This window comes from Emys orbicularis, chromosome 7 (genome assembly GCF_028017835.1).
Source record: "Emys orbicularis isolate rEmyOrb1 chromosome 7, rEmyOrb1.hap1, whole genome shotgun sequence".
In the NCBI taxonomy this organism is placed as follows: domain Eukaryota; kingdom Metazoa; phylum Chordata; order Testudines; family Emydidae; genus Emys; species Emys orbicularis.
Window position 1 is genome coordinate 61060505 of NC_088689.1, and position 263185 is coordinate 61323689.

A 263185-nucleotide genomic window follows, 5' to 3' on the forward strand; every position below is an offset into this window, starting at 1 on the left:
GGGGGGAAGAATAATGTTGTGGAAATTTCTTTAGATTGTTTCTACTCTCTGCTTGTGTAAGCAGGACTGACTTCACCAAGAAGCTACACCCATAATTCCCAAATAACATGTTCAAGTAATCTCCCCACACCCTTCCTTAACATACCCTGGAAGCCCACCTGTTCTGTGACACATTTCAGCGATAACGGCCACATGGCACTCCCTGTTCTGTTCTCGGTTTGCACTGTATTTTACCACTGCTGGCTTTCCTTCCCAAAGTTCTTCAGGGCAAGGACTGAGTCCTGAAGCAACCCACCTCCCTGCCCCACCAACCTCTCTCTACTAAATAAATAAAATTACATTGTCTGCTTTCAGAGTAGCAGCTGTGTTAGTCTGTATCTGCAAAAAGAACAGGAGTACTTGTGGCACCTTAGAGACTAACAAATTTATTTGAGCATAAGCTTTTGTGGGCTACAACCCAGAAGTGGGCTGTAGCCCACAAAAGCTTATGCTCAAATAAATTTGTTAGTCTCTAAGGTGCCACAAGTACTCCTGTTCTTATTGTCTGCTTTGGGACCCAGAAGCTGTACGGAGCAAGCCCTCTGGAATTTGCATTGACTAGTAGGGTGATGCTATTGAATTCTATGATATGAATGCAATCATCCCACCTGCCTTAAAGGGACACTGATTTTCAGAATGATCAGAGGTGAACATAGATGTTTAGTGTTAAGGGATCAACCTTACCTGGGTTTTATTTCTGTTAGGATATTTAGTGGGACATAGATAAATGTTGGGAACTGGGGATATTAAGTATTGCTGAATTTTAAAGAAGTTCTTAAATTTCCCTAAAGAAATGATTTTTTTATTCATATACAGATCCATTTTTTGGTAAAGTTCACGCACTTCCTTGGATTTGCAAAACACCTTAAGATTGTGTCCACACAGCAGAGAGCCTCACATGTGCAAAGGCAACAGCTTTCACGCTTTTAAGATATGGGTTAAAAGCATACAAGGTGCTTTAGAAATAAGCCACTCAAACCAAAATAAGAACAGGGATGTAGAAGAGTGGCGTTACCGAAGCTGCTCCCCCTTGTGGTTCTCCTTGGCTAGCACCCCAGTCAACAACTGGTCTGCCTTTTCTCCTGACCAGGTCACACTTGAGTCCCATCCCTTCTGGGGAACTCCAGTCCCAAGTCTACATAAAATAAAGTTCCAGTCTGTTCAATAACCCCTAGGAAGAAGACCCATGACATCTTCAATGTAGACCACTCAAAGAAATCTCAGTTCAAGTACTTCTAGTCTCACTCAGCTCCCAATACTTTGCTGAACCCTATTTCGGGGTTGCCATGGCAAGAACTGCTCACCTCTCACCACCTTGGTACTTCCTCGGTCTCAGCTCCATCCTGAGCCCTCTTTCAGGGCCAAGGCAGTGAGAATCACCACCTCCTGTAGCCTTGGCCTTTTTAGCTCTCCCTTCCAAGGGTTTTCCCTGCCTCTTGTGGCCTCCCCTGACACCCTTTGCTTCCCAGGTTTCCTTTCCAGGCCCCCCACCCTCCTTCCTCAGGGCTTCTTGCTGGAGCTCAGCCTAATACCTGCAAAGTTCTTTCCTGATCTTATTTCAGAGCACTGCCTCCTAGGGCTTTCTCCCTGGGATCTCATTTTCTCAAGGGCTGCCATAGGAGCCAAATCCTTCCTGAAGCTCCTTTCCCGGTCCTGAAGACTTCAGTCCAAACACTCAGACTTTACCCTCGCTGCCTTTTGGGGTTTACGGCCTACTCCTGGCTGAGGACAACACACCTTTTGCCTTTCCCTAGCTGCCCAGGCTTCCTCCTGGCTCCCTACTCTAGTTCTGGCTCCAAGCCTCCCAGGCTTCTGTCAGTTTTTAACCCAGAAGAGGAAACTCAGAGTTACCTTTACCTGGGTCTCCTCTCTGGCTTTTCCTACTGTCCTGTGCGCCTTCCTTTATGAAGGCCCAACTCCTCCCCTGATGGGTTTGATCACCAGTTATGCCTAACAGGTGACCTAACTGGACCTGGTAAGTGGTAAGCAGGGTGGGGTTTACACTGGTGTTTTCACAAGGTATTTGCACTGGTATAACTCGGTTTAAAAACTGATTTAAGTTAAACCGTGCACATTTTTAATGTAAACAAAGCCACAACAGGGGTCTCTAGACACTACGTTAATTGAGAACATAGACCCAAACACCTTTCCTAGCCCCATAGATAGAAACTGCTTGTATGATTGTAATAAGAGCTTTTTGTGATGTGTAATGTAGTGTATTTGCAATAAAGTCTGTGCACACATGTCTACATGGTATTTAATGTAAACATGATAGCTCTCATATGCAACCTACTACTGAACCTCAAGTTTTTTTTATTTCAGAGTGAGGAACACATTCTCCTAACAGCATGATCCTGTTTTACCAGACGGAGTATATGGTGTGTAAATGAAGAAGGGAAGTGGAAATTACATTAGTGTATTTGCACATTCTGTTGACTTAGCCCAGCACCCACTTGCCGCATGCTGTATGGAAGAATATAAAAATGTACAGTAGTTGGCACTGAGCTCTATGTGGCAGTAATGTACCAGTTCAGTTTGCACAGCTCAGGCCCAGAATTGTAGGCAGGGAATACACACCATTAAAATGCAAGGTAATTACATGGTACAGGTCCAGCTAGTAAAGTATTAGGACTGAACCCCAGCAGCTATATGAAAGCAAGAACCCAATAAACTACAGTTTGCCATCCTTTCTAGGTAATTGTAACCACTCTCTTCTGCATTCAGTCTGGCAGTAACTGCCCTTCACTTTTTCTGACTCTGTATTCATGCCGGGAAACAATAGTACAGTCTTAAAATCTACTTATATTTTGAGGTCATCCAGCCTGGCTTTGTAGGAGCTGTTGGAACTGAGCTTTACAATTTTCCATCCTAAGACACCCGATAGCTACACTAAAAATAGCCACAGACTAGTTCCTGTGTTACGACCTGCCTCCTAGTAGGTGTTATGTTGATCACAGTTTAGGATCCACTTGGGCCATCAAGCAGGGCACCCTGGACTGTAAATGACCACCCTCAAACTACAACAGTGTCATTCTCAGTGTGCACTTTAAAGCAGGGTGACCAAGGCAGTGCTCCTAGCCAAGAGATGTGTCTGTTCCTCTGCCTCAAGTGTATGTGATTTACAACATTCTCTGACCAAATGGAGTGGGATGCAACTCAAGCAGGGAGGGAGGGAGTGCGAAGAACATCTTAGCATCGGCTGCACAGCTGTAGTGTCATTCCTCCTCCTCCCCCGTCCGCCTTACAGCTTCCAGCATTCGTGTTCCAACCAGTGAAATACACAAGGAGATTTACAAATGTCCTCCTGTGATTTGTTACGTGCTGGCGGTTAGAACAGTCAGACAAAAAGCTGTTCTGTAAACATCCATGCAGACAATTTATGGAGTTTTTGAGGGTTAGTCTTCCTTTGATGCATGGAGGGGCTTACACAGATAACCCCCATTGAGGCTATTGGGAGGCACAGATTGCGATTCCCTCATGAGTACATCAATGGGAGAAAAGACCCCTTTGTATTCACTCCGTGGGTGTTAGAAGCAGCAATTCCTGCTTCTGACATACGTTTCTAGACAAGTCTCATTTTACATTTTCATTTCATCTGTACCAAGTACTTGAATTCTGAGTGTAAGTGGAATTAGAGAGAGAGAGAACGAAAACACATACAAGAAGTAAAACACAGTTTTACTGCTGATCGTGATCTCGCCCCAATGGAGGCTTCACCATATACTTGTCACCCTTCCGCCAGGTGGTGTCAGCAGCAAGAAGGGTTGGGTTCAATATCTAGGGGTTCCTACTAGCATTACAAAACAGACCCAATTAGATCCCACCCACCCTCCCCAGGAATCTGGGAAAACTAAGCACCACCCAGAGTGCCTCCAAGAGGCAATACTTCCCCTCTCACAAGCACTGAGTCTGCTGAGGAAACACAGCATTCATTTAGAAAAACACCACAACAAAGATTCAAAAGCATGCCAACAATAAGCATGCCTACTCCCCTTAAGACTTAAAATTCACTTAACTCCAAACAACCAAAACTGATCACTTTGACAAAACAGGTAAGCAACCAAGTAAGCAAAGTAGGTGTGTCTATGCAAATATGGTCTGCTTCTGGGGGATTTTCCCTCAGTTCATCAGCAGATGGCAGGAGGGAGTTCATTCAGACCACCAGCTTACATACCCTATGTCATTCTGATATAAAGGTCTCCCTCCCTCTAAGAAACTGAAGACAGGAACTTACTGGGCACAAAACTTAGGTATTGTTCATCCAACATTTTCTGCCTTATCTGATTGTGCTCCACCATGGTAACCAACATTTTGTCTCCCTTCCAGTTTATAAGATGAAATACCTGGAGCAAACTTATCCTAGTTTTTTTTTTTAATGTTTCTTCATTACTTTATGACCCCCATATAGGTATAAGGTATTAATGCAACTGGCTGGAGGCTAGGTTCAAATTAGTTGCCTGGTACCTCCACTCTAGACCCTCATTCAGGTAATACTGGAATGATAAGATTGGACACATGAAATTAGAGGGATGGGATGGAATGGGTTTTTGTGAAAGGATGAGTGAGGAAAGACCACCAAATAAAAAGGCTTTCACCTATCCAGTGGGCTCCCTTTTTATTTGATGGTCCTTTATTTGAACCAAGCAGTGACTCTGGAAAGGGTTAACATGAAATATGGAGGATTAGTAAAAGGCAAATAAAAAAATATAATTACACAGGCTCATGTCTAGTCTACCAGATGCACTGAACCAAATTCAGAGCTGACTTACAGCTGTTCTCTGTTTGAAAGCAGAAGACAGTGCTCCTGCTGGAAGGAGCACCTATTCTCCAGTCCATAATCCTTTGCCTGTTGTAGGAGAGGCTGGATGAGAGGTTATCTTGTAGAGGACTGTAATGAGGGACAGTTTCAATACAGCTTTACGGTGGTGGGATAATGGGATATAATCCTGGGCTGAAATGCCCACTTCTCTCCCCTTGGCAGTACAGGAATTTATTTGGCTCCCTTCCTACTAGCAGACTACCCATGGCATATAACTTCCCAACAAATCTGTGATTTCTGGAAGGAAGAAAAGGCAAACAGAAATTCCCTGCCAAGCAGCCTGGCCACACCACAGTTTTCCATGCATTTCAACCATCAAGAATCATGGGGGTTACATTGTACTGTTCTCTCTGTGGCAGAGTAGGGTGTAAGTCAGTGCTAAATCTGATCTTCTACTTGTCTGACTTATCAGAACTGATAACTCTGTGGTAACCTGGCACCAGAAACCTAAGACTCCACAGTACAGTCTAAGCGGAGCATCTTTCATTCCAATCAAATACTTGGTGAAACTCCCAGAGACAGTTCAGTCACCGCAGAAGAGAATTTCTTGCATGGAGCCTGCACAAAACAGTGCAATGTGACTCACAGGACTGTGACTCCTTGAAGACTAGGATGCCTGTGGCCTATCATCTTTTCTCAGACACAGAGCAACTGTAGGCAGCTTTGTGTAGGGATTGGGGAGACATGAAAATAAGTTTACATGAGAACACAAGGGAGAAATAAGCCAATCAATTTACGGGTCATAAGCTAGATCATTATGAAATGTAATACACAACCAAGTATGGAGAAAGGAATGGTGTGGGCAATGCATGGCAGGGGCATTCTGGAAAGTGAGAGTGGGTCATTAATAAACAGAATCGTATCTGTCAGCATCTTCCTTTAAGGTGTAGAATGTCACTTCTATACCCCCTGAACCTCACAACAACTGGCTTCGAACCTGAGGTGAGGGAAGTTCACCTATGTATATGTTAGGTTGATTGATTTTCTTTTAAGAGTTGCCTTGATTCTACATAAACATGACTAGCACAAAGTTAACAATTACATGCATTTAAATACCATTCATCTTTCTATTTTTCCATAGGACTCTGGCAAATGTCCTGCTTTATTAGATAATGTTTGACTTTGAGTTGACATCATGTAGTCGTTCTGTCTCTGGAGTTGGGATTGAGGGGGAAGGGGTAGAGAGCTAGGGAATGAAGGTTCATGGAGGAGGACAAAGGGTTAAATTAAGGCTCTTGTGCCTTACACTGAAATAAAGAAAGGGGTTTTTGGGGTGGTTGGGTGTTTTTGGGGAGGAGGAAGAAGGAAGTTAGGAGGGAGGGTTCTTGATATAGCTCTCATACTACAGCAATTTCCAATCTCTCCCCACCCACTACAAACTCTTATAAAAAGGGAACACTGAGGCTCAAAGATTATGCAAAGTTACATGTGTAGGAACAAGGAGTGCAGGCTACACCTACAGAATGGGGGACAGTATCCTGGACAGCAGTAGCTCTGAAAAGGAATTTGGAGTCACAGTAGACAAGAGACAGTGCAACGCTGTGTCAAAAAATGGCTAATGTGATCCTTGGATGTACAAAGAGTAGAGAATAGGAGCAGGGTGGTTATTTTACCTCTACATACAGCACCAGTGAGACCAGTACCAGAATACTGCATTCCTCTCTTCTGTTCATATTTTAAAAAGGAAAAATTGAAGATTTAAAAAAAAAAAAACAACAACAACACACAGTTGAAAAATAGGAGTGGTTGCAAAAAAGAGCCACAAAAATGATTCAAAGGCTGCAGACAATGTCTTACGTGAGATTTAAACAGCTCAATCTGTTGGATCAAAAAGAAGATTGAGAGGTGACTTGATTACAGTGTCTAAATACCTTCATGAAGAGGAAATACTGGATAGTAAAGAACTCCTTAATCTAGTGGAGAAAGGCATAACAAGAACCAATGGTTAGAAGCTGAAGACAGACAAATACAAAAGAGAAATAAGGGAGACATTAACAACATTGAGAGTGATTAACCGCTGGAACAAGCTACGGAGGGAAATGATGGATGATCCATCTCTTGATGTCTTCACATCAAGACTGGATGCCCCTTTGAAAGCTATGCTTTAGACAAACACAAGTTGGGCTCAACACAGGGGTATTTTGGGTGAAACTGAATGGCCTGTGTTATACGAGGTCAGATTACATGATGCAATTGTCCATTCTGGCCTTAAACTGTATGAAGAATTAGATTCTCAGCACAGTATTCTGGAGTGAAGGTTCTGATTGAAGCTTCTACCACAAATCACCCAATAAGGTGTCCAACTGGTTTTACTTTGGTATTTAAGACCACCCTAAATGAAGTTTGTGATGCTGGCAGACCAGGTGCCAGCACATGCGAAGGCCCCTAGGCATCACTGAACACTGACAAATGCATAGCTGGAAACCAGTCTGTCTCACCAGTGTATCGTTAAGATATTGTATAGTTAAGATATTGATATAAGTGCAATACCTATGTATAGTGTTTAGATTTTATGCAATGCCTGTAAGTTGCTGCATACATTATTCTCACTTTAACCTCTATATTCCATGCTATAAGGCGATACTTTAGTGTTTGTTCTATAACTGTAAATGTTTGTTCTGAAGCTATGTAACACACAGGAAAAAAAGTCACCTTATAAAAATTGCTGGATTCCTACAGAAGGTGTGATCTCCTGCCCATCAGAAAGAACTATTGACTCCAAATGGGCCATTGTGGAATAAAGACTTTGTTGATTGCTTTCCCCACAGCCTGAAGAGGGTACGTACCCAAGCTCTCCTTCCATCATAGCTTGAACATTGAGGGAAGGGAGGAGAACTGATTATCCCTATGCTGCTTGAACTCTGAGGGGCAATGATTTTTAAGCATAAGCAAGTGGTCCCTAGCTGTTTGGCTTGGGTTAGCCCTAAAGGACACTAAGTTTGCTTATTCTAAAAATTTCTATTATCTTTTGGATCCTAATACTGTAGCTCGTTTGTTTGTGTATATTACCTGCTTTAACCTTGTAAATAACTAATTTCTTTTTCCTATAGTTTACTATAGGACTGTCTACCAGCATTGTGTTTGGTGTAAGCTCTGAGATGCGAATTGACCTTGGGTAAGGGACTGAACCTTTGGGACTGGGAGTAACCCAAATATTTTGTGATCTTTGGTGTAAAGTGACAGTCTATCACAGAGTTAAGATTGCCTGGGCGGCAAGATAGGTCAGAATACCCAAAGGTACTGTCCATGTTAAAGCTGTATAGTGCCTGAGGAGTTTATGCTTGTTACTTGGTTGGTGAAAAGTAAGTATAGAACTCTTCACACAATGCCAGAGGATGTTGTGAAGGCCAAGACTATAACAGGGTTCAAAAAGGAACTAGACAAATTCATGGAGGATAGGTCCATCAATAGCTATTAGCCAGCATGGGCAGGGATGGTGTTTCTAGCCTCTGTTTGCCAGAAGCTGGGAATGGCTGACATGGGATAGATCACTTGATAATTACCTGTTCTGTTCATTCCCACTGGGGCACCTGGCATTGGCCACTGTTGGAAGGCAGGATACTGAGTTAGATGGACCTTTGGTCTGACCCAGTATGGCTGTTCTTATGTTCACAACCAATTTGGGGTTTGTGCCCTGCTTCTTAACAGTCTACCCTCAGTTTGGTGTTCTCGCTCGTGAGCCACTTCAGAGATCATGACAAGGTTTATACTTATCCCAGGCAAAGAAGAAGAAATCTGACTAAGTGTCATGAAAATGGCTAACACACAGGGCTAAAACATGCAAGCCTTACCCAGCTGGTGAACTGAAACATTTGTCATTCACATCTACAGGGCTGACAGGTCAGATCATTAGATAACCCTTTCAGTTTGTCTGACTGGGTCAGTCACACATGAAAACTGGGCTTTTGGACTCCCAGGAAAAATCTCAAGTGCCCTGGAAGGTAAAACAAGCCACATACAGATGAAAAAACAGAAACTGAGAAATACCCAATGGATTGAGGATAATATCTAGACCTTGATCTACATGCCTCTATGTTGGCATGAATGGGTGTGCCACTGTAGAGAGAGGGCAGAGTATACCCTTGAGCCTAGGAACACCTGGGACCTCATCCTGCAATTGCTCTGCTCTTCAAAAGGTCTATGTGCAAATCTATTAAAGAATCTGATGTGTGGTAGTGGGGATAGTATACATGGATCAAGTTCAACCACAAAAGGATGAATTTGACCACTTGTTAAAAAGCAACCTCCCTTCCTTTTCTGGAGTACAATATACAACATGTCTTCTTCCTCTCTTTCTTTTTTTTTTTTAAAAAAATCTTTATGTAATTGTAAAAAATTACACTGGGGATTGTGGGTGAAAACTTGCCAAGGAAGGAAATGAATATGAATGGAAATGCTGTGGACAGTGGCATTCTTACCCCTTCTATTCCTCAGACTAACAAAATATGCAATGATAAGAAAATAAATAATTGGAGAATTATTTTTTCAATCTGATTCGAACATTTTTCATGTGAATGTACTAGTGGAGAGTGCTTGCCTTATGTACTGCATGCTGGGTAATAACACAAGAGGACTCCATATACCTAAAACTAAACTGGCTCTTTATTAAGAGAACTATTTACAGAGATGTTGCAACTGCCGCTAGTATTCTGGCCATGTGCATACAGACTGACTTCCTGGTCCCTCCCTCCTGCAACCTGTGTTATGCCCTCAAAGTTCCATGCAATGCAGGTTGCTACAGGGCTGGCTCTAGGGACTGATCTTCTCCAGTTATGCACAGAACAAGTATGACTGAGGCCACCCTGCCTCAGCTCTGAACTGGAACGACCATCTACAGGGGAGGGTTCCAATTTAACCCTTGTCCGCTCTGCTCACACTGTCAACAAGCTGGCCAATTATGTCAAGTATGATGATGGTATCTGGAACTAGACTGGAACCACCAATAGCTTTTTGCATACACGACTGAGTATAACTCTCAAATGACAGTGACTTTTGGTCACTACAGATAGGGACTAGATTTGAAATTGTGACCTATCTATGAAAGATTTTATGGCCCAGTGTGATTCCCTTAAGTTACTTAACCCCATTCTACCCTGTGTCCACACCAGGGGAGGTATTTTAAATTACAAACAAAATGGGATATCTGCTAACCGCATTCTGTGTCAAGAGGATGTACAGAGTTCTGCAGGAAGAATGAAATACATGCAGTGTAAGACTCAGTTCTGAAAAGGAGACTGATGAGACAAATACAAGCACATGTGCGCCACACATCTTAAGCTACACATTACATTCATTTCTAGCCCTGTAAACTCATCTGCTAGGCATTCTGATATCACAGTGATGGGCAAAGTATAAGAATCTACATAGCTGTATACACTATCCAATGTATTATCAGTCATGTGGGGCATAATAGGCCAGTCCTTGATTCAAAGAGCTTGCAAAAGATGGGAGGAGACAGACAAAGGATGGCAAAAGGAACAGAAGCACAGTGGCTGAAATGGGACGAGAACACAGCTCCTCCTAACTCTCAGCCATTGCTCTACACTAGCAGCTATTCTTCAAGAAAAGATTATGGCTTTATTCTGTATCTAGGGGCTGACAAACACAAAAACAGTTCAGAAGTGTAGTAAGATATCAATGGATCATTGTATATTTCTTTCCCAGTATCCATTGTGCTTTATGAGATGCTGTGGTACAAGATTTACGGGAGAGCTATAATCAACAATGCAGCCCTTCTTTATCAGAGCAGTAACATGCTTTTCAACATTTAATTTCAATTAAGATACTGTAGCAACTGAAATATTTAAAATTGTTTAGTTTGCTAAGTGCTTTTGAGAAAGAAACAGATTGGCAGTCACAGGGGTGCATGAAAGAAATTCTCAGAGCTTTGGAAGACATTTGTGTAGGGAACAGTGAACAGAAAGGTAGACCAAATGTGAGTGACGATCATTTGCACTTCTAAAGTGTCTTCCCATCAAGGATCTCAAAGCTCTCTATAAACTCTAAGGAATTTAGATTCCAAATAGCCATGTGAGGGAGGGAGGTATCCTTTTTCTAAACAAAGATTGGGAAACTGAGGTGCACAGAGGTTAAAGACCTTGCTCAGGTCCTGCTAGTATTCTCTCCATAACTTGCTGCCACTGCACTGGCTGAAGGAGGGGGGGGGGGGGGGACAACCCCAAGCTTTGTTCCCTATATATGAGAAAATATAACAAGGCACCCAGAAAGAGAAAAATTTAAACTGTTTCGGCCATCTGTCTTTGGCCTAAGTAACTTCATTGTTGGCATGAGGGGAAGCACACAACTGTTTATGTATGCAGTGTAGTTGTAGCCACATCGGTCCCAGGATATTAGAGACAAGGTGGATGAGGTAATATTTTTTATTGGAGCAACTTTTTTCTGAAACCTGAAGAAGAGCTCCATGTGGCTCTAAAGCTTGTTTCTTTCACCAACAGACATTGGTCCAATAAGAGATATTACCTCACCGTGTCCCTCTAATAACTGTTTATGGTTAGTTAGGAAACCCTCCTAGAAGGAATGGGCCAAATAATAGCTCCTTGAACACTGGGCTCAAAGACATGAACTGAAGAATAATGAAAGATGAAGGATGTCTATGTCTGGGTTACTGAAGGGTGGCCATGTCAGTCTGACGAAGTGGATGCGTCAGGCATTTCGTCAGGCATGCATCTGACGAAGTGGGTATTCACCCACGAAAGCTTATGCTCCAATACATCTGTTAGTCTTAAAGGTACCACAGGTCTCTCTGTTGCTTTTTACAGATCCAGACTAATACGGCTACCCCTCTGATACGTGTCAGTCTGTATCCACAAAAACAACGAGGAGTCCGGTGGCACCTTAAAGACTAACAGATTTATTTGGGCATACGCTTTTGTGGGTAAAAACCCCACTTCTTCAGATGCATGTTTGAGGGGATGCATCTGGATGCAGGACTTGAGGAGAGCATTGACTTATTGATATTTAGGGCCCTACCAAATTCACAGCAGTGAAAAATGCATCACGGACTGTGAAATCTGATCTCCCCTGTGAAATCTGGCTATTGTAGGAGAGGACTGGGGGTGCCCCAGCTGGGGGCTCCTACCGTGTGCCAGGCTCCAGCTGCTAGTCCTGGCCTGGCGAGGGACAGGACTTCCTCTTCCCCTGCAGGGGCTGCTCTTGGAGCCAGGTCAGAGCCACCTCCAGGAACTTCCCTTGGCTGCAGGAAGCTCCATGGCTGCTGGCTGAGAGCCCAGCTCTGAAGGCAGCACAGAAGTGAGGGTGACTGTCAGCCCCCAACCTGGGTGGAGAGGCTGCAGCTCCAGCTGTCAGCCCCCAACCCGAGCAGAGAGAGTGCTGGGAAAACCTGGACATCTGGTAACCTCCCCATCCCCCCTCACTTCTGCGCTGGTGCTGGCAGTGGTGCCTGGCCAGCAGCTTCTTCTCTCGCTGCCCAGCTCTGAAGGCAGCAGCAGTGCAGAAGTAAAGGTGGCAATCCCACGACCCACCTATAATAACCTTGACTCCTTTTTGAGTCAGGACCCCCATGGTTACAACACCATGAAATTTCAGATGTAAACAGATCTGAAACCGTGAAATTGACTATTTTAAAAATATTATATCTCGTTCTCTATTCTATATTTTTTCTATTTTTGTAAGATAGCCAAACACACACTTCTATTTAAAGACCAGCGAGTTGGATCTCAGAATTGTTTGCTTCTGAAAGGCACTTTGGAGAGAGAAAACAAACATTGACGCTGAGGGAGGCTGAGCAAGGTATAAGTAATGAACTGGTTACGAGGCTCCAAAGACAAAGGACACTTTGATTGTACTGTCCACTTAGTGCAAAAGGACAACTGGTGTGGGCAACTGTGGGCCTGGGGAAAGCCAAATGATCTAAAAGGTACTAAACATAATTACTGTGGTCCATCCAAAACAATACTGGTGGGGCAACAGGGGGAAATTTGCACTAGCACTGCCCATAAAATGCACATTGTGCAGATAGAAAGAGGGCTTCCATTTTTAGGGCAGTCAATCTGGCTATAAATGTGCAAAAGCTTTAAATCAGAACTATTCAATAAAAATAATTCAACACATTCTATGGAAAATAAAGCAATTAAAAGGGAGAACTGAAAAGTGAGGGGATCTGTAAAAATAAGGTAGTGCTCAGTGATCAGCAACAGATTCCTACACTGGTAGAAAGGAAGTAGTAGCATGTGCCAACAGGTAATCACATGAGGATTTTACTGCATTAGCAAATATTTTGCAGTGTGTGTTTTAAGGCTTTATAGAAATAGATATCTATATTTAAACTGTTTGGCCAAAAATGTTGTATTTGTAATTTCTTTGGTACTGAAGATTGACTCCAACCTGATATTTTAAAAGAAACGAGTAGCCAGAACTCCAGAGCACAAAACCACCTACATACATTCAGTACAATTATAATGCTGTATGCATTATATGCACTAGATACAGTCAGGGCCGATGCTACGATTAAGGCAAACTAGGCGGTTGCCTAGGGTGCCAAGATTTGGGGGCGCCAAAAAGCAGTGCCCCCAATTTTTTTTTTACAGCGTTCCTGGGCTGGGCTGCCGGCGGCGCGCTGACATGTGCGGCTCAGACTCCCTCTCCCAGCGCAGCGGCCGCTCCATGCAATTATTGTCATTGCCGGCGGGGGCGGCGTGCTCGGGATGCGGCGTAGCAGAGGTGAGCTGGGGTGGGGAGCCCTGCGGCAGCTCCCCTCCCTGAGGCACCCCCACCGCGGCAGCTCCCCACCCCAGCTCATTTCTGTTACGCCCCCTCCCCGAGCGCGCAGTCGCCGCTCCACTTCTCCCGCCTCCCAGGCTTGCAGCACCAATCAGCTGTTTGGCGCCACAAGCCTGGGAGGGAAGGAGAATTAGAGCGGGGGTGGCGTGCTCAGGGGAGGAGGCGGAGCAGAGGTGAGCTGGGGTAGGGAGCTGCCACATGGCTCCCCGGGGCAGGGGAGCTGCCGTGGGGGGCGCCTCAGGGCAGGGGGGGAGCTGCCATGGAGGGGGTGCCTCAGGGCAGGGGGGGGCGGGGAGCTGCTGCAGGGCTGCGGGGGGGGGGCGCAAGGTGGAAGTTTCGCCTAGGGCACGAAACTTCCTTGTACCGGCCCCGGATACAGTTTGGATGAAGACTGCTTTATTTTCATGTCTGGAGAGTTGGTCCTCTATGGTTAGGGCTGAGGTCAGTGGTTTATGGCAGCACTGTGGAAAACTCACTATGTTGCTAGCTACACAAGCTGTATTGTGAGCAGGTCAGTGGATAAATATAAAACTCAGGTCTAGTGTCTCACCAGTCCCTTAATGTCCATAAACATATATACTTAAAAAGAGATTTTTTTTCAAATTTACACCATATTTCATTTTTCTTGCAAAAGCATAGAAGATTCATTGATGAGAAAGGTGAGTCTGGATGAAAGGCTAGAGTCCCTTTTCAAAGAAGACTGTAAAGTGATGAACATTAGGATATCCCTTTCGCAATAGTCTCAGTCATTATATGAATCATAAGGTTTTCAGTAAAGACTGAATCTAAAACACCTCTAAAAATTGGGTTCTTTAAAATAATTGCAAAACTCAGAACCAGGCTCCTAAGTGTCTTAAAATTTATAAAGGAGCTATATCAAAACCTCCCATTTGAACACCAGTGAGGTTTCATATCTGAATTAAAATTTTCCAGCTTCTGTAGAGTTAAATGAAATTACTAAGCAATCCAACTACTGGGTATTTTTGAAGTCATGGAGAATAGAGGAGACGAAGAAACTAGGCAAAAAAAGACTTGTTCCTGGATAGTGAATCCTTTTGTATATTCTGTGACAAAGTTCCTCCTCTATCTTGGTGGGTCCTGCGCTTATTGGCAGATTTTCTTGCCTCAGAGATTTACCATGTGGGTTGGGAAACAGCCCAGAGACCTTCCCCTCTGGAAGAACCCACAGTCCAGGTCAATTGGGAGGAACCCAGGCCCGCCCTCTACTCCGGGTTCCAGCCCAGGGCCCTGTGGACTGCAGCTGTCTATAGTGCCTCCTGTAACAGCTGCATGACAGCTACAACTCCCTGGGCTACTTCCCCATGGCCTCCTCCAAACACCTTCCTTATTCTCACTACAGGACCTTCCTCCTGGTGTCTGATAACGCTTGTGCTCAGTCCTCCAGCAGCACACCCTCTCAGCTCCTTGCGCCTCTTGCTCCCAGCTCCTCACACTCGCACCACAAACTGAAGTGAGCTCCTTTTTAAAACCCAGGTGCCCTGATTAGCCTGCCTTAATTGATTCTAGCACCTTCTTCTTAATTGGCTCCAGGTGTCCTAATTAGCCTGACTGCCTTAACTGGTTCTAGCAGGTTCCTGATTACTCTAGTGCAGCCCCTGCTCTGGTCACTCAGGGAACAGAAAACTACTCATCCAGTGACCAGTATATTTGCCCTCTACCAGACTCCTGTACCCCACTGGTCTGGGTCTGTCACAATTCATACAGCTCACCAACTCCTCCTTCAGGAAGCCAGCCTATTGGCCACCCAGAAACATGCAACAGAACAACTGGGGCTCAAGAAACTATTGTGCAAAGTGAATAATTCTGAGCTACCATCCTGTCTCTAACCTTCTCTTCCAGGGCAATGGGACAGAGAAGCTGGCAATGAATTCTCTCCAACAGCAACTGAGACCCACCAATATTCTAAGCTTCTCCCATGGTTATTTCTAAATCATATCCTAGTTTGAAGGCTGCACTGGTCACACTTGGGACCTCTGTTTAGCCCTCAATATGAAGTAAATATCCATGTTAGTGCTGTTAGGTCTTTCAACACCATTGAGCCAGTGAAAGCACTTGTGACTTACCTGATTGGCCAGGCAGAGTGAACAGAACTGTAGTAAGCTGATCCACTCAATCCTCTTAGATCCTGGAGTGTTATCATCTGTAATTGTGCCTGAGAACTCTCTTTTGTGGGGTCTGCGAGTCTCAGGCTTGTCCAGTCTCAATTCTATTGCCAGCATCATGCAGGTGACACACTGCTTCTCCAGATCAAATGCAAACAGGCCCAACCCCTCAGGGAGAACAGCACTTGGATGAAGAACCACTGCTTTGAACTAAACCTAGGCATTTTCCCATTAAAGCCTTCATCACCACTGAGGGCATCTGACCTCCCATCATAAACATGCTGTGGAGTCTGAATCCTCTTGGACTCAAACCATTCTCTGGAAACTCAAACAGTAACTCTCCAGAAATGCCCTTCCCCACCTTGAAGCTGGTCACGGGCCTCTGCTTCTCCTTCTCATACACTCACCTACACACAGTGGTGCATATATTTATCATCTCCAGGCTTGACTGGTGCACGAATGATAGCTGAGGTGAAAGAGGAAGCCATGAAGAGAGATCAGCTGGTTCCACAGACAGCCGCTCATCTACTTAGCAATACAGGTTGAAGGAAACATGTCACTCCATTGCTCCACATCCCTGTGATCAGATCAGTAAAATGGGGATACCTACTTACCTCAGAGGGATGCCTTGAGACTTTAATGCCTGTAACGTGCTTGAGATCCCTGGGTGAAGAGCTTTAGAGTGCATCAGTGAACATTTGTAGACCCTTTTCTAATTCCTTCACCGGTAGTTACAATTCCGTTTTGTAGCATGTATGGGGAGTGGTCAAAGTGGAAAGCTGTGGCACAGCTGCTGTCCAGTGGAGCTCCACAGGAACTATGATCCAGTGCAGATGCCACTGTGAGTGGGAATCCCAATGCAAAGCATTGGCAGTTGCTGGGAATTGAAACTAATTCCAACTGTGAAGACTAGCAAATCCACCTCCTGAGAAGGGCAATTCACATCTGGTGAGGTGGTGCTAGAACAGCACAGTTAGCCCACACAAAGCGCATGTGGGCCACTGCTTTCCCTCCTAGTAGTGGGACCTCTTGTTGAACAAAACGGTCATGAGACTCCTATTCTAGTGAGAATTGCAGACTGACCAGAATGCTGGGAGGATTCCAGCAGCCTGACTGGCTAATGATGGTGAGGGTGACCCAGTGGTTTCTGGCAATGGGCTGGGAGCCAGGGGTGAATGAGTTCCAATCCCCGCTTTGACAGTCACTCTCCCTGTGGGCATGGGAAAGTCCCTCTCTCTCTGCCTCAGCTCCCCTATTGGCAAAATGGCAATAATACTCCTCCTTTCTATACCCTCATAGGGCCGACATGAAGGTTAATTAGATCTTTGTACAGCATTTTGAATATGAATAACAGTATATACATTGAAAAACTCCAGTCTCTAGCTTAAAGAAGCCAATAAAAGGCTGTTTGATATCAATCTTGTACGGAGGTTACATTGCTCCCTCTGAATTCTGGGTTTGGCCAGGCCCCAGAGTAATTCATCCTCAGTGGCTGCTCGGAATTATGGCAGCCTTCAATCCAGCCACCCCTCTTTCTGCTCTATCCCACCACATACCTGCTCTGCCAGACTTCCAGTGGGGGAACCCTTTGACCTGAAGTGCTATTCCCCAGGTGACCATTCGTCCCCCCTTTACGCTACCAGAGTGGCATACTGGGGCTGGAGAGGAGAGAGAACTGAGTCCATTCTATGTACACCTACCTACTGAGAATGCATAATCTATTAAAATCCAAAATCATATGAAAACTTCCCCTTCACACATCTCCCTTTTCCAGTTCAAAACAGCAGGAATGACATTGGCAGCAGGAATCCCCAGAAAGAAGTGAGAACTGATAAGTTTTAACGCACTCAGGGGGCCATCCAGTTCATCTGTCATTCAACTCCAGGAAGTGATCTGCAGTGAGGGGGCTATTGCCTAAATAATGGATGCGTTTATCTCCTCGCACAAAGAGTTTACACAGCAGAGTGCCTTTAGCTCAAATTCTGTTTAGGGAAGAAACAAAGCACAGCTGACCAGAGGATGGAACAGACGGTGGAAGGTAAATGACAAGGGAGGTATCAGAACGTCACCTTGGCTGGTGCTCAATAAATAAAGCCATTTGCTCAACCCTTTTGAAAGATAACAGCGATGATCACGCCTTCCATAACGTGAGAAAACAGTTCCGTCTCCCTGCCAGGCATCAAACTTGGAAGAAAAAATAATGTAACATGCTAAAAGCAAGGCATTTGAGAGGAAACTAGTGCCCCAGCTTTACAATACTTTGCCCTTCGAGGGCACCTCCCATCCAAAGCGATCAGAATTCTTCCAGTCCAGAACCTGTGCGGCTGCCAAACGTGCAGATGGAGGTGTCCACCAATCACACCAGTGACAGTGCTTACTGCTCTGGCTCTACAGAGGAGAGGTGGGTAGGATGAGTTGCTTTATGTTGACAGACCTGGTAGCAAGAACTCAAAGCCCTTGGGAAATCAGAACCTCTCTCTTGGCCCTCGCTGGGGTCCATAATAGATTTCTTCTCCCCTTTTAATGCCAAAGCTCCAGCACTATTCTCTTTCCCCACCCCTCCACCTCACTGCAGTTCTGGACATAGTCCATTTTCACCTCATATTACCCCCCTTCTCCTCAGCCAGCAGGGTAGAGGAGTTGGGATACCATGGGATGTAGACGGTTGCTCACTGAATCACAACCCTTGCAGCCAACGTGCCCAATCATGGCTTCGCAAGAGGATGAGATTTGCTTGACCTAGCCCTGTGCTCAGGGAGGCAGCTATGGTAACACTATTTTCTTTGCTTCAAAGGGGGGTCACAAAAGCTGGTAAATAATTTTCCATCTAAAACAATTTTTGCCATTGAAACAATGGCTTTTTGACAAAAATATCAGTTTCATTAAAAAATGGGGATTTCATTAAACATTTTTTACAAATTTTGAACTCCCCCAAAAAAAGTTTGGAAGATTTTTTTTATATATATATAAAAATGAAAATGTAGTTTGTGGAAACTTTTCATTGGGAAAATAATATTTCCCTGACCAGCTCTAGCAGTAAGCCCCATCCCTATGTACCACTGTTACTCAGCTTAACATTTTACTTCAGCAAGTGAATGCCATAAGAGTACATGACACTTTAATGGGATTTAAGTAAAATATGTATTTTGCAAACGTTCGCCAGAGTTTGGCCATAGTCAGTTCAAGTATTTATTCCATTAAAACATTCCCCATTAATCCTCCCCTCTCCCCATCTTGCAGTTACATATAGTGTATAATAAATTGCTCCTGTGTAATAATGATAGTCATTTTACAGGAAACTGATGGAGACTGTAATTAAGGAGAAAGTAGTACAACACTTGGATAAAACTATAAACTATTGGGTCAAAGCAGCGTGGTTTCTTTGAGGGAAAGCTGTGCCCCTCTATACTGCTAGAACACACTGAAAAAAAGTAATAGAAGAGTTGACAACAGCAAGCCACCGGACGTAATTTATGTGGATTTTCAAAAGGCTTTTGAGGAGTTCCCTCTTAAAAGATTATTAAGGAAAATAAATAACCATGAGGTTAGGTGCATAATCCTGTCATGGTTTAAAACCTGATTAAAGCGATAAGAAACCAAGAGGTATGGTGAACGGCTGCTCCACAGAGTGAAGAGAAATAAACAGTGGGATAGTACAGACGCTACATTTATTTCATCTATTTATTAATGATTTGGAAGAGGACAGTGCGCTCATGAAATGCAGGGTTCTTGAAGGAAAGACTTCAGAGTAAAGCTGAGCAAGTTATTCTAATGCTACCAAATAATTTTGCCTATTTCAGTTTGCTGCTAGTTGGCTAAACAGAATAGGATTTTCTCAAATATATTCATTGCTCAAATTATTTGCCAAGTAATCTCCACAAATATAAGTATGTAAGTCACATGGGAGCAGTTTGTTGAAGTTACTGGTTACTCATAGTTACAGCTGTTTCATTGGCAATGCAAACCATTTGGTGTTTTTCTAGATACATGAAGGAACAGGGGGGTTCATGTGAATGTTGCAGAATATTAACAAAGTAAAATTCAATCTTGTTTTTCCCCTCCAAAAAGAGTCTCAGCAAAATCCTAATTAAAATAGTAACATTTACCCAGCTGATGAACAGAAAGATACCATGTGACTCACACTGCCAGTCAAAACAGACATATACTGCTGCGCACTGCAAGATCACTTGCTGGGTCAGAATCTACATCAGCTATGACTTTCTCAAAGCAGGATACTAAGTAGGACAAAGGACCCATTATATATTCAGTAAAGATATTGATCAAGAATGTAGATCGTGTTTCCATAAAGACGAGCTGATGTGAAAATGAAACAAACCCAACACTTTAGCAGCATACACCAGATCAATGAAGACTGATCAGTTGGTTCTGATGTATTTGGCAATTGCATATTGGGACAAACTCCTCTGAGCTTGCAGGACTGGATTACTAGTTCAAATTCAGCCTGTATTCAGTGGCAAGGTGCAACCCTAAGTCACGTTCTGTTGGCTATTTAGTACCCCTTGAGAGATAAGTGGTGGTCTCAAGCCATTTCCCAGTGCCCCATCTCCTAAGACTTCCAATAAGAGCACCATATGTAATGCAGACAAGGACTGGAGACACATGAAAACTAAAGTGCCTACCTACCGCTGGCCCCCTCAGAACAGAGGCGAGACGTTTACAGGCAACTGCTACATATTCTGTGGACAAACAGAGGAAGTCTGGCTCTGGGACCATAAATCTGGTATCTCTTGTGACTCAAATTCACATATTTAAGTTCCTGTTTCAAATAGGAGTTGAAGCTGATAATTTTGCTCTGATATAAACTAATAAAACTTAGCAACTCATATAACACTTTTCAACTGAGGATTTCAAAAAGTCAGCATTATTATCAAAAGCGCTCTTAGACATAAAAATGTGGAAACACTTGTACCAAATCTTTTCAACAAATGAGCATAAAGATTTGTAAAGAAAAATAAAATAGCCCTTGTACAGTATTGGGGAGGGGGGAACTAAAGAAAAAAAGTTGTACCATTATTATTGGACTGTCCTAAATGAATAACGTTGCACAAAGAGATAACATTTAGGGCTGCTAGTATCAAGTTTGTGAACTGACTGAACTAGCCAGTATGCTAGGGGCATCAAGAGCAGGGACAATGAAAAAATCCTTGCTCCACAAACTAATCAACAGTACATGATGGTTGGAACCTGTGAATGCAGGTAAGTATTTTACAGTAGGCCAAGGACTCTCATACTTCCACTAGCATATCTGGGAGAGTAAGTGCAGTGTTTTCAGCAGCCGAAGGTCTGAGCTGTGGTTTGCATAGCAGACAGTGTCCTCATTCCTGGAGATGGAAGTTCTCCAGGTAGATACAGGAGGCTAGGAATGATTAATGGCAAACCTAAAAGCCATCCTCTTTTTAGGAGAAAGGAAGGGGGGGGAGGGAATAGCTCAGTGGTTTGAGCATTGGCCTGCTAAACCCAGGGTTGAGTTCAATCCTTGAGGGGGCCACTTGGGGATCTGGGGCAAAATCAGTACTTGGTCCTGCTAGTGAAGGCAGGGGGCTGGACTCGATGACCTTTCAAGGTCCCTTCCAGTTCTAGGAGATGGGATATCTCCATTAATTAAATTAAATTAAGGTTTATTAGCTCTGGGAATGCATCACAGCTAACTAATGGGGGCTGGAGGTATTCCAGGTGGAGATGCAGCAAAACAGTTTGCAAACAAAACTCTCACCTTACGCAAAGAAATTTTCAAATCTAAACAATATCCCACAAACGTAACAATACCTACTTGAAGTCTAGCCTATACCTACAATGCAGAAGGTGGTCAAATAGGACAGTAACAGTAGAGGTTTTCATTGAAAAAGTGTTTGAAGTTGAAAGCTCATAGCAAATTATTAGCTTATGCTTAGAACACCAAGGCCTGGACAGACATTTAAATACCATGAGCACACACACACGGCCAAGCAAACCCAATTTATCCTAAACATCCAGAACTACTGTTTCAAGATATGGTTTTAATTACTTTCATGTGTTGATTTTGAAAACCCTTCAGCTTTAGAATAGGTTTTTAATTAAACCATTATAAGAGAATTTTGCATCCTCAGGATTGGCAGGAAATGCATTATTGGTGTTTACCACAAATATTCCAGATAGAAACAGTCTGAACTTTCTAACACATCTTCCCTCCACCCTACCCCCACTGATTGGGTGCCAAATGACAGCAAGGTTCTAGCTTTAAAGTCCCTGCTTTGCAAAGTTGCTATTTCTCACTCTGACTGAGTGCCACTTTTCAATGAAGTCTAAGCAGTGTGAAAAGAAAGGAAGAATGTGTGTTGAGGCCTTTACAGTTCCCCAGTAGTGTCTGTCACTCAAATGCAGCCAGGCTTAATCCCAGCTCTGATAAACAGTGAAAACCATTCCTCTGGAGTCCATGATGAGAGGCAGGGCAAGGGGGATGGTGAAAGAAAACTACACAGACTATGATGTGTGCCAGGATCTCTAATCAGACCAAGTCAGCTAACTAGAAAAAAAAAGGGGGAGAAGAGGGGGGTGGAAACTGGCTCCAAACTAAAATACTAGCATGGAATGCAGAGTGGATTTTTTAAAATTAATGTTTGCATTTTAGATTGCTCTCTAAAGAAGAGGAAAAGCCGAAAGGGCAAATATATTTTCATAAGTGGGTTAATCCCCAAGGATCCTTTATTGAAAACTGTTCTTACATTTGACCAAAGGGCTCTTTCACCGTCAGTGCAAAGCAACGTTAGTCTATAGAAGGTATTTCTAGAGCATCCATCATCCCACCAGAACACACATCAAATTACTGCTGTGGTTTTAGTGGTTGGGATTGAGAGAGTGGAAGTCTACATTTCTGGGTTCCATTGCAGACTCTACCATTGATTCCCTCAGACGTGGGGCACAACGTTTTGTTACTCTGAGCATATGCGCCTGGAAAAATGGTTTCATACTATCTACCAAATGCACACTCTTTGGCTTAATTCAAACAAAAGTGCTTTACAGATATTTCTATGGCACCTTTCTCCCGAGGATCTCAAAAGAAAAAAAATGTGTTATTTCCCTCCCCACACATACACAAAATAGAACCTTAATCAAATTCAAATACAGGCAATCAAGCAAGGAACAAAATTTCTCCTTTTTTTGACCTGTTGACCTCCTTTCTGTGCAGTGCCAATTTCTATTATGTGTCCTGCACATGGAACTCCCATTAAATGTCGATGTGGAATCAAGTCCAGAGTTTGCATTAAACATTCTCACATAGAATTCTTCTATCCAGATTTCTTTGTTCTGACCTTAAATTGAAGGGAAATATAAAGTTGAATACACCTCCAAGAACGCACTATCCTTATTTATGCTGAGCACAACTCACAGTGCTAGTATATGGGGGCAGGGTTAGGTTAGACTGCTGAAACCATTTCCAAAAACAAGTCATGAATAAATAACTGTAAGCACAGCCTATCTGCATATATATGCTGTGAGATTATTGCATTGTGAGTGAAATCCTTGTTGCACTGACCTTGACTTCAAGTAGGACTGGAATTAGACCTATGAGAACAGGACTGTGTGCTGGGAAATACATAAATTTTTAGTTAAAGTGAATTTTCCCCCCTTATCTTGTATTATGTTTCCGAGAAAAGGCAGGTGACTTGTGCAAAGTTTAGCAAAAGTGAGGATTTGATGGCAAAATTTTAACCAATTTATTTTTCAATTTTGCATATTTATCTTAATTTCTCTGATCTTCACAGCCTGGTTTTTTTTGGGGGGGGGGGAGGGATAGAGGGGAAATAGTGTTGCAATAATTTATAAGACAGCTTCAGTTTTCCTTAGAAAACACACACACACTTTCCAAAATTACACTAGTAAAAAGTAAATATCCTTGCACACCTCACATTTTCATAAAACTGGCAATGCTCAGAGCAACTACTAAATGACTTGTCCCATGTCCAAGGGAGCCAATGGTAGAGTCCACAACAGAACCCAGATTTGCAAGTTTCAGTCAAGATGATGAGAGTTTAAAAAGAAAAAAAGAAAAAAAAAAAAGGGGGAGCCTTAGATTCCTCAGGCTGTTTCTGAAGCTCTCAGAAGAAAAAAAGAGTAAAGACTTTTTGGAAGAGGAACTGGATGATTTAGGGATATTGCTACTTCTCTCTCCATATTGCTGGTTTACCTGGCCCAGATCAGCAGTGAATGAAAATCAGGCTGCCTCTGTCATTTGACTGGTGATGGCAATCCAGTTACAAGCAAACATGTGTCCACTTTACAAGTAATGCAACCCACTACAGCTGTCACTTTTTGGAAACCTCAGTAGAGAAGGAATTAATGGGCATTTATGGACAATCATTGGGGGTGAGAGAACGGCAAAGGGGGACAAAAATATAGTGAGGGGGGCCAAAATATATTTGGTATCTCAAGGAGGACACAAAAAAAGTGTGAACATTTTACTGGGCTGCTTGTCCCCTTCCTAGCAGATAGGCAGGGAGTAGGCAAAGCCTTGGATTCACTCTCCACAGCCAGCACAGAAGGGGAAATAACTAATAATAATATATGGAGATATACCTATCTCATAGAACTGGAAGGGACCCCAAAAGGTCATTAAGTCCAGCCCCCTGCTTTCACTAGCAGGACCAAGTACTGATTTTTGCCCCAGATCCCTAATTGGCCCCCTCAAAGATTGAGCTCACAACCCTGGGTTTAGAAAGCCAATGCTCAAACCACTGAGCTATCCCTGCCCCCTTAAACTGGTTCAGTTTATTTCCATATGACAATGGGAAGCACAGAGTCACAACATGGTTCATGTTCTGCTTCAGGGTTAGCACAGCTATGCACTGCCCTATACTCGGTAGGATTGTTAGTTCACAATCCAGCCCTGAAAAAAAGTAAGTATTCAAACAAGGCATAGGACAAGAGTGGAGGACAAGAGAAGGGACATGGGGCTTATAGATGACACCAAGGGAGGAGGGATTGCTTTGAAGAAGCGGGTGGGAAGGAGGAGTGAGACCTCCCTCCATCTCTAGGAATCATTGGTGGTCATACAAAGAAGGAAAAAGGAACCAGGTCAAGATATAAAGTTCTTCTAGTTTTACATGAAGTCATAAATTGAACAGTTTCTCAAGCTTTAAAAGGACTATGCAGGTACCCTGATTAAACACCCATGATAGATTATAATGAGTGTGAGCTGTATCTAAATTAGCTGTGGCTAATTCAGTGGAATTTAATCACCCGTCCCAGATTTGGTGTCATTGTAGTCAAAAGTAAATTATTCAGTTTAAAGGATGACGGCAGGCTCCATGAACAATGGTTAGAGGCAGTCCAGAAAACAATCCAGAAATCAGAGCTTGACAGAGTATTCAGTGAAATTATTTATCTTTTTGCTTTCAAGAGCCATTTTACAATCATAGAATTATGATGGTGGAACAAACATATGAATCTTTAAAGTGCAGTTACGCTCCAAGATGTGACTTTGCTAAAACAGCACTATAATGTTCCTCATTTGTGTCTCAAAGATTTCTGGATTCAACTTGCTCATATCCCAAGTAAAACACTTTTTTTTTAAACCTGGTGCCCAAGGGTCTGAACCTGGGACTTGAAAGTCATGCTGGGCTCTTTATTCCTCATATATCATTATCATCCTCAGAAATAAATTGCTCTGCAGACTAAGTTGGTAATACCTGTGCAACGCTACTGTCTTCAGATTATACTCTCAATGATAACAGTGCATCCCAATCTGGGTTTGCACAGGAGTAACTAGAGCTCAGTGAACAATTCTGCTGATGCACAAAAAAGAACACAGTCCAGCAAGATCTTTCCAAGCTGCATGGGGTCTGCATATCTCATCTCAAAACAATATGGTGCAATAGGAAAGAAGTTTCAGTAGGTCTGTACCATTTCCATTCAAGTCATTGTGGAACCTGAGAGAATCAGACTGAAAAATGAGGGCACTACCTATTGTAGTGCCTCAATATGGATTCAGAAGTCAGACTTTTACCTAAATTTTGGCCAATATATACTGAAAATATACAAGTTCAGATTGCACTGTGTGCAAAGAGAATGAAATATGTAATACTACACACCAGTCAGTGAATTTGAACACTGATTTTTTTCCCCTCAGAAGCCACAAACATTATTTTAGTATTCCTCACTCTCCAACCTATAATCCCTCTGAGTCACCCCAAAAAAAGGACAAGGCCCCAAATCCCATCCTTCTCATCATACAGCACAGAATTCAGATCTGTTTCTCAGTTTAATTTGCCCTGGACAGTGTATGAATGCTCCGAAACATATGGATAATGGTGGGTTTGCAACTAAAAATACTGACTGTGCATTCTCTCTATTGATTTTTCTTTGCCCTGAACTCATGGAAAGGAAACATGAATAGAGGTCACCTTAAATGCAGCTTGACTCTCATCCTTCATCATGATTTTGATTCTTGGTACGTGATTGGCTGGGTACCAGTAGACTGCTGATATAGTGAAATGGTCCAATAATAGCTTCATTCTGAAAGTCTACCTAATCTAACTCTCTAGCCCTAAAGAAATAAGAACCTTTTTTTAAATGTAAAGGATGCATGTACTGCAGAATTCCCATTAAAAAGTGATGCAGTCATTATTTAATAGTCTACAAAATTTTACCCTTTAGCCCAACTACACACACCCATCAAAACCTTGATCACCATTTGCACCATTGCAAATTAGCAGGTAAGTGGATAAAAAAAGCAAAGATTCTTCAACCTGTCTTATCTGTTTTTCCCACTACGTATATTTTTTTATTTTAACTATTTCAGATCAGTGTTATTTATAATACAATAAATATTAGAGCTATTCAGGAAGTGATTTCTTCCCCATCCCCGCAACAAATTTTTTGACACTTTTTAAAATTTTTGGTGAAACTTCCTATTTTTGAGAAACTGAAAACCAAGTTTTTGGTTTAAAAATGCTTTTACAGTGGAAACCTGAACATTTTCAAAGAGAAGTTTTCTTGCAAAAAATTCTATTTAGTCTAAGAACTTGACAAAAAAAAACCACACAAAACAAAAAACAAACGTCAATAGCTCTGCTAGTAAATATACTACTTGGTAGAGATAATTAAATCTTAGTCAAATTGAAACTTTTCTATAGCAGCCTGCTATTAAATCTCTACTGCAAGGTAGGAAAACTTTTTCTGGTGCAAATTATAATTTGTGCCATTAGTGAGTATGGTATGTGACAATGGTTTAGGCATGCAAATACCATATGGGCATAATCAGTGTGGCATTTGCACACACACACACGCCCTCTAAGAAGTTCAGCCCCTGCTGCTGATGTGCTTGTCTATTACACCTGTTTCCCTTTTTAGAGACGGTTATTGAGAAAGTGATGGCTTTACAGTGCCAGTTACACCTTAGCACTATCGTCATTCTAAGTATGTTCCAGTAAGTTCAGGCTCTTTTTTTGGGCTTGAGACCATGTTGGTCAGAGTCAGGTTATAGACTGGGGTCAGTTGGCCATGCTGGTAGCTCTCAGCAGCTTTTAAATGACAATGAATTCTAAGGGAGGTTGGTAGTGAGCCAGGGAGGTGTTCTCCAGAGAGAAGTCACATCTAGAGGATCAGAGTAAATTGGTGGGGACAGAAGTCATCACAGAGGGATGTGAAGTACAGGGTTCCTCAAGGATCAGTCTTATCTTTTCTGTTTTTTGTCCAGGATATGCACATAGAAAAGGCTTCTTGTCATAATCTCTAAAAAGAGTATCAGGACTATATGGTTGTCCCTCAGTGGCCCAGCCCTGTGGATCATGCTAGTTTGTGCAGCTCTCTAAATCCATAATTGGGGATGACAGTGAATTTTATACATCAGATGATCATACAGTCAACATTCTGTGGCAGTAACACTGTGGTAGGTATGCACTGGCTGTAGCATGCATCCATAAATGACCTGGAAAAAGGGGTAAACAGTGAGGTGGCAAAGTCTAGATCAGTGTTTCCCAAACTTGGGACGCCACTTGTGTAGGGAAAGCCCCTGGCAGGTCGGGCCGGTTTGTTTACCTGCCGCATCCGCAGGTCCGGCCAATCGCGGCTCCCACTGGCCGCGGTTCGCTGCTCCAGGCCAATGGGAGCTGCTGGAAGCAGCGTGGGCCAAGGGAGGTACTGGCCGCTGCTTCCAGCCGCTCCCATTGGCCTGGAGCAGCGAACCGCAGCCAGTGGGAGCCGTGATCAGCCAGACCTGCGAACACGGCAGGTAAACAAACCGGCCCAGCCCGCCAAGGGCTTTCCCTAAACAAGCGGCATCCCAAGTTTGGGAAACACTGGTCTAGATGATACAAAATTACTCAAGATAGTTAAACCCAAAGCAGACTGCGAATAGTTACAAAGGGATCTCACTAAACTGGGTGACTGGGCAAGAAAATGGCAAATGAAATTCAATGTTGATAAATGCAAAGTAATGCATGTTGAAAAACATAATCCCAACTATGCAAACAAAATGATGCCGTCTAAATTAGCTGTAATGACCCAAGAAAGAGATCTTGGAATCAGTGTGGATAGTTCCCTGAAAACATCGGCTCAACGTGCAACAGCAGTCAAAAAAAGCTAACAATGTTAGGAACCATTAGGAAAGGGGTAGATAAGAAGACAGAAAATATGCCACTATATAAATCCATGGTATGCCCACACCTTGAACACTGCATGCAGTTCTGGTCACCTCATGTCAAAAAAGATATATTAGAAATGGAAAAGGTACAGAGAAGGGCAACAAAAATTATTAAGGGTATGGAACAGCTTTCACATGAGGAGAGATTAAAAAGACTGGAACAGTTCAGCTTGGAAAAAGAGGCAACTGAGGTGGGGGATATGATAGAGGTCCATAAAATCATGAATGGTGTGGACAAAAAAAAAAAAGAAGAAGTGTTATTTACCCCCCCCCCCTTCACATAACACGTGAACCAGGGGTCACCCAATGAAATTAATAGGCACCAGGTTTAAAAACAAACACAAGGAAGTACTTCTTCATGTAATGGACAGTTAACTTTGTGGAACTCATTGCCAGGAGATGTTGTGAAGGCCAAACTGAAACTGGATTCAAAAATGAATAAGTTCACAGAGGATCAGTCCATCAGTAGCTATTAGCCAAGATGGTCAGGGATGCAACCCCATGCTCCGGTGTCCCTAAAATTCAGAGAGATCTTGATAAATTGGAGAACTGGGCTGTAGACAACAAAATGAAATTCAACAAAAGACAAACACAAGATGCTACACATAGGGAAGAAAAAGCAAATGCACAAATACAGAATGGGGGATAACTGGCTTGGCAGCAGCACTGCTGAGAAAGATCTGGAAGGTGTGGTGGATCACAACCTCAACATGAATCAGCAATGCGATGCTGTTGCAAAAAAAAAAATCAAATGCAATTTTAAGTTGCATTAACAGAGGCATAGCATGCAAGTCATGGAAGGTGATAGTACCACTCTACTTGGCACTGGTTAGGCCTCAGCTGGAGTATTGCATCCAATTTTGGTCACCAGTGTATAGAAAGGATGTAGAGACGAGTGACAAAGATGATCAAAGGAATGGAATGCAAGCCATATGAGAAAAGACTGAAGGAACTAGGTATGTTTAGTTTGGAAAAGAGGAGATTAAGAGCGGAATAGGATAGCACAGTCTTCAAATACTTGAAAGGCTGCCATAAAAAAAGATGGAGAAAAAGTTGTTCTCTATTGCCACAGAGGGCAAGACAAGAGGCAATAGGTTCAAACTACAGGATAGAAGATTTAGATTAAATCTCAGGAAAAACTTCCTAACAGTAAGAACAGTAGGACAATGGAAAAGACTGCCTAGGGAGGTTGTGGTAGCTCTTTCACTGGAGGGTTTCAAAAAGAAGCTGGATAGCCATCTGTCTTGGATGATTTAGACACAACAAATCCTGCATCTTGGCAGTGGGTTAGACTAGATGACCCTTGCGGACCCTTCTAACTCTATGATACTATGATTTAAACCTCTAACCGCCAGATGCTGGAAATGGACGACAGGGGCTGGATCACTCAATAATTGCCCTGTTCTGTTCATTCCCTCTGAAGCATCTGGCATTGGCCACTGTCAGAGACAGAATATTGGACTAGATGGACCAATGGTCTGACCCAATATAGCCAATATGCTCTTATCCATTGCATTCTGAGGACATTTCAATAGCCACGTTCTGTCATGCTCTGCGGCACACCTTGGTGTATGATTATCCCACTTCTCTCACAGCAACAGTAACATTGTTATTAAAACGTTAAAAAAAAAAATCTAAGTTATTTTCCAGTTTGTCAGAAAGTCCACATTCTATTCACTGGTTTCTCAGTTTCTCAGGCAAAGATATCCGTGACACAGAAACATTAGAAAGTTAATTTTAGAGCAATGACAGCCCCGCAGACTTCATCACCATGCACTTTTATTTTTTGTTTAACAGATGAATAGTGTTAATGATACTTTTGGCTAGTCTTCCTTACAGGACCAGCAGGGCCGGCCCACAACATTTTGGCACCTGAGGAGGGGAGCTCAAATGATGCCCCCATGTCCCCTCGCTTGAGCCAAAACTCTGAAAGGTCTCAATTCTGTCTTCTTCCTGTTCTACTCCTCTCATGGTACTGCTCTGCTACCTGCCCCAATAAAGGAGAACTAACAACTTAAAATGCCTTGTTCAAAAATTTTAAGTAACACTTAACTTTCAAACACCTGAACAGCAAATGTAACTTTTCTTGTCTGTATAGTAACACTGGCATTTTTATCTGTTTGAATAATCAAAGTGGTGCTTTCCGGGCCTTCTTGGTTGCAAAGATTTGAACTGCTTCCTGAAGGTCCACAGTCTGGGCCAGCTCATGCTCTATTGAGATGGCTGCAAGGCCAACCAGCCTCTCCTGTGACATTGTGGAGCGTAGATGTGTTTTTATTAACTTCAGCTTGGAGAAGCTGCGTTCTCCACTGGCAACTGTTACAGGAAGTGTTAGAAGTATGTGCAGAGCAACAAAAGCATTTGGAAAGAGAGTGGTCATCTTATTTGTGCACATATATTCCAGAACAGCCTTTGGAGTTGATCCTGCTGAAATGTATCTTGAAAGGGCTTTCAGTTTATCACCTAAATCACTTGCATCAATATTGTGCATGTGATCATGTGTCAACACTGTCTCTAGTGCCCTGCATTGCTAGTGTAGGTCTTCTTCAGGTATAGTGAGGAGTTTTGGAATATCATACAACATCCCAAATATACTGCTGTGTTCCTTGAGCTGCATGAAATGTTCTTCAACTGACTGTATTGCACAATCTAGCACTTGGTTAAAGAATTCAACTTTGAATTGTTGTTTGGGGTCTCTTATGGGATTATCCCATGCCTCGTAATCAAAATGTCTTCTTCTTCGTGACTCTTGTATTCTTGAATGGGTGGGAAAATAGCTTCAGTGTGAAGTTCCTCTGCCAACTTCTGTGCACTCTTCAGAACGTTTTGAAATCCCTCATCTGACCGGTAAGACTGTAGGTATGACTTTGCTTTGTCCAGTTGTTCCATTGCTCCAGATATATCAAGGTCAACACCTTGGAGTCTCTTGCTTACAACATTTATTTCAAACAGTATGTCATGCCACAACACTAAGCCACACAGAAATTTGAAGTTATGTATGTTTCTGGTGATTTCAATTCCCTCTGCCACTGTTCTCCTACGAACAGTTCCTGTCATAACATTATCCTCCATAATGGCAACTATGGCATCATCTATCTTTCCAATTTGGTGTTTGATAGGCTTTATCGCCTCCACTTGACTTTCCCATCATGTGGCACTCAATGGTTTCAGTGTCGGAGAAGATGTTCCCATTGATGGGAAAATACTCATCAAAAATACTCATCAAATACTCATTGATGGGAAAATACTCATCAAAATTTGCCATTGATGAGTTGATGCAGAGAAAAATACATAGATGCTTTGAATTACATTAAAAAATTCAGCAGCCTCACTAAAAGCTGATGCTGCATCACTGACCACCAAGTTCAATGAATGAGAACTACATGGGACAAAAAAGCTCGAGGGTTTAATTCTTGGATCCATGTCTGAACTCCTCTGTTCTTTCCTCTCATGTTGGCACCATTATTGTAGCCCTGACCTCTCTTGTCAGCTATCGCAATTCCCATATCTTCCAGCTTTTTAAGAAGCACATTTCTCATACCAGCTCCTGTACTATCATCAATGTCAATAAATTCTAGAAAATGCTCTCTGACAGTCACCATTGCAAGGACATTTTCACTAGGTTCTGTTGTTGATACAAAACGCACCATTAAAGTCATTTGTTCCATATGGCTGATGTCAGGTGTGCAGTCCAGAATAACGGAGTAATATCTTGCTGACTTCAGATCTGCCACAATCTTCTGTTTGACTCTTGTTGCCAGTAACTGTATGATCTCATTTTGAATTGTTTTTCCAAGGTAGTGGTGTGTGTACTTTTCTTGGGTGGTGACTCTTTTAGATCCTCCTGGAGTACAGCATCAAACTCAGCCATCAGCTCCACAATTTTAAGGAAGTTTCCATTGTTTGGCACATACAGCTGATCTGAAGTGCCATGCAGTGTTAGGTTTTGGCTAGCAAGCATTCTCACAATGGCAATGAGCCTTTTCAGAATATTTTGCCAGTAAAGAGACTCTGATGCAACCTTCTCTTGATGCTGATCATCTATGGTGGCCTTTAACCTTAGTCTCATCTCAAGCTCTTTCCACCTATGGAATACTCTCTGGTGATTTGCTGCCTTCTCATGGCATGCCAGATTTCTAGCCAGATTTTTCCAGTCCTGTGTTCCTGTAGAACCCAATGTGGCTGGAACATTAGACTGGAAGAGTTTGCAACAAAAACAGTATGCAGCATTCTGGGTTTCTGAGTACATAAGCCATGGCCTCTCCACTTTGTCACCATTGGGGATGTCACGCCAGTAATGTGTTGGATGGAATCTTCTATTTTCATTGTCTTTGGGGAACATGAAGTTTTTCACTTGCTGTGGCCCACCCAGTACAAGGAAGTCCCTCAGGCTACTGCTCAAGTCGATCCACAGTCCTGGATCATCTAGACTTAAGGAACTAAACTCAGCAGCAGCTGTTTCTTGCGCCTCCACCACACTCTTCTCTGATCTACACTTTTCTTCAGGAATGTGCATGGTTGCATCCATTTGAGATGGAGATATGGATGCTGCAGTAGCTGCCAGGTTAGCTGCACTCTAACTGGAAGATCAGGCATCTCCTCACCACTCACATCCTCACTGGGGCTGGAAGGCTCACCGTGAACATTTGTGTCTATGTATCTCAGGAGAGCTCCTTCCTGCTTAGATAGAAAAGCTTCCTTTGCTTTCTTTCTTTCTCTGAATGCTGCCCCAGAGGGGAGTTTTCTTCTTTCACTCATGACTGCTGTTCTGTGCCAGCTATAGTGACTCTCAACACTCAATTGTGTAGGGATATTAAAGAAGGTACTAACAGTGATTCCCCCAAGTGACAGTGACCTCCCCCCCACATAATTTGTCCCCCACAATTTAAAATCCAACAGTTTCACCAAGTAAACTTGTAAGCTACTGTTTGTAGAAACCATTGATTGTATCTGTCCTGTGAAAGATATTTTATTACTATGTAAAACTTACAAACAAGTTAATTGACTTTGTTCTTGAAGTAAACACTATGTTACCACCCCTGATACAAGGTAAACAAACGCTATAAGCCGTTAAGTGACTTTCACTTCATTGTAACAGCAACGGCTCCTAGGAACAGACCTCCACCCTCTGTGATTAAAGGGCCCGGAGTCTCAAATGAATTAGCACACACCCCGAAAGTGGTGGAAACAGTAAATTAAAATATGGTTAAGATATGGAATGTATGTTGATGAATGCTTGATGTACATGAATGGTTAGGGAGGTGTCAGCCTAGAAAGGGAGTATCCATCGGCCGAAGAATGTGTCAAGTAGATCACCAGACAACCCCCGGAGAGTAAACTGGGATCCACCCCATCACCTGGAAGGATGAAAAACACAAACTTTGGACAGTGTGGAGCCACCAGGAATGTGCCATCTGCTGATTGAGTCAGCAACAGCAGGATGAAACAGCTCCCATAGACTAACATAGGAATTAATTCCTATAAGAATGGACTCTAAAGACTGAGGACTCTGAGTCTCTGGTTCTGCTGCCAACCTCCAGGAGCATCAGGTGCACCTGACACGGACTCTGCTCCATCCTCATGACCAAGATACCTGGCCAGTAACTTGGCATGAGCAACTTCTAGGCTGGTAACTATAACACCTATACAGAACTTGAATGAATGAGTGTGTGAATGAATCTATATCTATCTATCTAGATATAGATATATATAGATGTGTGTGTGTGTGTGTGTGTGTGTGTGTGTGTGTGTGTGTGTGTGTGTGTGTGTGTGTGTGTGTGTAAGGAATAAGTAGTGATAGGAATAAGTGGTCAGACAACGTTGTTTACTTTTATCTTTTGCTTTATTATATTTACAATAAATGTGGCATCTTTGCCTTATCCCTCTTAATAAGATCCTGCTGGTTTTTATTCTATTGGTATAACAATTGAAGGGGACAAATAAGCAGATTGGTAGCAGGGCCTGAGTGAGGGAAGATATCAGCATTTCAAGGGCCTAACTGGCTCCTACTACTTCAGTTGACTGCCTGTGCTCCTCAAGTGGGTTCAGGGAAGCAGCAGGAAACAGGAAGGTCCCTGAGAAGCTGATATTAATCAGTCCAGGCTCCTGGGGGTGCCAGAGAGGTACATAAGAGGCTCCTCCTCCTCTCTCTCCCTGCAACTCCTGCTGCTTTCTGTTATTCCCTCTCATCTTTTCTCCTGCCTGCCTGCCATGTCTCTTGTGCCCTCCTTCCTCCAGCACAGCACTCCACCATCTCTGTGCATCTAGAGCAGAGCATATGCACCAGCAGCAGATACAATTTTCTACACTCTGGGTCCTAGTGGTGCCTCCTCCCCCCACACAGTCTGGCACCTGAGGCGGCCTCCTCAGTTCGCCTCATGGTAAGGCCAGCCCTGCAACCAGGTGGGAGATGGAAATTGTGGCTATGTTTAAACTAGAGGCACTAAAGAGTTGTTCAGGTCATTACACCAGATGAAGCCACTGGCCTAACAAACCAGGAAGGAGCAGTCATCTACTGCAAACTGGTACCAGCCTAAACATTATTGCAAACCCTTGTCGTGGTCCTATTAAAAGTCTGGACTAACAACAAGTCAAAATAATGGAGAAGGTTGCTAGGGGAGCAAGATTTTCAGAAGAAGCGAAGTCAAGCAAAACATTCAGGTTTTACACCAGGAGACTGAGGTGTATTTTTCCTTACATCAGAACTACAAATATCGCTCTGGTTCATTTAGTTATAGCAAACTTCATTGTACCATGACCCCCTTCTGACACCAAAAATTACTACATGTCCCCAGGAGAGGGGGCCAAAACCTGAGCCTGCCTGAGCCCCACTGCCCCGGGAGGAGGGGGCAAAGCCAAAGCCCAAGGGCATCAGCCCCAGGTGGGGGACTTGTAACCTGAGCCCCGCCGCCCAGGGCTGAAGCCCTCCGGCTTTGGCTTTGGCCCCAGGCAGTGGGGCTCAGGCTTTGGCTTTGACCCCAGGCCCCAGCAAATCTAATGCTAGCCCTGATGACCCCATTAAAACGGGGTCCCATCCCACAATTTGAGAACCACTGAGTTATAGTAATCCCCTGTGTAGATTTTATCTTTCCTTTTAGGGCTCATATGAAAAAGATACAGGAAACCTGCCTTGCTAACAGTTCTCTATTTTGGCTATGGCAGGATAGAACAGGATACTCATGCTGATGCAAACATGGATTTCATCAGACACAAGAAATCTGGCACAGGAGAATGCTTTGGAATAGCATTTTCAGAACCTTTATCCAGTGATACGATGGCATTGCTTTCCAAAGCCTACTCCATGCTTACGGGCCGGTACTGTGTAGGGTACGTGTGGCTGACTGCGTGCACACTGCTGTGTGTAGCTACACACGGCAGTGAAAGGCCGAGGGACACTATGCTGCTAAGAATAGCAGGGTAGAGGTGGGAGGCACTGCTTGGGAGTCTAGAGAGCCAATGTAAATAGCCATGTATATACCCTAAGATTCTGGCATGTCCTCATCCTAGCAGTCTCACTGTCTACCCTGGTATTTATACCCGTGCCAACCGGGTGTGCAGTGTATGTACTCTACATGGCGCTGTAAGCATAGACACAGCCATGGTACATTAATAGAGAAAAGAATGCTGTTTTTCAATCAAGTTACCTCAGCTGAGTTAACTTAACTTGCTCTAAGTTAACAACATGGGAGACAGATTTCAATACCTTCTAGCCCTTGTCTACATACAAGAGCTGTACTGTTTTAACTATACCAGTGCAGTTAAGTGGTGTGATCTCCCCTAGCATAGACAGTTATACTAGTATAGAAGTGCTTATACTGGAATAGCTTATTCCACTATGGGAAGGGAAATAAGATATAGTGGTGTAAGGCACTTTTATACCTGTATAACCACATCCATACTAGGGGTTGTACCGGGATAACTATTTTGGTAAAATAAATAAATATATATATATTTTTTTTAATCAACCCCCTAGCCAAAATAGTTATATTGGTACAAAAAAACACCAACCAAACCTCACATGTACGTAGGCCAGGCCTAAAATCATTTTAGATGGTTGCACTGTAGGCTAGGCCAAGGGTGTTCAGGTGGGTTTTCAACTGAGTTAAGCTAATTCAATTAAAAATATTTTTGCTGATGTATACATGGCCTCAGTGGCATGATTAACATCGCCTACTTCAGGAATAAGAGGACAAAGACAATGCCATTAAGAAACCCTTAATTTTAGTTTCCCTTTTAAAATAATAATTAAAAAACCTAAGTGAGCCAGTAATTCAGAGCACCTCAGCAATACTGAACTAGACTGAATGGAGTATTCACCCAAACTGGAAGGTTTCCATTCCCCTCCACTTCCTCACAAACATCAACATTCTCTGTCAGCCAAACATCTTTCACCAAAAACATCCATTTTCTGTCAGAAGAGCCTTTAAATAGTAACCCCTCAATTTTATCTTTTAAAATTCCTTTAGAAAAGTTTTCTACTCCTGTGCTGATATTTGGGAGCGGTTTGGGGGCTAATCTGAGAGCATCAAATGTGACAGGAACCACCGCTTCTGCCCAACTTCCTTTTCTCTCTGTGCACATAACTACCTGCTGCCTGTCAGGTTCAGCTTTGCTACTTCTGAGCACCCTTTTGCAGAGCCTGGTCAAGCCCAAGCCAATGGGCTCCCACTAGACCATGGTGTGAGTGTGATGTCATTGTGCTAGGCATGAGACAGGAAGCCCATGTGACCATTTAAAGTATTGTCAAATGCACACAGTAAACACTGAAAAATTATCTTCCCCTCTGATCTCTCTTATGTAAAGTAACTTTGGATGTTACTTGTGACAATAACAGGAACAAAATTTTAAGATGAAAATGTGATTTTCAAGTTCATTTGGTTCCCTTAAATAACTTTTCCTGATCAGCTGGAAATTTTGCAGTGATTGTTATAGTTACCAAAGCTTATGGTTTCCGGGTCCTACAAGCGTGAAACCTGGGACAGTGCTGGGCAAGGAGGGGCTGTTGGAAGGTATGCCTGCTACTGGCTGGCCAGAGATGTAGAATGGGATGGGTTAGTGGTATTTGCTGGCCACTCCACCACCTCTACCAAGGGACTTGTTACAGGAAGTGGCAAAGAGTCACTAATTACACATGAACCCAGTGAATTTGACAAGCAGGGATAAAGGATTATAGCAGGGATAAAGGAGAGACAAGAGAGAACTGGGGGGGGAGGGAAGTAAATAGGATGAAATTCAATAAAGACAAATGAAAACTACTCCACTTAGGAAGGAAAACTCAGTTGCACACATTCAAAATGGGAAATGACTACCTAGGAAGGAGTACTGCAGAAAGGGATCTGGGGATTATAGTCGACTACAAGCTAAATATGAGTCAACAGTGTAACGCTTTTGCAAAAAAAGCAAACATCATTCTGGGATGTATTAGCAGGAGTGTTGTAAGCAAGACACAAGAAGTAATTCTTCTGCTCTACTCCACGCTGATTAGGCCTCATCTGGAGTATAGTGTCCTGTTTGGGGCACCGCATTACAGAAAAGATGTGGACAAATTGGAGAAAGTCCAGAGAAGAGAATAATTGTTCTTCTTAACCTCTGAGGATAGGACAAGAAGCAATGGTCTTAAATTGCAGCAAGGGAGGTTTATGTCAGACATTAGGAAAAACTTCCCATCAGGGTGGTTAAGCACTGGAATAAATTGCCTAGGGAGGTTGTGGAATCTCCATCATTGGAGATTTTTAAGAGCAGATTTGACAAACACCTGTCAGGAATGGTCTAGATAATACTTAGTCCTGCCATGAATGCAGGGGACTGGACTAGATGACCACTCAAGGTCCCTTCCAGTCCTATGAGTCTAAGCATCTCTCTCAAGCTGCCCAGGCCCAAATGTGGGACACTGAGTGAGACAAAGACCCAAAATTAGGGACATAAAAAAAACCCCATTGATGCAAGGAGTGAGGGAGCACACAGTTTGGACACAGGCATCCTTTAGAGGAAGATCTATTAATGGGACTTCTCTATATCCAATAAAGAAGAAAGGATAGAAGTTGATAAAGTGCTGGTAGGAACTGAAGAGAAACAGTCAAACAAAAAAGAGTCCCATTCAATTACATCACATGAAGGCAAACAACAAAATAATGACAAATTTGATAAGTGCTTGAATATAAATGCTAGAAGTCTAAATACTAAGATGAGTGAACTTGAATGCCTGGTATTGAATGAGAATATTGATATAACAGGTATCACGGAAACTTGGTGGAATGACAATAATCAATGGAACATGGTAATAATGGGTACAAAACATATAGGAATGACAGAGTAGGTTGCACTAGTGGGGGAGTTGCACTATATGTGAAAGAAAGCACAGAGTCAAATACAGTAAAAACTTTAAATGAATCAAACTATACCATAAAATCTCTATAGATAGAAATGTCAGGATTGAATAATAAAAGTATAGCAATAGGTATATACTACCAACCACCTGACCAGGATGGTGACAGAGAAACAAATGCTGAGGGAGATTAGAGAGGCTACAAAACAGAAGACCCAATAATAATAATAATAAGAAGAAATTTCAGCAATCCCTATATATTGACTAGGTATATGACTCATTCCCATATGCATAGGTACAAAATTTCTAGACACTATTAACAACTGCTTCTTGGAACAGCTAGTCCTGGAACCCACAAGGGAAGAGATAGTTCTTGATTTAGTCCTAAATGAAGCACAAGATCTGGTCCCAAGAGGTGAATATAGGTGACCCACTCAGTAATAGCAACCATTCCGTAATTAAATTTAACATTGTTGTGGGGAGGAAAATACCAAAGAAACCCACCATAGTAGTGTTTAACTTCATAAAGGTGAATTACACAAAAATTAGGAAGCTAGTTAGATGGAAATTGAAACGAACAGTCACAAGAGTGAAATCCCTGCATGCTGCATAGAAACTTTTTAAAAACACCGCAATAGAGTCTGGAACTAAATGTATACCACAAATAAAAAACAAAAAACAACCACCAGTAAGAGAACCAAAAAAATGCCACCATGGATAAACAGCAGAGTAAAAAAGGCAGTTTGAGGCAAAAAGGCATGCTTTAAAAATTGGAAGTCAAATCCTACTGAGGAAACTAGCAAAGAGCATAAACTATGGCAAGTCGAGTATAATTACGCAGATCAAAAAAGAATTTGAAGAACAACTAGCAGAAGAACTCAAAAACTAACAGCATTTTTTTAAAAAATTACATCAGAAGCAAGAAGCCTGTCAAACAATTATTGGGGCCACTAGATGATCAAGGTGTTGAAAGAACACTCAAAGAAGACCAGGCCATTGCAGACAAGCTAAATGAATTCTTTGCATCCGTCTTCATTGGAGAGGAGGTGAGCAAGATACTCACACCTGAGCATTATTTTTAGGTGACAGATCTGAGGAGCTGTCCCAAATGGAGGTGTGAATAGAGGTGGTTTTGGATCGAATTGATGATTTAAACAGTAATAAGTTACCTGGACCAGATGATATTCACTCAAGAGTTAAGAAAAGAAAGAAAGAAAGAAAGAAAGAAAGAAAGAAAGAAAGAAAGAAAGAAAGAAAGAAAGAAAGAAAGAAAGAAAGAAAGAAAGAAAGAAAGAAAGAGAGCCACTGTGGCTAAATAGCAAAGTAAAAGAAGCAGTGAGAGGCAACTAGTCTAGTTCAAGTTTAATTTAACTTCCACTTTAAAAAGTGGAAGTTAAATCCTAGTGAGGAAAATAGAAAGGAGCATAAACACTGACTAATGAAGTGTAAAAATACAATTAGGAAGGCCATAAAAGAATCTGAGGAACAGTTAGCCAAAGACTCAAAAAGTAATAGCAAATTTTTTTTTAGGAACATCAGAAGCAGGAAGCCTGCTAAACAACCAGTGGGGCCACTGGACGATCGAGGTGATAAAGGAGCACTCAAGGACAATAAGGCCATTGCAGAGAAACTAAATGAATTCTTTGCATCGGTCTTCACGGCTGAGGATGTGAGGGAGATTCCCAAACCTGAGCCATTCTTTTTAGGTGACAGATCTGAGGAACTGTCCCAGATTGAGGTATCATTAGAGGAAGTTTTGGAACAAATTGATAAATTAAACAGCAATAAGTCACCAGGACCAGATGGTATTCACCCAAGAGTTCTGAAGGAACTCAAATGTGAAATTGCAGGACTACTAACTGTAGTCTGTAACTTATCATTTAAATCAGCTTCTGTACCAGATGACTGGAGGATAGCTAATGTGATGCCAATTTTTAAAAAGGGCTCCAGAGGCGATCCTGGCAATTACAGGCCTGTAAGCCTACCTTCAGTACCGGGCAAACTGGTTGAAACTATAATAAAGAACAATATTGTCAGACATATAGATGAACATAATTTATTGAGGAAGAGTCAACGTGGTTTTAGTAAAGGGAAATAATGTCTCACCAATCTACTAGAATTCTTTGAGGGGAATCAACAAGCATGTGGACCAAGGGGATCCAGTGGATATCGTGTACTTAGATTTTCAGAAAATCTTTGACAAGGTCCCTCACCAAAGGCTCTAATGCAAAGTAAGCTGCCACGGGATAAGAGGGAAGGTACTCTCATGGATTGGTAACTGGTTAAAAGATAGGAAACAAAGAGTAGGCATAAATGGTCAGTTTTCAGAATGGAGAGAGGTAAATAGCGGTGTTCCCCAGAGGTCTGTTCTGGGACCAGTCCTATTCAACATATTCATAAATGATCTGGAAAAACGGGTAAACAGTAAGGTGGCAAAATTTGCAGATGATACAAAACTACTCAAGACAGTTAAGACCCAGGCAGACTGCAAAGAGCTACAAAAGGATCTCTCAAAACTGGGTGACTGGGCAACAAAATGGCAGATGAAATTTAATACTGATAAATGCAAAGTAATGCACATTGGAAAGCATAATTCCAACTACACATATCAAATGATGGGGTCTAAATTAGCTGTTACCACTCAAGAAAGAGATCTTGGAGTCATTGTGGATAGTTCTCTGAAAACATCCACTCAATGTGCAGCGGCAGTCAAAAAAGCAAACAGAATGCTGGGAATAATTAAGAAAGGGATAGATAATAGGACAGAAAATATCATGTTGCCTCTATATAAATCCATGGTATGCCCACGTCTTGAATACTGTGTGCAGATGTAGTCGCCCCATCTCAAAAAAAGATATTTTGGAATTGGAAAAGGTTCAAAAAAGGGCGACAAAAATGATTAGGGGTATGGAGCATCTGCCATATGAGGAGAAATTAATAAGACTGGGACTTTTCAGCTTGGAAAAAAGATGACTAAGGTGGGATATGATAGAGGTCTATAAAATCATGAGAAAGTAGATAAGGAAGTGTTGTTTACTATTTCTCATAACACAAGAACTAGGGGTCACCAAATGAAATTAATAAGCAGCAGGTTTAAAACAAATAAAAGGAAGTATTTCTTCATACAATGCACAGTCAACCTGTGGAACTCCTTGCCAGAGAATGTTGTGAAGGCCAAGACCATAACAGGGTTAAAAAAATAACTAGATAAATTCAAGGAGGATAGGTCCATCAATGGCTATTAGGCAGGATGGGCAGAAATGGTGTATATAGCCTCTGTTTGCCAGAAGCTGGGAATGAGCGACAGGGGATGGATCACTTGATGATTACCTATTCTGTTCATTCCCTCTGGGGCACCTGGCACTGGCCACTGTCAGAAGACAGGATACTGGGCTAGATGGACCTTTGGTCTGACCCAGTAGGGCCATTCTTATGTTCTTAAATATGAAATTGCAAAACTACCAACCGTGGCATTTAACCTATTGCTTAAATCAGCCTCTGTACCAGATGACTGGAGTCTCCAGAGGCAATCCTGGTAATTACAGGTTGGTAAGACTAACTTAAGTACCAAGCACATGGGTTAAAACTATAGTAAATAACGCAATTAGCAGACACATAATGGAACACGATATGTTGGAAAAGAGATAACACAGCTTTTGTAAACTGAAATCCTGCCTCACCAATCTATTAGAATTCTTTGAGGGAGTCAACAAACAATGTGGACAACAGTGATCCAGTGGATATAATGTACTTGGACTTTAAGAGCCTTTGGTGAGGGACCTAATCAAAGTAAGCAATCATTGGATAAGAGGGAAGGTCATCTCATGGATCACTAACTGTCAAAAGACAAAAAAACAAAGGATAGGAATAAATAGCAAGTTTCAGCAATGGAAAGAGGTAAATAACAGGGTCCCCCAAGGATCTGTATTAGGACCTGTGCTTCATAAATGATCTGGAAAAAGGAGTAGACATTGAGGTGGGAAAGTTTGCAGATGATGCTTAAATTACTCAAGAAAGTTAAGCCCAAAGCTGACTGCAAGGAGTTACAAAGGGATCTCACAAACCTGGGAGACTAGATCACAAAAATGGCATTTGAAACACTATGTTGATAAGTGCAAAGTAATGTACACTTCAGTTGGAGATTTAAGTTCCAGCCTCAGGTATACATATTCATGCTCGATCTGATTGAGCTAGCATGCTAATAACAGAAGTGTAGCCCTGGCATCAGGAATGGTGGGACAGGCTAGCTACCGGAGTGCATGCCTAGAATCTCGGATGGGATCGTATTTGGGGTGGCTAGCCTGTCCCAACGCTCATGCCACTGCAGCTATACTTCTATTTTTAACATGCTAGTTCAATCAGAGCTAGCGTGGGCATGTCTCCTTGAGCTTGACATTATACCTCCAGCCCCAGTGTAGACGTTAGTTTCTATTTGGGGCTCTCCCCTGTTCCTTACCTTGTGATTGCCATCGCTCCCACCACCATTGGCAACCGCCCCATACTCCCACACCCAGACTTACCACAGAGCTTGGATGTACAGGGAATGAATCTACTACTGGTGAGGGAGGGCAGAGAAGTGGTGGATGAACTAGGGTGTTGAAGGGGCTGCTGCAACTGGCAGCAGCGGGGGTGAATGGAGGTAAGCCTGTGGGCAGAGGTGACACAACAGTCAAAGCTTTACCACTGAGGCACTATGCCCACTTCGAGAACAACCAAAGACATTCAAAGTAAAATAAACAGAGCCCCTAGCACAGCTGCTCCAGTGCCCTAGTCTGCATGGTTATACAGAGCATTCAAGGGGCTCCAGAGAAGCAGCAGGACTTCATTTAACAGCACTGAGGAAACTTAAAAATACCCTCATTCAAGTTACAGAGCCACAGCTCAAATTTTCTACCTAAACCACCACAGAACAACCTAAAGGCCATACTCCCTTGAGGTGGCATCAGCTCCAGGCATACAGAGGGCTCCTGCAGTGTGGCAGGTGGGATGAGGATGGGCTGTCTCTCTTGCCACCATGACCCTTGCTGCTTTGTTCTCTATTTCCTGGCTTTTCAACTTCCCTATACTCTCCCTGAGCTTCTTCAGTCAATGAGACCATGATAATGCAGAGGATAGAAGGGGCAAGTGACTCCCCTGATTAACATTCTGGCCACCGCTGCTGCAGATCACAAGATACTATCAGTTGTCAGAATCCAGTACTTTTCTGAATGAAGCCAACAACCAGCAGAGCATCTTAGGAGCCAGTGCTGTACCGGGCAAGTCACGGCAATAGGAGGGTCAACTGAAAGAGCACGAAGGGCTGCCCCATGAACCCAAACTAGTGTTTATAACCAAGCTCTATTTAGATCTGTGACAGTGGCCTGGTCTACACTAGGAGTTTATATCGAATTTAGCGCCGTTACATCGAATTAACCCTGCACCCGTCCACACCACGAAGCTATTTAGTTCGACATAGAGCTCTTTTAAATTCGACTTCTGTACTCCTCGAAAACAAGAGGAGTAGCGCTAAATTCGAAATGGCAATATCGAATTAGGCTAGGTGTGGATGGAAATCGACGGTAATAGCTCCGGGAGCTATCCCACAGTGCACAACTCTGTTGACGCTCTGGACAGCACTTCGAGCTCGGATGCTCTGACCAGCCACACAGGAAAAGCCCCGGGAAAATTTGAATTCCTTTTCCTGTCTGGGCAGTTTGAATCTCATTTTCTGTTTGGACAGCGTGGAGAGCTCAGCAGCACTGGCAACGATGCAGAGCTCTCCAGCAGAGATGGCCGTGCAATCTAATAGAAAGAGGGCCCCAGCATGGACTGATCGGGAAGTCTTGGATCTCATCGCTGTGTGGGGCGATGAGTCCGTGCTTTCAGAGCTGTGCTCCAAAAGAAGGAATGCAAAGATCTACGAGAAGATCTCTAAAGCCATGGCAGAGAGAGGATACAGCCGGGATGCAACGCAGTGCCGCGTGAAAATCAAGGAGCTGAGACAAGGCTACCAAAAAACCAAAGAGGCAAACCGACGCTCCGGATCCCAGCCCCACACATCACGTTTCTACGAGGCACTGCATTCCATCCTAGGTGCGGCCGCCACCACTACCCCACCAGTGACCGTGGACTCCGAGGATGGGATATTGTCCACGGCCGGTTCCTCCTCGGAAATGTTAGGTGACGGGGAAGATGAGGAAGGAGATGAGGAGGACGAGGCAGTCGACAGCGCTTGCACCGCTGATTTCCCCGACAGCCAGGAGCTCTTCATCACCCTTACCGAGATCCCCTACCAACCGTCCACAGCCGTTACCCCGGACACCGAATCAGGGGAAGGATCAAGCAGTGAGTGCTTTAAACATCTAAACATTTAATTTTAACATAACTGGAATATTTATATTGTTAAGAATGGGCTTTTCATTCACTCATTTAAACATAGAAACTTTTATTTATAACAAAACAGGAATATTAACTATATTAGCAATTTGGTGTTCATGATTTAGTTGGCTTAGTCAACTATTTAGTCCTAACTATGTATAAAAAATCAAATAATGTCCGGATATTCATGATTAGGCCACCACAGGACGCTCCACTCTGTAGTCCCTTATGCTGCACTTAAAGGAAAAGACGGTCAATGTGCCCGGGAATGGACAGAGAGTCCTCCTGGGATAGCTCGGCATAGCTCTCCTGGAGGTACCGCTCAAGCATGCGCATCAGGTTCCGCGGCAGGGCGATCTTGTTCGGTCCACCGTGGTAACACACGTTCCCACGCCATGAGTCCATTAGGTAGTCCGGGATCATGGCACGGCACAGCATGGCGGCATACGGCCCTGGCCTCTGCATGGTCTCCCGAAGCATCCTTCCCCTCTCGGTCTCCGAGATCCTCATCAGAGTAATATCACACATGACGCCCTGCTTTAAATTAGGGAGGGGAATGTTAGTATTGGGACTGCTTTGCAGCCACGCGGTGGAGGCGGCAGAGGGGCAGCATACAGGGAGCTTTCCCGGGGACAGCCGCGAGGTGGTGGGACAGGGGCAGAGCTCATGCTTCCCTGATTGCTGCCAGCAGAGAGTGGCCTTGCATTCAGTGCGAAAGGAGCCCAGTGCTACTATTACATTTTTAAGCTGCCACAAGTCTACGGCTTACCATGTTTTCCTGCAACAGAAGTAGAGGTGTCCTGCCACGCTTCTCTGATCGCAACTGCAGGACCCCAGGCACTGAAGGCGAGGGCCGAAAATTCGACCTTGTCCTGAGTGCGCATGTGAAAGGTCCAGTGCATGGTGTTGTTCACAGAGAAAGACTATGTTCTTTGTTAGCAACTTCATTTATCTGTCTCAGGAATTCACTCCCTTTTTCCCATTCCCACAGACACATCTGCGACTGTCTCCCAACCCAGCCTGGCATCACACTCCCAGAGGCTAGCGCAGATTAGGAGAAGGAAGAGGAAGACGCGTGAAGACATGTTTTATGAACTTATGGACTGCTCACGAGAGCAGGCAGCCCAGACGACACAGTGGAGGGAGAACTTGTCACAAATGCACAGAGCAGTCATGGAACGGGAGGAGAGGTAGCGCCAGGAGGACCAGCAGGCTACTCAAACCCTGCTTGGACTAATGAGGGAGCAAACGGAGACGCTCCGGCGCCTAGTGGATGTTCTGCAAGACCGGAGGCAGGAGGACAGAGCCCTGCTGCTGTCTATCTCTAACCGCCCTCCCCCGCCACCAAGTCCCACATCCCCCTCACCAAAAGTCCAAAGAAGGAGGGGCGGCAAGGGCCGTTAAAACTTTCAGTCGGCCCCTGCACACTGCTGCAGCACTGGAAGGCTCTCGTTCCACAAAGTTTGAAAAGTCCTTTCCTACCCATCTCACACTAGCCCACGTCCAAGTTTCCTCCCCCCCCTTTTCATGTGCGGTTCATAATAAAACATCTGTTTCTGTTAAGTACTGTTTCCGAGAGTGTCTTTTAGAGGGGATTCTGTCTGAAGGGGGGGAAGGGGTTTGTTACTTGGACAGGACAGTCACCTGTAGCAGGCTACAGAGGCGGGGGCAGATCCAGCATCAGGACACATACACAGTGCAGTCACCAGTTACCCTGGTCAGTCTGGGAGGCGGTTTTCATGTTCTGGGGTGCGAGGGGGTTGATCTGTGACTTTGTGGCGGGGGAGGGCAGTTAGAGATCTTATGCCGCGGTCCTTATCCTGGATCACAGAGCCACACAGCAGGGGGTCTGTTACCCTCCGCCCCCTGCCAGAAAGTCACTTGGCCGACACATACACGCAGTCCCGCCCAGGACTGCTGGCAGGCTGCGTTGAAACAACCAATCCAGCACTGCGGAGCCTGTCATTCCCGGAGTTTAGAAGCATCATTTGCATCAGAACACTAAACCCGCCCCCCGCCACAGTCTGCGTCCCCGGTTTAAAACATTCCCGCGAAAACAGTAAGAAAGAGAACCTTGTTCATTAACAAAATGGAACAGATTTTATTTGTTGGGAAGGTGGGGAAGGGGGTATGTAACTTGGAAGGATAGTCAACAGTAACTGGGTAAAGAAACGGGGGCAGGTTCAGCATCTGTGTCCACAAAGTAAACAGTCACTGGAGACCCTGCTCAGTCAGGAGCCTGGCTTTCAAAGCCTCCCTGATGCACAGCGCGTCCCGCTGGGATCTTCTAATCGCCCGGCTGTCTGGCTGGGCGTAATCAGAAGCCAGGCTATTTGCCTCAACCTCCCACCCCGCCATAAAGGTCTCCCCCTTGCTCTCACACAAATTGTGGAGCACACAGCAAGCAGCTATCACAATGGGGATATTGGTCTCGCTGAGATCACAGCGAGTGAGTAGGCTTCTCCATCTCCCCTTGAGACGGCCAAAAGCACACTCCACCACCATTCTGCACTTGCTGAGCCGGTAGTTGAATAGTTCTTTCCCTGAGTCCAGTGCGCCAGTGTAGGGCTTCATGAGCCAGGGCATTAGCGGGTATGCAGGGTCCCCGAGGATGACTGTAGGCATCTCCACATCCCCAACAGTTACTTTGTGGTCCGGGAAGTAAAGACCTTCCTGCAGCCGTCTAAACAGACCAGAGTTCCTGAAAACCCGAGCGTCATGAACCTTGCCAGGCCATCCAACGTTGATATTAGTAAAACGTCCCCGATGGTCGACCAGTGCTTGCAGCACCATGGAAAAGTATCCCTTTCGGTTGATGTACTGGCTGGCCTGGTGGTCCGGTCCCAGGATAGGGATGTGAGTCCCATCTATAGCCCCACCGCAGTTTGGGAATCCCATCTCGGCAAAGCCATCTATGATGAGCTCCACGTTTCCCAGGGTCACTACCTTAGATAGCAGTAGCTTGACGATTGCCTTGGCTACTTGCATGACAGCAACCCCCACGGTAGACTTGCCCACACCAAAGTGGTTAGCGACGGACCGGTAGCTGTCTGGCGTTGCGAGCTTCCAGAGGGCTATGGCCACTCGCTTCTGGACAGTCAGGGCTGCCCGCATCCGGGTGTCCTTTCGCTTCAGGGCAGGGGACAGTTCGAGGAAAGTCCCCTTCTGCATGCGAAAGTTGCGCAGCCACTGGGATTCATCCCAGACCTGCAGCACTATGCGGTCCCACCAGTCCGTGCTTGTTTCACGGGCCCAGAATCGCCGTTCAACAGTATCCACAAGACCCAGTGACAGCGAGATGTCCTGGGCGCTGGGTCTCATGTTCTCTGAGAGGTCGGAGCTAGTGTCCGACTTCATGCCGTCACGGTGGTGCCGTAGCCTCCTCTCATGATTTATCTGCAGCTGCCTCTGGTACAGGTGGATGAGAAGCTGCGATGCGTTGAGAACTGCCACAACTGCAGCGATGGTCGCAGCGGGATCCATGCTCGCACTGCTGTGGCGTCCGCGCTGTCAGTAATCAGAAAAGCGCGCGAACTGATTTCCCGCCGGCGCTTTCAGGGAGGGAGGGAGGGAGGGCGGGAGTGACGGACGGATGACGACAGGCACCCAAAAGCACCCTCGACACATTTTTTTACCCAGAAGGCATTTGGGGCTCGACCCAGAATTCCAATGGGCAGTGGGGACTGCGGGAACTGTGGGATAGCTGCCCACAGTGCACCGCTTCCAATGTCGACGCTTGCCCCGTTAGTGTGGACTCACAAAGTCTCACAAAGTCAAATTACTGTCCTTAGTGTGGACACACACGTTCGACTTTGTAATATCGATTCCACATAGTCGAATTAACTAAAATCGAAGTACTCTCGTAGTGTAGACATACCCAGTGTCTCATTGCAACTGTGAAGTGATATGCGGATAACTTGACACTGTAGTTTTTGTATAGTTAGGTGACATCTCAGCCTGTCAGATGCCAGGGACAAGCCGGGAGGGCTCCCTGGGAAGCCAGTCAGGGCAGGATTTAGTTCCAGAACCCTAAATGCTACACTTTAGTCTGCTAACGTCCTTCCTCCTGGTTGGAGGCTTGTCACTGGTGTATGAGCTTTGCCCTGTAATTATCCCATGCAGTGTATGTTTGTTATAATTCATTTTATTAATCAATTACACCTCTACCTCGATATAACGCTGTCCTCGGGAGCCAAAAAAATCTTACCGTGTTATAGCTGAAACCACGTTATATTGAACTTGCTTTGATCCACCGGAGTGCGCAGCCCCGCCCCCCCGGAGCGCTGCTTTACCGCATTATATCCGAATTCGTGTTATATCGGGTCGCATTATATCGGGGTAGAGGTGTATAAGGAGCTTAATTTATATAAATTCAAGCACCATAAATCAGTCACAGTAAATAGCACTGGTTGTATCTGACACCCTACAGTGTATATCTGACACTCTCCTGATAATCTTTGTGTGGCGTCTTGTGCTTGACAATCTGGGTTACATTTATATGACCAGGAAATATTTAAGTCCTTCATATGGAAATAGTCTGCACTGATGCAGCACCGTTCAGCCAAGCATCTCAGCACTCGTGGAACAGGTGGGTACCATCCCCATTGTGTTGATGGGGAAACTGAGGCAGAGATGTGAAGTGACTTGTCCAAGGCCCCACAGAAAATCACTGGCAGAGTGGCTGGGAACAGAACCAAGGTTGCTTGGCTGTTTGTACTGTACTTGAAGATATTCACTACCAGAGTAGTGTAGTTAAATAGAGTAGCACTGTTTTAGAGTGGTTTATAAAGCCGATTAAAATCAATGCATAGGCCCGTGAGTATAGAATCAACATGTTTAAGTTTTCATTACACAGTCAAATGAAGGACGGGAGAAGTGTCTAGGGGCCTATAAGGAATTAAAGTGTCAGGGATGCAAAGCTGATTTTGAGAACCTGAGGGGAAGGGGAAACAGGAAATGTTAGCATCAGTCATATCATTTAGGCCAAGGGTCAGCAACCTTTCAGAAGTGATGTGCCGAGTCTTCATTTATTCACTCTAATTTAAGGTTTCGCGTGCCAGTAATACATTTTAACGTTTTTAGAAGGTCTCTTTCTCTAAGTTTAATACAGGGGTCGGCAACCTACGGCACGCGTGCCAAAGGTGGCACGTGAGCCGATTTTTGATGGCACGTGGGGCGGGCTGAGCCGCTCAGCCCGCCGCCACTCTGGGGCTTTCCGCCACCGGCTCCTGCCAGCCAGGGTCCCACTGCTGGTCCCACTCAGCACCCGTTGCTGGCCTGGGTGAAGGAACCCCAGGCTGGCAGGGGGCTGAGACCCCAGCTGGCAGGAGCCGGCGGCTGAAACCCCAGAGCGGGGGGGGTTCCCGCTGCTGGCCCCTTGCCAGCTGGGGTCCCCCCCCCCGCCGCAGCCCCACTCAGCACCCGTTGCTGGCCTGGCTGAAGGAAGCCCAGGCTGGCAGGGGGCTGAGACCCCAGCTGGCAGGAGCCAGCGGCCGAAACCCCAGAGTGGGGCAGGCTGAGCCACTCAGCCCGCCGCTGCTCTGGGGTTCTTGCTGCTGGCCCCTTGCCAGCCGGGTTCCCCCCCAGCTGCAGTCCCACTCAGCACCCGCTGCTGGCCTGGGTGAAGGAAGCCCAGGCTGGCAGGGGGCTGAGACCCCAGCTGGCAGGAGCCAGCGTCCGAAACCCCAGAGCGGGGCAGGCTGAGCCACTCAGCCCGCTGCTGCTCTGGGGTTCCTGCTGCTGGCCCCTTGCCAGCCAGGTTCCCCCCCAGCTGCAGTCCCACTCAGCACCCGCTGCTGGCCTGGGTGAAGGAATCCCGAAACCCCAGAGGAGCGGCGGGCTGAGCCGCTCAGTTGCTGCTCTGGGGTTCCAGCTGCTGGCCCCTTGCCAGCTGGGGTACCCTCCTGCCACAGCCCCACTCACCTTGCACAAGCCCCCTGCCAGACAGGGTCCAGGCCTCCGGCCCTGCTCAGCCCTATCAGCCGCCAGCTCCACTCACCTCAGCTGCCGATTTGGGGTTCCAGCCGCTGACCTGCTGCCAGCCGGGTCGGGATCTCCAGCCTTGCTCAGCCTGCTTTCCGGCCTGGAGTCCCAGCAGGCCGGCCTGGGCTCTGCTCCTGGCCTTGGATCAGTGCTCTGCAGCCTCCCCGCTGTGGCCCACTGTCCCCAGCCTGGGACAGTGAGGGTTGCACACAAGGCAAGAGGGGGTGCAGCTCAGCACCCCCATCTTAAAATTGCTGATATCAGACCACACTGCGTTTGACCTTGTGCCTGCCTTCTATCGCCATTTTTTTTCCCACTGAGAGTTGAAGGGAACATTTGACAAAATGGCAGCTCCTAAGAAAGCGAAGCTAGATGTCCGATCATTTCAGCCTGCTTGGACAGATGCATTTGGATTTATTGAAAAGAAGGACCGTACTATTTGTGCTTTCTGTTATGAAAGTGTTGTTTGTTGCACATAAAGTGTTTGACGACATTTTGAAATGAAGCACGAGAAAACCTTTCTTGACGAAGCAGACAAGACTGAATCAATCAAAAAGGCAGTAGCAGCCTATGAGAAGCAAAGCAATGTTTTTAAAAGCTTAAGTGTAAGTAAAAATCAAGCTACAGAAGGAAGTTACAAGATTGCACAGTGCATTGCAAAAAACGGAAAGCCGTTTACAGATGGGGAATATATAAAAAGTTTTTCTCAACAGTTCGGAGATTTTGTTCAATGATTTGCCAGATAAAGATACAATCATATCTAGAATAAAAGAACTGCCCATCTCTGCCAGAACAGTTGAGAGACGCATAAGAGAAATGGCAGAAAACATTAAGGGAAAGCAGACGACTGCACTGAAAGACAGCAGTGTTCAGTGTTGCAGTTGATGAGAGCGTGGATATAAATGACGTTCAACATTTGGCAGTTGTTGCAAGATATTGTGCTTCTGATGAAAGGAACTTTGTTGCCTAAAACGCCTGCATGGCACAACAAAGGGGGAAGATATACTGGAAAGTTTTGTAAACCATTTTGAAGAACGAGGAGTTGACATCAGAAAAATATTTTGTGTGACAACAGATGGTGCTCCTGCCATGGTCGGAAAACAGAAGGGATTTGTAAAGTTACTTGAAGATCAAATTGGCCATCCGACAGTCAAATTTCACTGTATCATGCATCAAGAAAACCTGTGTGCTAAAATTTCTAATTCAGAGCTTAATAATGTGATGAATACAGTGATGCGAATTGTGAATTTCCTTGTTGCTCGATTTGCTTTGACTCACAGACAATTTCAAGCACTGCTAGAAGAGATGGACAGTGCTTATAACGACATCCCACTTCACACCAACATTCGGTGGCTAAGTCGTGGCAAGGTTTTGGTGAGCTTTGTAAACGGTTTTGATGCAATCAAGGGCTTTTTGTCGGAAAAAGAACAAAACTACCCTGAACTGGATGATGATAAATGGCTGTGTAAGCTCATGTTTCTAACTGATATCACCGCTCACCTAAACGAACTCAACCTCTGTCTCCAGGGTGCAGGGCAAACAGTTCTGGATCTTTATGAAGCCTGGAAAGCATTTGTTGTGAAACTAGCAGTTTTTTCCAGGGATATTCAAACTTCTACTTTCCGCTACTTCCAACTCATAAAAGAGCTATCGACACGTTGCACTGTCAATGTCGATGAGATTGGAAAGTACAAGAACTGGAATCAGAATTTTCTGACAGATTTCAAGATTTCCAGCAATTTGGCCCAATGCTTTCTTTTCTAATTAAACCTGAAAAGTTCAACGAAAGCGACTTGGATTTGTCTGTATTTTAGTGGATGGGTGTTGAAGATTTCGAAATGCAACTCATTCAGTTAAAAAGCTCAGAATTGTGGACATCAAAGTTTGTGGATCTGCAGAGTGTACTTGAAGCTACCGAGAGAGATCATGGGGCCTCTATTCTGACCTGCTGGATGTCCCTGCCAGTGAAATTTAACTATTTGAAGAAAATTGCGTTTTCAATGCTTTCAGCATTTGGATCCACATACCTGTGGAGCTGCTTTAAATCGAATTAACGCTGGACCCGTCCACACAACGAAGCCATTTAATTCGAATTAAAGAGCCCTTTAATTCGATTTCTGTACTCCTCCTCGACGAGAGGAGTAGCATCAAAATCGGTATTGTCAATCCGAATTAAGGTTAGTGTGGCCGCAATTCGATGTTATTGGCCTCCAGGAGCTATCCCACAGTGTACCATTGTGACCGCTCTGGACAGCAATCTGAACTCGGATGCGCTGGCCAGGTGGACAGGAAAAGCCCCGGGAACATTTGAATTTCATTTCCTGTTTGCACAGCGTGGAGAGCACAGGTGACCACAGAGAGCTCATCAGCACAGGTAACCATGCAGGCTGATAATCGAAAAAGAGCACCAGCATGGACCGTACAGGAGGTACTGGATTTGATCGCTATATGGGGAGAGGATTCAGTGCTAGCAGAACTTCGTTCGAAAAGACGAAATGCCAAAACTTTTGAAAAAATTTCCAAGGGCATGATGGAGAGAGGCCACAATAGGGACTCAGATCAGTGCCGTGTGAAAGTCAAGGAGCTCAGACAAGCCTATCAAAAAGCAAAGGAGGCAAACGGTCGCCCCGGGTCAGAGCCGCGGACATGCCGCTTCTACGCCGAGCTAAATGCATTTCTAGGGGGGGCCGCCACCACTACCCCACCTCTGACTGTGGATTCCGAGATGGGGATAATCTCATCAGGTACACCTGATGATTCCGCGGAAGGGGAAGAGGAGGAGGAGGAGGACGAGCTAGCAGAGAGCACCCAGCTCTCCATTCTCCCCAACAGCCAGGATCTGTTTCTCACCCTGACTGAAGTACCCTCCCAAGCCAGTACCCAAGACCATGACCCCATGGAAGGGACCTCAGGTGAGTTTACCTTTTAAAATATAAAACATGGTTTAAAAGCAAGCATTTTTAATGATTAATTTGCCCTGAGCACTTGGGATGCATTCGCAGCCAGTACAGCTACTGGAAAAGTCTGTTAACATGTCTGGGGATGGAGCGGAAATCCTCCAGGGACATCTCCATGAAGCTCTCCTGGAGGTACTCCAAAAGCCTTGCCACAAGGTTTCTGGGCAGTGCAGCCTTATTCCGTCCTCCATGGTAGGACACTTGACCACGCCATGCTAGTAGCAAGTAATCTGGTATCATTGCATGACAAAGCCTGGCAGCGTATGGTCCCGGTGTTTGCTGGCATTCAAGCAACATCCGTTCTTTATCTTGCTGTGTAATCCTCAGGAGAGTGATATCGCTTAGGGTAACCTGGTTGAAATACGGGAATTTAATTAAGGGGACAGAGGTGGCCGTTCCTACTGGGCTGTTTGCCTGTGGCTGAAAAGAAATCCTTCCCTGCATTTAGCCAAGTGCAAAGGGGGGGGGGGAGGATTGGCCCAGAGCTTTTCACGTTTTGCTAGCAGGGATCTTCCCTGATACCAGCCACATGGTGGGGGGAGGGATAAAGCACTCATCCCAGAGAATTCATGGCGGGTTGGGGGGGGTGTTAGTTTGGTTCCTGCAGGGATCTTCCCTGATACCAGCCACACGGTGGGGGGAGGGATAAAGCACTCATCCCAGAGAATTCATGGCGGGTTGGGGGGGGGTGTTAGTTTGGTTCCTGCAGGGATCTTCCCTGATACCAGCCACGCGGTGGGGGGAGGGATAAAGCACTCATCCCAGACAATTGGATGGTGGGGGGGTGTTAGCTTGTTTTCTGCTGCTGAAGGTTAACAGGAAAACTGCAGCACAACGGGCTTTGCTTGGTATGTGGGAAAGCAGGGCGCAGAAGCCTAAAGACAGTGGCTTACCATGGCAGCATGCAAGCTGAATTCTGTTGCCCGGACCTGCGTCTGTGATCTCTAGCAGCAAAGCCAGAGGCACTCAATATTAAGAGCAAAATGCGACCTTGCACAGAAATCACATGTGCTATGTAATGTGAATAGTATTTGTCACCGTGAAAGAGTATAAGCATTGTTCTGAAAAATGTATCTTTTAAAAAAATTCTCTCCTTTTTTCACTCCCTCCAGCAGCTGCAAATGTTTCAAGCCTCCCTCCTCCTTCCCGAAGGCTATCCCAGATAAGGCGTCGGAAAAAGAAGACGCGAGACGAGATGTTTGCAGAAATCATGCAATCCACCAGGAGTGAAAGAGCTCATCTGAATGAGTGGAAGGACACGGTTTGCAAGTATAGGAGAGAAGCCAGTGAACGTGAGGACAGGAGGGACCAACGTGAGGACATGAGGGAACAACGTGAGGACATGAGGGACCAACATGAGGAGAGGAGAGACGCTCGAGATGAGAGGTGGCATCAGGAAGATCAGAGGAGGCAGGATGCAACGCTGGGGCTGCTGCGTGAGCAAACAGACATGCTCCGGCGTCTGGTGGAGCTTCAGGAACGGCTGCTGGAGAACAGAGTGCCGCTACAGCCCCTGTATAACCCCCCTACCTCCTCACCATGTTCCATAGCCTCCTCACCCAGACTTGTAAGAACACGCGGGGGGGGGGGGGGAGGCTCCGTACACCCTCCCATTCCACCCCAGTGGACAGCCCAAGCAAAAGGCTGCCATTTTTTAAACCTTTTTTTAGTGGGCTTTTCCTTCCCGCCGATCCTCCTCCCAAACCCCACTCAGGTTCTCTCCCTCTTTTTATAATCAATTAATAAAGAATAAATGATTTTTAAACAATAGTGACTTTATTTCCTTTGAAAGCAAGCTGGGGGAAGGGGGAGGGTGGGTTCCTTACAGAGAATGAGTCAATAAAGGGGGAGGGTTTTCATGAAGGATAAACAAACAGAAATTTCACACTGTAGCCTGGCCAGTCATGAAACTGGTTTTCAAAGCTTCCCTAATGCGCAGCGCTTCCTGGTGTGCTCTTCTAATCGCCCTGGTGTCTGGCTGCGCGTAATCAGCAGCCAGGCGATTTGTCTCAGCCTCCCACCCTGCCATAAAGGTCTCCCCCTTGCTCTCACAGAGATTGTGAAGCACACAGCAAGCAGTAATAACAATGGGGATATTGGTTTGGCTGAGGTCTGAGCGAGTCAGTAAGGATCACCAGCGACCTTTTAAACGGCCAAATGCACATTCTACCACCATTCTGCACTTGCTCAGCCTGTAGTTGAACAACTCCTGACTCCTGTCCAGGCTGCCTGTGTATGGCTTCATGAGCCATGGCATTAAGGGGTAGGCTGGGTCCCCAAGAATAACAATTGGCATTTCAACATCCCCAACGGTTATTTTCTGGTCTGGAAAGTAAGTCCCTTGCTGCAGCTGTTTAAACAGATTGGTGTTCCTGAAGACGCGAGCGTCATGAACCCTTCCCGGCCAGCCCACATGGATGTTGGTGAAACGTCCCTTGTGATCCACAAGTGCTTGCAGCACCATTGAAAAGTACCCCTTGCGGTTTATGTAGTGGGTACCCTGGTGCTCCGGTGCCAAGATAGGAATATGGGTTCCATCTATCGCCCCACCACAGTTAGGGAATCCCATTGCAGCAAAGCCATCCACTATGACCTGCACATTTCCCAGAGTCACTACCTTTCGTAGCAGCACCTCCATGATTGCTTTGGCTACTTGCATCACAGCAGCCCCCACAGTAGATTTGCCCACTCCAAATTGATTCCCGACTGACCGGTAGCTGTCTGGCGTTGCAAGCTTCCACAGGGCTATCGCCACTCGCTTCTCAACTGTGAGGGCTGCTCTCATCTTGGTATTCTGGCGCTTCAGGGCAGGGGAAAGCAAGTCACAAAGTTCCATGAAAGTGCCCTTACGCATGCAAAAGTTTCTCAGCCACTGGGAATCGTCCCACACCTGCAACACTATGCGGTCCCACCAGTCTGTGCTTGTTTCCCGGGCCCAGAATCGGCGTTCCAAGCCTATAACCTGGCCCATTAACATCATAATCTCTAAAGCACCGGGGCCCGCGGTCTGAGAGAATTCACGGTCCATGTCCATGTCCTCATCACGCTTGTCGCTGCGCTGCAGTCGCCGCCTCCTCCTCCTCGCCTCTTTTTTCTGGTCCTGGGTAAGCATAAACTCCACGAGAACGCGCGAGGTGTTTACAATGTTCATGACTGCGTTCTGGAGCTGAGCGGGATCCATGCTTGCTGCGGTATGGAGTCTGCAGAGTTTACTCAGGAAAAAAGGCGCGAAATGGTTGTCTGCCATTGCTTTCAGGGAGGGAGGGGGAGGCTGTACCCAGAACCACCTGCGACAATGTTTTTTGCCCCATCATGCACTGGGGTCTCAACCCAGAATTCCAAGGGGGGGTGGAGACTGCGGGAACTATGGGATAGCTATGGGAAAGCTACCCACAATGCAACGCTCTGGAAATCGATGCTAGTACGGTAGCTTGGACGCACACCACCGAATTAATGTGCCTAGTGTGGCCGAATACATTCGAATTTATTAAATCGGTTTCCTAAATTCGAATTATATAAATTCGGATTAATCCCGTAGTGTAGACATACCCAAAGAGACAGAGCAAGGCCATTTACTTCAAGTGCCCAGAACCATCCACAAGGAAGAACTGGTAGTTAGTGGGCAGATCAGTTTTCCCCATGATCTGGAGAGTAAATTTCCACAGTGCGTGGAGTTACAAATATTCATAATTTGAGAACTGAGCCAATCACAGCTCAGGTAGGGTGAAGCTATAAAACCCAGGTGGACTCAGTAGATGATCCTGAGGATGCTGTATCTTTCTTCATGCTGCTGTGTAATCCTGGAATAGTCTCCTTTCTATATGCCAGGAACTCCTCCCTCCCTCATGAAATACTCCTTCTATTTCCCTTGGAGAGCTTTGTGCATGTACTCTGGACAGCCACTTGTGTGCCAAAGACCAACATTCTGAACAAGCCAGAAAAAAAGAAGCCCTAAAGAGCCAGAAGATGACTGCAATTGAATCTGTGTGTCATGGAGTTGACTCACCACTTGGGGTGCCTCTCCTGGCCACTCTGGGGATTAGCTCCTTCCAGGTCTGCGTCCCTCTTCTGCTGCTCATTGCATATCCTACTTCTGCTCTGTCTCTGCAACCCCAGTTGCTCTTTCTTCATAGAGGAAGGCCAAGTCACTATCCGTATTTCCCCCTTCTGGGGTATCAAAAGCCTTCTGCACCAACCATCTCAGGCAGTCTTCCCATGCACTGCCCCGATGATGCCATTTCATTAGTGGCCAGTAGGGGAACCCTGGCCTGCCCACCCACTACTCCAGGTTCCAGTCCAGGGACCCTACACGTGGCAACTCTGGCCTGCTTCCCCTCAGACCCTGTTGCTGCTTCCCTGGACTCCTTCCTGCATCTTCTGGCTCCCCCCCTCTCTGAGTGTATCGGCTCAAACACCCTCCTCCTAGGGAGTAAGTGCAGACAAATGAACTCCGTTGACCTTCAAACACAACTCCCCACTCCCAGCCAGTAACTACAGCCTACTTCGGAACAACCCCTTTCTGCTGTCAACTTCCTGTCTTTATAAATCCAACCCAGCTCCTCCCCCAGCTGGACTTCATCAACAGATTAGGCCTTAGCATAACCTGGCTTCCCTCCAGGTATGGCCTATAGATTAATTAGCCTAATTTACCCCTGTAGGCCTTGTGTGAGATGGACAACTCACCACACTGTACTACTCAGTCATATTCACATTATAAATACTACCATGTTCTATGCAAGGTACAGAATGATAGGCAGAGGAACAAGGTCAACTACTTGCTCCACCCAAAGTAATAGGAACTGAGTTTGTCAAAGTAAAAGGAAGATCCCATATATAAATATGGTTTCATTAAGAACAATGCAGATTCAATGGTTATAGCAGAATAGTCAAACAGGAAAAAAAAAAAACCTCACCTCATTATACAATCTGGATTTTCTATTGTCCTGAGAACAGTAGGAAAATGACAGCAAAATAAGGGCAAAATTATCCTCTCTGATCCTCTAGCAAGGGGACAAGATCTATTTCCTTGAATGCATAGGTTCACTGTATATTCTAAATTCAGTACTCAGAACTAGCACTGACAGTAATGGGAGTTCAACGCAGGGAATGAGTGAAGACTGCACAGGGAGGCACAGAGGGGAAAGGGCCTGGGAATGATGAGAGAAAAGATCCAGAAAGCCGATATGAAGGGAAGATAGTGATAATGATTTGTATTGCACTTGCTGGCAGAATAAGGATAATGCCCACTGGTTAGGATACTAGGCTGTGATCTCCAAGATCCAGGTTTGTTTCTCAGTTCTGCCACAGGCTTCTTGTTTGACCTTGGGCAAGTCACTTAGTCTCTCAGTGCCTCAGCTCCCCCTCCATACAATGGGAATAATAGCACTGACTTACCGTATGGGGACTGTGAGGATAAATACATTAAAGATTGTCTGGGGCTCATCCATTACAACAATAGGGGATGCCTAAGTACCAAAAACAACAAATAAGCTTCCAATTGGCTCATTGTATGCCCCAGTGTATCATGTTATTCCATTATTCAGTTTAAAAAACAAGTCATCAGAGTTAGTACAATATTAAGTTTGACAACCAGGTCAGGACACAATAAAAATTAAACAAGTGCAACATTAAATCAGCCACACTCGATATTTTTGATACTCATCCCATGAACCATGTTGTATCCATTTTTGTTAAGGACTCTCATTACCTTCAGTGAGAGGTCTAGAAGCCAAATGAGGGCTGGATCTGACCCATGAATGAGATCTGACATCTTTTATTTATCCAGGAAAACAGGGATTGAAAATACTCCCTTTGTGACATGGTAATTAACATGCACAAAAAAAAGGGAGTCCATTACACCAAAGACACAATTTCAAGCAATCATCTGGGCTTCCAAGCGCACCGCTCTGCCTGCCTGTTGAAGTGTGAGCTCTCGAGGCAGGGACAGTATTTTGTCTCTCATTCAGCCTTATCAGCAGATCTCAATAATTCCTTATTCCAGAGATAATGGGCTTGCAGAACCACTAAGGCCTGCTTTTGTACTGGCATAACTATATGGTTAAAGGGTGGTGTTATATCAGTACAACCGCTTGTGTAAACGTTCCTTATACCAGTATAGTTTATTGCTATCTTCTTAATACAGGAAAAAGTTATACTGATATAAACCATTTTATACCAGTACAACTGCATCCAAAGTATGTGGAGGTATTGTTTTAAATTACCAGCATAGCAAAACTGATCCAACTTGTCAGCAAATGAGGCCTTTAGCATCTTGCTTCCTTTTACGAACTCCATCATCCATTGCTCCAAGTGTCTGGACTTTACAAGTTCCATCTTCAGCAACTGAATTTATAAATTCCTGTAGCCAGACAGCTGTGCAGTTAACTAGCTACTCTCATATGCAAAATACATCCATCTTTTGAGTTTGTAGCTGACAGCTTAATGGTATTTTCTACTGTGCACACTCAGCCCTGCATTTCCAAAACATTTGTAACTTTGCTTTTTCAGAACAACGTTTTTCTTCCATGTGAACAGCACACATACTGCTCATTAAGGCCAACTCATGAGCCAAGTCTGAAGGGTCAAAGTGTTGATGTTTTTCAGTTATCTAAGCAAAGAAAATGATGAGATTCTTAAAAACAAAACAAAGCAAATACATGCTGGGAAGGTGTGTGTGTTTTTAGCCTCTGATAACTCAAGAAACAGATTAAGGGGTTTTGTTTAAATGTAAAAATTCACCTTCACATAGAGACTCTAGCTTTGAAAAAAAGTCTTGGTTTCATTGCCATGGGACTTTTAGTAAGAAATGGCTACTCTGCCACAATCTTTAAACAGTATAGGGAAAGCAGGATGGAAAAGGTTTTGGAACAGTCATTACCCACTCAGGCACTTTCCCAAAAGAAGAATAACTCCTCTTCCTCTTTTCTGCTGTTGACTCCTTAAAAGGCCTAGGTAGTTATCCCTTCATTGTATGCTAACTGCACCATGGCTCTTCAACAAGCCAATCCCAGTCTACCTAGCTGGCTTTCCAAAGGGAAGCTCACATCACTCTCCTGCCTTATTTGGGAAACCTTCACTCTGCAAGGTCTTGGCACAGCCTCAATAGCCAAGGAACCTTTTGCGGACCTGGAGTTTTGATAAAGATTGAGTGAGACAGGCCCTCGAATAATGAGCCCTTAGCCCTGGTGAGAAACAGAAATAAAGAGGGGAATGCACGCTACCACGGCACCGTGAAAACACCCTCACGGGACTGGAGTCCTGGTTGGCAGGCGAGCCCTTCTCCAGGAAGACCACAAAGGAAACCCGTGCAGCGAGAGACAGACCCACAAAGGCACGGTAAAAGTTTGCACATAAGATGCACGAACTCCCGCACTTCGGAGCCAAGCAGGGCTGCGTTCCGTTCCACCGCCACTCGTGGCGCGTCCGCACCCCGCAGGGAGGGAAGAAGGCGGTGCCGTCCACTGATTGGCCTAAAGCCTCATACATATTCAAATTAGCCAGCCCATTGAGCTTTCCAGGCAGCGCCGAACTTCCATCTCCCCGCCCCGGCGCTCCATATGCAGCGAGATGACCCGCGGACTGGATCGGCTGCTGTTGCATAGTCAATCAGCCCCGCCCCTCCAGGGCTGCCTGAGGGAGTGGGAATAAAGTCAGATAGCGGATCTGGCAGCAAAAGGAAAACGAGGGGGGAAAATACTCACAAGAAAGTTTCCTGCTAACTTTGCAGCCGCAGCAGCAGCTATGCCCGTGCGGTGCGGTGCCTCGGGGTTAGGGGGGCTCGGATCGCCTTAGGAAGGGGAGGGAGGGGGAGAGACAAAAGTGTGGGGCTGGCCGGATTAAAGCAAAATAAAGAGCAGCACCCCTCCCCCTAAGCGAGAAGAACCCAGCAGAAGCGCGTGGGGTGGAGAAAACATCCCGGGGAGAGCTGACCGGAGGCAGTGAGCGAGGAGAGGAGGGAGGGGGAACAGAGAGACTGAGGCAGGCGGCAGAGTTTTGGGGAAAGATGAGCTTGTTGTCAGCCATAGACACCAGTGCTGCTTCTGTCTACCAGCCTGCCCAGCTCCTCAACTGGGTCTATCTGTCGCTGCAAGACACCCACCAGGCCAGCGCCTTTGATGCCTTCAGACCCGAGCCCTCTTCTTCCCAGCACCCCGATCTCAGCTACACCAAGAACAGCCCGGAGCTGGGCTCGTCCCTCAATTCCAGCTATCTGAACAGCTTCTTCCAGCTCCAGAGGAACGAGGTAGGTGCCTTTCCCCCCGTGCCTGCCGAGTGGGATCGCTAGGTTGGGTGCAATAGTTTCTCACACAGTCTGAGCTGAGCCAGGAGGGGGGACAGTATCTCTGCTGCCAGAGGAGCCGAGCTGCAATCTGTGATCGCTTTGCAAAAGAATCGCAGAAAGTTCACTCTGAAATTTAGCCCCAACCGCCATGATGTTTGAGAAGTTCTCCCATTTTTCTAGAGTTGGATTCCTGCTATTTTAAACAAAAGCTGTCCGGACCAAAGGGAGCCTTTGCTTTTAATAGTTTTTGTAAAGTACAGGGGGAGTACTTAAGAGCTGGAGAAAGAGTTCCCTTCTTTTAAGTCCGTGAAAAATAATCAGTGCAGGTTATTTAACCAGTAATCCTGGTTTGTCTCTCCAATTTCGGATCTTGCCCTAAAGCCCTCAGTTTTGTTGGAAATGGCTTTTTAATTTTCCAACCAGTAAAAATGCAGCTTTAGCCTGTAACTTTCTGCTGTTGCTGATGTTGCCAAGTCTGCGCAAATGAACCGTGCTCAGCATTGTGTTCAGATGGGAATGCAACCAAAGTTGTAACAAAGTTTATTTCACTTTCAGGTGGGGGGGTGGGTGCGTGGGGGAAATTACCGTTTGCTTCTGTGGGGGAGGTATGGCCTATATTTAAATTGTATATTTTTAAACCCCCTCCTCCCGGAGTGTGCTAGGCACACAACTTCTGTTGACAATCTGGTAAACGATTACACTGATTTATTTGCATTGCTATCACGGAGCTGAACCAGATACGGTAGAACAACTAATAACGGGAGGGGGTGGGGGAGGAAGAGGGGAAGGGAAAGGACAACAAATACATTGTAACATTTTAAGTCAGTGAAATTACTGAAGTTCAAAACATCCCTCTCATGCTTAAAAATAGGACTGGAAATAAACTGGAAATACAGGATAACATTGTTAGATACAGATCTTGTTTAAATAAATACCTTGCAGATGGTAGAACTGAAGCTGAACATTTTAATCAATAATGATGGGAGACTGAAAATATTGGGATTGTTTACTTTAGAAAAGAGGTGAAGGGATGTGATAAAAGTACATAAAATAATGGTCTACAGCAGAATCTTCTGTTCTCCCTGTCTCATACCACAAGAAAAAGGAAACAGTCAATGACGTTAAAAACTGATAAAGGAAAAATGTTGTGTGGGGAAGTATTTAAACTGTGGAACTCACTGACACATGGAATCCTGAAGGCCAAGAACTTAATATTTAAAAAGGGTTTGGCAATTTATATGAGTATCAAGAATATGGCAAAAATTGTGAAAGAGATATAAAACCTCCTGTTTCAGGTTTTAAGACCCTCTCTAATTACTAACGATCAGGACAACACCTAATGTGGTGTCATTCTTGCACTTTCACCTGATGCTGGCCACTGTAGAAGACAGGATACTGGAGTAGATGGACATTGAGTCCAATGCAGTATGGCAATTCTTGGGTAATGGAGTTTCAGAACATTCCTGAAGCCTATTTAAACTAAGGAACAGGTTAAAAGGAGCTCCCACTTTAAAGTATAGGACTCTTTTTTTATTTTGGCAGAGGAACCAAAGCTAAGGAATCTTCAATTAAAGTCAGCAGCCAGTTTTTGGCATAATTTTATTACTGGGTTACTAGTGATGCGATTAAGAACCACCACCAAGGAAACAAGTTTAAAAATCAGTCAGCTTCATTTAATAATGGAATGTTTTGCAGAAGCCCTGTAGTCCCAAATGGACAAGTCTGCTATTTTTCAAAGGACGTTATTCAACATTCAGAAGTTCCATGTCCAAATTCTTATTCAGTGTAATTCCTTTGAAAAGGTAAAAAATGCAGAATTCAAAAGCACATTATTCTGTTAGCAAAGTCAGCAGGAAGTGGGAGTCAAACACAGAACTGCACACCTGTCAGTTCCAAGTTGACAGATATTGTCATTTTGCATTTGAGTTGCACACATTCTGGTTTCGAGACAGAGCTAAGAATCCAGAGTTTCAGTCTTTGTAGTCTTTCTCATTAGGGGGTTGATAACACTGTGCAGCTCAGCATTTGCTAATGTTAGAATCCATTCTGTTCAGAGTCAGGTGTTTTCCCCCTAATGTAAAACTAGCCAACAGTAATGTGTGGTTGCAGCTAGGGAGGCTGGGAAATTGTGTCCCAGGAACAGAGCCCTTGGTGGAGATTTTTGGTCTTTCTAGGGTTCCCTCTTTCTGTTCCCACTGTACGATTTGTAACTAGGGATTCATCCTTCTTTCTATCAGAAACCTCACCCTCTGCCTTCTGGGAAATATTTCTCTCCAGTTCTTTCTCTACATCCAAAACCTATTCTCACCAACTCTACTTCAAGGCTCAGTCCCTAGGTTTACTAGGCCACTTCCAGATGGCTGCTTCTGTTGTATGTTGCAAACCACAACTTTATCAACCCCATCCTCACTAAGCACTCATGGTGAGTCTGACAGCTACATTTACCTATGCTACATGTCTGCTAAGGCCCCCACTCAGGTAGGGAGCATGCAGATGCAACTGTGTTTTACTCCTTTCACTCTTGTAACAACTTCCTAAAGCACTTCGTTCACATCAGCTGAGAATGCGAACACTGTACAAAGTCTGTAGGATTCAACATCCAGGTAACATGGAGCCATGATTCCATGAGGATACTTCATATTTACAGAGGATCAAGCTTGTTTGAAATTTTCACAAATGCATTCTCCTGTTTCTAGCTGCAATTGAGCAGAGCATGCGGTTGATCTGAGGCACTTTTTAAATTTCACATTAGTGTGTCTATTGTACTTGTTAATCAATAATTTGCACTTCTACCGCATCTTTCATTTAAGAATCGCCAAAGAATTTAGACATGCTGTAGCTCAAAGAAAGCTCAAGTCGATACACTTCTCCACTCGGTCCAGAAGTTGGAAGCTTGAATGTTTCTTGGCAGGAGAGACCCCAAGAGGATTTCTTCCAATGTCATATTCTTAATTCTTGAAATTCTAATGTCTGTTTTTGTCAACAGTTTCAAATGCCATTAAGTACATACTTAGTAGTTAGACTGTTTACAATTATTTTTGGGAGTAATGGTGCCGTATATTTCTTTTATATCAAGTGGGTTCGTGTGATGCCTTTGGAACACAAATAGCTTTCCAAAGTTAAACTGTTAACTGTTTTTAATATAGTGCTTACTTTGGTTGGCGTTTTTTCCTCCTCGTTTTGAATTGGCTTGGCTTAGCCTCGGGCTGAGCTGTGACAATGATTGACGCATAGCTTGTACACAATATTTGGAAAGTGACCTAATGAGAGGCCAAAATAGCAACAGATTGAGAAATGACAGGATCATAGGGAATATAATAAGCATGTGTACACCATGTTGTCGTGCAGTTGAAAAATTTTCAGAGGAGATTGCTTGGAAAAGTAGACAGCTCATGAAAAGTTGCTATTATACAGGACTTGCAAGTCTGCATGGCAGTGCCTGTGTATGTGACTTGCATGCTGACCAAAGGAACTGGACAGAAAAAAATGCCAGCATCCACAAAGTACTTTTGCACTTAACCAAGATTTTTGTCCTCCAGACTTTTTTCCACTACACTGGATGCCTTCTAGATAAACATGATGAATACAGCTGTTTGGTGCATAAAAGCTCCTTGTACCAACAAAAAGGCAACAATAAAGGTTTAAACAGTACATTGACAATGAATGTTTTGTTCTATCTGGGAGACTCATTTTACAAAACAGACCTGGTTTAAATAAAATTTTACTGGAGCATTTATTGCCCAAGATATGAAATAAAGGCATTTTGGAACACGACGATGCTATTGAACTCAACTTAACTTTCATTATAACCTCGTTCTTTGGAGCCAAGTATTTGAAGTTTGTTGTAGGGTTGCTTACAAGGGATTTAATGTATTTGAGAGTCAGCAAGGTAACTGTGTCAGTAAGTGGCATAATTGAGAAACCTAGGATAATGGTGTGGCAGATTTGTATGTTGTTTTCCATACTCACTTTCAACAGGCTGCCTATCAAATTGGTACAGAATTTGGTCATGTAGTAATAGCCACCATTATGTAGGGACATGGGGTTTACATAACAAACTTGACTTATCAAGTTCAGTGTCCTAACTCCAGCAGAGGCCAATATCTATACTTGAGAGGAAGCACCGTGTCTTTACAATACACCATCATGTCTTTACGATACACAACCATTTGTGCAGTGCTGTACATGGCACTGGAGAGAGGGGAATTCCTTCCAGTAGCCTCTGCAACAGCCCTGCTACATCTGGTCTATTTACCGTTATTTTAACATGCATAACTGCAAGTATTTACTGATTATAAAAGTGTAACTAGAGGATAATTTGATACCCTGTGACCTCCCAGATCAAACTTCTTACTGACAAGGAAGAACTAATTGGTAATGAGAAAACATGAGCTACACGAATTCACCATTGTAAGGAATGGATTCACCAATTTCGAAAGGCAGTTTATTTGGGAGGAGGCAGAGGAATTAAGAAATCTAATGGCTGTCCTGTGGGAAGTAGTACTAACACCTATTGTAATGAAAGAAGGCTAGATGGCTGAAGACCACCAGCCCATCCTCACATTAGTGAGGTTTCCAAGAGAAAAGGGCTAATGTAATGAAATTAACAGGTAATATTAAACTGGGAAATGTGAATGACAGTGAGGACAGAGACAATACAAAGGTACTTGAGGCCCTGTTTGCTTAAAATCGCTCTATTTTTTTCTACCTAAATATCAACTTTACTTGCCTCAAATCAGCCTGTATGTGCCTAAACAGAGATTCAGGTGCCTAAGTGTGGCTAACAATATGAGCAGAAAGTAACAAAATGAAATTAACTATCGTAAAAGGTAAGTACATATACACCGGGAAAAGACACTCCCATGCACTGATATTCAGTGGGAGGAAGAAATATAGGCATGATGGGGACAGTAGATCAGATGCAAACTGAAAATGTTACATGGCAACAAAACAAAACAAAAAAAGGCCTTTGTAATTTTGACTCCATACAGACAAGCTTTAATTACCTCAGGGAGTAGGAAATAGTCCTGTATATCTGTAGCTCATCTTAGATTGTAAAATCTTTGGGGCCATTGATTACATGTTTGTACCGTGCCTAGTACAGTGGGGCTTGGGCCTCTAGGCATTACTATAATACAGATAATAAACTGTAGCTAAAGTGTTGCATTTGCTGTAGTTAGGTGGCTCTGAGCACCTCATTCATTACCAGACAGTTGGCCAAAATGGAATGAGTGCAGATGATCAGAATGACTAATTATACTTTTAGTAAAGCAATGACTAGAAGGCTGGAGGAATATTACTGTATATTTATATGTGAAGGATGTAAATAGTAAGCATTGAGATAAATTACTTAGGTGGTACACAGAAGAAAGTGGGATGAAATCAAAAGAGGCAAAATCAAGTCAAAATATTAAGAACAGCTTCCCCATAGTAAAATCTAAAAGCTGGTGGATTAGCCTTCGAAGGGAAGTGATGGGAGCCCTGTAGGCTGGGACTCTTGGAATTAAACTGGACTGTGCACTAGTGAAAACAGTTTAGGGACCTAACTTGTACTTGCAGGGAAATGGATCAGGTGACTTGTTATCCATCTCTCATTTCTAGGAATACCACACTGACTTCATACTTTGTGAAGAGAGATTTCCTTTTCTTCTAAACTTATTAATTTTGGGGGAGATGGTAAGAAAAGACTGATGAATTTTCACTATACTCTTTGTATCTTCTGAACATAGGAACTGCCATATGTGATCGTACCACTGGTCCAGTAAGTTCAGTATCCTGTCACTGACAGCAGATGCCTCAGCTCAAGGTGCTAGAAACCCTTCAATAGGCAGTTCTCAGATAATCTGCCCCTAGGGCAAGTTTCCTCCTGATCCCCAATAGAAGTTAGCTTATGCCCTGCAGCCTGGGAGTTTATATCCCTTCCAGATCTCTTGTTTATTTAAAACGTTTACTATTCTAAATCTGAATATCCTCATCATCCATACTAATGTATAATCCCTTAAATATTTCAGTCAGATGTTTCCTAACGTCTCTATTTCAGGGTAAATAAGTGCAGTTACTAGCCATCTTTTATTTAAGTGCTGTTGTGTGAAAAGTGAAGTGATAGCCACGGCCATGAAATTTAAAAAGGTTGTTTTCAGAACTGTAAAGGTTTGGTTTAAGATGACAAAAATAAGTATTTTTATTCATGCCAAATGCTTGTCATCCTTGAAGCAAATGCAAGAATTACCATTAGAGCAATGTCTTCAAGGCCCTAACCATAAAGTACCAAATTGACTTCTGTAGGGCTATTCATGCGAGTAACGATTACTTACATAAATGAAGACAGCAGGACTATGCCTTGTGTTGGGCCATGGCAATAAGCCTCCTTTACTGCTCTTCTCTGGAGAGCTTTTCAATTTCAGCTATGCCCATAACCTGCCTGTTGAGCCAGGGTAGTTTAGCTCTCCTCTATGGAAAAAGAAATTTAAACGGCTGTAAAAAAAAAAAAAAAAAAAAAAAAAACATGTTTTCACCTATTTCCTCTTTAATCAAATAGATTTGCTAGAATTTCCAGGGCAGTGTGTGTATGTGTGTGTATATATAAAATAATTGTGGATATATTATGTTTATAACCCCAGAGATATCAATAAGATTTGTAATACATTAAAAAGGCATTTAACACTGAAACACAGTCTATAGACCAACACACTGTTAAACATACGAACAGGCCCATGTGCCCAAAATTAAACTTTAACAAAACATGCTGTAATGGTGGTGGTCTGTTTCTTATGCTTGATTAATTTCCTCATTGTCATTTTTCTCACTATTGTTCATGTAATTACTGGCACTTGTGAACTGCACACTTGACATGATAGGCAATAGCTCAACAATCCCCTGCCCTCTGACTCCTTTAAGAATAATAGGAGATGATTAACCATCATTTTTTTTTTTTTTGTAAATTACAAGTAGCTTATGGCCATTTAAAGTATCAGTCAACTTTAATTCTAGCCAATTTTTTAAAAAAAGTTAAAAATATTTTCATGTACACCCCTCCAGTTACCATCGCCTGCTATTTTCTATTTCTCCACACAAACAGGGGAATCTGACAACACAGGTGAAAGGGTGAACCTGACTAGACACACAAAGTATTGTCAAATAGACAAAGCAATCAAACTGGAACAAAATAACTTTGACTCTAACTTTTCAATTCTAACATTTTTATCTGTTACTTGTAACAATAGGTAAAAAATTCCAGAGGGAAGCGAGATTGTTTTATGCTGACTGTGTCCCTTTAAATCTTTCCTTTCAGTAACAATACTGAATTCAGCCCCCCCAAAACTTTTGAGATTCCAAGAGACCAATCCCAATAATGTAATTGGGGCCCAGTATAAAGTCTATTTTTAGATTTTCTTCATTAATTAATACTTGTGAAAGATTCCATTTTCCATGTGAAATCCTCTGTTTATTCACAGGCATTATGGGGAAGTAGCCAGGAGCAGTGCAAGCTTCCCCCCTATTGCCCAGTCAGCATGCCCCAATACTCTTTAGGAGAGATTACCCTTAAGGGTGAGAAGGTCAGATTTCATAGTCTGTTCAGTGCTGAATATCTTTGTTGAGATTTTGAAGAAACTGCCAATTAGTGCTAAATGCAGTTGTAACTTCTGTGGTGTAATGTAACCTGAACAGGACTACAACCATTCTACTTATGCCACTGCATAGGGTTTTGGATGGTAAAGGATTTTGGTCATTACCAACTCAGAGCAGATTTAAAATAACAGTCTAGAGATAGAAGGCTCCATAGCCCATTAACAGTTGTTTTACTTCATATTCCTGTGTTGCTACTTATTTTTTGTTGTTGTTGTGTAGTCTCCTATGAGATGTATCATCCAGCTGTGTTAGAGGGAGGCAGTCAACTTCACTTACTCATTCAAGCTCTCTTTTTTTTGTATGTCCTGATTTAAAAAAAAAAAATCCCTTAAGAGATTTATAAGGGGGATTCTGTTTCTCTGTTGATGTTCAGAAGGGTGTTTAGGATGGTGGGGCAAAAGCCACAGCCCCAAACCTGCTCAGAACCATCTTACCTCGCCCCCCTCTTCATAGGTCTGCTGCTGTCAGTTCAGTTTCAGTTTTGTTGCTGCTGTCCTGGTAAACACCATCTTGCAGAATCTGGGAAAGAGCATGCATGCAAACACCCTAAGGAGCAGTACATCGGAGTCAGGTCATCATGCTACTGCATGAGACAAGAACCACAAGTGACCAAATTACACATTATGGCACATGCCAAGTCTTTCTTATTCTTAAAGTAGTGCCAGGATTAACCAGCAGAGCAGTTTGGCTACTAAAGGGAAATCCTGCTTGTTTTACTCAGTGGAGTTATCCCACTGAAGACAATTGGATTCTTCATCTGAGTAAGGACAGCAGGACTCAGCCCTAAATTGGTCCCACTGATTTTGAAGTAGCTTCAGCTGCAAAAGCCTTTCCTCTGTTGCTCCTTTACCCTCCCCATTTCTGAAACTAGCGCTGTTGAGTTAAGCAGTGCATATGCTTTTGCTTCGTTATCTAAGCAGTTAAAGTTTATTTACACTTGGGCATTTACATCATGGCAACAAAGGAGACATCCACACAGTGTTCCATAGCCACTTAATATCACATCAAAGGATGAGCCACATTTGGAAAACTGGAAAGGGCAAGAGAGAGCAGAATTAATTGCAAAGTCTAATTCAGCTCCCAGGAGAATGATATGGAACCAATAATTTATAGTTAAGTTCTTATTAATTAGTTTTTGAAAAGTCAGCAGCGGAGAAGAGCCCAGTTACATGTATTTTCATTCTGACTGGTCGAAAAATCATTGGCTAACTCAGGGGTCGGCAATCTTTCAGAAGTGGTGTGCCAAGTCTTCATTTATTCACTTTAATTTAAGGTTTCGCATGCCGATAATACATTTTAACGGTTTTTAGAAGGTCTCTCTCTATAAGTCTATATATAATATAACTAAACTACTGTTGTATGTAAAGTAAACACGGTTTTCAAAATGTTTAAGAAGATTCATTTAAAATTAAATTAAAATGCTGATCTTAAGCTGCCGGCCTGCTCAGCCCGCTGCCAGCCTGGGGTTCCGTTCACCTAGGCCGGCAGCGTGCTGAGCGGGGCCTGTGGCCGGAACCCCGGTTGGCAAGGGGCCGGCAGCCAGAACCCCAGGTTGGCAGCGGGCTAAGCGGGGCCGGCAGCTGGGACCCCAGCTGGCAAGGGGCCGGCAGCCAGAACCCCGGGCCGGCAGCGGGCTGAGCGGGGCCGGCACCCCAGACCGGCAGCGGGCCGAGCGGGGCCGGCACCCCAGACCGGCAGCGGGCCGAGCGGGGCCGGCACCCCAGACCGGCAGCGGGCCGAGCGGCTCAGCCCGCTGCCGGTCTGGGGTTCCGTCCGCTGGCTCCTGCCAGCCTGGGTCCCGGCTGCTGGCCCCGCTCAGCCCGCTGCCAGTCTGGGGTTCTGGCTGCCAGCCCCTTGCCAGCTGGGGTCCCAGGCGCTGGGCCCGCTCAGCCCGCTGCCAACCTGGTGCTCAGGGTGGGGAGTGGGGGGTGCAAGAGTCAGGGCATGGGGTGTGGGGGGCTGGGTATGTGTGGGGAGTGCAGGAGTCAGGGCAGGGGGGTGAGGGGAGTGCAGGAGTCGGCAGGAGGGTTTAGGGGGGCTGGGTATGTGTGGAGGGTGCAGGAATCAGGGATGGGGTTTTGGGGGGGCATACAGGGGGCTGGGGTGCAAGGGGGTGCAGGGGTCAGGGCAGAGGGCTGGGGGGGTGGGCTAGGATCAGGGGGGTGCTCCCTGCCCCCTGAGCGGCTCACGGCAGGGGGCTGGAGGGATACGCCCCACTCCTACCCCCTTCCCCCCTGCCTCTTCTCTGCCTCCTTACCGGTCTGAACAGCGAGGGCACTGGGGCTGCTCTTCTCTCCTCCCTCGCAAGGGCCATCGGCCGCAGGGAGGGAGAGGAGGCGGGGCTCGCGCAGCACGCTGGGGGAAGAGGCGGGGGAGGGGGAAGCTTGGCTGCCAGCGGAGCCTGCCATACAGCAGCAGCCGGCAAGAGCAAGCTTGCTTCTGTCCCCTGTCCCCGCCAGAGAGAGCGGTAGGCGGGTGGCGGAGAAGAGCGGGCTGGGTCGGGCTAGGATTCGGCAGCGGGCTGAGCGGGACCCCGGCAGGCAGCAGCGTACCATTAAAAATCGGCTCGCGTGCCGTCTTCGGCACGTGTGCCATAGGTTGCCAACCCCTGGGCTAACTCATATAAACAATTTGGAATTTTACATTCCCAGAAACCCCTCATTGATGCAGCCTTAGCACTCATTTTCTGTCCCAACCCAGACTCCCCAAGATAAACCTCATAAGATTTTTTAGTTAGGTTTTTCACAAAGAATATGTAACAGCATTTATCTTACCTTTCATTCCAAAGGACCTAAACAAGCTGTTATTGTAGCTAAGTACCATGGAGTGATCTTTCATTCATTCTTCCTATGTAGATCCTTATGGGGTGGAACAGTCCACAGGAAAACCACTCAGCTGTTTAGAACAGCAAGCAAAAAACAAGTTTGCTGATGAAATAGCACGGGTAATTTGGGTAGGCAGGTAGGAATTTGACCAGGACACTTGTTAACATGCCTGTTCTTGTGGAAAGTAACATGGATCTTAAATTCTCAAAACCAGATATAAAACCAAGGTCCTATCTCTTCCAAGATATGAAAACTTCTCCCCTGTTATTGTAAATGTTGGGGTGTGGGGAGATGAATGAAGGGAGGGGTAAGCATGGGTAATATGCAGCAGCTATCAGTAGTTGTACTGGTCCTCAGGAAGGAAAATGGACTTTAGAAAATCACCATGTTGTCTCTGCTTACTAGGCCAGGAATAGTGCTAAAAAAAAAAGTTTTCTGGTTCAAAGTTTCTGGGCAGTGAAGCAGAGAGGACACTTGATTTAACACAAGTACAATGATGTTGGATACTTCCTTAAAACTGCTGGGTAGTTCCACAAGACACAAGAGTTAGTATTTGCACTTACCTCTTCATGTGAAATGTGAGAAGCAATTTGATGCCCATTTTGCCACACTCAGGCAGTTTTAAGAGGACCCACAATGAAATGCTTACATTAGGCAGAGAATATTAGGCTTTGCTCCTTTGACATTATATGAAGGAAACTTTATTCAGCCATTGTAGCTCCTCTTGAACCTGAAAGTATTTTGAAGTTTTGCAAAACTATTGAGATTCAAAAAATCTAGAAAGATAGGATTTCACTAAATCTGATATGACTTAAGCAGATAATGTTTCATTAGTGGCATGAGTTAGATAATGCTTTGACATGTGAAGTCAGTCTAATCTTTCATATGATACAAAATATTGATATCTACTTACAGTGGAACCTAATAAAGATTCACCTGGGGAAGATAAGATGAGGTACAGAACTAAGAGTTTGTGCATTTTTATTTTTAATGCCCTAACCTATCAGGTCTGGAAGCAGATGTTTTGTACTCTTGGGAATCCAAGATGCTCAGCTTTCCAAGGATATGACAGTTGTTTCTAGCCTTGGTGGCTTGTGAGATATCACACTTTAAAACTGTCACCGGTCTATCATGGACTTTTTGTCACTGGTTAAGTCAGAATATGTATTAACAAGTCCCAGATTTAGAACCAGAGAAATTTGAAATCCCTGCATCTTGTAGATGTCTCACTCTGCAGCTCTTCAGGTCCCACTGAACTGTTGAAACTTACTGCATGCTCTTTACAACTAAGGAATTATGTTCTGCATTTCTTGAAACGGACCGTGAGCGAACTAAAAGCATTCTGCATGGCTCACAAAAGCGCTGCAGTCTCTTTGACTCCTGCAGCCTATTTTGAGGACTGCTTCAGCCTTGTAGCAGCTGCATAATGCTGCTTTAGTCATTGCATGACCACCTACATCCATTACCTTCAAAGGGCAAGAATCTGTGGTTCTGCCCCATCTGACAACCACATAACGGAGCAACATCTTAAGAGGATGTGGAGGCTGGTTCTATCTCAGCGACCTGCCTGCCAGCCAAGTATTTTAGAGAGGCTACATGGTTCAGAGAAGGCTTTCCCCCAAGCTAACAGCTCCAACCCCTCAGACTCTCCAGTGGGTGGGTGTGTTTGCAGGGGGAGTCCACATTTTTTCAGTTTAGATCAACTGCTAGACAACCAGGGTACATGTCTCAGAGCCATGGACACCTTGGGCTGGATAGACCCAAAGCAGCAAAAGTTACTCTGTAGTTATCAGAAAGTTATTTTATTGACTGCATCTTAAATTGTGGGAAGCCAAGCAAATAAATGAAAGCTTAAACAAAAAACAGAACAAGATTAAGATGTAAATGTGCACTTTCATCCACTCTTCCTCCCTCAGCACCCCTGAAAATTAATTTCCATTTAATAGGACAGACTTCATCCCTCCAACAGATAAGGAAAAAAGCCTAGATTTAAAAAATCTTTAAAACCGACTTGAAAAGGAGACTGCTTCTTTATTAACGTGTGAATCAAGTGTTTGAGAGAATTCATACGGTAAAGGGCTAGCTAACTTGGACTAAAACTATGCATAACTGGAGTTACCAAATTACAATTCCAGCCTGCAGCTTCGTAAACAGTTCTCTTTCTATTTGTGTTAATACAACATTTATCTTACTCAAGAACTGGCATTAAACCTCAAACATTGTGAAGCTCAATCTGGCCGGACGATTTATTGTTTTCTACCGCTGACAGTGACCTGAGGTTTGTCTCTCAAACTTTGGCAGCCGTTGTACAGGTTGCCGTGCCAAGAAGGCATTATTAAATTGAAAGAATATAAACAAAACGGTCTCAGATTTATGGGTTAAATTGAACCGTAGCAAAATTTTTAACCATCAGATAACTGCACAGGAGGTAAATGCCTTCTTTAGTGTGTCTTAAACAGGAATTATTTTTCTTGCATTTAGAGCGTCAGAAGATCCACCAAACAAAAGGAAACCTGACCCTTGTTTTTTTTCAGACTATAGGTCAAACTGAGACAAAATCTCCTGCAGGAAGCAGAGACGTTAACAGAATGTGACCATGGGTATTACAGTGCAGAAATCAGAATATGTCCATCCACTCCCCATATCGCTTTTTAACCTCACATCTTTGAACAACCTGCCTTGACGCCCATAAAACTCTGTGCTTATTTTTAACAGAGTAAGGAGGCACTTTTGAATCAAGCTGTTGGCCAGAGGTCTAATATGTTGCAATCCCTCTCCCCGCCGCAAAAGGTCAGGAAGATTAGTAGTCTGTAACTTGGGGAGATTCAGCTGCACGCAGTCCAGAGACAGAAGGAATGAAAGCTCCTGTGGGGATGTGTAGCAGTAATTTGCAGTGTGAATGGTCTCCCTTGTCCCTAATATAGTGCTCATGTGTTAGAGCGTCTCTTCAGTATAAGTGGGCAGTTGTTTAACATTCAGAAGATGAAAAGGCTCCCTGCAGAGCTTGGTACAAGAATTTGAAAGCTCCTCCAAGCCTGTATGTCTGACCAGTGGAAATCTTTATAGTTGCCTTCTCATCCCTTACTCCCACCCTGAGGGCTTTTCCCGGGGTCACTGCTACACTGTAATGGTATTTGGGGCTCAGTGCTGCTCCCACTGACAGCGAAGGGAGCAGGAGCAGGCCTTTAGGTAGCAAGGGGCAGGGGAAGCTACTTGGACTTGTGAGTCATTCTGAGTACAACAAAATTTGTCAGAAGAGCCCCATGTAGTTTTGTGGCCTACTAGGCTGTGCATTTCAGTAGGCAGTCTGGGGCTTCATCCCCCGACCTCCCCAGCTGTTCTCTAGCCATTGGCACAGATTTAGGGGAGTTGGGTGATGAAATCTCATGCAACTCTTTGCATGCCTGTTCACAGGACGCACAGAAGTGACCAGTCTCAGGTAGAATTTTTAGCTAATCCTCGCCAAACCAAGAATATCACCCTCTCTGATTTACAGATGAGGAAACTGAGGCAGAGAGGGATTGGGTGGCTTCCCTAAGGTTGCACAGTGAATTATCAGCAAATATGAGACTAACTTCCATGCCCTTGCTCAGTGCACTAGGCTATACTACCCCTCTAGCTCCAGATCTCTGTGTCTGAAAGCACCATCCCGCTAGAGAATTCTTACAATTCCTCTCCTCAAGAAAGGCATATCTAATTATACAGTGGTCTAGAATTCCTTTCCCCTCAAGCTGAGAGGCTAAGGGAAGGAACAGCTGTCATAGTTTGGGGTCAGACACTGGTGCACCATGTTTGATAAAATAAGCATCCGCCAGAATCTGAAGGTAGACAAGGCTTCCTCCTTTCAACCAGTTAAAGTCACATCCTTATTCACTTCTGCATTTCAGAATTCTGGAAGAGAGAAACTATGGGAAAGGCTATTGTCACAAGAGGCACAGCTCACTAAAGAGGTCCAGATCCAGATATTTAGGTGCTTCTCTGAATCCAGACCTGCCAGCTTTCTGATAGACACCCCTTGGGATCTACAATTCTTATGCAAAACTGTTTGCCTGAAAAGGACCTAATATATCATTTAACAAGGATTTTTAATACCAGCACCCCAGAATTAGAGCAAAGACAGGAGTTTACCCTTTACTCTCCCTCTCCCCCACCAAGGCAGCTGGAGCAAGATGTAAAGAGTACTCATCCTTCCCTGTGTCAAGGTGAAGGCTCATTTGGGGTTTAGAATTGTTCATTCAACAACAGTTCCCCTCCCCGACCTGCCTCCTGTATTCATACTGACTATTTAAACTAAATATTAGCTACAAAAGTTTCTGGAGGTAACAGACCACCAGTGCATACTTTTTTAAAGGGACACCAGCACTTTGTTTTAATGCTGTGTACATCTTGGTTTTGCATGTAGAGCTTGTCAGGGATTAGGAAATGGAAATCATACCTAGTGATCAGAGCAGAAGTCAGAGGCAGATACCAGAGACAAGGGTCAGAACCAAAGTCAGGAATCAGAGGTGAGGGTCAGAGCTGGTATCAGGAATCAGAGCCCGGGGTCAGAACTGGAGTCAGAGCCAGGTTACCTGGAGTGTGTGAAAACGAGCAGGGCTGGGAACAAACAAGCACAGACACTATCAGAGCCTTCGGGGAATATTTTGAGTAGCCAATGCCTTGTTCCTGCTGCTGGTCTTAAGAGCAGGTCTGCTGATTCCCTCAGCTAATCAGGCAGTTTGGCCAATCAGGTATCTCAGTTGGGGTCCAGCTGTTCTCATTAGAGCACCTGGGCATTAAGCTAGCAAGTAAGCAGGCTAGCTGTGGTTCCTTATTCCTGACAGAGCTTGATTTCTGTCTCATCCCATTTTCATACTTATCAAACTGATCATGCAAGATGTGGGAGGTAGGACAGACAGCTTAACTGGACAAATTGAATGTTGGTGTAACCCCACAGTTGTCAACAGAGTCAGGCCAGGAATGAAGTTGTCCTCGTCTTATTTTGATAGCTTTGTTTCTGTTGCTTAGATGCACAAGCAACAATCACATGTAAGTTTAATCATGTTAAGTTATGAAAAGTGGGGTTTTTTGTGGCCACTGATTCAGGGACAGGAAATCCCTCAATGGTTAATTGACCCGCACAGAATTATTCCAAATAGAATTCCTGAAATTATGTTCATTACATTACAGCCACAGAAAAATGCCATCCTGAAATATACTTGAGAGTGATTGATATAGCCAGAGCCAGCAGCCAAAGAGAAACTGTGCAACTCCTTTAAAACGTCTCCCCTGGCTTTCTTTGTAAAGGGATTTCAGACCTACAGTGAAGAGCCACATAAGAGATGGATATTTTTATGGATAATTATTAGTGACTTACCTCAATCACATCTTGAAATCACAGCATTTCCAGGAGTGGCCCAGTGATTTAGGGGTAATTCTTCAAGAATCTGGTCACTCCTTGAAGCCTATTCAGTGAGTCCATCTGCCCGCTCTGTTAATGTGTATAGAGTTCTATGTTTTTACCAAGTAATAGAGTAAAATTCGGTGAGTAATTAGAAAGGCTGCTGTCTTGAAGCCCATACTGGAGAGCCAGATCATGCAATAAATCAGGCCACACAGAGCTCATTGCATGATGGAGGCCTGAATCTTCATTCAGGTGCAAACACTCCTGCTGAAGTCAATGGGAGTTGTGTACGCTTATCTGGGGGCAGAATCTGGCTAAACCAAAATAAGTGCTTTCAGCTCACGTATTGCCAAATGTTTATTACTACTTCTGAATTAGAGATCTTTTTTAAAAAGCTCTATCCTGACACTTTTTTGGCCTTGATAGCTAACATATCCTATTTTATTATTCTAGCCTGTTTGAACTGCTGTAGTTAAGGTGATGTCACAATTTCCATTAAAACCCCTATGTTCAGGGGTTTATTACTCGGCTATAAAAATTCACTCTCCACTGAAAATTGGCATAGGAAAATGGAATCATCTCAGCTATTAAGAAATAGCAGGTGCACAAAGTCACAGGTTTGAGGTGCTGTTCCCCACATGCCAGTATTTCCAAAATAGCTCTTATTTTGTTGTTGTTAAAAACAAGTTATTTTGGCTGTTAGTCCTTGTTGTGAGCAGGTGTTATTAGGTGAAGGTGAGGACAGTTACAACTGGTGAGTCAGTTCATTCCCAAGAGGCCACTTGCATGCACAAACCTTCCCATCAACAAGAAAATCCCAATCAATTTATTATGACTTGAGCATCTTTTGGCATTTCATTGCAAGACCTGTTAGTATAATCAGTCTAACTTCTGTGACATGTTATTCATCAGTTTGTTGGTATTTATCATTTCCAGTGTATTAGAACATGACAAGTGACAGGAAAAAACTTAAAGCTCTTTATTCAGTCAACCACAAGCATCAAATAATCCAAGTGATTTAAAGTCATTGGGACGACTTGCTGCTTGAAATTAATCCATTCGAGCATGAGGGAACTGCCTTTCTCCATGCTGCTGAGAAGATGTTGGTGCTTCTCTCCAATGTCAGCTGAGGAATCAGCAGTAGCGGTTTTCAATATAGCTAATGGTGCAGCCTGGGGACAGATGTTTTAACCTTGCAGCAGCGCTTCCACAATGCAGTGTCCAGTTTCACTTCTATCTCTTTCTGTATAATCAGATCATTGCCCTGTGGAAACTGTATTCTCACGGTGTTGCACTGTAACTTGCCAAGAGTCCCGTTTCCCTCAGCACTGTCTCATTTTCACCGAAAGATCCTGCTCTCACTCCCTCTCTGCTACCTTGGCTGTCAGAGAGCAGCTCCGATGATCTCTCAGCAGTGCCAGTTCCAAAGGGAGTTTTCTCATGCTCGGTGACCTAACAATATAAATGGAATTGTAGGCAAAGTTATTTGGTCATTTAAGTGCAGTTCTTCATGGACAGTAGTTCACATCACAAAAGCCATCATCCCAACTGGCCCTAATTGGACCCGTGCTAGCCTCAGATGATTGAATGTACATGGAGACTGAACTGCAATCTCGTTCCTGGAAATACCCCTCTAGGTCTGATTTAAGAGATATTAGTGGAGAAGGGGAGGGGATGTTTGCACTGCCTGTGCTGAACCTGTTCTGCAGAAAAAGTACTTTCCCATCTGTAGAGCCATTAATCTAGAAGCATTCTCAACAGCTACAAAATAAGATACTATTGTTAGAAGATTTTATTTAAGAAAAATAAATACTATACCAAAGAGAGAGAGAAACACCCTGGCAATGGGTCACTGATTACAGCAGGGGTGGGAAAACGTTTTGGCCCGAGGGCCACATCGGGGTGCGAAACTGTATGGGGGGGCTGGGTAGGGAAGGCTGTGCCTCCCCAAACAGCTTGGCCCCTGCCCCCATCCGACCTCTCCCACTTTCCACCCCCTGACTGCCCCCCTCAGAACCACCGACCCATCCAAACCCCCCCCCCCAGCTCCTTGTCCCCTGACTGCCCCCTCCCGGGAACCCCCGCCCCTAACCACCCCCCCAGGACCCTACCCCCTATCTAACCTCCCCTGCTCCCTGTCCCCTGACTGCGATCGGCGGCGGCAATTGGAAAAAAAAAAAAAAAGCCGCGATCGACGGCGGCAGTTCAGTGGCAGGTCCTTCGCTCTTAGAGGGAGTGAGGGACCTGCCGCCCCCGAATTGCTGCAGGTGCCGCCCCTCTCCCTTGGCCGCCCCAAGCAGCTGCTTGTTAAGCTGGTGCCTGGAGCCAGCCCTGGCCCTGACCCCTATCCACACCCCCGCCCCCTGACAGGCCCCCTGGAACCCCACCCCCTATCCAATCCCCCCTGTTCCCTCCCCCTACCCCCCCCAACCTCTGCCCCATCCAACCACTCCCTGCTCCCTGTCCCCTGTCCCCTGATTGCCCCCCAGGACCCTCTTCCCCATGTCCAACCCCCCCGGCCCCAGCCCCCTTACCATGCCGCTCAGAGCAGCATGTCTGGAGCCAATCCTCCTGGCCGGAGCCAAACACACTGCCCTGCACGAGTGCGCAAGCCCGCCGCCCAGAGCACTGCCCGCGTGGCTGTGGGGGAGAGGAGACAGCAGGGGAGGGGTTGGGAACTAGCCTCCCCAGCCGGGAGCTCAGGGGCCGGGCAGGACAGTCCCATGGGCCAGATGTGGCCCGCGGGCTGTAGTTTGCCCACCTCTGGATTAGAGAGAATACCTTCACTAGCCTTAGATCTATTTGCTGCTCTTTAAACTGATCAGTACTTGAGGGAAACACATTAGTAGTAGACAAGTCTTCTGTTTAGTTGATATGGTTAAGATGTCCAGATTTAAACTTTTCACAACATCCAAAGTTCTATTTCAAGAACTAGTATTGCACAGAACTCATGATTTGAGATAGCAACATTCCTTTGGAACTTTGTACTTGTACTAGGAGAGCTAAGCAATATAATAGGTCTAATAAATCCCAGGAGAATGTTTGCTGAGAGTGTATCCAATAGCCAGAAGACATTGGAAATCTATGGCATCAAATGGCCCAAATGCTGTAGGCTGGCATAGGAATCAGAATGTGCTGGCAAGTCTGGACACTTTAACAGTTTACATAATCAAACAATGGGAATATTTGAAGATATGGTCATGCTTCTGGGAAGTCTGATTAGTACCTTCTTGAATTTTGTTCCCAGGCAAGATACTAGATATAAACTTCAGCATCATCAGACTGTTTGTCCACAGAATGGGTTCAACACACGCACGCACGCAGCAACAGTGAAAGCTTCCCCTCCTCTGTCCTTGTGACTCAACCCTGAGCTGAGCGGGTACTTTAGAGTCCTATTTAGCCACTGTCCCTGCCAGTGAGACTTCTAACAAAGAAGGTCAGTGTTAGAGTTTTGTGACATGATCACTTATACAGTAAGAACTGGCCTAAGCCAGACCAGTCTGACACCACCAACACAGACCAAAGAGACATCAGATGGTAAATCTACGCTATTCAAAGTGGACCTGACTAACAGGGGATATGAGACAAAAGACTTCAAATCTCATGACCAATTCTGAGCTGTTCCACACTGTGGGCCTTTTTTCCTCCTAAACAGTGATACATGTTTTGTATGATATATATATATATAGATAGATAGATAGATATAGATTAGATTTAGATTAGATATAGATTGGAAATAATCCTTCAAAACAACAAAAATAGACAGCTACGGTCACATAGGATCCCGTTTGCCCAGTATTGGCAAGGGAGAGAACCATTCCCAGTTACCCGTGTGCTATCCCATCCCAGGCCAGCAATGTGCAGCAAAGACCTAAGTTCACCACTTGTCCTAGTGCAGTGGTGGGCAACCTGCGGCCCACGCCGCTTCCCGCAGCTCCCATTGGCCAGGAACGGCGAACCGCAGACACTGGGAGCTGCAGGTGGCCATGCCTGTGGATGGTCAATGTAAACAAACTGTCTCATGGCCCGCCAGCGGATTACCCTGACGGGCCGCAGGTTGCCCACCACTTCCCTAGTGTCTTCCACTCCTGCTCAGTAAACTGTGCTTTTAAATCTGCCTAGTGTGCCAGGAGCCAGCACGGCAGCCATGTCAAATGGGGTGAGTCAGTCATAGCCTCAGTGGTCAGCAGAGTTGTATCTCAGAGGTAGCAGTGACAAACACTGCATAGGCTAGCTAAATTTAAGAACATAAGACCTTAAAAATGGCTATACGGGTCAGACCAATAGTCCATCTAGCCAGTATCCTGTCTTCCAACAGTGACCAATGCCAGATGCTTCAAAGGGAATGCTTCATCCACTCCCAGTATCTGGCGCTCAGAGGCTTAGGGACAGCCAAAGCATGGGGTTGCATCCCTGACCAGCTTGACTAAAAGCCACTGATGGATCTATCATCCATGAACTTATCTAATTCTTTTTTTAACCCAGTTTGGCCTTCACAGCATCCTCTGGCAAGGAGTTCCACAGGTTGACTATGCATTGTATGAAGAAGTGCTTCCTTTTGTTTGTTTTAAACCTGCAGCCTATTAATTTCATTGGGTGACCCCTGGTTCTTGGGTTATGTGAAGTAGTGTAACAGGGTGGCACTCACCTCTCACGAGCGCCCCCTAGCCAGGTGTGCATCTGCTCCTTTCTCAGTCTGTGGTGATCCCTGTTGGTGGTTTCTCAGGCAGTTTCAGTGACCCAACCCTCCAGCCAAGTCACACACATAATTTGAGGGCTTTCAACAAAACAAAACCTCTTCTGGGATAAACAGTAAAGTCTTGGTCCACAGTCTTTAAACAGTCCTGGTATCGAGCTGTATTCCCCACCCCCCCTCAGCTTCCTCTCTGGAGGCAATTGCCCTTTCTGGCCCCAGCTCTCCAGCTGAGACGCTAAATAGGTTAGGTCCCCTTCCTGGGTTATATCACAGTTCCATGTCCAGTAAATTACTGACCCTCTTCAGGGTCTTCAGTCCTCTCTCTGGGGTTAGGTTCAACTCTCTCCTCAGGGAGTAATCTATTTCACCTGTGGCTGGTGGTGGGATACTGGCCCACCCACTACTCTGGGTCCTGACCCAGGGACCCTATGAATAGCAGCAATGGGCCATTGCTTATCTTTCAACTGCTCACAATGCTGCTATGATTCCCTGGCTACTTTCCTGTTGTCTTAGGAACTTCACCAATGCTTCACCCTTTACTATAGGGCTGAAGTTTTGTACTCAACCCCAGCAGCCAGCCAAGAGCTCCTTCTTGCTCTCCCGGTCCCTGCCAGGAACTGCTCTGTCTGTGGTCCTGCAGCTCCCTCACACTCCTCCAGCTCCAGGCAGCAACTGCCTGACTCTAGCTCCTTTTATACTGGCCTGCAACCCTCTTATTGGCTAGCCCATTGCAGCCTCCCCCTGATTGACCATGTCCCATGCAGCCTCTCTGTGCAGCTTGGAGGACTCCTCTACTACTTTTTTTCCTGGGACAGGTGTGGCAGGACTCTGAGGTCTCTAGCAGAAGGGCCTCTTGGGCCTAGTCCACCCCATCACAAGGAGTAAATAACACTAATTTTTTTGTCTACCCCATTCATGATTTTATAGACCTTTATCATATCCGCCTTAGTCATCTCTTTTCGAAGCTGAATAGTCCTAGTCTTTTTAATCTGTTTCATACCATTAATCATTTTTGTTTCCCTTCGCTGTACCTTTTCCATTTCTTATTTATCTTTTTTGAGATGGGGCAACCAGTAGTACATGCAGTATTCAAGATGTGAGAAAAGCATGGATTTATATAGAGGCATTATGATATTTACCATCTTATTATCTCTTTCCTAATGGTTCTTAACATTCTGTTAGCTTTTTTGACGGTCGCTGCACATTGAGTAAATGTTTTCAGAGAACTATCCACAATGACTCCAAAGATCTGTTTCTTGACTAGGAACAGCTAATTTAGATCCCATCATTTTGTATACATAGTTGGGATTATGTTTTCCAATATGCATTACTTTGCATTTATCAACATTGAATTTCATCTGCCATTTTGTTGCTGAGTCATCCAGTCTTATGAGATCCCTTTGTAACTCTTTGCAGTCAGCTTGGGATTTAACTATTCTGAGTAATTTTGTATCATCTGCAAACTTTGCCACCTCACTGTTTATTCCTTTTTCCATATAATTTACAAATGTGTTGAACAGCACTGGTCCCAGTACACATCCCGAGGAGATACCACTATTTACCTTTCTCCCTTCTGAAAACTGACTATTGATTCCTATCCTTTGTTTCCTGTCTTTTAACTAGGTACTGATCTATGAGAGGACCTTCCCTCTGATCCCATGACTGCTTAGTTTCCTTATGGCGGGCCTGGCACTGCAGCGCCCCTTTGTGGCAGGGGTGGTTTGGGATGTTGGCACCTCACCACTCTCCAGTCCTTGCATCCGCTTCCCTGCAGGTGGTCAGTTACGGCCTCTTGGCCTTCTTCCCCACTATCGCCTCTGTCTGGACGGGTAGTGCGGCCTAGCAACTTTAGTCCATACAACCCCCCCCCCCCCCCACGAGCGGGGTAGCGCGGCCTAGCGGCCAGAGTCCATACAACCCCCTTTCACGAGCGGGGTAGCACAGCCTAGCGGCCTGAGTCCATACACCCCCTCCTTACGAGCGGGGTAGCGTGGCCTAGCAGCCAGGGTCTATACAACCCCTCTTATGAGCGGGGTAGCGCAGCTTAGCAGCCGGAGTCTCTAGGATCCCTCACGGTTCAGGGGTGAGGGGATAGGGGGACTCGGGCCCACCTTCTCCACCGAGCCCCGACCCAGGGCCATGGTAGTGGCAAGCTCTCCTTGCCACTCGCTCGGCGGGGATCCGCCCACAACACACCGAGCAGCAATATAGCTCTAACGCTGTTTGTCTCTAAAGTTCCCCATGGTCACTTCCTACCGTGAATACCAGTTCATCTGTGGTGGGGGGTCCTCCGGTCTGTTCCTCCCCTGTGACATCCTCCGTTGAGGTCTCAGATAGTGCCTCGGCTTGGCTGACTCCTGGATCCTGGCGCACAGGCTCTTCCTCGTCAGGAGCTAGCACCGTGAGTCCTTCTCCTCCAGTGGTCAGCCCCGACTGAGCTGATCTGCAGGCTTTTATACCTGTTCTCCATTTGGAGCATGCCCAGCAGAGCTTCCGGGGTGTGGCTTCCTCTGCTAGGAAGGAAGGGTTAACTCCTGCGGTACCAGTGCGGGGCTGCTCTTCCCCGTCACATTCCTTAAGAATCTTTTGAGTGGGACCTTGTCAAAGGCTTTCTGAAAGTCCAAGTACACTATATACACTGGATTACCCTTATCCACATGTTTGTTGACCCCCTAAAAGAATTCTAATAGATTGGTGAGGCATGATTTCCCTTCACAAAAGCTGTGTTGACTCTTCCCTAACAAATCCTGTCCATCTATGTGTTTGATAATTCTATTCTTTACTACTGATAATTCTATTCTTTACTGTTTTAATCAATTTGCTGGTACTGGAGTTAGGCTTACCGGATCGCCTCTGGAGCCTTTTTAAAAATGGGATTCACATTAGCTATCCTCCAGTCATCTGGTACAGCAGCTGATTTAAGTGATAAGTTACATACCACAATTAGTAGTTCTGCAATTTCTTATTTGAGTTCATTTTGAACTCATGAGTGAATACTATCTAGTCCTGCTTAATTTATTAGTTTGTTCCAAAACCTCCATTATTGACACCTCAATCCGGAACAGTTGCTCAGATTTGTCACCTAAAAAGAATGGCTTAGGTGTGGGACACAGCCTCAAAGCCTCTGCAGTGCAGACCGATGCCAAGAATTCATTTAGCTTCTTCACAATGGCAATGTCTGCCTTGTGTGCTCCTTTAGCACCTCAATCATCCAGTGGCCTCACTGATTGTTTGGCAGGCTTCCTGCGTCTGATGTACTTAAAAAAATTTTGCTATTAGTTTTTGAGTCTTTTGCTAGTTGTTCTTCAAATTCTTTTTTGGCCTGCCTTATTGTACTTTTACATTTGACTTTCCAGAATTTATATTCCTTTCCATTTTCCTCAAGAGGATTTGACTTAAAATTTTTAAAGGATGCCTTTTTACCTCTACTTGCCTCTTTTACTTTGTTGTTTAGCCATGGTGACACTTTTTTGGCCATCTTACTATTTTTTTTTAATTTAAGGTATATATTAAACTTGAACCTCTATTGTGGTGTTTTTAAAAAGTTTCCATGCAGCTTGCAGGAATTTCATTCTTGTGACTGTTCTTTTAATGTCCGTTTAACTAGCTTCCTCATTTTTGTGTAGTCCCCTGTTCTGTGGTGGGTTTCTTTTATTCCCTCTCCCGCCAAGGATGTTAAATTTAATAATATTGTGGTCGCTATTACTGAGTGGTTCAGCTATATTCACCTCTTGGACCAGATCCAGTGCTCCACTTAGGACTAAATCGAGAATTGCCTCTTCCCTTGTGGATTCCAGGACTAGGTACTCCAAGAGTCATTAATGGTGTCTAGAAACTTTTTCTCTGCATCCCGTCCTGAGGTGACATGCTCCCAGTCAATATGGGGATACTTGAAATCCCCCTTTGTTATTGAGTTTTCTATTTTTATAGCCTCTCTAATCTCTGTGACCTCTTTTTTTGTGACCTCTAATCACAGTCACTAACACCATCCTGATCAGGTGGTTGGTAGTATATTCATACTGCTATGTTCTTCTTATTCAAGCATGGAATTTCTATCCATAGAGATTCTATGCTACAGTTTGACTCAGTTAAGATTTTTACTATATTTTATTCTGTGCTTTCTTTCATATATAGTGCACCTCCCCTATCAGTTCCACCTATTCCGTCATTCTGATGTTTTGTACCCTGGTATTACCATGTCTCATTGATTGTTCTCATTCCACCAGTTTCTGTGATGCCTGTTATATCAATATCCTCATCTAACATGAGGCACTCAAGTTCACTCATTGTATTTAGGCATTTGTATATAAGCACTTATAAAATTTGTCACTTTTTAGTTGTCTGCCTTCATGTTATGTAATTGAATGGAACTTTTTTTCATTTGACTTTCTCTTCAGTTCCTACCTGTACTTTTCTCAACTTCTATTCTCTCCTCTTTACTAGCATATAGAGAATCCCTGTTAATAGATCCTCCCCTAAGAAATGTCTGTGTCTTAACCGTGTGTTCCTCTATACCTCTTGGCTTTCTTCCTGCACTTAGTGTAAAAACTCCTCTATGACTTCTTTAATTTTACATACCAGCAATCTGGTTCTAGTATGGTTGAGGTGGAGCCAATCCTTCCTCTATAGACTCCTCCTTCTCCAAAAAGTTCCCCAGTTCCTAATAAACCTAAATCCCTCCTCCCTACACCATCATCTCATCCACACATTGAGATCCTGCAGTTCTGCCAGTCTAGCTGGCCCTGCGTGTGGAACTGGAAGCATTTCCAAGAATGCTACCATGGAGGTCCTGGACTTTAATCTCTTGCCTAGCAGCCTAAATTTGGCCTCCAGGACCTCTCTCCTACCTTTCCCTATATATCATTGGTACCTACCACTGGCTCCTCCCGAGCACTGCAGATAAGTCTGAGTACAAGTCTTGAGAAATCTGCAATCTTTGCACCCAGCGGGCAATCGACCATGTGATTCTCCTGGTCATCACAAACCCAGCTATCCATATTTCTAATGATCGAATCCCCCATTACTATTACCTTTTTCTTCCTAATAACTGGGATTCCCTCCCCCGAGGAGGTATCCTCATTGCGAGAGGATACCACGGCATCATCTGGAAGGAGGGTCCCAACTATGGGATCGTTTCCCTTCATTCCAGTTTGATGATGTCCTTCCCAAGACTTGCATCCTCCTCAGCAGCACAAAGGCTGTCAGACTGGGGGTGGGACCCAGAAAGTCCCAGAAAGTCTCATCTTGTACCTCTCTGTCTCCCTTAGCTCCTCCAGTTCAGCTACTCTGGTCTCAAGAGCCCACACTTGGTCTCTGAGGGCCAGGAGCTCCTTGCACTGAATGCACACATACGCTACCTGGCCACAAGGCAAGTAATCATACATGCTGCAGTTAGGGTTAGGCTATCCCCCCACTCTGCTGCTGGACTTCTGCCTGTATTATTTTTACTCCTTCAGCTTTTTTGGGGGGAGGTGTTCGAGGGTTTTTTGGGGGGGGGGGGGGGAGAAGGGTTGTTTATTGCCCAAATGTTAGGTGTATCTGGTTCTCATGCTCCCCCTCTAAACTCCCTCACAAAAAACTCTTCTGTTTGGTAGCTCCTCTGGTCACTTAGGAGCTGGCTTTTTAAACCCCTGTTCTCCCTAAGTAGCCCTGCCCCTGGTTAATGGTTAATGGATCCTAAAGGGATGGGGGATCAAAGCTTCATCAAGAAGCCATCAGCCTTGCTTAGAAGGCTGCTAGGCACAGGCACTGCCCCCCAAACAGGCCACACTATATGCTAAAATCAAACAGCGAGCACACAACAAACAAACAAACTCACCTCAAAGGTCATGAAGTCATTCCTCCTTCTTCACCTGGCAAACTCTCTTGCAAAATTCCCCAGCTTGCCACTCTTGTTCACTAACTCCGCTGGTCGCTTAGGAGCTGGCTTTTTAAAGTTAAACAGGGAGCTACTCAGGGGAACTCTGACTCCTGTTGTTTCATCTGCCTGGCTGTTTTGGTCCCCAGGCCTTGACAACAGTAGGTTCTTCTCCCATGGCATCTCCCATTATTACTAGAACTGGCTCAACTCCACCAACAGATGACGGGGCACTACCAGCACTTTAGCCACTGTGTTGTCCAGATCTGTTCTGAGCAGGACTAGCTGACATCATGGTATAAACACCATGTCTATGCTAGCATTCCCATCTTCGCTCACTGCCTTTAGATCGGAGCTGGTTCTAGCATCAAAAGGAAGCTTTAGAGAGGGAAAGTGCAGCATAGACACTCGGAGCGAAGGGCCTTTTTTATGATATATAACGTAAATTAAATTGTGTTGTTGTGTCATCCTGTTCTTATTGCTGCCCTGTCTCCATTTTTAAGTAACTGGAGAAGCAAATTTAGATTTAGTGGTTCCCTAGTCTTCCTTTTGGCATGGGAATCCTGAAACAGCAGCATAGGAGGTGGTCTCTGCCAAGCAAGGAGCAACCCAGGTAAGATTTTCAAGGGTGCCCAAGTGACATAGTAGCCCAAATCTCATTTTCAAAAGAGACTTTGGCTCTTTAACACCTAAATCACTTAGGCATCCTTGAAAATGTTACCCAACATGCCTGTGTGGACTCGAATAAGGAGGCTGGATAGGACTACAGCAGGGGTGGGCAAACATCGGGGTTCAAAAATTGTATGGAGGGCCATTTAGGGGAGGCTGTGCCTCCCCAAACAGCCAGGCATGGCCTGGCCCCTGCCCTCTATCCGACCCCCCTGCTTCTCACTCCCTGATAGCTCCCCCGGGACCCTTGCCCCATCCAAATCAGAGACTTAAACTAAGATTTCAAAAGCTTCCTTCAGCTTAGATCCCCATGATTCAACTAAAACACGTCAAAGCTTTGCAGAGTCATTGAGGGAAAGAGACAGACAGGTTTTGCCAACTAGCATTTTCATCCTCTCCCAACCAGAAGACACTAATTCTTAACACTAGTTAACCCACATCCCTAATACAGCCTGATAGGGAACTCCTTAATTCCCCACAGCTGGCCCAGCCCTCCTACCCTCACAATCCTTGTAATTAGGACATGCAGCTGTGGTCTTTCCTCTGCTTGGGGAGTGAGAGTTAACCCTCTCCCTGCCAACATTTGATGGATTCTGTACATCTCGGCGCAGCTCAAAGGGAATTTTCCAGTGATAGATGGTGTTTGGTGTTTACAAAGTATGGTGGTTAGTATTAGACCACTGACTCACTGGGGGACCCAGGGAAAATTGTGTGCTCTCTCAGTGATATTCACTGCTGCAGCAGAGGGTACAATGTGGTGCTAGTTGAGTGGCCAAGTAGGCACCCTCTGCAAGCCCTGCATTGGCCTTGAATATGTCAGGAAGGGTAGTGCCTGCCTTCACCAACATAAAACACAGTCATGAGGCTCCAGTAGCTCATGGATGGGGAATGGAAAGTGGTCACTGTTGCAAGCTACAGGCCCAACCCAATGCCTATGAGTAGGGTTACCATACATCCGGATTTCCCCGGATATGTCCGGCTTTTTGGTAGTCAAATCCCCATCCGGGGGGAATTGACAAAAAGCCGGACATGTCCGGGGAAATAGGGAGGCAGCATAAGCCAGGGTCCGCCTGGCCCCAGCACGACCCGCCGGGTCCGCAGCGCAGCCCAGCCGCCCGGCTACATTGTAGCGAGCTTGGGCGGGGGAAGGGAGGGCGCAGCCGCAGAAGGCGGCGAAGGGGCCGCTGCTGCCCCCGGAGGCCGGGCGGACCACGCACCCCAGCCGAGCCCGCAGGACCACGGGGAGGCCGGGCCCAGCCAACAGCTCGGGCTTCCCTCACGGGCGGGGACTCCCCAGCCACTAGGGGACCCTTCCTGTGGCCCCATCACCCCGCGCGGCAGGAAGGAGGCTGCGGCGCGGGGCAGGGAGTGCGGCGTGTGCCGGGGCTGCAGGGACCCGCGCTGTCCCGGTCGCCGCTGAGCATCCGAAGCCCCCGCCAGGCAGAGGCTGCCGGGGGAGCGGGGGAGCAGGGCAGGCAGGGGCATAGAGGCTGCAGGGGCAGGGGGGTGCAGGGGCAGGGCAGACGGGGGCACAGAGGCTGCAGGGGCGGGGGGTGTGCAGGGGCTGCAGGGCGAGGAGGAGCGGGGCAGGGGGCACAGGGGCAGGGCAGGCGGTGGGGTGCAGAGGCTGCAGGGGCGGGGGGTGCAGGGGATGCAGGGCCAGTGGGGAGCAGGGGGCACAGAGGCTGCAGGAGCGGGGGGGGGATGCAGGGGGTGCAGGGCAAGTGGGGAGCAGGGAAGCACTTAGCAACCCCCAACCAAGATCAGAGCGGGAGGGAGGAGGGGGAATGTGGGGTGCTCAGAGGTGGGGGCAGAGTTGGGGCAGGGACTTTGGGGAAAGGGTTGGAATGGGGGTGGGGAAGGGGCGGAATTGGGCGGGGCCAGGGGTGGGGCCAGGGCCGGGGAAGGGGCAGAGTTGGGGCGGGGCTGGGGGCAGGACCGGGGCCCCGTGGAGTGTCCTCTTTTTTAAATGTTTGAATATGGTAACCCTACCTATGGGAGTCAAATGAAGGACTCCTCTTGCCAAGAATGGACATTGGATTGGGTCCTATGAGACGAAAAAACACTCATGTGCACATTGTACTGCAGCCTCGTGTCCTGCCCATGTGTTGCAGAGGACTTGCATGCGACCCAACCGAAGGAAGAACTGTGGATTTCTGCAGTGGGTGGAGGGAGTGGAATTTCTCACTCTCTGTATGTAAGGTCACGATCTGTAAAATGGGGATAATATAGATATTTCACAAGGCAGCTGAGGAGCTTAATTATTTAATGCACATGAAACACTTTGACAATCCTCAGTCAAAATGTGCTATTAAAAACGTTTTGTATTATTCCAAGTGTGTGTAAGTGAAAGTGGCTACTCGGGAGAGAAGAGCTTCTTGAAGTCTCTTAATTAACAACAATTTGGGTTCCATGGCACTTCTCCTTCCTCTTACCAATTTGTTGCCAAGATTTTCTCATTCCTGTGGAATTCCATAATTCTAGAAAATAAATGCTGATGACTGTTGAATTATCTTTAGTCACTTGATGACTGAAGCAGTTAGAACCTTTCAGTCACTTGTTGAGATCATTTTCATTTTCAAAATGTACAGAATTAACCCCAAAGACAGAGGTCCCAATTCTTCGCTCACCAAATTTATGCCATGTACTATTACACTAATGTAGCTCCTCCTGGGTTAGACTGGTGTAAAATGAGGGGAGAATCAGGTCCACCAGGTAAGTATAGATAGCGACCTCCAACTGAGATTAGGACTCATTGTGCGGGGCATTGTGCAAACACACAGTACAGACTGTGCCACCCCAAAAAGCTTCCAGTGCAATTGGACAAGACAAAGGATGAGAAGGAAACTGAGGTAGAGAGAGTTGCAATGACTTTCCCAGGGTCACAGAGCAAGTCACAGGAACAGAATGCAAGTTATCTTGCCTCCCAATCCAGTGCCCTATCTACTAGACCCTTCATCAGTTGTGTAACTTGGTCACTTTTGCCTCTGGTGTGGCTAAAGGAGATTGCAAAGTGTGACACCACTGGCCTGTTGCTTGCACCTAATTTTCACTTGCATATCCAAAGCCACTGTCCTAGGATGCAGTTATAGATTCAAATTATGCAGAGATCCATGTTTGAGTCGCCCTTATTCAACTATCCCTATGTGACTCCTTTATTATTTGAGCATCACATCAGCTGGACAGAAATCCTGACTATCTGAGGTTCTCAAAGATTAGTGAATTCATTTCACAAACTCACTATATCTCAGCTTCTAGCATCTATTTATGTAAAGGATTTTTTAATTAATTTTTTTGGCCCTCATTAAAAGTTTCTGATTGACAGCACTGAAAAAATATAGCCACAGAACAGGTCTGATTCTGGTTGCACATCAGTGTAAATTAGGAGTAACTCCACTGAATCAGTGAAGTTACAATATCGGGGTAGCCGTGTTAGTCTGTATCCACAAAAACAACAAGGAGTCCGGTGGCACCTTAAAGACTAACAGATTTATTTGGGCATAAGCTTTCGTGGGTAAAAAACCTGTTAGTCTTGAAAGTGCCACCGGACTCCTTGTTGTTTTTGAAGTTACAATAGTGTGAGAGGAGAACCAGGCCTAATAAGTACAAGTGCAAATTCCTTATGTTACCCTGGCAAATGTGTCCTACCCATACTTTGGGTGGGAACAACTGTTCATGCTGTGGTCCTGTCTGCAGAACAGCCATGTTGCAAAATCCAGAAAAGAAGCTATTTTTTATGTTTTAAAGCTCCTATCAACCAGTTACTATTCTGTTGTGCCCCAGGGCATTAAAGAGAATGAATACTTGTTATCACTTAACTCCTGTGTAGGCGATTATGGGTTTCCTGCTGTTCTGAAGCTTCAGAATGGCAAATTGGGCTTCCTTTAGTTTTGATTTGCCGGTTGAAGAAAGTGGAGATCCCATGCAGGTGAAAGACAAAACTGTGTATTTGCTATTTATCAGGAAATGGCTAAATCACAGCAGTTTCCCCCGGATCTGATGATCACTTCTTATTGTTTGACTTTAAAACTCAGGACACTATGTTTATTGTCTCATCAAGCAGCCTGCAAATGAACATTTACATTTTTATTGGTGTTCTTTTCCTTTCTCTGGTTTCAATATTGTCCTTTCAAATAGTTGTGGACACCAAAAAATGTTCCTTTTTGTGGGTCACTCTTCAGCACTTTGCTTGGAAGCTCTAACCACTCCATGACTGTGGTAGGGTATCACATAAGAAAGCAATCATCGCTTAGTGGCCAGGCTGGGATGAGTGAACTGCGGTGAGCTCAGTACTTTCCCCACCAATGGGATAACCTGATCTGTCGTGCCATATTTAGGCTTACAACCAAGAGGGCTCTGTATTAATGACCCATATATTGTTTTCAAAAAGTATGCAGCCCTGTTCCTAATGAAAAGACTCTATTCAAGTTCCTGCTGCTATTTTTAGCCTGCTGCTGTTCAGCTCACTCTTAGAAGAACCTTTAGTACAATACTATATTTCTTTCTTTCTTTTTTTGCAGGCGCTGAGTAGCAGTCTGTATAAGAGCGCATCGCCCTATGGCTCCCTTAATAACATAGTGGATGGGTTAAGCTCGCTCACTGAGCATTTCTCTGACCTATCCCTCTCCTCGGAAGCCAGAAAACCCAGCAAGAGGCCACCTCCTAACTACCTATGTCACCTCTGTTTTAACAAGGGACACTACATCAAAGACTGTCCACAGGTAAGTGATGTGTGATGGTCTGTAAGAGTATTCACTGCACCACTCGTCTAATAAGACAATTTCCTGAACTTGACTCACTTTTTTTTTTCAGAGCAGCTTTGCAGAAATGTCTTGACAGTTTACCAGGCCAGGCTAAGGTTCTTTTCATCCACCTGTTATCATGGGGCCTGTTACCATGACATTTTACTTGTGTGTCGGCCCCACCTACCCATAGATGCTGGAACTAGGGGTACGGGGGATGTCGCCTCACCCCCTGGCTCGAAGTGGTTTCCATCATATACCGGGTTTGCAGTTTGAATCAATGACTCTCAGCACCCCCACTATACAAATTGTTCCAGCACCCCTGCAACTACCCCAATGCGACTCGCACCCCTGCAACTACCCCAATGCGACTCGCACCCCAAAAAAACACCTCACTCCAGGCAAGTGAGGGGTAGATTTTGGCAATGGTAAAGGTTGTTACTGTGTAATTTTCCATTTTGAAGATTGTGCTAAATTCATTTTAAAGCTGCACATTTCTTAGCTATCTTGGATATAACATTTAATAAAAAAAATAGCAAGTAATGGAAGTACCCAGCACTAAACACTGTAAGGAAAGAGAAAATGTTATATCAGATGAAAACCTTAAGTCACTGTTGCAGGAACCCAAGCTCCAGGTATAGCTAGTGCAAAATGTCCCTTGCCTGATATATGAGAGGTTTATGCTACTTGACTAGAGTTCATGATGGTTCTTGGCTTAGTAGACTGCCTTTGCAATAGCAAAACTGGTAATGTTATTTTCTTAAAGATGTGGAGTACAGTAATTTGCACTAAAACCATATACTAATTTGCATTTCTCCTCTGAAGAGCCAAATCCCAGCATGCCAGGTTTTCCCATCTTCTCAGGTTTCAGCTTGGCATTGCTAAGGTGCGCTTGTTCCCATAGAAGTAGAGACGGTTCAAACTTTCACAGTTCCAACAAGCAATGTACTTAGAGTCCTGAGGCAAAAAAATGCTGATGGCGTTCCAAAAATACAGAAGTGCACATTAGTGGCATCCTCTAGACCACAATTTTCAAATCCTGGCTTCTTAACATGTAACCTTTGTTCTCTCAGTAAAATTGACTACAGTCGATGGCAGCTAGGGGTGTCAGACATATAAAAGCCAGAATTGCAGGCAGAAGGAATGTTTGCCAGCTAAGCAAGGTCAGCATGAAATTGAGTGTGTTCCTGTTGCAGTTGGTCACAGAGGTGTGAACCAAAGAGGGGGTTATCTCCATGAAGTTTTAGCTGCATATCTCCTTCTGATTTTAAGGGAAGTTGTGGGACAAAAACGCCCCATGCAGCTCTGCAAATGCACTTCAAAATATTGTACATTGTATTGTTTCAGAATACACTGAATGGATCATTTTGTTCAGGAATGAGACAAAAAATATTTAGAAATGTATTTTAATTTTTAATTGACTCAGTTTAGCATGTACTTGCAAAATACACAGAAATGATCATGTGATAGCATACATTGTTCAATACTAGGATAGAAATATACTAACTGTAACTGAATATACCCAGAAGTGGACTCCAATGCAATATTGTGTGAGATAACAGTGCAGTTCTGGGTATGTATAAGAGAAACGCAACAGGTTCCCTAACAATCAATACATATCGGGCAGTGGCTTGCGTAGATTGTCCCCAGTGAATGTATCAGAAATATCTTGAGTGGAGATTCAGGGTTAGTTAAGGAAATTAACTAAAAAAAGAAAATCAGCTAATGCCAATTAAAGCACAGCATATGCAAAAGTTAAGGTTCCTACAGCAAGGTTTATGTGACTGTGTTGTACACTCTATCCAATTTTTGTACGCATGTTGGCCCAGATCTTCAAAGGTATTTAGGCATCTCACTCCTATTGAAATACTATTGAGGATCTGGGCTATTATGATTTAAGCAATAATATATTAAGCTATCCGTTGAACCAAAACAGGAATGGAGAATACTACCTACAGTATGTGCTCTGTGGCTGAACTGTAATATTATATAAACAAATATATATATGTGCCTGTGTGTTTATGAGTACATGTGTGCTGTATATCAGTGTATACTTTCAGGGGAGGTGGTATGAAATTAGGTCAGTATTGTGTGCAATATCAAAAATAAACCCTGATTCAGGAAAGCACTTAAACACAAGCACTTTACTGGGCCTCAGGCCTGCAGTTGAGTGCTTTATTGAATAGTGTTGTACTTAAACCTGTGCTTAAAGTTAAGCATGTACTTAAGTGCTTTGTAGACTCAGGATCTTATTTTCAAATGCCTTGAATCTGGAATCGGATCCACATGAGCCCATATGGCACCCCACTGACTTCAGTGGGACTCAGTGTAAGCTTACAGGTCCAACAGCATGGATCCAGTTGCTGGATCAGGACCCATGTTATAAAACCCCTTCATTTTACCAATCCTCTAACTGCAACTGATTTTGGTTTTTAAATTTATTAATATACTGTGTAATACGTGTAGGGTTTGGTGGTTAATTCCTCCCAGTGTCATCAAAAACAAAAGCTATTTTGAATATGGTACAATGGTTAAAAATATTACTCCATATTTTAAATTATGTTTTAATTCAGACGGGGGAAAGATAAAATAATCAGACTTGGACAATATTCAGAGCAGTAAATCACATGGTATTTATATTCTCGTTCTTTCTTTTTTACGTAATCACCTAATAAGAAACAGATTTTGTCATGGAGTTTATTATGAAGTTTTTTCTACATAATAAAAAAAATTACCTAACTTCAGGACTTTTTAATCCTCCCTTATTCTCCTTGTTGCAAACGTAACAACATACTGTTTGCTTTTCCTGCTGCCATATGAGTTGACGTTATACCATTCTGACAGAAATGTAAGTACTTATTTCAGATTACACCTTGAGAGATGACCCAGTCCAGAAGCATAAATCACAACAGGTAAAATCTGATTTTCTAACACCTCACATATCTAAAGCTTCTTTTCATTTGAAATTCCATCTCAATGCGTTTGTATCAAACCTGAAATATGATTTCATAAAGCTCTGATTTTACAAAGGTTTTTGGGATCCCTTAAGACTGTTGTAAAATCATGGTTAACGTCACTTTTTTGGAGCATGTAGAAATAGGGTAATATACCTTTAAATAGTTTGTGAGCCATCTAGTGGCGCTCAATGTATTCTATGTTTTAGAAGCTCCCTGAAACCAGTAAGAGCAGTAGTATGTATGCAGCTAGTCACTGCAGGTTTGTGTATATTTAGTCAACACAATTATTTGGGACCCAACTGTTTCCGTGTGGTTTCACCACGTTGTAATTGTGCCAAGAGGACAACACTTTCAACTAATCACGTTTTTCCATGTGCTCCGACACTTGCTCTGAACTAATTTTTTTAATCCAAGTAGCCAAAACAGTTAAACTTCCATTCCAGTCAGGCATCTACTATTCTTTCAAATGCAAAACTCTGACTGATTTCAACAGGACTTTCAATCATAAGAATGACTATAGGATTGAGGCCAAAAGCATCACATCTCAATTTAATTTGGATCTCTGTAATTATATCTAACAATGGCAAACATTCAACATATTTAATTTAAAATGATAGGTAATGTGAGGAGTGAAATAATACACTTTTTTCTTTGTTCACGCATGGGCATATGCACACATATATAGAAACTTCTTGTCCTTGTCATCAAGGTCCTACACAATTCCACCCTAACCTACATCTCAGATCTTGTCTCTGACCTCACCCTCTACATCTTCCCCAAGACCGGTAATATTCAGTCTTGGGCCAGTAACAGCTATCATATAGATAAAATGTAATGATTTTCTAGTCAGATATCTCACAGCCCTGCAAGGCTAGAAGTGGGAGACAATACTCACTTTCCAACAGGAAAGATCCAGAAATATTGGAACGGAAAATCAGTCTGGGGGGATGGGGATGTGTAGAAAATCTATTTTAGGTCATTTTTAGAAGGTTTTATTGCTTCCTGTGTGTTATAGTTGTAGTCTCAACATTTTTTTTTTTAAATCTACAATATTTGTAAAATGGCATTCCTCCCCAGAGATATATGTGGCCTATACAAAATACATGATGGCATGTTGTGATATAAATATCTTATTGGCATCCATTTGGGATAACCTGGGTAACTCACTCACTGCTTCACCACTGTTGATTTATGCAGCCACCCCAAACTCAAGCCAATGAAACCATAAAATCTCTTTACCACATCACACTATCATGTATTAAATGTACTGGTTTTGTGTGTACTTTTACATACTTACACACACACACACACACACACACACACACACACACACACACACACACACAAGCATGCTATCCCAACTTCCAGGAAGTCACAAAATGCTTGCGCTTCTGGACTGTTTTAATTCCTTGGTGGGAGAGGAATGAGTGGACGCAGATTCAGGATAGTCTTTCCTAGACTATATTTATAAAATGCATAGTTCCCTTTATTGCTTTGAGCAAGGGTGGATTAACAGCAAAGGCAACAACAAAGCTAACAGAGATACAGTCCAATCTCAGGGCTCCAGCAAAACAGGTCTGTGTTCAAAACTTCCAGCCAAACCCCTTTTCTGTCTGCTGCTTCTGCCAAGCACTGATTCCAGCTGCTGGGTCTCTGTGTTCCATCCCTACCCAAATGCCTGCAAGTCCTGTTGTAAGAATACATGCATGGTCTGTCAGTCAAACATCATCCCACGTTTATGGCCTCAGCCATGTAGTTCTGAGTGCTGGCCAAAGAGTTCTTCTGACCCCTTAGTCATTGCCAAGCTGTCTAGAATGGTCTTGTCAACAAAGAGGGAACCATTTGAACTCGTTTGAACTGGAAAGGAACTCGTATCATGGAGACACTACGTAAGACACCCTGGAAAATATAGGTGGTGGTCTTAATTCCGCACTCATGTACCGTAAACACTGAATCATTAATCCCACCCAGGGAGAGTTGGAAGGTACATAAACTTGTGTTTGAATATCTTCTACCACTTTGTCTATATTTTTGTGAATATATATGTACGTATACATAGATGATAGGTATATACATGCAGATGTGTATATTTATGTAAATATATACACACATGTACCACTATAGACACAGGTGTAGTGGATAATGACATTTGCCTTCCTTTGCAAAGCATTTTGAGATCTATGGATGAAAATCACTATATCGGCATGATTCAAAGTCATTGCAACTAATAACAGGAGTATTTCCATGGGTTTTGAATCAGACCCTATTAAAAGCTATATACATATTCAGGTCAATGAGAGTGACACTCAGCATATCTGGATTGAGATGCCTAATTTCAGGCACTCAAGTTTAAACATTTTTTCTGTATGGACTGACCCAGATATAGACCACATCAGTTATAAACTGAGCTTAATCCCATGCTCGCAGTCCATTACTTAGTCCACAAGCCCATGCTGCCTCATGCTATTGAGCTGTCTCTCCTTGTGATCAGAGATCATGCTGGCTGCTCTACAGCAGAGTTGAGTCAGGAGGCAGCCCTCTGGTTGGGAGCTTGTAGTGACCCTAGGACTGTAGGTGGTAACCTGAGTGGTACTGCTCCCTACAACAGTCAACTGATCTGGAGCATGCCCAAGATTCAAAGGACGTGTGGCTTTTGTTTTTTAACAGACACCAAAGGGCAGCCCTGGCTAGCTGTGATGGGGATGGTGAAGAATCTAATCTTTACAAAAAAGTGACAAGCCTTCAACCTAAGTGGTTGGCGTGTGTCAAGACTCTTCATAAAAAGAAGAGAAACTTACTTTTGTTTTTAAGTGAAAGATGAGATCCTCCTTTACCTTTATAGTTTCCCAGAATCAGGTCAGGAGGTCAGAGACTGTGTGAGACCTTAAAACCAGCTCTAGGTCATGGAAACATCAGCTAATTTAAGGCTACACTCATCCACACACACCCTGAAGAAATCCTAAACAATTACATAGACTCAAAGAATCACAGATATTTAAGGCCAGAGGGGTCCATCTTGATCACTTAGTCTGACCTCCTGCATATTGCAGGCCACAGAACCTGACCCACCCACTCCAGTAATAGACCCCTAACCTCTGGCCAAGTTACTGAAATACATGTTGACAATGCATTGGTGTATTTTTAAGGATGATCATAGAAGGATCTCCTTTTGACCTGGTGAATATATGTGTGGCTTACAAACAAATGCACATGTTCTTTCTGGCAAATCAGGGAGTGCAGCCCTGGGACTGTTATTCAGTCATGGGATTTGGGGATCAAGTACATTATCCCCATGATTCTGCTAACCCTCAAATGCAGAGCGTGGCTTTCAAACTAGCTGGCTTAACGCCCCCATCTTTTTGGGTTGGAGACCATATGTGTGGGCATTTGTTGTTACATAGGTCTGGATTTCACAAGCTGCAGTCCCCAGAATTTGAGAATCACATAGGATCTGGATCATGCAAGCTCTAGTTAGAAACAAATGGCATTTGAACCACTAGCCCACGTAGTAGTTTACTTACATTGGGTAAGTGGACATTCTGTGATATACATTCTACAGGAAGACAACAGTCCAAATTCAACCTTGGTGTAACACCACTGACTTCTTTAAGACCAGGGATGATTTTGGTCCAGTACATCTCTATCCAGAAAAGAGAGCGCTCTTCACCTGTACTTTATGGGAGTATATTAGCATTCTGGCAGAAAATAAAAAGGATTCTCCAGATCTGATTCTCTCCTCCACACAAGTCTCTGCTAACAAACCTCTTTATCTTTCTGAGACTTACATATGGAAAGCTGGGATATTTAAATGTCATACACATGTTTGTATATAATGTGAAACAAATATCTGGTTTGTAACATAAAAAAGTAGCCCTGTTTTACATTATATAATATATGAGAGAGACAAGGTGGATGAGGTAATATCTTTCATTGGACCAACTTAATGATAGAAACAAACTTTTGAGCTTCACAGAGCACGTCTTCAGATCTGGAAAAGGTAAAAGAGCTCTGTGAAGCTCAAAAGCTTGTCTCTTCGACGAACAGACATTGGTCCAATAAAAGATATTACCTCACCCACCTGGTCTCTTTCATATCCAGGGACCAACATGGCTACAACAACACTGCAAACAACATATATGGTAAGAAAAAATAACATACACTTTTAATAATGTGAATTAATTTGTTTTAATTGTATATGTTATGGACCAAATTCCCAGCTTGTATAAATCAGTGTAGCTTCACTGAGTTAAACAGAACCAAGCCAATTCACATCCGCCGAGGATCTGGCCTTATATCTTTAAAATATACTGTAAGCAACCATTTACATAAGACATTTTTTCCCCACATATGTACATCTCTGGAAGCAGAGATTAATTTGCAGATCGTGATCTTGAAAACACTTATGCACATACTTAACTAAATACTGTGTTTACAATATCATGTCCTAGGTTTGTACATTTTAATGCACTGGAACAATATGCAGTTTTCAACCTTAAATTTCATTATGGCACATTAACGCTGTTCCACTTTATATCTCAATCATACTGTTTTTGTTTTAGGTGATTTGAAATTGGTTCAAGTTTTTTCACATGTATTTGTTTAAAATCTCTACTTGAAAAAAGTAAATCTTAGTTTATTTGTTTATTTTTTCTCATAAGCTATGTTTAACTTTGCACTGTGAGTTTTAGAACTGTTTTCAGATTGTTACAAGTTTTGTTATGAAAACCTGCAGATGTCTTGCGTACAATAACTCAGTGCAGTGGTCTATGATTTTGTAACATCCCTTTCAACACTGGAAACTTAAGCTGGTTGAGGGTCTGAGATATCGAAGAACACTCACTGATGTCTACATTTTGAAATTCTGAATAACTTGTGTGTGTTGTGCCTTCAAACCATTTAGCAGCGCAACATGTAACTCAGACTTCTGAATGCAAGCAGAGAAGGGCCTATCATCGCCACATTTGATAGCACATTAGTCCAAACAGTCTGTGCTTTCATAGTAAGCTCACAGAGTTCCAGTTTGAAAATTGTATCTGTAGCAGGGTCCTTGAAATTTGGATTAAATGTTTGATATTGTTTTGAGAAAGGATAATGGATCCTAATACAAGCAGATGAGAGTGACTACACAAAGAGAAAGAGAAAATAAAGAAATCTCCAGTCGACCCCTTTGATTTTATTATACTACTTTCCTGTCTAACATACTTTTTGATTATGCGTATGAGTTCCAAAAAGTGCACAAAACCAGCTGAAAACAAACACTTCCTGATGTGCTGTCTCTCATACACCCACCTTACTTTCACTCTGCTATTGCTATGAACTTTCTTTGTTTTGGGAAATGGAATGTAAACAGACATTACAAAGGCAAATGGTCTAAAAATAACATATGCAGCTATTTTAGAATTCTATTTTAGAATTCGACGACAGGTCATTCTAGCTCTTCCCTTGTTGGTTATGGTACCTTTTGACTGGAGTTTTAGCCTTACATGTTAGTATCTTTTTATTATACCATATTAGATTAGAGCAAGAGGCTACTTCACAAGCCCATTGTCACTGCCCCAGGATTTCCTTGGGGCTGGTACTGTGGCATCACCCTTCATGGAACTCCCATTCATGTCAGTGGAATAGTGAGTTCCATAATCACAATTTCATTTCAAAGCCTTTTGCCCATTGACTGAGATCAAATGGGATGGAGAGAAATGGATGTCAGGAAAAGGACAGTAGGCCCTAATATATGCATCATATTTCAATTGAGTAAGAGCGTTATCATATGTTAATAAAATACCTGGTTACCATAAACATGCTGAATTAGATTTTAAAAAAATCATACACCACAGGCCAGATCCAAATCCCATTGAAGTCAATGGGAAGATTGCCATTTACCTCAGTGAGCTATGGAGCAAGCCACAGGTGCATATCCATTGCACAATTCCTAACGCTGTTTACTAACAAAATTATATTTGCTCAGTGTGCAATAAATGGCTTAATAAACCTGAATTAAGTACCCAGCTGGAAACTTAAATGTAAGCATTCCCTCTGAGAGGCACAGGGTTTTATTTGGTAGAACTGAGAAGTATCTGTTTTCTCACTCTCCCATAAGGTGACCTATAGACAAAACAGGAGGAATATTAGGGCAATATTATTAATGTTTATAAGAGAGAGGTTAATATGAGCAAGGTGGAGTAGATCATGCCCTCCCGCTGAAAAGCCTGTGGGATGGGGCTGGAAAGAAAAGCAACTCCTCCAAGCAGACTGTTGTTTCATGATGGGGAGAAGGGTTGGGGGTTATTGAATTCATTCTCAGTATGAACTAATCTGTTTCAAATTAATCACAACAACATAAAACAAGCACCTTCTATGCAACACAGGCAGGATAAAACATAACACAAATAGCCTGCCAGCACCAGAGGAAAAAAATTCCATGGGCTTTTCACCAAATAAGCAGTGGCTTTCTATGTATTTGTATGGACAGTGTGATGTATTTTGGTTTACTTTCATATTTAAATAACTAAACTTTCAGACCTCAGTACTGATAGTGTATTGACTGTTTTTCAAGATCTCCTCCTGTATCAGATCAAACTTCCACCAGAGCCTGACCCCTAACATAAAACATAAAAGAGCAGCAAAACCCCGTATGCATTATAGGAAAAACGCATATACAGTAAATCCTGTGAAGAAAGTGGGTTGAAATTTTTGAGACAAAATGTTTTTCCATTAGAAATTGTAGTTTCATTGACATCGACATTTTAAATGTCAATGAAATTTTCCAACAGGAATTTTCCATGGGAAAATGGTGACTTCAACAACACTTTTCAATTTTCGAATTGGGATAGCAAAATGAAAAGTTTTTGTTTTAAATTGATGTGGGAAGGGGTCACCCTTTTCATTTGGAAACAAAGTATCATTTTGACATGACAAATTGTTTTGTTTCAATTGAAAATGGCAACATTTTTGTTTTGATGGTTCAGATTTGAAACTTTCTGGAATTTTTCATTCATGAAATTTATCAGTATTTTGACACTGTTCTGATTCGGAATGGAAACTAATTTCAACATCTCTTATTGGATGAAAAATCCAGTTCTACCCACAAATAAAGAACCCCAGCGAGGCTTGGGCTTGGTTCAGATTAGCGTCCTACAGCCTGGCTGTTTAAAAGGCGGTGTTGCCTTTTTAGGGGTGCCAGGTTTGTTCTCTCTCCCCTTTTCAGACTCACCACCCTTCCCAGAATCTCCCTTCTCTCTTCCCCTTCCCTAGTAACTCCCTGTACTGTGCACCCTGTTTCCTCACTTCACCAGCTGTAGTGTCTCTCCCCTTTCTTCCCTCCACCCTAGTATCTCCCATCTGCATGGTCCCTCTTTACTTCTTTCCCTATTGAGTGACATCACCAAGATTTCAAACCCCCGTCCCTGTGGCTCCTTTCTCTTCCCCTGCAGGCTGGAGCTGCTGCCAAAGCTGAGTGGATGGGGGCGGAATGGACTGGTGCCTGCTCTCCTTCCCTCCTCCTAATGCACAGAGCAGGGAGCTGGGAAATGGTAGGGAGAGAACAACAGGGAAGCAGCAGAGGAGGCAACTCCCCTCTCCTTGTCAGCAGTGGGACCAGCAACTTCTAGTGGCTAGAGCTGACAGCTACTGCCCAAAACTTTTGTTTCCTTTCTGATTTGCCCAGGACAGTCTGGGAGATTCCAGGGACAGAGACAAAACCCAAACATTCCTCTCTTTCCAGTTATCATCCCATCCCAGTGGGAGTAGACATCAAAATAAATGAGTCAGTCATACCCCTCCCTCCTGTTGCCCTGTCCTCTCTAAGCAATTCAGACATTAAAGGCAATTCAATCAACCTTTTACCTCCTTCCTGATGTCCAATCTATTCAACTAGATTTTGAAATCAGAGGTAGACAGACACTCATCCACCACTCTCCTGATGTTCTGCCACTCCACCTGAATTGTGCCATTGGGAGCCACAGACAATCATTCCCGTCTTGTTTGTCTGAAGCTGCACCACTCCGTCTGGATTATGCCATCAGAAGTAAAAGGAGCCACATATATTTGGATAACCACCACTTTAGCTGTAAAATCCCTATTAATGATGGACATCAAGCACTAGTACATTAAGTATGAGATGCATCATGTAATATACGCCATTAATGAAGTATTCCAGGTGATGCTGTCTGGAGTAGAGGTATTACCTGCGCAGTGCGCATTTGCTCACATGCCAGTCAGCCTTCTTGTAGTTACAGAGGGAGACTCAGGGATTAAAAGGTTTTTTTTAGAGATCATTGTGCATATTAGAAAATAAATGCTCTTGGGCTGTGGCACTTCAAGGGCTCGTTTAATGTTCATAGTTTATAATCTTAAAAAGTCACAGTACATTTAAAAAAAATCCTGGTCATTAGTCTTTGGAACAAGTTTGATTTAGCTGCAGTTTGCTTTTTGCACTGTGAAAATCACACTTTATAGCTTTAAATTAACAATGTTCCATAGCAAAGAACTGATTGAAGGTTCCTTGATGCAGCAGCACCACTCAGTGCATACCTTTGAAAAGGACAATGCCTCTGTAAACTTGCTGAAGTAGATCCTTGAAGACCTGTCAGCCCAGCCATGCTAATCTTCTTGTAAATCCAAGTGCAATAATTTCATGAGATCAGCTCCTGTGCTTGCTCTGACTGATTTTCAACAAAGGCCATTCTTAATGCTTTGATTTGTCTTACTAAAATATTTGACGCCCTCTTAATAGTATTAAAAGAGTCACCTGTACCATATTTTTGCTTATATTATGGAGGGTCATTGTGCATAGAGAAGACTGAGTTCTATTTTGTACATAAAATAGGGATTCATCCTCTTTGTTTTGTATGAAAAATACAATGCATCTTCCCCAAACTTACAGCACTTACTCTTTGAGTACAGAATGAATTCTGTACAAATTTACAAGTCACTCTGTTAATTGGTTTGCGCTAATTAATTATCTGTCTTCCATCCAAGGATCTTACAAGCATTAATTAATTAATGTAACATCACAGCACTCCTATGGGCGAGATATGTATGGTTAGCCTTATTTTACAGATAGGTAAACTGAGGCACAAAAAGGTTTAGTGATTTGTCCATTCACCAAATGAAAGAGCTGGGAATAGAATACTGATTCCAGTCCTGTGGCTTAACTACTGGATTATGTTTCCTGTTTGCATATTTAGTGAATGAAACTTTGGCAACAGGTCTGTCTGTATCTTCAAATTCCAGAAAGCAATGCTTAATATTCTCATAAACATCATTTCCTGGATCCTAAGTAGCAAAAGTACACTAAGCAAAGCTACTAATCAAGCTTAAATTATAATCATACTGAGCAGTTATATAATCTTTTCATTAGCCTTTAACACTAGGTACTGGAATCACAACTGATGTATTGTTAATGAAATATTGTAGTTTAAAAAGCCATTACCAAGGTTCATAGGCCCAAAACTGGGCCTACCTTTTCTTCCCAGATCTAGTATTTCCTTCTATACTTCTCTCCCCCCTGCAGAAGAGAAAAGCTACAGTGTTCTTTTGGTAATTAAAGAAAAGAAGGGAAAGAATTTTATACTAGACAGTAATCAAAGCCAGTTTAATAGCTAACACACCAGAAACTCGGGATGGAATACTGATTAATATGTTAGGGAGTTTTACCATTATTACTGAACATTCTGGAGGTAACTCATTCTTGATTTATGAATTGATTCTTAAGCTATGGTTCTTGATTTTCTATTAAACTGTTATGCACCTTTTGTTTCTAACTCACTTTCTGACTATAACGAAATCTGAATAAGAGTTTGGCAAATTCTGCTGAGATCTTCATCTCCATTAAACAGAATTCAGTAGACTATAGACTTTTTTTTTAAACACATTACAAGTTATAAGGAATAGCCATATTTTAACTAGATTTGGACCTTTGGATCTCAACTGGGTTCAGATCAGAATCAGAATTTTCCCCAGGTTCAGGGGCTTCAGATGCAAAGCATCAGTTTGAAGCCCACTGTTAATTTTAACCCATGTTGCAGGTGGACCTACAAAGAAATCGATGAAACTCAGCAATGGCCCAGCCAGTCAATATTGCCACTTTAGCATGTGTATCTACCCACTTATGCAGCAGATCAAATGGTGCAATGTCAGGCAGCAAAGTAAGAGGCCCAAACTCAAGCCGAGATTCTGTCTTTCACCCTCACAAATATTTGTAGCATGGGTTTCTAATCCTGCCACAGCACAGGGAGATGGACTACATGACCACTAGGTCCTTTCCAGCCCTACATTTCTATGATTCTGTGATCTGCTCCATCTGCTTCGCATGGGTAGGTGACAGTTGAAATGGTCATATAAAAGTCATATACATATTCCTGTCCCATGCAATCACTACATGGGTTGGGAAGATTGGTGAAACAGTCGGGCTGATTCTCGGTAATCATGTGCATCGATGCAAAGTGGGTGTAAAAATGCAACCATTTTGATTCGGTAGCATTTTACTCTCACTTTGCACTGTTGCAAATGACTACACAAGGCACAGGACAAAGGGAGAATCAGGCCCAGTATTTTTCACTTTGTCTCACTATTTGTTACATAGCATAGCTGTGTAATAGCTGCTTCATTTCAGCCCAGAGGTGGTTGCATGATTGTGATGAGTGAAGTGTTCTCTGTGTGCATGTATATAAAATAGCATGTCATGAGTTTTTAAAATTTGTTCAGCTTTTTGGAATCTGTGATTGAAAGGTTCTGTCTGGTTTTTGTTAGCATTATTATTGATATGCATGTCCTTGTTACGCTGGACTGTAGTGGTTTCCTCTGCTCCCATCGGTACAGCTGCCATGGATGCATGCACTATGCCGAGGTGCAGAAGATCCTTTGGAAATGCTTCCTTCTGAAATGCATAGTGTAAAGTGCAGTACAGGGTTGTTAGGCCTGAACCCCACACTGAGCTTTTCTCCAATATCTATCATTTGACCTTGTTTCTTTGGTGGGGCTTTTTGGTTTGGAGTTTTGTTTCCTTATTCTAGACCTGTTTCACCTTTTAAATCTGGAGTGAACTTTTTGTTCTTGTCTCTTTCTCGGTGTGCTTCAGCTTGTAGCTCAGTCCGAAGCACATCCTTGAAATCTTCCCCCCCCCAAAACACACATGCTGATAGGTGTCTTTAGAAAATGGAACTCTCTTGATAAATGGCATAGTCAAAGGTGATGTGTTTGTTTGGGGGGGAGGGACAGATGAATGTTGTATATCTGCAAGCATCAAAGTGGTTGACTAATCAAAAAAAGATAAGATATAACAAAAGACTAGAAGGATTGCACAGAAGGAATGTTTGCATAGCATCACATACAGGCCTGACTCAAAGCCCCTGTTTATAGTACATTGCTGTTATTCAGTAACTAAGGTTATGGTGATTAGCAGTACTGTGACTATAAGGGCACTACTAAAACAGCCCATGCTGCTGCCCATTACACTTTTAATTGCACAAATCCACCCTATTAATGATACCCGTTGATGTCATTAACATCCGACTCCTAAGCAGCAAGCCCTAGCCCTAGTCTGGCAAATTAGTTCCTTTCATACTGTACTGAATCTATTTCTATAGGAGACAGGAGTTTGTAGCTACAGACTTGAAAGACAAACAAATTTATGATGAAGTGGGTTTTAGCCCACAAAAGCTTATGCCCAAATAAATTTGTTAGTCTCTAAGGTGCCACAAGTACTTCTCATTCTTTTTGCTGATACAGACCAACACGGCTACCACTCTGAGACTTGAAAGGTGCCGCTATTAATGTGAAATTGTGGCAAAGGCTTTTTAACAGTGACGATAATTAATAAATAATGTAATGATCTGCTTTGGAGGAATTTGGGGCACTGTATCCAAAACAGGCATAAATAGGAGCAGCTATGAGGACAATTAGCAGGACCTGCATCACTTTATGGCTGGGCTGAATTTGGCCCATACTGTTGTGACTGTGTTTGCTGACTAGGTGGGGGTAGGGAGGGGATAAGGCAGTTTCTTCAGTGCTAAAAGACTTAATTCTCATCTGCTCTGGTCTGAGCTCCCATTCCTGATTCAGCACGCATGAGACTGCTAACAAAATCCAGATGTCAGACAAAAAACCCAATAAGCTCTCCCACCCATCTGGTGGCTCAGGTTTCTTGGAGATTGAGGGGGGTGGAGGGAGAATCAGGAGAGATTCCTAGAACAGCTGAAACTTTAGATTCCAGTATGTAAATAGTTTTCAAGGAGAAGGAGCAGCTGGGGGAGGGGGCGGAGGTAGGCTGACAGCAAATCAAGATTTCCCCATGAGGCAGGGGGAGAGGAAACAGAAGGGGTGATGGTTTTAGTTCATGTTATGAACCCTAATAGGCACAGAGTGCCCACTCCTTTTTTGTTACCCAGTTTCTCTTGGGAAAGGGAAGTTTGGAAGTGTTGTAGGTTGTTAGTTGCCAGAGTCCTGGAAAATTACAGTGAGCACCACAGATGGCAATTTTGAGTCAGAAATAAAGGAGCAACATGAAGTAAGCTAGTCCTACTATAAAACTGGCAGCTTGGCTCTTTTCTTCCTTCACTTTGCTGGTTGTGGGCCTGAATGCACGAACATGTTTTATACTCTACTTTATTTCATTCCTGGAATGTTTGAAACTGTCACATCTTAAGCGCAGCTGTAAGAAAAGTCCAAAAAATGTTGTACCAAAACTCTGGTAATGGGGCAGGGGAGGAGAATGGGGGAATTTTCTTCCATCTTTTCAGGGGAGGGGCAGACAATGCAGAAAATTCCATTTTACTTTAGTCTGGTGTGAGGCCACCACTTAACACAAAGGAAGTGGGAGAAGACACCTTTTAGGAGGGGGCAGCAACTTCACACATACAGTAGATGGGTAATTAATACTGAAATCTTTGCTTTTGACTTTGTGCGGACGTTGGGATGGATTTCCAAAACAGGCTACAACAGAACTTTAAGATGCAGATCTTCATAGGTATACCTCCGGCACACGGGGCCTGATTCTTTATTTCAATGGAGCTCTACTCACTGCAGAATCATGCCAAAAATTACTTTATGCTGCTTTTAGAGTCCCTCTACTCTGGAGCTAGTGAGAGGCTGATTTGTATCCTGATGCAACTGAAAGAAGTCTCAGGGCTGCTCAGAGTTCATCCTGGCTTCCCAAAGCCACCATTCTGACAGCTGAGAATAGCCAGAATGCAGCAGAGCTCTGACCAACCCGATGGCCTCTTACTGGGTGAGATTGGAAGAGAGGTTGGCAGAGTTGCTATGCCAGGTCTCTCCTAGCTGGAGAATGCTCCTCTACAAGGACGTTTCCCAGAAAACTGGGTAAGCCAGCCTTACGGTGCCTTGCTTCGGGAGAAGAATTGTATGTATAGCGTCGTATTTTTTTGTGGGGTTTATTTTTTTTAGTGTGAGAAAAGGCGGGTCAAAGAAATGCCCTTTGCACATGGCGTGGAAGATGTTTGATGTTCATGACAGTCCACAGTTCATTCCCCAGTCTTGACCAGCCCCCAGCTAAACTTAGTCTCCTATACTAATGAGCTTTACCCTGCTGGTAGAAAGTGCCATTATGCCTTAGGAGCAGAGCTGTTGACCACTGTGCTCTCTCATTTAGCTATGTTAGGCCCAGGGCCTTGAAGCTAAGGACCAAGACTTTGAACTTGATTCTGTGGGAAGCCAGTGTAAAGATCAGAGGCCAGGTCTGACGTGTTCATGGTAGACCATGTTGCTGAGGAGATGCACTGCAGCATTCTGTAGTAGCTGGAGTTTCTGAGGGCTGATGGCTTCCTGCCCAGGTATATTACATTGCTGTAGTTCAGAGAGAACATAACAGTGTATAAGGCCAGGTCACTGACTGCCAGGATGGGACAGAGTCTCCTACCCCACTAGAGATGGTAGAAAGTATTACCTGTGAATGCTGCTATATGAGAGCTTAGGGCTGGGGAGAAATCCAGGAGCACTTTTAAAACTATGGACTTGAATTGACCAATGGGGGGGAGGGGGTGTACCTTCAACCAAAGGAGACTGCACTGGGGATGCAGTCTCTTCAAAGCGCTTTTCTCTGCCCACCAGCATCATCTCTGACTTGCTTGGATTTAGCTTCAACCAGCCGTTCTTCATCTGAGCTGGTAGTTTATGGTGAAGAAGAGGTAGATTTGTGTCTCATCTGAATATTGTTGGCACTTGAGTCCATGTTGTCTGACCGGTCTGCCTAGTGGTTGCATGCTGATGTTAAATCCTTTAGGGACTCTGCAAGTGATGGGGCTAGTGGCGGAGGTGCAATTTCCTGTCATTACTTGTTGGGTGTGTGACTCAGACCATTTTAGTACGTTCCCTTGAAACACTACCACCTCTCTCAGGAGGAACAGCAGTATCTCATGAGTATCTCTCTCACAAGCACTTCTTGGGTGAATTCTCCCTCTGCTCCCAAACCTCCTCCCATGTACACCCCTTATATGTTTGGTTGTTGTGTAGGTTCAAGACCAGAAGCTGGTGGAGATAAGAGTGAGGGAAGTGTGAGGAATGCGGGGAGAAGGAGATGCTGAGAGAAAGCCGCTGCTGACCAATGGCTTCACACTGGTGTTAATTCTGTTTGTGCCTGAAGCCAGAAGATGCCGACGGGTCTGTGTGTAACATTCATTCCCCAATAGTTACCCTCAATAAGGGCCCTACAAACTCCAATTTAAGTCAGCAGAAAGACCAATTGATTTCACTGGGAGTTGGATCCGACTTCAAGACAATTCTAGCTGGGTTAAATAACTGAATTTGGATGTAGGCAGTAAAAAGTACCCTGTTGTAGGGCACCCAGAAACAAAGCCTCGTTGAGCTGACATTTGATTTAACCCCTTCATTGCTGCTGTGCTTCTGGATGAGCGATCAGGTAGATACATAGTATCATAGAACGCAGAGCTGGTATTAGGACACCTTCGTCAACACCCTTCTGTCAGCGCAGGTTTGTCCCAGACAGGTAGAGCTGAGAGAACAGCTTATTGCAAACAATGTATTCGGTGAATTCTGCCTCCTTCTCATGGAACAGCCGAGATCAGATTTTGATTGCCTCCATTTATTTGTTATTTGAAGAAGAATAATTTTAGAATGGAGGGAGTCCAGCTCCCTGCCTAGGCTTCGGAGCCTGAGCCGCAACTGCAAAGCACTGCCCAACACAGCTACGTGTAGAGCACAAGTTCGAGCGCACAAGCCCAAGTCCGTTGACCGGGACTGGGAAGCTCACTCCCGTGGGCTCCAAAATGCTGTTTAGACATACCCTAAATGTACTGCAAAGTAGGGAAAAAACCATGAATCGCATTACCAGATGGATGGCAACTCTTTCTCCTGGACCAGGGTATGGCCTGGGGGAGATGGTCTCCAGGTCAAGCCAAGGAGCTGGCAGAATTCAGCCTCTTTATATTACTGACATGGGAACTTTTCTCAAGTGAATCTTAGATCTAGTGAATCTTAGATCTTTTGGGAGATGCTCCTGACATGTTGGGTATAACCTGAGGCAATACACAACTGACCTTGGGTAAAGTGATTACCCCAGGGGAAGTTTGGCCACCACAAATTCCACTTTCCCTGTCTCCTGTGTGGATTAAAAAACTCCACCACCACTCAGTTTTAACTTTTAAGTCATAACAGCTGCACTGGGGTTTGCATTTTAACAGCCTTCCTGTCTTAGACTCCTGCCAGAAAAAAGTGCTTATGCTGCAGTTTTCAAACTGCAGGCACCCAGTTTTCAACTAGTTCTTCATTTTAAATGGAATCGCAGGGCTAGGATTTCTGGTCTACTGCTCCATCACACCTGCTTCTCCTCCCTTTCTTCTACCTTCTACTGGTGTTACCTGAGAGCCTTCCGCACTGCTGGAGTTTTCACAAAGCTGTCTCTGTTCAGCCTTGACATGGTAGACTGACAGCTCTCACAGGAGCTGCTCCATGGGATGGTGTATATAGGCACAGTTTTATTTAAGTCAATGAAGGTGCATCTGTTTACACCACATGAGGATCTTGCCCACAATAACTATTTGCATTACAAATAGAAAGAAAATTCCAGGTGACTCCTTCACTGAATGGGAAGTCCTTAGCCAGGATGTTTTGCCTTTTTTTTTTTTTATTGTGGTTTAGCCATTACCCAGCTTCACCACCACACAGAGGGCTACATGCTAGTGGTGCTGTATGTATATAGTTGGTGAAGTGCTTTGCGATTGCATGTGGAAAGCGCTGTATAAATGTAAAGTATGAATACTACTTCTATAAAACAAGCCTCCTACAAAATTGTGCAACTAATACGTTAATCTTATATCAGTTAAAAATGGCTACTTAAAATCAATTTTATTTTATTTTTTGGGTGGGGCATAAGCCTTATTTTATCTTTTGCATTCTCACCTATTGCTACATGAAGCATAGCCATGGCAACACCATTGTGGCTGACACCAGGGATCAAAATGGGGACTTCCACAGCTAAAAAAGCATAAATTGCTACAGCTTGAGCTAAAGCGCCAGACTCCTAACCTGAGAGCTGTAACTGACTCGTATTTTCTGTTGATGAGACCCAGAGAAGGATGTCTAACGCATACTGAGTGCATTACAGGAGCAGGGTCAGTGATTGATGCTCTATCCCTTTTCAGACATTTCCCCACCCGTTCTGTTTGTGATTTATATTTTACTTAAGTGGAGGTGGCAGGCTCAGTGTGAATTAATTGAGAGAATTTTCTCTAGCCAGTAGTCTGCTAACAGGACTGGTTTGTGCCTTATTGTGGCTGCTGCTCAGTATCATCTTTCCATAGGAAGCTAATGATTCAACCAGCGGACCAAATTCGGTGATGAATCCCGGTCACTTGCCACCTGAGGCATGTTGCGTATATGCCAAGAAGTGGTGAAATAAAGAAAAAATGTTACCTCAACACTAAAATGTTCTGAACAGTGTTAAACTTCTGCTTTAGGATTTGCTAGCCCCCCCAAACTTCTTTAGGGAGCAAGAAAGGCGCCCATTACATCCAGTTCTGGTCTGTGTATGAATCAGGGAATGGTTAATATTTGGCACTGAACGAATCATCATTGACAAATCCTAAAATTGCCTGTTATTGCCTCTTTAAAAGATCCTGTAACTTAAAGTTATGATGAGAAAGGTTCAAAGGTGTTCTGGCTCTTTTCTTTTCAAAAGGTGTGAATGTTAAGTTGTGATTTACAGTAACATCAGTAAACCTCTTTGCACTCCGTTATTTAAAATGCTACTAACCTGCCCTTGGTGATAGGACTCGGGCTTACATAAGGCGCTAGTAAAAATATACCCCGTAAGGTATGACCAGGAGAGCCAGTGAAAAAATGCATTTTCCACAAAAGAATTTGAATGAAACAAAACACTTTTTATTTTGTTCAACATATTTCATGGAATTTTTCCAGTGTCAATGACAGTAATAAAAACTGATATTTGTATTTCCTCTGGATTTGAATCAAAATGAACATCTTCTGTTTAAATGGAACAAAAAAAATTGTTTTTATTAATTTCAGTGAACACTTGAAAATTTAGAAGGAAACAAAAATTTCCGCTAAAATGTTTTGTTTATTTTGAAAAGTCATTGTTTGTTAAAAAAATCTTTTTAGATGAAAACATTTCAACTGGCTCTAAAGATCAGCTAATATGGCTTGGTTCTCGTGATGTAATGCTCGTAACTTGATAGTCCAAAGAAGAGTGTAGGTGGGTTGAGTTTCTCTGGAATTAGAATTCTCTCTTCCCCCCCGCACACCCGTCTTGCTAATGCAATTTCAATCAAGTTGGGTAGACTTAGGGGGAAATCCTGGCCCCACTGAAGTCAAAGGCAAAGCTCCCATTAACTTCCATGGAGCCAGGATTTCCTAGGGCCTGATCCTGCAAACACTTACACACCTGAGTAACTTCAATCACATGGGTAGCCTCAATGAACTAAATGTCAACACACACTGGTGTTATTTTTCTAACTTGCATCTGGTCTCTAAAATACCTAACACAAACCTAACATTCCTTTCAACTTTGTATCTTAATGAATGGTAGTTTAAAGGGATTAAAAAGCTCTGAGGAGTGGGCATCGGGGAGTGGTTACAGCAATTGTATTTTGGGCATTGCTCCTCTTTTCCATCCCCCTTTTGGTTACAAAGTGCTATTTGACGTCTCTCCCTTCTTATTGCTCCTCCCACTTCCCAGCTTCTCTTTTTACTAACACTGTTCTACCATACAGAAAAATGCCAAGAGAAAGAGTAAAGAAGAAATCTCAGAAAGAGCCCACCTGGAGCTCAACTGCAAGGAAGAAGTATAACTCAATTCAGTGCTTGGCAAGAACCATTACAAACTAGGCATCTCCTCCCAGCATGAATCTGGATGCGTGATCTGTGGAAGCCTTTTGCTCCTGGAGTTTTTTCTCACCCCTCATTCAAGTCAGCTCTTCAACCTTTAGTTGCTAGCCCAGTCCAGGTGAAGAAAGTTATACAATCTTAGAACCTCTTTGTGGCTTATATAGGCCTGGTCTACACTGGGGGGTGGGGGGGTGGGATTGATCTAAGATGCGCAACTTCAGCTACATGAATAACGTAGCTGAAGTCGATGTACTTAGATCTACTCACCGCGGTGTCTTCACTGCGGTGAGTTGACTCTGCCTGCACCTAGGGTGACCAGATCACAGGGATGAAATATCGGGATGCGGGAGGGAGGGGGAGGGAGAGGGGGAGGGGGGCGGAGCAAAAAAAAAAAACCCGGCAGCGGAGCAAAAAAAAAAAAAAGCAGTTTCGCAGGGGCCGGGGGCATTAGCAGGCCCCAGCCGCGCCGCCGGATTGCACACAGCGCCCCAGCCACACGCGCTGCCTTCCCTGCGGAGCCTCCCGCCCCCCCGGCCCACCCCGGGCACATGCGGCGCATCCCGCCGCCAGCGGGGAGCCCCGTGCCTCTCCCGCTCGGCTGCACTCCAGCAGCTCCTTCCTGGTTCGGGGGACCCCGGCCGTCGTCTCGCCCCCGCAGCCCCTCTCCGCCGCTTGTCTCCGGTGGGCGGCCCACGCACCCTGGCCGCGCCACCCACCCGGGCCCTGCCTGCTCCACGCTGCCCCCAGACCCACCACGCTGCCCCGTGGGCTGCAGGGCTGGAGCAGCCTCCACGCTGCACTGCAGCGCTCCTGGCCCCAGCCGGCCATGGCCTGTGTGCCCAGGCTGCTGCACAGGGGCGTCTCCTCCCCAGGCCCGGCTCGGGATCCAATGGGGCAGTGAGGGGGCGGGGCTGGGGGCGGGGATTTGGGAAGGGATCCAATGGGGGAAGGAGGGAGCAGAGTTGGGGCAGGGGGGGCGAGAGCCCCTCCAGGCTCCGCCTGTGCGCCGGAGCGGAGGGCAAAATTGTTTGTTTGTCCAGTGTCCCGACCGAACATCGGTCGGGACGCAGGACAAACAAGCAAATATCGGGACAGTCCTGATAAAATTGGGACGTCTGGTCACCCTACCTGCACCTCTCGCGGCAGTGGAGTAAAGGAATTGATGGGAGAGTGCTCAAGGGTTGATTATCACATCTAGACTAGATGCAATAAATCGACCCCCGCTGGATCGATCGCTGCCCGCCAATCCGGCGGCTAGTATAGACATACCCATAGGTTCTCTGGGTGTGGTTAAGCCTGAAGCCTCTACAGGGATTCCTCTCACAATCTCCCCTTCCTGGAGAACTGCCCCTTTGTGCCCAAAGTAGTCATGGACTCTGGAGTCATGACTTCAGCAATTGTGTGTGGGATTACAATTCCCTATGGTGTGTCACTGATAATGCCAGTCTCGGGGGTGCGAGGCACATTTTGGGAATTCCTGCCTTCAGGGACACTGGTCAGTGGTAGAATGTGCTCTCTCCATCAACCTACAAAAAGGCAAGTGTCAGCAAACGGGAGGACGACCCACAGTAGCTAGCCCCTGACAAAGCTATTCAGTTCTGTTTGTGTTCGAAATCACACTGGCTCTCTCTGTGAGCTATGTACCTTTAGAGGAAGGACAGCTCTTGGGCAGCTATGCTTGGTCTTCAGAAACTCTTGCCTGGAGAAAGGAGTCTGAAGCCTTAGATATTTCCTTACCTGGGAGTGCGCTCACTTGGTTTTCCCCTACAATAACTGGTTTGCAAAGGGATGGTTGATGAAAGCATTTGCAGTTATGTGCCATCATCTGGCACTTGTTCTGTTCACTCTCCAGGCAGGCAGAGACAAGGTCATCCAGATTCTTGATTAGGAGCACACCCCGGTGAAACAGATCCACACTGACAGGGAGACTCCCAAGGATCCTGTGGTCTGGGAGCATGTGGCATTGGGTCAGACAGGAGATTGTAAATCACCTCCATCTCATCCTCACCCGTCTTTTTCAGTGTTCTCATCAGTAGGGGAACATCAGATACACCACTTGTCTTTCCTTCTTTTCCTGGATGGCCTGTCTCTGTCTGCCTAGAGAGTGAAAGGGACAAGTGAATAGCTAACTAGTTTTCCTAGAAGTGGCAGCTCTTAACAAACCACATACCTGTCCTAGAGGGCTCATTTTTTTCAGGGTGCTCTGACCATCTCTTCTTGTCGAAGAAGGCTGAATACTGAGGTCATTTGCTGCAGGGCAGCCACGTTTTATCTATTTAAAGCTTTGTTTCTGATCACAAGACGGGCCTCTTTCCCATCTTCCCTTTACAATCAGATCTTCCTGAATTCTACCACGGCTGCAGTAGCATTTGCCAGATGCATTATACAAGCAGCTGGGTATGATAAATCCCTTTCCTTATGTGGTTTTCTGCTCTTCCCACCCTGTGTCTCTTCCGTCCTTCCTTCATAGTGGGGTGTCACTGAGGGAGTATTTTTCTGTATTACTTTTCTGGAGTTGAGGCTGCTGGGGGAGTACTCAGTTTGTAGGGCATTGGGTGGAGCATAACCTAATGTAAACCGGAGTGACTGACAAGTCTTTTGCTTCCTGGAAGGAGGAGTCATAGCAGCACTCTGTAAGTAACAGGAAAGCTGGAGAAGAGGAGAAAACAACAGCAATAAAATTCACCAGTAAGTTACTCACCCTCTTTGGAGAAAACTACTCCAAGTCTCTTTTGAAACCCTGTCTCTCCTGTGGCCCAACAATTTGCTTATGGCTTGTGGAACTGAACCCTTGTGTGCAGCTGTAGACTCCCCTGCTGCTGAACTTTTCGAAGGCTACAGCAGCCCTTCTGTTTTGTAGGCTAAATACATTTATTAGCCATCTTTATAAAATACAGTCTCTGTCTGTCTCTCCCCTTCTCCCCGCTCCAAAGTAATCTCCTACAGTATTTAAGATCTGCGCCACTTCCTGTTTTGATGATCCACCCTCAGAAGTTAATGGAACCGGAGCACGTCTAGAGAGCTCGGGGGAGGGGGGAGAAATACAGTCCCTCACACAGACCATTCCATCAGTGAGTTAGTAGGACTTTAAAATAATTCTGGGTCCTCAGCTCTCAATGAAGTGGACCCTAGGCATCTTCCGCTCCTCCCCTTAGTTTGCAGGTGTTCTGCCAGCAACAAAGCAAGATGGGAGATGACTTCTGTGCTGGAGACAGAAGTCTTAGAATAAGATTGCACTACAGAGAATTGTTGAAGTCTTTGGTGCCCTGTATAGTGGGAACAGTATTTCAGGCTATTTGGCAAAGCTATGTCACCAGGTTCATTAACTTGTGATTAAACTACACAGTGCTCATGTGGTCTTACAACAACAAAAAAGATGATTTCATTATGATTTACCTGCCTTTAATGACATGTTTCTATATTTCGTTACTCTCTGGAATATTAAATATCAGAAACAGAGTAGGCGGAGTTCCTTCTTAGTCCACTTAAAAGAAATAAGTGTCCTAAGAAAATATAATTGTTTCTATAGCACACATTTTCATAAATCTTGCATGATTTTTGACTGTTAGGATTAGGATCAGTCATTGTTAAAGTAAACAAAAACTTTAACAGCCTTATGACATCAGAATTTCAACTCTAACTGCGCTATCTTACAGCCCAGGTCTGTTTATACTTCCAGTGACAGGCCCAAGTGGTTAAAATCTAAATTAAGAAAATAGACGACACCCAAGGAAAGTGGGGGAAAGGGGGAAGGGAGGCGGAAAAGGCCAGGGAGGGGGTGGGGAGAGAGCATATTGACTAAACTTCCTTAAAAAGGAAATCAAAAGTTAAGAGTAAGAGAGGGGTTTCCTGCCAGCTGTGGTGAGTTATATAAAGGGGATGTAGCCTTCCTTGCAGTTTGCTGATCTAAGAGTCAGAGAACTTCCCTTTGGTCTAGTTCGCCAGCTGAGATTGACCTGCATATAAATTTGACCTATCTCCCTGTGAGGTACTTCAGTGCAAAACGCAAAATTTCAGTGGAAGTCAAATTTGACTATAAAACTTTTGTTGATATTGAAAAAAAGTGATTGGGATCTGATAGTGCTCGCTGGTGGCCTGGGTGAAATAAGATGATGGTCTCAGTTCAGTTCCTAGTGGGCAGCGTGTCCACATCACAGATGCCATTGTCATGACTGGCACAGACTGATACCCTGATTGGCAGCCTCAGTAGAGAGCCAAGCATGGATCTGGGGCACAGAGACCTCGCACTTATAAGGGTTGTCCAGCCAAGCCAACAGGCCGGTGTGGGGAAGTTTGCACTACCACAGCCTGTGCTGTACCTGTTATGTGGATCAAGAGAGAGCTTTACATCATTCCTACACATACCAGTCTCTAATTGGCAGCACTGCTGGGTATCATGTTACATTGTTGGAGGATGAAGGATTGATGCTATCACCTCTTTCTGGGAGGTATATCTGAAATCTCAGGTACATTAGAAATGAGGTCTGAGCATAGCAGCAGCACTACCAGGAAGGTGGACTCCTAAGTGCACTGGATATTTTGGGATAGCAGTGGCTGTTCAAAAGGATGGGTATGTTTGATATTTGGCCATCTAGTTTCAGTTATCACTGGAAAGGAAATCCACTTGGTTCACAGATAACACTGCTCTACAGCCAAAATGCTTCTGAAATAAATGTAGTCAAACTTTACTAATTCTGGGTCACTGAGAACGAAAATGATGCTTAAAATTGTTGATTGGCTCTAGTTTTCAAGATATGCTATTGGGTCAGTATATACGACCCTTGACTTGGGAATGGCGGAGGATAAGTGAGTTATAAAGGGAAGGGATCTCAATTTAAACCAGAAATGACTAAAATACATCTTTGACTGGATCTATGCATAAATCTATGACTGGGTTTGGACAGTACTTGCTTTTTAGGCAAAACAGTGAATGATGCAATCTGAAGCTGGTATTGCGTCATACATGATATGAATTGCATCATGTTATTCCTAGAAGTCATGGATGATGCAATCATAATGAAGCTTACATCACTCTGCTGAAGAAATTGCCCTATATCAGCTCTAGAAATCATACAGTGTGGTGCTCTCTTATTTGTCAGTGTTTGATTTTGCAAAGGGACACATTTCTGTTTAGCCAAAGTGAGCAGAGATGCCTCGTACTTGTGTGAACAGTGCAGATAACTTCTGCTATGTTTGTGGTGAAGTGACTTTTGCATCACAAAAGCGCAGTATAACCACTATGGTTAAGAAAGCCTATCACCTTTATTTTGGCTGCAAAATTGGAGATCAGGACAAGAGGTGGGCCCCACACATATGCTGCAACACTTGTGCAACAAATCTTCACCAGTGGTTGAACAGGAAAAGGAAATCTATGCCTTTTGCAGTGCCAATGATTTGGAGAGAGCCACCAGATCATACCAGCAATTGTTACTTCTGCATGGTGCCTCCAGTTGGGAAAGGTGTGTCAAAGAAGAAAAAGTGGACTGTGCATTATCCAAACATTCCATCAGCTATACGCCCAGTACCCCACGGAGAAGGACTGCCGGTTCCTGAGGCACCAGAATCATTCTCACTTGAGTCAGACGAGGAAGAGGATGAAACTTCTGGTCCTGAACCATCAATGTCACAGGACCCACATTTTCTCCCATCCTCCTCCTCTGAACCACACCTCATAACACAAGGTGAAGTGAATGACCTTGTCAGGGAATTGGAACTACCCAAGAGTAAGGCAGAGCTGTTGGGCTCCAGACTACAGCAGTGGAATCTCCTGGCAGGTGATGTTAGGGTTTCCATGTTCCGTGACCGTCAAAAGGATCTTGTCCCATTCTTCTTCATGGAAGGTGATCTTGTAGCCTGCAACAACATTGATGGTGTGATGGCAGCCCTCAACATCGTTCACGATCCAGATGAGTGGAGACTGTTCATTGATTCATCGAAGATGAGTCTTAAAGCTGTTTTACTGCATAATGGCAATGTTTTGCCATCAATTCCAGTTGGTCTTGCAGTCCATATGAAGGAAACCTATGATAATATGAAACAACTTTTGAGGTGCATAAACTATGACCAACATCAGTGGCAGCTTTGTGGCGATTTGAAGGTTGTTGCTCTCTTGCTTGGTCTGCAGACTGGATACACAAAGTACTGCTGTTTTCTCTGCGAATGGGATAGTCGTGCAAGAGATTCCCACTACATCAAGAAAGATTGGCCACTCCGACAGTCATTGGAGCCTGGGAGGAAAAGTGTTCAGCATCCACCACTTGTTGAATCAAGGAAGATTTTGTTACCACCCTTACACATCAAGCTGGGTCTGACGAAGAACTTTGTCAAGGCCATTGACAAAACACAAGCAGCTTTCAAGTACCTCCGTGGAAAATTTCCAAGGTTAAGTGAAGCTAAGATAAAGGAAGGTGTCTTTGTTGGTCCTCAGATTCGTGAACTTCTTCGAGATGATGCATTTGACCATGCACTGCGTGGCAAGGAAAAGACGGCATGGAAAGCCTTCCAGTTAGTGGCAATAAATTTTCTCGGAAACAACAAGGCAGACAACTGCAGGTTGTTGGTGGAAAACCTCCTCAAGACATACAAAAGCCTTGGTTGCAACATGTCACTAAAGATACATTTTTTGCACTCTCATCTAGATTTTTTTCCACCGAACTGCGGAGCAGTGAGCGACAAGCACGGCGAGCGATTTCACCAGGACATTGCAACAATGGAGAAACACTATCAGGGCAAATGGAGCCCATCAATGCTTGCAGACTATTGCTGGACAGTGACAAGAGATGCTCCATTTAATGAATACAAGAGACAAGCCAAGAAGCGCCGAGTAGACACTGAATAGGACTAAACTATGTACATAATAGTTTTTTGCCTTTTGTTTCATAATAAATTTTATTTATATAACCCTTTTGCTGATTTTTAAAGTGTTACATAAACAGGACAGGTGAAATATTATCATGTAAAGCAACCATAAACACATGAAAAGACCTAGGTTTACAATTTATGATTAAAACTCTACTATCTACACAATATACATAGACATAAAATGTAAAAACTTAAATATCTTAGAAACAGTAGCCAATCAGTTGTTTTAATTGTCATATTTGAATTCAGCACATCAAAATACATAATAAATAGCACATTTTATCTCTGAAGCAGACGACTTCTCAAAAATTGTAGACCAGTGTAACAGTGCGACAGGCCCATTGAAACAATCTCTCCATCAAAACGATGCTAGCTCAACCAGTACATCCCTCCTGTACTTGTGGCATCCAGCACAGGGCTTGATGGCAAGAATGAGTCTCATAGCAGATGAGAGAAGAGATTGTGAAAGACATAACTGTGTTCTGTTTAGTCCATCAGAGGCAAATCTTATTTGTTACTGGCTTGGAGAAACTCTGCAGCTTTTTAGCAAGATCTAATGAAAAACATGGAGGTAACTGAGTGCCACATTGGCAAACTGAAGGAAACTAAGGATCACACATCATTTGTATCCTGTTGCAGGGAAACTCCTCGTTATATGGAAGTGCACCCTGGGAAGACTATTATGATGATTATTTATTTGTATTACAGTAGCACTTAGAGTCCCGAACTAAGATCTAGGACCCATTGTACTAAACACCATCAATATACATACTAATGAAAGTCCTGGCCCCAAAGAGTTTATAAACAAAATAAACTAGACAAATAAAGGACGGGAGAGCGGGTCCCTATTTTACATAATGGGAACAGACACAGAAATTAAATACTTGCCCAGGATACCACAGGACATCTGCAACAAAGCCAAGGGATTGAAACCAGATCTCAGGAGTCCTAGTCTTAGCCTTAACCACAAGATCATCCTTCCCATTGACAGATCCCTGTCAACAATGCTTTAGCTGGCTACTTGAATCAAAGTGGAACATTACATCCTTGGATCTATGTGGGCTGTCCCTCTGTTGAGGAGATCTGCAGGCCACAGAATAGAACTCCTTCTGGCTGCCTTTAGCCCTCTAACTGCTCTTTGAATTCCAGTCACATATCAAAGCGTAGATAGTTTGGTTTTACTGTGTGAGTTATACACCTAAGGAAGATAATCCCATTTACTATGCAGTGAAGATAGTTCCAGTTGTGTCCCATTCAGCTATTGTTTCTTGCAATGTCACATATTTGCCATAGTAATACAACAGAGACATTGTGTGGGGGCCTCTCTGATTTAGCTGTAGTGTGCAATATGCTAAGGAATTTCAGTCACAAAGAGCATCCTTTTTTTTTACAAGAAGGCGGTAATGTGCCCTTAGAAGCCGGCTACATCACGTGAAACAGAGCTGTGTCTGTTCTGACTCATGGACTTTGCATGGGCATCTTTCTAGCGCAGTCAGAAATATATTCCTTGGCTCTCCCAGTTTGCCCTGAGGTGGTGTAGTGCCCCACACATTCTTCCTAGGGAGCACATGCTTTTCAAAACTGTAGCCAGCTCCTCCTTGGGAAATATAAGTGCCCATGGAACTTCGGTCTACCCTGTTGCTACTGGCTACAAGTCCTAGCTATAAAATATATACTGGAAACAGCATGGGCTTTTTGTGTTGTTTTATTAATGTAAAGATTGACTGGACTGTGTTTCTGCAGTTCACTCAAGACAGTCATCTTTGTTTGCTGCTTTGAGGACTCCAAGGGGAAGAGGCCTTTAAAGGGAATCACATTAGATTGCAGCAGTTTGTTATAGCAGTCTCCTAACAGGAGCAGAACATGGGTTTCAGAAACTGACAGTGAAGTTATGGACAAATTCCTGTCCTCAGTCCCTGAAGAACTGAAGAAAGTGACTTATATTGCTGAGTCAGCAAGCTGTTCTTTTTCTTTCCCTTTTTTGCAGCTCCAGTAGAAATTTGCAGTCTGACACTTTACAGAACTACAAATCCTGGAAGGTAAAAAACATGTTTCCCCCCCGCAGGTCAGGTGCAGTCTTAGCAGTTTTTGGACCTGAAAGTGGCATTTTTTGGCTTCTCGTGAGAACTAATGTTATGTGTGGTCATTTCATAATGGGTTCTGCTTAGTGTCCCCACCAGAGACACAACTTGAGATCAACAATCTTAAGTTGTTGAAAGGAGCAGGGCTAAACATGAGCTCAGAGATAAGAGGCTGGAGCCCAACCTGACTCCCTCAGAACTGGGTTTTTAAAGGTGTTTCCAGTTCACAGTTAGACATCTCACAATGTCTGGGTCATCTGTTTTGAGAAAAAGGATGGTTTTGGGTTAAGGCACCAGACTGGGACTCAGGCAATCTCGGTTCAATTCATTTCTCTGCCACGACTTCCTGTGTGACCGTGGCCAAGTCACGTCATCTCTTTGTCTCAATTTTCCATCTATAAAATTAAGGTAAATACAGCCATTTCCCCACCCCTTGTCTATTTAGACTGCAAGTTCTTCGCAGCAGGGAGTGTCTCTTATGAGTTGAGTGTACAGCCCCTGGCACAAAGGGACCCCATCTTTGGAATTCTGTGCACTACTCTAATATAAATAATGATAATACAGTATTGGGACAAAGGGAGAAAATAGCTTCCTCACTCCCTGATTTTCATGCGTTTGGGGACAGTAGCAGGAACTTAGTACATTTCACATCTCACCGATTTGCAGCAAGCTGACTGTTTACAGGAGTGATGGTGAACCTAAGAAAAGTTCAGTTAAGGTTCAAAACTTCCACACGGAACCTCTCTCAACCTTTTGGGGTTGCCAAGCAGGGCTGGAAGGCAAACAGGAACAGACTCTTCCATGAGATTTTCCTACATCTGATCCGGCCAGAAATTTTGCAAGAGCTGCTTTTCCCATGGTATTTTGGCACCTCTGCTTCTGGTCCCGGCTGGAACCCAGAGGAGCGGAGCCATGAGAAACTAAAAACTCACTGAGGAAGCAAATTAGCCAACGTTTTTTGATCTTCAGCTATAGGCAGCAAAGTTCACACTAGTTCTTATATTTTATCTATACCCAGCCCTCATTTGCAGGCTCAAGTCTTTACATTCATGTACCCCCTCTTACAACTGGGATTATGGTACCTCCCTGGGGGCTTGATCCTGCCCCACTGAAATCAGTTGGAGTTTCACCATTAATGTCAATCTTAAGAAAAGTGGCTGCCTTTGGAGAACTGAATAGTGCTAGCTGTTCACCTAGCTCTAAAGCTGTCCTGCTAGTGTAGTGCCAGGGGAAGAAAGAGCTGGCAGAAATACTGCTTTGAAAACCAGTTTTGTGCAACCCGGCTAGTGCATATTGCTAGACCACAACATAGGCTTCATGCATCTTTTGCAGTCAATGGGAACATTGCCATTGACTTAAATGAGCAGAGGATCAGACCCCAAGTGTACTAGTCAGCAGACTTGTAAAATGTGGATACTACTACTTCCTTTTTCCCCACCCTTAGTCCATCTTGTCTATCTAGCACAGCAGGGACTGTCCCTTAATGTGTGTTTGTACAGTGCCTAGCACAGTGGAGCCCTGATCGCATGTGAGACCCCTAGGCACCACGGTATTACAAACAGTAAACAATGATGGTAATATCACGACTTTGTCCCCCTGTCAACGCAGTGGCTGGTCACCCTGCCTAGTCCTGTCAAATGGTAGGTAGGAATATAGCTCTGCTTCTGCACGGGTGAGCTAATGCAGGAAATAATAATTCCCCTCTCCCAGTGCATCCGCTTTACAAAGGACAGGATCTGGCCCCTGGTTAGCAAGGCCAAAAAAGATAATTTAGACTAGTCTGATCTTTTCTTAGGAGTACTAAATACACCATTCCCATGAGCATCTTATCTAACCTGTTTATGATTATCTGTAGTGTTGCCATAAATGCAGTGATGTTTGTGCCAGCGTGCCTGCCTTATTTCTCTCTGTCACCCCATCCTCTCCTTTCTGTGCAATAATCTGCTAAAACAAAAGTTGCAGCATATTGGGTTTTATGGTGAGCTGCCTGTGAGTTGATCCCTTTTTTTCCTCCACAGCCATTCTGTCTTTTTTTCAGTGTAGCACAGAGGGTTGTCCTCACCTAGTTAGATTCACCCAGGAACATATGTGCACATAGCTGGACCCACCACAGAGACTCTCAGAGTGCACTCTGGAGGCAGGTGATGGTCAGATACCAGGCTACTGAAATTTCATTTGGTCTGTACTTTTTCTTAACTACAGCTGTTTCTCAGACGATAAAAATAGGCTGCTGCTAATGCTGCCTCTGTTATCTCTTTATTAAAACAAGATGCAAAAAATGGGCTCAGCTCTGATATCCAATGGAGGGGAAACCAAAGCTTTTTTTCTTCACATTTTTTTTTAAATGTAAGCACAAAGCAAAGTTTGAGGGCTCAAACCAGCAAACCCTTTCACAGCCTTATCTAGATGTGTGCTACCAGGCTGGATAGCAGGGATCAGAACATAGTGCAACGTGCTGAAGTTTACACTAGGCTCTCGTTTCTTTGATATGTTTAAATGAAAGAACAATTTGTTCAGTTCAAGAAATCTGTGTCTTAATGGGAAGAACAACAAAATGGTGGCTTCTTTGCAGTCCTTGATGACGCATGCCAGGCAACCATTGCACATTCTACGTGATTGCCAGTTTGCTAAAGGGGAGGTAAAGACTGGAATAAGTGGTGATGCTGTGATAGCTTTGTAGAGTGGCGTTTACACAACATATTCACTGTCCTGGTGTCTCAAAAGGAATCACACTGATTTTCTCTGTGTTTTTATTCGTTTATTTTAAGAAGGCTTGGAAGGACCACATTTTTATCAGTAAATGTTAATTTCACTGTACACACAAACCAACAAAAAAAGATTTCCATTGATGATAATAGAAATGTACAGATAGGTGAAATAAGAAAAATGCTTTTTGAGAACTTATTTGGGCTTGATTTAAGAATATTTATTTTGTATATTTTGACACACAATGTTGACAAATGGTGTTTTAACAGCTATAGAGCTTTAACTTTTTGAATCTCAACACCTTACTGTCACTAGTTCTTTCAGTGGGGTTCACGTTTCCTTAATGTAGTGAGCATCCTTTAAGATTATTTTGCATTATTATGGGGGCTTTGTAGAAATCTCCATGACCCCAAAGAAGGGGTTAAAGTTCTCTTTTAGACTGGCAATGAGCGTGTCCCCCACAACAACAGAGATTTCTGGTGACTTTAAGACAGATGACAATATTTTTGTCTGTCCCAAATATCACTAGCTGGCATTAGAAATTCTTCTTTTAAATTGGCTGCTGCCATCATTGAGGACCATGCCAGGGACCAAGGCTCAGGAGAGAGTTTGGGGGCAGGAAGCACTGAGGAATCTCTTGCTTTTCCAGATTGCGAGGGTGGTGCAGCTCATGCCGGTTCCTTGCATCACTAGAAGATGGCTGTGGAAGCATTTCTTGCAGCAAGATGAGCCACAGGAATGAGTGTAGCATTAGGAGTTGGGAATGGTTGATGAACAGAATCAGGTAAAATAGGAATGTTTCTTCAAAATCTCTGTCTGAACCAAATCCCAACTGACCTTTTATTGAGGGTTGAAAAAGTTTGAGTACTTGGCTTTTTCTCATCGTGTTTCATCTTATACACCTCTGCTGTATTGTTCCAGCAGGAATAAGAAGCAGACCTGCTGAGTACAGGAAAAGTTATTATGGTATAATCATCCCAGAAGGCAGGAGGTACTGGAAATCTGAAGAGAGTCCATTATCTAGACATCTCCATCTTACTTTTGCATATTTAAGGGGTTTGGATAGGAATCCAGACTTGAAGGTGTTAATCTGAACCCAACCCCTGAACCTTTTTTGAATTTTGCCCACCATCAAATAGGATTAGATGAGGGAAACAGGTCAGCCCAGACTAAAATAGTGGGTGGCGGTCTCATTACTAACCCCTGCCTGAGCTGGGCCAAATTCCTTCACTCTTTACCTTAGGGAAGAGAGTACTTGGGATGGCTTGGAAGTGAGTTTATACTCAAATACTAGAGCCTCTTGACAAGACGCATTAGAAAAAAAGTAAACTGTTTTCTATAGACACCACACACATTTGATGTAACTGGAGTTCTTTTATCAGGAAGTACTCCCTGTCCCTGGAATCTGGATTAGTACTAAATGTGTAATGTTGGAAAGAACAGAATGCATTTTTAAATTGTATGATCTGTGTGATGAAACTCACCCACCTGCACTGTCTTTTGCCTTAGGCCAGGTCTACACTATACATTTACATGGGTATAACTGCATCACTCAGGGGGTGTGAAAAATCCACATCCCTGACCGATGAAGTTATACTGACCTAACCCCTGGTGTAGACAGTGCTATGTCAACAGGGGGCGGAGGGGGAGGCCTTCTCCTATCAACGTAGCTACCACCTCTTGCGGAGGTGGATTAACTTAGCTGACGGGACAAGCTCTGGAGCAGCCGCACCACTGCAGCATTTTAAGTATAGACCTGCCCTTAGTCTGGCACAGTTTTATCTAAAAACAAAGGTGTTAAAACAGCCGTGAATGTGTGCACAATTGTGATATCATGTCCCAGGCTGTAACAATATCTTCATCATGTGACATGGCCTGTATCCATCCTATTGGAACACTGAGATCTCCTCTTGGGTCATCAGTAATGTGGAAAAGTTCTTCACTATACACTGGAATGTTTTGTTTCACTTTGAGTCTACAGACAGCTTTGGCAGGTTTATGGAATCTGTTTTAGAAGCTAATTTGTCTTGCAGAGTTACAAGTGAGCTGATCAAGAACACTGGATAAAGTGTGTATTTACAGAAGGCTGCATTTATGGCTACTCATGGAAAAGGCTATAGTCCCAGTCAGTGAAAACAGAGATCATGCATGCTCATTACAGCTTTGGAAAGGAGAAGTTTTCGCTTTATACCTTTTCATTCCATTCTGAGTATAAGTTACTTGCAGATCAATTCCAATTGCCTCCGTCAGCTCAAATTCTCGATTAGACTCTAATTTAATGGTTTTGGGGGTTTTTTTTGGCTGTTGTTTCGGAGTTCCAGAGTCTGCAGTTCAAATTCTCTGCTGTCATAACTCCCCTGAATTCATTGGAGTTACCCCAGCAGTGAATTGCCGCTTCAGTTTATACTGTAGTCTTTTATTATTTAAGTGCTGCTGTCTTGTGCTTGGTGATGTATATTACCAGAATATAAAGACAGTACACCTCTACCCCGATATAACGCTGTCCTCGGGAGCCAAAAAATCTTCTTGTGTTATAGGTGAAACTGCGTTATATCGAACTTGCTTTGATCTGCCGGAGTGCGCAGCCCCGCCCCCCCGGAGCACTGCTTTACCGCGTTATATCCGAATTCATGTTATATTGGGCCGCGTTCTATGGGGGTAGAGGTGTACCTGTCCAGAAGAGCTTACCTTAGAAAAGAGGAAAATAACAAGATGCCTGAGGAGACCGAGAAATCTTTCTAACCAATCAAATGTCCTTTCCTGGGGTGTGAATGAGGGTACAATCCCTTTCGTGTTGTTTCACAATATTCTTTTGCAAGGTATAACAACAGTAACTATGGCTGTAAACAGCAAGCTATAGAAACTGTTTCTCTAGGGGAAATTAAATACCAGTCAGTGTTGTTTGGCTGTCTTTCTCATTAGTTTATACGCTAACATGAAATTCCCATTAGAGAATTACACAATGGTTCAAAAATGCTCCATTTTGGGACGATGATCCACTTTGAAGTGTTCATGCTATTCTTTAAACTCTCAGGTAGTAAAACAGATTCCCGAGTTTGTCACCATTTCAGTGAATCATAGATTCCTCGAAATTCTAAATGGAACATACTTCTGGGTCATCTAGTCCATACTACTGCCAGTAGTAGATTTTTCCCTGAACTACATTCTTTAAAAATGTCCAGTTTAAAATGAATCATTGACAAGGTTTCCACAACTACATTTTAAATCAATTCCACAGCCTAATTAATTTATCTTTCTTGCTTTTGGCTTTCTACTGCTGAAAGAGAACTGCTTTTGTAAACCTTAGCACAGAGCAACTGCACTATTCTGGCACGGAGAGATGGAAACATTTATTTCATAACCTCTCTCTGGCTGCGGAGGTCTTTGATCCTATAACACTTGCACCCTAATAAAAATAAAAGCAGGGGCGTGTTCAAACCATTAGACACCAATACAACTCAGTAAATCAGATCATGCAAATCAATGTGACCTCAAAGACAGAGAAATTTTGATATTTGTACCAACAAACTTTTTTTTAAAAGAGCAATAGAAAAGTTTCCTTGGTTTTGTTTTTGGCTGCATTATGAACTTGAAACACAATGTCATGGTGTTAGTGCAGAAGAATCTGAAAGTGTAATTGTCTAGAACCGAAGGTGAACCTGACTAGTCTATATTCCGTGTCCAAGGCTCCATTTCAGCAAGGTACTTAATCACGTGTCTGAACTACACATTTGCTTAAAGTTCGGCATTTGCTGAAATTGGACCAAAGCTGAGAGAAAGGCAAAAAGTAAAGAAATGGCATAAACAATGAGAAAGTAGAAGAAATCCTTTCTGGTTTGTATCTCAGTGTTAGTAGTATAGATAAGGAAATGTGTGTTTCCTCATAAAAGACTGGAATCTCCATTACCCTTGTTGTAGTCATTAACACCAGTGCCAAGTGAGTTCTTCCCTCTCAAATACTGAGTCTGGTGTCTTGGAAGTTAAAGCATGATCCCTAGCTTCTCTTGTTAGATTAAGTGCCATTGTGATATGGGGAAGCAAGGGGAAAACAAAGTATCTACAAAGAATTTAACTTCACTTAGCCAAAGTAGTGGTTTAGCCGCAATTTATGTTTTCAGCCAATGGTGTGGTGACTGTCTGACCAATATGGCAGGGAAGGGTGCAAAGAAGGAAGAGGAGAAAAAGCAATCACAGTCAGAAATGGAAAGGTTCTATTAAGTTATTTTGACTTCCTCTTGCTGCTGCCAAACTATTCCACATTTATTCTTAAGTTTCTTGTCCAGTATAGTTTCAGATATCATAAGCAGTGGTGATTCTACCACTTCCTTTGGGAGATTATTACCCTAATAGATCTCAGTTATGATGAAATTGAACAAAGAGAAATTTAGGTTGAACACCAGGGGGAAAAAATCCTATTACTCACAATTGTAACCCTGGGATTGTCTTAAACAACTCCTCGACCTCCATGGAGTTTATACCTATAAATATATGTATAAGGGTATCGTAGCACCTCCTACATCCACTTAGTCTTTGTTTAGCTAATCAATACCTATTTAGACTGGAATTTTTGTTGCTTGTATCTAGCGTCCCTCTAACATGTCAACAAAAGAGGTTCTAACCAATAGACATCTCTTGTAGCAACAAATCTCATCATAGCCAAATTCCCATCATCCCAAATAGTGATCACCAAAATGTTTTTAACCAGCTGATCCAATAAAGTCACATGGCATTCCACTGTTTTGATGATGCTTTGGGACTCCATTGCTTTTGTGACTGCAAGCTACAAAGTTCCTACTTCGGTATTTATTTATATCCCCTGTTTCAACAGTATTCTTTCCCAGCAAGCTTTGTTTCTTAAATGATTAAACAGTCTTTATAGTGTTTGTTGAATCTCTGGCACGGAACAAGCAGACATGGTGTATATTCTAACATTTTACAGACAATTGCAAGCTTTCTCCACCCAGGGTGACCAGATAGCAAGTATTAAAAATCAGAACATTTTTTCCCCCCAGGAGGGTTGGTGGAGGGGTAGAATAGTTGCATATTATAAGACAAAGCCCCTAATATCGGGACAGTCCCAATAATACCGAGACATCTGATCACCCTGTCCCCATCCCAATGGGTGAGCCTAGGTACAGAGGAAACTTGAGAAGGGTGAGAACAAAGAAGTAGTGGGAGAACTTACTCTTAAAACACAGCTGCATGTGCTGGGTTCTGAAATCACCAGTGATGTAGACAATAATAAAAAAATAACTATGAAAGCTCTTGCTGTGAAACCTCTTGTCCCCATGTGTTTCTAAGAGTATATTCAGCACTGAAATATTTATGTGATGGCCAATGGTACGCTGCACAGCTCCATGATCCAGCCAGAGTATGCAACTCTGTATAAAGACTTTTGTGTTTATTTCAGGGCAGTCTTTGGGGTCAGGGAGCCATGTTTACTCATGGGGGTGCTGGCGGCTGCTCCTAAAGGCATATTTTTTCAGTACAGTCAGCGCAAACATTTTTTAACTATTACTTACAAAACAGCAGTGACTTCCTCAAGGCCAGATCTTTGTTTCTTTGTACAGTGCTTTGATTGTGTAAATGTTCTTGTGTAAGCACTTTGGCCCACACTGGAATTCATTTCTTCTCCTTTATGGCCTTTCACTGTTGTTCTTATATGGCGTATTTGCCCCTTCAATGGCAGAAATCCATTTCTGTTACAGGAGAGAACATGGTTAAGTCTGGCCTTCGAGTTTGCAGGGGATCTAGACTGATCATTAGTTTCCTTTCTTCTTGGTGCTACTGCCAGAGACAGAGAGGTGGACAGCCTGTTTCTCAGTATTGTTACAGAACTGCAGGGCTCCCAAATGCATGTGGTTCAAAGAGATTGCTTGCACGTGTTATGTCTTAAGACCAGCCCTGGATGTGCCTTATGGCTGAACAAACTATCCTCCAGATTTCTTTGCGATAATGCCATTGGGAGATGAGTTGTCATTAATGAATCCAGTGTATGCTGCATTATCTATGCTACTCTCGGTGTTATTTTTCATAATAAAGTTGTATTGCAATGTCAGCACAGAACCAAAATGATGACATTTAACTCATGACTTTTAATCACAATGTCTCATCGTGGTTGGAGTTTGGATTGGCTGAGATTTGCAACTAGAGCTCGAGCCCAAACTTCAGGTTTCCCTGCCACTTACAGGCTACCGATCTGAATACAGCACCAGAGACTTCACAGCTCATTTTTCAATTGCAGGATTATCACTAAGGCAGCGAATCTTTCATGGAGGTCACAGAACTCACGGATTCCGTGACTTTCCGGGCCCTCCGTGACTTCTGCAGCTGCAGTGGCTGGTGCGGCTGACCCGGTGGCTCAGACAACTAGTCCTGGGCGCTGCCCTGGAGCAGCGGTCCAGGAGCAGCAGTGGCACTACAGGCCACCCCTCCCCCCGCCCCCCCGGAGGAGCAGCAGCAGTGGCAGGGCCCCGGGCCACCCCCCACCCCCAGAAGCAGCAGCGTCTGCTGGATCACCGCCCCCCCTCTTTTCCTCCTCAGGTAAGATTTAGTTAGGGGTATTTTTAGTAAAAGTCATGGACAAGTCACTGGCTGTGAGTTTTTGGTTATTGCCTGTGACCTTTTACTAAAAATATCCGTGACTAAATCGTAGCTTTAATTATCACCAGTAATAAGGATTCTTCAAGCCTGATTCTTCCATGAATTACTCTTCAGCAACTCCATTGTTTTCAGTGGCATTGCAGAGAACTAATGAGGAGCCAGATTTGGCTCTGCATTAGTATCAGTCTGTTGCTGCTTTGCCAGAAGGAATATACTCCAATTCACTCTCCCTGTAGGTGTGTTGGTTATACATTACAAACAGAAGCAAAAAGAGGTAAAATCCTATTGCTGTCACTCAGTTAACGAGGCATGCCTCTTAATACACCCATGAAGTGTGATCCAAAGCACATGGGAAGTGAGTAGACTCCGATTGGCTTTAATGGGCTTTGGATAAGGCCCATTGAGGGCAGATCTGCTGAGTAAAGTGCTATTTGTACATAGTAGAATCACCTTAACTGTTGCAGCTACTATCCAAGAAACAGTCTATTCTGTGTAAATACAATAAATTATATTTAATAAATAAATGAGTTCTACTAATTAAGTTTAATCTGCAGCATTTTGGCCAACCTACAAAGAAAATCATACATAAAAAGTTTCAATGTTCCAAGTACAGGTCAAATGTCAAGATCAAATCATAGAACGTATTGAAACTGTATGGGAAATGACCTTTTCATCGACATATGGCATGATCTTTGACTCTGAGTAATTTAGGAACACTTTGCATCTGAATATTCATAAATTACATAATACTATTTTTAACAACAGCCAGACTGGCTGATGGTGCCAAACCAATGTTGGGCTATGTTGATCTTGTCAAATGCAGAGGCATTAAGAAGCTTGAAGTGGGATGGAAATATTTTTCTTCTCTTTGAATGAGGTCACCCTGATGTCATCACTAATTCTCACACCTTTTTTGGAAATCAAATCAAAGTGATCAGCTTAAAGCACAAATACTGGAAATAAAAGTAGGACCCACTGTTAGTAACAGTTACCGACAGTGTTTTTTTTTTCCAGGTTTTGTTTTGGTTTTTAATTATACAAAAAATTGCTCTGTATTTGTTTCTGATGTGCTGAAAGAGCAACAATTAGCATTTCCCAAAATGCTTATTGAGACTCATAGTGAGAAATCCTCTTGCCAATAGAATTAAAACTGAGAAGAAATATACTGACTGGCTCTTCTGGCATATGTCAGCTTGATTGACCTTGAATAAATAGCCAAGCTAAATGTTTTTGGTTCAGAACACAATCTGAAATCCAACATGATGGCATATCCCATAAAGGTACCTTTAACTGAGCCCTGGTCTAGGTTAGTGTTTGGCACCGCTACATGGGAGACTTGAGTTCAGTCCCCAACATGTGGGACTTAACTAGGTGGGAGAAAATGCCTCATGCTGTTTATTGACAACCTTTCAGCACATCAATTCACTGACTGTTATAGAATACTTGGCTCTTAACTGACCTGATCATTACCTTAATCATGAGGAGTGCCCTCCTCAGCCACTGCCAACTAGCAAAATTTTCTCACCCCACATAAGCACCATGATGACAACTTTCCTTCACAACTGCTGGACTTTTCTGCTAACAACAGAACGACAACAGTTGTAGTTATAAAACACTGAGATTTGTTTTTATTTCTCTATCTTTGTTTGAAGCTTGGCCTCCTGTGATTCCCTAGTAGAGATTCTCACCTACACAATTTGGGAGAGGGGGAGCAATTGGAACGTCTCTGTGGGGAGGGGGAGGGGGGGGGGAGAGAATTGGAAAAGCACTCATTTGGTCGCAATATCTTCTCCACAATTGTGAGAAGTTTGGAAATCTTCATTCTGTATATAAAAGGACTCAAGCTACAGTAAAAATTTTAGCTTATGGCGTTCATCTTGGACTAAGTGCATAGTGAAGGCAGGAATGAATTTAAGGAAGTAGAAGTTGAAGATCTAGACTATACACACAAGAATGGGGGGCCACCGTGGTTAGAATGATACTGAGGCTTTTGAGAAAACCTGAGGTGCCTATAACTAACCAGTGAAGCGATCCCAAGACATGACGTGCAGAAGGCCCATGGAAGACAGAAATGTAGAAGATGATAGGAGGATCCAGGTCCACCAGAATCTGTTCCTCACTGCAGTTGCAGGAATTGGATACCATTTGACAGGGCCGTAGCAACAAAGAACGTGGCCCCCTCCGAACGGTGGCCCCCTCCGAACATATGTCCGGGCAGGGCCCCTTACAATGCAGAAACTGGAATGCGGTATTTATTTTGCCACTTTTAGGGGCCCCCTTCCTTGCGGGGGCCCCTCCGGTCAGAGAGTACGGAGGGCGCTCGCTACGCCTCTGCCATTTGATACATCCACTTAATCCTAATGGCTGATATACAAGTTAGAGAAAGCAAATGCAAGTTGCACTGTCTCCATAGTGCATTCCCCCTACAACCAGTCTAGTTTGGCACAGAATGGAACTGGGATAGCCTCTAACCCTCACTTGCTTGACATGCAGTGAGTGCAATGTACCCATGTACTAAATAGCTGATCTAAAAAGTGCAAGTGCAGTTTGCAAGCAAAGGTTTTTGAGCTGCTACTTACAAGCTAAAAACTGCCATCAAAGTAAATGTACAAAGCTGATTCCTGTGTGTAACTCTGAAAGAAGGACCCTGGAATCAGGGAACTGAACAAAATTTCTTATCAACTTAATGGTCAAGTCTCTTTGGACTGAGCTCAATTTGTGGATAAAGATGCAGTTGTAAAAGAGGCATTAGCACTTTTGATTTCTAGGTTGACGACTTTGCAGGTCTGTATTACAGAAGGGAGCTGACGGCAGGGCCGGCGTTTCCACTAGGCAACCCTAGGCAGTCACCTAGGGTGGCAGGATTTGGGGGGTGGCATTTTGCCGTCCTCAGCAGAAATTCGGCGGCGGGGGTCCTTCCTTCCTAGGGCGGCAAAAACCCTGGTGCCGCTCCTGGCTGATGGAAGGATGACATCTGAGGGATTTAAAAGGAAAATGCAGGCAATAATTAGGTGATTCTGAGGTATCTAGCACATAGTTTACATAATCAATTGCTGAATAGTTAATATGGTAGGTCAGTATGCAAATTCTCCAAGCAGCAGAAAGTTGAGGAGTTAGACCCACATTTGTGACAAAGAGCAGAAACAGATCTGCATGTTTCTTTTTGGCAAAATTAGAAACTAAGTTAACCCTAAAACAGATCTAAGTTTTCCAGGGTTCTTTGTCAGAGTGGTGTCCTGGAAGCTGTTGTAAAGAAATGGGAAGATTTTTCAACTTATGGGCACGAGTGGAAATTTAGAAAGTGGAATTTAATGTGACATGAAAATAGCCTGGTATAGAAGACTCTGCACTGATTTCAAATACACATGGCACTTTTTCTTTTTAACAGTCTAGTGAGACTGACTGTAGAAATTCTGACTCGTTTATTGTGAATAATTGAACTTTGAAAAAAGTAAGAACACTGCAAACCGATTTAGCAAGCAGTATGGTCACGATAACTTCAGCAGATAGACTTCTGTAACACAGACCTTGTTTAGAATTCTACTGCATCTTTAATCATTTTATACATTTTACTTATACACTGTAATGTTAAGTCAAGATTTTTGGAGGTCTGAGGTTCTCTTTAACCCCAGGCCCTTCCAAAATATCTCATGCGTGAGAGATGGAAAATCACTGCTTTCTGTTAGGAAATACAAACTAGTAACCAGAGCTGATTCATGAGCCACCAGTGCAGTCACCGGTCACACTGAGTACACTTGCAGGGAACTTCAAGCTCAGCATTTGTTTAATGTTTGGGGCAATGGTGAGGGAGAAGAAGCTGCAGATGCGTGTATGTGTACATACATGTAAGCCTAAATTTCCAAAAGGGGTTGCTGATTTTGGGAGAATTGCTAGCTATCCCTTTCTCCTTGCCCAAGTCTGATGCAATAAATAATCTCTACACATGCTTTGCTTCTTCTCTAACATCTGACTGAAACATCCAGATGTCAGCAAAACCCACAGACGAAGCAAAGGGCTCAGAGCTGCCCCAAGGATAATTCCAACCCTCCAGGGAGCTTTCATTTCCCCAAACACAAATCTCTGTGTCTGGCCAGAGTCCAAAGGAGGGGTTTGGGAGGAACATAAACAGCATGCAGGAGGCTCGGCAGGCCTGGGGAAATGGTGGTGTCCTAACAATCTGTCTTAGTTGTGAGTAGAGAGCTACTCCCTAGTAAGGCGAATAAGGTGACTTTGAGATCATGGCCTATCAGCTCTTTTCTCCACTCTCTCTCTCTCTTTCCAAGCAGAGACTTCCTTTTAACAACATTTCACCTTCCAAAAGAAACAGTCCAAACATCCAGACTCTTCAAAAGTAATTTCATTATTGCATTGCCTGAGGTCTGGAAGAATACATAGTAGGCAAAGGTCTATAATCCAAGGGGAAAGTGGGTAATGAGATCATTTTAATTAAAGGGATTAACTTGGTGATGTCAAACATCTGTAAAATAAGTAAAGTGCTTTGGGGAATCAGGGCCTAAACTTTAGGCACACAGACTTCAGCTGAATCAGGGCCTTCTGTCTGAGGACTTGAAAGCACTACATGGGCATGAATGAATTAATCCTCACAACATCTATGTGAGGCCAGGAAAGTATTGTCCCTGTTTTACAGATGGGTTAACTAAGACATAGAGAGGTAAAGTCTCTTGCCTGAGGTCATACAGGAAGTGTATTCCAGAGAGGGGACCAGAAACCAGCGCTCCCAGGCCTTAACCGTAAGCCCATTCTTCCCCCCCAAGGGGTTTTCCCCTCATTATAATATATAAGTTTTACATAAAATAATAAAAGCGTCTGTCCTTTGTAAATTATTGCACTTGTCTAACAACAGCCTATTGGCAAACGGAACAGAACAATGAGGCCGGCAAGACAAGGACACCACGGAGAAACTGTTGTTGTTAGACTCGGTGTTCTGGCTTTAAACTTTTCTTGAATGCCAAAAATATTGATAGCAGACCCTTGACGAGAACCCCAAATGCTGCAGTAAACTAAAGAGCCTCCAGTCCCTTTTTATACCGCAGAAACATAGGCGGGACTCTAAAATATCTGCTTGGAAACTGCTGCATGCCAGAGTTAAGAGAGTGAGGGGACATGCACGCTCATGGATACCTGCCTACCAAAAGAATGTGTAATACACAGAGGAAATACATCCCATTCCTTATTAAAGTCATAATCCTAGACACGGTGGTGTGCAAGAGCTTTTTGTACTATATTTTGGGTCTATCCCGTGGCATTTCTATAAAGGATCCTCTCACTCTGGAATTGGCAGGTGTCCATGTAGGGATTCTTAGGGCTTCACAGATGAGTTAAGCTTACAAAGCACTTCCTTGTGAGTCCTCTTCCCAGTCTGGAAAGAGGACAGATATCTCTTTTTGTTTTGTTCTCAAGCCCAAGCACCCCACCTGCTCCTGCAGCTCACATCCCCTGAAACCAGACCCTGTCCGGCAGCTGCATAAATCATTAAAAACAGGCCTGTACTGGGGTGTCAGCCTGTTAGCAAAACATGGGGGAGGTTACACCCTTCTCCCTTGTACTCCTCCATCTTTCCCCAAAGTAAACAACTGCAGTCCCTGTGGACTTTTAGCATCGTGACACTGCACAATGCTGGACTGCAGCTGTGCACGGGGAGCCTTGCAGAGGTCTCCCATGTGAGAGTATCTAGCATTTTCTCTTTTCCCTTGCAAGTCTCCAGTAACAGAATTCTTCACACAGGTCATGTGTCCAGACTAGGAAAAACATCATGTTAACTAATATGATGTTAAACACTCTTAGCACTTACTGTAGAGATGGCCAAATTGTGTGTGGAAATGCATTTACCATGAGCGAACACATTTTTAAACGTGACTGCCCTTCTCAACACTAGCGCATTTACTAGAGTTGTTAAAACGTGTTAGTTAACACAACTTAAAACATGTTTTGGGGTTTTTTTTATTTTAGCACAGCAAGCCCTTAACAGTAAACAAAATACAAAACGAAGCACCAATCAGTTAAGCTGCAAAGCTCAAATCTGGATCACTCTTAACTTCCCCATAGTTTAGTGATGTGAACAAAAAACTTCAGGTCCCCCGTATTTCTAAACAACATGTTTTAGGGTTTGATGTATTTTTAAAAAGCTGGACTATCCCAGGTTATCAAGGGCTACCCTCTGTCACAGCTGAGGAAACCATTCCCTTAGTGAAGAAATGATGGCACAACATAAAAAAAAAAGAGAGAGAGATTTCTGTTGAACTGGTGGTCCAGAGATCCACGCTGGATCTGTGCATTACTACCCTGCAGACTCTTCACAATCCCAGTCATGATTAGAGGAATTCTTCAAGTCTCATCCGCACAAGAAGTCCTGGGACAAAGCCAGCTCCAGGAAACAGCACTCTACAATATTTCTTTCACATAATGGAAGGCTTCCTTCCCTCCCCTTTCATTATACACCTCTACCCCGATATAACGCGACCCGATATAACACGAATTCGGATATAACGCAGTAAAGCAGTGCTCCGGAGGGGCGGGGCTGCACACTCCGGCGGATCAAAGCAAGTTCGATATAACGCGGTTTCACCTGTAACGCGGTAAGATTTTTTGGCTCCCGAGGACAGCGTTATATCGGGGTAGAAGTGTAATGATTTTTGCAGTCAGAGCGAGGACCAGAAGCCAGCTCTCCAAGCCCCATGCCTTAACTACAAACTCATCCCTTTCTCCCAAAGCTTCCCCCCACCCCCATTGGCAAGTTAAATCAGCATTGAAGTTTGTTGCACATTAATTTCTTAGTCCATGACCAGAAATTAGCCTGCCCTGTTGGGTTTTTAAACTCTATGCAGGCCTGAATAGGGTGACCAGACGTCCCGATTTTATCGGGACTGTCCCGATTTTTGCTGCTTTGTCCCGCGTCCCAACCGATGTTTGGTCGGGACACTGGACAAAAAAGAAATGTTGCGCTCCGCCCCCCCCCTGCCCAGGCTCCACCCCCCCTTCCCCCATTGGCTCCCTCCCCAAATCCCCGCCCTGGCCCCGCCTCTTCCCCAACCACGTAGCATTCCTCCTCCCTCCCAGGCTTGCAACATGGCGGCGCAAGCCTGGGAGGGAGGGGGTGGCGGCAGTGCCTGGATCCTGGAGCTGGTGAGGCAGCTCCGGCACCCGGGCACCCGGCGGGCAAAGGGGGGCTGGCAAGGGAGGGAGACGGGGGGCTCAGCTTTGAGCCCCCCGCCGCGACAGAGGGCTCCTGCCCGGGCCACTGCACGCGGGGCCGGGAGCGCAGCCTGGAGGCTGCTCCAGCCCTGCAGCCCGCGGGGCAGCGCGGTGGGTCCGGGCGGGGGCAGCGTGGAGCGGGCAGGGGCCGGTTGGGCGGCATGGGCCGAATCCCTGCTGCTGCCAGGGAGCCCTGTGCCTCTCCCTCCCGCTCGCGGCTGCGGCTCCTTCCCAGCGGGATGCGCCCCCCCGGCCTGCCCCGGCCACATGCGGCACGCGTCCAGCTGCTCCTTCCCGGCGGGAGGGAGAGTAGGCGCGGGGGACGCGCGCCGCATGTGGCCGGGGCGGCGGGAGGCGCGTCCTGCCGGGAAGGAGCCGCAGCCGCGAGCGGGCAGGAGAGGCACGGGGTTCCCTGGCAGCAGCGGGGATTCGGCCCCTGCCGCCCACCCGGCTCCTGCCCGCTCCGCGCTGCCCCCGCCCGGATCCACCGCGTGCCGCATATGCCCGTGGCGGGGCGGGAGGCTCCGCGGGGAGGTCAGCGCGTGGGGCCGTGGCCTGCTAACGCCCCCGGCCCCTTTTAAACGCCTTTTTTTTGTTTGCTCCGCCCCCCCCTTTTTTGCTCCGCCCCCCACCCTTTTTTTCCCCCCCTCCCTCCCGTCCCGATATTTTGGACTGCTGATCTGGTCACCCTAGGCCTGAACCACCCCAGAGTGAGATGGGCACCAATAGGAACACTCCATCTGGAACTCCTCCCCTCCCAAAGTTTGAATCTAGATCTAAACTTCTCAGCTCAGGTCTATCATTATAATAGGCTGAACCAAAACATCCCAGATTTGGGGAAGTTTGGCTCTGAATCCAGATCTGAAGTTCATCACTTGGGCCTCTTTCTAATCTATCTGTCTAGAGATGAATATCTCTGCATTCCCAGGCTCTAAACAACTAAAACTAATGTGTGTCAAGGAACAGAACCTGGCAGGAAGAGCAAAAGAAGTCAAGCAGAGCTTGGAACAGAAAATGTAGCAACAGGAGAAGAATAACATCCTGTAACAATGCAAGTGTGAGCTCTCAGGAAAGTGTAGCAGTTCTAGTGGAATTTAAATTTTACTAGTGTCTGAAGCACAAACTCTGTGTACTGGTAAATTCCACTCTGAATTTGAGCTTTGGTAGGTTAGAAAGCTCAGTAGTTGCAGGGTGTTCTGTTGATAGTGTCCTTTGGGCTCTTTGGAGGAAAATCTCTGTTTAATTTTTGTTAATTGTAAGTGTCTAGACATTTTCTTGATATAAACTGATTACAAAAGTGGATTGAGCAAGGCTCCCTTTCTGCAGCAGGAGCTAGGGGGTGGGGTGAGGAACCTAAATATTCCACCCCCACACATATACATGCAAACATGCTTTTATGTAAATATGGGTTTGTGATTCACCCCCGAAAGAACCATCTCACTAACCCTCCCCCACATGCTAAGTGTGTACTGCATGTGTCCATGCACACACAAAAATTGTTTTGCAGGCCCACTCCAAAATGCCAGCTGTTAACATTTATTAAATTGTTAAAATGTCCAGCCCTCTTTGAAGGTGGAATTAAGCCAGCTGCTGCTCACTAATTCCCTGCAACCACCACAATGTTACTTCACCAGCAAAAGTCTGCCTTCCCCCTTCACTGGCCACTTCGGTAGTGCAAGAGGAGAAGAAGAGGAAGCGTCAAGCTGCTGTTGCACTGAGTGGAAGCTCTGCTTGCCCCGACACCTTCGCCCTCCATCTAGGGAAACAACCCCACTAAATCCACCCCCTCTTCCAGACAAGAACAGTGCTGCCCTCACTGTCCAGGAGACCAACTCCTTAACGACCCCATCAGAGAGGGAAGAGAATAGAACTGAGAGATCTCCCCCCCCCCCACCCCCTCAGGGAATTTCACCTTCTCTGCCACCCAAGAGGGATAGTTTTTGAGGCAGCCCTTGTTAAAATGTTGGCAGCACCTTGCCAAGTATCCCTCACTAGCTGCGCAGTCATTAGTTCTGTCATTGTGGTGCTATGAGATCTTTGGCTAAAAGTCACTATACAGAGCCAGAGTATTGTCTTTATGGCATGTGTTACTCCTGCATTTTCTTTGATCAGAGCAATCTCATTGAAGGGCACTCCCCTCCTTCAGTCCAGTATAAAGACCAACTGGCCACAATGGCTATGTGCCTCCAAGGCATGACCTCTCGCTTGCTTCTAGTATATCATTCAAGGACTTCAGCTATTTTTGGAGCGTAACCTAGTATCAGAGATTACAGGGTACTCTAGCAAGTAGGCCAAAATGATCCTCTCTAACTTTGTTTTCCTCAAGGAGTTGTGGTTTCCATGTAAACACTTCTGTGAATACGCCTCTTGAGATGGGCCTGGAAGAATATATGTTCTGCTAGGACATATCCATGGTGTCTTAGCAGTCTGGAATCCAAATTCTGCAGTCAAACTGAACATCACCTCAGCCTGACTGAGCTGATCGTGAGAATAAAGAACAAGGAAGTGTGTGTGCTGGGGGAGGTGGTGGCTGATACCTTCATACCTTTGTTATTTCTTTGCATGGTGACAGGTTTCAGTGGTAGCCGTGTTAGTCTGTATCAGCAAAAAAAAACAACAACAAAAAAAACAAGGAGTCCTTGTGGCACCTTAGAGACTAACAAATTTATTTGGGTATAAGCTTTTGTGGGCTAGAACCCACTTCATCAGATGTATGAAGTAAAAGATACAGGATACCTGCTCCGCTTATGCCCAAATAAAATTGTTAGTCTCTAAGGTGCCACAAGGACTCCTCGTTGTTGTTGTTTTGTTATTTCTATGTCCCTTCCCAGTCTGCCCTCGAGGTTAGTCTTTTAGCTTTAGAAAATGCTGTGGTAAATGAGGCAAGAGATATCATAACTCCTTATGGTGCTGTTGCATTGCAGTGGGCATCTCATAGTCCTGGCTGAAGTTTGAAAGCAAAGAACAGTTAAAAAGAAGACTAGAGAAAGGTTGCACATCTCTCTCACTGAATTCTGAGGTGCTAGACATGCTCTTATTAATGAATTGTTCTTCCTGCAGTGAGTAATGCATTTCATGAGTGTCAGGCATCTCTTTCACTCTTGCCTGTGCGTGAAACAGTATTTTCCTGATTGTACAGCACTGTAGATCAGATTTTTCACATTCCAGGCTCAAGATGCTTCTGTCACCTGACGTGTTCCACACTTGAGACAGGCTACAGTGCCCCAAAACAATGGAGCAACATCTAATGTGCATGTTGTGCTCTGAAGTGACATGAGTTAACCCACTGATTGATGCAATTGATTTATAGAGAAGGAGCCTCCCCACCTCTGCTGAGTACTTGAGTCAGATATCTGTATCATTGTGTACTGTACAAGACCATTAGTGCTTATGCCAGCATCTGTGAGCATTAACTGCCATGACAAAGCTTGTACCTTGTCTTTGATTATACTTATTCTGATAGTCATGCAAAGCATTTCCCAATGAACTGTTCTCCTGTATTTAAGACTTTCTTTATGCATGCCTGTACTGCTGTTATCTGCTAGCTCGCTGCTTAGCATAATGGAGGTCTTTCCACTGGAGCTGACCGCTATAGGTAAGTGTGACCTGCTGCATTTGTTTCCAGAAGCTGCAAATACAGAGGCTTTTACTGGGATGAACATTTGGATTTTTTTCACAAACTGAAATCGCAACCAGAATTTGCTGTTCACCTGGAACTGGTGGGATGCTAGGTTGACTTTTACATGATGTTTCAGCTAAAATGATCAGCAGTGAAACGGTTAGTGTTGACATTTAAATTATCATTAGGTTTCAAAGTCAACAACCCATAGAAACGAATGGGGCAGTTTTCACCTCTCTGTGCTATTGTTTCAGGAGATCTGCACATTGAGGCAGTTATAATAACAGGAGTACTTGTGGCACCTTAGAGACTAACAAATTTATTAGAGCATAAGCTTTCGTGGGCTACAACCCACTTCTTCGGAGGCAGTTGACACCATTTGACATTAGTTTCCTGTTTGACAAGTTACCTTTGCAGCCATAAGGACTGTACAGCTCTTTTTCCTTTTAAATTGAAGCTTAGATTCTGCAGCAGAAGGAAGGTTCAATACAATATTCTGCAGCACAGTGAAAATTCAGGGGCAGCATAAAATCAAATTGTTGAATAATACAGGCGATACTGTCCTGGTTATAATAATTCATTTTTACTTAATTCAACATAAATCTGCAATTTTAAATTGTATCAGAAGCCAGTCTGCAGCACTAGAGTACTGCACAAACCAGAGCGCTTGCGACAGAGTTTAGGCAATCATCCCACAATGTATGCAGGGCCTTGTTCCTACACGTATATTGTGTAGGGTCTGATATTACATTTCTTACCAGACAGCTCCTTTGAAGCCCATGGGTGGTTCATATGCCAGAGCAATACAATCAGACCTATAGAGGATGAAAGGTGAAATCTAAATGCAAGCTATTGTCTGAGATTAGTTTGAAGCAAAATCCCTGATTTGAACATCTCTGAACTTTGCAGGGTGAGGGGTTCAGAATCAGAGCCCTGACCCAGGTGTGAATTTCACAGCTGGCCCTGTCTATCTAATGGTCTGAATCTAAACCCTGGATCTGAATGCCCATGGGTTTTGGAGCATTCAAAATCTCAGGATTTGAATTCCATAGCCTGGGCCCACTTCTAATCATTTTACCGTTATTCATACAACTCATGTCACTAAATCTGTTAGTTGGGTTTTTTCTCATGTGCACTAGGTCATAATCTCAGCATGCTATTAAATATTAGTAATGCTTATTAAGCTAACTGGCCAGCTGTACATAGCTCCCATGACGAGTCTGGAGGAAAGCACTGAGCTCCAATCCAGAAACTCCCAACTGCAGCACAAGGGAAAAAAGGCAACCCTGGGATTTACAATTGCAGGATGTTTGTCTTTAAGGTGTGCTCCTGCAGCAGGCAGGTTCTGAATTCATCTTGCACATAACCATTGACGTTCTTCCTTCATAACAGAATAGCCATTTCTTACGCCAGTTGCACAAAGGGGGAGACATATAGGGCAGGAGATAGTGAGAAAATGTGTGTGCATGCAGTGGAAACTGAAAATGCTCACAGTCTGGTCATCAAGAGACATAGGGACTGCAGAGGAGAAGCTGAAGCCTAGCACTACATTTCCACTGTGACGGGTGTGTTAAAGGTTCACTTTTGAGAGGGCAACATTTTGAATGTGAAATTGTTGTCCAGACAATGGCCTTTTGGCAAGCGACTAGGAAAGTTCATTTCCGGAGTGGAAGCACAAGCCCTGGTGCAGCTCAAATGGTCTATATTTCTTTTTTCTCTCTCTCTCTCCTGTTGGCCTCTGCTTTGCTGCTTCCTGGCAACAGGCATCTCCGAGCAGGAAGCTGCACTAATGGTACAGGGCAGGGGCAGGGTTTCCAAAAGAAAACTCACTAAGGCCATTTTAGGGTTTGGTTGTTTTCAAAAGAATGAGAATGAGAAGCTAATCCTGGGTCAAATCCTGAAACCCACTCAGCCCTTGGGCAAATGAGCACTGCTCATTCCTCCTGCAGTCTGTGGAGGATGCAGGAACTGAGAATCTCTCAGGACTTGGCCTATGAGCGCTAATGAAAGCTAAAGAAGGACTAACCTGAGGGAATTAGGCACCCAAGTCCCCCTGAATTTCCCACATTCCTTTTGCCTCCAGTTTGTCATTCTTGTGATTTATATGCCCCCCATATCCGTGTTGTGCTCTGCCTGGGGCTCTGGGCATTTCAAGTAGCACATTGCCCTTTCCTTGCACTGCATTGCACTCATCCGTAAACAGAACATTACATGTGTTGCTGGAGTCACCAGTGATTTTATATCTGGACCTTTAATTCAGAAGAGTCTTAATATAATCTGGTTTCAGAGTAGCAGCCGTGTTAGTCTGTATCCGCAAAAAGAACAGGAGTACTTGTGGCACCTTAGAGACTAACAAATTTATTTGAGCATAAGCTTTCATGGGCTACAACCCACTTCTTCGGATGCATAGAATGGAACATATATTGAGGAGATATATATACACATACAGAGAGCATGAAAAGGTGGGAGCTGTCTTACCAACTCTGAGATAGCCCTGGGCTATCTTGATTATCACTTCAAAAGTTTTTTTTTCCTCTTACTTAATTGGCCTCTCAGAGTTGGTAAGACAACTCCCACCTTTTCATGCTCTCTGTATATATCTCCTCAATATATGTTCCATTCTATGCATCCAAAGAAGTGGGCTGTAGCCCACGAAAGCTTATGCTCAAATAAATTTGTTAGTCTCTAAGGTGCCACAAGTACTCCTGTTCTTTTTAATATAATCTGATGAATCTCTTGTGATATAACTCAAGATGGTTGTATGATGGGTTGGATCACAGAAACCCTCTTGGGAACTGCCAACTGATGTGCCAAGACTACTTCTGCCCTTGCTTTCCCTGCTAGCCTGGGAATCCAGCACCCTGTCTTGTTGAGCCAGACACGCCAGTCTGCTCCAACACAGACCCGGGGTCTGAACCATGTACCCCAGAGCTGCAGACTTAACTGAAAGCAGCCTACAGACGTGTTCCTGTCTTTAACTCTCAGATGTCCAACTCCCAATGGGGTCCAAACCCCAAATAAATCCATTTTACCCTGTATAAAGCGTATACAGGGTAAACTCATAAATTGTTCGCCCTCTATAACACTGATAGAGAGATACACACAACTATTTGCCCTCCTCCCCCCCCAGGTATTAATACATACTCTGGGTTAATTTTATTAAATACAGAAAGTAGGATTTAAGTGGTTCCAAGTAATAGCAGACAGAACAAAGTGAATTACCAAGTAAAATAAAATAAAACACGCAAGTCTATGTCTAAGAAAACTGAATACAAATACAACCTCACCAGTTCCAGTAAGCTTCCTTTTACAGACTAGTCTCCTTCTAGTCTGGGTCCAGCAATCACTCATACCCCCTGTAGTTACCGTCCTTTGTTCCAGTTTCTTTCAGATATCCTTGGGGGTGGAGAGGCTATCTCTTTAGCCAGCTGAAGACAAAATGGAGGGGTCTCCCACAGGCTTAAATAGACTTTCCCTTGTGGGGGGAGACCCCCCTCCTCTCTCCTATGCAAAGTCCAGCTCCAAGATGGAGTTTTGGAGTCACATGGGCAAGTCACATGTCCATGCATGACTGAGTTTCTTACCAGCCAAGCCACATTCCTGGGAAAGCTCCGATGTGGATTGGCATCTTCCAGTTCATTGTTGGCTTAAGTGGTTCTTGATTGGGCATTTAATTTGCACATTCCTTTCTCAATAGAAATCAAGCAAGTATACAGCCAATATTCCTAACTTCAAGTACAAAAATGATACATGCATACAAATAGGATTAATAGATTCAGTAGATCATAAGTAGATATGTTACATGGCATATGTAGCATAAAACATATTCCAGTTATATCATATATACATTCATAAGCATATTCCCATGAAGCCTTATGGGGTACACCGTCACAGGTTGCATGTAATGTTAGCACAGAATTTGGCTTCTTATAGGTCTGGTTTATTATCTGTCTTTTTTTCTAGAGACAGGTACCTATCTGTAAAGATACACACTACACAGCTATAAACTCTGCTTTCAAGCGGTGCATACATCCTGCTGTGTAACTACCCTTTTGATACTAAAGATATTTCCTGTCATATTTCCTTCATTGCCAAGTGTTGATTGTTGACATAAGTGTTTCATTTATAAATATTGCCAGTGTGTGTTTATGTGCGTGTGCGTGGATGATTCAGCAATGTCAGGAGGGCATATGGCACCAGTCTAACAGGAAGAAAAAAGTGACTGCTTCATAACAAATAAATCAGTTGCCACATCTAGAGGAACAAGGGAAACTTTTTTCTCACTAGGTTTTTTTGCGTTGGCTAAGTATAAGTCAGGATCACACACGTAGAAAAGAAACCATTTTTCAGGTCAGACTACAGTCCTGTTAACTTCTGGGCTTGTTTCTTAAACAAACTCTAGACTGCTGTAAGTGATAGTGTAGAGATGGCCTCCTCCCCAGAGCTGAAGCTTAAGCTCTTTTAGTTCATTTTAGTCTCATTTCCACTTTACTGCACATGACTGCAAGGAGTTCCGACAGGAGAGCAAAATCCTGGTGCATAGTGGGTATCTTTGCTTCCATTGCAGATGCAGCACTGTGAGAAAGTCATGACAGTGGCAGTCTTCAGCCTCTGTAACCTATGCACAACATTACCACAAGATAGAGAACTGGACATGGGTCTCTGACTAGGCTGTCTGTCTGATGCCAGCGGCAAATCATGAATTCTATAGCTGCCTCTATAGCTGCTTGCAAAGTTTCACTTTAGGACCAGGCACTTGCTCATGGCCCACATTTAGCTGGCACTAAAAGCTACACAGGTTAGAGGGTTTGCTACAGCTTAAGGGAGGTCACAGGCAGGTGGGAAGGGGCCAGGAATGTGTGGGCACATGACATGGGGGGAAAACCTGTCATATATGGGTAAGGAGCTAGAGGAGATTGCGCTTCTTTTATTTTGCATAGGGAGTCATGAAGCCAGTTCTACCCTTCCCTTCCCTCCCCCTCTCCACACACACACAGCAGTGGGAGTCGTAAGCAGTACCCAGCTGTTGAAGGAATTCATTCCTGAGGATCTTCTTCATGTAGGTTTACTCCACCAAAAGCTAGGTTTTAAGCACCAAAAAAAAAAATCTACCTAGGCTTTGTAGAAGAACAGGCCCACAGGTTCATCAAGGAACCTTCTGGAATTCACTGAGGAATGAATATGTGTTGGGCACAAAGGTTTTCTAGTCATTTTTTTCATTCTGTCAGATATAATTACTAGGATTGCCAATTTTGTTTGGATGTATTCCTGGAGATTTAATCACGTTATAATCTTCTATTAAAGATTAATCTTTAATTCCTGGAGACTCTATGTCAATCCTGGAGGATTGGCAACCCTAATAATTACCAATGTTACTAGTGCTTTTTCTTCCATTGGCCACAATCTTAGTAAAAATTTTAAAAAAAATTATTTACCAGAGAAATTGGCCTATGCACAGTCCATGAGGTGCCACAGAGGCTGCTTGTTTTTAAACCATTCCCTGCAGTTAGGGTGACAGAAACCAGTTTAATTGAGACCAAGGCTGATGCAGCCTTTCAGACATAAGGAAACATGCTGGGCTTGTGGCCCACAAATTCCTGGGCCTGTTGCTTTAGGGCGCCTATTGGGTCAGTATTGCTTAGAGGCTATCAGAAAGAGAGGGTTACTTGAAACTTACTCATCCTGATAGCGTTATACCAAAAGGGCAATTAAACATGGGTAAACAAGTGTGAATATGAGGCTACCCAAATATATTTAATACTCCTGAGTTCTGTCCCTTATTCTGACACCTGCAGTCCTAGGGAAGTCACTTAATTTCTCTTCCTCCATTTCCTCAGCTGCAGTACAGGGATAATAATATTTACCTAACCCCCAGGGGTATTATAAGGAATAAAGAATTAGTTGTGAGGTTCTGTGGAGATGAAAACAACTACGTAGGTGCCCAAGGATAAGTTATATGAAGGGCCAGGTTGTGAGCCCCTTACCCTGGAGAGCTGGCGCTCACACCAATAATCCCATTGACATCCTGGGAGTAATTGCTCACTAAGAGGGAGGTGTTCATAAACTGGCCCTAAAACGAATCCCAACGTTTAAAAATGAATGTAGATTGCAAGCTCTAAATGCGTCATAGAGTTTAAGGCCAGAAAGGCCCACCAAATCATCTCGTCCGACCTGTGTGTCACAGGCCCACTCAGCACCACCACCCAGGATCTGCACGCTAATGAGATGAAATACGTGTGTGATAAGGGATTATTTCAAGCTCATATAAGGTAATTTTGCTACATTAACGTGGATTAAAGTTCCATGAAATCCCAACTGGAAAGTGGTTGAAGAATTAAACATTGTTTTTATTAGGCAAATATCTGGATAAATATATAGCTGAAATCCTAACTGTTCACATCACCATTCCTCTCTCTGGTTCTTTCTTGGCATAGCTGGGTTATATTTGCAGTAGTGTTTCATGATTTAAGATGTGTTTTGTGTATTATTCTGTTAAGCACTCTGAAAAGCTGCAGAGCATCCATATTTGTTACCTGATGGAATTTCTGAAGCACCAGGGACTTTCTGCTCCAGCTTATTGTCCTGGAGGCTTAAAACATTCAAATCTGTTTTTCCAAATTGCATTCCCGCCCCCAACAGTGGAGCCAAGTTGGACCTGTAGGATTATTCTGTACTCTTACTGGATGAAAGCTCTGTTTTTTAAATTGATTTAGATATAAATATTTAGCTACAGGCTTTGGAGAGTCTTCATTTGTTTGGGTTTGTCTCTTACTCCACTGCGTCACAGTGTTTGGCAATTCTCGTCTCTTGGGGGTATCTTCCTACTTACAATATTACACAAAGAATGCATTTTCAGGCTGGATTTCCAGTAAATTATCCTGTGGTTCCAGGATATGGACTAAAATAGAAGCATGCATGCAGTACAGTGCCCCTCCAGTTGAGTTCAAATCTTTCATGCAACCATTACTCTCTTTCACTATTCTGGCCACATCACCCTCCTTTTCCCCTCCCCCCACAACATTTGAATCTTTGCTGGCTTCCTCTTCCTTCAAGCATCAAAGTTAGGGCTCCTTGTGCTCACATTCTGGGTGCTGCACAACCCCATCCTTGCCAACAGCTTTGCTCTCATCTCATCTTACACCCAAATCTTGCTTCTAATGTTCTTCCAGTTGTTTCCAAAATCACCTTTCTCCCACGCTCAGCCTTACATCTTCCATGTTGGCCCCTGTGTTTTGGACATCCTCCCACTTCAGACCTGTCAAACATCTTCGCTCAGGGATTTTCCTTAGAGAAAGCCTTGTTTAACATGGAAACGTGGGAATTGCCATGCAGGATCAGATCAGTTTTCCTTCTAATATAGTACCTGACAGTGGCCACTCCCAAATCATTCAGAGGAAAATGCAAGAAACCACCTAATGGTCAATTATGGCATCATCTGAATATAGGGTAAGTTTCTTTCTAAATCCCCAACAGTTAGTGGTTGACTTATGTCCTGAAGCATGAGAGCTCGCATCTAAAAATGTTTTTATCTTGTCTAATATAACTGACTGTTCTCACTAATATAAATGTCAGATCCTATTTTAAATCCTACTAAGCTGTTGGCCTCAGTGATGTCTTGTAGCAATGAGTTCCACTGGTTAACTATGCATTGTGTAAAAATGTATTTCCCTTTATAAATTGAAAAGCAACACATTTAGAATTTAATTGAATGTCTCCATGTTCTGATATTTAAAAGGGCCAATTGGAGCTTGTGATTCACCTTCTCTGCATTATTTTATGTACTTCTCTCATATACCCTCTAATTTGTCATGTCTCTAAGAAGTTCCAATTACTTAAATCTCTTTAGAGTCATTCCAAGCCTCTAACCCTTTTTGTTGCATCTCTCTGGAGATGTATTTCTGGATGACCAAAACTGAACACAATATCCCAGGTGAGCGAATCCCATTGATTTATACAATGACCTAGTCTCAGTTATTTTCTATCCCACATTTTATACATCCTATCAGTTGGTTTACTTTTTGCAGAAGTTTTCACTGATCTGTTCACAATGATGCACAAATGTTTTGTTCCCTGAGGTGTCACAGTTAGTTGGGACCCAGGCAATGTGTACGAATAGCTCAAACCAATCTTTCCAATGGACATTACCTAGCATCTTAATTAATATCTAGAAGAGTGAGTAGTCAGCAGGCCAATGAACTCTAGAGGATAATAAATTGGGCCACATTGTCAGCACCCAGTAAAGACAAAAATATCAGAAGTGGACCTCAAGAAGTTTAAAACATTGGTAGAAAATAACAAAATGAAAATCAGCTTGGAAAATTGGAAGCTCATAAGTCTAGAGAAAAGCAATCCACAGCACATAAACTGGTGGTCTAAAGGATCTGGTGGTCCATTCTGGCGTAAAACTCTGTGACTCAATGGGAGGCAGAAGCCTAGGTACCAGTATAGTACCAAGTTGCAGAGGGATGTTAAGAGGTGAGTGCCCCATTACGAGTGCCTCTGAGCAGCTGGGTTTGGTATCACAGTCCTTTTCTCACCCCTGGCGCCCGCTGCAGACTGCCAGCCAACTTTGATGAGTCTTTAGTGACTTGGTCATCCAGCCAAGTCATAAAGTCCAAGTGATTCCCTTCCAGGGCAGTAAAGAATCCAATAATGGGCCCTTTAAATTCAGACCTTTGTTTGGACTCTCAAATAAGCCCTGTCCCTTTCTTGAGGTTTATGCCACTGTGGCTGATCGCAGTAGTGGGAGGGTCCTGGTTCCCTTGTTTCCAACCCAGGGACCCTGTAAACAGCAGCTACACACTGCACAATTTCAGTTTGTTGCTGCTTCTTCCCTAGGCCTCTTTCTGCCTGGTTTCTTTTAGCTTCACCCTTAGTTCAGGGTTAAGGTTCTCAGGTCTTCTCTCTTCCAGCTTAAGCAAATGCAGCCAGAACCAAACCCTGGTTATCCCTCAAGCTCCTTTGGCCAGAGAGACACACCCTTCCTCACCCCTCTGGTCCCAGACAGGCACTGATCTGCTAAGGCCCTTCAGCTCCTTTTATCTGAACCTGCTTGGCTCCGATTGGCTGCTTCCATGAGGCTTCTCTAGGCATGCTTGGAGGACCCACCTTCTCTGCTTCTTTCCCTTCACTTCGTGTTTCCTAGGATAGTAGGACCATGGGGCTTTCTGTAGGGAGCCAGAAAGGCCAGGTACACCCCATCGCAGATGGTAGCAGATAATAATGAGGTTGCAGATCAACTACTAGGGCAGGGGTCAAGCAACCTTTCAGAAGTGGTGTGCCGAGTCTTTATTTATTCACTCTAATTTAAGGTTTTGCGTGCCAGTAATACATTTTAACGTTTTTAGAAGGTCTCTGTGACGTTGTGCAGTCTATATGGTTTTATAAAAACTTGATAATAAGTCAATATAATGTAACTGGGATAGTTTTAGAGAAAATATGGTAATAAGTGAATATAACGTAACTGGGATATGCTTCATGCAAAAGGTCTCTTGTAAAGTATCATTACAAAGCTTATAATCTACTGAGTATGATCATCTGATTTGTATAAATGTACCACTCTTGTATCTAAAACTAGAAATATAAAATGTAACTCTGAGGGCCTATTGTAATTATGTAAAGTGTGGGCCATTAATGATGGTTTGGAATCTTGATGACTCCCATTAACCAGGACCATTGTCTGCAGATGGTTGTGTTTACCTGTTAGTCTTCCTGTATATGTGTGTGCTGGCAAGTGGGCAATGAAGTCTTGCAGTGACATGTGATCATGTCACCTGAACTGGAATCCATCTTTAACCTGGTGCTTTTCCAGTGAGGGGGGGTGGAAACCCAGAGGGACAAAGGGTTCCCGCCTTATGCAAAAGATATATAAAGGGGTGGAAGAGAACAAAGGGGAGAGAGGAGCCATCATGAAGAATCCCCTAGCTACCACCTGAGCTGGAAAAGCACCAGGTTAAAGATGGATTCCAGTTCAGGTGACATGATCACATGTCACTGCAAGACTTCATTGCCCCCCGGACTGGTGGCCAGGACCTGGGCAGTGTGAGTGCCACTGAAAATCAGCTCGCGTGCCGCCTTCGGCACGCGTGCCATAGGTTGCCTACCCCTGTACTAGGGGAAGGAAATCTGCATAACCAAAACAAGATGACTGTAGCCTGTTAATCTAAAAGGCTGTTTTCACTGATCAGCAATGGGCAGATTATCAGCTTGTATAAATTGGTGTAGCTCTTTGACATCAGTGAAGCTATGCTGATTTGCACTGGGGATCTGACCCATCAGATTTTTTTTTCAACTCCTGAATTTTGAATTTAATGAAATAAAATGACCCCTTGTCCCAAGAGAAGTCTTGGTCATGGTCAGTCTTTCTATGAGGGGGGAACATTTAAGTCCCCTTGCTTTGTGTTTATTTCCTTTGTTGCTCTCTCCTCCCTTTTTTTCCCACCACTGCCACATGCATGAATATTACTGTTTAAAGAGAGTAGAAGAACTGAGTTTGAAAAAACAGTTAGAGGAGAAAAGAGACATTACACAGCTATTCCTGCCTAGCCCCACTAGCCACCATTCACTGAATCCCTCCACTCAAACTTTAGCATAAATCTTTTCACATCCAGTTGGAACCCAGAGAATGACATTGCACTGCTCCATTCTAAATGGAAGAATGTCACTGAGACTGTCCTTGCTCTCGCTGTTACCTTAGTCCCAGAGGTATGAAAAGAGAAGAGAGTATCAACAGGGAAATTGATTGGATTGCTACACACATTGCTGATAAAGAGCAGTAGAACTGAATGTGAATTGCTTTTACCACTGCCCGTCAAGGAGACGTGACAGCAGCAGGGCTGGGTGATCCACAGGCATCGGACCTACTCTGGACAGAGCAGAATGCAGGTTAAAGTGGGATGCTCGGCTGTTCTCAAAGCCAAAGTGAGAACAAGGCCGCTTGGGCCATCCAGCCCAAAATTTCCATGATGGTCACAAATGTCTGCCTCACATCAGTAACCCTACAGGATTCTGTGTGACTACCCATCTCACTAGCTGTTTCAACTCTGTTTTTTATTGCACCCCAGGTATAGTCAGCAGAAAAGTCTCTTATCTGAATGTCTAGCCAATCACATCACAACAGGGCAAGGACATCTTCTATCTGATACCAGCAAGTCTTGTCTCATGGTGTTGCTAGCTCATCCGGAAGCAAGACTTACAAGTTCAGTTCTCGCAGGCTCCCTATCCCAATGTCCCGAACTCAATACCATGAGATATCTGGATACATTTCAGGTAGGCAGCCACATTTCTGTGGTTCTCAGAACCATAACATCAAAATGTTTACCTACTAATAGCATCCATTTGACTTTAGGGGATAACCTGACATGAAATATAAAAGCAGGCTTATCTTCAGTTAAATATCTACCCCAATTTATCTCAGACACATTTATGGACTCTCTGTAGCATTTTATAAACTTGGCAGCTGTGCTGTCTTCTTAAATGGGAACATAGATGCACATTTGTCTTGGAAGCTCCCAACTCCCCACATGCTGCACAGGAAAGAATGGGACAGGAAATTTCAGGGTTACTGGGCTCTCTTTGGTTGCAGCTGTCTTTTTTTTTTCTTTTTCTTTTTTCACACATACTTTTATAGCAAGACTAGAGCCATCTTGAGTAACGGAAACAGAGCCCCATTCACTTCTGATTCTTTTCTCTCTTGTCTGATCAAAAACAGAGAGAGTATTAGGAAAAGTAACACACACACACAGAGGCAGGAATAAAACAGAGCTTAGATATGGCTGTTTTCTTTTTTTTTTTTTTCTTTTTTTTTTTTTTTTGACTATGTGGGGGGAAAAAAGTTCTAGTTAAAATTCCTTAAAATCAAATCTTCCTTCACAGCACTAAGGATATGAGCCAGCAAAACACAAGCACGTGCTTAACTTTGACATCAGTGGGACTTCTCATGTGCTTAAAGTTAAGCATATATGTTTAACTGCTTTGCTGGACTGGGATCTATGGTAGGATGATTGAACTAGTTATACTAGACCCATGCATGCAAACTCCAAGTTGCTTTTAAGTTCACATGGCTATAAAGTGGCCTAAGCAGGGCTACATGTGTATAACTCATTTTCACTTCCCAGAAAAATCGTAGGTACATATAAGATACAAAGCCAAATTCTATGATCCTTAATTCAGCACCATGGGAGCTTTGCTTGGACAATAACAGAATTTGGCCCAAGTATGTGCCTATGGTCTCAGGTGGGTATGGACTTAGTGTGGCTAGCCCCTCCTGCAGCTTGCACCACTGAGGCTACACTCCATTTTAGCGCGCTAGCTGGATCACCATGGTATTTAGCACCTCACAATGATTAAATATAGTTCTCCTTATAATGTTTCTGTTAGCCTGTACTGTTATCTCATAGGCAGCGGCAGCATGTGCTAGCAGCCTCGAATACATACCCCCAGGCTTTAGGCGGGCTTGTAGTCAGGATGGCTAACATCATGCCACCACTCCTATGGCCCATGTGACAACATTACTGTTTTTAGCGTGCTAGCTCAGATGAGAGCTTGTATGAGTATGTTACATGAGCTGGGAATTGCACCCCTAGCTTGTAGCATAGACATAGCCTAATGGTGCCCAAGAGGGCAGACTTGAGTATTGAACTGAGATCTCCTAAGTCCCAGTCCGGTGTCAGTGATGTCAGTTTGCCATAGGCACCGACTCCGTGGGTGCTCCGGGGCTGGAGTACCCATGGGGAAAAATTTGTGAGTTCTCCGTACCCACCGGCAGCCAAGCTCCCTCTTTCTCCCCCCACCCCCAGCACGCCATGTCCCCGCTCCTCACCCTCCCTCCTAGCGCTTCCTGCCACCTAACAAATGTTTGGTGGCGCTTAAGACTTTCCAGGAGGGAGGGGGAGGAACGGGGACGCGGCGCGCTCAGGGGAGAAGGCGGAGAAGAGGCGGGGCAGAGGCAGGGATTTGGGGGAAGGGTGGAATGGGGGCAGGGCGAGGGTGGTGCAGGGGCGGGGCCAGGGATAGGGGGGTGGGGTCGAGCACCCACCAGGAAGAAAGGAAGTTAGCACCTATGGCCTGGTTCATGATCCCCCATTAAAATATTTTGTACTGTGCATCTAAAACAGATTGTAAATGGTTAATATGGGAAGTGGCAGATTATGGCACATACCGAGATGGACATAAGTCATTAGCTTTGGGCTTCATGTGAGGGGGGAGGGATAGCTCAGTGGTTTGAGTATTGGCCTGCTAAACCCAGGGTTGTGAGTTCAATCCTTGAGGGGACCACTTAGGGATCTGGGGCAAAATCAGTACTTGGTCCTGCTAGTGAAGGCAGGGGGCTGGACTCGATGACCTTTCAAGGTCCCTTCCAGTTCTAGGAGATAGGATATCTCCATTAATTTATTTATTTTTATTTTATTCTCACAGTAAAAGAAATATATCATGTTGCTATAACTGTTCGTACTTTAAATGTGCGATATGTCTTGGGGACAGACCTGGCTTGTTAGTCTGGAAAAGGATAAAAGGATAAATGACCAAGATTTCCAGAAGTTAGGGTTACCATTCGTCCGGATTCTGCCGGACATGTCCGGCTTTTTAGAGTTAAAAATAGCGTCTGGGGGGGGGGGATTTGTAAATGTCCTGATTTCCCCCCCATGCAGAACGCGCGCGGCTGACAGGGCAGCCGGCCGGATTGTGCCACTCGCACGGGGCTCTGACAGCCAGAGCCCCTCCTCCACTTCCCCCTCCTCTCCCCTGCAACTTGAGACCACTCCCCTCCTCTCTCTCCCTTCCTCCCCCTCCCTGCATTCGCAGATCGCCTGCCGGCCGTTCGCCTCGGGCCTCCGGCAGTCTGGAGCTCCCCCCCTGCTCCCCCCTCCCCTGCTGCCGAGCACGCTGCTCTGCAGCACTCTGTTCTGAGCGGCAGGGTAAGGGGGCCAGGGGGTCGGAGAAGGGGCAGGGAGGTTCTGGAGGGGGCAGTCAAGAGACAGGGAGCAGGGTTGGATGGGTCGGGAGTTCGGGGGGGGGCTGTCTGGGGGTTGGGGGTGTAAGGTTTTGGACAGTCAGGGTACAGATAGGGGGTAGGGTCCTAGGGGGGCAGTTAGGGTGGGGGGGTCTCAGGAGGGGGCAGTTAGGGGACAAGGAACAGGGAGGCTTAGGTACGGGGTGGGGTTCTGGAGGGCAGTTAGGAGCAGGGGTCCCAGGAGGGGGCAGTCAGGGGACAGGGAGCAGAGGGGTTTAGATGGGTTGGGAGTTCAGAGGGGGGGCTGTCAGGGGGTGGGGAGTGGTTGGATGGGGCGTGGGAGTCTCTGGTGTCTGTCTGGGAGTGGGGGTGTGGATAAGGGTTGGGGCAGTCAGGACAGGTGGGGGGTAGGGTCCTAGGGGGCCAGTTAGGATGGGAGGAGGGTCTCAGGAGGGGGCAGTCAGGGGACAGGTAGGGGATAGGGTCCTAGGGGGCCAGTTAGGATGGGGGGAAGGTCTCAGGAGGGGGCAGTCAGGGGACAAGGAGCAGGGAGGCTTAGGTAGGGGGTGGAGTCCTGGGGGGCAGTTAGGGGCAGGGGTCACAGGAGGGGGCAGTCAGGGGACAAGGAGTGGGGGGGAGGGTTAGGGGTTCTGAGGGGGGGCGGGAAGTGGGAGGGAGTGGAAGGGGCAGGGGCGGGATTAGGGCAGGATGGGGGCGGGGATAGGGCGGGGCTCCTCCTGTCCTCTTTTTTGATTTTTGAAATATGGTAACCCTACAGAAGTGATCAGTGATTCTGGCATCTCTATTTATGAGTGTACAGTTTTAGATACTTTAAAGGTCCTGATATTCAGAGGGACAGTGCTCCGTATTTTCCAAAAAAAAAAGCAGACCTTTTTGAGGCCTCTGAAACAAGATATCCAAAATCTGAGGCACTCAAATCACTAGTCACTTTTGAAAATTTTGACCATTAGTCAAACTTATTCAAATATTTTGTTAGGCCACTCAAAAATATTTATGAATGGATTGTGATATTTGTACAATGATTCAAAAAGTACTATGATAAGAAGTGCAAAGCATTATTATTGTTTATAATATCTAAGTCAGTTCCCAAACCCACCCTGGGAAGAAAAATGTAGAGCCTCTAGGCGTTTATGGACCTATTTTCAGCTCCCCTCAAAACAAGCCCTGATTGTGAGCTGAAAAATTTGCTTGCATTTGCACACACATAAGGGGTGAAATCTTGGCCAATTGAAGCCAACAGCAAAACCCCCATTGACTTCAGGGAAGCCAGGATTTCACCCAAAGTGGGTAGTTAGAGAATGCTCCCTTTCCTGATTTGTTCATGCACTTAGTTTGATGCTCAGATACATGATTTGCATGCACAATGACCAGTTTGCACATCTAAAATAGATAAATGCACACTTCTGTAGATGCAAAATCAGGGCCACAGTTGAAATGCACAGGACTTTTGTGCAAGACCAGGCCCTTATTGTGTTTGTGTGTGTGTTGTGAAACTACTAATATTTGCAGTAAACAATTTGTTTGTACACCACAAAACCCACAAAATACTTTAACACTTTCAGAAGAGATCACAGATTTCTCCATTTTGTGCAAACTGATCGGATTGATTAGCATGGAAGCTTATTTTGTGCCCATCAGCCTAAGAGGAACCTGGAAGCATGAAATTAACTTGATTAATATGTCAAAATTGCTGGCATTCTAACTGATGACATTTTGACCACAATGTGCAATCCAGGGATGTGTGTCATATTGTGTAAAAATGTTTAGAGCCAAAAGGACAGAAGACTCCTCAGAAACCATGGCACTGTTATAGAAGAACATGCATTGTAGAAATCTGCTGCAAATCCTCCTCTAAATTTATGCTTGCAGCCAAATCCACTTCACTTCCTATGATACTAAACGTGACGCAGCCCTTTGAGGTCCACCACTAGCCATAAATCCTAGAGAGGAAACAGTTCTGAGGCCTAGGAGGAAAGAGAGCATTTCATTTTCTAAAGACAGCCCAGAGCAGCAGGGTCAAGCAAAGCTTGGCATTGAAGCTCTCAAAATGCAGGATATAATTTTGGATGTTTTTGTATTTGTTTTGTTATCGGTGAACCATATGCAACAACTGAAACCATTTTCCGTTCTTCTCCTGCTATAACTGTCTCTTTGGGAGCTGATCCTTCTATAAACTATAGCTCCCTAAGGTGAAGATATCTGTGATGTCACTTGTATTTGAAAGGAGTCAGATGCTTGTGAACAAGCAAATTTCCAGCAGACTGAAGTCATAGACCAGTGCTGAAGATAAACTCTCCCATTCACTGCCTGTCACAGTGAAACTGCCCTTTCATATGCACCCTCACTTAATCAGACCTTTCTATTGAGAATGGACCCAGAGACCTGTCTTTTGCAGCTGTAGGGCTGGATATGCGGTGCTGTTCAGCAATTGGCTGCCTGCAGATTTAAAATGTTTAATCAGTGCACTACTATAGATGTTTAAGTTATAAACTATGATAATTGCAGGACAGTTGATGTGAGATAAAATGCTAGTTTCACATTAAGGGGATTGGGTCCCAAATGTGCCTCCCCCCCGTAATTATTAGCTAAATCATACAGGCCCAGATTTTCAAAAATGAGTGGTTTTGGGTGCCCAACATTTATATGAGGAATGGGTGCTTAGCAATCCCTGAAAATCAGGCCCCTTTAAGGTGTCTCAGATTGGGCACCCAAAAACTGACACCCAGATTTGCTAGTCCCATTTGAAAACTTTGGAGACAATTCTTTCCATGTATCTTTTCTAAACAAATCAAATGTTTTGGTGCTATGTGTATTAAAAAAAAATGAAAGCCAGCATTCACATGCAACCCTACAATAACAAAGCAGTGTGTATAGGTAGCAGAAGAAAAACATTTCTGGTAAGGAGACATATCTTGCTTTCAAATCTCCTATGGGTTATTCTGTACTGAACAGTGAGAAAAAACCCTTCCAGACACCCTTTTAAGTAGCAAAAAGGAAATGTTAGTTTGAAATAGCACCAGAAGAGCAGTGAATTTTTACAGTAAGGAAAATCTTCATGGAAGAACCGCACAGTTCAGAATTCAAACCTTGCACACACGAGTGCCAGCTTGGCAGCTGTTAAAAGTGCAATGGAATTGAAGTTTCCACACTGCCTTTAAGCTTTTCCATGCTGTGTTTTACATGTTTCTTACTAGGCTGTCAAAGACAAGCAGCACCAAGCATACCATTCATTAGAGCCAGAGGGGGATGACCCTTATCCTGGTACATGGAGGTGAGAGGGCACATGCGACTTTCCACCACGTCTGGCACAGTGCGCATAAAGGCCAGCCATGACTGCAGTCCCTGCACTTACAGTAGCTCAGGAACTACTCCGTCCATGCATCTAGTCCACTGTCTCTAGCTTCCGTTTTAAACTTCCTTGGTCGGATCCTCAGCTGAGAACCAGGGCCCAAACATTTCTACCCCTCTTCTGAGCTTCTCACATGACTACAGTACCTTATATTAAATATCCTTTTACATCGTGTCCATTTTATCCCCTATCCTCCCATCTGCTTTACTGATTCTCTCACACGTGTACCAAACTCCATTTTGAGTTACATACCTAGTTCATTTCAACACTGCCAGAGAAAATGGAAAACGTTAAGGAGGCTAGTTCAAAAACTCTCCAATCTGCACTGTGTCCCAGTGGGGCTATAAGTCTGTCTGTAACCACATTTACTGCAATAAACAAAGTTTAAAAAAAAAGAAAGAAGAAAGAAATGCTTAAACAGATTTGGTGTGTTAATTAAAGCATGAATTACGGTCTCATTTCCAGAGTATTATCCTGCATCATACTTTATGCCAAGCTACCAAGTCCATGTACTTTCTCTCAATTTTCTTTTAAGTGCTGGTGAAAGATGTTGGCTTGACAGCCTGGAGAATGAAGTCTTCTGTTTATCCACAGAGACGGTATAACATAGACAGCAGCTTTTCAAGTTTCCCCACTTCTCATGCCTGACCTGAAGAGACACACCATAGCTGTCTCAGTCTCCATTCCCATTCTATCCTTGGCCCCTGTATTAAGACCACCACAAAGGGAGATATTTATGGTAATGGCTTTTGCCTAGGGAATGCTTGTCCTCTGGGAATTAGACAGAAACCACAATTCAACAGGCCACGAAACCAAGCAGGATATTTAAACCAAGAAACAACCTGGTTGAACCTTTGTAGAGAAAACAGATGCCTCTGTAAACAAATTAGTGCTAAGCTGTGATCAAATATACCTCTTGATCCCACTAATGCACAAGTCTAAGAAGAAAAACTTTTCTGCCCTGATTCTAAGTAAGACACATTCTGTTTCCATCTGCAGCCTACTGTGTTAGAGGGAGGTGAGGTGAAGGAAAGAGATAATAATTGTAGGTGTTTTGCTAATTGTTTGGTACTTAGCTTCCTCATTAACTCCTAGCATTAGAGCAGGAAAGACGTATTGGTTGGTTGTGCCTTTTTTTGCATACATCTGAACCATGACTAAATGCTGCCATTTAGTCAGTATATTTTTAACACCACAATTTACTCACTCACTCATTTCTTTATAATTTGTGCTCTCTGCCACCAGCACTCTTGGATGATTTGCTCCTGTGCAGCATTCTGGAATAGCATTTGCAAATGTACAAAATGAAGTTATAGGGCCAAATTACTGCTTTCCATTACACTGGAGTAAATCAGGAGCAACTCCGGTGGAGTTAATGGATTTATAGCCGAGTAACTGAGAACAGAATTTGGCCTGTATTATATTGTAAAGTGGAAACCATATTAATGATTTTAAACTCTTTGGGGCAGTGTCAGAGTGGACTCACTGCTAGTATGTCCCCTCGTGGCTTCACGACATAGCAACCTCTCCTTTTCAAGTGCCGCCTGCCGACAGCCACTCCCATCTTGCAGCGGTCTGCCTCTTCTCTCTGGCCAGGTGGCTCAGTCCCAACCCTTCCAGGTAAGCATAGAGTCCAATAATCAAACTCAAACTCCTCCCTCCCTACGCTGGCTCACTCCTCCCTTCCTAGGCTCTGCAGGGTTGTCCTCCCGCTCTTATGCAGAGCAATGCCTCCCAGGGCTTTCTCCTGAGAGGCCGGGCTCCAAACTCAATAGTCCTCCTCCATGTGTATCAGGGTGTTTCTGCCCCACCTTTTCCAGTGGACCCGAAGCCCTTCATCATCCAGTCCAGGGACTCTGTGGCAAGCAGCTGCTGTCTGCTCTCTCAGACTCTTCACTGCCTTGGATTTCCTTCAGACCCTTTTCCACAGGCCCTCCCTGGGCTTACTATACAATTGCCTCTGTCTAGGCCTCTCTAGCAACTAGAGAGAGACTGCAGCCTCCTTCCCTTTATGCTCACCACCCAACTCCTCTCCCATCTTCACCTTCACTTAGGCCTAGCCCACTCTCCAGGTGTAACCAGGCACACTAATTGCTCTCCATCTCCAGTTTACTCTTTCATTACCTGTGTGGGGTACATGGTTCCTGCCTGCGATGGGCTATCTTCTTGTTATATGTTTGAACAGAACCCAGCACAGTGGGAATCTGATCTCTGATTGGGGGGGGGGGGTCTTTAGGTACCACTGTACTTCAGAAAAATAATAATAATAATAGATTTGCTCCACAGCTTGGGTGCAGAGCAGTAAGTTACCAGTTCATTTACTAAATATTGTTTGAGCACCAAGAAAGAGTCAAATATAAACCCCAGAAAACTCCCTACTTTCGAATATGGTTAAGGGTTGACGTAAACACACACAGTAAAAAAAATTCAAGGCTGTGGCTGCCTCCCTTTGCCTTTTTTAACTCGCTCTGTTGGGCGTTGCCATTTCAACACATGATGTGCCTTGTAAGAGGATCACACACTTTTGGAATAGGGCTAATTAGCCAGTTCTGACTTTCACCCAGAAATTCTTTGATGAACTCAGACCTTTAAAGTCCAATTTTCACATGTGGGAGAAGCGAGTATCTGCTACAAAAACCAAGCACATGCAGATGTAAATTAGGTAACTGCTGGCCTTCTGACTGGTTTGTGAATGCATTTACCTGGTGTGTATGTGCAAATACCTGTTAGCACATGCATTTATCTGGCTTGGACATACAATTATGAGGCTCACATGTGTCAGTGAAGGCACAAAGATACATCCCACATTTTTGCTGAGATGCCTATTTTGCCTCTCTTTGGAAATTCCATCTCTCACATCTTGTACTGGCATGTAATTTTCTTAGTGTGAAATACTCATTAGCTTCAGTGGGGCCAGGATTTCACCCTTTGCATGCTAGTGTTAGCACGCACGAAGTAAGGAAGAATAATTCCCTTTTCATTGGAGGAATGAGTGGATGAAATTCTATGGCCTGTTCAGCAGGTGGTCAGACTAGGTGATGATAATCAGGGCCGCCTGGGGTGGGGGGGGCAAGTGGGGCAATTTGCCCCACGAGAATGTCGGAGGCTCCCCCCCCCACCTCCGCCTTCACCTTCCCCCATCCCCCGGTGCCTCAGCGCGCCACGTCCAGGAGCGGCCCTGGACAGCACTGCAGCGGCGTGGCTCGGGTGGGGCCTGAGGTCCTCCCGCTCGAAGCCGCGTGGTAAGTGGGCGGGGCTGCGTGCTCCGGCGGGCCGAGCGGTAGGAGATCCTGGACGCGGCTTGCTGAGGCTCTGGGAGAGGGGGTAAGTGGCATGGTAAGCCCCTCTGAGTCGGGCACCCCCCCAGCCCTGACCCCCAGCTCCGAGCCCAGCCCCTCTGAGCTGGACACCCCCTGACCCCATCCCCGCACAGCCCTGACCCCCAACTCCGAGCCCAGCCCCTCTGAGCCGTGCACCCCCCGCGCCCAGCCCCCCACAGCCCTGACCCCCAGCTCCGAGCCCAGCCCCTCTCAGCCGGGCACCCCTGACCCCATCCCCCCACAGCCCTGACCCCCAGCTCCGAGCCCAGACCCTCTGAGCCGGGCACCTCCCGAGCCCAGCTCCCCACAGCCCTGACCCCCAGCTCTGAGCCCACCCCCTCTGAGCCGTGCACCCCCCGAGCCTAGCCCCCCACAGCCCTGACCCCCAGCTCCGAGCCCAGCCCCTCTGAGCCGGGCACCCCTGACCCCATCCCCCCACAGCCCTGACCCCCAGCTCTGAGCCCAGCCCCTCTGAGCCGGACACCCCCCTGACCCCATCCCCCCGCAGCCCTGACCCCCAGCTCCGAGCCCAGCCCCTCTGAGCCAGGCACCCCCCCCCCACAGCCCTGACCCCTAGCTCCGAGCCCAGCCCCTCTGAGCCGGACACCCCCCGACCCCATTCCCCCCCCCAGCCCTGACCCCGAGCTCCAAGCCCAGCCCCTCTGAACCAGACACTCCCCTGACCCCATCCCCCGCCCCCAGCCCTGATCCCCAGCTCCGAGCCCAGCCCTTCTGAGCTGGGCACCCCCCGACCCAGAGCCCAGCTCCCCACCCAGCCCTGGGCAACGGTAGCGCCACCCCCAGGCAGTGACAGCCCATTGGCACCAACCATCACCATCGCCCAGCGACAGCCCATTATGTAATTGCAAATGTATACATACCATTAAAGCATTTAATGTTTTTAAATAATGTATTTTGTGTATTTTCAAATTATTAAAAATTAATTTTTGAATGTATTTCACTGGTTATTTTTTACATTTCCAAATACATGTTACTATAGTATTGCAACTTTTTTTATGGAAGGGGCCCCCCAAAATTGCTTTGCCCCAGGACCCCTGAATCCTCTGGGTGGCCCTGATGATAATGGTTCCTTTTGGCCTTAAAAATCTATGAAATCTTAATGACAAACAAATAGAAAATCCTCAGAGGTTAATGTGTTTACATTAGCCCCTCTCCCCTTGGAAATTTGTCTCCTGCAATGAACCACTCATATGAATTTCTGAGGGATAGACTGAATGAAAATCCATTTTAAACTGAAAACTATCAAATTCCAATAGGAACAGACCTGGGGTTCATTCTTAAATGCTATATATCCATGATCTGTGACGCAAAAAGAAAATCATTCATACTTACTGCACTTCAGTTCTTGACTTCCTTGTTTTTACTAGAAGACTATTTGGAGAACTGAATGACTGGAGTAGGACAAAGATATCACAATAGGCTGAAATCTGCTTTCCCAGACTTCAGATGAGGGGGGAAATGAATATTGAGTCAAGAGGTTGCTTTTCACAGGTGATTTTACCCACATCAGTGAGTCTAGAATCAGGCTACAGCACTCTGGTTAAAATGCTTTATTCCATTTTAGAGGGCAGCATTTATTAGAGCCTGTTTAATGGAGACTCCTGACAATGAATTCTTGCAGAAAGAGATTTTCTCCCAAAAGACACAACACTCCCTCTGTCTCAGTTGAGGGCTGGGAGAACTGTAACTATGATGTCACTATAGCCGTTCTCCAAAGAGGTCCTTTCAGTATAACAAAAGAAAAGTCAAGGCCTGATATTCCCATTGAGTTCCATAGGCTTTGCCTCAGGCCCCAAGTCACACACACAATGTAGAGTCTTATACATCACGAAGACCAGTCAGCTGCAGGAATCAAACCAAAAAATTCCCTTTTCCTTTTTTGTTCATTTTTCAGGCCATGAGCCTGTAAACAATTACCCAGGAGTAACTTTACTTCATCTCACATGTTTGTTTGCGGGGCAAGGGCATTCAGGTGTCAAACTTAAAGGTTTGTTTCAATATAGTAGAGGTGGAAGACACGCTTTTACAGATCTATCTCAGTAACCATGTAATGAGTTGAAACAGTTATTTACAGAAAAGTGGAATGGCAAGGCTATGTGGAGTTCACACTGCCTTGTCTCCGAACAAAATAAAAAATATGTTAAGCACATTTAATAAAGTGGGGGTCGGGAAATTGTTATTGCATGTTACAGGGCTTCATGAAAACCTGATGGTATCTGAATGATACTTTGTGCTGGGGTTTGTGCATTTCTTTTCAGAGCCATTGCAATGTAAGCCGCAAAGGCAGATAAATAATAGTACGCATTCTGCATGTTCGTAATATGGGTTGTATTTGGTATACTAATTTTAATATGCATTCAACAGCACACAGTACATTGTCAGGGGGTGGTGCTCTGAATACATATTTATCGAGGACACATGTCTTTGTGGGGCCATAGTTCGCATTTACAAGTATCATGGGTACAGAATGCTGAAGGCACAAAATCAGCATCCAACAAAGTCACTGCAGAAACTGTGATCGATGCTTTTGACAACGCACTTTATAAAATCAGTTTTATAGAAGTGAGACTCACTTCCCCCATGGAAACAGGCCCTAGGAGGTGGACATCCTCTTGAAGGAAAAGGGTCACAGCAGAACAAGGTGTCTGTAACTGCAATATAATCAGGAGCTCATAGCCAGCCAAGGCAATCCGAAGGGTGAGTAGGGCATGACTGATTCATAGGCTCTCCTGGGCAGACTCCAACAATTGGGCTATCACAGAGTCCTGATGGCCATTTAAAGTTGCCCCCACCACTGTCCCATGACACAGCAGAGCTCACTTCAGAGGGAAAGGGTGCACTAAGGTGCAAATGGTACATCAGGTCCTATTAACCTACAATGTGGACTGACGGTCATTTTCATTTGCAAATACTGTGCTCTTATTTAGCTTCAGGAGATGCATTGTGGTCTACTAGTCAGTGCAGGGGACTAGGAGATCATGTTCCTGGTTCTGTTTCCTGCTCCACTAATAACTATTATGTGACTCTGAGCAAGCCACTTACCATAGCCTGTCCATGTATCCCTTTGTAAAATGGATGTAATAACATTTGCCTACCTTATGGGGATATTGTGAGGTTAACTTAATGTCTGTAAGATTCCTTGAGACCCTAGCAATATAAGTGGAAGATATTACGGTCTAAAATTAGATTATGAACTTTTCAGGGTGTCTTTCTGTCTTTAAAGCACCTAGCACACTTCTGCATGGCGTAAAAAGAAGAAATGATAATACACAGGGGAAAGTATTTGAAATGGGTAAATGTTTCTTTCTTCCTGGACTCATGTAAGTTAAAAATGCTAAATTAATTTTGCAATAATAGTAATAATAATAAAATACACATTACCCTAGGTTGAGACCTTCTCTTCTGTCCTCCTCCTGAAGAGAGATTTTGTAATGTTTACTGTAAAAATCTTGCTTCGTAACATAAATCCATAACAATAGCATGCTGCTGGCCATTCCAGTAACACTGGAGTACCTAAGTAAGGGCAGTATTGATTGTACTGGGAAGAGCTTTTATTGGTAGCCACATAAAATTCCAGCTTCCAGATGGAGATCCATAATTAACATTTGCTTTATGTTTAAGAAGAATAAAGGATTTATCAGTCCTTCCTTATTCAGATCTTACTCATGTGACTACTGTCATTGAAGTTAGTGAAGTTTGATTGGATTGTAAGCGCTTGTCTACATTCAGAAGTTGCACTGGTTTAACTAAAGGTGTGTTAAATTGATTTAGGGAAACTGGTGCAGCTTGGTGTGCAGACACTTTTACATTGATTTAAACCTGGCTTATAGTAATTTAGCTCACACTTTATAAATTACAGGAGCAAGATGAACTGCTGTAAACCAGATTTAAATCCATTTAAGAATGTCCTCAAACACCACCAGTCGCACCAGTATAAATCAGTTTAACATCACAATTTTAATTAAACCAGTACAACTTGTGTATAAGTCATGCCTGTGACCATGGTGCAGACTAACTAAAGCAAGTAAAACCAGAGTTACAGTTGATAAACTAAGAAATGTGAAATAAATATTAAAATTAAAATATTTTGGTTAACATTAAAATAAAATACAAAAATTTTGCTCTTCGGTAGCCACTTAATCAGAGGCTGTCAGAGCCTTTACCAAACATCAATTAAGTCTCACAATTTCCAACACTATGAGAAAAGGAAATATTATTCCTGTTTTACATAGAGGAAACTGAGGCACAGAAAGGTTAAGTGATTAACACAGGAAGTCAGTGGCAGAGCTAGGAATACAACTAGGGTTCCTAACTGCTAGAGTCCTGCTGTAGTCAAAAGACTTCCTTCTCTGACTCTTCAATGTTCTGGGGCTTATGAAATATTCTCCTAGTTGTTCTCTGCCCCATTTTTTTTCTGTTTCACTTCTATGCTTCCTGGCTGTGCCTGGACCAGACGTGAAAGTGCCTGAAATCATGTGGGGGGAAAACCAACCCTTTGTTCTTATGAGATTTCAAGCCTCCCCTCCCCTCACCCCCCAATTAAATGTTTGGACAAGCTTTCCTAAGTATATGAACTTCTGAGAGCTTTGCCAAACCAAACTCAAAGCCTACGGAGGCTTTCCCATCACTATTAACAGCCTGACAGAGATGTGTCTGCCTCAGTGTTTTACTGAGATTTTCAGTTCTCCATGATGTTGCACATACATGACGCTACAATACACACACGCAGCAGGATGAGCTAGGGAAACATCGCAAACACTTTGCATTGTCTTGGTTAGCTGCATTACAACTTTGACTACACAGCTACTTAAGCACAGAGGTAGTGTGTGTGTGTCTGTTTGAGAAAGAGAGGCCTATAAATATGAAGGCGTTTTTATTGAAGTACTGTCTCTTTAAAAATAGAAATAAAAACCCCTCAATGTTTTCTTTAGTCTTTGCCGTTCTTTGGCAGAGTCCCAAAGATTTCACTGTCGTTGTCTCCAGCATCTGGAAACCATCAGTGTAAACAATAGAGTGCTAGGAACTGGAACCCCTGCCTCAGCTCCCATGGGACTTCACTCCAGAGAACATGAGAACACAAACCATTGGACACCATGTGGTCAATTACTTCAAACTAACAAATCTGTGCGCCTTCCTATTTTCTGTTTTGCTTGGCACCACATGACCCTTTCACAATGGAACCCAGCTGTTGGAAAAGCCAGCCGTTTTCTGTTTTAACCTCTTGCTGACTCTTGTGCTTTCTGTCCATCGCAATCTGAGGATTAGCATGTGCCCTAGGTAAAAGTGTCCCAGTTGTTAAAATTCTGGCTAGGCAGTAATGTTTGGCTGTATTAGTCAGTAGAAAGGTTGACAGCATTAATGTAACAGGGCACTGAAACTATGTCACAGTAGAGCATTGCAGGTGGTCATCTTGTGTGACATTGCATGCCAGCCTAGGTGAGATTAAAACAGAGCCTGAAACTGGTAGAGCAATTTTATAACCTAGCTACTTTATTCAATGACTCTGTAATGCAGTGATGCTATACATTTCTTTAATTAATGGGATTTTAGCATAAGCACCATGCTGATAGCATCAGGGGACCAAAATCATCTCAACATTGGCAGGGTCAGTGCAAGCTTTCCCTACACCTGAGCTTTGCCCCTGCTCAGGAGAGCCAAATTCCAGGGCTGAGAGGGGATGTCAGTTTCTTTGCTCATTCAGACCTCTGTTTCACCAACACCAGTTGCTGACCTATGTGAAACAGATCCATTTTTGCTTTGCCAGTTTTCCTATGCAAAAAGCAAAAATGTGTGCATTGCTTTGAGTTTTACTTAAATATTAGGTTATAGCCTTTGGGACATTACACTCCTTAATTCCCACTGAGAACAGGGAGACCAACTGGAAGTGGCCGATTAGTCAGAATTAGGGCCTCATCCTGTAAATTGCTGATTGCCCCTAATGGCCACTGAAGATTTAATGGAAATTTTAAAAACAGGAGCATAGCGAACACCACATTTCTGATACAAATGATCATACATGGAGCTTTTGGGATTTGTAAACATTTTCATTGATACCTGGTAGTTGACTGAAAGCTTGCAAATAACATGACACCTTGAATAAAAAAGAAATTAATTTGCTCACTTGATTTGGAAAAATATAAGTGAGTCAGTTTTTTACTACTCCTCCAGCTCCAAAACCTACTAGATTATTGTTCAGCATTCGGCTAGTTTTGTCAAGGTGACCAACTCATAATTTCATTGTGACACATGATGCGTTATTTACATAAAGTTCATATGGACCTATATTAATACATTTGTGCAATAAAAATAGGCATGTTATAGAAATGAATGTTACAGGCAGGAGCCAACCATAAAATAGGCGAGTGCCATGCAAGTATAATAATCCACAATTATGCAGCATGGCTCTCTGTTCTTATCTAGTGGCTGGAGCGCAAAGATTTATGTCTGCTTTAAGCTAACAGAGTAGATCTTTCAGCTCATGCAGTAGAGGCTCACGGTTTTAGACTCAGCCGTTCCAAGTTTGATCCCTGCTACTGCTGACCCACCCAGGCATGTGGTCTGACACAAGTTTTGTCAGGCCTGGTCTACACTAACCCCCAAATTCGAACTAAGGTACGCAACTTCAGCTACGTGAATAACGTAGCTGAAGTCGACATACCTTAGTTCGAACTTACCGCGGTTCAGACGCAGTCCACACGCGGCAGGCAGGCTCCCCGTCGACTCCGCGGTACTCCTCTCGCCGAGCTGGAGTACCACAGTCGACGGTGAGCACTTCCGGGATCGATTTATCGCGTCCAGACCAGACGCGATAAATCGAACCCGGAAGTTCAATTGCCAGCCGTCGAACTACCGCGGTAGTGTAGACCTGGCTTGAAGACAGCTCTATCAGGTGTGATCAGATCGTGTCCCCATAGTGACTCTCTTGTGCTAGTCTTCTGAGAAAAGGCTGCCAATTGTGCCATTTTGGGCAGGGCCCAGTGTTCGTGCTGCTGTGAGGAACACTACTTCCTCCAGGGATTTGATTGAGGCAAATATAGTCATATTGATTGTGTATTAAACCTAGTTTACACCCAACTCTCCAAACAAGAAGAGCTATTTAATTAACTGCTCCATCAATATTATTAGCTGAATTCTTACCTTAGATAGGGGCTCACCGTAAATTATATAATGCATTAGGGGGTAGGGAGGTCCTTATTTTTACATGTTTATTTCAGTGTTACAGGTGGGTGGGTCTCAAAAAAAATCACCAAAAAATGTATTCTGTCATTTATGGACAGCCCTGTAGGTTCAGGAAGACCAGCAAACCTGATCTCCAGGAAGCAATGTTTGAGTTTTGTTGATATTGCATCACAACCCTGCTCCTGTGTCACTTTAATCCATCATTGTTCCCACCAAGAGAATCGCCTTTCGTTGCTCTTTACCAAGAGTTTAAACAACTTCTTACAATAGCGTTTTTCCCCTCAATTAAAACTATAATTTGTGATTTTTTTTAACAAGCATCCTGAGTACACTGGGAAGAGCAGTTTTGATGCAGTTAACGTTAGCGAATCCTGTGATTTGTGTTGTTTTCATTAATGCTCCCATCCTGCCAGCTGTAGATAAGGCATTGTAAGAAAACAGTGAGCTGAAGTTCTAATGGGGGCCTCTCACAGCCCAAAACACTATGCAGCAAAGGGGCTTGAGAGTTTCTCGCTTTGCAGGAGGCTTGTATTTTCTTAGTGCTATACAGCACTAAACACACTGGGCTGGCATTAGTCAGGATAGTTCCATTGACTCTAATGGTGCTATATCAGTTTGCAGCAGCTGAGGATCTGGCCCATCATTGCAGCACTCAACAAATAGTAAAGATTTTCTTCCTCTTTCTTTCTTTCCTTAGTACAAACCACCAAGAACCTCTCCAAGGCTCTAGGCACCTTGGCCGTATGTTAAAAATACAATCCAGCTAACACAAACAAATTAAACACAACAATAATGTAATACACGCACACACATGCTGTATGAACCGCAGCTGTTAACTACAATCAAAAATGGGGGTAAGTCCAAGTTTAAAGAGACAAAGAAAACAAACAAACAGTTCTCTTTGGGAGACTGAAATAAATTGAGATAGTTGAAGTGTTACCTCTGTTTTTGTGAGAGCCGAGACACAACACTGACTGTGGTTGTGGCTGCTATCTGGATATAGCCCAGTGGTGGCCAAACCGGCGTGAGAGCCACATGTGGCTTTTTTACAGTTAAAGTGTGGCTCATGGAGCCCCTCAACCCTCCACCCATTCTCTGCCTACCAGACTAGGGAGGGGGAACTCCGGGCTCCTGGCCTGCGGCGGGGTGGTGGGGCTAGGTGTTTCTGCCCAGCCGGGAGGGAGGTCATGGGACTTCAGCATTACAGGAGGCGTCTGCCGAGGCTTGGGGCTTCAGTCTTCAGCAAGAGCGAGGCTGAAGTCCCTAACCACACCACCGTGCCACGGAGCAGAAGCACTGAGCCCTGGCAGGTGCGCCTGGCTCTCGAACGTCTGAAGATTATTGTATGCAGCTCGGCAGATCAATACGTTTGGCCACCCCTGCCATATTATATAATCTGTTTTCTTGGTTGGATCATGTTCCCCCTCAAAATGAAGTGCAAAGTGGTGTTTACAGACTTGTTTTTATATATACTTATGTTTCCTTTTAAAAGAGAGAGATTTAGATGGACCATTAAATGTGTTTGCTAGAGGAACTCTTACTCCAGGAGCTAGGCTTTGAGCCATTTTGTTTGTATCTAATAACAATTATTCAAGATGCGGTTTGCAGTTCAGCAGTAATACTCATGAAGATTTCTTCCTTTTTCTGCCAGAAGTTGTTTAACCCAAATGTCTGTAGAACTGATTAGGATGACACTGAGGCAGGTTGAGACAATGCAGTAGCAACTTAAAATGACAAAATGCATATTTAATCTTTTAATAATTATGGAAGATTTGTTAAATCTATGGTATAATTCAGCCTGATCAAATGTTTACAAGTGTATACCATGGATTGGACAGATTGAGGTCAGGCTGACAGATTTCAAGTGCTCCACAAACAAGCATAGATCAAAAATGTAATTGCTCGAGGGAACGTTTTGTCCATGGCAATGTGTAATTTTCACAAGAGTTAAGGCTCTGCTCATTTATTTGACACTAACATTCTAGACCCAGCACAATCGGGATTCAGGCCAGGACATAGAACTGAAACCGCCTTCATGGCACTCATAGACTTTAAGGCCAGAAATGACCTCCTACACATCGCAGGCCACAGAACCCCTCCCACCCACCCCTGCAATAGGCCCATAACCTTTGGCTGCATTACGAAAATCCTCAAATCTAGATTTAAAGATTTCAAGTTAGAGAATCCACTGTTTACTGTAGTTCAGACCAGCACTGATGGATGATCTCCATCCAGTGGATAAAGGCAACCATCCATTCTCATCCTTCTGGATCTCTGAAGCATTCCGTACTATCTGCCACAAGGCACTGCTCTCTTACCTGACAGAGGTGGCAGGGGTCCAGGTGTTGCAGTACAATGGTTAGAGTTATGCCTGGAGGGATGCACACGAGTAGTGATGGGAAACTGCGCCTCCCACACGTGTGGAGTCCCACCAGGATCAATTTTCTCTCCAGTCCTTTTCAACATCTAAATGAAGCCAGTAGGTGAACTGGTCAGATGACATTGACATAAGTGCCAACAATAAGCAGAAAACACACTGCTCTATATATCCTTCACCACATACAACCCTACCATTACCACCAAGATGGCCTAATGCTGGGATGAGATCAGCTTTTGGATAAAGAAGAGATGGCTGAAGCTGTGCAAGACAAAGGTGATGCTCCTGGGCAGAGGAAAATACATAGCAATATGCATATTTATAAAAGGAAGAAAAAACTACCAAAATAAGATACTCCACGGCACATGCTTCTTTCACTGGAGAGAGAATGAGGGAATAAATCACATGTCACAGACATTAGTCATGTTGTTTCATGCACTACTGAAAGGTGCTCGGATACTACAGTGATGAGTGTGGTGCAAAAACCTATATAGTACAGAATAAAACAGAATATGTAAGTGTTTTTGTCATATTCCTGCTTCTGAACAACTCCTCCAGCTTGCATACTTTTTCATACTGTGTATTTTAAAATGTGTGTTAGATTGACATATGTCTTAGCTGAATAAATACACAGGCATTTGTGTCACCAACCTCTCTGAAGGAGACACTTTTCCATAAACTGAGAGCACAGTTGCATCTCCAGCCAGGCCTAGGGAAAAGCTTGCAACTAGGCTGTTGTTACAGAAGGAGAAAAGCAGGTGCCCTTTTCAAGTTCCCTGCAGGATGTTTTTATTATAAACAAGGCTTCTGTCTACACTCGTTAAAGGACTGAAGTTCAAAAACCCAAAGCCGCTGCCGCTGTGTTTGTACAATATTTCTCCTACTACTTCAGTTTCCGATTTCAACGGGAATCTCCTGATAAGTACTTAGTGGAACTGGGTGAACTATTCATAGCAAATAGCTTACTCAGTGGGTTTTGGCTTATTTTTTCCCCTATTTGCAAATTGTGCAATTTCTTTTGTGAATTTATTCATAACTATTAGTCTACCCGTGTATGCAAACAAATTCCAGTTAATGGGTTGTTGGTGAACTACTTTACTAAGGATGAGCTTTGAGTACATGCAAGTAATCACCAATCTGTGATTGGTTACTATAGCTTCTGTTTCTTAACTGGATGAATGCCATTGTAACAAAGAGAATGGGATATAATCAAGTCACTGGAGTTTTGATTCTTTCAGGGTCAGACTGGGAGCAGCACATAGAGTTATGTTGACAGGACATGGGGATTTAAGGAAATGTTTAGTCTTTTTTCTTTTCTGGGCCACTTGAGTCAGGCCTTGCGTGTGACAACACTGCTACAGAAATATAAGGGTATGCTGATAGCATAGTCTGGAGCCACATTCATACAAATTAACTGCATGTGCCTGCCTGGTGCCAGCCATTGTCACCAGTTCCTTCCCTGGGTTACTTAATCACCTCTGACTTGGGAAGCTAGTACTAGTTGTGAAGTGTGCAATTGTATACTCTGGTTAGCTACACTTACCTACCTGAATCCCAGGGCTCTAACCTGAGGTTGTGGGAGCAGAGTCCCCAGAGTGTTGTGTTGGTGCTAACCAGCGTCCTGTAGATAGCAGAAATATTGCTGAAGGGAATTGATTGAATTTACCCATCTGCAGTTTCCTGTCCCTGATACCCAGTCACCACAGTCATTGTCCCAGACTAATGAATAATTGCACCATGGCTGTCTGTACATGTATGGTCCAAGTTGGTGGGATCACATTCCTCCAACAGCCTACATATCAGGACTCTGGCGAAGAGCTTGAGGAATACTTTAAACCATCTGTCCTCCTGTTGTATTAATACTCATTGTCCCATTGTAACGGCTTTTACTGGTCATTAGCACAAGCAGTGAACAAGAGCATTGGCTGTGGAGGGAAAGAGACGTCTCCCCAAAGGACACCTTTAGGTCCTGTCCAGAGACCAAATAACAGTCTAAGCATCAGCACTAGCAGCCTCGTGTCACTAGGGTGACCAGACAGCAAGTGTGAAAAATTGGGATGGGGTGGGGGGATGATAGGAGCCTATATAAGAAAAAGACCCAAAAATCAGGACTGTCCCTATAAAATAGGGACATCTGGTCACCCTACATGTCATCCTCTCAGCTGGCACTTCTAGTGCTACACCGCTGTTAGTACCACACCACAGCAGTGAGCTGCCCAGGGATCTGCCTAGCACAGTCAGACTCGGACTGAGATCGGCAAGTGGTCAGAGATGGGGGTTCCCCAGCTAAGTACACAAGATGTGATGCAGACTGTTGTCTAACTGGAGAGAAGGTTTCACTTGCATGAGACGTATGTCAGTTTTTCCACAGAGTAGAGCTGGTCAAAAAACAGGGGAGAGATTGTATTTTTCTTTTATTTTTTTCCCCTTTTTAAAAAAAAATTAAATTTGAAACATTTCAACCAGCTCTACTGCTGAAGATGAGAAGGAAGAGGGGAGGAAGGACTGTGAGCACCACAGCAGGAAAGAACAGGACCCAGAATAGGTGCTGGAACTAGGGATGCTGCTCCCCCCGCCCCCCGGCTTGAAGTGGTTTCCATAATATACAGGGTTTACAGTTTGGTTCAATGGCTCACAGCTTCCCCACTATACATATTGTTCCAGCACCCCAGCCCAGAGGAGGAGAATAACTTGGAGAGGCTCAGTGAGCACTAATATATGCTTTATTTTTTGGAGATTATTTAGTTTTGGTTTGGGGGCGGTGTGGGTGTCCTTACTCAGACATTAGCACTTGGCAGACTGATAGCACAGAGGTCAACCTAGCACCAGAGCCAATAAACATGTCAGAATTTTCTGTTCCTTTCTCAATTCTTTCTCAATGTGTATGTGAATTTTTGTTGTTGGTTTGTTTTTCCTTTAACCACACAAACATCTTCACCTATGAATGCACAGAAAACACTGGTCTACAATTTTTGAGAAGTCGTCTGCTTCAGAGATAAAATGTTCTATTTATTATGTATTTTGATGTGCTGAATTCAAATATGACAATTAAAACAACTGGTTGGCTACTGTTTCTAAGATATTTAAGTTTTTACATTTTATGTCTATGTATATTGTGTAGATAGTAGAGTTTTAATCATAAATTGTAAACCTAGGTCTTTTCATGTGTTTATGGTTGCTTTACAGGATAATATTTCACTTGTCCTGTTTATGTAACACTTTAAAAATCAGCAAAAGGGTTATATAAATAAAATTTATTATGAAACAAAAGGCAAAAAACTATTATGTACATAGTTTAGTCCTATTCACTGTCTACTCGGCGCTTCTTGGCTTGTCTCTTGTATTCATTAAATGGAGCATCTCTTGTCACTGTCCAGCAATAGTCTGCAAGCATCGATGGGTTCCATTTGCCCTGATAGCGTTTCTCCATTGTTGCAATGTCCTGGTGAAATCGCTCGCCGTGCTCGTCGCTCACTGCTCCGCAGTTCGGTGGAAAAAAATCTAGATGAGAGTGCAAAAAATGTATCTTTAGTGACATGTTGCAACCAAGGCTTTTGTATGCCTTGAGGAGGTTTTCCACCAACAACCTGTAGTTGTCTGCCTTGTTGTTTCCGAGAAAATTTATTGCCACTAACTGGAAGGCTTTCCAGGCCGTCTTTTCCTTGCCACGCAGTGCATGGTCAAATGCATCATCTCGAAGAAGTTCACGAATCTGAGGACCAACAAAGACACCTTCCTTTATCTTAGCTTCACTTCACCTTGGAAATTTTCCACGGAGGTACTTGAAAGCTGCTTGTGTTTTGTCAATGGCCTTGACAAAGTTCTTCATCAGACCCAGCTTGATGTGTAAGGGTGGTAACAAAATCTTCCTTGATTCAACAAGTGGTGGATGCTGAACACTTTTCCTCCCAGGCTCCAATGACTGTCGGAGTGGCCAATCTTTCTTGATGTAGTGGGAATCTCTTGCACGACTATCCCATTTGCAGGGAAAACAGCAGTACTGTGTGTATCCAGTCTGCAGACCAAGCAAGAGAGCAACAACCTTCAAATTGCCACAAAGCTGCCACTGATGTTGGTCATAGTTTATGCACCTCAAAAGTTGTTTCATGTTGTCATAGGTTTCCTTCATATGGACTGCATGACCAACTGGAATTGATGGCAAAACATTGCCGTTATGCAGTAAAACAGCTTTAAGACTCGTCTTCGATGAATCAATGAACAGTCTCCACTCATCTGGATCGTGAACGATGTTGAGGGCTGCCATCACACCATCGATGTTGTTGCAGGCTACAAGATCACCTTCCATGAAGAAGAATGGGACAAGATCCTTTTGACGGTCACGGAACATGGAAACCCTAACATCACCTGCCAGGACATTCCACTGCTGTAGTCTGGAGCCCAACAGCTCTGCCTTACTCTTGGGTAGTTCCAAATCCCTGACAAGGTCATTCACTTCACCTTGTGTTATGAGGTGTGGTTCAGAGGAGGAGGATGGGAGAAAATGTGGTTCCTGTGACATTGATGGTTCAGGACCAGAAGTTTCATCCTCTTCCTCTTCCTCGTCTGACTCAAGTGAGAATGATTCTGGTGCATCAGGAACCGGCAGTCCTTCTCTGTGGGGTACTGGGCGTATAGCTGATGGAATGTTTGGATAATGCACAGTCCACTTTTTCTTCTTTGACACATCTTTCCCAACTGGAGGCACCATGCAGAAGTAACAATTGCTGGTATGATCTGTTGGCTCTCTCCAAATCATTGGCACTGCAAAAGGCATAGATTTCCTTTTCCTGTTCAACCACTGGCGAAGATTTGTTGCACAAGCATTGCAGCATATGTGTGGGACCCACCTCTTGTCCTGATCTCCAATTTTGCAGCCAAAATAAAGGTGATAGGCTTTCTTAACCATAGTGGTTATACTGCGCTTTTGTGATGCAAAAGTCACTTCACCACAAACATAGCAGAAGTTATCTGCACTGTTCACACAAGTACGAGGCATCTCTGCTCACTTTGGCTAAACAGAAATGTGTCCCTTTGCAAAATCAAACACTGACAAATAAGACAGCACGACACTGTATGATTTCTAGAGCTGATATAGGGCAATTTGTTCAGCAGAGTGATGTAAGCTTCGTTATGATTGCATCATCCATGACTTCTAGGAATAACATGATGCAATTCATATCATGTATGACGCAATACCAGCTTCAGATTGCATCATTCATTGTTTTGCCTAAAAAAGCAAGTACTGTCCAAACCCAGTCATAGATTTATTCATAGATCCAGTCAAAGATGTATTTTAGTCATTTCTGGTTTAAATTGAGATCCCTTCCCTTTATAACTCACTTATCCTGTGCCATTCCCAAGTCAAGGGTCGTATATACTGACCCAATAGCATATCTTGAAAACTAGAGCCAATCAACAATTTTAAGCATCATTTTCATTCTCAGTGACCCAGAATTAGTAAAGTTTGACTACATTTATTTCAGAAGCATTTTGGCTGTAGAGCAGTGAAATCTGCAAGCTGTTTAGTTTATGACCCGTAGCATGAGATTGAAATGTATTCTATTGGAAGATCTGAAGTCTTCTGTAGCAGTGTATTTGCCTGGCTTAATAGGCCATGCCACATTGGAGCTAGGAGGGAAGCAGACCTTGAAGAAAAAGGGTTTTGTGAGTGACACCTTCCCTGTATGAGGAGGAAAAATAGGATGTTTGTGCTGCTGCTCCTGCTGTCACATAGTTACGGCCCTTCACAGTCATGAAAAATGCATCACGGACTGTGAAATCTGGTCTTTTGTGTGCTTTTACCCTGTGCTATACAGATTTCACAGGGGAGACCAGCATTTCTCCAATTGGGGGTCCTGACACAAAAGGGAGTTTCAGGGGGGGTCACAAGGTTATTTTAGGGCGGGTCTTGGTATTGCCACACTTACTTCTGCGCTGCCTTCAGAGCTGGGCGACTGGAGAGTGACGGCTCTTGTCTGAGCGCCCAGCTCTGGAAGCAGTGCTCCACCAGCAGCAGCACAGAAGTAAGGGTAGCAGTACCACGACCCCCCCCACACACACACACACACACACACAACTCCTTTTTGGGTTAGGACCCCTACAATTACAACACTGTGAAATTTCAGATTTAAATAGCTAAAATCATGAAATTTATTATTTTTAAAATCCTATGACAGTAAAATTGACGAAAATGGACGTGAATTTGGTAGGGCCCTACACATCGTATGGTGTAATGTAATGTACAGGCCTTGCCTTAGACGGCAGTCTATTTCCACCTGAAATGACCTTTATGTAATTGCAAAATTAATTGCAGCTCGGGGCCCAAAAATCACAAACATTCACCAAAAACCTTGCTCACAAAAATTGAATACACAACCGAGGCAGATACTGCAAAGTGAAATTCAGGGTCAAGTTGGCTGAAATGGTAATGGATCATTACCCTTCACTATTTGCCAAGCTCTTGTACTGACAAACTCAGGGTAGGGTTTTCAAAGGGAGTTAATGAAAGTCCCTGGGACTTGGGTGCTTAATTCCACTTGAATATCCCATCCTCTGTCTTCATTATAAGGCTCTGTGTTGAATGTCTGTCACTTGGGTGTAGGTGTCACCCCTTTGCTTATAATTATATTAAAACTCGATCTGAACACCCTAAAAATTCTACCACCTCATTCAAATACTTGAAATGCTCTGTGCTCCCCAAGAATGGTGTAACAAAAGGTTTGGTAATGTTGAATGTCTATTTCCTAGAGAGAAAAATCCTTTCTGTCTGCTATTTATATGCTTTTTACTGGCAATGTCCCATTCATCCCTTTCATCCACCCCATTCACTGATGCAAAGGCTAAAATGATCTACTCACAGCTGTTAGAATCACCAAACTGCTCCCAGCATGATCCACCCCAGGAACTAATTGCTTCTACCAGGCATGACGCAGCCATTGCAGTCTGAATTCCAAGCAATCTTGGTCATTGCTTTTCTTGGGATTGGCTTTAAACTGTTTTTGAAAGAGCTCTATATTGCTAGCCAGGAGCTGCATATGTGTTTCTACTTTTGTTCTTTGTACTAACCGTGAGATGAGTTAGCCAAAAGAGATCTTTCTTGTTGGTTGTTCGTTAATTGTAGCTTAACTCACTTTTTGTGAACTCTGATATAGCAAAACTCTGTTTATAGTGAAGCAGAATGCAAATCCCACGTTGCACCAGTGCATTTCAGCAGGCCAATCACAATTCCAGTTAGAGCAAACTTGCACTTAGAGGGAAGTTGTTTGGCGAGGAGAAAAATAAGTGACTTCAGTGGAACAGAGTTGCCTTGAACATAAGGCCCAGTCCTCCCTAAACCATGTTTAACATGATTGTGGCTAGCACAGTTCCCCATCTCCCTCAATGGGGATTTTTTCCTTGCCGAACAATGTTATACTGTAACCTTATGTGGTAGTCTGCAGCATGGATCTATCCACCTATTCTGTAACATCGACTGTGTCAGGGTGGAAACTGAGTTATAATACAATTGTAGCCTAACACTGTTAAAATAAGGTTTGGTCTTGTAGTATAGATAACTGGATTCAATACGAAGTTTAACAGATGGGTTTAAACATTGGTCCATGTTGGTCAAGGAAGCCATGCCAAACTCCTGCTGCATCCAAATACAGTTATGGCTAGCGCGGTTACCACCTTTCTGTAGACAGAGCCATGCAGTGTATTTGCTCTAGGGATAGAAATGATCTGCTTGTTTGCAGGCAGCATGATACAATGGGTTTTGTTTTAAAACTGGAAATCAAACAGCACAGAAAGGATCAGGGCAGCTGTTCTCTTTCCTTGGCATTTGCTGTGCGTATTTTCTCTTTATGGAGCATTTTTATTTATTCTGTTGTTGCTTCAACAATATTTTGTTGTCAGAACCTTCTGCCAAATATCATTGCATCTCTGCCCCCCACCACAGCAAAAAAGTTTTAATTTCTAACACACTTCCCATAGCACTCTAATGATTTGATGCAAGTGACATGCTCAGTTGTTCACATCAATCTGTGAGGGAATCCGCTGATCTTGGCTTTCTGTACCTGGGGCGATCAAATATCTTGTTTGGAACAAGACAGTTCTCTTGTGTTGGTACAGTTTTCGGGCATCATAATTAGCTTTTCTCCAGTGTGATAAAATCTGTCACAGTAGAATGCTCTTGACCGGCACAGATCCCCGGGGGGTAAGAGAAACAAACCAATTAAGCAGTCATCTTGACTTAATCAGGGACTCCCAGGAATTGACCAGTCTGGGAGATGTGCACCTTATTTCACTAGCCTTATTCAGAGCCTGAAAACATTTTTAAAGTATAATACAGTAAGATCGGCCTGTTTAGTAACTCCAGTAAAGCATAGAAGCAGCCCAAAGAGAACAAAGAGAGGCATGGTGGGAAATGCATTCCAGTAAACTCCAGTTCACACGGTTACCCGTGATTTGGTGCATACAGTCTAATCATTTAAAAGGGACTACACGCAGGCTGTTTATCCATTGTTTAGTGCCAAGAAAATGTTTTTATACCAATCTGCAGCAATCAATGTAAAAAAACAGATGTGTTGTTTATCAGGGGTGAATTCATGCTGTACTCCAACCTTGCCATCTCCTTACCATCTATCTTATAAACATATTTGGCCCTTGTTACCTTAGTATCTGAGCATCTCACAGTCTTTAATGTATTGATCCTCACAATCATTGTCATTGGCTTCAATGGGAGTAGGATTGGGCCCTTAATCCTTTGTTGTTAATACTTTTCCTTCTGTCTAGTTTTCTCTGTCTGTTCTTCTTACATCTCTCTCTTCTCTTCAAAGCACTGTTTTCTGATACTATCACTGTTCATTTTCCCCATAAATATATTCCCTTCTCTCACAACCTGTTCCCTATTTCCTTCCCCCCCTCTCTTTTTTCTTTTCCTGTCTTTTTTGCCTCCTTTCCAAATGTTCTCTTTCCTTCATCCACCCCTGTGCAGAGCTTAGAATGCTTAAGCACCAGGCTGAGAATGCATAAACTTCCACAAACATAGGTTCAAATCTGATTAGGGTTAACTTGGCCATGCATCTTTTTTCAAGCAGATAACAGAATATCAGGCACTGTATGTGGGTCTTCCAGATATGAGACCTTCTAAACTGAGGATTTCCCAGTACTACTGAACAAAATTTTCCCTTTCCCTAGGAGTGTGCAGGATACTACACACTGGTTGCCGACTGCTCTCCACCCTAGATATGGCTGCATTTCAATAGGGATGTATGTATTCTGCATAGTTTTTTGCCTCCTTTCCAAATGTTCTCTTTCCTTCATCCACCCCTGTGCAGAGCTTAGAATGCTTAAGCACCACGCTGAGAATGCATAAACTTCCACAAACATAGGTTCAAATCTGATTAGGGTTAACTTGGCCATGCATCTTTTTTCAAGCAGATAACAGAATATCAGGCACTGTATGTGGGTCTTCCAGATATGAGACCTTCTAAACTGAGGATTTCCCAGTACTACTGAACAACATTTTCCCTTTCCCTAGGAGTGTGCAGGATACTACACACTGGTTGCCGACTGCTCTCCACCCTAGATATGGCTGCATTTCAATAGGGATGTATGTATTCTGCATAGTTTGCGAAGTGCTTTGGGAGGAAGTGGCTATGTAAGGCTGAAATATTACTGTTATTATCTCAAAGTGTTTTATTTACCAAAATAAGAATCATTTGATCTTTCACTGAAATGCAGCCACCTCTGGAGTGAACCAAGGCATCTGTTTAACAGAACACAGCACCACTACACAACCATTTAGAATAGGAAGTCAAGAATACCTTAACTAGGAGAACCTGCAAGGGGAACACAGATTGCAACCTTGACTACCTTATACATGATCTCCATTGTAGCAACTCTAATTATACCATCCCCACCTCAGGATAACACACCCAAGTGACTGGCCTCCCAAGGGTGGTGATTTCAAAGAGGACACGGTGTATTATTGTACCCACACCACTCTCAGTTTGAGCATTTTAAATTCCTGGCATCTGCTTGTAATACAACAGAATACTGCAGCTAAAACATAATGCTAGCTTGGGTCATTTACTGTGATTCACAAGCAGCTCTCAACATTGCGTGAGAAACATCTGGTACTTTTTGTTAGAAGGGGGTCTGCTGCTGTATGGAGAAAAGCTGTAAGAGGGCCTACATCTCTCTCTCTCTCTCTCCCCCTCTCAGCTTAAGGTTGATGCCTATGCAATGGGAGTTCTGCACTCAAGTTCCAGCTGTGCACGTGCTTTAAAAGCACTCTTGAAAGTATCTTGGCAGCGGTTGCCAGGTTGTTCAAAGAAGTGCAGGCAATTCTCCTTCAAGTCCTGCTCCTCATCACTGAGGTGTGGCCTAGCCCATCTGGGGCACTGGATTAGCTACTCTGCTTGGACCCCTCATTGAGGAGATGCAAGCCATGTCAGTGTGAATAGAATAGGATTGATGGTAAATCCATTTTACATTGCTTTAATTTTGCAGAGTGAACTAGTGCCATGGGTGCACCAATGGTGGAACCCCTGCTGTGCGTGTGATTTCCCAGAGTGCACCTGCCCTGTGAAAAGAGAGACTTTATTGCTAGTACTGAATTTCCAAAGGAGTTAAACCTCCGTTAGTCTTGCTGAAGACGCGGTCTGAATGAGGCAGCACACTGTCTTCAATTCAGTCAAGCTTCAAGACAAATGGCAGCTCCTTTTGAGTTCAGAGTTTGATTGAAGAACTTTTTTTTGTTTCCTCTTGCAGGGTATTTCCTGAGGCCCTTTCTCTGTCTCCTGGCTAAATGAATACTCTCGTTGTTCCCATCAACTTGACAAACACCAGTCTTGCAGAATAACGATGACATTTCTGCTGTGGCATTAGGTTTTGAGAGAGGGGATTATTCTGACCAGAGCTGGCTGGGAGACAGTGCAGAAAGGGAGACTACAGGATGAGATTATTTGTGCTGTGACAAGGAGGCCCTTGGAGGAAGCCAAACACAAGACCTGTGTGTGTAGAGATGCTCGCCCCCCCATCACCACTACCACTACCACACACAGACACACACACACATGCATTGTCTGAGGCCAAAATTCCTACTTCATGGCACACCTGTCATTTTGACAGTTTCCTTCTGAGCCCTTTTTATTACATCTTAGCCTATAAAGAGACAGCTGCACTTGTGATCAAGGAGCCCAGAATGCTGGCTCAGCTAGAAAGACTGGAAACCATGGCCGGCTTCTCCTTTTGTTTTCTTTTTTCAGTCAAGGGCTAGAGTTGAGTCTCTGCTGGATAATGAGCCACTCGCTAAACACAAGTGAACTGCGCATCACACTGAAACCTGCAGGGCAGATCAAGCTAACCAGTCCTTGGAAACACAGAAATGGAAGGGATTTTTTTAAAAGCATGAGTGCTAGTGACAAGCCATAAGTCTGGACTTCTCAGTGTGGATGCAGAACAAGTTCAGCCCCCAGGAATGCTAGCACAGCTTTCACTACACCACCTTGTTTTGGAGGGATCACCCTTATGACAGAGAGTATTTCCCTCTCCCTGGACAAAGAAATGTGGGCTTTACCGATTGCCATTCATCCCCTGGCACCCTCTCAACATGTTTCCTTGGATATGAAATGGTTTGGATTCCGTGGGGCTTTAGGGCAGTCTCCTGTCCTGCCGGTAATAGCTAGCTCAGGATGCATGTGTGATGCCAGAAGCCTAGGAGGCCAGCATCAGGCCCTGAAAACATTCTTCTCTGGTATGAGCGTAACAGTCAGAGAATAACTGTGTTGCACAGTGCTTAAGCGAAATCATGAAGGTGCTTTTTTCAGACTATACCTCCTATGAAAACAGAATAGAAGGAGGTGTAAAATCTCAGATATCGGGCTCCAATGCTGTGACTGAATGAAGTGCCCCAGTGCTGCAGATAGAAGGAAAGGGGGGCCCTTAATGTGAAAGGTGTGATCGAGGGAGGATGGACTCCTGCTTTAAAACAAGGAGAAGTCTCGCCCAATACCAAAGATGGTTCTGGATGAGGAGGTGTTTATCAAAGATTTAAGGACAAATTCATTCTTGGAGTTACCACGGCGGCCAATGGAATTATTCCAGGGATGAATTTTGCCCTTGTTTGGCATTGTTATAAAACCAGGATGTCCAAGTGAGACAGAGAAGGGAAGAAAAGCAGGGAAAGGCCAGAGGGACAGGGGACCATGACTCCCTCTGACCACATCTTCACCCCGACTTCCCAATGTTGTTTTGTTTTCCTGTAGCATTGCTCTGACCAACATTTCAGATTTCTCCAGCTGAGTCCTGTGCAATGTCATTTCTGGTATATGTTCTGGCGTTAAAAGAGAAATAACATCTAGTGTGGACAATTTGCAGTGGTCTGTTCAGTGTCTCTCTCAGGAATAAATGGCTTTTACTTCAGAGAAGCTGGACTTGTTCTTGCTCAAAAGCTTGTTCCCATGCAAGTGCTGAATAACAACAAATGACCTCGTCATGCCTCCAGAACCCTGCAGTCCTCTACTAGGGTCCTCTTTTTCAAACTCTTGTTATTAAAAGCATTTATTCTTCTTTTCCATTGTTTAATAATGAAGTGTGCATGTTATCTGCTGACTGCTCTTGGGTAATAGAGCTGTGGCACAGTACGTAAATACAGCAGAGTGAGGATGGAATCAGATGTTCCAAACAGGGACAAGTGGATGAAGTTTAAAGTATAATTAGCTGCTCTGAAACAAAACGAAAGCCTCTGGAAAATTTATGATGTCTGACTAGAGCAGCTGTCCCTTGAACTTTTTCAGTGCAACATGTTCTCAGCTAGCAAGACCAGTACCAAGTTGTATGTCATTTTGTTCCTTAATAAATAGTGTGTTTTTCCTAGTCTCTATGGCAGATTTACCTCCACAGTTTGCAGGATGCAGGATACAGCCATGAAAGTTGTGATTGTCTTGAATTTTGGGGCATTTGGCAACTCTAAGTCACAACTGCTCTTGAATGCCTGGGGTGTTCTCAGAATGGGGCATAGCCTTGGGTCAAGCTCAGAGGGGATGGGCACAAAACAGCTTCCTGGCATCAAACAGATCTTTCTTTCTGGCCTCTATTAATCTCTGCTTTTGGCTGTGCTGGGCTGTAGAAGTGACTCTGTAGAAGTGACCTTTGAGTGCTATAGGATAGCTGAAATCAGGGGTAAGGCAGAACCACACGAGAACTGTGGATGGTCACTTCCAAATCTCATGAAGTGTGCTTATGAGACAAAGAGCTACAGCAGGATCAGCGTAAATCAGATCCGCTTCCCCCACACTCCTGTGGCCTGAATCAACAGAGGAAGCCATGTAGCCTGAGGGAGCCCCTCCCTTTTAAGTCTGTGGTCACCAGCCAAGTTTGTAATCTTTGCCTAAGTAATGTAATGAGTGCGTGCACAAAAATCATCATTCCTATTTTCACCGACCTTAGGTCCTTAAAATGAAGGAAGTGAGGAAAGCCTGTCTCTCACTGTTTTATCAAAAAGACTTTAGTGCTTGCGAAGGGTGCCTGATCGCCACTGCTGGAGAATGAAGTCCTCGTGGTATCTATAGAACAGGTACAGCCAGACAGCCGCACTGCAAGCTGGCCCACAGCTCTGACACGGAGGGGTGCCTCTTGGGATGACAAGGCTAGTTCATTCCCTATGGCCCATTCAATTCTCGGCTTCAATGTGTTTGGAGCTAGACAAAGGTATTCCTACCACTACCAACTGGCCTCAGACCAGTGGCCCATTTTCACATAGGCCACCAAACAGTCATCAGCTGGCAACAACTATGGGTCACTACCACCAATGAGGCAGATTCAGAAGAGTGACCCAGTGGGTGACAGGCTTCCCATCTGTTTTGAAAGAAATCACATACCTATGCATAGATGCAAAGTGGGGACTCTCATGTGGTCAGATTCTAGGTATCAACGGCAAGGAAACTGTATGTGTCTTTGATGGGAAAAGTATGTTTGTTTAACACAGGAAAAGCAATCTGGGCTACTGTCCAAATATATTTTGAAAAGTTAAGAGGTGCTGAAGTGGAGGTTTTTTTTTAAAAAAGGAGGAGTAGGGAGAAGAGCAGATGAATAAAAAGTATGAATAAGGAAATCTCAGCCCACTTGCTGCCAGGGTCTACAACTCAAACCTTTGTCCAGGAGACTGAAGGCTGGTCATTAGTGGAAAGACTTAATACAAAAATGGTTCATCCCTACTGTTTAATTCTTTTTCTGTTCCTTGGCCGTCTCTCATCCCCATTCCTGCAAACTCTGGCCTCCTCACTTCTCACCTTGCTCCCTTTCAGTCCATCCAGAATGCTGTTGTGAAAAATCATTTTCTTTGCCTGCCATTTTGATCACGTTGTCCCACTCGCTACAGATCCTGTTAGTAGCTTCTCTCTCTCCCCCCCTCCCGCCGCCATCCACATCAGCTTCAGCTTCCTTATCCTCAGCTTCAAGGCTCTCCATATCTCTGAATGTGACAGTGTGTGGAGTTACACTGCGAATTAAATTTGACCCATCGCCTTTTGACAAGTCTTTCATTGAAATTTTAAGAGTTCCTAAAATTCTATGGAGATCAACAAATTTTGATGGTTAGAAAGCTTGATTAGTTTATGCAGCTGTCAGTGGACTCTAGTAGCCTGACACAGACAACTCCTCAAATGATGCAGGCTAGTTTTGTATCCATGCTGTGGTAAGCTGTAGTAGAATTTTTAACCGCAAGAACAGGAAAGGATGGGACAGTGGGGGTGTCAAGGCTGTATCCCCACTTTGAACTTTAGGGTACAACTGTGGGGGCCTGCATGAAGACTTCTAAGTTTAATTACCAGCTTAGATCTGGTCCGCTGCCACCATTCCCAAAGACTAATTCCCTTCTCTGGGAAGCCTTGAGAAACCTTTCACCAATTCCCTGGTGAATACAGATCCAAACCCCTTGGATCTTAAGACAAGGAGAAATTGACCATCCCCCTCCTTTCTCCCACCAACTCCTGGGGAATACAGATCCAAACCCCTTGGATCTAAAACAAGGAAAAATCAATCCGGTTCTTAAAAAGAAGGCTTTTAATTAAAGAAAAAGGTAAAAATCATCTCTGTAAAATCAGTATGGAAAATAACTTTACAGGGTAATCAAACTTAAAGAGCTCAGAGGACTCCCCTCTAGTCTTAGGTTCAAAGTACAGCAAACAAAGATAAACACTCTAGTAAAAGGTACATTTACAAGTTGAGAAAACAAAGTAAAACTAAGACACCTTGCCTGGTTTTTTACTTACAAGTTTGAAATATGAGAGACTTGTTTAGAAAGATGGGGAGAACCTGGATTGATGTCTGGTCCCTCTCAGTCCCAAGAGCGAACAACAACCAAACAAAAAGTACAAACAAAAGCCTTTCCCCCCCCCCAAGATTTGAAAGTATCTTGTCCCCTTATTGGTCCTTTGGGTCAGGTGTCAGCCAGGTTACCCGAGCTTCTTAACCCTTTACAGGTAAAAGGATTTTGGAGTCTCTGGCCAGGAGGGATTTTATAGTACTGTACACAGGAGAGCTGTTACCCTTCCCTTTATAGTTATGACAGGGGGATTGCAGACTCTCCCAGCACTATGCTTGCATGCCTAGATATGGGCAAGTTTTGAAGACAGGCAAGCTTTTGAGACAGGGTGGTCTTCTAACTAGTGCTGATGTCTATTGCTCCAAGCCTTTGCTGATGCACTCAACTAATAAGACAGAGAAAACCTGCCCTCGCCCAACAGAGCAGTACAAGGGAATGAAGAGTGGAGAGTTGCCGAGCCAGCTGGCAACTATATGAAAGATGGTTCAGATGGGCTGGGGGCAACATACATCTTGTTGCCGAACTCCTTCCTAACATCTGCACCAGAAGGAAACATGCACTGGAGTCCGGGTCCACCAAGCCAGTAAACCATGCCCATTAGTGTTGTCATGAATGCTAGCCATGACCAGCTGCTAGGACTCGAGGAAACTTGAGTTAGATTGTAATCATGCCTGGCAGCTTCACAGGGGGGTTGAGTTGTGAAGGGATGGGGCTTCCACTCTGCAGCACACTCTTGTATGACAGGACAAGGTTTTTCCAGAAGAAAGAGGTTAAGGGTAGAGGAAGATATGGAAGAAGTACTTGACTTGCATTGTTAAATGCCATAAACATTTACTCATCTCAGGATGACAGCAGGAGCCAAAGTCAAGGTTCAAATACTTGAGGTGCGCGTAGCGTGTATTTTTCCAGGCTCAAAAAGAATGCTGTAATTTAAAGCAGGCTGACTGACTCAACTGGTGTTTTCATGTATCATCTCAGGGAGGGGAAAAAAAGAAGGGAGGGAGGGAGGTTACTCATCTGGTCTTTATTTCCTTTCCCTTTTCTTAATAGTTCAGAGCAAAGGACCCATTCCAGCTGGAAACAATGAGTCTCTTGCTCATTTCATCCTAGAGAAGGACAGGCTGCAGCATGAGTATGAGTATCCGAGCATGCACTGAGCCTCTGTTACATTTCCTTAGGCAGTGGAGACTAGGTGGGAGTTGGGAGTCTTTGTACTGATTTCGGGAGGAGTAGGTGAGAGGAAAGAGATGATACTCTGCCATTAACACAAAGGACTCATGAGTAGGAATCTTCAAAATGACCATGTATCTACATATCCCAGCTTCTAAAATAGGAATGCTTGTTGAAGTGCTGCCATGGTGGATCTTGGGGTCTAGGGTATTTTTTAAAAAAAAGAGAGAGAGAGAGGCATCAGTGGAGATGGCACAAACAGTTTTGAGGAAAATGACAGCCCCAGCTACTCCAATCAATTAGTTGTAAGGAAAAGAGAAAATGTATGAAAAAGAAAATATAGGTGCACCAGATGCTTAAAATAATGCAATATCAAGAAGTGAGGTCAAGTTCACTGGTATCAGCCCTTGGCTAGCATTCATTAAAAAATATATATATCTGCCAGAACTTTACATAACTCAACAGTCTCTTCCTTGCTGATCTCCATAATACCAGAACACCTAGCACGCATCAGTGAATATATTTTCACAACATGAAATAGAGACATATGCTGTTGTTAGCCATTTTGCAGATAAGGAACTTAGGCACAGAGAAATTAAGTGATTTGTCCACAAGCTCACACAGGAAGTCAATGGTCAAGCTAGGACTTAAAACGAGATCTCCAGAGGCCCACTCCAGGGCCTTAACCACAAGACTACCCTTCCTGTTGGCTGCTTTTCTTACTAAAACTCTACCCTTTCGTATCCTAAGTACTCAAGTTACACCAACTCCCACTCACCTGTCAATTTACCAACATAATTTAAGTAATAATTTATGTAACTTCTGAATCTGGTCCAGAATTCTAAACCCAGGACTTGGCAGATAAGAGAAAAAGGACACAGCTCATTTAAAAAACCTAGGAAGGAAAAAGGCAGAACTCTTTTAGCGACATCCTTTCCTCTGAAATCCAGCTGGCCCTTATCACGTTAACAGTGTTTTCCTTTGCTTCCCAAGATTTGTTTTGAAGAGATAAAAACCTTTAAAAGAATTTGAAAATGTTTCTCATTCTAAATGGAAAGCAATCATTGGAAATGTTTCTAATTCTAAATGGAAAGCAATCATTGGAAACCTTGTCCTTGTAATAGTTCAATCAGATTTCTAGCCAAATGCACAGGACTAAAAGCAGCATTAGCCAGTGTTGCCATCAGACTCAGCAATCATCCTGTAATGTGCAAACCTCATTGACCCTCATTCTCAATTAGAGGGTCCACATACCACCCCTCCACATTTTCTGGAGGTTTCCTGCAACCAACCAGAAGCACATCCATCTTGCCTGGCTTGGATCTTCAGCAACCTCATTCTCATCTATCACCCAGTCTCCTAGTCTAGGCACTTAATAAGGAAAGAAACTGAACTGTTTGGGTCTAATGGAGACATAAAGATGTGTCATCAATATGCTGTTGATAAATTCCAACACAAGCTCTCTTCCCCTGGCTGGTGCTTTACATTCTCTGGAGCAATGGCAGAGGAGAAGAAACTTCCCCTTTTTTCCCCCTGTATAGGAGCATTATGACCTGCACTCATGTCTGGCTTCCTTCCTATCTGCTGTACCTCTGTGAGGGAACTGTGACCTATAAGAAGGCAGGGGTGTGACTGAGCCCCTATATTGCTAGTTAAAAGAAAAAAGATAGTCCTCATTAGACCTGCCAAGTGATCATAAGAGCAGTGCACCATATTAGTCCTTGGGGAAATCTGAAACACAACTTGAGGCCACTGTTCTCCAAGCATAGCCCAATTAAACAGGTCCTATAAGACCAAAAACGTGAGCCCTGATCTCAGTCTGGAGGAGGGCAAGTCTGACTACAGCAAGGATGTGGTCCTCACCACTCCCAAACTCCGATGCCAACCATAAAGTCCCAGCATGCTTACCATAGCGTGCGTGTGGGGTGAGGGATTGCCACTGTAAATATTCAAGCACCATATGAAGAGAGAGAGAAAAAAACCACACATCAGGAAGCTATTAAGGGGAATGCATTCCTAGTTTCCTCATAATTAACTCGGTATGGGCCGTTTTGTATCAGAGAGGGGGAAAGAAGGATTTCAGCCACTTACTTTTATCTCAAGGTATTTGGAACAATATGATTTTGTAACACCGAAGGCCCCATTTAAAAAAATAAGAATATGCCTGACTTCACCCTAGTGTGCAAATACAGCATTAGCTGTTGCATATGCTAATCCAATACACGATCCCCATGTTTTATATGACACATTAGACCTAAATTATATGGCAGGACCCAGATTTATATAAGTACTGCTCCTTCCTCACAGCCTCCCCCCCGGTCCCCATTGAAGCTTTCCTTGTGAATTAAATATGAAAATAAATAACACAATCAGTACAGTATTTATTTTCTCTCAGAGCTGTTTTTTCAGGTTGTCTGTTTGCTTCACGTGTCAGCTAAAATTTGGTTCACAGTTTGATGGTTATCTTCACATCCATAAGGGCCAGAGATCTACTTTTTATATTATTATTGAAAATTTAGGTTCTGGATTAGGTTCAGTTATATATTTTCAAAAAGGAGGGTAGATAGGCAGCCATTTACATTCCTGGATATACATAGGGTCCTGCCGGTACGCGTGCTAGACAAAAGCTAGTTGTGCATGCAGCTGGCTATTTGCAGGCACACATAGCTGATTTGGGTGTTCATTTATAGTAACTGCAACTGCAAATTATATGTGGAGTTGTATACACACAGTTTTGTATATCAGGTCCTAAATATCAGCACTTAATTCGATCAAATGGCAGTGGTTTCGCGTACAGTGGCACTCAGTATCACTCATTCAGTATTATTGATATGATATTATAGGAAAAAATCAATTTGAGTTTTTATACAAATAAGAAGGTTGTAGCAATTGCTGAGACAGGACATGACGCACACTACCAGAAGCTTCATTTGATTTTAGGACATTTAAAATAGCAACCAGCATAAAGGTCTTGTTATATGAAAAGGACACTGGGCCATCAATGCATTTATATAGTACCTGCTACCAGACTACTGCTTCCAGAGATTGTTCTCTAACAATTCCTGTGGCAAGTGGTTCCTTTGTCACAGAGTGCATGTCACTAGAGGAAAGAAACACCTGCAGAGAGTCAAAAACCATTCCTTTTGGACATGTGGTTCCTTTAGCTTATTGTACTATGCAAGTTGTGGTCCTGAGAAACCCTAGTAGAGAAACTGCTTGGAGAAGGTGTTTCCTCCAGCTCAGAATACAAGTCATTGCCGAAAGTATCTCCTGGACAGAGTGATTCACCCTCTCCCAACTCCTTTTAGCTCATCCTCTCATGAAACTATGGGAGAAATTCTGCAAAGTAACACAAAGCCCACAAAATTAATGCAGATCACCACTATATACTGGGTATTGCCTCTCTCGGTTCTGACGACAGTTTGATGCCAAACACTATATTTTTGTTCTTCGTTCTTAATTTGCTTACTTTAGTTACCTAACTTTGTTGCTTTATATGCACTTAGCCAAGACAATTCATGCTCAGCTTTCCTCAATGTAATGTCATTCCTTAATAGAAAGGCTTGATGGGAGGAGTAGGGAATGTCTAGCAAGATATTAATTCTGAGGGAAATTTTCAAAGGCACAGGGGGGCTCAGCCACCTCCCCTTTGTGCCTTTGAGAAACTTGTTCTTTACCTACCATGGTAACAGCTCTCAGCCTTTGCCTGCTGGACTATACATGCCATAAATGTAAGCATAACATCTGAGCTTCCAAATGAGAAGCACTAGGCACCAGTTCCTGAGAATGCAATCAACCCAGAGGTAAGATAAACTCTCTTTGAGGTTAGTTCATATTGTGAACCTTTGAGGTTAGTTAATATTGAGAAGTTTCATCTGCAAGTCTGAGGTCCCATTGTGCTAAGGATAAGACACGGCATTGCAGATGGTTGGAACTCAGCAAATGCCACTCAGAAGTCTTATGAAAAAGAAAGAGTTGACTTGCAGGGCACATTTTAAGGGGTTCATTGTCCGTGCAGGTTTATGGGCACTGGAAGGGAAAGATGATAGAAGGAGAACACAAGGCAGAGAACCAAGATCTTAGATGGATGATGTGGTAGCCTGCGTGGATCAAAAGGACTATTCATCTACTAAGAGATAAGCAGCGGATCAGAATGGGCTATTATGCTTGTACACCTCCAGTAATGGACATAGGCACAGAAGAAGAGACAAACCCTGCCCTGAAATGCTTACAGTCCAAATAGAGGAGACACAAAAGCGAGGGAAAGAAAGTATAATCATTCTTATTTCACAGATGGGGAACTGAGACACAGAGTGATTATGTGACATGCCCAAAGTCACACAGGAAGTCTGGGGTAAAGCAGGGCATTGAACTTAGGTCTCAAAAGTCCAAGACCTTCCCCACAGACTGGCCTTCTTTTCAAATAATTGTCCATCTGTATTCATTGTGCAGTGCTTCCTTTGTAAGAGTACCTCCAGCTTTTCTTCATTATGAAGGCAGAGGCTTGTGAAAATAGCACATCACTGTACCATGGAGAAAATATTTAACCATTCTTCCTGGGGATTTTATAGTAAATTAGCAAATTACATGCCTCTCTCCCCTCAGTCAAGATGTGGTGGGTGGGATTAATGCTGAACATCAACAGAAAAAACAGTATCCACACTCCTGACTTCTCCTAGCACTAGTGACATTTGTTAGTTGAGACGTCAGACAGTAACAAATATTTGGCAGCCCAGCTGCTGCGGTGCTTAGAACTGAACATTGTCTGAAAGTGGCTTGTATACCTTTCACCCTGGGATGGCTCTAATGATCAGCTCAATTGAAGAAAAATCTCTGTTCCAAAAGCATGGCTAGGATTTTGAAAGATCTGCTGCACAGATTTGATTTAAACAATAGAGTGTTTGCCAAGCCAGCTTCTTGGATTTCTAGACTTTGATCAGCTCATCCGTCACAACCATGCCTATCATTTTAATCAGCATCAGAAAACATGTGTGCACTATTACTGATGAACGCTGCCAAATCTTACCCATGGTTTATCATTGTGGAAACCAGATCCAAATTTCAGTTGTAATTACAGTAGGTTGGTGATTGATTTTCTAAGCAGCCGGCACTGCAAAGAGACATGCTTACTCACACATGGAAGTGACCTATGGTAAAATAAGTCTTCTGACATTTCAAAACTACCTGTAATTGGTCCATTGACACTGCTTAATAAATGTATTTTTCAATACAATCCTAAAGAGAGCATGGATAGAGAACTTGTAGAAGGAAAATAAAAAGGGAGTGCAGTGTTGGGTTGCATGATGGATAAGTATCACATCCCTCTCTCTAAGGCTTTGCTCCTGGAACACTGCATTCTGTTCTGCGCACTACCTTATTAGAAAGACATTGACCAAGTGGAGGGATTCCCTACAAGAACAATAGAAACAAACAGGGACTGGGGGGAATTACTGTCATAAGAGGAAAGATTAAAAGAACTAAGTATGCGTGCCTTGGGTAGGGCAGAGCTCGGATTGGGGATTTTGTGCAGGATGTGATAACAGTCTAAACCTTTTTGAAGGGTGCAAGCACAGGAAAGGAAGGGTGCAAGCACAGTGTCACATGGAGGTATAACTATGAGTACTGGGATGAAATTAAGAAAGAGATGATTTAGGTCAATTCTTCCTTGCATATTGGGCTGTGGAAACATTTTTCAAAGGAAAAAGTAGACTCCTCATTGCATGAGACAACTGAAAAACTAGATGGAACAACATGTTCATAAGTGTACTGTAGGCCAGTGGTTTTCAAGCTTTTTCTGGAGACCCAGTTGAAGAAAATTGTTGATGCCCGCGACCCAACGGAGCTGGGGATGAAGGGTTTGGGAGGCATTCAGGGCTTGGGCAGAGGGTTGGAGTGTGGGAGTGGGTCAAGGCTCTGGGCAGGGGGGGCAGGCTCTGGGGTGGGGCCAGGGATGAGGGGTTTGGGGTACAGGAGGGGACTCCAGGTTTGGAGGAGGTTCAGGGCTCAGGCAGGGGGTAGGGGTGCAGGAGGGGGGTCAGGGCTCTGGGCTGGGGCTGCAGGCTCTGGGGTGTGGCCAGAGATGAGGGGTTAAGGATGCAGGAAGGGGCTCCAGGTTTGGGGGGGGTCAGGGCTGGGGCAGGGGATTGGGGTGCTGGCTTACTTCCAGCGGTTCCTGGTCAGCGGCACAGCCAGGGTGCAGAGTAGGGTGACCAGACGTCCCGATTTTATCGGGACTGTCCCGATATTTGCTTGTTTGTCCCGCGTCCCGACCGATGTGCGGTCGGGACACTGGACAAACAAGCAATTTTGCCCTCCCTGGAGGGCTCTCGCCCCTCCCCCCGACTCCACCCCCTCCTTCCCCCATTGGCTCCCTCCCCAAATCCCCGCCCTGGCCCCGCCTCTTACCCAAGTACGTGGCATTCCTCCTCCCTCCCAGGCTTGTTGCTGTAATGGCGGCAAGCCTGGAGGGAGGGGGTGGTGGCTGGCTTCCAGTTCCTGGAGCTGGTGAGTAGGGGCACCGGGCGGGCAGGGGGGCTGGCAAGGGGGCTGCTCCCCCAGGAGGGCAATGGGGTGGCTCCGGACCCCGGCAGGGGAGAGCGGCTCGGGGCCGCACGAGTGGCCATGTAAAGTTTATCGGCTCGGGGTGGACCCCGGCCGGCTCCTCGCCCCTGTAGGGGGGAAGCGTCCGCCCCTCCCCCCTCGTCCTGGCTCCTCGGCTGAGCCCCCGCGTCGCCCTCCTGGGGGAGCAGCCCCCCTTGCCCGCCCGGTGCCCCTACTCACCAGCTCCAGGAACTGGAAGCCGGCCACCACCCCCTCCCTCCAGGCTTGTGCCGGCATTCCAGCTGCAAGCCTGGAGGGAGGAGGAATGCCGCTCAGCTGAGGAGCCAGGACGAGGGGGGAGGGGGGACTCGGCTCCTTACCTGGCCTGCGGCGGCCGGCGATACGTGCTAGCGCGGGGCGGGGATGCTACCTCCCTACAGGTCAGGGCGAGGAGCCGGCCGGGGTCCCCTCCCCCCGCAGCCGATAAACTTTGCGCGGCCCTGAGCCACTCTCCCCCGTCGCTGCCGGGGTCCGGAGCCCCGCACCTCTAGCTCCAGCGGCTCCTTCCCCCGCGGGGCGGTGGGATGTGCCACATGTGCCCTGGGCCCTGAGGGGGGGAGGGGCCGTGGCGCGGCCAGGGCCTGCTAATTCCCCCGGCACCTGCAAAACGGCTTTTTTTTTTTTTGCTCCCCCCGCGTCCCAATATTTCCCGTCAGTGATCTGGTCACCCTAGTGCAGAGGCAGGCTTCCCTCCTGTCCTGACGCCGCGGACCGCGCTGCATCCTGGAAGCTGCCAGCAGCAGGTCCAGCTCCTAGGTGGAGGCGCACAAGCAGCTCCGCATGGCTCTCGCCCGCAGGCACCGCCCCCCTCCAACTGCCAGCCAATGGAAGTGCGAAGCCGGTGCTCGGGGTGGGGGTAGTGTGCAGAGCCCCATGGCCCCCCCACCTAGGAGCCGGACCTGCTACTGACTGCTTCCGGGGTGCAGTGAGGTGTCGGAACAGGTGGAGACTAGCCTGCCTTAGCCGGGCAGCACCACCAATGGGACTTTTAATGGCCCGATCAGCGGTGCTGACCAGAGCCACCGTGACCCACTGCCTTACATTCCACGAACCAGTACTGGGTCGTGACCCACAGTTTGAAAACCACTGCTTTAGGCAACAATCCTGCACTGACAAGGAAATGGACTAGAATGATGGCCTAATTGGGCTTTTCTACCTCTAATGTATGAGATTCTATGTGAGGGCCATGCAGCACCTTCAGCCACTCATTGCCCATTTTCCTATCCCAAGCCCTTGTCATCAGGACGGGAAGAGGTGGTCAGAGGTGAAAGTAAGCCGGTCCGGTACGGTACGGTGTACAAGCAAGAGCCAGTACACCGTGCCGGACCGCACCAGCTTCCGCGGTGGGGATTTAAAGGGCTCGGAGCTCCCCGCCGCAGCTCCCCAGCCCAGCAAGGCTCGGGGCTCCCCGCAGCCTTTAAATCCACGCCCAAGCCCAGCTGCCGGAGCTGTGGTCGGGATTTAAAGGGCCTGGAGCTCCACGGCGGCCGGAGCCCCGGGCCCTTTAATTTGCCTCTGAGCCCCGGGGGCTCCCAGCCACCTCTGCAGCTGGGAGCCCCGGGTTGATTTAAAGGCCCTGGGGCTCCCAGCCACAGCCGGTGCCCCAGGGCCTTTAAATCTTGAGAGGCCCCGCCTCTTCCGGTTGAGGCCACGCCTCTTCCGGATGAGGCCATGCCCTCCCTCAGGACTCCGGCAGTACTGGTAAGTCCTGTAACTTACTTTCACCCCTGGAGGTGATCCTGCTGGACTGTGCGTAATATGCACTCAGCCTCCCACTCACCAATGCGGCAGGACTGGCAGGAAAAGCTCTGCTTGTTTTGTGGGGTGCCTGCCCTAGCTTCATTATTTGGGGCCTCACAAATCAGAATATCATTGCCTGCACAGGTCAGATTTTAAGAATGGTAATGGTAACTGGGGTGACATGAGGAGAACAGGAAACTGAGAGCAACATATCCAAAACTAGTTCCATGTCAATGATAACTAACAAAGTCAACTCTATCAAGTACAATAACTTCAGTACATTTAACAAACTAGATCTAGAAGATTTGCAGCAGGGGCAATAAGCTTGTGTTATTAATGTGATTGTATAACATCTCTCATACATCCCAGGGATGTCAAGAGCATACACCTGAACCAGTTATCATAGAATCACTAATGGCACCATCCCACGGTGTCATATATGGGATGAGAGCTGAATGGGTCTCCTCTATTTTGCCCCCACAAAATACCTGAGGCCTCTCCTGTAACATTCCCTTTGTTTGTCACTCATGTGTTGCCCACATATTGTGATTTAGTGTGTCAAACTCATAACTCCTTCGACCGGCAATATCTGGATAGCTCATAGTATGTGTTGTCCAATGAATAGGATGATAGATACTTACCATTTGAATAGCAAGGCTTTGGTTAACAGTTTGGTTTTTAGCACTTACCCCTCCTTTCCCATAACATTCACATATCAAATAATAGGAATACTCATCATGCTACTGCATACCAGCTATGCCAGAAACTAGGATGCTCACAGCATTAGCCTCAAATTGGTTTCTGTAGCATGTCTCTTGTGTTATATACATCATTAAAAAGATATGGCTATATAACTCAGTTAAATACTTCAAAAACAACAATGTCGTCCAACACAGACCTCACATAGCCACAGTAAATAGGTAGATTATATCAGTGATATTTCTGAAAGGCACAATCTGTGCAACAGAGTATTTGTAACCTAGATTTAAAATAGCGAGAGAATCAGATAAGGATGAGGAAAAGCATTTGACAAACTCATGAGCTAGGCTTATCTGCCATCTTAGCATTACTCTTGCTGAGCACGGCTATGGGTCTGGGACTACACCCAGACTCCTCGCAGGAACTCTATCATGAGATGACTCCTAATGGATAGCATTAGCACTGAAAGGCCATGTCCCACCCCAAAAGATTGTGCACAGAAAAGTCAATGAGAAGTTAAGTGAAACGTCCACGGTCACGCAGGAAATTGAGAACAGGACCCCTGGACTCCTGCTTCCCAAATCTGCAGTTTAATCACAGGACCATCCTTCCTCCATTTTCAATCCAATAGCCTCTGTATGTTCTATACCATGTTAGTTTCTGAACATGAGCAATACCACTCTGCGCTTCCTCTTTTCCAAAGCTACTCAAAGGAGTGTGAAGCAGAGAGCTGTGGTGGTTTTGCCCCTCCCCCCTTATAATAATGTTGGCTTTATAGGTTGTAGAGAGCTCAAATTCCAAGATAAAGCTCTGCCTTTACCCCCACTTCACAAAACACTGGTTCGCTTGGGAGTTAGTAAGTGGATCAAGTTGGTGTTTTTTGTTATTACTCTTATGTTACAAGGAGAGGAATTTATTTGATCAAGGGTCCCTTACACACAGATGCTTAAGAAGCCCTCTGGGTAAGTCACACATACAATATCAGGCTGACTTTCTCTTGCTGCATTCTGTACCTGTCGGATATGTAACAAACTGCTGGTCCCTGGAGCACATGGCATGGGGGGAGCGGGGAGGAAGCAGAGGGGGAAGGAATTTAATAAATTGCTCCTTTTACATTTTATTTTGAGGGAACTTTCTGCAAGTTGTTTATAATGAATCCAGTCTCAAAGCTGGGTATTGGGGCTGGGTGTTTTGTTCTTTGCTGACTGTGCAAACTGATACTTTGGCAGCATTGTCCAGGGGAAGCAAAGAGACCTTTATTGTGTCCATCATTGCCAAGCAATTTGGCAGGTTCTTCCATGAGATGCATGATCTGATAGGTCCTGTTAGAGCTCCGCTGGCCAGTTACCAACAGAAAAGATTAACTTAAACACTTTTAAAATCTCATTATGGGCAATTTGTGGTTTTGGCTGAAGAAAGGAAAGGCATAAAAAAAGAAAGTGTGGAGGAGTGCCGGGGGGAGGGGTTGTGAAATATTGATGCCATTTTTGTTGCTTATGCTGCACAGAATAGGAGGCCATGGATCTGTGCATATGCTAGATCTAGCTAAAGGAAAGACATCCATTGGCTTCTAAAAGCCAACATTTGAACCAGACAGGTAAGAGAATTTAGTTGGTTTCTGCATTTCTGTATGCGTCCTAGATAAAACATTATTGTTAGAAGTCAGCTGATGGGAAGTGTCAGGAGTCAGTGGGCCAGATCCCTGGGCCAGGCTAAGCTCTACTTGGCACAGGACCAGGTGGGGAGCAGGCAAGGTGGTTTTGGGACATCTTTGCTATTCCCTGATCCCAGGGCCAGGTATGGTCCCGTTCAGCCCTGGCAGTAATGAGAACAGCTTGACAGCTGCTCTAACTTGTGCCCGGTTCTGTCAGCAACAAAAGGAGCCTGCTGGCAGGCAGGAATCATTCCCTCGGCTGAGGGCTGTGAAGGTGGTGGTGACACAAGGCCGGCATGGCAAGTGTGCTACCTGGGGACTCCTTTGTACAAGGGGAATTCCCAGGAAACTCCTTAAGCCAGAGCAGCACAAAGGGGCCATGGTAGGGTGGCAAGATCTGGAGCCCTAACTAGAATGGTGACAACACATGAACGTCAACAGAAGCAAGTTGTTGTTACTTGTTAATCAGAGTTTGGATCCAAACGTCCCCAATGCTCAGGAGCAGGGGCGGCTCCAGGCACCAGCGCAGCAAGCGCCTGCCTGGGGCGGCAAGCCGCGGGGGGTGGCCTGCCGGTCGCCCTGAGGGCGGCAGTCAGGCTGCCTTCGGCGGCATGCCTGCGGGAGGTCCCCCAGTCCCGAGAGGCACCCCTGCTCTTACACACCCCAAATACGCTGTCCAGCACCTCCCAAATACCATCTCCCAGTACACACACACCCCTCCAGCACCCCAAAATACCCCCTCAAGCTCACCCCCCCCCCCGCAGCAGTGTCCTCTATTAGGGAACTTGAAATACAGGTGGGGTCACCCTTAGATACAGTTGAATTTTAAAGGCAGGTGTTTCTGTTCTACCTCATGGAGTGACCGCAACGGGGCCAGGTTCTGGAAGTCTCAATGAGCTACAATCCCAGCTGGGTCCCCAGAGGTAGTTCCAGAAGGGCAGGGTGATTCCCTGCACAGCCCGGGCAGAGGCAGCGTTGCCCTTTTCTCTCCCCTCATTCCGAAGGCTTGGCCCGGACCCGTGACACAAGGTTGGGTGAACTGGGTACACACTGAGAAAAGCCCTGAGTGGGGGGACTCAGGCTGGTGCAGAGAGGGGAGCAGAGCCCGGAGGCCTCCAGCCTGGCTCTCTCTCTCCTTCCCCTCTCCACCTAGTACCTTTTGTACCCCGCTGCGGCTGGGCTGAATCTCGCCCCAGGGGGCCCAGCCGAGGGACACCCCATCTCTCTCTCGCTCTCCCGGGGGTCTCTCCCGGAGTCAGGGTCACCGTCCACTGACGGAAGAGGTGCCTGGCGGTTGCGGGGAGTCTCGCTTGCTCAAGTGGAGATGACTCCGTCCAAGGCAGAGTGGCGCCTGCCGACATTCCCCGCTCCGGCGGGGTCTGTCCACCAGCTACCTCATCCCTGGAGCACAGGGTCTCACCTCTGCCCCACACGGAGGGAGCCCTCATTGCTCAGTGTATAACGGGGGGTCGCTTAGCCTCCTGCACAACACGAGCAAGAGCCTTGTGTCCAGCAAGTATAAATGGGAGTGGTTCCCCCCGGGCTTTGTCTGTGGGTCCGGAAGCCCGGGAGGGCGCCGCCCCTCACTCCCAGGCTGGGGTGGCCGCATGGCCGGAGTGAGACTGCTGTCTAGCTCTGTCCACATGGGGGACAGAGAGGGGGACACACATCAGAGCTCCTCACCTATGACATAGGAGCACAAGCCCCATGGACTCTCGCCCTCGGTTTTACAATTGTACTTCTTTTTTCTTTCTTTTTGTGTGTGTGTTTTTTCTTAATAGTTATATTTTTACCTTTTTAATGTATTTTACTTGTATTTCCTTTTTTATTTTATTGTTGTTTATATATATATATATTAAGTTTCATTTTATTTTATTTCCCCTTTTATGGTTTTTATGTATTTTACAATTCTTTTATTTTTCAATTTTTATTATTTTACTTTTTTTAAGTCTGTTAATATTTTTGTATTTTATTCATTATTACTATGTTACATTTATTTTGCACTTTTTATAAATGTATTATTTTTTCTATTTTTTATTCTATTTTATGTGAATCGAATACTGTTGTCCAGTCATTTGGGCTCCTATCTTCTCTCACTCCAGTGAGGATCTTCAGCCTCTCACCCCATCATGGTAGTCATGCGCCGCCCCAGCCAAGTCTCTTTGTCCCCTGACTCCAGCCAGACCCTCCACCACCACCATTCCAGCACATGGTGCTGAAGCGCGCACCCCCTGGCTTGAAGTGGTTTCCATCCTATGTTTACAGATTGGTTCACTGACTCTCAGCACCCCACTATAAAAATTGTTCCAGCACCTCTGATCCAGCCTGGTCCCTTGTCCCAGGAGTCAGCTGACTGGTGTGGGGGCCAAAGGGCTGAGCTGGGTTTTACAGTTCAGTCAACATAACCAAATAAAGCATGTTTGTAAGCCTCTGTGAAAAAGTGGTAGCCTAAGGGAGTTAGGCACCAACCTCTTTTAGAGCATAAAGTGCTATAGAAAGTTAACAGTACTCCTATGTTTTACCCCACCCATAAAACTTTGGCTGTTTTATCAAAATGTAAATTAATGTGATCATTTAACATAACTTGCTTAAATCCAAGGAATGAGTTTAGTCCATATAAGGGACAAATTGTCAAGGCCCCAGGGCTCACATAAGTCAGGGATGGGCATTGTTTTAAGAACGTGAATAGAATAGAATCTGACTCCTGGTTAGGAAGAAAACAATTCAGTGATAGAGTGGGGATACACAACTGGATACACAACTGCAGTTATTGCTGTAGCTCCATAAGCAGGCTGAACTGACTTATTCCCTGCCCCCCATCTCTTCTCTTCCCCCCCTCTGGTAGATGCATAGGGAATCTCCTAGCATGGGCCACCTAATTCGTCTCTCCTTTCCTGGACTAATCCATGACCTCAAAGGAATAATTGTGATCTTATTACCTCTTACTAGCCACCAGAAGGCACACTGGATGCACAAGCCTAAACACAAATATTCCCTTTGAGTAAAGCAAGTGGGCTTAAATATCTTCTTTTAAAAAACAGCTCTGACAGATGCTGCATTTAATAAATCCCTTTGCAGATCAATTCCAACAGCCAGGGAAAAGTGGTTTTACTGAACAGCCATTATGGATAAAAGCAAGGGGAACAAAGGAAATTGCACAGCAGAATTATGAAGGAGTGGGGAAGCATGACAGATGTAGCTACAGAATAAGTGGGAAACAGGGCCGGCTCCAGGCACCAGCTAAAGAAGCAGGTGCTTGAGGCGGCCAATACCAAGGGGCGGCACTCCGGTCGCTATCGGGGCGGCACGTCTGGGTCTGCAGCACGGTAATTCGGTGGCGGGTCCCTCAGTCCCTCTCGGAGCGAAGGACCTGCCACCCAATTGCCACCGAAGAGTGGAATGGCGCGATCGTGCTGCCGTGGCTTTTTTTTTTTTTTTTGCCGCTTGGGGTGGCAGAAAACCTGGAGCTGGCCCTGCTCAGGAGGTGTTGAGATGCGGCCTATCCCTATGGGCAACATTAAATAATATTTGAAATGTTGGCATGATGGTGTATTTAGACCCTGCACAGGGAAAAAGTCAGATGCTGGGGGAAAGACTTGGAGATTTATGAGGGAGTACGGTTTTTTAAAAATCAAATTCAGGGTTTAAAGCCTGGGACAAGCTTCCCAGCTACCCAGATGGGAGACAGCTGAAAATACTCGGGCCTTGTCCCTGCTATGGCTTGAATTATTTTCAAACACAGTTAGAGTCTAACAGCTGGATTGGATTCCATACATACCATTTACAACCAAATGCAGAAACCATGCTACAGACTACCTGGGAGGAAGGTGAGAAGAGAGTGTGTCTAGCACAGTTAACAACACAATCCATCTCCATAATGGATAGGGGTACTGTGCTAGCTACACTTAGCCAGGTTAAGCCAGGGGCCATGTTTTAGCACAAAACTATCTGTAATAATAGAGAAGAAACAGGAAGAGGAGAAGATAAAGTTTACTGAACGAACCACAGGATGGAAAGAGCAAAGTCCAAGATGATCGTTGTGCTTAACTTTACACTATTATGTGCCTAGATGCAACAGTTGTTGGTGCCCTATAAATGCCACAGGATGAGGTGGGGGAAGGATTGCTGCAAATGCTGTTCAAACCATCACATAACAGGAAACTAGTGTGAGGGGGAAATGAACTGTGGAGGCCAGCTGTCTAGGGAAGTTAAACCCTACTGTTTGAATGGTGGAAGGGTGCTTTGGGCTAGAAAAGCCAAGAAGGTCCAATGAGGAGAAGCACATAAGTGTGTTTCTTCTTGCTCTTTCTTAGCACTTGGCTAAGGAAAAGCTTTGGATTCTGTTGGAGGAGAGCCATTTACATGTTACCTTTGGACTGTGGCTGAGAGACTCCTCTGGCCTGGAAGGATGAGGAGCTTGCAAGCCCCTCAGACATGATGGAGCATTCAGTTTCTTGGAAAGTCCTGTTTGACTCAATTGTCCTGCTCCCAGCGCAACCCATGGACAAGAAATGTGTGTACTAACAAGAAAGAGGGCCTGGAAGTGACTGTCCCAGGACCTCTCTCTTGGTGGTTAGCATCCCATCAAGACCATCACATTTGGGTTTTGCCTCGTCCACATTAAGTGCTTGTTTATGAGCATTTGCATATTTGTTTTGTCAACCTCTTCAGCTTGGCTTGGGCAGAACTGAAGACCAGAGAGGGCTGCTGCTGTCATTACTTCTTAAGGCTATTTCTAACTAGAGAAAACTGGCTTGTTTGTTTGAACATCCAGATTTCCTTTGATGCAGCATTTAGGAAACTGAAGATACAGGGAGGAAAATAATATCTGTGATGGCATCAAACTGTAAACATCCATAAAAAAACAATATCAAAATGCCTGCAGAGAATGCTGTAGTTTTTCCAGCAAACTAATTGAAATTACTGACAGAGAGGAGTTGTGATGGCTTAAAGGTTAAAATAAAAATAAAACAAATGTAAATGTAGTCTAGCGATTAAAGCAGGAAATTACCACCGGAGTCAAGACTCCTGGGTTCATTTCCTGGTTCTGTTTCTGATTTGGGTGACCTTGAATATGTTACTGAGGCCAAATTTTCAAAGTAGACTCTAAATTGGAGTGCCTCCATGTTTTGGATGCCCAGCTACAGACACAGAAGTCCTACTTTTCCAAGGGACTGAGTATCTGTAGACCCCCCCATCAGGATTTTCAGGGATGCTGAGCCCTCACACCTCCAGTTGAAGTGTGTCTAAAGTTGGCTTTAAAATATGAACAACCCTTCATTAGAAGCTCCTTTTGAAGTTAACATTTCTATATCTCATATTTCCCAATCTATAAATGTAGATAATACCATATGTTGGAAGGGTGTTGTGAGGCTTAGTTAATTATTGTTTCTAAAGTGCTGTATTAATTTTAGAGTCAGTGGACCCCATTACCTGCACCTACCTTACTGCCACAATTACTGCTCTCAAGGAACTATAGTGCGGATGTATATCCAGGTCTAAGCGTAGTAAGATTCTCTGGCTAAGTAGAGATGCCGCTGAAATTCAGTGAGTGTTAGCTCTGCCTGACTTCCTTAAGTTCCTTCGAAAATCCCAACCTTAAAAACTAGCCCAGGTTAAAAAAAATAGCATGATATGATTTGTTATTAATGTACATTAAGAAATTAGAAGAAAATTAACTTGGGTTTCTAATGTTCAATAAAAGAGTCCTAGCTGAGTCTACAAAGAAATGATTTATGAAACCTCTAGATCAGAAGAGATCTCACAAGATACCCTGGGCCCATCCCGAAAGAGTTCTACACAAAGGACTCCTTTTGATTTCCATAAGGAATTTTGAGTGCAGTGAGCCTGCAGAGTCACAACAATCTATTGACTTGAACTGTACTACAAAGTCCTCTGGACATAATCAATTAAGTGTCCCAAATAAAGATGTTCAAACAAACTGACCCAAAAAATGGTAGCTGCTTGTGTTTTGTCAGAATTTTCTTGCCCCTCATTTAATGTTCATCTTCCTTCTTTATCAGCGGAGACTGTGGATCAGAGGATTAAATTTTGGGTACATGCCAGTACTCATTTACACTTGGATGTCCAATGGTTTCTCATTACACACAGAGCTTCTCTTTACAATACTGCTGCAAATTTACTATTCTGGTGTAGTGTCAATTTCAGTTTTTTCTCCTGTTACAGTTGCCAATCAGATTTCAGGGAAGCCCTGTAAACTGATTATTTTAGCAGCTTGGCTCTCAATCAGTTCAGTTCATTCAGGTTACCATTGTTTGATCTCAGAAGCAAAAAATTATTGCAACACTGAAAAATATAAATGTGTAAAAAGCAGTCAAGGTTGTTCACTGATGATCTTCTCTTCGTAGATATTACAAGTAGAAAAGGTCAGGCTAGTTATGTGGTCCTTCTGTTCCCCTACCCGTCTTTCTGCACTATGCAGGATGGAACAGGTACTGTTCCCAACTGCTCACACGTGCAACCATTGAAATAAAACAGCACTCACAATCTCCATCAGCCATGGGAGCTGGAGTCCCAAAGTTGTTGCCAAGTTCAGGTTTTCTGCCAAGCACCTGCTTTTTCTACATACGATTATACATGCAGAGCAACTTGGACCTGCACACTGAGAAACTGTACAAGCAAAACAAACCCTTTCCCAGAATGATGGACCCATTTTAATTCTTTACATTTAATTTGGGAACTTTGTAAAATGTCTCAAAAGGGCAACAAAATGTCTATCACATGAATGGATAACAAAGAACTGTAGGCTGGTGGGCTCCCTCAGCAGCCCAGGAAAACCTCATTGCTGCTCCTCAGTCTCTCTCAGGCCCTTCCCTTGGGGCAGATTTTATTAATTCAAACACAAAACTCACTAAGTAACACAAAACAAAGCCATTCCCCGTCCCACGCAGGCTGTAGGGGCTTAGAGGCCTTTCACTCTATATCTCCCTTGATGCTCCAGGGTCAGGCCTAGGAGCCAGCTCCCCTCCAGATGAACTCTCTGAGCCCTTTAAAGACATCCCCTGACCCCTTCCTGAATGGGACTGGTAATCAAACAGAGCCTTAAATGGGCAGATTGCCCTATTACCCTTTGATAGTCACCGTGCCCTTCTGACAGGGTATGACAGAAAAGTCACTCCCATTAGGCAACAGTGGACAAAAGTTAGTGGCTACACAGGAAATATGCAAATATTTCCACACCTGTTTGAATTGCCTCTGGGAATGAGACTATCATCTCTGGAGAATTTGACCGTATATTTTCAAAGCATGTGTATCCAATTTTTTCATCTTTGCCTTAATGTGAACACATTATATGCTACTGTCCTTAAGTTAAATACATGTTTGTATTTTGCATTGAGTGTACTTCGGGGGGTGGGGACCCTAATATTTAACCAAGACCATTCCCCAACTCTCAAATAGCTGCCCTCCCACAATTGTCCTGTGGAGCCATTTGATCAAGGGAACCTCTCTCTGGAAATGTTTAACTTTCACACGTCAGGACAGTCCATGATATTTCAGCATCCCTTCTTATCACATATCTCTTTCTAGATGCAAAGTATACATGTATGCTCGAAGCAACAGAAACCTCACAAGTTAACCCCTTCACAAAACCCACATTATTCCACTAATCAAAACCTTGGTTTCCCACCTCTTCCATGCCAGATTTTCATTCTATGTATGTAAAATATTTGCCCTCATATTTCTTAATTCCCCCCTAGTATCTCAGAATGCTGGGAAATATTTTGTTTGGTTGTATTAATTCTGGTGCCTGCTCCAAAAGTAGACCTCAAAAACAAAGTAAAATTATAAATGCATCTATAGGAGCAGATCTTTCACACAGGCAATGGGATCACTGATGCCTTAATTTAGCCCACAGAACCTTTATAACAAATGATAATGCATGAGAAGGAGAGAACAAAACTTCACTGAGCCCACGGTAAAGTTTGCAGGAATGGCAAACAGAAGAAGCCTCTGTTTACTTGCAATAGGAGTATTTTGCCATGAAAATCATTGAGACATAATAAACATGCTACCCCACAATGACATTTTTTGCAAAGTCACTTTTCAGTGCAGAGCTGCATTTTAAGCTTTCTGTATTAGTTAGAATATTCATTGTGTGTGTTATCGTCCATCACGAGCCTGAATTTAACTATAGCTAAGGAGTTACTGGCATTACTACAACATAGACTTGAAATTTGAGGAAACACAAAAATATCAGATGTCAATGCATAACTGAATATATCTAGCAGGATAGTCCAATACTAGTTTTGACACAAGCACCACGCGGACATACTATTTAAAGATTGCTTTTGTTTGTCTGTTGAGTTTGTCATTTAATGAAACCCTATGTTGGGAGAGGCAGATGTCATAAATTTCCCACACAGCCTGTCCAAAAATGACAGACAACATTTCTCTCTCTAGTCTTCAGCCTTTCAAAATCAGAAAAATACTATTGCTATCATTCCTGAATTGTTGCTTTTGCCTCTAATTCTTTACAGTGGCTTTCTGACATTAGGAATGATACATAGTCATTGCCTTTGATACTATTTTCAAACAAGTTACAGTCTAATGCTGCCGTTGTCACACAGTTTGTAACTGTGTTGGTCATGGATTCAAACCATTAGGAAATATTCTGCACAAGCCAGTAGGTAACTTAAAAAAAAGTTGATTAAAAAATATCCATCTTGGCACAGTTCATAATTATTGTACATAGAAACCATGCTTGCAGGATCATACTGGACAATTGTTATAGCTAGCATCATTCTGTTCTGATTGAGGAGATGGCCTTATGCTACTGTATTTATTCTGACACACTACAGGCTGTGCCACGTTCAACATCAGTTGTCAAACACTGTTGCATCCTCATTCCCATCCCCTCAAACTGGGTTGAGCTGAATTTAATATGGGTGTAATGTTGCACTCCATAATGTTTTATGGAAATATGCTTATGAGTGTAAATAAGATGTAACTGGAATATGCTTTATGCAAAAGGTCTCTTGTAAGGTAGTATTACAAAGCTTATAATCTACTGAGTGTGTTCATCCTATTTGTATGTATGTATCATTCTTGTATCTGAAGCTAGAAATATAAAGTATAACTCTGAGGTACTATTGTAATTATGCAAAGTGTGGGCCATTGATGATGGTTTAGTATCTTGATGGCTCCCATTGACTAGGACAATCGGTTGCAAATGGTGCTGTTGACTTGCAAGCCTTCCTGTGTTTGTGTAAGCCAGCCCAGGAAGAATGGTAAAATCCATCTTAAACCTGGTACTTTTCCATTTAGAAGGAGGGGTAGGGATCCAGAGAGACAAAAGATTCCCACCTTGTGCCAAAGCTATAAAAGGGGGTGGAAGAGAACAAAGGGGGTCCCAGTCATGAGAAAGCCCCTGCTTTTCACCTAAGATGCCCGCTGGAACTAATTAGGACTGTACCAGGGAAAGGATTGGGCCCAGACTAGGGAGGAATCTAGTCTGAGAAAGAAGTTTATTGGAACATCTCTGAGGGTGAGATTTACCTGTATTCAGTTTCTTAATGTATTAGGCTTAGATTTGCATGTTTTGTTTTATTTTGCTTGGTAACTTACTTTGTTCTGTCTGTTATTACTTGAAACCACTTAAATCCTACTTTTTATACTTAATAAAATCACTTTTGTTTATTAATTAACCCATAGTAAGTGATTAATACCTGGGGGAGAAAACAGCTGTGCATATCTCTCTATCAGTGTTCTAGAGGGCGAACAGTTTATGAGTTTACCCTGTATAAGCTTTATACAGAGTAAAACGGATTTATTTGGGGTTTGGATCCCATTGGGAACTGGGTGTCTGGGTGCTGGAGATAGGTGACCTGCTGAGCAGTGTTTGGTTAAAGTCTGCAGCTTTGGGGGCATGGACCAGACCTGGATCTCTGTTGCAGCAGACTAGCATGTCTGGCTCAACAAGGCAGGGTTCTGGAGTCCCAAGCTGGCAGGGAAAACGGGCTCAGAGGTAATTCCAGCACGTCAGGTGACAGTCCCAAGAGGGTCTCTGTGACCGAACCTGTCACAGTGGGTATGTCCAGGACTTGGTAATTGGTGTGGGGAGGTCCAAACTGTGTTCAACACCTCCCATCGGATGTGTGATTAACTCCTGTTAAAATGTGGGGTTGAACAAACTTTCTTACAGCAGATGCACAGCATGTCTGATCAGACCAGAAGGACAACCATTTACAACACCAGCTTGGAGGTGGGGAACCCTGCTGCATATGACACTTAATACCAAACAGGGTAGCTGTGGTAAAGTGTAGACAGCCTCTGATTCTTCTCTAATACAATGAAGGTTTGCTGGAGATTGCAAGGTTTGAAGCAGCAGAATTCCCTTTTGGACACTTGCACTGAGCACAGCTTCTGTCTCCTGTTTAAACTGGTATGATTTGAATACGGTTCTAATCCTGGACCTTGCTGTAACAGCAATTATGAAATGCACTAGAGCGAATGGTGGTTTCATGATAAGGACAAACAAGCATTTAGGATGAGACCATCATATTTTTATATTGTGACCTACTGTACTACTTTGTTGGATTACATATAAATTAAGTGTAGTTTTCACTTGTAAATTGCAACAGTGGACATAAATAGATTATAATAAAACAGAAATAATGCTGCACTACATGAAACCTGCAAGTGAAAGTTTTCTGTAAATATTTGCAGCATATCAGTCACATAAATTCTAGCTACTGGATATTACATATGCATGGTTTGGATACTGAAGGTTATGAATCCCAAGTTTCAATACGTTTTTAAATTAGAATCTCCATCCATCCATCCAACAATGATATTACAAATTAATGTATTTAGTGAAGGAACAGTTTAGGAGGAGAAAAAAGAGCCATGGAATCCTACAGAGTAATTGATCATATGGATTTACTCTAGTGTGCATGCATTTTTATACTCCTAAATCTTGCTGAAAATACTTAATACCATCCTAAGTAATAGAGTATTTAACATGGTCACATTTTCGCAATATTGTAACAGACAAGAAGGCCAGATCAGAGTTCATCAGCATCTAAGTTCTGCAGGATTTCTACTGATGAGACCAGAAGCACACAGATTCTGTACACAGCTGAAGTTTTATTTTTTACTAAGTACAAATTTTCTTTACTGGGATGTGGGTTGCCTAAAAGCATTCAAGTTACTCTGTGGCTGTTAGAATCCATCAGAGGAGGTTAAGCAACCTTAAAAGCTTAGGCAAAAGAGTAAACATTATGATGAGAGGCAATGATGTAGTTATCAGGCAGTCAGTCCCACAGAGAAAAACATGATTCACTCTTTCCAGGATTTGGGGTAGGAGAATGAAAATGTAAAATAGAAACCATGTGGATCTCAATACTCGCTAGATGATGGGCATTTCAATCATTTCTTTCTGCCCTTCCTTGTGAGTCATGAAATGAAGGAAATATACTCAGGAGGGTAATCAAGGGAAATAATATAATTTGTGACCTAACGTATTAGGTTCGTATCAGCGAATCCCCCTATGATGCTTTAAGCCACTAATTATATTATTTAGAGTGATCTGCCATTGAACAAAACCTAACCAATTTAGCGATTTATTGTGAGAGCTAATTAATTACCTAAAGGATTTCTTTTAGGGGCACTGTAAGGCGGATTTACAAACGAAAACAGACTATCGAACAAAATTAAAACTTTCCTAACTACAGCTAGCAAATAAATACAGCAATGGAGAATGGACCAGAGTTTAATAATGGGATATGGAGCCTTTCACTGCTAGGTCACCTAACCGAATCCCATCCATGGTGTGTAGTGAGTTCAGATTACCACTGCTGATAATTTGGTGGCTAGTATGAAATAAATCCCAATCCAGTTCCTCACAGATAAATTATGCATTTCAGTGTAATAATTGACACCCTTGTTCTTAGGGTCAGAAGAGAGGTCATGAGTTAAATAGGAACGGAGGCCCAACAGCCCTCTGAGGATTGAAGCCCATTTAGGGTGCTAAGTGCTTTTGAAAAAAATAAGGCAGTTTATTTAGGTGCCAAAGTTAGGAGCCTACGTTTAGGCACCCATTTTTGAAACTTCTGTGATGGGTACTGTGTAAGTGCTCAAGATATATGACATACTTTGGATAAATAATGCTGACTAGCAGTTAATAGTAGCAATCTGGGAGTTCAGATTTGTGGAACTCCAGCTTTGCCACAGTCTCATTACACGAACTTGGGGATTCACTTAGCTTTTGTGACTCAGTTTACCTGTCTATAAAATGGAAGCAATCCTCTCTCTCTCAATTGTTTTGGAAATGTTCTGGTATCTGTAGATGCAAGATGCTGAAGAGCTACAAAGCATTATTATTATCGTAACATGGAGGATGCACCGTACAGAAGAGTCATAAGTGTGGTTTGGTTTGATTTACTGTGTTTCCTAAGAGAAAACTGAAGATTGGTTTGAAAAGTTGATGGAGTATCATCGGACACTATCCTGCTGTAATGGGATAGATATTGATATCAGAGCAGTAACTGCAGAAGATGCTGAACACAGAATTCTAAATGTCCTTTTAACCTCATTTTGGAGCTATCTGGTGACCCCTTCATCTCTATTTAGCTCCCTCAGAACTGGTGAAATTGAAGTTTTGTGTATGACTAACCATTTGTGGGGGTTGGAGGGACTGGGTCCAACTTATATGAACTTCCTGGTTAAATGTTCTTTTCTATTGATTTGTTCTCCCATCATTACTACTTATTTTTCCTTTTTGTAATTTAGGCTCGTCCAAAAGGAGAGGGTCTGACCCCTTACCAGGGCAAGAAACGCTGCTTTGGTGAATACAAGTGCCCCAAGTGCAAGAGAAAATGGATGAGTGGAAACTCCTGGGCTAACATGGGACAAGAATGTATCAAGTGTCACATCAACGTTTATCCTCACAAACAGGTAGGGTAGCTGCTGGGCAGCATGGTCACTGGAGATACAGGCATGGAATCAGGAGAATTCCGACCTGACTTTTAAATCATGATGGACCCAAAATGTAACTTGGGGTAACAGTGTACGGACAAGCCTGATCAGCTGCAGGTTTTTGTTCCTAGTGAACACAAACAAGCGATTTCTATTCATCTAGGAAAGGAGTTGCAGCACAAGTGTAAGCAAATATTATTGTGGGTTTTATGCCAAGTTATATGCAAACAAGATACTGTGTCATAGAGTTTAAGGCCAGAGATCATCTGGCCACAAGATCATCTAGTCTGACATCCTTTGCTCACTGTCTTGACCAGCTTGCCTATCATTGTCTCAGGGTTTCAAAATTTGGGTACCCTTCTCTTCATTGGAAAACTTCTCCAGATCAGAAACAGTCTGTGTCTGTACAGCAACCAGCACAATGGGGTCCCAACCCTGAGTGGGACCCTTTGGATGCTATGGTAAAGCACAAGGTTTAACAATAACAGGCCTCCTAATATTAGTGATTCTCCTCTCTCTTATACCAATTTTTTACAGTTTAAATTCACTGACACCAGTGAAGTTATTCCTGATTTACATCATCGTTAAGGAACATGACATTCTCATTTCCATGTCAATTCATCTGGACAATGTTTTAAGATTAGTGATGGAAACAAACACAGAGATGAGCCCAACATACTATACCTCGGCGTTAACACAGTGACACAGTAAAGCAAGACAGCCTAGGTGTAAAGAAAAAAGTGTCTTGTTTTGTTATTAATAAGTGATGCAGCAAGCAAGCAGAGTTGTAGGAAAGAAAGCTTTAGTAAATATGCTGAGATTCTAGCGACAGTGGTAGCAGCCTGATCCCAACTTGTATTCCTGAACCCCCAGCATCCTATCAAAATAGCATCCCATGAAAACCTCCTGAAATGTTACTCTCCTTCACTTCCACTCATCACACTACACTTCCATCCTGTACGAATGCTAGGAGTATGCAACACAGTCAGTCTGCTGGCAGAGAATTACAATTTTCAAGTGTGATGTGATTGAACACAGATCTAATTTAGAGAAGGATTGAGAAAATGGAGCTGAAGTGGCAGTGAGATTATATCAAAGCTGCAGAAAGAAATGCTATGAATATTTTCTGATGAAACTTGCATATGTAGGAAAACCACTCGCTGGACTTGGAAACTAAATTTGCTTGACCCAGTAGAAACGAACACTTAAGTTGGTCAGGGGAGACTGGAAATTCTATATTGTACCTCCAAAATTAGAGAAATCAGTTCACAAAGGTCTCTTACATGTAAAATCATTTCCTCATGAGCCCAAAACATTGATATTGGGAGATCTTGATTACTTTGATATTGAATAGGATACTGACTATGTAAAAAACACATTGCGAGTTTTATTGCAGAATTGTTTCCTTATGCAGACAGACAGAATCCGAGGCTACTCCTGGCCTCATTCTTGGAAGTGAGTCAAGTATGAAAAGCACAGTTGATGCTGATCAAGATCTAGGATCTAGTTATTTCAATATAATTAGACGTGAAATACTTATGAGAGCAAGTATACAGAGATGCAACACCACAGTTTCTTACTTTAAAATAGCCAATTTGGAGTAAATGCAAGATACCTCAAGGAAAAATGTGATGGAGATTTTATAATTTTGGAGAACATTTTTGTAAATGGAAAAATGGGATTAACACATTCCTCGGGAGGTGGTTTGCTGCAGATGTGATTCATCTTGGCCGAGTCTAAACAAGGAATAGAGCACTCTGTGATACGAAGAGCTGTATAAGGTTTAAGCAGAATGTGAAACTATCTAGTAAGGAGGAGAAAAGGCATTTCTATAAAACAGGTAGAACAAATTTGAAAAGCAAAGCAAATTACCAGCTGTCCATCCATAGAAGCATTGTCCAGACATATGATATATGCAATAGGTAGAAAGGAAAACTGATCCAATAAAAATGAGATTAGATGCTCTGCAGTTAGCACCCTGTGATGTCATGGAAGAGACTCAGGCCCAGTTACACAGACACAGTCTCTTTGGACCAGATTTTTAATGGTATTTAGGCATCTAAAGATGCATCTAGGCATCTAATTGGATTTTCAAATCCAAGTTGAGCCACAGAATCATTTAAACAAAAATAGGGAGAACTCTGGTTTCTAACAAGAGGTTATAAATGACTCATATGTAAGTGTTTTAAACACAGAGCAAGCAGCAAAAGACAGCTCACATGGACTTCATAAGTTCAACATGCTTCCTTGATTGATCCAAATACTATCACCCCCATACATGACTTAGAGTAGTCAGTTGCCAAAGGGGCATCCAGGATATGTAATAGGGATTTGTAGCTGTGTAGTGGGTCCTTAACTCTGGTACTTAATACTTTGTGGACAACATCGTATATACAGGTACTAATCCTCTGATCCAAATAATCCAATAGTTTTCAAGAGGTTCATAAACAATCAGTTGAGTTTTATTTTATTTTTTTATTAAAAAATTAGTAAATCTAAATGCTTAGGACCTGATTTTTTTAAAATCCCATATTCCAAGGCTGTGATCTAAATGTGCATTCTATTTGCACACACAATTACTGTGTTTGAACATACAAATAAGCGGTTTGCAAATGGTCAGTCTGTGAGGCAACTGTGAATACACTTGTGACTGGCTCTGGGCTGTTGAAAACTCAGCCCTAAGAATTTTAACACAGTTCCATACAAGTAGATACTGAATGGGCCATGAAATACAGACACTAAAATGTTTTTATGAATGTAGAACTATTCAGTTGCTTTTTATTATTTAATTGCTTGCATACACACACACTAAAATACCACTATTATAAATAGTTTCACATTATTAAACCCATCTTAAGTTTGGCCTGCTGGTTCAAAAAACTGGACTGGGAGCTAGCATTTTGGAATTTCATTGTTGGCTCAGACACCAATCTACTGCGTGACTTTGGGCAAGCAACTAAAACTTTCTTGTGCCTCAGTTTCCTGATCTGTAACAGGGATATACTGCTTACCTCCTACAAGTGTTGTTAGGCTTAAATTAATTAATATCGGCAAAGTGCATTAAGATCTGTGGATTACATGGGATACATAGAACACCAGACCCTGAAGCCAGCCTTTTTGTCCTTTTCTTCCTTCTTGGTCCAGTTCTTGGTTTTTAAAATAGCATGAGATTTATAAATCACCATATTTGATGGCAGTTGAAGAAGCCTCCCCTCATGCAGAAGCATATGGACCTGTAATCACAGCTGTCATTGTTTGATCTTTGCTATGCCATTCTGATAGAGGGCTCATCATCTTAATAAAATTGTGAAGGGATTAAAGTGATCTGCAGTTTCAGTAGTTAGTATAAAATTTGCAAGTGCTTTCAGTCTTCATGCTTCAAGACATAAGCAGATAGAGTGAGGATGAAATCTGTTCCTCCTCCCATGGTGCAATTAGGTTCAGTGGGCCTGAACCTGTGCTCATTGAAGTCAGTGAGAAAATTCCTATTGACTTCAACAGTGTAGGATCAGACCAATATAAGGGATTTGTGCCGTGCTCTGAATCATTTAACATTGGCCATTATGGGTATGTCTACACTGCAGTAAAACACCCACAGCTGACCCTGTGTCAGCTAACTCAGGCTCGCGATTGTGGGGCTATAAAATTGCAATGTAGGCATTTGGGCTTGGACTGGAGCATGGGCTCTGAGACCCCAACCGTGGGGAGGGTCCCCGAGCCCGAGCGCCTACACTGCAATTTTATAGCCCCGCAGCCCTAGCCCAAGTCAGCTGACACGGCAGTACAGACGTACTCTATAAGACACAGACTACTGGGCTGCACTACTTGGGAAATTCTCTTGTGAAATTAGAGCTGGGTGGATAATGGATTTTTCAGTTCACTGGCAATTTCAAAAAAATCATTTGGGTCAAACCAAAAATGATTTTTGTCTAAAGTTTCAGCTAATCAAAAGGGCAAAACATTTTGTTCCACCCAAAATCAAATGTTTCATTTTAATTTAAAGCAAGTTATTACATTTAAAATTTTTAAAAAATACATTGAAAGGAAATTTCAAAATCAAAAATAAATTTGAATGCTAAAATCAAAAATGTTTCTTCTGGAAAATGTCAGAACAAAATGTTTCTTTTTTTGGAGGATTTTTTTTGGGGGGAGGGACGTTTTGACTGAAACAATTCACTAATATTAATACAAATTCGTGAAATGTTTCAGTGTCACTGAATCTGCATTTTTTGCTGAAAAATGTTTCAGTCGAAAAATTTCACTCCGTTCTAGTCCAAATACTTTGTGGTATTACTGGGGTAGGTCCTGTATTCAAAGTGTGCTGTGCAAATGCTAGTTTATGCAAGCAGAAGAACCAAATTTACTATACTCTGTTCTTTCACTGAAAAGTCACCACACTTCAAAATGTCATTAGAGGGTTATATCCCTATCACTCAGAATTCCTTTTTTTAAGAAGAAGGTATGCAGCAAGGCTTAATAGCACCAGCTGTTTGCAGTCAACAACATCCAGAGGTACTGGCCCATAAAGGAAAAAGAATGGCCAGTGCTCTGCTTCAGTCAGTATTTGTTTTCTTTGATAATAAATTGTTGATGTTGACAAAATTGTTGATGATGCAAGAATCTCAGTATCTGTTCAATGCTTCTTAGCTGCAGTATGGTTGGGTTTAGTATCCTAACCCCCTGCTCATTCCTATCACTACCACTTGATAAATGCTTGATTGTGACCTACAAAGGAAAAGGGCATCTTGACATGAACATAATTAAAAGCACAAAGGGCCATATCCTCAACTGGTGATATAGCCATATTAACATAGTCCCTTTAATCAATGTACACCAGCTGAGGACTTGGCCTGAAAATAGTTACACAAAATCACTCCTAACTTCCATTAATTAGAACAGAAGAACACCATACTGGGTCAGACCGTGTCCCGTCTTCTGACAGTGGCCGCTGCCAGATGCTTCAGAGGGAATGAAAAGAACAGGGCATTTTCGAGTGATCCATCCCCTGTTGTCCAGTATACCAGCTTCTGCTAGTCAGAGATTTAAGGGTTACATCCCTGACCATCTTGGTGAACAGCCATTGATGGACCTATCATAAACTTATTTAGCTCTTTTTTTAACTCAGTTATAGTTTTGGCCTTCACAACATCCCCTGGCAACAAGTTCCAAAGGTTGACTATGCATTGTATGAAGAAGCACTTTCTTTTGTTTGTTTTAAACCTGATGCCTAATCTTTTCATCGGGTCACCCCTAGTTCTTGTGTTATGTGAAGGGGTAAATAACACTTCCTTATACACTTTCTCCACACCATTCATGATTTTATAGACCTCCATCATATCTCCTCTTAGTTATCTCTTTTCTAAGATGAGCAGTTCTAGTCTTTTTAATCTCTCCTCATATGGAAGTTGTTCATTTTGTTGCCTTTTTCTTTATCTTTTCCAATACAAATGAATCTGTTTTGTGATGGAAAGACCAGAACTGCACGCCGAATTCAAGGTGTGGATGTTACCCTGGATTTATATAGTGGCATTATGAAATTTTGTCTTATTTTCTATCCCTTTCCTAAGTGTCAAATACAAACTAGTTGTTTTCAACTTCCAAGCTTGTCACGACTGTTCCCACCTACATTTCTCTTCTTCCATCCCCTCCAGTGCCTCTGCTTGTTTCATATGCTCTGCAGTCTCTTTTTGTCTTCTCCCATGCACACCGTTCAGCATTAGGTCCTTTCTGCTTGGAACAGCCACAATTCCATGGGCTGGCCACCTGCTCTTTGCTTCTTACAACCCATTGAGTTCCAATGCCAGCTGCCCACAGAGAAGGTCTCCATTCAGTCTTGCACTGTTATTCCACACACCCTATCCGTCCAAATTAGATTCGAATCTCTTTGGGGCAGGATAAGTCTTCTCAATGTTTTTATAGCACCGTGTACAAAGGCATTCAAGCTCTGTAAAAGAAGGGATGGAAGAATTTGTATAGTGAAAGGTGTTGCTGATGCTCCCCAAATAATAAATTATGATGAATTATCACACACAGTTTGGTTGGATCTAGGCAGGCTCAAAGCTTGTCACAGGCTGATGTAGCTTCATTTGATGGTTTCTTTTTGCTTTGTGTGAAGCTCCCCATGTCTTATGATTTTCATTCCTCAATTGTTTCACTGCTGGTCCTCCACTCCTCCTTCCTGTGCTGCTGCCATGAAATCCCTATGGACCATCAAATGGCATTACCATAATGAAAGCTGAAAAAAAGTACCATCAAATGGCATTATTTTTCTGAACATGCCAGTGTGGACGGGTAGTGAGCTAGGGCGCCCAAGGCTGCTTTAATGTGCTCTAACTTGCAAGTGTAGCCAAGCCCAAAGAGTAACCAGATAATTCCAATCTGAATGTCTTATTTCAGCAAGGAACAAGAACAACAATTAAAGTAACCCTGAGAGAGCACAGTGTGTGTATATATCACTCCAAATTAACAGGCTGCATCAGCTCTGCCTCACAAAATGCCGGTTCAGTTTTGCACACAGCAGTCTTTTGTTATTGTTTAACATTTTTATTGTGGTACTTCCTAAAGGCCACAACTAAGTTGGGCTCCATTTGCTAGGCACTGTACAAACTGTACAAACATACAATAGCCTCAAAGAGCTTACTTCTACTAACGGAATGGTGCAGTCCAGTGAAAACAAGACTATTATTCCAGAGCTACTTGTACCATTAAAAATGCGTCACTCTAATGGGAGTGCATAATTAAACACAGGGGAACATTTTTTTATCTGTTAGTAGAAATGCAGAATTATGTCAGCTATATACAAACTGCCCTACTTATTAATATTACTTAAACTTCTGATATGATTGATCATTCTTATTTTCTTTTGGCTTTAGCACAGGGGTGGGCAAACTACGGCCCGTGGGCCGGATCCGGCCCATCAGGGCTTTGGATCTGGCCCGTGGGATTGCCCCCCGTGGCACCGCAGGCCCCGCGCCGCTCTCAGCAGCAACCGGCCCAACATCCCTATGGCCCCCGGGCCCTTGCCTCCAGGCACCGCCCCCCCACAGCTCCCATTGGCCAGGAACGGGGAACCACGGCCAATGGGAGCTTCGGGGGAGATACCTGGAGGCGCGGCAAGGGCAGTGCACACGGAGCCTTCCGCCCCTGCCCTGGCCCTGGTGCGCGCCGCTGCCACGCCGGAGCCCGAACCCCTCCTGCACCCCTCCCCCCAACTCCCCGCCCTAAGCCCCCTCATACACTGCACCCCAAACCCCTGCTCTGAGCCCCCTCCCACAGTCTGCACCGCTCCTGCACCTCTGCCCTGAGCCCCCTCTTGCACTCTGCACCCCTCCTGCACCCCAACCCCCTACCCTCAGCCCCCTCATACATCCCGCACCCCTCCTCTGCCCCAATCCCTTGCCCTGAGCCCCTTCCTGCACACCACACCCCCTCCCACACCCCAACCCCCTGCCCCGGCCCTGCATACAATTTCCCCACCTAGATGTGGCCCTCGGCCCAAAAAGTTTGTCCACCCCTGCTTTAGCACAACACGTCGTACTTTCATTCTCAGGGCTAAATTCATTACTGCATAACAAGACTGATGGAGATGTACCAGATGGGCAAAATGTAAACTGACACTACAAACACATTGTGTATACTCTGGATAAGATTATTAATTGTATTTAAAGTTCACATAGGAACTGCTGTCTTTGAACAGGCCAATGATCTGACAATGGCTAATGCTGGATCCTTCAGAGAAAAGCAAGAACAAACCTATAATGATATACCAGTGTCATGGGGGAAATTTCTGACCACTTGAGGATCGCAAACCCTTGTAACTGTTATCCTATCTGGTGTAATTGTAGAGTCTATTTTAATTCATACATGTCTAATCCTTTATTTAAACCATGCAAATCTATTTACCTCATTAAGACCTTGAAACAATTAATCCCATGGGTTAATTACATGTTGTTTGTTCACTTGCATTTGAATTTCATTAAGATCCGCTTTCTATTTCTATTATGAGCCAGGGCCTGGCTGGCCTTCTCTCTCTGTGCTCTTATTATTTCATAGCTCTCCTCCGCATATCAGCTTGCTCTCCCTTCCAAACAAGGTAATTTTAGGCTTAAAAATACAACTCTAAAAACAGGGCAGGTCATTCCAGTCCATGGTACAATCTGTGAGGGGGGAAGTGACCATCCATGAGGACCCCCATGTGGAGATTCCCTCACACCATCCCATGGGAATGACCTTGAAGCATGCCCCCAGACAGGAAGAATCTCTCTGGATCTGCAGGAGACATTTTGTCTCCACACTGGCTCTGCTCCTTAATGCTCCTGTCAGCCCCATCTCCTTGGGGGTACAGCTCCGTTGGAGAGAAGCTGAATTATCTCTCCTAAGTATATTTAATTCTTCTGGACCAGCTTTTCCTTTCCCCTGCATGTGCGGTCTCCAACCCTCCTGCAAACACAGACTTAGGGACGCATTGAGAAGCCTCCACAGGTAGGGGGTGAGAGGAAGGGCCTCTCTTTTCACACAGGAAGGGAAAGATCCACAAACAGAGGGCTGTGAATCTCAAAAGGGATGATCAAAGCCAGAATATGAACTCTGTACCGTACCTTTGAGACATAGCGCAGTGAGCTTAGATCCATTACAGTACACACATCTGCGACTGTAAATTACCACTTGTAGATAGGCAGTGATGGACAGTGGTGCACTGTCCCTGGTCTTACTTCCATTGCTCGTGCAGACTCGCCTTATTTTTCTAACAACTCATAAGGTTTCATTTGTTTTTTTGGTGTTTTGGTTTGTTAATTATTTATTTACTGGGGTGGGGATTATAATCAGAAAAATGCTGAATGTGGCTTAGCAAAAGGCTTCAATTAAAAGTTAATTTGGGAAGCAGGCCTTGCTGTTTAAATATAGCATCATTTCAGCTTTATTCCATGCAGGCAACAGCATAGTCACTGCAGCCCAACGCCTTCTCAGTATAGGTGGTCAGAATTTTCTTTCCCCCTCTCTCACCCCACACACAAAGAAAACTTTATGTGAAAAACTAGATTTTTTTTTTCAATTTTTGTCAATTACAAAAATGGGTTTTCATTGAAAAAACAAAACACCAAAACCCATTTTTTTCAGTTTAAAACAGTTTCAGTTTTTCAATAAAAACTTGAAAAATTTCAGTGAAAAATGGATATTTTTTCCATGAAAGCATTCATAAACTGAAAAGCCATTTTCCCAATGGACATTTTTTGACAGTTGTTTTTTTGTTTTGTTTTACCATCACTACTTCTCAGTTTCTTATTTTTCCAGTGACCAGCACTTGTGACCAAAGAAACATAAGTGAGATTCCCTGATGGGTCTCTAAGAGGTGCGTCACAGAGCTTGCAGCCCAGGGGAGGGGGCTGTGGTGTCTTTAAGCCACCTTTGTGCCCTCCAGATCTTGGGGTGCTGAAGAGGCTCTTGACATAACTTAGGCCTGATCTACACCTAAAACCTAGGTTGACCTAGCAACATCACTCAAGGCTGCAAAAAATGTCATGCTGTGTGCAACGTAGTTAGGTTGAGCTAACCACACTGTAGATGCACCTAGATTGATGGAAGAATTCTTCCACTGACCTAGCTACCATCTCTCAAGTGGGTGGATTTACTCCAATGACAGAAAAACTCCTTCTATTTCTGTAGTGTCTATATTACAGCACTATAGCTGCATTGCTGTAGCACTTGTACTGTAGACATACCCTTAGATAGCCCTGTGGGCCTGTCTATGTTACAGCAGCTAGCTCTGAGTCTCTGCAGCCTGCATCCCTCAATACATCCCTCCTGCCACCAACCCCTTGTCCCCCCGGTACACCTCCCAGAACCTCAGGAGGCAGCCTTATAGCTGTCCTACACCATGCCTGTGCTAGGGGAATTCTGCTACAGCTGGACATGGGGCTTTTAGGGCCTCTTTACACCACTCTGGACCTTTCACATGGTGTAAAAAGGGTGGAGCAGGAATGCTGCTCTCATCCTATCACTCTCCACGTTGTTTTTTTATTATGAAATATTTGTTTTATCATTACTAATGATAAAGGAATAATAGGAATGGGGCAGATTAATTTTTACAGCAAATAACTTAGATACACACCAAAGCCAAGCCCTTCAGTGCATTTAAATATTGAAGCAACACATTTTATTTTTTTTATTCAACCTCTCTATACATAGTGTAGTTTCTGGAGATATAGCCCTCTAACCTCATCAAAATAGCAGCCCTAACACTGCTTTGTGCCTTCCAGCTGGCCCCAAGCAACCTGGTTTCCTGTGTTCATAACCCTTCTTTCCCCAGCCTGTATGTCGTAACGTGCTGGTAACAATAACATTTCTGAAATCTAAGTGGCTCCCAGGCCAAAAAAGCTGAGCTCAGTCATCACAGGGGGAACGCAAACCATGGAGAGGTATTGTTTCTGAGAGCAGTCCAAGAAACTCTTGGCACTCCAAGGCATTCCCAACGTCCTTTGCACTATTTCCAGGAAAAACGATTCCCGAGGCCTTGTGTAAAAAAAAAAAAAAAAAAGCTGGCTTATATCAATAAACATGATAACTGCTGTATTTTTCTCTTTAATCAGAGCATAGCTAGTATGTAGAAGCAATCAGAGCTGTGCCGAATGGCTGCTCTGTTTTAACTGTAGCATTTCAAAGCTTCCAGAAGCTCTCCTCTTGGGGTACAAATTAACTCTTGTAGTGCCTGAACCTCAACTTAGACTGTATTGCAGATGGGGGTCAAACTTCAGGGAAAACATATATTATCCAACACATCTCCTTGGGTGACATATGAAGGAAATATTTGCGGGGGGGGGGGGGGGGACAAGGGGGGATGACCGTTTTTCCCAATTGAAAACAGACCTTACATTGCTTATTCATCTTGGTTTTATATATCTCCGTTACTAGACTGGCAGAACCACTGTGCAGCCTAGTGGAATGAGCACAGGGCTGGAATCCCAGTTCTAATGCTCTGTTTTTAAGGAACTCATTAATAGCCTGTTCCAAAGCCCACTGAAGTCAGTGGGAATCTTTCACAGGCTTTGAATGCTGGGAACGCTGTACTTGATCCAGCTAAGTACTGAAGTTTGTGATTAAGTTTAATCATGTGCTAGTCCCTTGAAGTAAACAGAACTATGCACGTTTACACCAGTTCAGAATCTGGCCCCAAGTGGACAAAGCATTGGACCATGTACTGTAGAGAAAGGGGTGAACAAACTATTGGCAATCTCCGCAGAATTAATTCCATTTGCTATTATTACTATCTGTGAAAGCCAATAAGTAAAAATGTTCATCTCAGCGCTCAGAAACAAGAATGAACACAGCAAGAAGTTGCAGGTATCCTTTCTTGGGCTAAGTAGAATATAGTAGATTTTGGCTTATTTTATTCTTCTTTTAGAATGCAATAAAACGTACCTCTTCAACTCTGGGTTGTTACTACTTGCACTAAAAGTTTCAAATGGCCTTTTCATTTTGATGCTCAGTATTTTAAGAGGGGTACGCTGGAATGAAGAGCAGACATTTAAATTCATAAACTCATAGACTTTAATCCAGAAGGGACCATCGTGATCATCTAGTCAATTGTTGTTAATTTAGAAATCTTAATAATTTAGAACATCGAATGCTCTTAACATTTTATCGCTTCAGGCAAGATTGGAGCGAGGGTTTGGGAATGGGGCAGGGAGGTGAACAGGGTTAAATGTCTGCTGTATATTTCTCCACTTCCCTCCCCAAGAACAATATTTTGAGACAGTCAGCAAGAAGCTACTATTCCTAAAACAGTGGAAAATCTTTGGCTTTTTTTCAGATTTCACCCCATTCGCTGTCACTATCCACAGTACCGTGGAACACTCACTGCCGCCTTTATTGCAAACCATCGCGCAACCAGACTGCCTTTTAAATGCACTCTTAGCAGAAGTGAAAGTAAGCCAGTATGCCCCGGTACGGTGTACCGGCCGGGGCTGTAGAAGCAGGGGATCCCCGGGTCCTTTAAATAGCCCCCGGAGCCCAGGGGTAGCTGCCTCTGCCGCCCCGGTCCTTTAAATAGCCGCCGGAGCTCCGCCGCTTCCCCAGGGCTCCCACAGCTATTTACAGGGCCGGGGCGGTAAAAGCAGGGGAGCCCCGGGCTGCTGCTGCTACCCCGGCGGGGAGGGGGGGCACTTACCTTACAGAGTGGGCTGGGGCTGGCTCTGACTCCCTCAGCCACACCCCTTCCACCCTAGGCCAAGTCCCTTCCGGGGGCCAGAGCTGGCCCCAGCATACCGGTAAGTCACTGGACTTACTTTTACCCCTGACTCTTAGAAAGCCAGAGAAGTTATACATTTTCATGATTCCACTATAAAGTGCCCACTGTATTGTTTCATCTTTATGTCTCTCTCACCTTTGTACCCATCAGATCTTTCAAACAGGCAGCCTTGCTTTGATATACAGTGTGGGTGTTTTATTTTTTAAACAAATGTGAAAGCTTTTAGATCTTAGGGAAATTTAAAGTACAAGATCTAGTAAATCTGAGGAATTTTCACTCCCTGTTTTGCTGATTCCCTCCTCTGTCCCCCCACCAAATCTTACTTAACTGTTATTACAAATACTTAACCATGTTACTAGTTGAGCAGTTTTCTTCCCCTACTTTGGCAGCTGCTGTGTTTGGGAAATTCCAACTCTCCAAATATGGAGGTGTGTGTCAGGCAAACCTCCGTCACTTGTTTCATAACCGTACATTGGCAAGATGACTTGTTGGTATTAGCACTGAATCCTAATGGCGTTAACCCCCCTGGCGTGCCTGGGGCAATGGGATGCCTATGTTCTAAGTGCTAATGCCTTTGGGACACAATCACTGAGGCCAAGTCAATAAATGGGGCTGTTTTATAGCATGAGGTTATAAATGAAGTCTTTTTTAGCAATATAGCTAGAGTAAGGGTTTACAAGACCTTGTGTGAAAGGGAATGACATTCATGCTGTCGAGACAGTTCCCACCACTGCAGAGCCAGGTGGCTGGCAACATGTTTTGGCTTTTCAGGAAAGAAATATAGCACCATTAGCTGCACTTGGAGAAAGTCTAGCAAAATAACCTTAAAAGTTGGGTTTGTAGGCCTAGTCACGATCGATTGTCAGTGACATTTACTATAGTATGCGCTATTCCCTTTCTTCCCTGCAGAGACCCCTGGAAAAGCCGGATGGCCTGGATGTTTCAGATCAGAGCAAGGAGCATCCTCAGCATCTGTGTGAGAAGTGCAAAGTTTTGGGCTACTACTGCCGTCGTGTGCAATAAACCTTCAAGGGTGGCCTCTTCCGTCCCCATCATCCTGCGAGATCCTTTGGCAGCACGCGGTCAACAGCAACACAGAATCCAAGACAACAACAAAAAAAACTAAAAAAAGATTGCCAATTTTGCCTATCTTTAAACTAATAATATGCCTTACCATTAATAGAATGTAACACTTTTCCTGTGTATGTGTATACGTGCAAGATATATTTATAGGACTATGGTGTGTTTTATATATCGATCTATCTATATATCTATCAAACAGTGTTACTGATAGTGTTCACAATGGAACCACTGCTGTGGTTTCTGTTGATTGTTTACACAGTTCCTATATCATGGCCAGGTGAAATGAAGAGAAGTGCTGTGTGTTAGGCAAGATATAATGTTCACTGGGGAGTAAACATTATGAATGGCTTTTGCAGGACTTAGGTAACCTGCAAGGCCACAAATTGGGAGTGCTCGCTAACCCCATGAACATTATTCCTCTTATACGACAAGACAAAGGAAGATTCAACAAGCCACAGCATTAAAGAAGGGAAACTATCATGTTTTCCTTGCTTTGGAAGATTTGAAAGTTTCATGCTGCTGCTTTCTTGGACTTCCACTGCTTAATATAACTTGGGTAGGGCGTAGGTGGACTCAGTGAAGGTAAAACAAAGTGTATAATTGTTTGAGGGAGTGTTTTTTTTTTTTTATGGAAATGGAGAATAGCAGCTGGACAGATTGTCAGTAAGGATTCCAGCATCTTTTGGGAGAGAATAGTGTTTGCTTTCTTCAGGCTGTGATTGACTGAAATCCTTCTCTTGTCATATAATTTCTTTTAAATGGGCCCTTTATGTGTATTTGCTATTCATTAGGCCACAAGCACACTAAATTTACTGTGAATAATGGGGAATGAGAATGATGAAATTTGTCCCCAAGCCCTAATTGAGTGAGTAACCAGACTTAATATTTATACTAGTTCGAAAGCCACTTTCTGGAAATATTTTTATGTCCTGTTTTCTACTGTGCAAATTTATTAATATAAAAGTATATACTTATGTAGCCACAGGGGTTGTATAGGGCATGAAGAACATAACCTACCCTCTTCTCTGTCTTTCTAAAACATCTATATAGGTTAGGAGAAATGTAGTAATTGTATGTGGTTGTCCTATTTCAGGTAGAAGGGACTTTGTGCAGGAAGATCCTGTTACAAAGAAAAATATATTATCAGAGATTGGGGAATGTCATGAAATGAAAGTACCTCAAGACAGTAGTCTGGTTTTGTATGTATTTTTAAGAGTAGATTGGCAAAAGGACAGAATGAATAAGACTTGTATGTGTCATCCACTTCTATAGAAAGCTATAGAAAGCTTCTATAGAAAGCTACAGGAGGGTGTTTTTTTAAAATCAATCATTTTCATGACATTTTCTTTAAGAAATGGATGTGTGTGTTATTGTTATGTAGTGGAACTGTTTTAAATTCGAAACACTCATAGCAAGTTAAAGCTGTTTCAAAGTTAAATCTGATAGATACAATCCAGAGTTATCGCATGCCAAGGTAGGATGAGGTGATACCAGTACAACCAGTCAGAGTCTTGTAAAGCAGATTAAAAACTTGTAGTAAGCATTCACATGTGAAATGTGAAGATCTTCACAAAGTTGATCTAGAGTGAAACTTTTGCCATTTCCATGTTTGTCTGTGAACAGGGCAAAACGTTGATGGGGCAAAAAATGATTTATTTAGAAATTTCACACAAAATTCAGTTTTCACAATTTATGGGGAACCCAAAAATTCAAGTCGTAAGTAATGTGGTCTACTAGTTAGAGTAGTGTACTGAGAGACAGGACACACAGATTCTGTCCTGGGTTCTGCCAGTGGCCTGCTGTTTGACATTGGGCAACTCTCTGAACCTCTCCATGCCTCAGTTTCCCCATCTGCAAAATGGGGATAATAATACTTAACATACCTACCTCACCAGGGTGTTGTGAGGTTTATTTAATGTCTAAAGGCCTTTTGACATTGTTGGATGAAAACTGCTATATAATTACAAAATAATATTAAGTTAAACACTTTGAGACTAATTTTGCCCAGTTAGCAGTACCATAATTTAAAACAAAAATGACTGAAATTTAACACTGATCACAGATTTTGATTGCCTCAATCAAGTGAGACAGTTAGCATCTTCAAGAGGGAACGCATTCTTAGCCGAAGACTGAAAAGTACACTTAGGGACAGATTTTCTAAACAAATCTTCTTAGTTTGCCCATGAAATAAGAAAATTTGTGCATGCCAGTTTAGAGGTGGGTTTTTAAAACTTGGCCTCAGTGTTAATTTTGACCCATTGTTTGGGGTGTCAGTAATGCAAAGGGGAATATTGCAAGAAGGCCGTACAATAAACTGGCTATAATTTTTTCCCTTGAGCACTTAATGGTATATTAGCAGCAATTTCTTTGACACTTAAGATCCAGCTAAAGGAAAAGTTAAGAAATAGCACCAAACAAAAGCTAAGAGAAAAGCCGTTTTCTTCATAAAGCTAAGAATGTATCAACCAATCTGCCCCTCCATTTCAAAATAATTTCAAATTCGTGGCAACCACTTAAAGAAGAAATACTATTGATCAGGGCCGGCTCCAGCATTTTTGCCACCCCAAGCGGCGGGAAAAAAAAAAAAAGCCACGATTGGCGGCACTTCAGCGGCAGCTCTACTGCCGCCGCTTCATTCTTCGGCAGCAATTCAGCGGCAGGTCCTTCCCTCCGAGAGGGACTGAGGGACTCGCCGCCGAATTGCCGCCGAAGAGCCAGACGTGCCGCCCCTTTCCGTTGGCCGCCCCAAGCACCTGCTTGCTGTGCTGGTGCCTGGAGCCGGCCCTGCTGTTGATGAACATCAGAGCTGCAAAATATGTAGTTATATGTAGCTATAATTACATGCTATATTTCAGCCACTGCAGGATCTTAACATAGACCAGTTGAAGGACATTATTAAACAAAATTGTTGCCTTTTTCACATTAGTACCATTTTAAATGTTATTTGTTCAGGTTCAGTACTGCATTACTTTTAGCTTATAGATGTCTAGGGAATGCTTTAAAGCAAGGTTCCCAATGTGGCTTTAATTCAACTACCATTTGCATATGCATAGAATAACCCTTTTTTTTTTTAAACATACTTGTTGGAGGTTAAACACTCATGTCATCATATTATCCTACATGTTAGAAATGTCAGCACATTAACTGAAGACACAAATCAAATACATTTGGGTCCTGGTCCAACTCCGGATGAAGTCAATGGAAAGACTCCCATTGATTTCTCCGGGCTTTGGAGTTTCCCCACCCCACCCCATTTTAGTTAGTGAAAGGAAAGGATGAATATTGCTGGCTGGAACCAGGCAAGGACTATGCAAGCTTCCCTACACATCTCTATCAGTGAACCCCTTTCATGACCAATAGCATTCCCCTCTTATTGTAGTCTTCCACCTGTGGTGATTAAGCAATTACCACTTAATCTTGCACAATGTACCCAAATGAGGTGTAGAATGAAACCCACCAAATTTATTGTCACTGGTGACCTAGTAAGTACATCTTTAATTCATACTTAGTAAGCACATTTGAAATAATCAAGGGGCAAATGGGATCCTCCTCTCCGCTTATGCTGGAGAAGAGGGGCCCAGAAGCAGGTAGTGAAGGAGTTAAGACTGTGGGAAAGCAGGAAGCAACACTCCCTGGCCTGCTCCCCTCTCCCCAGAGTCCACAAAAACCACTCCACATGATGGGGGCGCCACAGGTATATAAGCCAGGAAGAGGGGGCAGAAAGGGAAGCAGCATGCTCTTCTCTGAGCCTGGTAGGGGTAGATGTTGCTTCATGCAGAATTTATTCTGGCCATGGTTTCCATCTGTATCAATGAAGCAAGATATATGGTGCAGTCCGTGGGGTGTGGAGAAAGAGTGAATAACATGAAATGCCAGAGAGCTGGAGAAGTCAGCTCACAATGCTTACTGCCCCTACATCCACAGGGATGAAATTTGGCATTCCCTCTCGGTTTTTTGGGACACCCAGACTCACTGTGCATTGTCAAAAACCCCATCACCTCAAGGGGTGGATCTGGGGAAAAGTCCACATGGCCAAACAGAGTTTCAGGTGTACTCCGGCCCCCTCCTGATGGGTTTATTTGTAGGAGTGGAATGTTGAGCTCTTGGTATTTATCTTTATTGGTAAGTATCCTTATTGTATATGGATTTATAGGTCAGTATCGGAACATATTCCACTGTTAATCTACAGTAGTTCACAGTTGTTAGTCTTTAGTAATAGCATAGTTTTTAGTAAAGGTTGAAATTTTCTGAATTTCAGATTTACACATTTCTTTATAAAAAAAAATTAATTTTGAGTAAGCGAAGATGATTTTTGCTCAGTTTTTTTTGGTAAAAATTCATCCCATTTTTGACTAGCTGAACTGGCTGAAATTTTCCAAATTTGAAAATTTTCATCAAAATTTCTGATTTTGACCTGGAAATTATGGGATTATTTTTTCCTCAAATTTTCATGAAAAATGTCTACCATTTTTTTCTTTGATCAGCTCTAGTTTTTTAACTCATCAACTGGTATTCCCTGCTGGGTTTTAGCGGTTTTATTGAAAGTCAAAAGCAAGTCTTAGTGAAAACATTTGTAATTCAGTACAAATTAATTCAGTCAAATTCTGCCCGAAGGAATTTAAGTCGCTTCACTGAGTCTGCTGATAGCGGCACACATGAGAGCAGGATTTGATCCTATGGATATGTTTGGGAAACTTAATTATAAACATTAGATTGTTATCTACCTGTGAATTGAACTGTGCACCACACCCTATTCCTTGTTTCTTCTGGAGACTTTTAGCATTCATTTTTTCCATGTAAGTCATAATTCTTCCTTCCTTCAGTCAATCAGAACCTTCATGTATACCCGATCTTCTGGATCACTATTGCTCAGGAAAAAAAAAAAATCAGTTGACAGGGGTACATCAGTTTGCATCAGCTGAGGATACTTCTCCCCCACCCCCCAAATAATTTAACTCTTGGCCCCAGGTTACCCAGTTTCTACTGCTGCTTCCCCATAATACATTATGATGCCACCTGAGAAAAATCCAAGGCCTTGGTGTCTCAAAATTGTTTTTTAATTGCAAATAAATACACAAAAGGTAAATATTATTTCTGCAAATAAGTGTATTTTAAAGTTCCCCATTATATGGGACCTAGTCTGTAAACTATAATGTGAAGTTATGTATATCGGAGGAGGCCATTTATAGAAGGATCCTCTATATTTTACCTTTTTGTACAACATGGAATTTAGACTAGACATGAATTGCAGACTCTTGAAGCTATAGCCATTATTCCAAAAATGAAACTACTTAAACCAGTAGATGAAAACTAAGACCATTTGAAAGTATTAGAAATAAATAGATTAGTTCTCTATGGCTTGCAGTTAAATCATTTGTGTGTGTCCAGTCAGGGCCGGCTCCAGGGTTTTGGCCGCCCCATGCAGCCAAACAAAAACAAAACAAAAAAAAGCCGTGATCACGATCTGCGGCGGCAATTCGGTGGGAGGTCCTTCGCTCCGAGCAGGAGTGAGGGACCGTCCGCCAAATTGCCGCCGAACAGCTGGACGTGCCGCCCCTCTCCGAAGTGGCCGCCCCAAGCACCTGCTTGGTAAGCTGGTGCCTGGAGCCGGCCCTGTGTCCAGTACATATTCTAAGTGCTAGTCAGTGAATAGCATGCAATAATTCATCAACATACAAGCATTGTTAAAATGAAGTGACTCAGCATGTGTTTCTCACTTGCTTCTGCCAACATAATTAGAAGTTTGATGGAATTTTAGCCCCTCAAAATGTAATTTTTTAAGACATCACTCCACTCCTGATTGAGTATCAGTGCATATCAGTTTTACATCTGCAAAAACCACTGCTGTCCATTTATATTGCTTAAGTGCTCAGAGGGCTGATAGAGATTTTAGATGTATGGATGACGGTTTGCGTTTTTAGGATGAATTTCAAAGGGACAATCGTGTGCAGTTACTAGATGTAGTTGATTGATATTAATGTTTACCCCCTGTATGAAGTATTTTACAGTTTTACTTGCAGATGTGTATTTATCTTGAGTTATACTTGACGGAGTTCATTTCAGTTTTTGTTTGTTTTTGTTTTGTTTTAATACTATGTGTGTATTTTGGAAACCTTTTTAGATGTTAAAATTTTTGAATGGTTACAAATATTTCTTGTAATACTGAATTATCTTATCTGGAAACTCTTTGCAGTAACTTTTTTGTATATATTTGAGGGCCTTTTAAAAAAAAGAAAAATAGTATTGTTTGTTTTGTTTTTTTTAAAAAGTGTTTTTACAACTTGGAAGCTTTCAAAAGGGCCTTGCTCTCAACTAGAATACTAACAGAGGTAAGAGTTTTCTTAAGTATTTTGCAAAACTAAGGGTATATCCTCAAGAAAATATTTATGGAAGTAATTTACATTTTTGTTTTTTTACAATGCTTTTGTTTGTATAAAGTATGCAACAGAACTACATTAAGAAGGAAATATTGTCTACATAGAATATTATATGAAAGTTGGTACATAATTCTGACAAAAAACCCTTGCAATTCTTTAAGCCATATTGTTTTTGTTTTCCTTGGATGAAAATATCAGTATTAAGTAACCAATGTATTATTCAAGTGCATAGACTTCTATTAATGAGCTTATGCAGTTTATTTATATGTGTATTTTGGGAAGTATTGCCTCTTTAGGCAAAGCTATAACTAGATGTATTCATGAGTAAGGATCAGATAATATTATACTATCACTTTATGACCTTGTGAGAGAGACAGTAAATGCTGAAAGCACAGTACCTATTCAGCTTTCAGAAATTCTGGAACACAGATATTCAGTTTTTGTATTGTAGGGATTTTCTTTTCATAATGCGAGGGTGGGTGCGTGTGAAGGTTTGGTTGGGGGGGCATCATTTGACAAACTGACATTCATGACAGTTTGCAGACAATAAACAGAGAGCTGCTACGCAATACTGGCTAAAGCAATATTGTCAATCAAAGGACATAATGGAAAAGGATCAAGGTAGATTGTTGTAGGGATTTGTGTCTATTTTAATTAGAATTCATAGTGTGATAGAATATGCATGTATTTGAAGCATTTTTACACTTTACGTTTCATGTAGCTTGATTATGTAATGGATTTTGTTTTTAAACCATGCTTAAATGGAAGGTTTGCCTAATCCTGTTCTGGACTTTTGTTTCCTTTAAAAGGTTATTTAGTACAGCAGTCACTACATTGTATAATAGTGCTAAAACTGTATCTTATGAATTTCTGCAGCTTTAAAAATTAGCTTAATTATTATGACTTTTGTTTGTTTTTAACCAGCTGTACCCACTGACCTTGTCAATTTTAGTTGCCAATTTGTATGATTTTCTTTTCTGTAATTGTTAATAAACTTGTACAGCTTAAAAACAAAAACCTATGGACAAAGGCCTCAGAGGGACCAGTCCTACCTCAGCAACCAAGATGACAACTCACTCAACTAGTGACTGTGTTGCTGAAAAGACTGTAAAGCCTCTGTTGTGGATTGTCCATAAAATGGCATTCCGACATGTGCCTTATTAGCTGGATAGTATACAGCTTTCCTCTAGTATCATAGCATTTTAATGCTGTATTAAAATATTGCAACAACACAGTGAGAGAGTTGTGTGCTTTTGTTGAGAGTTGTTTGTTTCCGGGTTTTAACATAACTTGTGTTGGTTTCATGGTAACAATGCACAGACCAGGTGCTGGCAGTCGTAGCACGAGCTTGTCCCAACAACCCAGACCTTAGAAAGAGCAGATCACCATGCCAGTTCAGTCCTTTAGCCCTCTGCTAGTTTGGTCACATTGCAATTTAGCAGGGTTTCTCTTGTGAGCAAGTCTTCTCTGTCGGGGACAGAGTTACAGCAGTGCATCCAGTGCTCACGGTTGCATCGCCAATGTCGCGGTCTCTAGTGCTTTTCTTAAAGCCCTCGGCATCATGTTCTTACCCGAGAATCTTCACATTCTTTAAAAAAAGAAAAGGGTACCTTTCTAGCCCTCACGGTTGCAGAGAAAAGCTGGAAACTGTCAACCCTAAAACCTCCAATGCCAGAAGGCAAATTAAAAAAACAACACCACATTATTTTAAAAAGTCTCACGACTGTTAAGTCATTTATCTCGTGATTGTGGAGGAGGGGGCAAACCAATGATTTGTAAACGTAGGATTGCAACACTGAACTCCATTAAATTCACTGCTCATAAATAAGGCTACAGTTTGGTCATGGAGGTCGTGGAAGTCAGGGAATCCATAACTTCATCAGACCTCTGTGACTTCAGCCTGCAGCCGGGAGCTGCAGGGTACCCTACCTCACATGGTGGCTGGGAGCTGCGGGGTACCCCTGCCGCCACCAGCGAGGGGGAATCCCCCAGTAGCTCCCCAGCCGCCACTGCAGGCAGTGCGGGAGAATCCCCCGGCAGCTCCCCAGTCCCCGTGGGCGGGTGTTCCTCCCAGTTCCCAGTCACAGGGCAAGGGCCGCAGCTCCCAGCCACAGCAGGGCAGGGTGCTGGACCCTCCTCCATCCCCGTTTTGTCATGGACATTTTTAGTAAAAGTCAGGGACAGGTCACGGCTTCTGTGAATTTTTGTTCATTGCCCGTGACCTGGTCATGACTTTTACTAAAAATATCCATGACAAAATCGTAGCCTTACTCATAAAGTCACAAGCCATTCTTGAAACCTCAGCCAAAGTTGATTTCTCTACTAGAGTGATTTTCAACCTTTTTTCATTTGCGGACTCTTAAAAAATTTCAAATAGAGGTGTGGACCACTTTGGAAATCAGACAGTCTGCGGACTGCCAGGGGTCCACAGACCACAGGTTGAAAACCTCTGCTCTATTCAGCCTGTCAGAGCTACCTTAGAGGTATGAAGTGTTAAAAATATAAATGGATCATTAAAATTAATTCTGTTAATTAAATATGCTACTTCTAAAATAAAACCTTCCCTTTATTTTTAATTCCAATTCATATTATTTGAAAAACATGTAACACCTTATAGATGCATAAAGCCTCCAGTTGCCCTAAGAAACATGGTGCAGATTTGATATCCACACTATTATCCTTAGGGGATGCAATGTATACTGTAGGTATAGCTTGATCTCTGTGGAAAGGCTTGCGCAGCTATCCTCATTCAGTGACTTTGAACTCCTCAAATTTTAAATTGTAAGGAGTTTTTGACTGGCTAAGTAATTTCTACCATCATTTGGAAAACCAAGTGGTTCTTCATTTTAAATTAAAGTTATAAAATAGTGCTGCTACCCCACAAAAGTGACTACAAAGTTGCCTGCTGATCTAGAATCCCAAGGAGAGTTTTGCCCTTTGATAGAAAACTTGCTCCTAGTACTCATAATGCACTACCCTAACAAAAACTCAGAGGTGAAATAAACCGCATAGTAACCCAGCCCTCTATTTATACTCAGGAATTATGCAGAATCATGCACCTTAAATGGCCAACATGCCCTTTAAACCAAAAAGCAGAAGATAAACTAGGTAGAGTTGACAAACCATGCTGTTGTATACTTTCCTCTTACAATGCCTCATTATAGACATGGCTTCCTATGTTTAATACACCAAACACTAATGCAAACAATATTTACCGTTGCATTAACAAAATAACACCAGACTACATTTTCCAGAGGACTACAGGATGGAGGTCACAGGTCAAAGTAACCCACTCCCAATTTACAAAACCTCCAAAGTAGTACTTCTGTAGCCAAAACAAACAGGTTAGTAATAGGCTCTTCATATTAATTGTCCACCCTTTAGATAAGCAGCACAAATATATGAGAGAGAGAGAGAAAGAGAAGAAATAACTTGTTTAAACAACATCGAAGCCTTATAATATTTGTTGTTACCAAAGCCTTTCGATTTTTAAATGCAGTTTTAGTACGCAGAGGTCAAAAGCTCAAAAACATCCTTTCAAAACACAGTAAGATCACATTTTAATAAGTTTTTTCACTATTACTATGGTTTATTCTACTTCACTATGGGGTTAAGTATAAACTATATGACTTATGCCTAAATCTGCTGTCCAGCAAGAAAAATGCACATTCAAGCTTGTGCATCCCTGTGCATAGCAAACACATACAAGCCATCTAAGATTATTACTACCGCCGGTATTGCATTGTACATGCAGTAAATCAGCAAAGAGTTTCCCTTTTATCTCTATCCCCAGATATGGGGAAGGCAAAGCAAGGGGTAGAGAGGAAAGTGAACCACCAGATCCCAGAATGTTGGTAATGCTTAGAGTCTGTTGTGTTGATTCATAGCAGCAGCCCATAAAAAGTATTACATAAAGAACATATAAATATAACAAATGAGTAACTTGCAGTACTGAAAAAATAATATCCCCTCCAATTCCATTGTTTGCTAGCACGCAGTTCTTGAGTGAATGTAAACAGATATCTTTTGGCCCAACACATTGATAATCTCAGGGCTCAGACTCACAATTGACCCCATAGTGTTTAGCTTTTTGAAAATGACAAAATTATCTTCACTTATTATATTTGCCTCAAAGGTTTTGATGCTTGGCACAGCCTTCTTAGAAAGGACAGACCCTAAAAACCATAATTAAAACAAAATTCCCCTTCAAAACATCATAAAATCTAAAAGGTTGGTGGTGGTGATGTAATGCAATGGGAAAACCTACCTCCATCAGTACTGTTTAGTTCTTTCTTTAATGAGCTGAAATGCAAGTCTCAACAATCAGATTCCTGGATGTCAGAACCTCCCTGAGTTACACTCCAGGTCCATTGCTTCTCTGAAAGAAACAAAAAAAGATTGACCATCTTAACTGTTTAAGCACAATCCAGAAATATAACAAACCCAAACTGGCTGATGAGCAGACCATGGGAACAGCCATGACCTTGGTCATTCTCTGTAGACACTCTGTGACCCATGCTGAGAAACAATGCAGTAATTATGGACTTAAAATGATTTAGACTGCCTACCCATCAAACATGGCCCTACTTTGGAAAACTTAGATTTATTTGGCTTCCACTCTCCATTAGACTAAACCTTCATAGTTTCATCCAGTTTTTGTTAAAGCAGTATGACTTCTTTAAGAATGGGTGAGTTGAAATGGATTTTAAAAAGCCCAACCCAAGAATCAAAGAAAACCAGAGCCAAGCTTTTTTAGAGGTTTTCAAAAGTTTGGCTTGCACCATTCGCCAACTATTTTTCATTTTGCCTCTGCCCTTTCTGATTCCAGCTGAGATGAAAAACAAAAAAGGCCAATCTACCACAATGAACTGTTCCCTAGTGTTATTTCTGGCCTGACCTAAAGTGGCAGGTACTAGCAGTGCAATATTAGCCAGTTTTCATAGGTTTCCATTCCAGTTTTGCAAACTTAATGGGCAAAATCCAGATGTAACATAAGCAAGTGCAACTCAGATGACTTCAGTAAAGTTGGACATAACTTACACTGTGTCTGAATTTGGCCTACTGCCGTTGGGAAATATGTGAGTATACTTCTGAACTTTGGCATATTAGTTTGAATCAAAGCCTTGAAATAAATTGGTTTATTGGTGTCAGACCAAATAGCTGGGCTGGCTTCTTGTAAAGTACAAATAAAATGTGCCGCTATCAAAGTAGGGAAAATTGCATATATTTGTCCTTCCTACCTGGGGGAAAAGCTTCCAAAACATCACACAGCCTAGATAATCAATACCAGCACAAAGACCCTGGCTTAGTAGTCAGAGCTAGATACATGCTCCTGTGAGCTTTCTATCTTCCTTAATATTCCCTATTGCTAACTTATTGCATCTGACTCTTCCAGACATTGGAAGCCATCATCTGCATTAACTTGTCCACAGGTCTGTATGTTTAAGTTGCCTATTTGTCCTTTGCTGCTTTTTCTTAGAAGGATAGAAAATACTGCAGTAAGAACAAAGACAACTACTATTTTTCACACTTCATTTATATCCCACTTATTCACATATACAAACCACACAAAACAAAAAAACCCAGAACAGTAAACCTGACTGCTTAAGGGGAAAAGTGAGGTGAGACAGATCACTCTGTCGTAATTAGGGAATATTGCTCAGAAGCTTTCATTTTCACAATAATTACAAGCAACACAGAATAGTCTTGGTCAGCTATAGAATTTTCATCATAGGAAATATGCAAACGTAAGATTTTTTTTTAAAGAAAGTTTTACTGTAAATACTTTTTTAAATGAACAGACTCAAACTGCATCTAACCTCTCTTGTGCATTTTTCCCCCATAAGTGCAAAATTGGGAAGTTAATGTCAGGGCCGCCCAGAGGATTCAGGGGGCCTGGGGCAAAGCAATTTCAGGGGCCCCTTCCATAAAAAAAAGTTGCAATACTATAGTAACATGTATTTGGAAATGTAAAAAATAACCAGTGAAATACATTCAAAAATTAATTTTTAATAATTTGAAAATACACAAAATACATTATTAAAAAACATTAAATGCTTTAATGGTATGTATACATTTGCAATTACATAATGGGCTGTCGCTGGGTGATGGTGATGGCTGGTGCCAATGGGCTGTCGCTGCCTGGGGGTGACGCTACCGTTGCCCAGGGCTGGGTGGGGAGCTGGGCTCTGGGTCGGGGGGTGCCTGGCTCAGAGGGGCTGGGCTCGGAGCTGGGGATCAGGGCTGGAGGGGGGGAATGGGGTTGGGGGAGTGTCCGGTTCAGAGGGGCTGGGCTCGGAGCTGGAGGTCAGGGCTAGGGGGGGATGGGGTCAGGGGGGTGCCCGGCTCAGAGGGGCTTACCATGCCACTTACCCCCTCTCCCAGAGCCTCAACGAGCCGCGTCCAGGAGCTCGGCCCACCGGAGCTCGCAGCCCTGCCCTCTTACCACGCGGCTCCGAGCAGGAGGACCTCAGGCCATGCCGCTGCAACGCTGTCCAGGGCTGCTCCTGGACACGGCGCGCTGAGGCGCCGGGGGAAGGCGAAGGCGGGGCAAGCCTCCGACATTCTCGTGGGGGCCCCTGCGGGGCCCAGGGCCTGGGGCAAATTGCCCCACTTGCCCCTCCTCTGGGCGGCCCTGGTTAATGTTTTCCACATTTATTGGGTCTGAAGTCTGCATGTGCTTTGTTTAACTTAGGCCTTTTTGCACAGGTTTAACAACAACTGTAGTTAGCCAACATAGTTAAATCTGTGCAACAAATGCAAAGGCAGTTATACCAACAGAAAAGTGTTATATACTCTTTTCTTTCACTATAGTTCCATGCACACTAGGGAATTGCACCACTTTAATTAAGCCAATTTTTCCTACAGATTTAATTAAATCAGTGCAAAACTGGCATGCTCTTAGATTTGCAACAGCTTTACAGATGAGGAAACCGAGGCACAGATTTAGGGGACTCACAGGATCCATCTACACTGCAATAAAAAAAACAATGGCACCGAGTCTCAGAGGCCAGGTCAGCTGACTCAGTCTCACAGGGCTTGGGCTGTGAGATTAAAAATTGCAGCGTAGATGTTTGGACTCGGGCTAGAGCCTGGACTCTGAGACCCAACCCCCTTGCTAGGCTCCAGAGCCCAGGCTCCAGCCCAAGGCCAAATATTTACACTACAATTTTTTGCCCCACAGCGCAAGTCCAAGTCAGCCTGGGCCAGCCACAGGTCTTTTATTGCAATGTAGACATACTCTCAGGTGCTTAACTCTCATTGATTTTCAGTGGGAATTAGGCACTCTACTGTCATTTGAAACAAAGTCTTCCCCCCAAAACTGACTTGCCCAAGGTTACACAATAAAGGTGCCTAGTTAGAGTCTGTGGTGTGGTTTTAACTCAAGTTATTAAATGCTCATCTAGATACTTTACAAACATTTGTGTACTGCAACAAACTTGTGTGGAGTGTCCAGATTAGTATTTTAAAAGTGTTAAATTGAGTCAGTAAGCAAATAACTAATTAAAATAGCACTGTAAACTGTAGTCTAGAAATAAATGTTGCACCAGTTTAACTAAAGTAATCATTTGAAAATCAGTGCAAGACCTTGGGCAGGCATTCTTATTTGAAAAATGAATCAGTTTAAGCTTAATCAATACAAACCAGGTTTATATTGGAAGAGTGTCCACACAGCCTTTTGCACTGGTTTAACTCAGTGCTACTTCTTGGGCATGGGAAGGGTGAATGATCAGACTGGCTGGGGAGAAGACAAGCTAGCCTTTAAGGTTCTGCTACAGGGAAGATGAGTGTCTTCTTTTGACCACCCCTCCCTTTCCTGTGCCTCTTTGCACAAGGGGGTTGGGTGAAGACAGGATGAGTGGCAGGGAGCTCCACCTCTTCTAACCATCCAATTGCCAATTCAGAGAGGGTGTGGGAGCTGACTGGCTCCACTAATCCCCCTTTCCTGGGTGTTTAAGCATTGCTGGGCACATAACAGCAGAAAACTGCCTTACCCTATAGGGGTCAGAGTAGGGTTTCCAGGGTCGCCTTTTGGAGTCAGGAAGGAATGTTGCCCTCTAGGGAAAGTGTCAGGTGGAGTTTTATGCCTTCCTCACCGCATGCGGGAGACCTGGTAGGTGGGGTTAAGAAGGAAGAGATGATACAGCTTAAAAAATAAGAGGAAGCATGTAGAAATCTCAAATATTGTCACAGCTGGCATCCAGTGTGAGTAAGAGGCTTTAAAGGGCCAGTTCCTGAGGTAAACGTGAGCACAGACCCTGCATTGCACCCTGTGGGCCAAGAGGTGCTCTTAAAGTTCCCTCAGACAGAACTCCCCTCATCTGTACTCTCATTCCCCTTCATTGGCCAGGAGGCTCATTAGTGGCATACTAGGAAGGTTGGGTTAAGTGAGCCAACCCTCCTTCCTTGGTTTTATGGCTTGAGGCCATTCAGTCCTGCTCTGGACCTGATTAATACCAGCTTGTTAGAGGGAGGGGGTCAGACCCCTCCCTTTCAATGTTAAAATTTAATAAAGTTGTGGCCTGCCACTTTAAATTCACTCACATGTCTGCCATCAATCTCCTGATAAACTGATCTTAAATCACACCTTTAGTTAAACTGGTGGAACTGTGGGTGTAAACAAGTCCTTAATCTGCAGTAGAGGTGGTAATGGGATCTCTCTCTCCCAGTCCTATGCCTCTTTTGTATAGGCAAAAATGTACAGTAAACATGAAAAAACATACATGCCTGACATTGCAGAGGCTGGATTAAGAAACCATTTAAAATGTGGCCTCTTCCTCTTCACAAATCTCTGTTCATCTCACTCCTATGAAAGGAAGTGTCAGCCTGAGCCAGATAGAAGTGTTCAGACACAAGGAGTTACATCTGGAGGCCTTTGTAAAATAAACTTAGCCAAGAGAAGAACTTGAACTTTTTATCCCCCACCACTTTCCTTCCTACATTCAGAGTCTGTATGCTTTCTAGAATTTATCACAATTGCAGAAGTAGACATTCAAATCAAGATTTATAAACAATGAAGTTCAGTCTAAGGTATGTGTGGTTTTGTCCCCTCAAGGACTATACACATGAAATACAATTTAAAGATTTTGAAATAAGAATTTAATGTGTTCCATAAACTCAGTCTTCCTCTTTAACACCTTACCAGAAAAACCTGGTAGTCTTTAAACAGCTTTCTAAATATTGCAAAACGGGTGAAACAGGAGAAATTTGTCACCAGAGATCATTTTGTAAGCAGAGAATACAGCTGGTATCATTTTAACTTTACAACAATGGGTACAAAAATGCAATTTATCCTGTAGAAGGTATTTTTGTTTTCTTAGGAGGTAAAGCTCCCCTCCCCCACAGTGGTGATATTCCTTAAAATTATTAGCAATTCCTTTCAGGAAAATTTAATGGTCAAATAAATAAATAATCTGGTATTAATTCCTTCAGTTCCTCCCTCCCCCAAGCAGGGTTTCTCTGTAGCTAAACTTTTAAGTGAACATCTGGCTAAAATCTTCCTAACCACAGTAATGAGACAGGTAAATTTAGATAACAAAGTTTATCAATTTTGATGGAGGTTCCTTTCTCTACAAACTTGCTTGTGTGAGTGTGCGGGGGGGCGGGGTGTTAACTGAAACTGTAAACTCATAAAAGTCTATAGATGCCTCTTACCCATTTTCTCCCTGTACCCCCAAAATAAACTGTGCTTTGTAATAGTTGACATACTAACTTGTCTCTTGTGGGCCTCTGTACTTTAAATCTGGGGTTAGCTACACTCCCTGCTCTGCAGTTTCCTTGATTTAAGGCTGAAGCAGCAGCATTATTATTTGTAGTGCAGTAGTGCCATGATAGGTGCCCCCATTGTGCTTAGCATTGCACATACATCATCCTAAGTTAGACCCTGCTGCAAATTGCTTATAATTTAAGTAATACAGTAGGGCTTCCTAGTGTCATGCTGAATGTGCTTTACTGTTAATAAATTGTATATTCTGCTGTATTTAAGTTATTTTAACAGGGTTTTTTGTAAGCAATAAAAATAAATCAATACATTGCTATTTATCTGAAGAGAGCTGAAAGTGCCATGTTTCTTACAATTTACATGTAGTTACAGAAGAATGGCTTTAATCTATTACTGAAATGCAGCTACTTCTGGGGTGCAGCTGTTTAACAGTACATTACAAAAATAAACAATATTTTAGGTCAGGAAATAAATTGTTCTGTATCCAATGCAAGCAGCAGAGAGGAGAAATGTAGGCACATAATGTAATTCCCCAAGCTGGAATTTTACCAGGTTAATGCTATGGCTATTGCATAAAACCTCATGATCATAAGTTATTGGCGGTTCTGGTGCATGTTCAAACTGAACAATCATTCCTCCCGCTGCACCATGGCCTTCAACACTATGCTGGTCATTGGTACAGTATTGTTGAATCACTAACAATACTACTTTTTGTGTGTGATTAATGCATTATTGATTTCCTAAAGAAACACAAAGTACAAAAAGGTAAAGACTTACAGCTTGTATACCGCATGCTTTATGGGATCTCCAATAGAATGATGGAATTCTACAACTAGTCAAAGCTGCAAGACTAGACAATACACAACCAGACAATACTACATAGACGTGACATTTTAGGGTGGTGTAACAGTAATAAAATAGAAGATAGACATGAATAGGAAAAGGAAAGAAGAAGGGGACCGAGGAGGAGCAAAAAGGATGAGTTAAGAGGAAGGGAGGTCTGGCATTCGGTCAGTCTGGTGCAGCATGTTCCACACATGCTGTAAATGACAGAGGAGATCCTTCCTCATGATGGATCCTAGATTTTTCCATTGAAGAAATAGAAGTCAGTTTTGATAATTGAGTATACAGAGTAAAGAACAACTGGCTTCAGCCTGCACACTTTGTGGGAACTCTTGATTTAATTTCAAGAGCAGTGATTGGGATGATATAATTTGAAAGCCGGCTCAACAGAGAAAATCTGCATGTTGACACATAATGTAGTATTGTGGTCCCATGTCCCAAATGTATCGATATTATGGGGTACTTGCTACAGGAACACAACATCAGAGTGAGGCACGTAAGGGGGGGCATAGAAAAAAAACATCTAAAAATGGTTCAATAAGACTTCCATATACCAGTAAGTGATCTACAAGATAAGACCTTCTGCTTCATCCCTGTAGTCAGTCATCTGTAAAATCCTAAGCTCTAGAAAGGGGTCCAAGTTCATAAGGGTTTGTACTGAATAGTCAAACCTGAACTTCTTAGGCTTCTCTGTCCCCTACAACAGTTTCCCAAGTAGTGGTAAATTGTTTGGAAAACCCCCTGCAGTTTGGGTGGGAATTGGAGACATGTTACAACATCTGGGAATAGTTTCTGAGCCACTCTCCCTCCCTGTAACCAACTTGGCTTGTATTTAGAACCTTGGAAACTACTGCTGGCAGTCAGCTTGAAATGAAAGCCAGCCAGCACACTCCTTTCATGAGGATGGTTGGTATGGACTAGGTCAAGCATTACAGATCTGCAGCTCTGTAAACAAAAAGCTGGTGAATTTCATTATCAAACGATACTAAAATGTAGCTGGTCAGTTAGCGTGCACCTCCATCAGGGAATGGATAATTAAGTAAGGGTGTCAGATATTAGCCCCCATTGCACAGTATACTCACTTAGAGGTGTGGTTATCACTAATAACACATGCACAGTGAAGTATTTTACTGCAATGCTATATATATCCAAAGAAACAGCTATTGTAAGAGCATGTGGGAGTAAAGTAAACAGTTTAATGCCCTGAACTCTATCCCTTCGTTGAGCCCCATCTAAACCAGTGGGTTCTGCCCACATCACTGGAACAGGGCTTTATCTTGTAAGCACAACCTTAACTCTGCCTCTCTATATGTATGCACTCCAGTGTGTTTTTCAGTTATAGGACCACTGCCTCATTCAATTGGCAATGGTTTGCAGTGATGACGGAAGAGTTGTCACTTATTTGTAAACATGTAGGTAAGACAATTGCACACATTACAATTTTCTGCCTACCCAAAGTTAAATGCTTATTTTAAATAATTTCTTAACAATTAACAGTGAGGCTAAAAATAACTGAGTGCACTAGCCTCCTTCAATGCCTGTCTTCTCCTCTAATAAGACCTTTTCCTCATTCACTGAATACTGTGGACCAATTCTCAGCTGGAGTATATTGATATAATGCCATTGAAGTTGACAGAGCTACACTGGCTTACACCAACTGATAATATGGCCCTTTCCCTAAATTATTATGTACTGAGGGCCAAATTTTGCTTTCATTTACTTCAGTGTAAATTCAGATTATGGATTTATGCTGCCTGTTGATTTTTGCCCCAGAAAAAAGCAGGAATCTTCAAGACCCCTGCCTTATTCACTAAGTATCCCTACCTTTTTCACTACTCCCCATCCCACTGTCCACCCCTGCCTGCTATGGTGGTACGACTGTTCAAAAAATGCATACCCTTTTATAAGAGGAAAAATTCACTGTTCAGCCAATTGTGTTCAAATTCTTCCCTTTACAAGACCATGCATGGAAAGTTTCAGAAAATTATGAACAACACCATGAACAAAAGTGGGTTTAGCATAGAAATGCTTAAGCAACCTCTAGCTTTTGGTAATACAATACTACAGCTATAATCATTTTTTTTAAATGTTGTCCTCGATGTACCAAGAGATACAGTGGTAGGTGGCACACACTGTGAAAATTAAACAAACAAAATCAAAACATGAGTGAGTTGCTAATGGAGGACAAAATCCATGAATTGAAGAGGTGGGGAGCTGGAAAAATGATACAAAGAGCCAGCATGGTTTGAGCATTGGCCTGCTAAACCCAGGGTTGTGAGTTCAATCCTTGAGGGGGCAATTTAGGGCAAAATCAGTACTTGGTCCTGCTAGTGAAGGCAGGGGGCTGGACTCGATGACCTTTCAAGGTCCCTTCCAGTTCTAGGAGATAGGATATCTCCATTAAAAAAATATATATATATTCTTACTGGTTGCCTTATTCAGTTTAGTTGCTCCCTTTGATCATCCCTTAAACTCTGCCATTCACCTGTGGAACTAAGGATACAAGGTCAGGCCTTTATGCACTGCCCTCTCACTTAGAGCATAAGAACAGCCATATCGGATCAGACCAATGGTGCATCTAGCCCAGTATTCCATCTTCCAACAGTGGCCAATGCCAGGTGCTTCAGAGGGAATGAACAGAACAGGCAATCATTGAGTGATCCATTCCCTGTCATCTATTCCCAGCTTCTGGTAATCAGAGGCTAGGGACACCCAGAGCATGACCATAGTATCTAATAGCCATTGATGGACCTATCCTCCATAAACTTTTCTAGTTCTTTTTTGAACCCAGTTATAGTTTTGACCTTCACAACATCCCTGGCAACAGATTGACTGTACATTGTGTGAAAAAGTTCTTCCTTATTCACTTTCTCCATATCATTCATGATTTTATAGACCTCTATCATATCCCCTCTTAGTCGCTTCTTTTCCAAGCCGAAAGGTTCCTGTCTTTTAATCTCTTCTCTATGGAAGCTGTTCCATACTGATAATCATTTTTGTTGCCCTTCTCTGTGCCTTTTCCAATTCTAATATATCTTTTTTGAGATGGGTGACCAGAACTCTGCAGAGTATTTAAGGTGTGGGGGGTACCATGGATTTATACAGTGGCATTATGCAGGGCTGCCCAGAGGATTCTGGGAGCCCAGGGCAAAGCAATTTCTGGGTCCCCTTCCATAAAAAAAAGTTACAATACTATAGAATAATATATTCTCGTGGGGGCCCCTGGCCCGGGCAAATTGCCCCACTTGCCCCCCCCTCCCCCTCTGGGCAGCCCTGGCATTATGATATTGCTGTTTTATCATCTATCCCTTTGCTAATGATTTCCAACAGTCTGTTTGCTTTTTTGGCTGCTATTGCACATTGAGTGGATGTTTTCAAAGAACTAGCCACAATGACTCCAAGATCTCTTTGAGTGTTATCAGCTAATTTATCATTTTGTATGTATAGTTGGGATTATGTTTTCCAATACACATTAATAAACATTTATCAACATTGAATTTCATCTGCCATTTTGTTGCCCAATCTCCCAATTTTGTGAGATCCCCTTTGTAACTCTTCTCAGTCTGCTTTGGACTTAACTATCTTGAGTAACTTTGTATGGTCTGCACATTTTGCCACCTCACTGTTTACTCCTTTTTCCAGCTCAATTGTGGGTAAATCAGGTGTAATTTCACTGAAGTCAAAGAATAAACTGCTGTAAGTAAAGCAAGAATTGAGCCCCTGGCTGGTGCCTGCTACCTCACTTCTGCTTTGTCCCCAGCTTTACCTAGGCTGCAGTGCTTTCCAAACAGTTTATGCTTGAAGCCAAGCTATTTAGGGCTTTTGTGTTTTATTATGAAAGACAGATTGGGAACATTTTCCTCATTACTTGGAACCAGCAATTGCTACAGTACATTCTGCACCCCTTATTGCAATGCTTGATTCATTACACTGTGTATTACTTTGCAATGCTAACAATGTGCCTTTAACAATATGTGCTTTCTGGGGCCTGTTACAGTTACCTCCACAAGTCTTTTTTTTTTGTAAATCAAACATCTTGACAGCTCCAGCACTATGTTATTACCTGCTCAAGGCTACATCAGCACAGTAGTGCTGTAATGTTTCTCTAGGAGACTTTTGCCAGACCACCCGGTCATGGTGTTATTCTAAAAGCCAAATGCAGTCCTGACAGGTACATTTACTTACAATGTTCATGGATTTAGTCTGCCAGAATAAAATGATTTTCCTGTTGAGGTTGAGTTTTGAAGCAAGTTTAGGTTTTTATTTAAGAGCCTGGAAGAATCCCTTGGAGGAGCACTTAGTGTTCAGACACTGCACTGCTATTGCACTGACAAGCTTTCCTGCTCATAGCAGGAGAGATCTATCATTCCAGGAAAAGTGACCAACTGGATTTACCAGAGGGAGAGAATACTGCAGCACAGGGACAGGTCAAGATTCAGCATGCAACATTCCAAACCCCTCCTCTTTCTCAAATTCCTTTGGCAGTCTGCCTGTGGACAGGAGTCCGGCTGGAAAGAGTAGTAGATGCGTCTAAAAGTGCACTGTGCCTATGGTGAGGAGGAGGGACAGGCGTTAGGGAACTTTTTTATGCTGGGGATACCAGAGGGCAGTTCAGCTACCACTGCAGGTTAGAGAAGTCTCAGGGGCTGCTTTCACTTGTGCCTGGCTGCCCCTAGCCCTTATGGGTTGTTGCAGCAGCCAGGAATAGTCTAAGCATAGACCCCTCCGGCTTCTGCTGGGATAGCATGGCAGCAGTTCCACTGATTCTATACCTGGCAAGTACTCCCTCTAAATCAAGGGAATTCATCAGGTAGCCCTTACAGCTCTTTACATCAGGGTAGCCAGGGTGCACTGACAAATCAAGCCCACGGGGCACAATTTCCTTGTTCTTATTGACACCGCTGACAGCCAATAGCTATGCTATTGCAGCTGACGGTGTGAAAATAGTATCCATGGAAGAGGATCAGGCAAATGGCATTTAAGAGGGTGTAAGGTTCTCCCAGTTGTGTTCCTCCTGTTCTTACTACTTTTTGTAGATTATTCAGTCTTCAATCACATACCTCATGATGCAGGAGGGACCATGTCTTCTGTGACTTAGCAACTGCTGCATTGAGCTATTGTTACCACTGTTGTTTCCTGTTCTAAGTACAAGGGAAAACTTTGGTATCATTGCAATATTCTGTGGAAATGATTGACAAATGCTGACTTCTTAATGGCAATGACAGTAGACTACTTGCACCTGAGATCCATGTCTAGGTGCTATACTAATTTTGCCTGTTGGTTGGTTATGCAACAATGTATTTAAAGTCTGAGTAATCTGTGTGTTTTGTGGAGAGCTGCTTCATAAATAACCACTGGACTAGATGCTGACATCAGTTCTGCATCTGCTACCTAGTTCCCAGAGCTAAGGGATGAGATCAAAACAGAGCCTTACTCACTGGCAGGCTACTTGAGTAACAAAAAAATTAACATCTCTGGACATCTCCAGGAGCAATGGAAACTAATAATTCTTCTGGACAGGATGGATTTCCTGTTGACCTTAATAACAAAAGTTGGAGACCACAGTCTGGATACTTGCTGCTTTGAGATAACCAGCCAGTAAAACAGCATTGATAATTTTCACTGCAGAAAATTCATACTTGACAGCAGACATTTATTCTCTAACTTCTAATTATTGTTTTTCTTATTGCAAATATCTATAGGGCACCCATTACCATGGTATTTGGGCTTGGGGAATATTAACTAAAGATAAAAATAAAGAAAAAAGCTTGCTCTCAGAAAGTACCCATTTTTATGATGCCTTCAAAGCGGTACCTTAAATACATTTAACATTAGATGTGAGATCAGCCAAGCTCAAGGCTTTAGGTTGGAATTTTCAAAGGAGCCTAAAAGAACTAGATGCCCAACACTCATTGAACTAGGTGCCCAGTGTGATGTTGTGCAGTCTATATGGTTTTATAAAAACTTGATAATAAGTCAATATAATGTAACTGGGATAGTTTTAGAGAAAATATGGTAATAAGTGAATATAACGTAACTGGGATATGCTTCATGCAAAAGGTCTCTTGTAAGGTATCATTACAAAGCTTATAATCTACTGAGTATGATCATCTGATTTGTATAAATGTACCACTCTTGTATCTAAAACTAGAAATATAAAATGTAACTCTGAGGGCCTATTGTAATTATGTAAAGTGTGGGCCATTAATGATGGTTTGGAATCTTGATGACTCCCATTAACCAGGACCATTGTCTGCAGATGGTTGTGTTTACCTGTTAGTCTTCCTGTATATGTGTGTGCTGGCAAGTGGGCAATGAAGTCTTGCAGTGACATGTGATCATGTCACCTGAACTGGAATCCATCTTTATCCTGGTGCTTTTCCAGTGAGGGGGGGTGGAAACCCAGAGGGACAAAGGGTTCCCGCCTTATGCAAAAGATATATAAAGGGGTGGAAGAGAACAGAGAGGGAGAGGAGCCATCATGAAGAATCCCCTAGCTATCACCTGAGCTGGAACAAGAGCTGTACCAGGGGAAAGAATTGTGCCCAGGCCTGGAAGGTGTCCAGTCTGAGAAAAACTTACTGAAGCATCTCTGAGGGTGAGATTATCTGTATTTAGTTTGATTAGACATAGATTTGCGCATTTTATTTTATTTTGCTTGGTGACTTACTTTGTTCTGTCTGTTACTACTTGGAACCACTTAAATCCTACTGTCTGTATTTAATAAAATCACTTTTTATTTAGTAATTTACTCAGAGTATGTATTAATACCTGGGGGAGCAAACAACTGTGCATATCTCTCTATCAGTGTTATAGAGGGCGAACAATTTATGAGTTTGCCCTGCATAAGCTTTATGCAGGGTAAAATGGATTTATCTGGGTTTAGACCCCATTGGGAGTTGGGCATCTGAGTGCTAAAGACAAGCACACTTCTGTGAGCTGTTTTCAGGTAAACTTGCAGCTTTGGGACAAGTGATTCAGACCCTGGGTCTGTGTTGGAGCCAGACGGGAGTGTCTGGCTCAGCAAGACAGGGTGCTGGAGTCCTGAGCTGGCAGGGAAAACAGAAGCAGGGGTAGTCTTTGCACATCGGGTGGCAGCTCCCAAGGGGGTTTCTGTGATCCAACCTGTCACACCCAGCTCCCTTCAGAACCTTTGAAAATCCCACACCAATGACTGCTGTAGCTCTGCTGCCCTAGCCCTCGCTGTAGATGAGGCTAAGTTATGGAAGAATGTTTCTGTCAACCTATCTACCATCACTCAAGGAGGCAGAGTTCCTACAGCAACAGAAAACCCTCTTCTGCATCTACACCACAAGGTTACAGCGTCAGAGCTATGCAACTGTAGCACCCCTAGTGTCGACATGGCCTTAGTCTGCAGCAGAACAGTGAAAAGCTGGGACTTGTAACCGGACAAGGGGAGAGGAGAAACCTCTACAGAACAGAATCAAGAAGAGATAACAGGGAGGGATCTGGAAGCCAAGGTTAAGGGCAGAGAAGATGGCTGTGAAAGAGAATCTCACCATGAGATTCCAGTGCATTTTATGTAAGGGCCTTTTCTTGAGGGGTTTGAATGTTGTTTTTTTCATGTCACAGAAGTGGAATTAATCTTCTGCATTGAGAAAGAGAAAAAGTGCGTTCTGCATGGGTGCTAAGTCATTCCTCCTGATGCACAAGCCTACAAATGCACTTGGAGATTATTCCCAGAATTCTACAGTATTTCACAAACTACCTGAGAGACGTTACCACATGTCGTGTGAGACCAGTGCAGTATGTTATCGCAGTTATTTAGAAGGAAGCTGTTCGCGCCATTTTTTTTTTTTTTGGGTGGCACCTAATCAGAGACACCAGCATCATCAGGAATAAATGTGAGGGTTGGACTAGACAGAGGATTAAATTTGAGAAAAATATGGAAAATTATCTCCCATTCACTACCCAGGATTAACTGCGACAAGAAGCATATATAGAGAAGGCCAGATTGCGACTTTTGGCTCAGCCCCAAGCAAGCAGTGGTGTGTAAACTACAATGCTGTGGGAGGCATTCTGATTCCTCCCTTACTTCCTGCTTGCCCTGCTGGGTAGCAATTTGTTCCTGGTTTATACTAACAAAAGTTCTAGCAGCCCCAGCTGCACTGGCCAGTGAGATGGAGAGAGTTGCATGCTGGGATACCTATTCATGGTGCCTCACATGTGACATCAACACAAGTACTCCTGATGAGTATGCACAGTGCTGTCGCAAGCAGCCGAGTATGCAAACTTCGACAGCTGTATGCTGATTAACTTGTGACAACCAAAGTTTGTAGTATAGACACAGCCTGAGAATTAACACTCAACCTGCAGAATAATTATATTAGCTGCAGTGATTGCATTAGCAGCAGAGAGTGACTGTGTAGGCAGATGACAATTTGTGCTCACTCTAACTGTAGCCTGTGCCCCCTGATGGGCCAGGCAACTTGAGTTAGAAGTGCCACTACATTGGAATTAAGGGATTTTGAGTGTGGACAGGATTCAAGTTAACTCTCTGAAGTCAAAGGTGATATCTACACTAGAAATGCTACAGCTGTGCTTCTGTAGCGTCTCCAATGTAAATACTTACTACAGTGACAGAAGGGGTTCTTCCATCACTGCGGTAAATCCACTTATCCAAGTGGCAGTAGCTAGGTCGATGGAAGAATCCTTGCATTGACCTATCAGTGTCTACACCAGGGCTTAGGTCAATTTAACCACGTCGCACAGGTTGTGAAATTGTTCACAGCGCTGAGTGATGTAGTTAGGTTGAATTAACTTATAAGTGTAAACTTAGGCCATGTCTACACTACGGACACTATAGTGGCATAGCTAACGAACCATACTTGTGCCAGCATAACCCCAGAGTGTAGACACAGCCTAGAGCAGGGGTTCTCAAACTGGGGGTCGGGACCCCTCAGGGGGTCATGAGGTTATTACATGGGGGGTCGCGAGCTGTCAGCCTCCACCCCAAACCCCGCTTCACCTCCAGCATTTATAATAGTGTTAAATATAAAAGAAGTGTTTTTAATTTATAAAGGGGGTCACACTCAGAGGCTTGCTGTGTGAAAGGAGTCACCAGTACAAAAGTTTGAGAACCACTGGCCTAGACGGAGGAAAGAGTTTTTCCATCACTGTACACCGGGGATTACATTGACATAGTTACGGCACTCAGGGGTATGAAAAATCCTGCCAGTGTAAGTGTAGTCCATACCATACTCCCTTGCCAAGGGACATTGTCAGAGTCACAATGTAGTCCTCAGTGTCAGATCCTGTCTTGAATTTGGAGTAAAGGGTGCGTGGGAGGAGCAGGTCTCATTGGGATCTACATAGATAGGGAAACGCAGAAAGAAAACCTGTTGGAAGGGTGGCAAGTGTAAGCTCTTTAAAACTGTGTGTGTTTCTTCTGATACAGCCCTCAGTCTACCGGGTAATGGGAAGACAGTCAACACAATGTGCTGTGAGGCAGCTGAAAATGAACTGAAGCCTCATGGGGAAGATTTTAAAAACACATTGTACTGGGAGGAATGGATGACTCAAAGAAACGTAAATTAGATTCCAACCTACTTCTAGAACAGTTGAATAGTCCAAAGAAAAACTGCCTAATTTTAAAAGATTAGAAGCATTTCTGATTTCTAAAGCAGACTCAACTCGCTCACTGTCAGGGCCGTCCCTAGGGGGGTGCAGAGCCCGGGGCAGAAGTGATGGATTCGTCTCTTCTGGGACCGACCACACGGGCCAATTGCACCGGCCCATGGGGCCTGGAGTGGTCACCCCGATTTGCCCTACCCAAGGGACAGCTCTGCTCACTGTCACACCTCTCATCACAAATGACATCTCTTTTCCAGCACTAGGGTCAGAAATGCCAATTGCAATATAAAAAAAAAACAGCATAAACAAATGGGTTTCACAGTTAATTCGTTTTGACAAAGGCTTCTTACCCTTTGACCCTTCCTATGACTGGTGGGGAAAAACAACCCACAGTTTTCCTTAAAGTCCAAGGACTTCTGCCAGGTTATTCAGTGAAGCCCTCTCCAAGTCTCCGTCTCCTGAGCAATCTGCTATGCCCATAAAAAGAGCGATCTGGGACAGATCTTCAGCTGGTACGCCCTGGCATTGCACCACTGAAGTCAGTCGAGCTATGCCACTTTACAGCAGCGGAGGATCTGGCCTTGCATGTTTACTTTTAATCATCTAAGCATTTCCCCCCCTTTTCAAAATCCATGCAATGAGTTTGTCATGCCCATCTGTAGTAACCTCCAATCAAAATCATTGACTGTCCTTGCCAACAGACTCTGGTCAATCCCAAAAACCCTCTCTGCAAGACTATTGCATTTGCTAGTGATAACTCAATGGTGCTTTCTGGAGGCTCATCTCTACTAAGGCAGGGCCGGCTCTACCATTTTTGCCACCCCAAGCAACAACAACAAAAAAAGCCGCTCAGACTGCTGCCCGAACTGCCGAAGCAAAAAAAAGCCATTCGGCCTGTGCCGCCCCAAGAATGGATGGAATGCCGCCCCTTAGCATGTGCCACCCCAGGCACGTGCTTTCTCCGCTGGTGCCTGGAGCCGGCCCTGTACTAAGGGAAACTAAACGAGGTGGGGACGAAGGAGTAACAACTCTTTTCCATACTGAGTCTGGGTTGTCCCAGGCTAAAATTAGCCCTTTGATTTAGATGAAGTGATCTCACTTTCTGCCATGTTATAATTGGTGAAAAATATATAAATAGAGGGGAATTTTGCCTATCTGTAAATAAAAGTTCGGTTGTGTAGCAGCACACACCAATCATCTTTAGGCCTTCCCAAATCTAATAATCACCATGAAATAGAACTGGCATGATGCATTGTGCAAACAAGCATCTTGTGTGAACTTTTCCTCCTCCACTCCCTTTGCCTGATGGTATCCTCCCCCAATGTCACATCAGATTGAATCCAAACAACAGTAGATATTCAGTGTCTAGGGGCAAAGGTGGTGCCTTTTTATGCTCTCTGTACAGCTCCGTGCACGTCTGTGGTACTATGCAAATGGTAACTAACTATGACAATAATTCATGATAAAGTTCCCCACAAGCTGAATCAAGCAGCAGAGAATCTTTTGTTGAATAGCTACAGTTCCATTTACTAAATAAAGCCCCAGTCCTGCACATTGCTTTGCACAGGCAGACCCTTGCACATGAGCAGATCGCTAGTGAAGTCCATGGGAAAGCTGTGCATGCACAAGGGGCTGCTAATGTTGATCATTTTGCAGGATCAGGGCCTTAGTAACCATTAGCAACTAATATAGAAAGAAAAAAACGTCAGTGATCTTGTTAGCAGTGTAGACTGAAAAACAGTAATTTCTGGATAAGCTGGGAGCATTTCCCACTACAGAGCTACCATCAGGCCTTTATTTATGACTGTCTTAAAAAAATATTGCATTTCAAGCTGTCAGCTTTTTTTTTTAAGATATCTCAGTTTTGTTACAAAAAAAAATCTAGGCAGGAGTGCTGAATATTAAAAAGTAGTGCCAATAAAAATTAGCCAGAAGACCAAAATTCCTTAAAGAATCCACAGTAAAAAGAGTTGGACATGAATATGACATTTTGGAGCACGGGCATGGGAAATTAATACTTTCACTGTAAATTATTTTTTCAGACAGAACAAAACATCAATGAATTATAAAAAAATAAAATCACTGATCCCTGCCTGGCCTGGGACGAGTTTAAAAGGAACCACAAAACTAGAACAGCTTCAGACTCCGCTCTCCACAGCAGGAGTTTTGCCATTTACTTCAATGAGCTAGGATTTCGCCCACAAGCTTTACAGCAATGATGTTTATGAGTGCCTTAAAAAAACCCAGCATTGACGCATATTTTAAACAAGCAGCAAATTCCACGGACAGATCTACCCTTTCCAAAGTTCAAGGATGTTCAGATCCAGTGGTTTGGTCTAGGCCCATTTCGATTTTTAATAGACTAGTGCGTACAGCACAGGAAGGGGAGATGTAGAACATGGAAAACTAAAGTATACCTTGTATAGTTTGTCCTGCAAGGGAGATAATTGGTGTGCCACTGGTGAGTATTAGTAGTTGCTGGGATCAGAGATGGAGAGAGTAAGGGGTCCCGTTTATTTTTTGCTTTTATTCTTTTCCATTCCATTTTAAGGCACCTTTGCACTGCATCTTGTGGCGGCATTTGCACCAGTACAAAGTGGTTATAAACCACTACTAATCTGGTAGCGTTTTTACACCCACCTTGCACTGGTATAAATGACTACACACAGGGCCTGCCTTTACACTGGTGAACATCACTGACTTCCATGAAGTTACTCCTGATTTATTGGTGTGAGAACAGAATCAGGCCCAAAGTGCAGATCAGTGGGAAGAGGGTGTCTTAATTGCCTTTCTTGTTTCCATTTAGTGTAATTAGTTTATCATCCAGACACATTTTTTTTCCTCCCAGAGCTATTGAGGGCTTGACTGACCAAAGGATACATGTTGAAGCCATAGTTTTAGAGACAAGAGAAGTCAAACAATTGAAAAACAGGATAACAAATGACATCACTGGAACAAGAACAATTTGGGATCTTGTTAAACCTAGGACCTTAGTCAGCAATTTCATGCTGTGGCAATATTATTATAACCTGTTTGACTCCTTGATATAGTATTCAGTCTATTTTTTTTTAGGCGCCTACTCTCAAAAGAGTAACATGGAGTGAGTTTATGTATCTGCAGGCTGCTAACAGCCATTGCAAACCTGCCTGCTTCATTTTTGGGAAATCGAGACATGACTATCTGGAGGTTGACTAAGCCAGCAAGGAATGGTCCTTCAATTCTTTTGCAATGTGACAAGAAGGAACTGAATCACTTTAGGTGATGACACACAACAATGGTTGCAACTGAGAATCCTCACTGATATCAAGGAATAGCCGTTATGCTGTACATGTAAGACACAGCTAAAAGATTAAAGGACAATTCTGCAAGCTATTCATTATTTCTAGTGCCTGTGGAAGGGATCAGGTTGACATTCCTTATATGTGAAAGAACATGAATTGTAAAGGCAGAAGGTATTCAACTTTCCCCAGCTATGTACCTCAACCCTGAATTGAGAAACCACTTCCAAGGATGAGAGGATAGTTTCATGGCCATTCAATCCACAACCTCTCTTCTGGGACTGCCAACAAGGGGACAGATATTTGTGATGTGGACCCCATCCAGTAGGAACTAAACTGAGATCAGCATCACCACGGAGTTCTCACTTACAAGACATGACAGTGCTGTACGGCCCTAGCGTTTGTGCCAAGTTCCAATTCGCTGAGGGCACATTCAGTTCAGATGTCAGGGCAAACTTTGACAGGATAAAAAAAAGCACATTACAATGAATATTCTTCTTCGAGTGCTTGTTCACGTCCATTCCACATTAGGTGTACGCGCGCCGCGTGCACGAACGTCGGAAACTTTTTCCCTCAGCGGCTCCCGTTGGGCCCGCAGGGTCTCCCTTCCCGCCAGAGCGGCGCCCCGCCCCAGGGTATATATACCCCTGCTGGCCCGACCCTCCCTCAGTTCCTTCTTACCGCCCGTGGCGACGTTGGAACAGCTCTTCTCTCAACTCGAGAGTGTCCCTTAGCATAGTCATTAGCAGTAGTTATCAGTTCTTTGTTTAGTAAGTGTCAGAGTTAAGTAGTTATTTAGTTGTTACAAAGACCAACCAAACTCTTGGTGATAGGGGTTTGGTCAACCCCGGCACCGGCCCTGGGCGGCGGGGCATGCCGCACGCCCAAGGCTTCAAGGCTTGTGCCACGTGCCGCAGGCCCATGCCAGTGAGCGACCCGCACGAGTTGTGTCTCCGTTGCCTGGGGGAAGCTCACCAGAAGGAGCGCTGTAAGATTTGTAAGGCTTTCAAGCCCAGGACTCAAAAAGAGAGAGACTTTCGCCTGAAACAGCTCCTCATGGAGATGGCGTTACAGTCCTCCGCTCCCACGGCACCGTCGGCTTCGGTGCGAAGTGCCCCGGCATCGGTCCGCGACCCGATGCAAGCGGTGCAGACTAAACCTGCGGTGCCGCCTCGGCGAGATCACGCCCGGCACCGGTCTGCTTCGCCGGCCAAGCCCAAGAGCCAGCCCAAGGCCCGGGGTCGCTCCCCGCACAAGAAGGCGGCACCTACGAAGACCGCTAGTGCGCCCAAGGCCGTGCCGGCCCCGGCACAGGTCCCGGTACCAGTGGCTCCGGCGCCAAAAGGCCCGTCGAGCCCCGGGACAAGCGCGTCGAGTGAGGAGGAGGGGCTGGAGGAACTGTTGGAACAGCCCTCCACCCCGGACACATTTGAGGCGGCGAAGGACCTCATTGAATTGTCCTCCGTCAGCACACTCCGCGCCAAAGACATTCCGCCGAGACTGCCTTCCAAGGGCAAGCCGGCGATGATGCGCCCATCGCGGTCGCCATCTCGGCACCGCTCCCGGCGCCGGTCCCGGTCGAGCTCCGCCTCGGTGGACTCCCGGCTTCCCGCCGCGCAACGGGCCTCCACGCAGACGGGCCCCGGCGCGAGCGAGGCACCGTCCCAGCAACCCGGCCCGAGCAGGCACCGGGGCGCTTCGACGGTGAGGACCCCAAGACCGTCCTCCCGCAGCCGTTCCCGGTCCCGCGGTCAACGGTACCGTTCCAGATCCAGATCGGTACGGCGCTACTCACGGTCCCGGTCCCGACGGCACCGCTCCACGACACCGGACCGGCACCGCTCCACGGCACCGCCGTGGCCCTCCAGGTCACCGTCGCTTGCGTCGGAAGAGAGCTCGGGGATGTCGAGATACGATCGCAGAGGGCATGCCGCTACACGGCACGAGGCCTCTTGGCAACCGCACTGGAGCCATCCGGGACAGTGGCCGTTCTGGACCCCGTGGGCCTATCACCAGCAAGGCCCGCCATCCAGAACTTCGAGGTCGGGCCCTTCGGGGGACCGGTCCCGCTCCCCACGGTGCCGCCCCACCTCCCGTGCGGAGGCTACGGTCTCCAGACCACCTGAGGCCGAGAGGGCGGACTCGGCACCGAGCCAGGCACCGTCCGTGACCCAGGGCAGGGGACGCACCCCGGAGGGTCAGCCCGCTGAGGAGGACTTACAGGAGGATGAGGACGCTCAAAAAGCCATGACCTCCTCCTCCTCACCAGATGAAGCCGTGGCGGGCACAACAGTGTCCGGCCCTCCCCCGATTGAGCACCGGGCACACCAGGACCTGCTCCGCCGGGTGGCCCTCAACTTGGGGTTACAGGTGGAGGAGACGGTCGAGCAGGAGGACCCCATGGTAGACATTCTCAGCCCGGAGGGTCCCTCCAGGATTGCTCTTCCGTTGATAAAGACCATACAGTCGAACTATAAGACTGTGTGGCAGACGCCAGCCTCCTCTGCGCCGACCGCACGGGGCGTCGAGAGGAAGTACTTTGCCCCATCCAGGGGGTTTGACTTCCTCTTCTCCCATCCGGCCCCATGTTTGCTGGTAGTTTCGGCGGTCAACGAGAAGGAGCGGCATGGCCAGCAGGCCCCGGCCCCCAAGGCCAAGGAGGCGAAACGATTAGACCTCTTCGGCAGGAAGGTCTACTCGTCGGGAGGCCTCCAGTTGCGGATCGCGAACCAGCAGGCGATCCTCAACAGGCATAACTTTAACTCCTGGGCGTCGGTGTCAAAATTCAAGGAGGCCCTACCTCAGGGGTTGCAGCCCGAGTTTGCGGCCATTGTGGACGAGGGAAAGGCGGTGGCCAAGACTTCATTACAGGCCTCGCTCGACTCGGCCGATGCAGCCGCCAGGACTATCGCGTCCGGCGTGGTAATGAGACGCTCAGCGTGGTTGCAAGCGTCTGGTCTTCCTCCAGAGGTGCAAAACACCCTCCAAGACCTTCCGTTTGAAGGGACGGGGTTGTTTTCAGAGCAGACTGATGCCAGGCTCCATGGCCTCAAAGATTCGCGGGCTACCCTCAAGTCCTTGGGGATGCATACCCCCGTGACGCAGAGGAAACCCTTTAAGCCACAGCCTCCACAGAGGCAGTACCAGCCTCGCCCTCGACACGAGCCTTACCGTAGGCGGGGCAGAGACAATAGGCGTAGGCGCAACAATACGCCTAACCAGGGTCAGGGCCAGTGTTGGCGAGGCCACGCCGGGGCGATGAGAATGACCTTCGCCCTGTCCCTGCGGGTCTTTAGAAGGACCCTGTGGATGAGTGGGAACGGGGGGAAGGCATATCGCAGGCTCCCTCCCCACGGGATTGCAAAGGCGTCCGCCAGAGAACCCGGACTGCGGTTCTGGAAGGAGCAAAACTGTGGGCACTGGCTGTTGTCCGATATGGCGGCTAGATGCACCTTAATAGAGGCGGGGGCCATGCCCTGGCGCCTAAGGCCCAGCACGTAATCCAGGATCATCGGTATCGAGGCCCGCAAGGGCTGGCCGTGTGGAGGGTTTCCTACTACCCAGGAGGATTTGCTGGACCTCCCGGGAGCATCTGTGCTCCGCCTCATTTAGCCAGAGAGCAGCCATGCCGTGAGATGCAGCGATGGCAGGTTCGGGTGAAGTAGGCGACCTCGATCTTGTGTTATGAGGTCGTGATGGAGGGGGAGGGTTATCGGAGAGGCCACGGACAACCTCATAACACAAGATCCTCCTGGGTAGTAGGAAACCCTCCACACGGGCAGCCTACCTGGCCAAGTGGAAGCGCTTCTCCCTCTGGTGTGAGTCTCAGCGCGCCCAGCCCTTGCGGGCCTCTGTCGCGAGGCGCTCCTCCTCTGGGACTTCTGCATAGCCCATTCAGTACACCTCCGGGCTGCATATCTCCCCGGGGTCCAGAACGGATTGGCGGACCGTCTCAGCCGGTCCTATCTCACACACGAGTGGAGGCTGAGGCGGGACATCCTCCGTTCAATCTTCCTGAGGTGGGGGTTTCCCCAGGTGGATCTGTTTGCCACATGGGGCAGGACATCTGTTTGCCGGTGTTCTTCCCCAAGCCCCATACGGACCCACGCCATCGTAGCCTGCATACCCTCGATGTGCGGCGGGCGTTGGCTTTCTACCTGGACCGTACCAGGCCTTTCCGCAAATCGACTCAGTTATTCGTGGCCGTTGCGGAACGGATGAAGGGCCAGCCTATTTCAACGCAACGCCTGTCGGCGTGGATCATACTTTGCATACGCACGTGCTACGAGCTCGCCGACGTGCCTGCACCTCCGATCCGGGCTCACTCTACTAGGGCCCAAGCGTCCTCGGCGGCCTTCTTGGCGCAGGTCCCGCTTCAGGAGATCTGCAAGGCAGCCACCTGGTCATCGGTGCATACCTTCACAGCCCACTACGCGATCCACCATCAGACCAGAGAGGATGCGGTTGTCGGCAGGGCGGTGCTTCAATCTGTTATTCCTTGACTCCTACCCTCCTCCAATGGTAAGCTTGTGAGTCACCTAATGTGGAATGGACGTGAACAAGCACTCGAAGAAGAAAAGACGGTTACTTACCTTCTGTAACTGTTGTTCTTCGAGATGTGTTGTTCACGTCCATTACACTTCCCACCCTCCTTCCCCTCTGTCGGAGTCACCGGCAAGAAGGAACTGAGGGAGGGTCGGGCCAGCAGGGGTATATATACGCTGGGGCGGGGCGCCGCTCTGGCGGGAAGGGAGACCCTGCAGGCCCGACGGGAGCCGCTGAGGGGAAAAGTTTCCGACGTTCGTGCACGCGGCGCGCGTACACCTAATGTGGAATGGACGTGAACAACACATCTCGAAGAACAACAGTTACAGAAGGTAAGTAACCGTCTTTTTTAAAATACAATGGACCCACCTTAAATGGCCCCATAGGTGCATGTCTGTACCAAGGCTCTGCTCCTGCATTGAAATCAATGGAACCCGAGGGGGCCACCCAAATAGAATTCATTACAGGAGCAGGGCCTAAGTAAGGAAGCCATTTCTGGTCTACTGGTTACATGTTATACATTGCTTGTGCTTGCCATGGTTTAGGGGGCCTTTTAAGATGCACTGCGCCATGCCATCATCTCAATGTGTAAACTACTATGCCACAAACCATAGGGGAAACAACCCCTGTCCAAAGTACACCGATCCAAAACACATGGGAAATGTCCACAGAGCAATCAGCTTGAGGAGTATGGAATATGAATAGGAATATGCCCCTAGGAATCATGAGCTTCCTG

The 263185-nt window shown here is 44.1% G+C and overlaps 1 protein-coding gene across 1 annotated transcript; it reads left to right on the forward strand.

Moving 5' to 3' along the window:
- The first annotated feature begins 62003 nt into the window (after window positions 1-62003).
- ZCCHC24 (zinc finger CCHC-type containing 24) lies at window positions 62004-228031 on the forward strand. The gene is made up of 4 exons (XM_065408547.1): window positions 62004-62243; window positions 93862-94062; window positions 214579-214743; window positions 227918-228031. Exons 1-4 carry the CDS (start codon window positions 62004-62006, stop codon window positions 228029-228031), a joined length of 720 nt encoding a protein of 239 aa, XP_065264619.1.
- Window positions 228032-263185: the final 35154 nt, after the last annotated feature.

What these genes read in the sequence shown, in the direction of transcription:
- ZCCHC24 (XM_065408547.1), top strand. Translation starts at nt 62,004, where the DNA reads ATGAGCTTGTTGTCAGCCATAGACACCAGTGCTGCTTCTGTCTACCAG. An exon ending in TCCAGCTCCAGAGGAACGAG is followed by an intron (nt 62,244 to 93,861) that starts GTAGGTGCCTTT and finishes CTTTTTTTGCAG; the next exon opens with GCGCTGAGTAGCAGTCTGTA. An exon ending in ACGTTTATCCTCACAAACAG is followed by an intron (nt 214,744 to 227,917) that starts GTAGGGTAGCTG and finishes TCTTCCCTGCAG; the next exon opens with AGACCCCTGGAAAAGCCGGA.